Below are 248,678 nucleotides of genomic sequence, written 5' to 3'. Positions count from 1 at the left end.
TAACTACACTCTAAAACATTCCGGATCAAATTACGATAAAATGTACTGGCACCCAGATTTCGTCATCCGTAAAATAAAATTTTAACAAAAAGTTTTATACCGTAATTTTGAGTGTGGTACTTATTACAGTGATTCAAATATTTTGCAGTAAATATTACTGCAAAAATTAAGATACATCAGATTTTTTGTTCAGTAAAATTTTACGATAAAAAGTACCTGTACACTGAGTACCAGAACTTTAAATCGGTATTTTTTACAGTGTATTGCGCAACAATGTAGGAAATTTCAAACGAACAGAATGATATTCTTAGCATTAATATCTGTGCTTTTTTCAAACGTTTTGGACTTCTTATGTATGTTATGTACGTTTGATTTGTTAATAACTTAAAATGTATTCTTTTGTTCTCGAAACCTTACGGTTAATCAACACTGAATTCGAACCATTATTACTCAAAAAAAAATTTAGTTGATCAAAATATACACACAAAAAACAAGTCAAAAGGCCAATCAACCAGTCAAGTGGTAAAAAAACCAAAAATCATGCATTAAAACAACACTCTCCAAACTAGTCGCCATGTTACGCCATCACATGAAGACGGGATCAAAACTTGATTCAGTTTAAAGCATATCACTTAATCCCATGCACTCATTATTGAGAACATGGGATTTTCTAATTTGACTAAATTTGTTTCGGAGCTATTTTGACACGTTTTTCTCAATCTTGGGAAAGCCTTTTTTATAGTGATTCTATTTAAAACTATAAAAATACATACTTTTTCATTTCCCTGCGAGCCATTCAGAATATTGAACACTTAAATAAATATAATTTTTCGTGATACTTTACATTGAAAATAACAGGTTAACATAAAAAGCTATCGATTGCAAACTTTAATTTATTTAATAGCTTAAGACTGTTATATACATAAAATGTAGAAGGATGCTTTGGCATTTTAATAAAAACTGTTTTCTTTTAAAATTAATAACTTCCTCAAAATAGTTATACAAATCAAATTATAGATTTTCTTAACTCTAAGCTAAAGTTGAAAAAATGTTTAATAATGTGAAATAAGTTTTTCCGATATATTTCTTTTCTAAAAATAGTTGTCTCACAATTATCGGGTAACGTTAAAGGAAATTATGAGACTCAAGTTATTGTTAACCACAGTGGCTTTCTTTATAAATAAAACTTTGTTTAAGATTAAATTGAATATCATATTTTATAAACTATTTCTAATATATACTCTTACTGTAGTTAATTTAAAACCTTTTGAAAAGATATTTTTATTCTAAAACCACTGAAATACCAGAAAAGTAAAGTAAAATTAAAGTGGTTTTCTTTTGCTTGCAAAATAAATGAGCAAATAAAGCTTGGAATTAAAGAAGGCATTTCTTCATTTTTTTTTCAAAGAAAAATACCAGACTTTTAAAGCTTTCGCCCAAGGGCAAAAGATGTCAGGAAAAATGTTATCGTCAAATTAGTTGCTTTATATTTTATTCTCTGTGTTTGTTAAAACGTTTGTTGACGTAAAATGTCAGATATAATTTGATATGATTTAAATTTCTGTCATTGGAGGGTATGTATACTTAAAATTTTACAGCAAAAGAAATTATTTATTTCTCTTTCACCAATTTATACTTTTTAATATTATATCATCATGCTACTTTGAAACTAAAATGTAATTGTTATAATGAAATAACTTAATAATATCATAACTTAATAACCAAAAAATGAATTTAAACTGTTAAAATAAAATTTCCTTTTTTTTACGTTACTATAAAAATTTTCATTAAAAAAAAATTTTTATTCGAAAATTTTAAGAAGGATCTGAACAAAATACTGCAAAAATTTTTGAGCTATGAATTATGATTAAATGGGAATACCATAGTGTTCTTAACAATTTGAATACATTCTTGGTGGAACAAGTTTTAAAAATTGTATTACAAAATAAATAGTTTTCACGAATTTATTAAATTAAACACTGACATTAAATTTCTTAGTGGTATATTGATGATGTGTTAAAGTCCTCTTGCCATCAAACTAACCACGGAAGATTTCTATGCTAAAGTCTCAGTGCGTATCACAAGAGTTTTCTTGTCTTTTGAGTTTATTTTAAATTTCTAAGACACGAAAGTTAGGAACACTAAAAGCTTAACATCCGATAGAAGTAGACTGTTCTGTGCACGTAATGAAACACGTTTTTTTAGTATTAAGATACTTTACAAACATTTATATCTGAACAAACATCAATATTTCATGAGATATTTACGCTAGAAAATCCAAAGTTCTAAAGATACAAAAATTATTTTAAACGTATTGTAAACAAGGAAAAGCACCATGAATGAACTGTTAATCATGCTTTCACCTAAAAATGCCAACCGTTCCAAAAATCCCAATCCGTTGGGGACAAATAAATGGGGGGGGGGGGGTCAAGGAGAATAAAGCTTCATAATTTTATGACCAACGGCATTATTGTGGCAATATAATTAACATTGCGCTTCATTTCCCTTACAAGCTGGTACAAGCAATTCATTTCCCTTACAAGCAATGTGAAGCAGGATAGGCTTCAAGCGCCGAAAATAGGGATCGAATCCCAGTTCTTCACAATGGCAAGCCAGTGCTTTAACCAATGAGCGACTTTCTTTTATCAACCAAAACAAAATGCTAATGATTCAAGAAGCCCACCTCAAATACTACTTAATGCAGGTGAAACCAGTTAGCAACAAAATAAGACACAAAAAGGTATTTTCTGAAGAAGAAAAAATTTACTACACATACGGATTGTTGTCTCTGTACGGAAATCATAGTTCAAATAGTTAGTACCCAAGTCAAAATTCTTGACTGTCCCAACAAAGCATTTTGATGGTTTATGTTGGTTTCAGTGGGATTCAAGATGGTCCGCCATCATTTTATGTTCACCATTATTCAAAATTTTCCATTATGCTCTCATGGCTTTTGATATGCCAACTAACTTCTAACATTCCATGATGGAAAATGCTACTTTAATGCTATGATGGTTAGCCATCAAGAGAAGTTTGATTCTCATGGACCAACAATCCATGATGATATGTGATGGTTCCAACTATACATTTCCATGATGGTTTAATAGGAATTCTTGTTGGTTCTCAGGAATATACCATCAAAACAATTTGTTTGTTTTTTATGTTGGACCATCACAAATCAGTCCGAATTCGTACATTAGGATGATGGTTGTTCATGATCGTTCCCATATTTGATTTTTAAGAAACTATGGTGGAAATTTCTGATGGTTCAACATGAAAAAACAATCAAAACAAGTTGCAATTCTTATGTTGAACCATCGTTAATCAGTCCGAATTCCTACATTGGGGTGATGGTTACTTATGTTGGTTCCCATCAAAAATATAATGGTTCATGATAGAATTATTGATGGTTACCATCAAGATGATGTTGATCTATCAATGTAAAACAATCAAAAATTTTAACTTGGATAAAAAGAGCCCCATAATTGCATATCAGAAACTTGAAAGAAATCAGGTGAACACTTTTTAAACAGTAAAATTTTACATTTTAACTTCTCATAAACTCTTTGGCTGAAATCGAATACATTTTTTATGTAATTTAGTTTAAAAAGAAATAAAAATTTGTACTTGTAAGTGTACAAAAAATACAGAAAAGTTGAAACTAGAATGAAGGTGCTGAAACCAATAGCACTACATTTCCCAGGTTGTGACTACCTTCTATATTTTGACAGCCGAAAAAAAATAAGGTATAACTCTTTATTTTCTATATGTATCCTAAAATGTAACGATTTCAAAGTGTAAAAATATTCGAAAATAATGGAAAAAGGGGCATTTTTGCTATAAGTGCTATGTTAAAACCGCAGTAACTATAATTTCACAAAAATCATCTAAACATACTGCAATCAAGGTTATACGAGGGTTTCTGTTTATATTTCTGGCCTTGGCAACAGTAAGTGTTGCTAGGAGACCGCAGACGATTTTAATCAAAAGTTTGACATTTTAAAACATAAATTCAGCAGATGATTTACCATTATAGCTTCATTTGTGTTGTTGACAGTAAATTGAAAAGTTCTTCTCTTTCAAAAAATGGAATTGAATCGTGAACATTTTCGTGCCATTATTTTTCATAACTTTCGACGTGGATTGTCAAGACAAGAGTGCTTCGATGAGCTTAATTCTTTTTTCAGCGATAAAGCGCCATCCTACAGCACTGTAAAAAATTGGTATAATGAATTTAATCGTGGTCGATGTTCGATCCAGGACGAATCCCGTGCAAGTCGTCCAAAATCCGTTGTTGTGCCAGAAAAGATCGATGCTGTGCGTGAACTGATAAAGCTAGATCGTCATGTGACATAGAGGCTTCTTTGGACATTAGTATGACTAGCATCAATAAAATATTGCATGAACATTTGAGCGTAAAAAAAATTTGTTCGCGTTGGATCCCGCATAATCTGACAAACGCTCAAAAAAAGGCTCGTGTCGATTGGTGCAAGGAAATGTTGGAAAAATACGTTCAAGGTACATCAAAGGCAGTGTACAACATCTACACAGGTGACAAATCAGGGATCTATGCATATGAGCCGGAAACAAAACAGCAATCAACTGTATGGGTCTTCCAAGACGAGGCGAAACCAACAAAAGTTGTTCGAGGAAGAAGCATATCGAAACAAATGATTGCCTGTTTCTTCGGCATTAACGATCATGCGGCAACAGTGGCGTTAGAGCAACGCAGGACGGTCAATTCTGAACGGTACACGACCATTTGTTTGCCAGAAGTCATCGGAGAAATTCTAAAAAAGCAGAAGAACAAGCGAATCATTCTTGATCATGACAATGCAAGCTCTTACACATCGACTCAAACAAAGGCATTTCTGACGGAGCGAAAGATCGAACTGATGGGTCATCCACCGTACAGCCCTGATTTGGCACCCAATGACTTCTTCTTATTCCCACACATCAAAAATAAATTACGTGGACAACGATTTTCGAATCCCGAAGAAGCGGTTGATGCATTCAAAACGCATGTTTTGGAGTTACCTCAATCGGACTGGAAGAAATGCTTTGAAAATTGGTTCAAACGCATGCAAAAGTGTATTGATCATCATGGAGAATATTTTGAAAAACAATGAAACCAATTTCGATCCTACATGTTTGTTTTTTCATTATTAGGCCAGAAATATAAATAGCAACCCTCGTACTCTTAAAATTTTACAGCCAATTGAAAGTAAAATAAATCAGCAAAAATAATTATAAATAAATTAAACATAATAATAACATAATTATAACATAAACATAAAATTAAACATAAAGTCACATACTTAATTGAAACATATTGTTTTACCTTCAAAACAATACTCTTCATAACATGTTATGAAAAATCAAAAATCATTTTCCACTTCACAAGCTGGAAAAAATTGTCTTCGTTGAACATTTTATAAATAAAGTGCCCTCACGCATTCCTTTGCTTTCGAATCAAAAAACAAAACTGAGTACAATGATTTATGACATGGGTACAAACAAGTACAGATATCCCATCCTACTCATCTTTCTCCCTATGCTTTTAAAAATCAGAAGTAAATTTCCATTGAATAAAAATTCAGAAATTCTGTCGTGAGTAAGCTGAAGCCTTACACCATCACGCTTATGAGAATCTTGATGCAATAAGGACCTAATGACATCTCCCGAGGATTTAGCACTTTCCAACGCAGCACGTTTCGCAAATGGCGCAAGTCGGAACACACTTCATTTGCATTTGAAAAGAAACATTTTTAAAGCTGGTAACATGTTTTGGAATTTTCGCGGAGAAGCCATGGGCGTGATGTTATCCGTATATTTGTAGTAATAGTAAACTTTTTTGAAAATAAAAATATCCAAAGGGACTCTGGATCATGCATAACCTAAACAACTTCAAACAGAAATCAATAAATTTGCTTCCTTAGAAACACTTGAGTATAAGAAGTAAACATTTAGACGGGGGTGAGAATAATACGAATAGAGTTATCTCTAAATGATATGCAATTCTTTTGACAGGTTTGCATCATTGTCATTTTCAAATAAAATTGTTATAACAGCACGACAACATTAAGAGTTATGATGTTTGTTGATTTAAATTGCATACTATAAATTTTGTTAATCAATTTTAATTATTATCGTATAATAATATGCGTTCTTTCTGAAATTAAATTTCTCTTGCTTTAAAATGATGTTTCAATTAAATGTACTTTAATTTAAAGCTTTGTTCAGTTTTTCACTCTTTTATAACAGTTTTTGATTTTAATTAAAGTTTCTATGAAGCGTTTCTTTTTCCGAAAGCTATCCAAAGAGACTCGCAATGATGCATAAGCTAAACAACCATAAAAAGAAATCAATTTAACTTTAAATTCCTTAGGAATAGTAACCATTGTAAGTAAAAACAATCAAAACTGAAGCGAGGGTGAAAATAGAAAGAATACTTATTTTTAATTTGATGAAACTCATTTTACGAGGATTGTATTGTTCTCATTTACAAATAAAATTGTTAATATATTTGTAGAACTAAAGCATTAGCACTCATGAAATGTTTATTTAAATTAAATATAATTTAAATTGCTTTCCTTTAATAATGATTTTCTAAAGTTTTTTAGTGCGCAAAAATTTGCTCAAACTCTTCACATTTCTTTTAACTGAAATTTAATAAACTAAATGCTCTTAGCATAAAGCTTTGATTTTCTAGCATTTCATAAAAAGTTTTTTAGTTATAAATAATGAAAAAGCAAAAAATTCAAACAAAACTTTCTTTTTTAACTCTTCAATTATATTTTTAAAACTCAGAACTCCTCTCAGTTATGGAAGGCAATAATAAAAATACAGTTCATGCCATACAAAAGGTCACAAACAGGTATAAGTAACTTTTAAAAAGTAATTTTTATGTATTTTCTTCCCGCAATTTTTTTAATTTTTCCTTACTCTAAATACACCATAAATTCATACTCATATATCTAATACTAAAACGTAGGTATGTTAATTAGGATATAGAATATTTTAAGCTTTAACTTGTTGTCTATTAGGATTAAGTTTAGAAACATAAAATCTTAATTTCCACTGTAAATGGTCCTATGATGATCCATTTTAACCGGAATATGTTACTGAACAAAGAAAATCTGATGTACCATAATTTTTACAGTAATAATATTGTAAAATTGCGAAACCAATCTAATTAAATAAATATTACTTTCAAAACTACGGCATAATATTTTACGGTAAAAATGGATTTTACGGATTTATACCAAAATTTGATCCGGAATTTTTTTAGTGTACAAGGACATATGCTTTATGGATAAATCACGATTGTACCATTTAAAGGATATGAGAAAGAGTGCATTATTTTTTCCATTTTCTTCCTTTTAGTATTACTAAGCTGTGACTAAAAATAATTCTTTATTCAATAAATATTTTTATGAGTTCCAAATTTTACTACCTCAAGCTTTTCGGGTATTTTTAATAATTTCTGATAAAGAAAAACATCAGTACTGGTAATATTAGGGATTGCACTTTATCTTAAACATTAAGATAAATACTACCTAATGTATATGCCGGAAAATGGTCCACACACCACTGTTGGGTTGAAATACTGGTTAATCTTGTAATAAACACATAATATAATAAAATTGGAACTTCTGCACCAGAAACCTAATTTTAACTATTACAAATAAAACATTATCATATAAATTAAAAGTATGAAGCAACAATACGGGTTTCAAACTTTGTCAGTAATATTAGATTATCATTATATTGTGAATAACATCATATCTCTTAATATTGAAACTCATTTGTCAAAATTCGTCATGCAAAAAATTTGTCTTTATTTCAGTTTCCAGCTTTTGAACATATTCATGCTATTCATTGCTATAAATATTTTTCAGAAGAAATGCGTCCCTTAAAAAAGTCCCTTTTATAAAGCTGTATAAACTGTAAGCGTGGATTGATCACTTAGAATAGCTTTATTTGGAAGAAACTAACTCTTCTCTCTAAGTAGCTGATTAAATGAGTTGTTTTTTGAAGTTAAATAAAAACTTCGCTTTTTATGTTGAAACATTTTTCAAATACTCAAACAAAAACGCACTTTTAGTCTCATGAGTATATTAAAATGCCATTCTTAGATCTCGAAACTGTATATATTCTGTTTTGCATTCCTGATCGATGCTTCGAACTTTTTTCGCATTTTGATAGTTTGCCTGTGAAAGGCAAGTTAAATGATAATGGCAAGCTTTTTAGTTTAAATGGTTTTTCAAAATACGTTGCATACTTTTTTTCACTTGCGCAGTATTTTTCGTTAAAACATATTTTCTAAGTGAAGATTAAAAGCAGTAAAAGAAATTTTTTGGTGATTTTTTTTAACGGCTATGCATGTAAATGTTACTTAAAGATAAATACAAACTTTCCAAAAATTGAAATAGTCTCTTACATTTAAAAATAAACTTTTTTTAAATTTTAGAGTTTTTATGCTTGTATTTTCATTTAATTAGGAAAGTTTGCATAAAAACATGTTAAACGTCTTGAAAATTATATTTCTGAAAAAAGGTATTTAATAACATATAATTATAATGTGGCTACTGTAATAATATATAATAAGTTAATTTGCCAAGCTTTTAAATGAGGAAGAAAAATATTAAAAAGGTTGTTTAGTGAAATCTTTTAACTTACTACAAGAGATGGTTTTTTTTTTCACCCATTGGCAAAATAGGTGTTGTTTTGGGATTGATGGTGCGCGCACCTTATTTGGATGTCATCACACTTTTCAATTGCGTTCAAGAGTAATTATAAAAAGTACGCATGCGTCGTCATTGCATGCGTTACTGTTTGGTTGCATTCATTGCATACATTGCTTGCTATGGTGACCGCTGCTGCCTGATAAAATTTTCAGAATTCTTTTTCTCACTTTTAATTTTGCTATGTATTAAGTTGGTGAATTTATTTTTGAGATATGGGACCAGAGAGATCGCATAAATACTTTTTGATTTGGGAATAAAGTAGAATTTAATCATTTGAACGATTTTTTTTTTATTGCTTTAATTAAGAATCAGAAATTCTAACCTACAGTTCAAACTGGATCGTTTTCAATACTAATTTAGGTGAATATCACGAATGAAGAGATTCCCAAACTGATTGACACTGTCCCAAAGGTTACAGTTCTTCTTTTTATTTTCACCAGCAGGCATCTTTAATGTATTTACATCATAATAATTTAAAGTATTTTTATATTAATTTTTATTATTAATTTATAATTACTGTCTTGACTGTGATTTTAATGAAAATATGAATAATGAAGAAGGAAAAGTATTTTGTAACGTGTTAAAACACGTATATAGGCAGGATTTGAAAATCAATCCGACGACAAGAGGACAAACATCAATTGACACAGTTTTAGCAAACCATGATTTGAAATGCTGTTGCGTTTATCGGAGTCAATCCAGGAAAAAAAAGCATTTGACCATTGGGTAACCAGTGATGGTAATAAGAAGATCACAATTTTTTTTTTAATATTGCCTTCTTGTAATGCATAATTTAACTATTTATTGTTTTGTTTTTTCTAAATCAAATTTTTCTAAAACTAACAAAAATATCACCCACGATTTAACATGATCTGCACTCTAAAAAGTTCGAGATCAAATTACGGTAAAAAGAATGCTGGCACCATTGCTTTTTACCGTAAAATCCATTTTTACCGGAACATTTTATAGAACAAAAAAAATCTGATATAGTGTAATTTTTGCAGTAATAATTAGCGTAAAATTACTGAATCACTCTAATTAAACTTACAATTTATTGTGAAAATTACGATACAATATTTTACGGGGAATTGGACGTCACAGATGACGCAACCAAAGTGTCGGTACCATAATTTGATCCCGAATTTTTTACAGTTTACCGTTTTTGCTCTTAAATTATACACATTATAATTTAAAGGTTATGTAATGAAATAAGTTTATTATAACATAGATTCTTTCTTACAGTCAATTTTTAAGAAAGTTCAGAAAAGAAATCTATTTTTGAAGTCACGTTCAAAGATTAAGATCTCCCTGTGTGCTACTCGACCATATTATTCTCGAGAAACACGATACGTCTCTATTTTTAAAGCATAAAATAAGAATACGGAAGACAAAACAAACACTCTAGCGATATTACTTAAAAGTTACTTTTTTCTGCTAAACAAATTTGCTTAAATTAGTACTTTGTACTGTATTTGTAAATGAATCTTGAAAAAAATTGAAACTCATTCCTTCGCGACTATTTGCACTCATTCAAACATCAAAAGCATTTGATAAATAATGTAAAATGATTGTAATTAACCACTAACGACAAAGATCCTTTTTCAAATACTTTTACGTAAAACTTTTGAAATCAATCATGCAAAATTTGTTTCAAAGTAGATAGCTTTAAACAATCTCTTTGTTAAAAAGATAACTTCAAAACTTTGAGTAGAGTTTGAAAGCAAGATAAATCACTAATAACGTTATTCATTAGTCTATTTTTTAACATTTAATTTTATTCTGGTACTTAATTATTTATGATATTATTATTCAACAACAATGATACTTAATTAATAGATTTATTTTTTATTCTGGGATTTAAATATTTGCTTAACAAGAAATAGACATGGGAAAAACTAGCGAGTATGTTTGGATCGATATACTTTGTCTATTAAGAGAGTAATACTTTGAGTGTATACTTTGTCATTTAATTAATCAAAACTACAAAAGAAAATACTTTAATAATACCATAACGAGTGAAGGAAACTTCATTTGTAATTTACGTGTCGTAAATTGTTTAAGTAAATTCCAGAATTAAAAAAAATTTAACTGGACTATAAGCATAAAAAACTTTGTAAAATTTAGTGTTTCCTTTGAAGGTTTTTAAATCTAAACACAGCTCAAAATGTATGTTTAAGAAAATGGGCACAGCTCAAAATGCGTGCTTACAAAAAGGGACACAGTTCGAAGTGTGTGTTTATGAAAATGGACATAGATTGGAATGCCTGTTTACCAAATGGACATAGCTCAAAATTCAAGATCATGAAAATGAACACAATTTGAAATTCATGCTTAACAAAATGGACATAGCATTTTATTCAATTCTTCAAACTTATAAGGATATTGTTCTTTATTTAAAGAAACTTATACACCCAAATAAATTTATTATTTAATACCGCCCATTTGCATAAATTACTTAGTAAATTTTATTATATTAGTATTTTTAAAAAGACTTTAAAAGTTAAAAGTTGCTGGGGTTTTTTTTACGAAACTACTAAATTTATACTAAATTTATGTTTAGGCATATATATATATATATATATATATATATATATATATATATATATATATATATATATATATATATATATATATATATATATGTGTGTACATTCATTTGGAGTTGCATCTAGATTTAAAAACTCATCCACTATTCGTGAATTTATATTCCATTCATATGCGCTTTAATGCAACAAGTACTCATTAGATCTATTAGTTTCAGATTATACTTTTAGGGAAATATACTTTTGTGTATTGACGAAAAATGATCGATAGTTTGAAAATTTCAGAGTAGCATTTATACAAAAGAAAAAAACATTTTTCGTATAGATTTTCTGTTCAGTTACTTTTTAATTAAAAAAAGATAATTTTTAAAACATTTTCATGCCAAGCAAAAATTGAACTGATTTGAATACTTTAAATATTAGTTTTTGTAAAAGTATTCAATATTAACATAGATGTAATTACAATTGAGAAATGTTTTACGTTTTGAACATTACACACAACTCTTATCCTAAATTTTTCCATCATCCCTAAATTTATATGACACTTTATTTCATTTCGATTAGCGCTTCTTTATTAGAAATCCGTTTTTCTAAATTGCGAGAGTTCTGTATACATCTTTTCAACTTACAAAATATTTCAATGGGTAGATAAAATTCAGGAGTAGATAAATAAATAAAAACGATGATTTAAAAACTTGTAAACTTTTTTCTTACCCGATAACTCATTAAATAAATTACAAATATTGGCGATGCATTTGGCGCCAAAATATTACAGATATCGAAAAATGGGCAACCATTGTAGTTAGCTTAAGTGGCTGGCACTTTTTCTTTCTTTTGCCGACTGTTTGACAATATTTGAAGAGAACCTCGCAGCACCTGAGAGAAAGCCTCTTTACCCTTTGAATTATTTTTCTTTCCATTTTTATCTTTACACGCCTATCTATCTTTCCCATTCTCTTTTTTCTTGCAGCAACCCATGTCAAACCTTACGAAGCTTCAAATAAGATAGAAAATAATTACTTCTGCTCTCTTTCTCTTTGGAAAGAAATAACCGAAGGATTATGGATCATTTTAACTTTCTTTGCAAAAAGTTTTTGTTAGGAAAAGAATTTCTTCAGTCTGGATGGCTACCGAACTCTTAAAATGAATAAAATGTATTTATGACTGCAATCAAGAGAATAATGAGACTGTTTGGCAGATCTATTGTATTTAGTTGGGATTTGCCTAGTAGAACTATCAGCTCACTTTTTAATAAATTAGTTAACAATTTATGTTTCTTAACATTAATTTATTTCGAGGAATGTATGAAACTTTTAAAAGCCTAAACCTCATGATAGAAAAATTAATAAGTATTATTTCTAGAGTTTTTTCATTCAAATAAATGATAGTGTTATTAATTTTTATTTAGAAAAGAATGAGAGATTAAAAATAGATTGCAGAACATGTTACAATAATAATTGTTATGACAAACAACAAACGTATTAAAAATTCACTTATTTTAAAAACAACTTATTGACCAAGGGAATTTTGATGACTTTTAAATGGTCAGTCCTTAATTGGATCAATCTACAAAATTTCTGTACAACAAGCATTTGAATAAATTTTAACATGAAGAAAAGATGTCTGATAAATATAGTAAATGAGATAATTCCGCTATCGACTCGCAACGAGCACAGTGCTGATGTAAAATGTCCTCAGTGGCAGACAGATCATGGGTTAGAGTCCCTTTGTCGTCAAACTAACCATGAGAGGTTTTCGTATTTTTCCTCTCCGTGTAACGCAAATGCTGGTTAGTTCAATCGAAAAATCTTGCACAAACGAAAAATTCTTCCACTGCTTGATCCAGAAGTTCTCTTTTCTTCCGGAATCGATTGAAAATTGCAAAACTACAGAGTTGAACATTGATGATCGTAAACTTAAAATTCGGTCGGCTGTTAAACGACGGTTATAAAGTAAAATATTATTGAAATACATTTTAAAATATTTTTTGGTATGAAACAAAAAATAAAGCAAAACATCAATAAAAAATGGGCATTACAATAAAGGAAAAATAAAGGTTGCTTAGATTAGGAGGTTATTGTCAACTTAAAGGAATTGCTTTACATGTTTTATGGAAAAAGATCTCAAGATTAAATTGTAAAGAATTTTCTAAATTATTTAAATTTTGAAGTGTTTAGTAATTATTTAGAAAGCTCGCAGGCCGTAAAGATTAAGCACAAATTATTTTTATTATTATTTATTCATTTTTTTATTTATTATATAAATTTATATATTTATTTATATATTTATTTATATATTTATTTATATATTTATTTATATATTTATTTATATATTTATTTATATATTTATTTATTTATTTTTAACTGTTTTATCATTAGTTTTCGCCGTCGAACAAATCATACCCTCTTCAGTGTAACATATTTGAAGTGTAAATGTTGAAGGAGTAAAAAAAAAACAAATAAAACTGTACGTGGTTTCTTATTTAGACATGGTCACTTCTAGAACATCTTCGTGACAGCTTCTTTTCCCTTGCCCCCTATGTCCACATCCATGCCATGGTTCATTGCCTATGAGAAATCTTTAATGATATCAATAATGATACCTTTAATAATACCTTAATCTATGAGAATTTTGAAATATTTTATGACCCTCTTATTCCACAGAAATTCAGAGAAATAGTTATGAAAATTTAAGTCCTAGCTTTTAAAAAAACCAAATAAAATAGTCAGATTTATCTTTGACAATAGTAACAATCAACTTGCATATTCAAGAAGAGAATCAAATACACAGCCAGCGTACTATACTCTTTCCCTTGACCCTTTCTGTGCACTACCTCTCTTAGCTTGAACTTAGCTAATTCTATATGATCGCCATCTGTGAACTAAAATATTAAATACAAAATACTAAATTTTTCCAGAGAGACTTAATCTGTAATAAAAACTTCGGATTCCTATTTAAAGTTTTAAATCCGCCCATGACTTATTCCCGGGTAAAGTATGGGGTTAAGTTTTGTATAATTGAAAACTCTTTTGAAGTTCGTGGACATGCATACATTTAGATTTTTTTATCCTGTGTGTATTTCTTGATATATTTGACAGTTTCTATACTTTTCAGGTACCCTTTGGATAAGATTTTCCTGCACTGAAAAAAAAAGTATGATCAAAGCTACCGGAATAAGGTAAAATTTGCCATGTTTTAGGCTCTATGGAAACACCAAAATGCTAGGTGGTTTTTACTAAAACGCATTGGTAGTAATTTTGGTAAAGTTATTATTAGTAGTTATTAAAGTAATTAGCAATAAAATAAGGTTTTATAATATGTGATAAAATTGGTAATTTTATCATGATATCTTAGACCATGGCATAAAAACCATTTATTCGGTTAAATGTATTTTTCACTTTTGTATTTTTTGCTAAAAATGTCGTAATAGAACTATAATTTTGAAAAACGGAATTTCCGGGAAAAAATTACTAAATGTAAAAATGTGGTTAATAAAACCATATATTTTGGTTTTATTAACCAGAATTATAGTTTTTTGACAGATATGTCATTAACATACAATATTAACCTTAAAATACGGTAATTTTATCAGAATATTTTCTCCATATGAAAACTTAAAATACAAGTATCTTTATATTACCTCAACTCAATTGATGTCTACATACTGAAAAACTGTAACATTTTTTGACAAAAAGATAAAATTTACGAGAAACCTGAAACTGTAAAATTAAATTGCTGAACATATTACAAAAATTATATGAAGGAGAATTCTAAGACTAATGGATTTTTTTTACATTTCAGAATAATTTAAAGTAACATTTTACAAAGAAATATTTAAAAAAACATGTAAGTTAAACAATTTAAAACCAGCGCAAATTTGAATTTTTAATCAATAAAAGGATCCTTTTTCTAGGAGTCTAATAGTTTCTGAAACTACTAAAATAGTTAAAGAAGCTCAATGATGGAGATAAATATGATCATTCCGTGAATATCTTTTTTATAATGAAAAAGAAATTTGATATCGAAGTGGAAAAGTTTAATAATGGAAGGAAAATAGAATTTCAATATTCAACATACTTGAAGTTTAAGGAAAGTAAAAGCTTTCAAAAATGATATCGCATTAGAAAAATATATAAGTTATTAAAAATGTCACTTTTTTATTTTCATTTACTTAAAAAAGGAATATTATTATTCCGATCATCTTCAATACTTAGATTAGTGATTAAAAATTACTTTTCTAATGTAAAGAAGATATCAATTTATACGACAGCTAAACTATTTTATAGTTCAGAGTTTTTTTTTATTGCATTCATTAAATCTATAAAAAAACATTTCCAACTCTAGTTCTAGTTATTTCTAAACTCTTATAAGTAGTTTTATTGTGTCATAAGGAAAGTTTTTATTGATATCCATTATAGTCCTTATTTTGAACAAAATCTTAAAACAGCATCCCTTGCAAAATCAATGATATTTATTACTTCATAGTGTGAGAAATTCAAATAAAGACTTTTTATATATTTTTTGCTCATATCATACGAAAAGTCAAGTTGGAAATTTTTTTTTTTTGTTTTCTTACTATATACGGGACATATATTTAAAGAAAGTAGTTATAATAACTGATATTCTGAAAATTAAGCTTTAGTCAAATTGCACACAATCACATCTCAAATTTTGAATAAACTTTATTGTAAGACTATTGATATATTTTAGTCACAATTCTCTAAATTCTCCAATTCTTTAATTTCTTTTAAATTCTGAAAAAGGAAGAGAATTATTAATTGAGAGAGGAAAAGTAACAATTTGTTTCAATATTTTCCTTACGAGTAATGATACCTTCTCCTTTAAACTAGATATTAAAAATTCAGTACTGAGTTTAAATGTATCGAAATGCAATTTCTTAACTTGTAATCTAGGTATAAGTACCACCAGGTATTGTTGAGAGCCAAGTCGATTGAAAAACTGCATTGGAATAAACTGTAATATGTAGGAAAGATGTCTGATAAAAATAGTTATTGAGATACCGCATCCCTGTTAGGCATTATATTAACTGACTCGCTTGGTTTTGCAATGAATTTTTGCCAAGATTTTTTTTATATATAGAGTGGCAGAACTCTCAGATTGAGGTACATCTCCATCTGTTGGATATTTGAGGACTAAATTTAATTACACTTATAATTTTCCTCATGTTTTGAAAATATCTTCTAAATTAAGACAATCAACAAGTTCATTGATTGGCCTCTACAAAGTGTAAGATAATTTTTAATACTATGCATAGAATAAAATATTCTTAAAATATATAACAAAGCTGAAAATTTTTTATATAAAGCGCATATTTGAAAAATTGTGAGCAGAGCTGTTTTGATACAATAAACAAATATATTGATCAAAACGGATTAATATTTGTTATCTCTGCAGTATCAATTATCGTATTGTATAGTGTTATAGAAAATAACGCTTTTGACACTATTTAAATTTTCATCTGTAACAATCTTATATCGTTGCTTCATCATTATAAATTGTATCAAAATGGAATATTATTTTTAATCTATGCACTGATGATGATACGTTTCTATAGTATCAAAACAGTTGCCTGTTCCTTACTTCACAATTTAGTGCTCCTTATGCTAGTTTTTTTAAACCTTATGCCGTTTAACATATTTTTTCTTATCTAAATATTAACCCCTTTTGGGCATGATTGTGATATTCTCCCTTCTCTCTCTACGGTATCCTATATAAAAAGAGCCTTTTTGATTCTAGCGGCTCAAGATCATACTGACATGATCTCAATACCGCACTCTCGTGTTAGTACGCATATATTCTCTTTAATACCTATACCCTCAGAATGTCCGCGTCTATGGAAGAGCTTCTTTCTGATTCCTCCGGTTCTGTAGGGTTTAATGCACTCTCAGAAAGATCGGTTAGAATGTTGCATGGATAACATGGGTCATAATACAGTGCAATTCTGTTTCCTCAATAACATGTTAAACTGAACCATAGTTACGTTCAAACTAGTGTAAATCTAGTTTAAGAATCACAATAATTTGGGCCAACTTAGTTCCTAACAAAAGTTACAGCAAACTTGAACAAAACTATGGTTCAAGGCGCAACAAAATTTCAATCAAAATATAACTGTAATTTCATAACATGGTAAAGGGATATAAGCATTATATTTTTTTTTTTTTAAATTTTATTAATAATTGAAATTGGAGAATGTTATGCAACCTTACGTCAAACCAAAATGTAATGACATGTCACTAAAAATGTGAAGAATATCGTGGTTTCAAAAATGTTATTTTTCTTAGAGATGTGAAAACTGGAAAATGTTATACGAAATTCAACGGAAGAATTGATTTTTATGTCTCTTTCAACGGAATTGACTTTTTTTGAGGGAACGTCTGTTTGCCAAATACTTTTTCTACCATATTCTTTGTTCGGAATTAAATTTTATTTTTGTTTTCAAAATAGAAAATGTCTGAAGCTGAAACATTTTTGCCAGCAGAAAACATCCAGTGACGTGAGAATCAAAGTTTTCGACAATTTCTTTAAATCTTCTTCACAGGATCGAAGATTTGAAAGTTTTAAGGGTGAGTATTGTGTTTCAAAATAAACTCTCATTTGAACAAAGCGGGAATTTAAAAACATTTAAAGTTACTATATCCATTTTTGCTAAAATAATAATTAAAAATTTAGAAAACCCAATATTTTTTAGGAAGCTATTAAGCAAAATGAATGATTCAAAACGTATGAATAAATTATTTAAAAGTTTTAAATATACTGTTGTAAGTGTTCATTGTGAAGTTTAAGCAATGGAATGTTATTTTTTGTTCTTTCTTAAATATTTTTATCCATTTTTATGAAAGATTACATTTTCTTAAGCTGAGCTGACATACTATGCATAAAATTAATAATTACCTACAAAATTTATATACATATATATATATAAAACGATTCAAAACTGGCCTATTAGAAAAAAGATAATAATGAAAATTACGTGAAGTTTCTTTTTTTACAAAGCCCACCTAGCTGTGGAACAACAGAAAGTTTCTGAATTACAAAAAAAAATGCACACCAAACAGTATAAAATCAAACTAAAGACAGTCAGAGATTTAATTCAGCTATCTTTTATCAATGGTATTATGTTAGTTTGTCAATTTAAATCGTAATAAAACAAAGTAGAAGAAAATCTTAAACTTTTATTTAAAAACGCAATGTTTGATCTAAAATAATAGCAACGCTTTTCTTAAAAGGCATGATATTTGTCAACGAAATAAATTCTCCTTGAAATATTTACTTCTGGAAATTAAACGCATATTCTTGAATTGAGTAAATTTCTAGATTCCTTTGGAGAGGGAATAATGTGCGGTTGGCTGAGTTTTTGCAGTTTGTCCCATCTGTTACACTTCTTTCAACCATCCGGAATATCTCTCCATACTTAGTTTTTCTGGAAATAACGTTCGTAAAAGACACTTTAAACATTGATTGAAAGATAGAAGAAATTACTTTTTCATGTTAATTTCAGTTTTGTAATAGTTAATTGCCTATTCTTACACAATAACAGTTAGGGATAAATATTCTAAGAGTGCCTTTTTTAAAAATATTAAAATGTGTTATTGTTAGTAGTGTTTATCTGAAAGAAACTGAAAGGAGCATTCGATATCCTAGCGTATTAAGACTACTTTTAAGAAAGTGAAATTTTAAAAACTTTCATTTCTTACTTATTATAACATAATAAAACAATTTTTCAAGTATTTTTATATGTTTTCTGAAAATCTCTTTTTCTGTCAAATCTAAAATAAAATCTCATATTAATTCATGATTGTTGTTATAATAGTGCAAGTGCCCATTTTAAGTTTATGTACTTAATCTATAGTTTTAAACATGTTACGATGTTGTTTATACGAATCTGATAATCCTAAGTTTGTATGAGAAAAAAAACACTGTCAAAACTATCCGAATATGGTGAAATTTACCATGTTTCTGGCTATATGGGAACGCCAAAAAGCTCGGTAATTTTTACTGAAAGGCATTAATAATGATTTTGGTAAAATTAATAACAAACTATTGTTTCATAATATATGATAAAATTTGGTAATTTATCATGACATCTTAGAGCACTGCGTAAAAGCCATTTATTTGATTAAATTTACTTTTCAGTTTTGTACTTTTTACTAAATGTGTGGTAATAAGAGCTTTAATCTTGAAAATCAGAATTTTAGCTAAACTGCTAATTATGAAAGGGATAAATTACCAAATGAATGGTTTAAATACCGTATATTTTGGTTTTTATTAAGCAAAATCAAGTTTCCTTTTACCAGAAAAATTTTTTAACATTGAGTATGCTAATTTTACCAAAGTTATTTTCTCCGTGTATAATTGTTTGACTTTCTAAAAAGCTAACATATTTAAATAAAAGAGAAAGTTAAAGATTTATAAGAAAAATAAATATTTATTTTTTTTTTCAAAAGTTTATTAAATTTCTAAGAATTTGATTTACTTAAGAACAAGATTAAAAACAGTCTAGTAAAAACATCCTACTAATAGATTGTTTACTCATTATTGCTCACGTTGATTTATAATTAATATTAATTAGATGACAAATCATAGATGTGTCAAACTGTCGTAATCAGATGTCAGTCCATTACCAAACAGACACTTACTTCTTTTGCGGTACTGGTCCTTCATTTGAAAACTACCAAACTTCTTTAATAAATTTATTTCTCATAAACATTTTTTATATATTTCCCTTGTCTATCCAATATCAATATTATTCTTTCTTTTTTTTTTTTTCAAAAAAAAATTCACAAGCAGTCGCTAATCTCAAATCAAAACGCAAACTCTCTTTTAGTATCATTGAGTGTCATATTAATTACAAGTTTTCGTCAATTTGGCACTTTACCCATAACATTTTTATTGCTGATATAATAAAAGTTTGTTTAGTTTTAAAGAAGGATTCAACATTGGCTTCAATCAAGACTCGAGTATCAGCGAAGTAAGTAAATATAAAACCAAAAAGATTTCAACAAAAACTTTTTCTTTTCTAATTAAACACTTGAAAAATAGCATTCTTGAAAAGTAACAATCAAGAAATATTTAGTAAATATCAATCTATTGATTTCAGATGCATAAGCAATATTTATCTTAATGTTAATTGGTGAAAATGTGTTTCCCACAATTTTCCAATTTATCAGACTTTTTTTCTAAAGCAAGTTTTATTAAATGTAATGAAATATTTTTATTTAAAAAAAATTAGATATTATATTTTGGTTCACACTAATTATTTTAATATAAATAATTAAAATGAGCATAAAATAAGGACAATCATGACAGAAATCAATGATAATTTTCTTACGTGCAATGCGCAAAAAAATAAACGGACCACCCATAATAACTTTTGATCTAATGATCTGATATTCACGTTCTAGGACTCAATCTTAATATTTCGATAGGGGTAGCCTTAAATATGCTAATTTATTAGTGCTGCAGATTTTAGAATACGATTATTAGTGCCAATTTATTAGTGCCAAATTGTAATCGAACTATTAGAATACGACACAGTCATTCACTCATAAATGACAGCACCATAAGTTTCGAAACCATGCTAGTTGTAAATGGTATAAAACCGTTTAGTTTTGTACTGATGGTTTTTATATCATACTAGTTGTAAATGGTTTTAAAACCATAAAGGTAAAAAATATTCTTTACCTTAAACTTTACGATTAATTAACTAGACAGACTGTTGCCGGTTATTTTACTATCATTTTAGAATGAAAACTCAAACAGTGTATCTCTACTTTTCACAATTGCTTTCCAGTTTTTAACCTTAAAAGTGTTAAGGGCTTTTTTAACACAAGCAATCCATCACAGTGGAATAATAAAAATTAATATTCTTATCTGAAATATCAAACCAAACCTAAAATTTTGCAGAAAAAGAGGAAGCGACAGAAACAATATGTTAAGAATACAAATCTGAATGAACTTATTTATTGTAACTGTCCGCAATTGTAATTGCTTTTTAATACCAATTTCATGAGTATTTGCAAATATTTAATTTTAAAGTAATTTTGTTTGCCTCTATCTTAAAATAAATCATGATAATTTACAACAAAAAAATTTGAAACGAAATTAAAATATTCGCCAGAAATAAAATTCAATATATTTTCACATAGAAATATAATTAAACAAAATTAATTCCATATTCTAAGTACCTTGAAAACTTGTCAGTTCTTATAGTTTCTTTTTTTTTGTTCAGTTACCAATGAGCTCTCTTTTACTTCAATCTCAATTCTTTGATACAGTTTAAAATTAACTAGAAAATATCAATCCTTTGTACAACATATATATTTCAAATTGAATTTAAATTTTTAACGAAAATTGAATTTAAATATTTAACTAAACAAAATACGACTTTGCTGATATTTGGTTTTCAGTTTCACATTTTTTACTGTTATAAAAACAAATATATTGTTATTTGCTAAAAACAAGAAAGAAAGCTATAATTTCCTATGAGAATATTGTTAGCAAATTGCTTACGTGCTCTCATCCAATGCAAAAGCACAAGGGAACAGATCTTTGAGTTTTGACATACGTCTGACGACAAACTGAATAAGAAAATAAGAATTTAGCCTAACCTAATTCAATTTTCCTTTTTAAATGTCAATATTAAGTCCTCGGTTTCTCGTGACACGATTTTTACAGTATTTTTAAACTTGTCACATCATTATATGATCATTTTTAAACAATAAATGTCAAAATATCAAAGTTTCTTCTTTTTTGTTAACCTAGGAAATTTTATGCAGGAACTATTGAAGCATAAATAAATATTGAGAAATATTGAACAATATTTGTGATATTTTGTGTATTTTGTAAGAGAGTTCTTTCATTTTTAATATTCAGAATGATTACAAAATGACTTTATAGGCTTATACAACTTTCTTGTGATCATGTTATTAAGGGAATAGAATAAAATTTTGCAAAATATTATATGGTTTTGTATGTATGTTATTGCGTTCAAGAAAAACAAAATATTATATATTGTCACATGAGAATTATTTTAGTCGATAAAATATCCAACAGAATTTTCGTGACGTTACTCATCAGAATAGATTCTTTCTTTCGTTTCTGAATCTGTTTACGGCATATATTCCGATGCTAAATTTAGAAAAAGACCATTCACCTTTCTAAAAAAGAACTATTCAATATTCAATGGTCGAATACAGAGCAATTTCTTTCTTTTTTCTCCATAACAAACGATCTGTAATGCTTGTTTGGCTTCATTCGTCTTCTATCGCTTGATTGCTTTGAATCGATGCAAACGACCAGGTTTAAAAATTATACATGTATAGAGAGTTAAAGAGAGAAACGAATTGTCTACATGTAACATTTTTTTATCACCATTTTTAAACAGCCGACCCAATTTTTTAGTTTACGACTGCTAATGTTTAACTCAATAGCAGTGTAATTTTGAACCCAATCCAGAAGACAAGGGAACTGATGGATCAAGTATTGGAAGAAATTCTTTTTGGTGCAACTAATAAGCATTTGCGTTACGTGGAGTTGAAAACCACAAAAACCTTTCATAGTTAGTCTGAAGTCAAGGGAATTCTAACCCATTTTACGCCAGTACTGTGAGCCGGATGCAGATTACATGCTGAAAAGCCATAGCTGGGATTCGAAATCGGGTCACCTAATTGGGAGGCGAGTTCTTTACCCCCCGCCTGAACCACCACAACTCTACATGTAACACTTGTAAAGTTTTTGATTAAACACTTTTAAGTTTGCAATTTCATTTCTGTTGAAAAAAATCTTCTCTGTCGGAAAAATCACTTAAATTTAGGAAGTTGATACTTATTTATTCTACTTTATTTGAAACTCTTTTTCACATTTTAAGAATATTTTTTTGAAAGTCGGTAACCATACAGTTAACAATTGCGCCAATAGTAAACAGTTATTTCACAATAAAGTGAGATATTTAATAAAATGAATTATAAAAAAGTTTCAATACCATCTATCGTAAATAACCCTACTTTATTTATTTTTTTCATTTTAATATAGTTATTTCAAAGGTCATTTAATGGCTCTTACATAAATTATTGAAAGTTCAACAGCTTAATAACTAGAACATATTTATAAACACAAAATTTTTTGACATTGTTTCTGTGATAAGTATATTTTAAAGATTTATAATAATATATAACAAGCGAAATACGATTGTTATGTACACTGAGAAAAAAAATATGGTCAAATTTAGCAGAATATGGTAACTCAAAACATCTGGGTAATTTTTACCGAAGCGCTTGGGTAAGAAGTTTGGTAAAATTCTTTTTTTTGATAAATATTGTTTATAATAATAAATAAATATTGTTTATAATAATAAATAAATATTGTTTTATAATATGTGATAAAATTTTGTAAATGTAATAAAATTTGGTAATTTTATCATGATACCTTAGAGTATTTCGTTTATTTTGGTTTTGTTAACCAGAACTATGGTTTTTTTATCATAAATGTTATTATCATACAGTATGATAATTTTACCAGAATTTTTCTCTCAATGTGTATTTTCTATTACAAGTCATCCTGAACAATTTTTTAAAAAAAAATATCCCATATAAAAATAACTTCGTAATATTTAATCGTACACTACAAATAATCTTTAAATAAAAATACCGGACACACTTTATGAAACAGGAAAAAGGTGCCTAATATCAATATTTTTCTTTCAAAAAAAAGTACTTAACTAACGCTTTTTTTTAAATCAGTGACAAATTTTCAACCAACCTTTCCTCTCATAAAAAATGGGAACATCATATTGAATTACTTTAAGAGTAAAATCAAAACGGAAGATTAATGGCTCTTGGCAAAACTGTCACGAAAAATAATTCAATATCTCTGCTCTTGATATGGATCCTCAAAATTTGTGAAGCAATTTATAACTTTCTGACTATAACACCTATACTTTATCGAATATCATTTTCATTTATCACTTCTTTCCAGCACAAGCAACTAGATTCGCTCCAGTTTTATGTCCGCAATAATTCCGGATATTAATGCTTATTTCAAGCAAATCAATTATGTAAGTAATCTTAAATCTCTACGGAAACATCCATGCTTAAAAGCGTTTGCTTAACCATAATTATTAGACTTCTCAATCTTCATGGCAAATAGATTATATGGAAAATGTCTAAGTTTATTAATATTTTAAACGACTGGATAAAATATTGGATAGTTCATTAATCCTTTCAAGCTTTAGGAATTACTTCTTAACATTGGTAGTTAGTATAACCATAGACGAATAACAATTGTAACTAAAACGAAGTTCTTAAGCTGTACTGTTTGTTTCCATAAAGTATTCATTTCTCAAAGTTCTTTAAGAAATGACGAGACAATCATTGGAGTAAATATTATATAAGTTAAACATTTAGAAATTATAGCATACCCTACATCTATCATAATTCATGTTGCTAAATTAAATTCTAAAATGCATTGATGGTATTTTTTCAAAATACTCCAATAAGTTACAAGAAAATTAAAAAGGGGCAATATAGTAGTAAGGAAAATAGCAAACAATTTAAAACGATTATAAACGCTTCCTTAACTTTTTTCACTGTATTCTATTATTAATATTCTATTATCGTTGACTAGAAATTTTATTTTTACATACGTTAATAGCATAAGCTTCCTGTGAAAAAAGCAAAATTACAAAGTTTTTGTCGATACAAAAATAATAATTTTTGTAAACTATTTAAACCGTAACTTTATTTAATTGTTTTCTCCAATTCTATAACTTCCAACCTAGTTTGACTCATTCTCCTAATTCTAAAATTCAAAATATAAATATGTACTACATTTATGTAGATTTTTAGCATGATTGTTTTAAAATGTAAACAAAGCGTAGAAAATTTTAATGAATTTTATTTTTTTTTCTCTTTGCAAACTAATTATGTTCAGTATTATTGTTAAATGAAAAAGTTTCAGTATTATTGTTAGCCAGTTTGTGCTTTAGTCACTTTCATCTCTAATTTTTAGATGCATAGAATAATGCAGAAAAATTCCAACGCAAGCCATTTTAAACATTTCAGATTTGAAATACCCGATTCAACGCGATAAATTACCTCGAGTGGAAACAATGCTCCTGTCGCCCTTTCTGTAACTCTTGGATGAAACTTTCCCATTGAAGACCAAGTATTTACGACTGATTTCTCTCCAAATATGTCTGTAGCTTTAAATTCCCTTTCAAGAATTCATTCTGCATGCAGAAATGTATTTTGCAAATCATTTGGAACTTTTCAAACAGATATAGTTTCAGATAGATATTGCACTAAATCTAACTCCTCGTTAAAAAAAATCATAGAAGTGTTCCATAAATTGAATTTTCTAAAGATGCCTTGAGGTTTTAACAAGGAGTTATCAAACTGGCATTATTACCGATTGAAGCTATGAAACTATCCTTGGTTGAGAGCCACTATTTCTATATTTTCAGTCTCTGTATTATTTTCGTAGAGAAGTATGAAAACATTTTTGCAAATTACATGCAATAAAAGGGGATTAAATATTTTATACTGATTTTGAGTATGTTAAACTTGAATGTTGAAATTTCTGTACAACATGTTCTGTACTTTGTAAATTCGTGTAGTAAGTGGTAAGTATGGATCAGAAGGTGAATTAACTTATCAATAATCACGAATTCACATAACAAACAAACTTAACAAGTTTTATTATTAAATATAACAGATGTGTAAAAAATGGCAAGAAAAAGAACGATAATTGTTTTTCTTTATAAAAAGCAAGCGCGTGGCTAGATAATGATTGCACGCGACAACTGGTAAATGGTTTCAGCGCAGTGTAAGTATTTAACGATAGGTGGCGGTCGCCACACCATCTCCCCTTCTGGAAAAAAATAATTAAAGTTCAAATTCCTCAGTTAGCTTTTTTGGGAAGTGTACTACTCGTCCAAAACGAGTCTTTTTTATAGCAGCAGGAATTCGATCATTTTCAGTTGGTCGTAAAACAGGAGCATTATGTACCAATTTGGAAGGAATATCTGGCGGTTCTGCTAAATCAGAACTATCTGAGAGTAAATGAGCTGGTTTTACTCTATCAATTGACACTACGCAGTTTTTACCTTTTATTCTGATAGTGAAAGTTTTGTCGTTACGACTGTAAACTTCATAGGGTCCAGTGTAAGGTGTATGAAGAGTTGGTTTTACTGCATCAACTCGTAAGAAAACATGTGTGCAAGCAACCAAGTCTTTGAAAACAAAAACATGTCTTTTCTCGTGAGAAGAGGTCGGAACTGGCTTAAGATCGTGTAGGTGACGATTCAATTTTTGCAAAAACATATTATCGACCTTCTCTACTTCCGAAGAGGTAAAAAATTGTCCCGGAAGACGCAGATTCTCTCCATAAACCAACTCAGCTGGAGAACATCCCAAATCCTCTCTATACACAGAGCGCAATCCAAGTAACACAGCTGGTAAAGCAAAAGTCCAGTGGATTGAGGTATGACACATAATGGACTGCTTAAGAACCCTATGCCACCTTTCTATCATTCCGTTCGCTTGAGGATGATATGACGTTGTATACGAAAGACGTATACCAAAGTTTTTTGCTAAAGTACGAAATAGTTCACTTCTGAACTGAGATCCTCGATCAGTTGCTATACCTTCAGGAATCCCATATCTAGCAAACCAATGAGTGTAAAGAGCCTGAGCAACTGTCTCGGCTTGTGTATGTGTCAACGGTATTGCCTCAGTCCATCTCGTGTACCTATCGATACATGTGAGACAATATGAAAACCCTTGTGAAGAAGGCATAGGTCCAACTAAATCAATGTTTATATGGCTAAATCTTTTGCTTGGAACAATAAATTCTTGCAGCGGCGAGTGAACATGGCGAGAAATCTTTGCTTTTTGACATGCTATGCATGATTTGGCTAGTTTTGCGATTTCTCTTTTCATGTTTGGCCAAATAAAACGATCAGTAATTAGCTTCACAGTAGTTTTAACACCAGGATGAGCAAGGTTATGCATGGCGTCAAATACTTGGGTACGAAATTTTTCAGGAATAAATGGACGAATGAATTTAGATGACGTATCACAGAATATGAAATTTTCACTGTTGGGTATTGGAAGTTGTTGAAGTTTAAGGCTAGAATTTGTATCAGATAAAATTTGTTGCAATTCGGGATCATTTTTTTTGAGAATGAGCGATTTCATCGAAGTTCAATGATTGAGGGAACTTAATGCTGTTGATTCTTGAAAAGGCATCTGCAACAGGATTTTGAGATCCGTCAATATGTCGAATGTCACTTGTAAATTGAGCAATGAAATTTAGATGGTTAATTTGTCGAGGTGAGAGTTTGTCATATTTTTGATTCAAGGCACGAGTTAAAGCTTTATGATCAGTGAAAACAATGAAGTTTACTCCTTCTAATATGTATCGGAAATATTTAATAGCTGCAAAAATGGCTAAAAGTTCTCGGTCATATGTGCTGTACTTTTGCTCTGTCGTGCTAAGTTTACGAGAGAAAAAACCAAGAGGCTCCCAACTATTGTCACTGGTTACTTGCTGAATCGATGCTCCAATGGCCTTATCAGAAGCATCACACATTAGTGCAAGTGTTGCTTTAGAATCAGGATGGGCAAGAAAAGTTACATTTTTTAGCTCTTCTTTGCACTGAGTAAAAGCATTGTCTGACTCTTCTGACCATACTAAAGGAGTCTTGTCATTTTTCTTTGTGACACCCAACATACCATTTAAAACAAATTGTTTTTCAGCAGCTCGAGGAAGAAATCGTCTGTAAAAGTTAATAATGCCAAGGAATCTACGAAGTTCATTAACAGTTGAAGGTTTGGGAAAATTCTCAATTATTTGAATTTTTTCAGGAAGTGGAGTTATACCCTTTTGGCCAATGAAGTGACCCAAAAATTTAACTTTGTCAGTAGCAAACACGCATTTGGATAAATTTACCTTTAAATTATGTGCCTTCAACCTACGGAGTACTTCATCTATATGTAACAAATGCTCTTCAATAGAGGATGAGGCGATGAGTATGTCATCAATGTATACGAAACAGAAGTTCAAACCCTGAAGGATGTGATCAAGGAGTCTCTGCATGGTCTGGGCGGCATTTCTTAACCCAAAGGTCATGTAGTTAAATTCAAATAAACCGAAGGGAGTTATGATAGCTGTTTTCTTTATATCATCTTTATGCATTGGCACTTGGTGGAACGCTTTTTTTAAATCCAAAGTGGAAAAGACAGTTTTTCCATACAAATTCGAGGAAAAGTCATGTAAGTGACGTATGGGATAATTATCCGGTACTGTCTTTGCATTTAATGCCCGAAAATCCCCACAAGGTCTCCAAGATCCATCTGATTTTTTAACTAAATGTAGAGGACTACTCCAACAACTATTAGAAGGGCTGCAAATCCCTTTCTGGACCAAAACAGAAAATTCAGCTTTAGCTGCTTCTAGCTTGTCAGCAGATAATCGTCTAGCCTTAGCTGCCACAGGAGGTCCTTTAGTCTCAATAACATGAGTGGTATCGTGAGTTTGAGTTTGGTTTGGCGTATATTCAATATCATCAAATACGGTATTGTATTTTTTGATGAGGCTATCAAGTTCAAAAGAAGATTTTAAAGTAGTTATACTAGGTAAACTATCTGTACTTATTTTACCTCTAGTTGAAACTGATGTTAATCTGTCAATCAAACATTTTCGCTTTAAATCGACAAGTATATCGTAATTTAACAAAAAATCTGCACCCAAAATAGGTCTGGAAACATCAGCTACCGTAAAAGTCCATTTGAAAAGACGACGTAAACCTATGTCAACAGTTAAAGAACGCTTTCCATAGACAGAAATTTTGGATCCATTAGCAGCTACTAAATTTAAAATTGACTCTTGTTTTTTGCGTTCTGCAACAGATGGTGGTAGGACGGATATATCTGCACCTGTATCTACAAGAAATTTAAGACCTAATGTCTTCTCACAGATGATTAAGCGGCATTTATTTTCTTTGCCATAAACGCCTGCCACCAACGACGTCTGGCATCCTAGTTTTCCGACTTAAAACTACAAGGAGGAATGCATTTGTTTGCCCTGTCTCTAAATCGAAAATGATACCAACACATCCGTGTTTTGCTGTTAGAGCGATCACGACGTTTGTATTCATCCCTGTTTTGGCTACGACTGCGAAATCTCAATGCTTTATCTAGCTTTTTACTCAGTTCATTAATTTGAGTCTGCATGGTAATTATAGTGTCAGATAAACGAACAATTTCGTTCTCAGACTGCAGTGTCGATTTTACCGTAGCAGAGTGAATTTCATTTGAATTTGACACATCGAAAATTTTATCAGCCATCATTGCTAGTTTATTTAATTCGTCAGAAGTACTAAGTATAGCTTGCATCTGTGTTGGCAGTCTTTGCAGCCATAACGATCTCAAAAATTTGTCATCCACACTATCGCCAGCTAAATCATGCATTTGGCGAAGCAATGCAGATGGGCGTTTATCGCCTAAATCGATATCTTGAAGGAGTTTTTTAAGTCGTCTCTCTTCCGAATCACTAAATACTTCAATTAGTCTATTTTTTAATGTTTTATACATATCATTAACTGGAGGTGAAGTAATTATATCACTTACTTGCGCCAAGATTTCAGTTTCGATTGATGCAACGACAATATGGTACTTTGTATTGTCTTGTGTTATTCCACTCGTAATGAATTGCGATTCGACTTGCGAAAACCAGATTATAGGATTATCTTTCCGAAATTGTGGACATTTTACTGCAACTCGAGCCAACTCAGTAGTGCCAGTTTCACTTTCATTCGTGTTCGGCATAATTCACAGTTCGTGTCACCAATATAAATTCTCTGTCCGGGTCACCAGTGTAAATTCGTGTAGTAAGTGGTAAGTATGGATCAGAAGGTGAATTAACTTATCAATAATCACGAATTCACATAACAAACAAACTTAACAAGTTTTATTATTAAATATAACAGATGTGTAAAAAATGGCAAGAAAAAGAACGATAATTGTTTTTCTTTATAAAAAGCAAGCGCGTGGCTAGATAATGATTGCACGCGACAACTGGTAAATGGTTTCAGCGCAGTGTAAGTATTTAACGATAGGTGGCGGTCGCCACAACTTTAAGTTAAGTAAATGATTCTTGAGGCAAATTTATGTGACACTTTCATACATTTCAACCTTCAAAATCGTTTTTCTTCTTAAGTTTCAAAATATTTTGACAAGGCACAATGCAATACTCTTAACAAATGACAACGGTATTAAGCGAAGATCTAGATTTACCAATCAGTCTACGACCTACACACAAGAAGCTCAAGAATACAAAAATCTTATATGTATACAAAAAAGGCACTTGTGTACATAAAGCACTTATTTACACAAAAACTGCAAGTAAAAAAAGCTTATGGGCACAAAATACTATAATACGATATTGAATTTTTATTATTCTCCTGTTAAAGCTTTCTTTTAGAGACAAAACAATCTGCTTAAATTCTTTTTATTAATTTTAACTTTAACGAAATTACTTCATAAAAGCTTATGTTTTCATAGATATCTAAAATTATGTCCAAAAAATCGGCAGTTACTTCTGAAATCTATACATCTATACATCTATACATAATAATAAAAGCGGCTGTGTGTGTGTCTGTCTGTCTGTAATCACAATATATCGCCCCAGAAGCCTCGCCAAGGCACGAAACTCGGCCCATAATTGTGTTTTGACATAATGAAGAAGTATTTTTTTTCTTTTTCAAAAATTTTGATTAGTTATTTAGTTATCAGTCATTTTGTAAGCCTATGCTTTTCGTCTGCTTTTTCGTCTTCAAAGAGCCATATTCAAAAAACTATTAAAAAATGCATATACTTTTCCCCACTCTTATAAATGTATGCTAATGCGAACCTCACAATTGAAATATTAATTTTCGACAACTTAAACCAATAATATACGAAGGAATTAATAATTTAATTGTAAAGTTCGCATTAGTTTACATTTAAAGTGGAGAAAAGTTTAACTTCTGTATTAAAAATGTGGCAACATATTCGATACGTAAATAGAACGCTTCGCTTTGATATATTTGTCGCTGTTCATAATTGTTATAATAAGTTTTTCTTCTTCTTTCCACGCTCTATTTTTTTTTTCTTAAGCGAAGACGATAATTTTTATAGCGATATTGTAGTACTTTGTACAACTAAAAATTCTTTTCACAACACTTTAAAAATATTTACTTTATTTTCTTTATATATACAGAGAACAGTCGGCAAAGAATTCGATTAGGTTGAAAAACATTTCGCTAAAAAGGAACGAATTCCAAAAGAAAAAATAAACAACTTAAAGAATAAAAATGCTGATTCCAGCCAATTTTTTGAAAGTTAACTTAGAAAAAACAAATCAAACGATGTTAAATAACAAACCAAACGATGTTAACAAAATGACGTAGAAAGCGCAACTAAATCAAAATTATACAAACACAACTAGATCAAATTATAATACCTGAGTGCTTGACGTAACAGATATAGAAATAGAATTTGATACCATAAAAAATTATATAGAAATAGAAATTGATACCATAAAAAATTTATTCGTTTTCGTGTTCTTTTCATGTATTTAGCATTTTAGTTTTTTTTTTCTTAAGCGTTGTAGCTATATAATTTCAAACATCTTCAAGAGCTATAACACATCTGCAGCAGAACTGGATATGAAGACAAAATTGCTGGACAGGAACACTTTAATTGTCCACTAATCTTCAGATTTCCGGCTATGTTTTAAAAAATTTTATTTGTGAAAACCTTTAGCTGGGCGGACAGCTGGGCGCCTTTGGCGGCTAGTACAAAATAAAACAGACGAAAATCAATTTAATGCATTAAACCGGTCAAACAGTGATTTCACAAGCAAACTAAATGCAAGGGAAGCACTTAAAACAAAAGAAAACACCACCCTCTATTAAAATGCGCAGAGTGAAAAAAAGATAAGAAAAACAAGATTACGTAACAAATTAATATTATGCTTAACTGGGGCTGCTCAGTTAAGACTTGAATTGTTAAAAGAAATTAAAATCTAGCATTCTTCAATCATTTTCTTAATCAAAAAATTAACATTACAAAAGTCAACAGGAAAATCATTATTACTCAAATTATTCAAAAAATTATTCACAGCGTCCTGAAAACTTTCAGTGTTATTGCAAATATTTTTAATCCTAACCAATTGTGAAAAAACTAAATTTTTAAAAATTTTATTACACAGATTAGTGTCAAAGTTGCACAAGAAAATAACTTTAAATTCAAAAGCTTAAGCACCAATTTTAAATATTTTATCAGTAATATCAATTTTAAAATCTAAATATTCAACATTTAAGCAATTCTCATTAGTTTTCTTCAAAACCAAATCTTTAGGATAAATACTATAAATAAAATTAAAATTATCACAATTAAACGAAATCAAATCATCAATATATCTAATTATACAATTAATAATTATAAAATTATACTATATTTTTCAACTGTTTTTATGTCTACCAGTTAGCATAATGATTTTCCGGAGTAATTTACTTAAGTATGGTATTTACTACAAAAGAGCAAGCAAATATTATTCTCCACAGTTTATGCTTACTCTCGTTAATCGAACTTTCTACTTTGATTTAATATGTATTTAATGTACAATAAAGTACGGCAAAATGACTAAATAAAAATGTTACAGATCTGTGAAAATGCTATAATTGTATAGATGCATTGAATAAAGTATCTATAAAATACATAAACGATCCCTATTCCATATCAAATATATAATTCGGGTCGTATAAAACCAATAACATCGAAAAGGGTTAGATCAACGACTCCATGAAGTAACCAAATTCTCCATCGGCGCAACATTGGGCCAATGAAACTTTATGAAACGGAAAAAATAAAATGGATTACCACATTCGCAATTCTTGAAACCATTACTCTTTAGATAGAAGAAAGCCAATCGTTCTATTCTTTTATTTTCTCAACCGCCTTTTCATAATAGGAAAAGGTTTTTGTTCATCTGCACTTTGAAGTGATGTAAAAGAAGCCAAATGAATCGCCAAAAAAACATTATATCCAGTTTGTAGTTTTCTTCCTGGATCTGTAATGTTATAGTATAAAGAGAATAAAAAATATAAATTTCTCGTATATTGTTTAATATACAAAATGATTCTCTTCATTCGAATCCATTTTTTTACTTCACTTTTCAGTTTAGATATTCAAGTCTGGAATCAAAATTTAAAACTTAGTTAGAATTTGAGTTTGCTTTTCTTTCTTTATCGTTTAAGATAATTCTGAAAAATTTTGATTTTGGGTAAAAATAACTAAAACATCAAGAATTAGCAATAAATATTATTTTAAAAAAAACTAACATTTTATAAACGCATTTTTCTTGCACACAGTAAAAAGGAGAAAACAGTTTTTTTTTTCAGACATGAAACGGAAGAACACAGGGAGTATCACTTTCGAAAGACGTAGAGGCCATTTTCGGTGGCAATTTAAATTTATTAAAAAAGTAAAGCCCCCACCATTTTTTTTTTTTTTTTTAGATTTGACAAATTTATTTTCTCCTCTTTAGGCTACTTAAAAACAACAGTTTTAAAAATTTTTAATGAATTATATTGTTTTCGTTTTTATACTATTTTTGTGTCTAATGGTTTGTTTATATCAAGAACTGGTCGAAATTTTTATTAAGGATGAAATAGCGATAAATTTTGCATGCTACATTTAAGAAATAATTGCATCTTGTTTTGCTACCCAGTACAGAGCACCTGTTCAGTTTTGCACACTTTACCGAATCAAACACTGTTAGATATTAAGATTTATGTTAAATTCCTTTTAGCGACAATAAGGTGATGCGATGAATTCTGATAATAACTGTCTGTAAATTGTTGAAACTTTTATTGTCTTCCAGCAAAGAGCTCCAGTTAAAATTCGAGCACACTAGCTAGACGAAAAATGGTCATAATTTCCATTCCCTATTTGACGACAATATGGCCATAAATTCTGCATGTAGCTTTCAGAAAATGTTTGAAAATTTCGTTAGGTAGGGAGCTTCAGCAGAGATTTGAGTGTTCTAGCTAGTTGGAAAGTAATCGAAATATTGAAAGCAAGGAACATAGACAGGAAGGCTAGCTAAAAATACAAGGAAAATCGAAAAATTGATGACTTTTTAAATTCAGTTCTTAAGATTTTTACCATAGTTGAAATTCAATTAATAAAGGTATTTTTGTAATATTATCGATTTTTTGTCACATTATGACACACCATATAAATAAAAATAAGCAGTTCTTTCCGTTAAAAAGCTCAGATGTTTTTCTTTAAAAAAAAACAAATGTGTAACGTTTATATAAACCAGCATCACACTGTTAGTATATCATTATGAAAATACAGTAAAATAACCAGCAGCAGACGGTCTATCCGATAAACCTTAAAATTTATGGTTAAGAACATTTCTTTACTTTAAGGTTTTAAAAGTTTGCAACTGGTTCAGCTAAGAAACAGTGAGTACAAAACTATAAGGTTTTGTAACCATATACAAGTATCACAGTTTCTAAATTCTGAAATAAAAATCAAACGGACATTGGAGCTCTATGGGTGCTGCGCCATTTATGCGTGACTGACTGTTTCGTATTCAAATAGGCTAGAGTCGCCGATTGATAAGCGCAGGACGCTAGAAACTTTTCATATATTGAAGGAATGGTAGTATCAACGCTGGGATTCAAACCCCTGTTCAGCCAGTCATGAGATTGACCGATGAGATATCTCAGCTACAGAATGTAATGTTCCCAGTTTCACGGAACAAAATAGCTTCAAAAAGGTTGGCCTAGTTGGCGCGGATAGAATTCCGGTTGTTACACCACATTAGGTAAAAACAATCAATAAACGTTTTTTTCCTCACGTAATACTTCGAATACCATCTTTTTAATTTTTATTTGACTATTTTGGTTGAATGTGGTTAAATAATCTATATTATATAAAACGCTAATACGTACGTATGTATGTATGTATCAATAAAACCGATGATATTTCTTTTCTCGCGCTGGCAACAGTTTTCATTTTTAATTGATTGGATTCGGCGCGCAAGAGCACGTAGTGAGCAACCAGATAACAATAACCAGAATGAGCATTATCAGGTTGTTCAATTCAGATTCATGCACTAAAAACATGACAATATTTAATTTAAACTCAATTAGGAATTAATTAATTAATTGAAGTGAGAATGCTTTAAAAGGCCGCTGTTGAATTGATATTTTTCTACTGGGAGCTACCTAAACGTCTAAAAAACGTTTAAGTGTTTGTATTGAATGCATTGAACTTTTTTATATTTCGCGTTTGTTTATGCATTGAATTTTCACGCTTTAAAATGCAGAATATTAGTGAAGCAATCTTTGATAATTTATTTTCCTAATATGTTTCTTATTTAGCTAATGTTTTGATTTTGTCATCATGTACAATCTAAATAGCTAATATACTTTTTTAAAAGCCAATAAGAACATTGGTAGAATTCTTCTACATAAGTACAATACTATGTCTTTGATGATAAAATACTATGTCTTTGATGATAATATATTATGTCTTTGTGCTAGAACATTGTGTTCATTGGCGAGCGAGCTCAGCGAGCCATGGTTCACGGCGTGAACCACATAGGATTGCGCAGCAATTCTGGGGGGATGGCGAGCGTCAGCGAGCAGGGGGCGGAGCCTCCTAGTGATTAAATAAATTGCTGTTTAATCATTTTTACCAAGCAATTTCTAACAGTACATGTTCAACTTCAAAAATCACAGACGGGCATTGATGATACTTGTTTATTACTACGGAGCAAGCTGTATACCTTTTTTCTTCAGCTTTCAGCATTAATTTTCGAATTCACCACAACGGTAAGATTCATTTGTTTATTAAACATAAGGTAAATACAATATTCTTACAAAACTTTTATTCGTCGTCTCTCATGATCATCTGTCAAAGCTGTGGAAGAGAAAATAAATTGCAATGCTTCTAAAGCCAAAATCCGCCGTAATCATTCGGCTTGACCCATGAAAGATCTACATTTTTCTTTTGAAGATTTTCTTAGAGTTATTTTGAGATTCTAAAGTAAAAATCAACAATTTTCTCACGTTTCACATTTGTTACACATATGAAAGTCCTTTTGAATTGAAGTAATCTTGCGTTGATTTTTTATCCATTTTCAAAATATTTTTTGTATCGTAAGAAACACTAAAATAGCATTTAGTTATTAAAAATAAATTAAAAAGTTTATTCATTGTATAATATTGATAGAAATTTGTCATCAAATCAAATCTTATGTAATTACATTGGTTTTCTCAAATCATAAATGAGAGATAAATTAAAACCAGGTCCGTGTTTAAATTGTAATCTGAGTGATCGCTGCTAAATTTTAAGGAAAATGCTGAAATTTAGGCTGCTAAAATTTAGGCCCGCCAAAAATCAATTCATTCATAAGTTCATTCAAGTTGATTAAATTTTAAAATTCGAACAATGAGTAATGTTTATATTTTAAAAATATTTACATTGCTGCAATTTGATTAAGTTACACTTTAATGTCACATGTTATATATTTATAAGTTCAGAAAGTTTTAAATTTTCAATTTTAATTTTTTTACCAGCGTTTAGCAGTTGATCCAATTCTGAGGTAAACCACGAAAACATCCCACGATTAGCCAAAGGGCAAGGGGACTCTAACCCATGATCCGTCTACCACTGAGAATATTTTTCCTCAGCGCTGTAATGTTCGTATCGGTCAACCAGCTGGGATTCGAACCAGGTTCACCTCATAGGGAGGCATGCGCTCTATACCCCGAGCCATCGCGGCTCTAAAATTGTAATTTAAATGTTCTTAACATATAATTTCATTTTTTTATCTTAAATTTTATATATAATTTTATTTTTATCTAAAATTACAATTGCAACTTTTTGTTCAATTCATTTTTCAAAATGTCAGTTTGCAGCGTTCCAGAAATTTTGAAAATGCAGCTAACTCATTTTGGTTCGCAAGGACCTCTAAAACCTTAAGCATTGCCTTGTTTAAATCATGATAAACTAAGAATAATTTAAAAGATTCATTTCATTAAAAAATGGACTATGTGCATGCAAAAAATTTTAAGAAATAGGCATGCATGAAATAAAAATTTAGCATATGATAAACCAAAATAAAAAGTTTAGTCTATGAAATTTTGAAACTGTTTTTCTTTTAAATTTAAAAGCATGTTGAACTGTACTTTATAAAGTTTTTAATTTGTATTTTCACTTTAAATTTCATTTTACTTCAGCATTAAAAGAATGAATCAATCTTTCAAGGCAAATGTAATGTATCACCCATATATATATATATATATATATATATATATATATATATATATATATATATATATATATATATATATATATATATATATATATATATATATATATAAAAATTAGATAAAAAATATAGATATAGATAAAAAAAAATTTTGAGTGCTCCTCACACTATTGTATTAATATATTTTGCTTTGGTTTTATTGATACAATATCAGAAAGCACTCTGTTTTGCGGATATAATCGTGTGGGTTGAAGAAAAGATTATATCTTTTTTTTTCGGCTTTTTTTCCGGTTTTTTAATTAACATTTCCTTTTTTTTTTCTTTTTTTTTTAATAAAATGTTTGTTATTTTTTTTTTACTTATTATTTCCCACCCCCCTTTTTTTCATATGTCTATAATTTTTCTTTGTTTTATTCTTCATTTTGAACTTATATATATATATATATATATATATTATAATTGGATTTGAAAAAGAAATCATCTTGAGTATATTTTATTTGTTACTGCATTTACATTATAGTTCTATTTCTTAAAGCTTTAAACGTGTTGAATTCATTGAATGAAAGCTAGAATTTTTTTTCATTACATCTGGAAGAGAATAATCTGAAATGTAACTTGCAATAATTGTGCATAAAATCTATTATATTCCCTTTCTCTCATGCAACACAAATAATCACTAAATTGCTGTGATATACTTCATCTAAAATATTTTTGACATAAAATATGTCTTAATACTGTTATTTGAGTAAATATTTTTCTCTATTGATAAAACTAAGGTATGTAATGATACTAAATATTAGCGAATGATACAACCAGGCGATCAATTCAATAAACAGTGAGACCACAGAAATTTCAATAACTATTTCCGTGGTGAATTCTATGTTTCATTCCGCTCTGCAAATGTTTCATTTCTTGTTTTCACTTCGTTTCATCCAGTTATTGATTTCAGCACTTAGGAACATGACAATCCGTGTTTCTTTTAAAACAGAAGATACGCATACTAAGTAGAAAGAAATAACTCTCTAACTTTAGCAATTTAGTCATCCATTTCATTTGATAATAGTGTAGTATACATTTAAATAAACTGTGAAATTCATTAGTTTATATTAAAATTACCGTTATATTAGAAAGTTATATTAGAAAGATATAACTCTCTAACTTTAGCAATTTAGTCATCAGTTTCATTTGATAATAGTGTAATATACATTAAAATGAACTGTGAACTTCATTAGTTTATATTAAAAGTACCGTGTCATTAAAATTATCTCTCACGAAAATGTTTATATCACTCATTTTATATTCCCATCAAAAAAATTAGTCGAGTTTAATGATGGATAGCCAGAATTACTCTGTTGAAAAGGCGTTGTTATTATCAATTTTAATATCTCAAAATACAGCTAATTGAAACACGTGTGTTTAATAAATTGCCTCATATACAGTAAAAAAATACAAAACTGAAAAGTAAATTTAACCAAATAAATGATTTTTATGCAATGCTACGTATCGTGATAAAATTACCACATCTTATTCATTTATCAAATTTTATCGCATATTATTAAATCCTATTTTATTGATAATTTAATCAAACTAAAAGGCTTTGGACTTCTTTTTTATGAAACCCGAAAATTAGTTATAATTTTCTTATTATTAAGAAAATACACCTAATGCGCCAGACATTAAAGAGAAAATTTTCTGCAAACCCTCTTTTGTAAACTTTTTCAGTTACAAATAAATGACTCACAGTTTCTTAGATCAATCCATGGTGAACAATCTCTGGGGGGTATCATCTCATAAAGAACAGTCCCTAGTAAAAAAAGTATTTTAAGAAAACTTCTGTAAAGATAAAAACTAAAGTTGTGCTAATAAAAACGAAACGTCCCTAAATAAATGTATAAAAAATGTACTGATTTTAATTGTATCGATTATACAAAAGTAATAATTTAATTCAATGATTTATAACCGTTTACTTCTTCCAATTTTATTTATCAGAACTCCTGTCTGTCATATATTATTTTAAAAAATATATAGAATTAATATACGATATTATAATAATGAAAATTATATATATATATATATATATATATATATATATATAAGTTCAAAAGGAAGAATAAAACAAAGAAAAATTATAGACATATGAAAAAAAGGAGGGGTGGGAAATAATAAGTAAAAAAAATAACAAACAACATTTTATTAAAAAAAAAATAATAAAATAAAATTAAAAAAAATGAAATGTTAATTAAAAAAGCCGGGAAAAAAAAGATATAATCTTTTCTTCAGCCCACACGATTATATCCGCAAAACAGAGTGCTTTCTGATATTGTATCAATAAAGCCAAAGCGGATATAACGATTATATTGCGGATATAATCGTGTGGGCTGAAGAAAAGATTACATATTTTTTTCCGGCTTTTTTAATTAACATTTCTTTTTTTTTTTTTTTAATAAAATGTTGTTTGCTATTTTTTTTTACTTATTATTCCCACCCCCCTTTTTTTCATATGTCTATAATTTTTCTTTGTTTTATTCTTCCTTTTGAACTTATCTAATGAGTGCTGTTTACTTGCAGCTTAAGCGCAATAAATGAAACTTATTGTTTTTCTTAACTTTCTTAGTGTTTTCTTGTATTTATTTATATATATATATATATATATATATATATATATATATATATATATATATATATATATATATATATATATATATATATATATATATATATATATATATATATATATATATATATATATATATATATATATATATATATATATATATATATATATATATATATATATATATATATATATATATATATATATATATATATATATATATATATATATATATATATATATATATGTATGTATATATATATATACAGGGTGTCCCAAAAGGTCGTTTACAAACTTAACATGCTGGTCTGTCATACCATAATGAACAAGATTTACATAGCAACTTGTGTCCGAAAATTAAAACTGCGACCGCTAGAGGGCGATAAATGCACGAAAACGGGAGAGTGGGAAAAACAATCATTTCAGGCATGGCCGTTGAAGGAGAAGGATGAATGAGTTTAGTAACGCAGAAATGGCCGACATGCACTACGTATACGGCGCCGCTGATGGAAATGGACGAACCGCGGCACGGACGTACCTTGAGCGCTTCCCAAACAGACGTCAACCAAGTCATGTTTTGTTTGGACGATTGCACCGCAGATTATGTGAATCAGGTGCTTTCGTAGCACGTAGCCACATCGGTTAAGAACGTGCTACACGCACACCTGTCGTAGAGGAAACCGTGTTACAGGAGTATGCCATCAACCCGCAAAGAAGTCTCCGAGAAGGCGAACGTGTCTTGGGTGTAGCTCGTTCCACCATAATGCGCATACTGCACGATGACATGAAACACCCTTACCACTTCCAAAAAGTACAGGCATTGTGCGCTGACGATTATCCCAAACGCATTGCATTCTCACGCTGGTATTTGCAACAGCGGGTCGCACAGCCAGATTTTCCATCATGGATTTTGTTTTCTGATGAATCCTGCTTTACACTGGACGGTGTCGTGAACCTGCACAACATGCACGTATGGGCGCGTGAAAACCCAAGATGCCCATGCACATCAACAACGTTTCAGCGTAAACGTTTGGGCTGGTATTATCGGTGACATGTTGATTGGCCCTTACCTTCTACCTGAACGCCTCGACGGAAATACCTATCGCATTTTTTTAGAAAGAGTTTTGCCGGATCTGATGGGTGACGTTCCAGCCGCTACACGCCGAAACATCTGGTTTCAGCATGATGGAGCGCCTGCCCACTTTAGCTACGCTGTTCGAGAATACCTCGATAGGATTTATCCTAATCGCTGGATCGGTAGAGGCGGACCAGTCCCATTGATGCCGCGATGACCCGACCTGACTCCCCTGGATTTCTACCTGTGGGGACACATGAAGTCCATAGTGTACGAGACACCTGTAACATCGGATATGGATCTTATCGCCAGAATCGCGGAAGCGGCAGCACGTGTCCGTGACACTCCTGGCCAATTTCAACGGGTTCGTGAATCCATGCGCCGACGCTGTGAAACGCGCATTGTGGCGAATGGAAAGAATTTTGAGCATTTGCTATGATGTAATGATGTTTTATAATAAAAATCATATTAACACCGCTATCGATATCATTTTTTTTCCTCCTCATCCAAACCTGCACTTATCGCCCTCTAGCGGTCTCAGTTTTAATTTTCGGACACAAGTTCCTATGTAAATCTTGTTCATCATGATATGACAGACCAGCATGTTAAGTTTGTAAACGACCTTTTGGGACACCCTGTATATATAATCCGCAAAAAATACTATTTTAAAACTATAGTTGTTATTCATTTTGTTGTTAGGTTGTCTTAATTAATAATTTAAGTGGTGTTCAATAATTAGTTATGCGTCAAATACTTATTCAGAATAATTTTATGTTTTTATAGAAATAAAAATTTAGTTACGAAGTAATTATTTTAAACTTATTTTTTATCCCTTCTAAAATGGCTGCAGAAATTTTAAACATAAACGGTACTGTTATCTGCATACTGTCATTCCAATTATTAGTGGACAAGGCTTTTTTGAACAATGGCATAGCGATAGTATACGATACTTAAGTTATGGCTCGAGAGTTCATTGAGAAAATTGTACAGCGCATAATGGAGTATTGAGCTAAGTTTTCTAATTTACCTCACAACATAGAGGCATACTTACGATGGTCTGTATGATTCAATGGCTGCCGGACAGATTTTAAATTATTACTAAAATACACTACGTAAAATATTTAGACAATATCGCGAATATCTCTCGAAACTAGTTAAAATTGAAATCAAATTACTTCAGTGCGAGCAACAGCTAAACGGGGAAACAATTTGGTTAATATATTGTTTAAAACTAATTAGGGTGTGAGAATTGGAGGAGGGGTTGAGAAATTAGAATATCTAAATACAGTTGTGATGTGCAATTGGCTTGGTTACCATTAAAGTTTATTTATTGTATAAGATAATTTTGAAAGGTGACCAAGCTAGTTGCCAAAGGTGGCTAGTATTGATATAACATAATCTGTGTACAATAGTATGAAAAAATTGCACTGCATTTAATATTAGAAAAACTGCGCATTGAATAAAAAATGGGTAAAAAAAATTTCTTACGATTCTCCATTTTTTCCTACCAGTCTAAATAAACTGTAAGCATACTTTACTTTTAACTTAAAATTGGTTATAGAAAACATTTTTTTCAAAAATCTATTTCTTTCAATAAATACGTTATTAAGGAATTGTTATTTTTGTCATGCAATTTAGTTATTTGAAGAATTTTTGTGTGTTTTTACTTTTTAATGAATAAAGTTTGCATCAAATCTAATTTCTTTCCGATAGAAAAGCGTCGACTTATGTACTATTATATGAAAATTTAAACTATAAGTATAAGCAAATTCTGCGTCATATTAATATATTGTAACATAGAACCGTGATAATTATTGTAATAAACAAAACACATTTAAATAAAAAAAAAATTACATTATTTAAAAGCGTAACAGAATTCAAAATAGGGACATCTTTTTTCAGCGTTCAATAATCTTAACATAGGGTGCTATTGCCCTTTCTTGTACTATTTTAATTACCATAATAACATTCTTTAGGTATTAATGGCGGATTAGATAATTCTAAGGGTCTGCTGTATTTCATCCAATATAATTTGTGTAACCATGTTGACGCTCCTGTTCTGTATCTACATTTTTTTTTTATCCAGAATAAAAGAACTTCGGCCTTATTTAGAGAGCATAATTGCCCGCTTCATCATTTCGAAAGGTTAGACCAAATTAACTCTATTCATCTGCTTCTAGTGTTACTTTCGGAGCATTAATTTTCTCGTAGTAACTGGGCCATTTCCAAGTTCTTTAGTTCTTACATAAAAAAAAAAAATAAGTACTAAACATTAATTATTTTTAAGAGTAAAATTTTATGAAAAAATTCAAGTTTTTTTATTTTATTTATAGTTTCTCCCATTAATAAATTGATGTACAATACGCCGAAAAATCTCTGAATAAGTTTTGATCCAATGATCGGATCTTCACCTTCTAGGAGTCAATCTTAATGGTTCAAGGGGGTGTCTTCAAATATGTTAATTAGTTAGTGCAGAGAAAAATATTTTAAGCTACGAAATCAGACACAAAAACATACTTTCTGTGAATAAACATATCTTTTTTTCGATGGATTTGGATTTTTGACCTCCAAAATATAGGGGGTAGCCGCAATCAGGAAAATATGATCCTAATAGTTTGGTTAATAAAAACGAATTGAAAAATTTTTGCACAAAATTATAAAATTCGCTTATCCAAAAATAAATATAAATTTTAGTAAATATTTATTATTTTACTTAAAAATAGTAAAAAAAAATTTAATTGTAAGGTATACAATGTTTCATATCATTTAAAAGTATCTAATTTTACATGGCAAAATGCAAAATTTGAACAAAATCGGCTTAAATACTTCCTTAGAAATTGAGTTTTAAAAATGCGACTTTTTTTAAATTCGATTTTGTCTTAAATATCTACAAACTATAAATATAATTTAACAAATAGATTTTATTAATAAATATGAATAATGTATTTAAATATTTATTATCTTTATACAATAGAAAATAGTATTTATAAGTTTGTAAAGATTATGATAATTAAATGTAAATGTAATAATTTGAAAAGGCAAAGACTACAGAAAAATTTTTATTTTGTACAGAATTAATTATGACTTTGCTAGCAATTTTACAAAGATTTTTTAGGACCCTTCCTAAAATAATTGCTTGGTTCACCCTTGAAGAGCACGAGTATTGTTTAAAAAGACTTGATTTTTCTTATCAAATTTAATTATTGCAAATTACTTCAATGAAAAATATGTTCAATCAATTTTAAGAGTTAATGACTATACTATAACGGTAAACGTAACTTTGCATAAACCCTATTTAACGTTGGCCAGTGTATTCCTTCGTGCGTCTGCCATAAGATGGCACACATGTGCACACACACACGTGCGCACATGTGCGTCTCGTCAATGTAAAAATATACTGCAACTGCAATTTATTTTATTTACATTTTTTATTAACTCACGTTAGTGTGTGCGAAGGCACAATTAAGACTTCGATCACTTTCCGACTAGTTAAAGCACTCAAATTTTAACAGAAGCTCTTTGCAGGATAAAATCATACGTTTCAATCTTCTTTCTTTTCTTTTTTATATATAAACACAAACAGAATTTTTTCATATTATTATCCCAAACGAAATTTTATGTTAATCAAAATTTTGGCCGCTTTTCGAAAAACTAGAAAGCTCACATTTTAACTGGAGCTCTTTGCTAGATGAAATCACAAGTTTTTTTTCATTACAACAAACAGAATTTTTTCGTTATGTAATCCTCAACCGAAATTTAATTTAATGTTAATAAAAATTTTGACCATTTTTTCAAAAGTTCTCAATTCTCAAATTTTAATTGAAGCTTCTTGATGGATGAAATCAGAAGTTACAATAATTTTTGATAACAACAAATAAAACTTTTTTGTCATATTATCGCCATATTAATGTTAATCGAAATTTTGACCATTTTCAGGAAAAGGAAGAATGTTTTAATTCTTACTGGAGTTCTGTGGAGGTGGAACTTCCAAAATAATATGCGAATTTATATTTTCTGCGAAATATCTAATAAAGCACCTAAAGCAAAGATTTCTAACTTAAAACTCTTGTTTTTCGAAAAACTACATTTTTAAGATAAAAGCATGATGCAAAACACATTTCAGTTTTTAATGAAAGCAATAAGAAATTAAGTTAAGTGTATTTCGCATTGGCCATATTTACTAAAAATAATAGGAAACTAGAAATCTGAACACTTTCTTGAATTTTTGAAGAAAAATTCGATTATTAAAAACCTTTTCGTCTTTTGAAAATTAACTCATTATGCATCAAAATATATTACAGAAATTAAAATCAAAACATTGTTTTCTTTTAACATCAAAACTTAATGTTATAGAGAGAGAAAAAATAGAACATAATAATAAACTTTTCAATAAATTCATTTCCTTACTGAAACATTTGTTTGTTTGAACTAATTTTATTTCTTCAACATCTGAAAGATTTTTTCAAAGATAAATTTTCGGTCAATCAGATAGAGGTAGCCGAATGAAATATGAATTACCTAAAAGACGCTAAAGCTTTTATTACTTTTCCATTTCAGTCGGTATGATATAGTTACATGTGTTTCATTGGAAATGTAAAGGGTATTTTTTTATATTCTTTTTAAATGGTTTATAGTGACTTTTATTTAGGTTATCTTACAAAGCTATTCCCAGAGAGTAAAAACTATTAGTTTTGTTGAAAGTATAGATAGTAAATATCTTTTCAAACATAAATTCTTAAACCAAAAACATACATTTCTAATATTAAGATAAATTTTTTACCATAAAATTCATTTTAACTGGTAGAAGTTGTGGAACAAAAAATCAGATATACCGTAATTTTTAAAGTAATAATTACCACAAAATCATTATAATTAAATAAATATAATTATAAAAAATACATTATAATATTTCATTATAGGAATGGATTTTACAGATGATGCACCCAAAGTGCCTGTACTTTGTACCATAATTCGATCCAGAATTTTTCACAATGTAAAATAAGAATGAAATTTTAATAATAATATTTATTTAATTAGAGTGATTTTACTCCTTTGAACCTAATTCTTTTAAATTTCATATCGTGGCACACAAAATAGCGTAGATTAATATGATGTAAGACATAATGTTCTTTATAATTCAAAAAAATTACAGTCTTTACAATTTTGCCCAGTCAGGCGTAAAACAGTTGCAATCTTCCAAGAGTTAAATCTATTTTCTCCTGTTTTAAAAGTTGTGTAAAGAAATGCCAAAAACAAATCTGTAAAATGATACAGAAATAAAACTTAGTTAGCATTTATATTTTCTTTAATTAATATGTTAACATTAATTAATATATTTTACACACTATAAATAAAAAACTGTTCAATCATTAGAAATTTGAGCTAAAAAAATAGATTTCCCAACGTTAATGTTGTTTTTTTCTTCTAATTTTCAATTTATGTACAAAATAAATGTTATTAGTTGGGTATAAAATTCTGCTTAACGATACACAATAAAAAAATTTTAAAACATTCGACTATTACAATTTTGTCCCTTTAGGCCTAAAATGTAGCAAACAATTTTTCATATATACAGGGTGTTTATAAAGTTTGGGTGTTTTGATGTTTAATAACTCATAAAATAATAAAGATAGATTGAAATTAATAAAAATGGCTAGATAGACTCAAAAAGCTTCATGACCCTTGTCAGTGAACTTCCACGTGTGCCCCCTTCGTCGCACGGAGAATATCAATTCGATAGTCAATTTCACGCCAGGTAGCGGCAAGCATGTCGGCATCCACAGAGGCTATTGCGGTTGTAATTCTGGATTTTAGGTCAGCAATGTTCGACACGATCCTCCTGTAAACATTGTCCTTTATAAATCCCCAAAGAAAAAAGTCCAGCGGCGCTATATCAGGTGATCTGGGTGGTCAAGGAATTGGACCTCCTCGCCCAATCCATCTTCCTGGAAAATGGTCATTTAAAGAACTACAAACGATGATACCCCAATGAGGTGGTGCACCATCTTGTTGCAAAAAGACATGTGGCTGAAGCTCTTAGTTGTGGAAATACGAAGTTTTCCAACATGTCTAAGTATACGACTGATGAGACCGTCTTAGTATGTTTAATAGTAATTTGTTTATATCTTCATTATTTTATGAGTTATTAAACATCAAAATGGGTCCGGGAATTTATACACATCCTGCATAAACATTATTTCATAAATGCAGTCATATTTTTTTTACAAAAAAAAAAGGAAAAAAAGTAAGGTTTTTGGATCATTACAGTTTGTTCCCTTTGACTTTAAAAAAACTGATAATCTTAAAAGTCAACAGTCTAAAGTGAAAATTTAATGAAATGAAACTATTGAGTTCTTATATATTTTAATTCCTAAAACTATTTCAGAATCCTAAATTTTAAGCTTAATAAAGAAAAGCTACTTTCATCTTCTTAGTATTTATGCTTTTAATCAATAAAGGAATATTCAATAAAATTCTGTAAGTAATTGCATACATGAAAAATGACATTTTCTATTATTTCCTGAATTCTACATTTTTATGGAAAAATACCAGTATTGACAATTTTATATTTTTTATTTAAAGAATTAATTTAGCCATTCATATAAGGTGTTATTTAATAATATTCTCATTCGATCTAGCAGGAACGTGCATGGTATATATTTAACAATCCAATTTCTGCCTTCTATCGGAATCTTTCAAATTTTTTCATCAGATATAGTATTAAATTTTCTAGACCGTATCATTGGAATACGCATTTTATCAGTGCACTCCACAATAAATGCCAGGTACAAGAAAATTTATTGAATAGCTATGTTTTCTATCGCTTCCAAGAGGAATAACTTTTGTGCAACTTCAAAAACTTTTGAAATATTGTAAAAGTCAGTAAAAGTATTCCAGTGTTGGAAATTCCTTCCAAAATATTTCTATATTTGCTTTGGAAATGAGATTCAGTTTGTTTTGAATAGCTACCAAACAAGAGAAAGTTTTATTTCTGTTCGATATAATATACAAAGAGAGCAATAAACTCAATTGATTTCTCGTATACATATTTTGGCTAGAACCATTGTTTCAAGATATTTTCAAAACTATTTTTTAAAAGAAAATGTTAGTTTTTTCTAATTAAACTAAAAATTTGTTCGAAAGACTAACCAATCGAAAAATAAATTTTCAATTTGACCAATAATAATGTTACTATCTTAAAATATTTTTTCTCTAATTTAAATTGGACACTTGCACTTTAGGATGAAGATCACGAATATCAGCACATGTGACCTATGACGTCAGCACCAGCTGATCGTTTATAAGCAAATGGCGTATTAAAGTTGATTTAAGTTTCTCCACATCAGTTAGAATGTTAACTAATGTGAAGTTAATTAAATATAGAGTCGTCGCGCATCAAATTTGTTGAAAAATAAATCTTTCTCATCTACGTCTTTTAATTAGCTTAGATTTACTATTAATTTACGTCTTTTATTGCCAAATGAATAAATTGGCAATAAGAACCTTCCAATAAGAATAATTGGAAGATTGTTACCTTTTTGAGAAAGAAAATCGCAAATCAATACACATAGCTAAGGTGTACTGGCAAATGCTAAAGCTCTATTTGATCAAACAGAGCTTTAAGCTAGAAAATATCACTGATGTTTTCTTTAAGATATTTAAAAAATTGCACCATCTGCAGTTATACTTAAAACAACAGGTAACGCTTAGCCAATCAGAAAATTCAATTTCGTTTTTCGCTCACCCGCTTGAACGGTTCGTCGAAAAATGTTTTAATGTGTCGGCTGTGACCTTCCTCGTACTTCGAACCATCGTAAACCCAATTTCACCGCTTTCGGTCGAAAGGTTTAGAAGTCTATTGAGGACACACTGGCAAACATATGGACATTCATTTTTATATAAATAAATAGATTAAAAACTGGAAAAATATGCATGTTTGCTAATTTTTTAAACTAATGAGTTAGGTATTAAATTGATGTAAAAATTTTTTCATTTTGCTAAATGCAAAATCAGGTCCAAAAATAATAAACATTCAGCTCTGTTTTGTACAGACATAATTATACGAATGGTACATAATTATACGAAATATATAATTATACGAATAAGTAGAGAACATGATAAGGATTAAATTTATATACGAAACAATCAAAGAACAAATAATAACTATTCTTTCCTCTAAGCTAATCACCACTGAAGCTGAGCACCGGCAATGCCCAACTAACAAAAGTTTTATTTTATCATGTTTTTAGCTACATTTACATTTAAGGGTACTACTTAAAAAAATAATGCGTATTTTAGTGTAAAAATAATGTATTTTATTTGCTAGGAATTCATAAATACTTCCTTTAAAAAATTTCACTGCTTATTTATAAAAAATGGAGGGGAATTCTTTCATGTAACAGATTAACATCTAGGAAAAGAAATATATTTCATCAACTAAAGTAGTGTCATTTACTATATTGGTTACATGCCCTACATAATCTGTAGTTCGAAATCGTCATGGGAAAATCTGACAAACACCCAACAGCCAATAGATATTTTATCAAAATCAAAATACAGAAAAAATAGTATTGGCGTGGCCGTGGAATAACGCAGTTAACATTTTGTTTTTTTAAAAGCTCTTAACCATAACTTTTAATTTACCACATAATTTTGAATTTCATTCTTAGAAGGAAAGAAGAATGCAAAAAAAAAACACGTTTAAACATTTAATATTGTATTTTATACGAATCATTTAATCCTATTGTATTGTATTTTATATGAATGATAAACCTAATATTTTTACAGAACCTACATCCACTGAGAAGAATAACAAGAAGTTTAATCTAAATAATTAACTATTTCGATTAAACAATGTTCCTATTTAGTATTAAGTGAATATTTTTAGTATTAAGTGAATATTTTTAGTATTAAGTGAATATTTTTAGTCCTAAGATCAGAGGACTTGACTGTGTGGAAAAGGATTTTACTAACTGGAAAACAATCACAAAAGAGCAGAATGGAGGAAGGTTCTAGGGAACGCTCTGGCCCACAAAGGGCTGCCACGCCAATAGAGGAAGTATATTTTTAGTTTAAGAAAACATGCAATGAAATATTGACCGAAGCTAATTTAATTATTCTTTATTAATATTCTACGTCATTTTAATACTAAAAACTAAAACTATTCAAAATTAAAAAATCTTTAAAAAATATTATATTTTATGTGAGCACTAGTTCGCCAAAAAAGAAGCCAATTGACTAAGAATAAAATCTTGTCATCCATTCGAACAATGTATTTCAGGGAAATGTAATGGAGGGGCGTTAGTCCTGCATGAACACTCACTTTTCCTAATTAATGGTTTTCCAATCGATAACCTTTTTCCCGAAATCAGATCAAATGCAAATGTTTAATTTAGAGGAGCACTTCTTTTATTTCCACCCCATTCCTGAAAGCTTTAAACTGAGCGAAGGAATTTCAAAATTTATTTTTTATCATTCACTATTCATAGAATTTAGGAATTTTGTTTAAATTTTCGTTCAAAAAAAGAGAAATCTTAACGAATTGCCTTTCTGTGTTCTTAGAAAAGAGAGTTATCTAAGAACACATATATGCAATCATTTTTAAAAAACAATTACTTATTCGCATAATTTTACAGAAGATTTTTCATGTAAAAGTGTTAAAAAGTAATTTAGTTTCAAAGTAATTATAATTTCTAGAGACTAGATGATTATTTATTAAAATATTTAATGCTGTTTTGAAAAAATAAGCCCGTAATTTTAAAAATAATAGTACCGCAGACCTGCATAAAGCAATTTTAAAATGCTTTTCGAGGTTTTGAAAAATAAAGGCTCACAACATTAAAAATCCAACTGCGCAAAATATTTCTGCAAATGTGTGTAAGTTAATTTTAAATTACTTTACACTGTTTTGAAAAATAAGTTTTATAACTTCAAAAATAATAAATCCGTAGATCTATATAAGTTGATTTTAAAATACTTTATGCTGTTTTGAAAAAAGAAAAAAAAAGAAAGAGAAAAAAGAAGCTTGCAACTTTAAAAATAATGATTTCAGAGACTTTTAAGATACTTTATGCCGTTTGAAAAAAAAAACTCGTACCTTTAACAAACAATAATTCTTGAACATATTAGTTAAAATACTTTAAGCTGTTTTAAAAAATAAGATTCGCAATTTTACAAATAATGATTCTGCAGACCTACATAAATTAATAAAATATGTTATGAATTTATAATATATTTTAATTAACTTCACACTGATTTAAAACAAACTGTAGTTGTTGACTGTCGCATTACAAATTATAGGCTTATGCTTTATTTTTATTTTTTTTTGTAGTTAAATTAAAAACTAATACAACTGCGGCTTAGCATTTTGATTAAAAGCCTGCAAAAATCGTTAAATCAATTTTAATCATTTTATCATCAATTTTAATCGATGATTTTCTCTTCCTAAAACACAATATAATGTCCCTCACAATTTTGGTGATGTAAAAATTGTGAAATTTTCATAACGCTAGAGAAGAAAAATCACGTCTGCCTTTTGTTCAACAGTGTAATTAAGCTCTTTTCTGGCCAAAAACGAATTAGCTGGCATCATTCATTTTATCAAACACAACAATTAAAAAACGTAAGTTTTTTTTTTTTCCTGTTTAGTGTCGAAAAAGTGTGTTGTGTTGAAGAAGTGTGTTGTGCTAATTTCAAAAAGGCAAAGGGTTTTCATCTATCAACCATGGGTGTTGATCCCGGGGCAAAAGACATTAATTTCCTTCAACTATAGATAATCCTCTACAAATATAACTTACTATAGACAGACCACGTGCCATAAATTATAAAATTCAAACAAGGCACAAAAATTGCTTGTTCCAAAGGAAAAATTAAACAAAAGGTATGTTATTTATTAATACCTTATTTCCAAATGAGCATAAAATGAATTGTTTCTTCTTTTTTTTCGCTATGAAGATTTATGTATGTGATACAAATTTTTACAATATTTTAATATATATTTTTCTGAAACAAACATTACATTTACGAAACAAAACGAGTGAACTAAGTACTACTGAACTGTGGTTCAAAGTAATTTCTTTAATACTAAAAAAAGTTTGTAACACTTTTTTTGAAGTAAAATAATTGCAACGAAGATTTTCTTAAATAATTTTTCTTGGTGCTCATAGCATTGATTTGATAAAAATTTGCAAAAATTTTATTGTTATAAACAAAATTATTTTATTATTTAAGTACTTTAAATTTAAGAAAAAAAATTGCTCTTCTTTAGAAGAAATTAATACATCACTGTCCCTTTTAAGCTGTTTAGAGATACCTTATAATGTAATAAAGTCCTTTTGGAAACAAGAGAAAACAGTTCTTACACCAATATATTGAATTCATGCAACATAATAAAAAATGAGGTTTATACTTATGCCTAAGTACTGATTATGTATTCAGAAACTTTTCTCCGAACCTTTTCATCAGCTATGCTATAAATTACAGCAATAAATTAACAAAATGTTAATTTATTGTACATACGCGAGATCTAAATATCGAATAAGAAAAGAGGAAGAGAAATATTAAGTGAGCGAGAGCGTTTAGTTTTGAATAATAAATTAAAAAGATTAAGATGAAGAAATAACTTAAAAATATTAGTTGAAGCTTTTTATGTTATATATATATACACACACCTTCAAAATGGATCAAAGTAGTTTTTAAAAGATTGAAAAACAGCACTTACAAACAATTAAATAGTGCTGTTCATCATTTTATTTTGTTCTTGTAAAATTTTCTTTTTGTATGAACATTTTTTCGTAGTCTGTTCTATTGGCTGTTTTCCAAACGCTTCCTCTTACTCCTTATTTTCCATTTAAGTCATTTCTTCCAAAAGAATGTGTCTAAAAGTTACTTTTAATTTTTATACCTCACTTTATAACTGTGACGCTGTCATATAATGGTCATTTAATTCACTTACACACTCCCATTTAGAGAGAACATCCAGGCATTTGAGTTTAAGTAAACAATATGAAACTAAAACCCAGCTAATTTTAGCAACTAACGTTTTATTCATGATTTGCTCAAAACATTACAGTTAAAATGTCTTTAAAATCTACATTAAATGTTGATACATCGAGATCAAGAAAGTTATTCAAATAAGATTTAAAAAAAATTATTATTTTAAAAGAAATAATCAAGAAAATTTGGAAAATCTTAGATAATTAACTAAAAGGGGAATAATCATTAACTTCACTTCATCTAATGAAAACAGTCTGAATCATATATATTTGGCAGAAAAATTTAATTTATTTAAATTATGGGAAGTATTTTGATTATACTGTTATTTCATTTACTATCCATCATTTCCTGCACTACTTGACGTCTCATTTTACAATGAAAAATACTATTATTGATGAAATAACTTATTCTCTCTCTAATACTTCACTGTAACAGTTTTTTTTTTCCAATTAGACAAAGTGAAGCTAATAATTTCCATCCCACCCTAAATTATCTAAACTTTTCCCATTTTATTTTATTTTCTTTCAAAGTATTAATTTATTTTAACTTATTTGAATAATCATCTGCAAACTCTACTATGCTGATCCTGATGAATCAATCAATCTTGATGTATCAATCGATATCGAAGCAAGTTTCAATTACATTTTTCAATTAATTCCAATTTTCTCCTATACTGCAGCATATCTACAAAGAAATAATTAACTAATAAATATTTATGATAATTCTGAAGAGAAGATGAACTGAAAATGCCCTCTATTTAAAATGGGATAGTCCTGCTAACATCCCACTTACTCGGACAGCCGACGTAAAACGTAAAACAAGAAGAACGAGACTTATGTGGCAAAGATATATACACAAAGATGAGCAAATATACAAAACCAAATGGGTGGGAAGAGGGAAGTGGACAGAGATGCTTACCTTATATTTTAGAAAGAAATTTACTATAATTTTAGGAATACTAAATAGTGGATAATTAAGAAAATTCAAAATTTTAAAAGCATTTAAAATATTACTTCCAATAGAAAAACGTGCAAAGCAGAAGTGAATCTGAAAGGAATTGAAACATTTCAATTTAGTTGTGTCTCGCAGTCAGTTGTGTTAACTAGTTATTGGATTTTTGTTTCAGGTAAGCTTTTGTATGTACTATTCATGTGTATTTGTCTTGTTTTTATTCTTCTGTACTTGTTTTATGTATTTTATATTTTATATTCTTTTCCTGGACATTGGCAAAATCTTTGAGGTACAGAGAGAGCAATTTTAGACTTTTGTCAAGCTCTCTCAATAGAAAAGGTTTTGCTTTTATGACTTCCGGAACTGGTACCCTCTGACATCAGCTTTGGTTGTCATATTTATCCTTTTTTTTTCATATTTCATTGTGTCTTATAAATATTAGTTAAGTTATTTTCTTTTTTTTCCCCCAATGCAATATGAAAAAAATATGTTAAGATATTTTCATTCAAGGCATTTTACAACAGTATTCTATTTTAAAAGACAGCTCGCAAATTTAAAAAAAAATATATAAATTTTGTCAATTATAAAAATCAAACACAAAGTGAACATTCAGAAGCACTTTTATTTTCACAAATTAGTATGAGCAAAGTGTTTGTTTAGTTGAGGCTACAGTCAACAAAAAAGACATCTACTCACTTAGCATGATTCACACACACACACAAAATATAAACGTTGAGATCACTACTCAACCAATAAATAGTACAAAATTCAAAAAAATTAAAATTTAAAACAATAAGGGAAGACAGTAAAAGGTAATTAATTAAGTGAAGGCACATATTTCAGTGTTACAAAAGTTTGAACGTAGTCATTTTCATGTACCTGGAGAAATGAGTAAATAAAAAATATTTCATGTAGCCTATAAAGTAATAAACAAATTATATAAAAATATCAGGGTCATCAAGCATAATGAGCAAATTGAGAGGTGTGTAAGTAAGCGATGTTTTGAAATTTGGCAGCTGCTGTACTGAACATGAGCATCGAGTACTTGCACATGTTGGAAAAGCCACAAAAACCATTGCAGAAGAATTTAACTACTATTATATCTATTTGGCTGGGAGCATTTAAAATAAACCGGTCCATTGCAAATCCCTGGCAACTAGGTAATATGCTTTCTAATTTACTTTCTTAATGTAAAAAATATAAATAGGAGTCGCAATTCATTGGTAGATCAATGAAATATATGGAGAAAAAACTAAAACTGGGTGGTATATCATGAAATATTGATATTTCAGAAAGATCATGATAACGGAATTTTAAAAAGTATTTTTATTTCTTTTTAAATGCCTGGTCTTACAATAAATATTTAACAAAAATCAAAATTGACAAAAATAAATATTGAATACAATAAAGTTGCAACTATAAATGACAGTAATTATCGAATATAATAATATTGTGATTGTTACGGACAAGAATAAATGTCAGATATGATAATATTGAACGTTTCTGGATTGTAGAATCATGATACTAAAATGTTGATATCACTCAGTTTTAAAGGAAATAATATGAGTAAAAGAATAGTAAGATATGAGTTAGAGCATTCAAAGATGGCCACATGGATGCACATTATAAAGGAGAAAACAGAAGATTTCTCTGAAGATTTGGGTGAATGGTATGTTTCTAAAAGGATCAAATTTAAAAGCTGGTAGTGCAACTGACAAGTCACTTAATATTAGTAAAAAATATGAAAATACAAGTGTAAGTAAATTAAAGCACAATCTGACAAGTAAAAATAAAATTAACGCTTGTGGTTTACACTTGCGGTTTTAATTTCAAAACAGTACTTACTTTTAAAAAAAACATACCTTTTATATAAGAGTTGCATATTTAGAACAATGATTACCAAACTTTGTTTTTAACAATAAATTTACAACGAAATGTTGCAATGGATTAAAATAATGAGCCATCAGCAGAATATGTAAAAAATATGAAGCAAATGCCTTTTTAATAATTCTTTATTGACTAAAAAAATTTACCCAGCCCTTTTTTTATGCAGATGACAAACAATTGTAGCAAAAATATAAGATAAATCACGACTCTTTTTGCCAAGTATGATCATTCAAAAATATTGAGAAAAAAATAAAAAACCTGTCAAGCTAAACATGAGCAAACTATTTAATTTGTGTATGTTTTAAAGTTGAGTATTTAAAATTTTTGAATACATACAGAATATGGAAGGTTTTTACAATTTAAAATTTTTCTTAAATTTTAAAAAGTATAAAAATACAGTTAAACCTCAATATCATAAACTCAAAGGATGATACTAAAAGTTTTGTGTTATAGAAAATCGAGTATTTTAATATAATAGTGAATATTTTTAAAAGTTTAGTTTAATTAACAACTGTTGTGACACTTTAAAATTGTATAACAAGTATTTTCTTTTTAAAAAAAAACAGTTACTTCAAACACCACTAACATCTTTGATTCTCAATTTCATTTTACGTGAATATTAGAGAAATTCTTTCATTTCAACATTTTCCTCTTCTACTCTCTCTGCCGATACTAGTACCTCTTTTAATATTTCTGATATAATTCTTCCCAATCGCCAAACACATCAAAATTATTTGTCTAAACTATATCTTCATAACTTCCAATTTCTTTTGGATTCAGTAAATTTGTTAGTTGTTTTGAATCTCATGGGTATTCTCATCTGTGCACACATCGTTAGAAAAAGATAGTTAAGACAACTTCTCTTTGATCTGTTAGGCAATCTCATACTTAAAAGGGTCTTCAAGAAATTGTTCATAAAATTATTCAAGAAAGTATTTTAAATTCTTCAGAAATTACGAAGAAAAAAAAACATTTTGGGTAATCAAAAATTTTTCGTGAAATCAAAAGTCACTAAGAAGTGTATTTTGGTTCGCTGAAAGAGATTTCATTCTATCATCAGCCTAGCAAATGCATAAGGAATTCAGAACTTCTTCTGAAGTTTGTGATATCAAGGTTAACAATGTAAAATTTAATGCAATGTGATAAGGATGATAACCAAGTTAGAAAAAAAAAAAGAGGCTGAACCCAAAGCACAATTATATAATATGATAAATGGTAATATTTGTAAACATTTTTGAATGATTTTTCTAAAATTAAAATGCAGAGTTATATCTAAATAATATACAAATTTTGATGCACTATCACTGCTACCTGTAGAGAGGAGAATTTTGAAAAATATAAATCTTTGATAAAACAAATGTTTAAAATGCCAAAGGCAAATTTAAAATTTATCTGGGGCAATGGACTGCGAACATGCAATTACTGAAAGAAGCATTTGCCTAACATAAGTTCTCTAATTTTTTAGGTTCGGCACCCTACCTTTACTTCGTCTTACAATTTTACCTAAATTTTTTTCATTTAAAATATTACTCATTTCATACAGTATAATGCAGAGCAAAATGTATTATAAACAAACAATCACTTTTCAAACAAAACCAGTGTTTTCAAATTTTTAAGCAAAAAAAGTGACATTTTTCAGAGAAAAACTTAAAGCATGTGATGCAGATCAACAATTCGGAATACTCACTTGACTGGCAACTGTGGTATGACTATCACAATATATTTATTTTCAAACCATTAAGATCCTAAAAACAAGAGTATACCTGGTTCATGCTAAGCGAGAACAGGTACGTAATCAATACTTAAATAAGATACACAGGAATGCATCACAATGAATATAAGTTCTTTTCCATGGGTACTTCGAACTAGTTATTCAGTATAAAATATCATAATGTCCAGGACGATATAGTAAATGAATTCTGGGTGTCTTATCTTCTGGAAAGTCATGAGCATTCACATGATCTCCGGTACCTCGATCCATATACTGTACTCGCACACCAACACCCAGAGCTAATGTCAAAGCTATAACATGAATATGATCACTTTCTTTATACATGGGTTCCACTTCCTAAGAAGCAAGAGTTAAAAAATTATATGAGTTAAAAAAAAACAACATAACATGAGTTTTTAAAAAAAACTTGAGTAAAAAAAACATGAGTTAAGAACAAAATAAATAACAAGAGTTTATTTAAATCTGTTAAAAAATGTAGGGTAAAGGTTTTCAAAGGCATGTTTGATAATAATTTATTAAAACTGAGGCATTTTTTTTTCAAAACCAGCTTAATCCATTTTCAGAAATTTAACAGGAGAATTAAAAACTTTTTTGGTACTTGTGTACATTTTCGGAACAAAATGAGTCAAAGCAAACAACATGAAAAGGAAAAAATTTAGTAGATTTAGTGAAATAGTATAAATTTCCTGCTAACTGCTACGTATTTATATTCTAGACACAGAAAATTTTAGGCATTTTTATAATCAATAATACAAAAACTATATTACAAAAACCATATTACACTAATAATAATAAATTAAAATTGACTGAAATATTTTCCATTTATGATTGACATTACATGAAATTAAATATAAAAATATTTTCATTATGTTTCCTACATTTCTGAATAGTAATATTTATTGAATTCATTTTAGAAAGTTATAATGTATTTCTTATTTCAGAAATAAAGAATTCTGAATAAAAAAAAAAGAAAGAAAATTTTAGAATATTTGAAAAAATAAAGCTTCAAACTGATTATAAATGAGGCTTACTTTATTACTAAACAGCAATACTTATTTGAATTCTCAAGCACACAATGAACTGAGTCAAAAAATCTATTTTGATAAGGATTTAAAAAAAAAAAAAAAAAAAAAAAAAAAAAAAAAAAAAAAAAACTTATCCGATTATAGGGAAATATCTAAAAATATACACAAGACGAAGAGAATTCATGATTAAACCAAGATATATGAAAAAACTGGTAAAATTTAGTTGTCTACTAGAAAATCTAGCATAGTTAGTAGCTACAACTGCTATACTAAGTAAGATTTAGGATTATTATCGCATAAGACATTTTTTCTTTGAATAAATTAAATATTTTTCATTGAGCTGGCTGTAATAGAAGAACTGTTTAGTTTTTTTTTAATTTTAATAGAAATAAATCAAAAATACTAGATTATTTATGTAGATGAGTAGCATATTTTTAAAAAATAATAAATATCTGAAAAAAACACATTGTATTTTCGATGAAAGATTTTTAAAAAATAAATAAAAAAGAAAATTACTGTTTTTTACTTAAAACACACAATAACATTATAGAATAAGTATAGATGCAAAATACTTTAAACGATTTTTTTTTTAAATGAATTGAGCTGATTTTGAAGCCACATACTTCACTTACATGGAATTATTCATAGAAAAATATGATATGTGAAATTAATAATAGATACCAAGGTTATTGCTGATAATAACTAAATTTGGGTAGCCTTTAAAATTTGTATCTCTTATAAGCAAAATTAAGTTCTAAAATTTTGAGATTTAAAAAACATTTTTCAGTTATAAAAATGTAAAAATATATCATAGATTAGATTCGTCTTTCATTTTTTCAATTAAAATCCGTTTTATTTAAAAAATAATACGTTTTAAGACTTAAAAATTGAAGTTCAATATAAAAAAGCTATTTCATTAACAACTTAATTTAAGTTTTTATAAAAATGTTTAACATTTTATCATTTTAAAATTTCAGTCATCCAGATCCACATAGCTTTTTATTTATTATTTTATTGTTGAACTTCCTATTTTCAACTGCAATGCAAATTTAAGTGAATCAATCAATCAAACAATTATTTTTCAATATACAGCATAACAATATTTATACATGCACATCTCACCCATAAAACATAAATCTTTGAAATCAAACATCTGAATGTTCATTTGCAGTAATATAAGATATTGCAGCAATAAGATACTCCAACACACATCTACATAATTACTGCTTACAAGTGGATTCTCTTGCACTTCAATCACACTGGCTTTACTTGATTGCGTTTTCATTGTGGCATGGTTTATTCTGTTGTATTTATACAGCAGTATAATGCAGATCTAAGCAAATTTTAAACTTAACTATGCAATTATATATTTTCATGCGATTTTACAACTATGTGATGATTTGAATTATATATTTGATTCATAAGGAATCCATTATTCAGCAAATCTAGGAGGTTTTATCAACCATATTTTTGGGCAACTCATTTATATAGTTTGAAATCCCTCCCTTTTTCAAATGATATTATAATACATTAATTTTTGAATACAGTTAAGAAATCACAAATTCATTAATTTACAGGGAGACTTAAATTATAAACTTGATTCGCAAAAGCTCCATTGTACATTAATTGTGGCGTTAATGATAAATTTTTGACACATATTGTCAAATGTTTTCTTTTAAAAAAAATTTTTATTATTTTTGACAAGCGCATCATTATATATAAACAACAAATTTGTAGATCCAAGAAATGTGAAATTTCACGACTTATAACCTACTTCACCTATTTTACTTTTTTCAAGCACTTGAAGCATTATTATAGTGCTTAAGTGGCAACCCTACCTAGTAATAATTCGTTCACAACAGAAACAAGAAATTTTCTTAACCTTGAAGAAATACTAAAATAAGGCACATTGATATTTCTTCATTTAAAAATAGATTGATTTATAAAAAGAAAAACAACCTGATGGCAAAATTCTTTCACTGTCCTTTCACCTTCAATAAAGTTACTAAAAAAGGTTTCCTCCTTCTGCAAGTATCCAGATGTGATCAATCTAAACAAACATTTAATTTAAATAAATCACTTGTCTTTATTAATAATCATACTTAAGACAATTTTACAAAAAAAATATAAAAGAAGTTACTAGAATAAAACAGATCCTACAGTTAGAGAATAGTCATACAATTGAACAACACACAATTTTTTTTTAAAAAAGTATTCAGTAGAATTTAAGCACTCTCATTTACTACAACATCTTAATAGATTTAACTAAATAATATCAATTTTTATTATGAAGTTTTGAAATGTGGGTACTACAGTACTATGTCTTTACTTTTAGAAATATAAAAGTATTTGCAAACTAAGATATCAATGTGAATAGAACAGTGAGGATAAACAAGAAAGATTTAACTAAGTAACGTTAACTTTCAAATAAGTTAAGCTACAATTTGATAAGTTTGACAAAGGATAATCATAACTGATAATTGTTATAATTTAAACAGAAAAAATAATTTTTAATACCATATATTCTTGGATGAATTTTAATACAAGTTCAAAGAAATGAAACAAAACAATAATTTTCTACTGCATAAACAATTACAAGTGAAGATTTTCATTAAGTGTGGAATAATATTTTATACGACAAATATTTAAATTTTTTTTTATCTGAAAAGGATTCACTCTGAAATAGGATTCAAGGCATAAATGGTTTTAAAATTTTTATATGAGAAAAAAAATTGCTTTGCATTTATATATGATATAGCTAGAACCAAAAAAATGGCATTGCATATGATTCTAACACTAGTACAGACTTATAAAAGCAATAAAAAACTTATGAATACATTCTCACCTCATATATACAACAATATAATCTGAACAGCCTTGATCATTGAAAATTCCTAGCAGATCTTCCACAGTCATTTGTTGGTCAATTTTCTCAAGAACATCCATAAACTGAAGAATATAATTAAAACAAAATATTACAACTACAATTTAAATAGCTCTTGGAAGAATTAATCATTAAAAAAGTGCTCTGGAGACGATATGGTGTCATGCACCGGACACATCAAAATGCTTACATTTTCTTTTTTTGATGAAGTTCAATAACAGAAATAAAAATCTTGCAATTCTTTCCCCTCAAAAATCACTGTACATGAAACCAGGACAAGCAAAATTGCATAGCTTTTTCCTGATACTGATTGCTAAAATAATCTCTGTAACTATGCCCAGTCAAAAAGTAGAAACACTACCTTAAGAATTTTAGAAGTCGACTTGTTCTGTGAACATCATTGAAAATGGCTGTATTTCTTCCAGAACTTTGTAATGTTAATGCAAGTAGACATTTCATGTAAAACATGATGATTACTAACTTATTCCTCAGACCTGAATCAAATCAGATCCGTGAATTTGTTCACATTAAATACCTTCAAAATACACAGAAGGTCCTTACATTATTTTAGGGTCCTTTATTTTGAAGGTCCTTTATTTTGAGCTCCTTCTCCTTTTTCTCCCTTAATTTTTTAACATCAGATTTGGAAAATGAATGGAAAGTCTTAAGTAATCCAACCATGGAGTATAAACATATCTTTTACTCAAAAAACTTATAATATAGAAAATAATTTTAAAATTTGCTTTTGGGGTAGCATATCTCCAGATCATACTGTAAAGTTTGTTATAGAAAGATAACAACTACTATCTTTCTATTTTACAAATATATAATGCATAAAATTACTATTTTTCACAAAAAACAATATCAGGGGTCTGTCTAGGTTTTTCTGAGAGGTACCTGTTTTGTGATAATTTAGACATAATTTGTGAAAATTAAAAGTTATATTAAAAAATCAACACAAAAATATGGATTTATAGTTTCTTACTTGACACAAAAATAAAACTTTAAGAAAAAGTATTTTGTGATTTCCTAAAGCTGAATTTGTGAAAGTACCGCTAAATGGTAATAAATTTAGCCTGGACAAACCCCCGAATATCTTCTCTCAAAATAAATAATATCAAATTAAAACAATGTAGTGAAAAAAATCAGATGTTTGTAAGAAACTTACAGTGTCATGAAAGTCCTCAATTGTAAATGGTGGGAAACCAAGTGCTACTAGGTCATCTTTAGTCTTTGATGCAATCTCTTTGAATCTTTTGGTAAAAAAAAAAAAGTATATATATATATATATGTATAAATATTAGACAAAACTGATGCATAGTATGTTTAATTATCGAAATGAAGTGTAACAGATTTTATGTTATCAGATTTTATGCTTATCTTCTGTTCTTAAAAATTGTGAAATCTGAGATAACTGATGAGTTTCAAACCTCTTATACATATGATATATTAAATTTACAAATAAAATAATAAGAAGATGAAATAACACCAAAGTAAAAAATTTCAAATTTTTGATTCGCAAAAATAAATTATAACGTGATCATGAACTTCAAAAACACTTGCCAAATTTAAGATGTTACATAGTTTTTGTAGAATCCAAAAATATCAGCAATTAGGTGGCAATTTAACTTACAACATTCTATTTTCTTTTTTAACCAAACTAGTTATAAATTTAAAAATAAAACAAATAAATGTTTATCTAACTAAGAAATAATAGCACCTAACTGATTTCCAAACATACAAAATCTATCCATTTTCAGAGATATATTGGTTTTAAAAAAGGATTCAATCTTAATTTAAGATAATATAATTAAAAGTGGTAGAATTTTAAAAATGTGATTTTAATATATTTAAGAAACAATAAGTTACATTAAAAAAAAATTTTCAAGAAAACAAAACATCGCCCAAAACTTTTCAGTTTCTAACACTAACTAACTAAGTGAAAAAAGAAGTACATTTGCAAAATTTATTTTTAAAAATGACAGTTCAGTTTTAAAAAGTTGAGTTCCTTTTCTAAAATCACTTTTAAAAATATGTAAGATAAGCGAAGTCTGAGAAATTAGGACAGTAAAAAAGCAAATAAATAATAGATAAAGCAAATTATGTGCTCATTAATATTCTTAGTGAATAAAATAATGTGTACTTAAAGTAATTAGCAGATTTGTGATTCTTTCTCACAAAAAATTGAAAATACCTTTTGTATTCTTGCTTGTCAGTTAGCAAACTTTCAAGATAGGCAAATGTAAAAGCTCTAAAAAAACAATTTCCATCAGGACGCATTTTTCGAATATAAGTATATCTATTTTTAAGATCCTGTGAAAAGAAAATAATAATTATAAACCTAAATTCAATGTTCAGTCTTGATAGTAAAAAGAAAATTTCTCAATGAAAAAAAACTTTGAAACTAATAATGAACACACTCATAGTAAACATTATGAATCTCAAATATTGCACCTTAGATGCAATAATTTTTTTTTTTTTAATCTTAAATAGGAAAATAATTTTTAGAAATTTTTCACGAAAATTGCAAAAATTTATATAAAATTTTTAAATGCATTATTAAAAACAATTAAAGTATTTTGTAGCATAATAATAAATATTCATGGAATTCTAATTCACTTACATTTAGTTTTTGACGATAAACAGTATCATCTTCAGCATACTCTTTTATTAGTAGTTCCAAGTCACATTTAGGTCCTATGAGTGGATTTGTTTCAGCAATCTTTAAAAACAAAAAATGAAATCAAATGCTTTTAGTGAGAAAAAAATATTTATAAGGCAATAAGTTTAATAATACCATTAAAGTAAAAAGACTTACAAAATTTTTTTTCAATAAATATACCATATAATTGCACACTCTAATAACATGAAAATACCAAGAATTTGATATTGATTTTCTGGTTGCATATCACCCTAAAAATGATAGCTCAAAAAACTTAAATTTTTAAATGTCCTATTTTAAAAATTAAAATAATTAAAAATTGGGTCATTAAGTATTTAGTCAGCTAACACAGTGAGACAGAGGCTCTTTATGGCACATTTAAATGTTACTTTATTCAATATATCAGATAACATTGTAACTATATCAAAATTTCTGCTGCTTTGAAAAAGTACCATATAAACAAAGATAGAGCAATGATAAGGGAACATTGATATTATCAGGTGTATTAATTTTTCATCCAGCCTTATTGAGAATATTTTTTTGGATAAAAAATTTAAAGTCTGCATCATATATCATTTTAACAGTTACATAGACACTAAAACAATATGTGCATAAGCAGAAATACAATATAGAGCATAAGAGGAATCATTGATGTAATTGAACTCAAACTTAAAATTTTGTTTTAGAATATATTGTTTACATTTCTACATTGTTTATATTTCTTTTATTGTTTACACTTAAAATATTTACTTTATTGAAAATACACGAACAAGAAAGTTTAAATTGGCGCTTTGGGGATTTTAGATGGCACAAACAGATACTGATTTGGAAATATCCTTATGAACATTAATTATTATTCACTATAAAGAGACAAATTTATTCTGTAGTATGTGATTTTAATAATATTATACAATCTAAAAAATAATTAACCATTTTTGTGTCTATGTTCCAGTAAAAATTTTGTAAAATTATAAATATTACGTGGAGCTGAAAATGTTGGAAATCGCAGGTTTGAAAAACATTCTATTCTCAGAAATTTACTGACATTTAATTAACATCCCTACATTGAACTCAAAATGCAAAACCTAAATGCATTTAATTCTCTGTAACTAAGATTGAAAGTACATCACAATGCAAATTTTCATTATAATTTGCACAAATTAATTATGTTTCCTCTAAAATCGACAATTTTTTTAAAATTCTATGACTTTTGCAAAAACTGTTCAAGAAATAAGACTATTTAATTTTTTTAATTTTTCACATTAATAACAATTAGTATTTTTAAACATTTCAAAATTGATAATGTATAGTTACTGTATAACTGATGAAGCATTTAGAAAATAGATCAAATGACAAGAAAATTAGCTCAGAGATAATCTTTTAAAAAGGTGGGTTTTTCTCTCTCTTGGCTCATTAATAAATAAGGGTACTATGCCTCCCGCAGTTGCAATAAGAATACATAAGTTTAAAAAAATTAAGTTATACCTATAACTATAAAATTTACCTCTATAACTATATCATTTACGGAAGTGAGGAGTAACTCAGACTCTTGCACTGAGCAGTGAAATTTCTAAATTTGTGTCGAAAAACATGCAGAAATGCTGAGAAACTAATGCTTGATTAAAGACAAAACATAAACTAAAATAATTTCACAACGTACAATATTTTGAGCTGAAATTCTAGCCATTTGAATAAAAATATTTACAGAGTTCTCCCTAAGCGTTTTTAGAAGGGCGACCTGCCCTATCTGCCCTTGACCCCTATAAATGCACCCTCTTTATAAAAATAAACATCCATCTCTTAAAAACACTGCCTTTTTATTCATTTAAAAAAAAATAATAACTCACTGTTTAAATAATAATTGTCTGCGTTTAGAGGTTTAATTCTGATTATTAATACAAATATTTACTTTGTTGGTATTATTCTCAACTGGTTAAATTTTTTCAGGAGGTTAATTGGTTGGCTAATTGGTTAAATTTTTCTTGTTTTCAGGAGGTATATTAATGAATTTTCTAATGAAAAATATCACATCTTAATAGTAATTAATTCAAGAGAAAACTTACTTCTACTTCTTTCAAGAATCGCGATATTGGGTTTAAAATTACGTGAATATGAATCGTTATACGTACTGGATTTTAAAATCACGTGAATATGAATTGCGATACTGAGTTTTAAAATTAGTTGAATATGAATCATGGATTTTAAAATCGTGTGAATATGAATCGCGATTTTGAATATAAAAATCGCGTGAATATGAATCGTGCAGTTGGATTTTAAAATCGCGTGAATAGGAATCGCTTTGTTGGATTTTAAAAACAAGAAAATACAAATTTCGATATTGAATTTTTTAATTGTGTAAATAAGAATCACGATGCATAATGTAATTTTTAGGTCACGTGAATACGAATCGCAATGAGCAATTTTTAAATAGTGTACAAATACGAAAAATGATATCTGATATTACAAATGCGTGATAACGAATCACAATATTGGATTTAAAAATGCACCAATATGAATCGCGACATTGGATTTTAAACTTGTGTGAAAAAGTTAATTTCAAGTCCAACTATCATTCGGGCGGCTTGGGTTTCCCTAACTGGACTCCCCAAAATTTTTAGTTTTTGGAACATGGTCGGTAACTTTAAAAATTAGGAGAAAAAAGTGGATTTCCGCTTTTTTGCGGAAGTCTTTCATCCCTGCTCAAAGTGCCCTCTTCTGCGAGGAAGCCCCCTGCCCTTTCGTATTCCTGGAGAGAAATTTGAAATTTATATTGTTTAAATAAATAAATAAAAAATTGAGCTAGTTTCGTACATTTATTTTTTTATTTGTACCATGTCTATGCCTAAGAGCATATACAGCTTCTTTTTTTGTGTGTGTGTTCTTACAAAATTTCTTGCCAATCTTCTGCGAATTGCAGTTCATTTTTCATAGGACAAACTTGTAACCCTAACTATAACTCAATTTTTCATGAGTTCCCACTCTTTTCATCTTATATTTCATGCCAATCCTTCCTGATCACACAATTTTTACACTTTCCAACCTGATTAAAAAAGAAAGAAGTTGTGTACCTTTTTTTTCGAAGAATTACTGCTGTAGCAGTAAAGAAATTTTTTTTAAAAAAACCATCAGAATTTAAATTAATAAGTATTAATTGAAATAGCTCACTTTTGTAATTAAAGTAGACAGCTAAAAATAATAATATGTTGATTTTCTGACAGTTGAGGATATTTTTGCATTGTGACCTGCCATGCCAATTACAATCACTGATGCACCGAAATGATTTCAAAGTTGCAGATGTTTATTAATAAATGTGCGGATGTTTGCCCTGGGGTGGCTGAAGGGAAAATTTCCATATCATGATTTGTGGCAGAATATTCGGCAAGTCTTGGCAATTTCCAAGCGGCTACAAGAAACTTTAAAAAAAAACTTCAAACTTGGGTAAAACTTGTAGCAAACCCAGAGAAAACACATCTACATGCTACTTTTAAAATAAATTAAAATGAATAAATTAAGTTTAAAATCTATTTGGTACCTTAGCAACTGTAGTTGGGACGACAAATCACAATACAAAAATATCCCTAAATCAAGTTACACCCTTTAAGTTGGTCACCTTCTGGAGATTTTTTTCTTCTTTTTAAGTTTCTTACACACAACTGCCCTGAAGTAGCAAGACTTAGGGATTATTCTAAACTAAACTAAACTCAGTGGCGCGACAGCCCATAGAGAGCCAAGGCCTACTGCGCCCATCTCAGTTTTCTTGACCTTGGGCTCTGGGGTGCAGGAGCAGATGTTCGGGTCAGGTGGTCAGCCGAACACGGACCCCCAGTGTTTAGTTCCCAAGCATGCTTGGTACTCATTTATCGACCCACTGAAGGGATGAAAGGCTGAGTCAACCTTGTCCGGTCCGAGGATCGAACCCAGGACCTGGGGCACGGGAGCGCAAAGCGCTACCGCTCATCCACGGGGCGTCATTAGAGATTATTCTGCTGATGCAATTTTCACATGCAAAAAAATTGCATGTGAACGAAAAACTGATTGCAGGAAAATATTCACTTGCAAAAAATTCACCAATCAGGTTCCCGTTCGTATACGAAGATGTTACATACATATATATAAAAGATGCTTTTCGCATGCGAAAAAATCTTATTTGGTTTGAATGCTCTTCAAGATTCCTCTTTAACTCATATTATGTGTGTGACATCAAAGACAGTTAAAGAAAACTTAAACTTACTTCCCGTTCTATTTCTCTTTCTTGTGCCATAATTGCCTCATCTTGGTTAACTTCTGAATATAAAACAAATTGGTAATTAATTAAAAAAGCAGTGATGATAATAATATATAAAATTTTACAATTTCAAGTAAAATCATGTCAAAAAAATTATAAAAATTAGCAATAAAGATAATTTGGGATAATTTCAATATAATTTATTTTTAAAAACTACTGGAATAAAGCAAATCTTTCTTCAGAGTTTAACAACAACTTATAAAAGAAGTTAAAAAATGCATTCCAATAAATCAGATTTTTTTATCAGAGAATAAATCGCTACATAAATACTGAATTATTTTACTTTCGATTAAGGTTACCTTTGGTTAAATTTATAGAAACACGCTCGTTATCATCACCCATTTTACAAATAAAATCAAGAAAAATTCGCTAACATCAATAGCATTTGTTGTTGTATACACATCATTAATGCCAAAAAAAAGTTCCTCGTATGAAAAATTTCGCAATAAAATTATAAAATCTGAGAAAGAAAACATAAGAATTAATTCAAGCATTTTGAGCCTTGAAAATAAATAAGACACGTACAATCTAAACTTTTTTTAAAGAAATTAAAATATTTTTCAGCATGTTTATTAAAAATATATTGCATACTGTTTGAGAGTCTGGCATCACGTTTCTTTTAGTCAGTTTGGTTGCGTTTTGTTTGTTTCGGGTTTTATTTACTAAAGCGAAAAAGTACTAGACTGATTGAATTTAAATAAGTCTGCTATGTAAATTTTATTGATACTTTGAAAAATGTCATCTTCAAAATCTTCTGTTCTTCAGGTATCTTTGGAACATTACCTTTTTGAATATTTCAAAGTGCTACGTAATCCTTAACTGTTTGTGTTCGATGATGATTTCTCATTATGATTCTTTTTTTTTTTTATTTCAGTTAAATGATGATCAAGATTCACAATCGGAGCTTCAATTCCAAGGTAAATTTGACTAAACCCTTGAAAGATATGTTTATTGTCAAATTTATAAGCTTTGAAATAAGTTGTATTAATCATTATATTTATTTTTTATTTGTATGTAATATTTTTGATAGATTTTACTCTTGGAGCCGATACGTCTGAAGTTGCAACCTTGAGCCCTAGTGGCAGTTATTCATACAAAAGTGGTTTAGATTTAGATTCACCCACTGATGAAAATGCTGATGTAAGTAAGAAATAACTTATAATTATAATGCATACTTGATTTATTTTGTTAACTCTCCATTTGTTCAATCTACAATCCCTGTCTTTACCTGTGTTAAAATAATCACCAAGTTTTGTGTAATTTCTAACTGATAAACTTATAAAATATCACATAAGAGAATCAACTCAATGTGAACCACCCACATTGGAACTTCTACATATTTTCTAAAAGAGTTCTTACGAAAAGATTAATTTACGGCTGAATAATCTTTTAATCTAATTAACTTCCGGGCAGCCATGCGCGAGAAACTAAGCGAAACATGGCAGAAGGTTATAACTCGTTGCCACCTTCGAGCAAACCTCTAGATGTGTTTTTAAAAAAATTGGCAAAGTTTAAAATTTATTTGGCGCCTTGGTAATTATAGTTGGCATGACAGATACTATACAGAAAAATTAAATCAGATTACAGAAAAATTAATCTATTAAATAGTTAATTATCTATTAAGGAAATATATTAAGAGTTTAACATTTGTGTTCATAAATTATAATTAAATATAATTTGAGGCACATACTTATTGAATTTTATTAATTAGTAATATATATAACAAATATGTCTTCTTTGTAACCTTAAATCATTAATAAATTCTTTTTGCTTTAGACACCGCAGGTGTTTTTGAAGTGTATTCTATGGTACCCAGAGTAGTCCCTTAAGAGAGCGATGAATTTTGCCCATAATTTCTATTTTTGATGTATATTCCCAAAAGGAGTACCTATCACATTTTAAATGCAAGAGCTATCAGTGTTTTACATCTTTTTGTGACTTCATATCTGTGTGAACTGCATTTTCACCTGTTTCTGGTTAATTTTTAGAAAATAATATGGTAGAAAAAATTAAAGTTAATTTCAATTTAATTGGTTGGAAGTATTTGTGGAATGATTATGGTTGAATTGTATTAACTAAGTTTCTACTAATACATTTTGTTTTTGATAGTTTTACTAATAGCAAATATAAGCACTGGCAGAGTTCTCCGTAGGAATAAAAAAAGGCAGGGTGCTCCCTCATAGAAAAAGGCACTTAGAGTTTTGAAAGGGCATTCACTTAACACTGTAAAAATTTATCAAATGTGTAATATTATGATAAAACTAAATTTGATCATCAAAAATTTTTAAAATACCTTATACTATATTACGTATGTGTGTATTTCAAAAAGTAATATACTTACTCATCGACATAAAAGAGAAAAATTTGTAGTTTATATTAAATAATTAAAGACATTTTAAAATATAATCAGTGAGCACAATTTAAGTTTTGAAAAAAATTAAGTAAGAAAATTATTAATTGATAAGCAATTTGAAAACTTTTTTATATTATTTAAACTGAAAATTGACAATAAACATTTAAAGGTGCATTTTTTTTAAATGTATTTAAAAAATAATATTAAGATTACTTAAAAAATTTATTAACTCCCATCTAAAAACGCTTAGGGAGAACACTGATATTCATATTAAATATATTATACCCCAGACATTTTATAAGACCACTACTGAGTATAAAAAAGAAAAAAGACCAGAAATAATACTGAATTTATTAGAATAGAACAGTGAAACATTTTAGTTATATAAAAAGCACTGTTTATTAATTTAGCTTTGCTAAAGCCCTTGTTTAATAGTTGTCTGTATTTTTATTAATTTGTTAATTTTTAATGATTTTATAATACATATTGTGGAAAAGTTTAGGCTTTTTCATAAATTTATGCCAGTCATCTTTAAAATAAGTATTTTTTTAAAAAGAAACTAGCTTTATGTTTCTTTTTTCCACAATTATAAATTCTTAAGAAATGAATTCTGAAGCTTTATACATAGATCATTTCTATAATGTATTATTTATGGATTATTTCTATAAACCAGCTTCTTGGAGAAGAGCCTAGAAGAGGATCATCATTTTGGCAATTCAGCTATTACCAAAGCTTTTTTGATGTTGATACTGATGAAATTATTCAAAGAGTTACATGGTCTATGATTCCATTACCTGGAAGAGCAACTTATTTAGATAGGCAAATAAGACCTAAACCTGATATGTATGGTAAGTTTAAATTAACCCTTGCATAAAGGAAGTAATAAAAACAGTTTAATATCAAAATTTACATGCATAAACTGATATATGATTATTTTAGGTCCATTTTGGATTGCTACTACTCTGATTTTTAGTACTGCCATATGTGGTAACATAGCTAATTTTTTAACAAGTGAAGGGCATGAAGCTAAAAGATGGACATATGATTTTCATAAAGGTTATACCTATGTTTGATTTCTTCATAATTATATAGATTTTTTTCTTTATAATATTGCATAAGAGCTTGTTCAAACTTTTACCCATAATTTCAGTTTGAAAGTAGTTTTTATTATAAAAATAATTCCTTGGTTGTTTGTGTAAATTTTTTTGTTTGAACACATGTTGAATAAATCACCTAGATTTATAGCTGCCTGCAAGGGCGGTATTATTTATTTGTAAGCAACTATAAAGCATTTTATAGTTGCTTTCATATAGATAATATCTCTTTCGGTTGCATGTTACGTGTTTGTAATGAATGTTACATGATTGTATGAATGTTACATGATTGATGGTTAACAGTAGTTATTTCAAACCCATAAAAAGTTTAATACTTCAAAGCATTAATAACCGGCAATTTAACAACTTGTGGCATAACATCAATAGCTTACATCAATATCTGATCTGTTAAGACCTAAGGTGAGCAAACACCTTGCTGAAACGTTTTTAGGTGAAAGGATTAATGGTGATCAAAAAGTTGTAGCTTAAGACATCTATCCAATAATTTGTCTTAAGTAAAAGAAGGTCGTAATTATCTTCGGTTATTAAAATCATTCTACTTGGTGTTGTTCTTAGTATGTGGATGGATAGATCATTCTTAGCATGTCTTTACATTCACTTTAAATGCTTTCATATGAACTGATTAATCGATTTGACATATGTTGTGATATACACTTTTCTCACTTTCTTTTATAACCTGAATGATGGCACTGCTATTGTTTCTTTTTTTTCCCCTCTTGCAATAACACCTTTTCATTTTTTATTTGGGCCACAATTATATCAAATGCAACCTGAAATATTCAACTAGACTTCTTTATTTGTTATTTTGCTCAGTCAGTTATTTCTCATTAAATTTAAAAATTAATCATCAATAGCTAGCTAATTGAATATCTTATTTTCTTTCTTCTTTTTTTTTTCTAGTATCTCTTGCTGCAACTGCAATTTATTCTTATACATTCCTTTTACCTATACTTTTGTGGGGACTGATGTGGTATCGCCAGAGCTCTAACCGTTACTCACTCCTTGAGATTTTATGTGTTTATGGCTATTCTCTTGCAATTTATGTGCCTATATCAGTAAGTGAATTTCAAGTTTTTATTATTAAAGAAATAAAGTTCAGACAATTAGTTGCATTTAATTTAATAAAACTTATGATACTTCATTTAATTTTCTATAGGAGTAAACATTCTATAAATGTAATATCTCCTTTAAAATTACATTTGCTACAAATTACCTTATTTTCAGAATTCAAATTTAGAACAATATGAATTTAGTAAATAAGTATTTAGCTGTAAATGGTAGTTCATTTTATGAAAGGTATGCAAGGATGAAAGTTTTTAAAATTTATAATGCTGAAAGTTTTTTTTAAAGTTAATAAGAAGAATTATAAGTGAATCTTTATACCTCAAAAATAAAAACAAATTCTTCTTTAAGAATCTATCCTGTCATCATTAGATAATTGAGAATAGTTTGCTCTTTAATTTAAGTATGCAATGTAACTTAGAACCTAATTTCATCTGAGTTTCTCCCTAATTCCAGGAATTTTTTTTTTAATCCATTCAATTTTTAAAAATGAAATTATGACTTAATATTTTCAAAAAAAAATTATTTTGCTTTAAGGAATACTTAAGTTATTAAGCAGTACATAATATCCAATAGAAAAACAACAAAAAGAGGACTTATTTTCTTCTACTGCTATGGCCTTATTAACACAAGTTGGGAAAATTAACTCGGTCACAGTTAGAGTTGCAGATATTTTGTATTGTTAATTATTCCTTTTTTAATTTTTTATTGTTCCATTTCACTAAATCTTATAAGTTTTTCAAAGAGACAGAAATCAGTCTATAGAATGAAAGTGTTAACCACGAGAACAAAGATCCAATTAAAATCCTACGAACTCCCTTAATATTAAAACAGAATCTTAAGAATATCTTATATGATCTGGAATAAAAGTTTTTTTAAAAAACGATATTAAATATCCTAAAAATATATTCTATTGTGGTCAAAATAAGAGTTTTCCATTCAAATTTTTTTTTTTTTCATGGCAAATTCTGTAAAATATTTTCATACTTTTGATTTTTTTTTATAAAGTTATTTTATTAAATTAAAAGGTTTTAGTTTTTATCAGGAAGTGAGCATATGAATTATTTTAATTAAAAAAATTTGATAATCTATAAATTATTCTTTGATTTATAAAATATTATCAAACTGTAGTCAATGTAAGTGCTTATACAATTCAACACCATATATTCATTATTAGAACTAAAAAAACTTATTCACACTTTTAAATTAAATTTTTTATAAGTTAATAGAGTACTTTTTCTCTATTTAAAAAAGAATAGATTTTAATAATTAGTCCAATAAAATTGGTTTATATGCTAGGTGTATATATGAAAGTATTTTTGGAAAAGGGGGAAGTAACTTGAAATATATTTCCAAAAATTGCATTTAAATTAAAATTATACAGTTTGAGAATATTTTTTGCAAAAAGTTTTGAGAAAATGGAATATTAAAGATGTAAATATTGTTTCATTAATTATTTAAGTACTGTGTTAAGAAATAATACAACAAATAAGATTTGTAATTATATAATTATCAGGAAAAAAAAATTTTATACGAAGTTAATATTTTAGTCTTTGTAAAAAAAAATAAAGTTTCATCCATGAAAAACCAAAATAATACGAAGAAAATAGCTCCTACACAAGTTTCTAAATGTTTGTACAGTATTTTTTTTTTCTTGCATGCTATTTTCTATGTTAGTTTTAAAGTTATTACTTGGCTGAATACTAACTTTTTCTGACACAAACTCTGTTTGTGTTATTTCTCAACCATCTACTTATTTAATTTATGGTGCAAAAACATTTACATCCTTTTTATTTTTTCCATTTTCTCAACATTTTTTGCCTGTTTTAAAATTTATATTTGAATTGCATGTGTAGAAGGAAATCAAATTGCTCATAGTCTGTAAAAAAAAAAGAAAACAATTGAAGAAATTATTTTTCTTTTTAATCATAAACTTGCTTAATATGCAATTTTTACTATTGAATTTTCATTTTTGTTATATTCTATAGCATATTGTTAACTAAGTTCAACTGTTCTAGGTACTTTGGATTATTCAGGTTGCATGGGTTCAATGGATATTAGTAATAATTGGTGCAGTACTTTCTGGATCAGTACTTCTTCAAACATTTTGGCCAATTTTCCGAGATGAAAATAAAAAAGTAAATCTTTTGCAATTGTTATATTGAGTGCCAACTATATTAAGTTACACTTCTTTTTCAACTTAATTCAAATTCATAATTTTTATATCTTTTAACAGATAGCTGCTGTTGTCTTATGTTTAATTTTGCTATTCCACACTCTTCTTGCTGTTGGATTTGTAGTAAGTATTTTATTAGGTTTACTTGTAACTAAAAAAAGCACACTTTATTTTTTGTTTTACTTTACAACACTTAAACTTTTTATTTTACTTTACAAGATTTTCAAACTTTTTACTAGTCACAGATTAAATATTGGAGGGGGGGGGGACTTTTAACCACTTGTTCTAGAAAGATGTGCTATGCACAATAAAAAGCTTTTGTCATAAAATTATTAAGGATCATGTCATGTCAACAGGCAATCATCGCATAAATGAAAAAGACATACATGTTTTATATCACAGAAATAGACAAAGTTGTTCCCATCTCTATGAGGCATCAAACACTTAATGACTTGTAATTAATTAATTGTGGTCAACTGTTTCGGGCAGCGCATCTATGACTATCATACCAGCACAAGTTATTAAGATTTCTCTCAATTAAATTTTGTTTCACATTCTTAAGATGCAATTTTTAGGATTTAAAAGATTCATTTTTCACGGTCCTCAAAATGTGAAGGGTAGTCCGCAATCTAGAAAATATAGCTCCAAAAGATTATTCAAATATATGGATGAACCATAATTTTTTACATTTTTAGCAGTCTACTGAATGGCAAATTATTTTAAAACATGCTTATTCAAATTTAATTACATGCAAAGAATTTTTATTCTATAATAGGCTTATTGTGAAACCATGACATGCCAAATTTTTTATTTCTACACTATTTCTTTTAATAATAATCTAAAAATGTTTCAATTATAACTAAATATGTAATTTTACATGATTTGTTATGTTTGAGGTTAAGCTCCTGCTCATAATCTAAAAACTCTTATTTGTTATTTTCAATAGATAGTCATATAACAAAATTTTTTGTCAGCGAACTATCTAAAATTAGTGTACCATGAAATATTATGAAAGTTGACATAATATTTCTAGCTATTGGTTGGATTTATTCACTTAATCGGTAGTAACCTTAAAATAAGTTTTATGTATGACATTGACACTATTGCTAATTGCAGACAAAATAAGCATTGACTCAAATCTTTTAATTTTAAAAACTCCTTTCTATTCACAGAAGGGTCATTTTCAAAAAAAACAGCTGTTTTTGTATTTGCAAATTAAAATTCACCCATTATACCAAATTTTTACTCTCACAGAATTTTGCTTTTTAACATATATGTATATTGAGTTATGTATAAGAATATAAGCATTTTACACAAATATTAAACACATTCAGTATTAAAAATAAAAAAACACTACTTATAAAAAAATTTAAAGTAGTTCAAATCATTATAACACATCTAATGGCATAATATTTACATTAAAATTTTATTTAATATATTTTATAGGTAAAATGTTAGTTTCTGAAATATAAAGTTATCTTTAAAAAAATGTATAGTATAGCTTACATTAGCCCCTATTCATATTATTGATGGGGCATAAAAATTATAACTTAAGATCACCCACATATTTCGTGTTTAAACCTAAATAAGTTACAATTCATTTTTACATTTATATGTACATTTTCCTTTTAGACTTACTTTTTTCAAGCCCCAAAAGAATCTGTCCATTTAAGAGCTGTGCCAAATGCTGATACAACTACGATAACATCACCAGTTTATGTTGAAGATGAGAATAAAATAAAAATTGATGAAAAAACAGAAAAAGAACCTTTGAAGAGTTTTTCTCACATTTTAGAGAATAAAACAGAACATGAAAATAGCAATATATTGAAAGATATTTATGAAGCTGAAATACACAAAGAAAATTCTATTCCTCAGGCAAAAAATACTAGTCATCTGGGAGTTACCAAAATAAGCTCACCTATTTAGAACGCTTTTGAATAAATGAACAAAATTTGTTTTATTATTTTATTTTGTTTGTAACGTTTGTGATAATAAATATACATTTAATACTTTAGATTCCTTCTGTTCTTTTTGCTTTCTACTTAAATTTTAAAAAATTGACATTCCAGTAATAAATATTTGGTTTGTTGCACATATAAGCAAGTCAGCATTTTAATCAAATATACTTGTTAGAGACTTAAAAGTATTAGCAATACTTCTACTTTCCTATATCTCAACAACTGAAAATCCTCGGTGATTTATTCTATCTTCTATTCCACAAATCGGGTTTCTTTAGTACAGCAATAAAAAAAATGAGCACTTAAATAAGTACAAGTTCAATCACGCTATCGATCGAAAGTAGCATTGCTACCTGGAAGGGACATTTTGTGTATTGTCGTTAATATGACTTTGAGGACAAATCTCGTTTTCGTATGTAATCTGGACTTATTTTATTTCAGTAAATGTTCAAAGAATAAAAATATTACCTATTACATATCAGTATTAAGTTTAATTTCCATGATTTCGACTCTAATAGAAATTACTACAAAATTGCATGAAATGTAAATAGTGTTTTATTATTTTGCTCAATTTTAATTATTACAACAAATATTTCTTTAGTCGTACGTCTTATACATTATAAACATTTGTAACAAAACAAGTTTTTATAAGCCACAATACGTAAGTAATACAGATACTGTGACTAGGAAGTATTTGTATATATATGACCTATCATTGTACAATCATTTTTTTTCTTAAAGTTTTTAAAATAATATGCCAATAAACAAATTTGAAAATTTATGTAGTTATATATTTTGAAACTATAATGAAATTGATAATAAATTTATTAAATAGATATAAAAGAAAATTAAAATCTAACATGTTGAATGTGAAAACGAAATCTGTTGCGAATACACATCATCTTCTTCCAACATATAGTATAATGGTCAATATACCTTGATTAATAGCATAATCCAGCCATTTTGAAATTTAATCGCTCACATGAGGAAAGGCTTATTTATTATTTTACTATATAAATTTTAAAAAAATTTGACAGAATTCTGCATTAATCTTTTACCACCTACAAGTTTTAAAGATTCTTTTGCTATAAAAAAAGGTTGTAAGTTTTAAAATTTTTATTTGTTTATGAGCAACCTAAATATTTTTTAAGTTTTTATTTCTCTGTAGTGCTGTACTAATCAACTTGATCTTAACCGCCTACTCTACAAATTTCAAGGCCATATAGAATTAAGCAACAGTAATATTGAACTGAATTTATTAAAAAAGCTGTATTTTGTATCTCACTAAATATAAATAAATAAAATTTCAAAAAATATACGTATTACATTTTACACACATAGCAGCTTTCACACTCTTTATATTTAATTCCATTTCTTAAATGTTTAATTTTCCTTTTATTTGTATATATCACTTACCTTGGGTCACTGAAATTCCATTAATATTTTTTTATGTTAAACATTCAATTAAAAAAATATGTTTATATTAAAGATGTGCATAGATTACCCTGTTTTTTCACTTTACCATAGAAAGTTTTTCTTTTAAAACTTCCAGAAAGAAATATTTTTCCAATTTATAGATTATTGTTATTATTCATGTATATAGTCTTCTTACTTGATACTGGAAAAAAGGGTGACACTTTTAAAATCTCTAGAAATTCTGATTTTTTTTTAAACATTAAATTATTATAAAACATTAATTATTAGTATTATTTCCCTTCCGTATATATTTTATGCTACCTGCTTTCCTGTGTAATTAATAATATTATATTCATTTTTAGTTGTGTTTAAATTGTGTTGTTCACTTAAATTGTGTTTGTTATATAAATTTTTAAAAAAATATGAAGCTTTGATATACATTTATATGCCTTGTAAATATACCAATAAATTTAAAAAGAAAACTTATTCACAATATGTGTAAAAATAATTTATTTCCCACTGTCTTGCTGCTTATAGCTTAGCTTTCTATGTCATACAAGGCCATAACAATTTTTCAAATAAACATATCAATGCTTGATGAAAGACGTTTTTTTAACAAACTAATTACCATATTGTTATTTGCATGCCAAAATTTAAATCTATTAGCTGATAATTAATCCATCGAAATAAATTCACATAATTAGATGTTGGCAAGAGAAAAATTCAAGAAAGCCTTTAAAAACAATTAACAAGTTTAATAACATTCTCTTCTTTCTTTTTTTAAGTTAAAATTATAAAAAAACAAGCAAATCTTAACATGTATTTACAGCAGCAAAGCAACCATTTCTAAAATACCCAAGAGTAATTAGGAAAAAAACTTTCAGTGCATTATCTTCACTTCAATTAAATTATAACTCTCCAAACATTAATATCCATTAAAACAGACAACAGCCACAAATCTCAATCTTTTTTGGTTCAATTAATGTAAATTATATATTCAAAAGAAATTTGGATACATAAAAAATAATTATAAAGCACTTATATTAATATATGTAAGACATGCAGGGCCTTACAATGTAAAAACTTTTCATAATATTTAAAGAAAATTATAAATAATTAAATCTACAATCTTCTATAATTAAAGCATAAAAGCAAAACCCTGTAATAATCTAAGCATATATGAGGTTAAAAAAAACTTGTTCAAAATAAATTTTGCACTCAATTACTGGCAAAACATGTAATGAAATAAGGCTCTTAAATATGTTTTATAAACAGTGTTTTAATATGCATATGCTACCAACATACAGCTTATATTCAGTTTTTAAGCAAAAAAAAATTAAATTCTAGCTTTAATGTAGTTTAATAAAAAAAAAATTAAAAATCCAGAAAACTTACTAGAAAAATAACAATTTTATAAATAATTAAAAATTTATATGGAACCTTTTTTAACCTAATATTTTTATTAAAAAAATGGATTAGATTAAAAGTTTAAGCAGCACCAAAGGCAAAATCAGCTGTACTACAACGAACTTTAAAACAACATCAGGTGGAGGCATCAAAGAATATATAAAATAAATCAGGAGAACAAGGGAAAAAAATGGGATTATTAAGCCTTAAGCAGACAAATAAATCTGATAAAGATTTAAAAAATTTCACTATATTGTGTTGATATTTGAATAAATACAAATCACTAAATGGAAGATTGTACTAATACTTGAATGAATAAATAACAAACTTCCAAAGTAACTGTTTAGTTCTTATAAATATGCTTTTACAATATATTGTCAAAATCATGGTTACAATTACAAAATGTATTCATATATTTACAAACATTATTTACAAGATAAGATATTTAATAAAATATATATTTTAGTATTAAATTCATATTTATGGCCATCAAAATAGAGCAAGTCTTAACGCAAATCTGGAGTATCTTGAATAGTCTTTTTTATACGCAGTAAGATTGTTGTATACCACTGATCCAGACGAGATATAGAATCAAAATTTTTAACGGCATCGGTGAAGCCATCGACATCCTGTTCTTCCCATTTTTCAATGAGTTCCTTTAAATATATAATTAAACAATTAATTTGAAACCTTTTTTATTTAATAAAAATATACATATGCAAAACATCTACAAGTCTTACAATGTAGTTATTTTAAATTTCATCCATAAATACACAATCTTTTAAGTGTTTTATTTTATAACATTTGATCATAATAATTCCAAACATTCATAAATATATATATTGACATTTTTCGTTTCACATATGTTTATAAAAAATAAAAAACTTAAACTATAAAAAGTAACAAAAATTATTAACCACTAAGTTTCAACTTAGAAAACTTAAGATTCGCTAAGGAATAAAAATTTATAGAACTCTGTAGAAAACTGACTAGTAAAATTCTTTTAGAAAGATTTTTAAAGGGTTCAAATACCTGGCAAAATCAAAGTTTTTGTCAAAGATTTAATTTTATTTCCAGTCAATTCTTCATATTTTAAAATTTTCATTTATTAAGGTTAGATGACCACTAGTTTTCATAATTCAATTCTATGCAGGTTCTAAATTAATTTCAATTAGCATAAAGAAAAACTTTGAATTAATAAAAATAAAATTTAAAATTTTTTTTTTAAAAAAATCAAAGTATTAATTTTAATCTATGAATCTTCAATGACAATAAAAGAGTAAAAATAATTACTAATGAAATTTAGGGTCCTAACTGATCAATTTTTGCAAATAACATTAATGTAACATATAACATTAATGTATAACAATGTATAATAACATAATGTAACCCTTTCAAAAACAATCAAAATTTTACACATAGCAGTTGAATAAAGAATATTTTTGAGAAATAAACAATGGCTATCATATAGTTAGCAATTTAATAATAATGATACAAAGATATTAAAAATAATTATACAAAGAATTGCCAAAATATTAGAAGTCTAATAAAGTTATAAAAAACAAGCCATCTTTATTTCCAAAGGTAAATATTTATGTAAATAAAAATCAATAAATAAAAAAAACAATCAATTTTTTGTGTATATTATAAAAAAAGGACTATGAATTTATTTTTACTATTAGTCTACATAAAAATAGAATTTTTATGTATAGATAAAATGTCTTTTTTTTAAAACACACTGAGACTTCAAGTATAGTGCATAAAAAATTGAAAACAAAACTAAAAAAATAATTATGCAATAGAATAATATACACAAGTAAAAATTGAAAATAAAAACTTAAAATATATTTATTGGAGTTAAAAAGAAAAACTATATTAAATAAAATCAGAATCTGGCTTTTAACAAAGTGATTTTTCAATAAAATGTGCTTGCAGTATATTAAATAGATTGAAACGTCTGACTAGAGACCCACCCAAATAATAGATATTTCCTCCAGCTGTATTAACTTTCAATGTATTTGTCCTTGAAACAGCTATTGCAATCCACTAACTTCCTCATAATAGATACTTCAAACAAAAGGCAAAAACTGCATTACAAAATCACCAGAATACTTTAAACAAACTAAAAAAATAATTGTGATTCCAATTGCTTAAAGATTTGTAGCTGTATCACAATCTGTCTTATTCAAACAATAAGACAGTTTGCAAGTAAAGTAGGAACAAATCATTGTTCAGCTAAAAAGATTATTGAATAGAACAGTGCTTTTAGTCATCTGAATCTACTAAACAGACAGACAATGAAACTGAAATGAAGCTATTGTAAAGTTTTATACATGCATTGATTAATTTAGTTTAGAAACCCATAATCTTACAACTTTTTAATGAATGTTTTGTGTGGGTCTGTGTATTTATTCATGTATTTATCTATATACATATATGGCAAGTATTTTATATTATATACAATGAAAAGAATCTTTATCAATTTTGGCAAAAACCTAAGATTTTTTTTAAAAAAACTTAAAACTGTCTGTTTTTCTGGGATTTTTTAATAAGGACTAGGAGTATTTTTAAAATTAAAATTTATTTCTTCAAAAAAATTGGGTTTCTTAAGAAAAAAATGGAGTTTCTTTCCACAGAAAACACCACAAATGCTTTATTTGTAGAAAGATACACACAGCCGCCTTTAGATCATAAGTGTATATAATAGTATGTGTTCTTTAGCAATATTTTGACAAAATTACAAAATAGACTAGGAACTAAGAAAGTGGGAAAACTGGTGATAATTCAATGTTTCCTACAAAAAAAAAAGAGAGAGACAGACTGAAGACTGGTAGTTAGTAGATAACCTTTGGTTATTTAAATAAATTGTCCTTTATACAATGTAGCTTTAATTTTAAAAAAATCTTTACAAAAATAATTAAATTTTAATAGGGAAGAATATGAAGAAACTAAAATGGGGGGACAAGAGTATGGATTTTTCTTTAAAAGAAAAAATTTAAAAAAACACACAACTAGCCAACTTTTGAACTTTATAATGTTTTATTCTTGTTAATTATATGCAAAATATTACTGTCGAAATACTAATATATATATATTGATAAATAAAAATATTTTACAAACCTTAAGCAGTTTACATTCACGAGAATCCGAAAAAGAAGGACTCATATCTTCATACTTAGCTAAAGCATGCTAGAAAGGAAGAAACACTTATTTGAAACAAACCGAAGAGTGAAATTAAAATAAAGATAGTTAAATAAAGTAAATTAGAGAAATGCATTTTATAATTTTAATAACATTTCTAAAAAATATAAATTAAGAGTTTATTTATGCTCCTCAAACTCTCTTTCTCCAAGCTTTTGCAACTTTAAATAACTTTTCTTGGTGACACATTTAATGAAAATAATATTTAAAACCAGTTCTGTTACTATAACAAATTTGATACATTTAGTTTACACTAATTACTTTGTTTAACAAACATATTGCAATTTCATGCATTAAATGAAACAATTATTTTCTGGTTACCATAAAAAAAAAAAATACACATGCTTCATGTTTTTTATCAAATCGATTATAACTTTAATGCAAAAAAATATTATCCAATATTGCTTTTCACTTTAAATATTTATTTTTTGTTAATTATTTAGATTGAATAAGTTTAAGGGTCATAGTATTATAAACAAATTTGTTTAAAAAGGACACATAACTGATTCATACTTTATGCTTTTAAACATCTCTTCATATACTTGGAAATACCTAGTATAAAATGTTGCTTTTTAGGTAATATTACTAGATTATTTAATGATAACTAAACGAAAAAAAAAACACTTTGTAATAAACTTAATTTAAAAAAATAACCAAAACCTAAAATTTAATAGCAAAATATAATATTTTAATGCAAAATAGAGCATATATGTTTTTTAGAGAGTTTTTTTTTAAGTTTTTTATTTAAAAAAAATTTTTAGATTTTTTTTCTTATAATTTAATAAAAACTATTTATAGCAACAAATATAACATTTTATTAAATACCTGTGCATTTAAAAGATCTACACACAAATGACACAAGCCAGCTCGGAAAAAATATTCTTTTGCACTATATTTCAATAAAGAACTTTCAAGTGAGGATGCTGCAATCTACAGTAGAAAATTAAAGGAAATATGTAACTAAATGTAAAGTTAAAACATAACATCATTTTACAATTTTTTTTTACAAAAACTTATATGAACCTGTTCATAGATTTCGATAGCTTTTTCATATTGTTCCAATTGGGCACAATATTTTGCAACACTTAAAAGGCACTTGTTGGCTGAGCTATAAGATAAAAATTAAGAAATTATAAGATTGTAATTTACAGCAACTAATACACTTTAATACATAGATTTTAATACAAAAATGGCATACAAAATTAAATTTCACATTAAAACTTCAATATTTATGTAAGGGAATGATAATAAATCATAAATTTTAAAGATCTTACAAAATTTATTAATAATTCCTTATATTATTTAAGAACGACTTAATACTTTCAACTAAAATAGTGAATATTATTTAATTATTACAAACTAATCGCTAAGTATGTAAAATTATAATTATTTTAAATTCAAACAGAATATTCTCATGTACTGTTTTGACAAGAGAGGCGTTTTTTCTGTTTGATTAATATTGAAGAGTAAATTAAATTTAGACAAAATATTAAAAAAATTATTCTCAACAGAGCAAGTCTCTATTTATTATTTAAATACATTTGCTGCATAATTATTAAGTTTTAAATGCACTTGCATTTAAATAAAAATGAAATTCAATGGGGCATAATGAAAATATGTATTTACTGATAGTAAAATAATAGAAACATAATTTAATTTTCTCTCTTTTTCTTGAACATCAATCATTTACATGTGTCCCTCTTATCATATTCTCTGAATAAAATCTTCCTCATCAAAAAAATCAAGACTTTTCAAATTTCACAATCTTAAGAATATACATACATGTATGCATATCAAATAATTTAAACCATGATATAAAATTTTAATAATGTAATTTAAAGCAATCTCTTTTAACATATTCAAAAAAATCCTAGCTTTATTCAAATGTGAAGAACCCGATTTGATTATAAAGGCTGTATTTACTTTTAAAAATTTCATATGTACAATTTTCTATATTATATTTTAGCACAGGAATTTCCACCATGTAGTAAAACAGGGAAATTATTTAACTAATCATTTTTATTACTATAGATAAAGAGTTAAAACAGAAAGTTTTAAATTGGAAAGACATTATAACAAATAAGATAAAAATTTGAATTTAAATTGAGGTATTTCTTATAATAGCTGTTTAATTATATATTTAAATTTAAGATATTAATAGAAATTAATTCATATACCCAAAGCATAAATCTTTTTCATAAAATGATAGATCAATCAGAAAAAAACTCTAACCAATTTGAATAAAATGCATTTGTTATAAACAATTTCATCAATGAAAAAAATGGGCTAATCATTACTCATATATGGTGAAGAATGATTCATACCTGTTAGATTCTTCTCCTCTATAATAATCAGCAGCTTGTTCATAACAACTGACAGCCTAAGAATAAGTAATTGATGCTGATTATTTGAGTAATTAAAGATATATATATACAAACACAAATAAAAGATACTAATGAGACCAATAGTTTTATATGGCAGCGAAAAAAAGTTATGACGTTCGAGAGGAAAATATTAAGAAAACTTTTTGTGCAGTAAGAGAAAACGAAACCTAAGGTATTCATTACAATCCTGAATTACAATCAAAATATAAAGAACCTGAGTGATCAAGGTTTCTCAAATAAGGTGGCTAAGACATGTATTTCGACATAGCGATGAAAATTCTGTTTAAAAAATAACCTGCCAGAGGGAAAAAGAGGAAGACCTGGAACAAGATAGATACAGTTGAGAAGTGGACTAGGTTGGAAGTGGATAGATACAGTTGACTAGGAAGTCAACAGATGGAGAAATATAGCATCGAATAGATATAGATGGAGTAAACTGACTGATAGTTTGGTTAGGACACAGATCAAAAGTTAGGGTCTCTTAATATCATTTTAACTTTCTGCCTATGATTTGATATAGTCCAGGAACTAAATGTGTCAATATGAAATATTTCGCACTCATTTATAAAACTAGCTGCTCATTTATAAAACTAGATAATTATTAGCAAGGGTATTTAAATATCTCTAGCAATATTAGAAAAAAAATATGTATGTTTTAAAAAAGAACATTCAAGATGCATTTAATTTCAGTTACAAATAAGATAAAACAAATAAAATTCTTACTTTATTTATATCATTAACTTCATAGAGTTCAGCCATGCTAACTAAATGTTTGGCAGCAATGGTAAAACGCCCCTAATGTAAAAGAAGCAAACATGATATAAATCATTCATTCTAAATTAATTAGAAAAATAAAAAAATATTTTACAGCAAATATATATTTTGTAAATCCAGGAAATTAAAATATTAAATCTTCAAAAATCTTAATGAAAAAACAATTATACAAATAAATTGGATCACTAAAAAATTTCACCAATAGTACTCATTTTATTTCAATAAAATTCTTTATTATCATGCAAAGCCAATGGAAAACCTTAGGTATATAGTAAATGATTTTAAAAGTATATAAAGATGGTTGCTGAAAGGTGGAATAAAGTAGTTCTCAGGCGCCAGGCCATTCGTAAATTATATTTATTAGAGCATAATCATGTAGAGTTAGCATTCAAGGGACATAAAATTGAAGTGCATCTGAATAAAAATTTGGGAAACACTTGCAAGACTTTTTGTTCAGGGAGATTATTAAAAAAATAATAATAAACTTTCCTGAAGATAATTAAAATAATATTAAATTTTCCTAAAGATAATTAAAAAAATAATTATCTGACTAGATTTAGTTCAGTTTTGTAAGTATTTTAGCTAATTAGAAGAAAAGTCCTTTATCTTCAATTTTAAACTATATTAATCTCCAATTTTAATGTTGTTCTCTTAATGTAAGTTAATTATCATACAAAATTATGAGCATAGAATAAAAAAAATCAATTAAGGAATGAAGCATTCAAACATACTTATACGGAATATAAAATTATCTAATCTAACAAGTTTTAAAAAAATTATTAAAAGGAAACTTTTTTAATACAAAAATATTAAATACAATCAAGCCTCATTTGCTTTAATTGAATTATTACAATTTTTTTTACATTACATTATTATTTATATAGAAATGTTATTGATGTAGAAATGTTGTAATGTTGTTAATGAATTACTGATGTTCTAGGACTATTAAAATATCTAGTCTAAGTAATAGAACTGAAGTTTTATTACTTAGATTTGAAACTCAAGATATTTGATATATAGAGGTGTGACAGCATATTAATTTCATAAATTTAAGTAATTGAAGTTATGTAATATATTCACCATATCAGTATATAATTCCACAGCTTTCATTAGACAACTAATAGCCTCTGAAATTAAATAAAAATAAAATTATAATTAGAAATTCAAATAACTGAAATATATTTGATTATTATTATCATAGCATAAATAATACAGTTAAAATTTTCGATCCTTTCTAAATCAAGAGCTTTTGTTATGCATATTTACCAAAAATCACAAACAGCTTAAGATACAATTTCATTGAATAAATAAAAAAAAGTTAAATCTCAACTAAAAACTTTAAGAATTTTTTTACACAATACATTTTAACTAATTAAAAAACAAACATTTGAAGCAAAAAATTTCCCCAACCAATAAAAATAAATCTGATTGAAACTAATTTTAACACAAAAAAAAACTAATCTCATTAATTATTGCATCTAATACTTTTGAAGGAACAAACAAATTACATAACACACAAAATGATGAACTATCTTATAATTATTTAACAGTACAGTACAGACTTAAGGCAGTCTCTGTTTAACGCTTACAAAAATTCAACTTCTTTGTGAAAATTATTTAGAAATTTATTTGAAAAAATAAAGAAATTATGTATATGAATATATGATAAATTTAAATAAACTTTCAATGCTGGAAATGAAACACAATATTTATGATTAATTTAAATAATCCAGCATAACAAAAATTCACAATAAAGCTATAATAGAAATTTACCAACTTTAAAAAATTATAACAATAAACAAAATCTTAACTAAATAAAATAAGAATGATATTTATATTTTCCATCAATTTAGAACTCATAAAAAACATCAATTTAGAACTCATAAAAAACATCAATTTAGAACTCACAGAACTCAACAAACTGAAAACTATATTAAACAAATCCAAAACTCTATTTAATTCTTATATGTTACCTTAATTTACAAAGAATGAATGACATTGTCAAGCTACAATACAGTAAAGTTAGCACAAACAATGTATAAAAACACTAATATAATTAGCAGAAACAGGTGATTGTTTCAAAACTCCAGCATAGATTTAACAAATCTCAGATATATAGATTTAACGCTTTTTTCTAAATTAGAAAAGTCCTCTAATGTACAGGTGCACAACCTGTGGCCTGCCATCTGCTAATATGCGATCCGTGATAGAAGCTTCTAAACACAAAGAAAAAAATTCGAAAACAGAAAAAAAAAACTCTAAAATTCTAAGTTGCACTTATGAGTCATTTCTTAATGTGTTACATTTTCACTGATTCTAGTAAATCCATGTAGAACTGATTCTAATAAATAAATGTTGTTTCTCAATTGCTTTTTCGGCGGTTATTATGCGGTTTTCTGCTTATAGTTTAAAAAATATGATATTAATACACGAATTTTAAATTTCAGTTACAATTTTTTGACTAGCTTTATTTGTACTGATTTCACCATAAATCTAAGTAACATTTCAATCGTTATTTCAGAAATTACAACAAACAATATCCATTTGGTTTTTTTAAAACAATATTCTGACTCAGTTATGAATCGCCCTTTTAATTCACTTTTCGATGTGATTTATTTCTGATGATTTCATCGTAAATCACAAGTTATTTGGCAGTTATTATGTCATATTTTCACGCTACAACTTTCCACATGATTTGGAAATCTGGTATTTTTACATCAATATTATTATGACACGCAAGTTTTAAATAGCACATTTAAATAATCACTTTTTGCCGCATTTTATTTGTGTGCTAATTTAAGCTTTTTTGGCAGTGAAAACATCGTATTTTAACATAGTTTTAAAAACCGTGATATTTTCAATGAGATGCTATGAATTTTGAAGTTGAATCGTACCATTATATAATAATTTTTTTTACGCATTATGTGCCGATGTTATTGTAAATCTAAATGATTTTTTAAGCAGTTATTTCTGCTTTACATTGTGATTTCAAAAATCTCTTATTTTTATTCTGATATTTTTATGACACACGGTTTTTAAATTTCCAATTTAATTTAAATAATTACTTTTTTACACATTTTTTTTTGTCGATCTCATCGGAAATTTCAGTGATTTTTTTCCCTTTGCAATTATTTCTTTTTATTTTACAACCATTTTTTGGCAGTTATTACTATGCATTCCCACATAGTTTTAAAATTTACAATACTTTTATTCAACATTCGAATTTGAAATCGTACATTTGGCATATGTTTTTTTTTTTTTTTTTCAAAAAAGAAAAAGCTAAAGAAAAATAAAAAGCTCTCTTAATTTTTAAAATGAAAATCTAATGCGGAAAATCTCAATTTAACTTTCTCATATAACTTTTTAAAATAAAGTTCATTAAAAATGTTGATAAAAAACATTGATAAAAAAAAGTTAATTTAAAAGAAAAAAAATTGTTCTTAGACATCAGTAACATAGAAATAATCACAGTTTTCTATGTTACTGATATATAAACAGTCTGAAACGTTCTGCTAAAATGCTGTGCTATAACAAAAACATCAAAAAAGAAGAAAAAATTTTTAAAAAAACTATTTATCTCAGTTATTAGAACTAAAAGTGAGAAGAACTAAAAAAATCACAAAATTAATGCGGCACTTTGTTAATCTATCCGTTGCGCAAGTGGCCCTTCTCTCAAAAAGGTTGTGCATCCCTACAATACCTGATGTTTGTGCTTTTATACAATGTATTCTAATGAATTATCAACTTAAACATATTTATTTTAAATGATCAAATTATTTACCTTGAGGGTCAGTTTTCTTGAAACAATTTGCAGCATCAACAAAAGATGAAGCTGCATCATGTCTGCTGCCCGATTTGATATGTAACTCAGCTGCTTCACAATAGGCAGTTCCAGCAGCTATGTAAGTAAGTAATAAAAATATATCCAAATGAACATAAGTATCCAAAAATAAAATTACATTTAATATTAAATAAAAATCAAAAAATTATACCAGTCCATTTCTTAGCCATTTTAAAAGCATTTGCAGCTTGGTGATACATGTCACAGGCTTCCTCAACTTTAGATGACCCCCTATTTATAAAGCCAAAATTTAGAAAACTAAAATTTTATTCATAAAAATTTTACAAATTAACAGAGTTAATGCTCAGGTATTATTTGAAGCAAAAAGTTAATGAAAGATATTTTTACCTTTTTACTAAAGCAATTTACTAACTTTTATGTAAGAAAATCTCAAGAATTTCATAATCACACTCCTTTTTAAAATTCTTACACTGTTTTTATCTAAGCAGGAATGGAGACAAATACATTTATTATGCAAGAGAGAAAAAACACCACTTCCTTGTCCCAAACAAATAGTGAAATTGGCAAGAAAAATACGAAACTTAGTGTTCTGCATCAGCAAGAAATCTTTTGACCGTGCCAAATTTTAAAATTGGGTTACAAGTAAAAAAGAAATTTCTTTTAACTAGACACCTAAAATGATAAACGAAGTGTTCAAATTTATTAATCTTATAAAACTATTTTGTCTTATGCTTTTTCTTTCTTTCTTTTTTGATTTTAGCTTTTTTGCTCATGAACTTTTGAACTCAGCATAAATCCTACAAAATAATAATGAAGCGATGCAAGTTCCTTTAATTAACCTACAACTGTCCTACTTAAAAAAAGATCATTTTTGATTTTAAAAAATTGAAAAGATAGAAGAAAAAAAACCACCGAAAATAAAAAAGGTAAAAGGAGTTAAATCAAACAAATATCTTGTAATCCAATACATGTACAGCACATTATACCAAAACACTGAATTTCAAATCCTAATTCGTTATAAATTATGATAATGATTATCTACGTTAAAGGCAAAACTTACTAAGTTTTCTTGAGAACAAAGGAGGAAGAACTTAAAACTTGAGAACAAGGATAGAAATCCTTGAGAAATAAAGCTGTTAGCTAGCAGCAGATAATCATAAAGAATCGTGTTTTGAATATAGCCTAAACATTTTAATTGAAGATGTATTAAGTCAATAGGTCACACTTTCAGCTAAGGAAATACAAACATTTACAATGAACGAAGGAATGAGAAGTGTCTGCAAGAGGAGTTAGTAAGATTAATTCAAGAAAATATTACCTCTAAATATTGCAATTACTGAGAGGTCTGCCTAATTCTTGTGAATATTTAATGTATCCTACACACTGTGACTTTTCTGGAGGTAGTTACATACTTTGAATCGACCCTCTTCTATGACCTTTTCCTTTGTTTATCAAATACCACAGCCTAAGTCTTGTCAGATTTTAACGATAAGTTAACCATCCTATAATTTTAGTTTTACACATGGTTAAAAGCAGGGGATATTTCCATATCGTGATCTGTCGCGCCTACTGCAATCGCCAAAGTACCAAATAGATTTTAAACTTGCAATTTTTTTTAAAAAAAAACATGTAGATGTTTGGTGGCTATGATTTATACATTTAGAGTTAGTCCCTTTCTGGGATGTTTATTGCCTTTTTTTCTCGTGGCTGCAGACCAGGAAGTTGCCAAGACTTGGCGGTTATTCTCTCACAGATCACGATACAGAAATTTTCCCTTTAAATGTACTTGTAGGAAAATTATAGGTAAATGCAAATGAAGGTTATATTTGCATTCTACTGAAACAATTCCCAAAATGCAGCTCCCCCATTTAAACATAAAATGCACAAATTTAAAAGAAACTTTAATACATCTCAAGCATTACTTTTTAGATCGTAAACAACCACCTTCGTCCAAATTATTCATTCAAGTATGGAAAATATGCAACTTTTAGTATTATTTTAAAAAGCCTGTTATATTCGTTACTTTACATCTTATTGAACAAATTGAAATAATTGATGAATTTAATTATTAAAAAGTGATCTTACCCAAAAAGAGAACCAAAAAATCCCTGCGCAGATTTTAACTTCTTTTCTGCTTCGCCTACAAGAGCGATTCCTCGTTTTTCATTATCTGCCATTATATTCTATGAAAGTTTAAATAAGTGAAACCCAAATTAAAATTATTCGAAATTTCTCTTCTTAAACTATTTACTTCATTGCTATCTTAAAAATTTAGAAATATCTCCCCTTGGGTTGCTAAACGGTAAGGCAATTTGTTTTGATCAACATATCATAATCATATATGATATAAGTTGAAGTAAGTCCTGAATGGAACGAAAACTTCCGGTGACGTTCCAAGAAATGAGCTACGTACAGTTAAATTAGCCCTTTCTTAACGAAAGTCTTGCTCCTAACACTAACAAAATATTTTTGCTGCATTCAATTCGGGCATCGCTTCTATCTCACGGCATCGATAGGAGGAGCGACTATCGCATGCAGCGAAAATGCTCCCATTTCCCATTTTTTTTGTTTCCCTTTTCCTTTTGCTGTTGTTAATTTACGTCGCACTAGAGCTGCACAATGGGCTATTGGCGACGGTCTGGGAAACATCCCGGAGGATGAACCGAAGACATGCCATCACAATTTTGATCCTCTGCGGAGGGGATGGCACCCCCGCTTCGGTAGTCCGACGATCTGCGCGTAAAGTCGAGCACTTTACGGTAGCACAGTTTAACGAGGACCAATACCGCACACCCTCGGTCACTACGCAGACTGATCCAAGTGGTCACCCACCCGCACACTGACCGTAGCCAGTGATGCTTGATTTCGGCGATCTGCTGGGAACCATGTCTTAACGATCTGTCCACTGCGGGACTTTCCATTTGCATTGGACCATTTTTGCAGCACGCAATTCGTTCATCTTGCATTTAGTTAAGTTAGCACAGAGCAGTAATTTTTAAGCAACAAACGATTACTGTCATATTTATCTAGTCCCGCAGTGGACTGATCGTTAAGACACGGTTCCCAGCAGATCACCGAAGTCAAGCATCACTGGCTACGGTCCGTGTGCGGGTAGGGGACCACTTGGATCAGCCTGTGTAGGGACCGAGGTTGTACGGTGTTGCTCCTCGTTAAACTGTTCTACCGTAAAGTGCTCGACTTCACGTGCACGTCGTCGGGCTACCGAAGCGGAGGTGCCATCCCCTCTGCAGAGGATCAAAATTGTGATGGCATGTCTTCGGATCATCCTCAGAGATGTTTCCCAGACCGTCGGCAATAGCCCATTGTGCAGCTCTAGGGCGACGTAAATGAACAACAACTACAACATATTTATCTAAAACTATATTTTATCTGAACTGACATCACTCGTGTCCATCTGTCATTCCTTTACGCTTACTGTGCTGTGAAGACCATTACATTTATGCTTTCGTTTCAATTTTCGTAATTAAATCTAACAATTTTAGACGGTAAATAACTATGAGAGAACAAAGATAATTATAATAAATTGTGCCCCAATGTAGCTTAAAATAATGTGATAGAATATAACTTATTTTTATAATATTTTCTGATAATAACAAAATATAATAATTTATATGGTAATGTTCGAAACATCGTTAATAGTTGATGGCTCTGAATATTAAAGATTTTTTAGTTCAGTAAAAAGGGGGTTAGAATGAGTTATGGATGCTGGATATTACTTCGTAAAATGAAACGTAATAAATACAAAATAATTTTGTTTTTTAATTTCTTTTAACTATTTTAATCACAGTTTTAAGTTATAATTCTACTTATTTTCATGCGAAATAAAAAGAAATTTGTATAAATATTTTATATTAAATAGTTTTAGATTTTAAAAATGTAGAAAAGCTTATAAACTTTATTACATAAAGATATTAATTATTTATTCTAGCTTGAATTTCATGTAAGGCATTATCTCCAGCATAGCAGTATAGCCTCTTAAAAAAATCGCGATCCCCCAAAAATTTTCATTCATTCGATAGTTTTGAAATAGTAGAAAATTTTTGCGATTATTCTTAAGCATTTTTTCTGGAATGTTTTCAGTTTTAAGGAGGTTCCAGCATTCAGCACTATATAAAAATATGGAACGAATAACAGTTATAAAAAAAATATTTTTGTGGAGATTTTTATATTTGAAACTCTCAGAAATTTTTGAAGACTTCTGAAGCAGGTTCTAGCTTGAGTCTTCGGTTGATATAATCACTGCCACCTCCCTGCTTATTTACTACTGCTCTAGTAATAAACTGAGCGCACAATTTCACTAGTTCAAGGTCGCGCGTTGCAATCGATATACTATGCCGTAACTTTTACATTTCAAGGAAAATCAATTTAATATTTTGGTATAATAATCTTAAAAGGATAAACTATCAAAAAATGCAATAATTTGTTTTTTAATTTTAATTTTTTTTTTACTGTGTTGTTCCTCCTTAATAAACAGCAAAGTTATTGATAGATGTATTTAATACTCATAATACTCCCCTCTGCAGAGGATCAAAATTGTGACGTCATGTCTTTGGATCATCCTCAGAGATGTTTCCCAGACCGTCGCCAATAGCCCATTGTGCAGCTCTAGTGCGACGTAAATAAACAACAACAATACTCATAATATATTGTTTACTAAATACAATAAATTAACATGCAAGGACGTGTCATTTTTAGAAAACTTAAGCCATTTTTTTTACCTTTCCCCGGTTAATGTCCCTGATTGCATAACCTAGAAAAAAAAATTTCTTAGATATTTTAAATTTTTAGAGTCCGTCATCAGCGAAGAAACTATAATAATTAATTTTGGACATTTTTGTTCGATTTCTTCCCGTTTCCTCCGGCAACCAAACAGGTTAAGTTTTCAAGCCTGCCCTTTTCAATAGTGATTCGTTAGATTGATATCAGGTATTTTTTCTCTCCCTCGAATGAACAATAAATTGTGAGCCTTAATGTCGACATTTTTTAAAAGGGTTCTACTAATAACATATAAAAAGAAATTTATTATGGAACAACCTTTATATACAATATGACTTTGAAAAAACACAATTGTTGGAAATATTTTAAATCAATTCAGTAGAGTTTGAGTACCCATTTTAAACACTCTTTACCCAACTAAGAAGGAACCATAAAGAAAGCGGAATTAAAACGATCAATAATCATCGTAGGAAACAGAAATTCCTTTAAATACAATTAAGAATAGCTCCATCAGGCAATAAAATTGCTTTTGGTGTTTTATTAACATCTACCTCAAAAGCAATTTGTCAGATTTAAATAGCACATAGCTTAACTATCAATTTTGTGCTGCAATATTTCTTTTATCTACGAATTATTTTATTTGTGCGTTTGAAATGTTTGTTGATTTATATAATAAATTTTTGAAAGGGACAAATACCCATACCCTATCTAGACCCTTCAGGACTCCAGTTTGAATTTATTAAAAAAAAAAAACCTTTTTTTTTATAAATAATTTCGATTTCGTAAAATTGCTTAGACACTTTACCAAACGAAATGAAAATTGTTTTTCTCTTAGAACTCAGTACTAAAAGAAACTTAAAAATGATTAACATTTCCTATCGATAAACGTGGTAAAGTAACAGGTGGCTTTGATAAGACATTGAGTTGATCTTAATGTGAAAACAAATACTGGAAATACAGGTAATTAAAATCTTAGTATCAAAATGGCATTTTTTAACCCTGTGAATTTTCTTGTCATATTTCTTACGATTGTTCCTATGTTGCTTTGCTCAGAATCGATCAATGATGTGGAAAGTGACGGCAATTTGACTGTTTTATTTCATCAAAGTACACTTTCCCCCTGTCATTTTTACGTTTATTTTGTTGCCTCTTAGTTATTTATACTATTTTTTATAACGATATTAATTCTATATTTGTTTATTTAAATGATCGAACGAGCTCGTAAAGTTTCAAGCAATGATGAAAGTTCGATTTCGTATGTCAAATATTTATTTAGGAAATTAAAGTGCAGATACCCGCAGAATAGAAATAAGAATAACCGAGTTATATGTGCGAACAAACTAAATAAAACTAACTATAATAGATTCTAAAAACCAAAATAACTTTATATTGTATATAATAAATCCATCGCTAATTATATATATATGAGCAATGCATTTATTATATGCAATATACAGTCATTTTGGTTGATGTAATTCAATTCAAGGTATATAGTCCGAATTCGCCATGCAGAATAAAAATTGAAGCTTCTTTGTTATTTCCTTACGTTAAATATTGTGGTAATATAACAATTTTTTTTTAAAATTCAAATATGCAATTAATTTAATTCAAATTAAAATGTCCAGTAAAAAAATAAATAGCGCAGACTCTAATCCCCACTCTCAATTAATAAATTTCGAATAATTATTTGCTATATCTAATGTGCATATTTCTGTCACTCAATTTTTTTATAAGGATTCTAAGAACAGCATATAATGAAAGTGGTGATTCTGAAACACCTTTTATAACTTATAGTTTTACATACAATTTATTTCAAACGTAAATATAACTTATTAAAAAGTAAATATAATTTATTTTCCGTTTAATAATCGTAAACCAACAATTAAATTAGTTTAATAATAAAATGTAGCACAATACGGTAATATTATGCTATTACATTATAATATTACTATTATAACAATTAATAAAATAATATACAAAGAAATACAAATATAACTTTAATCAATGTTATGCTGCTCACAGCCAAAGGTATGTAAATAAAAGTTATTTGTAAATTAAAGTTTCATGTGACTTTTAATTTGCAGTTTTTAAATTTTTATGGTAACACAAATCTGCAAATAAAATAGTGTTCAGGAACCAATATCAGGTTTGAATGGATTTTCGGATGCTGATTTCAGGAACAACAATGAACAACTTTTACCACGCATAATTTTTTTTCGAATTGCAAGTTTTAATTTTCATAGTTGCCTACCTATTGTAGTAAAAGTGATAACTCATCATTACTGATTAAATCTGTAGTTATCTAGTCTGTAATGGAAATAAATAAAAAGTAATAATAAAAGTTTAATTTTTTTTTGTTGAAGATTGAAGTTTAAAATGGCTATTATTCGAAAGGCGTGATTCAAATATTTCTATCCAGACAGAGGAGATATAGTTCCGAATTCATTTAGTCCTACTAAATTTTATAAAACCAATTTCAACAGAAAAATAACTAAGTTTTATTTTGTTTTGCTTGATTTTTTTTCAATTTGTTAAATCGTCAAGAAAAATTTCATCAATATTGAGTTTGATTGAATTTAAATTTAAAAAATGTTCTTTTTCAGTTTTTTTCGAAGAGAGGTGCAAATATACCTATACAGTAGGGAACCGATTATCCGGAACGGTCGGGACCATCGCTATTCCGGATAACTGATTTTTCCGGTTTTCTGAATCGCTACAAAAAGCCGTTTTTTTTATTGTTAAACCCAACTAAAAAAAAAAAAAAATATTTGGAAATAATCTTAAAAAGAAGAAAAAACGATGAAGTAATTCACTAATAATTATTTCCAAAATGATGGTAAGGTAAACATCTTTAAAAAAAGAAAGAAAAATCCTAAAATCTTAAGAGGAAAAAAAAAATTTTTTTTTTTAAATGGTGGGAAAATTTATCGAATTTCGTTCCGGTTTTTTGGTTTTCCGGTTTTCTGATTTCCGGATAACGGGTTCTGTACTGTATATGTTGGCCGGGAAAATGTATAGTCGAAAATGGAGAAGACAAATGCCTTTGCCCAGAAGGATACTATGCAAAAAATGGTCTTTGTAAAAGTAAATACCAAGATAAAATAACTATTTAATAAAAAAAAATTTCTTCTACATTTCATTCCTTACTTACTTACAAAGATACAAAATATAATATTTCTCATTCTGAAAATAACAATTTTAGACTCATTAAATTGATCTTTTTAATTTTTAAATATTTATCAATAATTTTTTAGGTGTCAAATGGAAACTGTGAAATCAAAAGAAATTTGCAGAAATAAAAACATTGTAAAAAATATATTTAGCTCCACAAGGTGTCAGTGAGCTTCTTGCTTTGTTCAATTAAATTATAGAAGTTAAATTTTAGATCCTTTTTTTCTATATTTATTATACTATTTCTAATCTAATGTACTAAATACAAATCTAATCTAGTGGTCATTTTCTGTATATTAGAAAATCGGTTACAAACTATTTTTTCTAATATTTTACACCAAATATTTACTAGGAATACGGCGGTTGTGCAAATACAGCTTCAATTGCAGTCCAGGATACTGCAGTTTAATTGGAGGCAAAGAAACCTGCTTTTGTCCACCGGATTATTTTTCTAATAATGGCGTTTGCACAGGTAAGAATGTCCTTCATGTGTTGCAAAAAACTTGTGTAACAGAAGACATTTTTTCTAGCGTAATAAAATATACATGAGGCATTTATCACTTTTCTACATCACAATTTGGCAAATATTTACAAAATAAATTTGATGTTACAAAACAACTTCATAATTTGTTGTGATTAAAATTATGATGAGTGTTTTTCCATTTCAGTTTAACACAAAACATAACATAAAAAGGACAAAAAAGGGCAAACTTGTTTCCTTCAAAAGTTTGCTAAACTCTTACTCATCTTATAAGATAAATGACTTTTAATTTTCAGTTACATAAAAATCTGATCCATAATGATCACATTTAACAAATATTTAAAAAAAAAAGAAAAATTAAACCATAATAGTTTCAAATTAATGATAAATTGGGGGGAAATATAAACAATTTTCCTCTGTACGCAAACTCAATAATGATCCACTTATTATTGGGTTTAAAAGAGCAAGATGGAAAAAAAAAGTAAAAAACCAGTACCTTTCACTCTAATGGATTTGTCTTTAAGCTTTATCCTCGAATAAATTGGCATTAGATGATTTTAATATCTCAGTTGTTCTTGTTGAACTTAATGGTGTGTTAATAAATTTCATACAATCCAACCACAGTGACAATTAAAATTTATTTCATTTTCCCTTTTTATATGTACTGGAGACTAACCATCATTTGTAATTGTAAAAATGGTGCATGGGCTAGGTAAAATGACATAAGAATCGATCACTTAAAGAGGCTACCTGGAGTGAAACTGCCAAGTTAAGAGTTTGTATCCTTAAAATGATACTAAGTACAAGGCATAAGTGAATTACAAAATTGTAGAGCATCATCACTTTAGTAGGAATTGACATCTTGTCAACATTAATGCTAAAATTGAACATTTATTTGCTTAGAATTTTCTACACTGTTACGTGATGAAATGATATTCGGAAGAAAAACAAAAGTTTTTATTCATTTTAAAAATAGAACATAAAAGTATTGCCGATTTGAAGTTAGGTGAGCTTTAAACCACCACACAAGATTGAATCACAGTTCTTCACAATTACAGCTTAGAGACTAAAACATTCTGCCATTGCAGGTCAATAAAAATATAAACGGTGTTATATAGATCATATCAGAAACAAAGTTGGTCGCCATACTGTCTACTTGATTATATTTAAAATGTATCATAAAACTCAGTATATAGAAAAGCGTGGCATCTTTTAATAAATTTGGATTCAATTACACAACAATCTATCCAACTGAATGACTGAACTGTTATATAATAAATGAATATTCTAATTAAATTTATATTGAAATTAGAAATTATACTTTTAATTTCAAGTAAAAAGTATAAGTATATATATATATTAAGGTAAAAAGTATATATATAAAAAAAGAAAATAATCATTGGCTAAATTAAGAATAAATATTTTCACATAATTAATAGATATTAAACTTTTTAAGGTAAATTTGTTCTTTTATTTTTATTTATTGTAGAAATTGAACCCAAATGCAGAAGTAAAGATTGTGTACCTGGTGTATGCAATATTTATCGAGGAACAGAAAGTTGTCTTTGTCCACAAGGTTATACAGTGCAAAATGGAACATGCATAGGTAATTATAAGTAATATTTAACAATGCTTATATTAAGTATGTTTAGATTAAAATTTCTATGTAGGAAAAGATCTCGACGATCCAAATTTTTTTTGATAAGATTTTCCTCGGATAACTAAGATATTTGAATTAAAGATGTAATACCCTTTTTAAATCTATTTTCCTCAATAAACTCTGAAAATCAAATTTTTTTAAAAAAATAATAGTGCAATAAAAAATTTAAATTTAGAAGTAGGTAATTTCATTGATTATTCCTTCCATAAGGCTTTTCCCATTTTAATTTGCAATATGCAAAAATACATATATATTTGTACAGACAATATAACATGATTCCTTTCCGTAGAGGTAGAAAGCATGATTGTCAAACTAAAACTATTGAGCACAGGAACATTCTAGATTTAGTAAAGATCAACAACAACAAAAAAAAAAAAAAATAGTTTCAATAAGATGCAGAAAAAAAAATTTATTAATAAAGCCTTGATAGATCATCATAAGTATATATATGTATAAAATTGTTTTCCTTACTTTTGTCGATTATCTCGCTCTTTTATTTATTTGTCTCTTTATTATGTTATACAAATCATGTGAACTAACAATGAGATTATATCTTTTCCTTATTTTGTATTCCAATATATTAAATGTGATTAGAAAAATTTTACTTATTAATAATTTTTCCTCCTCTATTTAAAATTATATTTTTCTTTAGTGTTTTCTTTGTAATTTTAACTTATATATATACCAACTTAAATTCAAATTTAGTTTGTAAATTAATTTGTAACAGCATTTGCTAGAAATATATTTATGAAAAATTGCATTAAAAACTGAATTTGAGGACAGTTTCAAGTAATAGTAAAAATATATATATATATATATATATATATATATCTACAAAAAAAAAAAAATCCTACAACCCTTTCTTTAAAAAAAAAAAAAAAATCTATAGTTAAAATAGGAAACTATGTAAGTAATATAATTAGTTACACCTTATTTCAATTATTTATTATCTGAAAACTATAAAATATATATATCATGACAATTAGTTAATTATAAAAAATAAAAAAACGAATACTTTTATAATTGAAAAAATAATTTTTGCAATGAGAGAATAATATCTTTGATAGAACACCTTTAATTTATTCACCATGATTTAAAATTATAATTTTACTTTTCTTCTTATGAACTTAAAAATAGCTTTTATGCATTGGGTTAAAAAAAAACTTTTTATACTAAAATGTATTATAATTTCCTAAAATATAATTAAAATATCTTATTTCTTTCCTTTCTTTTAGAAATAAAATTCTCAGACTCAGTAAGGGCATCAATTATTATGATGATGGTAGTTGTGGCAGGAGCTTCAATCATTGTCACAACACTTATTGGAATTTGCATATGTTACTATTTCATCAGACGGCGAAGTGAAACTTAAAAATATATTTAAAATATATATACAAAATAAAATTGCACAGGAAAGAAATTTTCTTTTTTACAAAATATATTACTAAGACATACAGTTTCGAATGTTAAAAAGTACTATTATAATTCAGTGATGCAAAAATCAAGTTAAGTATGAGTGTCAACATTTTCTACTAGAATTGTTTGAAATTTAATAAGATTTTTTAATATTTAATATAATGTCTTTGATGACATTCGTAAAGAGATAAATTCGTTTTTAGTAGATATCCAAGAGTAAAAATGTTTCAAAAATATATTAGTTAAGAAAGTATTCACAAATAAATTAAGTAATATAAAAGAATAACGTTTTAGAATAACCAACTTTAATGATTTACAAACTAATATACATTATTGTGCAAAATAAACAGCACAAAGAAATAGTGATATTGATAAATATTACTGAAAGATACAACATTTATAAAATATATACACTCTTTAAATAATATAAAAATATTTATTCTTCATTAGTATTGTTCATTGCAACTGATTTCTAAACTCAGTGAGTTTGTGGATTCTCATAGCCAGAACTGTGAATCTCGGGTTCATAAGTTAGTAGTACAAAAAGTACCCAGAAATGTAAGAGAAGCTGAAAGAGAGTAATCAATAAACTGTAATGTAAAAGATTTTTAAGTCAGGTTTTAAATTAATAAACAAACAAAACACTGTAATATTGTAAAGCACTTTGCAGGGGTCATACTGTTTATTTCTTATATTAAAAATTTATACCATTCATCAAAAGTAAGCATATTTAAATAGACAAAATTTTATTTAACAGGGTTGCCTCTCAAATCTAAAAAAAAATTCCCTGTGTTTTCCCTGTACATATTGTACACAATATATTAAGAGGAAACAACAATTACTGCACTCTTGAGTGAGCTATATTGGACTAACTATATTTATTAGTTTTAATTACTGGAAAAACAGCTGAACATACTTAAATAATGCTATAGTAAATTAAATAGTTTAGTATAGCTGAAATATTATGGTTAAATATTCCATAGATTACGCTTTGAGTGGTCACCATTTTTTAAAAGATAAAAATAAGAAACAAAATTCCCTGTATTTTCCCAGTTTGTAAAGAAAAAATCGAAATTCCCTGCATTTTCCCTGTTATTTTAGGTGATTTTTAAATTCCCTGTATTTTCCAGGTCTTCCCTGTTCTCCCTGTGGAGTGGCAACCCTGTTTAAGGAAAAGTTTTTGAACATAAATATAGTTACTAATACAGTAGGACTTCGATTAACCGAGGTTTCTGTTAATCGAGCCGATAATAAAGTCTCTTTTTCTCCTGATATACTTGTAGTATAATCATTGCAAAAAGTGGCCTCTTTAATTCAATGACTCTTGTTCATTGTTGTTCTATATATAAATTAATAAGCCATAACTAATAAACAGTAATTAATAAACTATAATAAATAATTTAAAAACCATAATTTTATGGCAAAAATTTGGTATATATAAAAATTACCATAGGATATTCCTACAGGACATTGCCTAAGGTAATATTTTACCATATACGTATGGCAATTATTATTTCCCATATGCGCTTATGGCAACATTTTGCCACACGTTTATGGCAAAATTTTGTCATACGTTTCTGACAAAGGTGCAGGGCAAAATTTTACCATAGGCAAAACCTCATAGGAACATCCTATGATAACTTTTTATGGCAAACCTATCGCAAATTTTCCTAAGGGGAATGAGCCCTAAAAAATTATCACATATTTTAGTTCACTGTCTGGCTCTACAGTCCCCGAAAGTACTCAACTTCCAAGAAATATTACAGCACCCTCAGACGTCAACCACGGCGAACAATGCTTTGTTTCCACAAGGTGCAATGTGTTATCGGACTGTGTTTTTGTAACAATGTACTTTTTCAACAGAACATTTTAAGAAATGGTAATGCAAAATTAACAAATTAATGTATATTAAATTCATAAAACAGAAAATAATTTCTTGAGATTAGTGTTACTTTTGAAAATGTATCTTTAAGTTTAATTTTAAAAATAATTTAAAAAAAATCCTATTTTCTGTTTAAAATTTATTACTAGCAGTTGATTCCCTTTTTAAATTTGCTGAACTGTCAAACATAACTTTATCATTTAAAAAACGTTCTGTTGTTTTTTATTTGAAAAGATGTTGAATTTGCGAGATTTTTGATACAGTTTCTATTAACCGAGATTTCTGACATCCGAAGTAGTAGCAGTCCTAATTAGCTCAGATAATCGAGGTTCTACTGTACTTAAACTGTTTTTCATCAAGGTCAAATGAATGTTTTTCATCAAGGTCAAGGTTTTTCTAAAGAACAAATTTGTGTCATAGGCTGCACGTGAGATTAACTTGGAAATTTAACAAGTATCTTAAAACTAATTTTGTTCCAAAAGGAAAGCTATGACAAACTCAGTTTTACAGTTAATAAATTAAAATATAATATTTATGACAAATATCCATATTACTAATTTATTTCATGCAAAGTTTGAAGTTTGACTTTGTTAGAATGAAAGTAATATAATTTATTTCAGACAACATAACATATATTTTAAGTATTATATTAATTATAATAAAGCATTAGCAAGACAAAGAGAAGTAATTAAGAAGTTTACCATATAAATGATGACAAACACTCTGGATGCTGGATACCTTCGAAAAAATACACCCAGCCGAATACTAGAAAAAAAAAATGTATTTCGTACTTATGCCTCATTGGTCAAATCTTTAAGTATGCAAAATGACTATTAAAGCAGATTCAAAATTTTTTCTTAAACAGTATAATCTTACTGTTAAACTTTGAGCAGTATACTAAACAAACACTAAATATTAGTTCTAAGCATGTAACTGAAAAACAAAATATTTTTATTTATCTTGATTTTTAAAAATAATTTGACAGGATAGACCTTTATCTAGGAAACCAAATTATGAAAAAAATTATTATTGCATAAAATATTATAAATCTCAATTTTATTCTAATAATATAATAGTTATAAATTAAATGGGTTCTGATTATGAAAAAAATTTTGATGGAATGCTTTCAATTCAAAATAGATTTATCAAACTTTAAACTATTGATTTTGATAAATTTTTATACATTATTCAACTATAGTTTTCTTTAAAAACACTTGTTTTGAATAATTAATTTGTTGCACTGTTAAAAATTGTTGAAAGGATGCAATATAATTATATATAAGTATATATATATATTCATATACATATTCACAATACAGTCACTAAGCAGTCGAAGTTAGTCACAATGAGAACATAGCGACAGAGGCAATGAAGTAGTTAAATTTGACTCGGCAATAATAATCAAAATGAAAAGCAACAATGCTCTAGAACAGAGGTTTCTAACTTTTTTGGCTATGGAACCCTAAATTATCAACCATCTTTTGGCGTAACCCGGACTTTACATACAAATTAGATTAAGACAATGGTCAATGTATATAATACCGCTTTATTTTCAAAATATTTAATAAGAGGAATGAATTTATTTCATTGTTTTTCATTAATAATCTTAAATTAGTTCTCATGTCTGACTGTTGAATTCGCCCTCTTGGAGCTGAATCTAGTCTAGCTATGAATTTATTTTTTGGTGTATAGATGTAAACTAAAAACGAATAAAATTACGGTTTTCGTTGGAATGAAACCTAAAAGTAACTGCAATAAACACTTAAAAGGGTTAATAAGAAATATATTTCTTCATTAATAATTTCAGTTATTTCACTTTAACTTGAAAAGCAACATGCTTTCATAATGCTTTTTAAATACTATTTTACAATTAGACTTTTTTTAAAGCATGTCCTTTTTACAATTTAATGAATACATTAGAAAAATTTCTCTCTCTTTATATATATATATATATATATATATATATATATATACTTGCTATTCTTTTTCATTGGCTGGCATTAAATAATTTCTTAAAGTTAATCAAAGTATTAAGTAAATAATGGATTATTGATTGGATCTAAATGTAATTACAGGCTTTAAAAGAGTTAAAAAAAACTCTCAGAAGCCCTTAACTTTTAAATGAAACCCCAGGGCTCTGGGGAACACCATTTGAGAATGGTTACCTTAGAAAATGTGTAGTTATGGTTTGCCTTTTATTTTTGTTTTCTATAGGCTAAAGATAAAGAATGGGCAAGTATTGTTTGTGATTAACTATACGCCTTACGTCAGCAATTATTCAATGTAAGACACTCATGGTGTGAAAATCAAGAAGAAATACACTCAAAATGTGAAATTCAACTTCTTAATCAACCATCCTTAATTCAGTAAAAGATTTAGACTAAGTATGTATACAATTGAAATATATTTAACTTACCCTCTTAAGCTTATGAAAAAAAAGTCAAAGCAAAGAAATATTAACATATTTTTTAGCAATATATTTAACATAAATAAAATTATATTACAGCAATATTGAGAAAAAAATTACAGAGAAATAATATTTTTTTAAAAAAAGAAAGAGAATGCTGGTATACCTAAAAGAATCTAAACTTCCATAAACTCTTTTCACTCTGCGAGTCAAAGTACTATCAAATGGATTATCTAAGAAAACAGCTTTAGATTTTCTCTCTGAAAATGACATTAAAATTTTTAAAGCATTGTTGATTTACATAGCATCAATGCTCATAGGAGAATAATAATAAATGATTAAGAAATATGTTATGAAAAAATTATTTCAAAAAATGAAAAGGAACATAACTTTTAGTTTTAATTGTGTTAATACCTGTTTCATTGCTGCTTATACCAACAAAAGTGTGTTGTTGTGAGTTGAAACTGTGGGCCTCTCTTAATTGTTGCTGAAAGACAGAATTAATAATCAAAAATTTATAAAAGAAAAAAAATACTATAATATAACAAACTATTATAATAATATAAAACAAGTTGTCTAAGTGCGTTGTCTTAGATGATAACATAAGCAAAAAATTAGCAATGCTAAGAAATAGATCAGAAGTGCAGACTATTTTAGAGCTTTTCCTTAGTTGTCTTGGAAAAGCAAGGTGAATGAAACTGAGAAACAGATACTGTAGTGAGAAGGTATTTTAAATCTAAAGAGAAGAAAGATTCTCTGTTACAGAGACACTTTGGAGTCATGAATATAAGTCGCTTGTAGCAATGATTTTATGAGAAACTGAAAATAGTTGTGTGAGCTTCTATCTTATAAGCTAAAAATCTATATGAATGCAGTTCTTGCTCTATTAATATTTTTAATTCAATACATTTAATTATTATTAGTAATGATTATTTAGTCTACTTCAAATCTTTCACTCGATGAAACAGTTTAAAAATTGTCATGAGTCCTATGAATTATTTTCTTAGAAATTCAAATAAAAACATAAATAGATTTTAGTTTACGCTAAGTAAGCGAACTTGTTAATTCGAAGTTCATGCGAGACAGTATTTAACAGAGTGGTTATTTAAATAGCAAGTAAGCATATTCAAAACATAACATAAAGTTGATCTAAAGAAAATGAGGATTCATACATATATATATATATATATATAATTTTTTTGGAGAAAAGTTTGAATAAATTTCAAATTACTTTTAAATTAGATTCATTTCCATAATTTTTCACCTAAGTGTTAGGAGAAAAAACTTGGGATAAACTTAATTAGAAACATACATTGACAGACATTAGAATAATTCTTTAATGGATCAAATAATATTCTGTAGAATAGTGCATTGAGATAAAAAATTAATACTAAAAAATTACCTCCATTCTTTCCAGCTGCAATACTAAAGAATTCTTTTCAGTACTTAGTGCTTCAACAATTGTTTGTTTCTGAATTAAATTTTCGGTCAAAGCATGCAATCTAGATTCAAGCTCTTCTTGACTCACAGTGCTTAGTGATTTAGCAGTTAACTAAAAAATAATTAATTTAAAATGAAAGGCATTGCAAAACAAAGCACATTTTTACGACAAATTACTAGGTAATTATTCATAACAAAGTTCAAAAGTAAAACATAAGAACAAATTACAATAAAGCCCCTAAACCTTTGTAAAATTATATTCAAGATAAATAAAAAAAATATATGTATAAAAAAATTGAAATAAAATGTTAAAAATTCAATGAGTTTAATTTATTTAAGTATATAATAATTCTTTTGATAAGTTGTTAACAAACTCACACATGAATCACATGTGTATTTATTAATATTCTCTAGGAATTTCCAGTGCCTAATGCTTTACATTAAGATATTTACACTTGAATCTAAAATGGAAAATATCTTATTATGTAAACTTTAATAATTGAAGAACATACCTGTCTTCTTAGTTTTTCAATTTCTATCTCTCTGTCTTGAAGTCGACTTTGAAAGGCATTTTTATTACGTGCAAAATCTTCTCTTAGAAACTGCAACTCCTAAACACAAATAATTTTATCAAGAACAAATGGCATATAATTCAGACTTGTTTATAAAGGGAAATTTCAATTTAAAAAAATAATATGTGCAGCGAGCAAAAACAAAGAACCACATGGAGTAACTTTCGATTTAAGACTGGTTTGAGGGGGGTAACCTCAAATATTCTAATTACTGCAAAAGTGATTTTAAGTTACGAAATCAGGCACAAAACGTACATTCTCTGAATAAACATAACTTTACTTTGATAGATTATGAATTCCGACCCCCAAAATATAGAAATAGCCTGAAACTGGTTTCAATAGTTTAGTAAAGAGAATGGTTAAAAGTTTAGGCCCTTTAATGTCAATTTTACTTTTTACTTATTTTGCCATATACCGGTGACTTTTTAAGTGAATTGAAAGATGTTTGTCATAAATATAAAATTTGTTTAAACAAAGATAATTCTAAACAAAAAAATAACTTTCAATAACTATTTTTATTACTTTATTAATTTTAAAAATATGGTATAGTTTACACTATGTAGAATAAAGTGATTATTATTATTATTATTTTTTTTTTTTGAATAAAGCACAAATGAAAGTACATAAATAGACATACTATAGTTTCAGTTCTATAAACAAGAACCCTCCTCAGTGTTTAAACCCTTAGGGATAGAGGAACAAGTTTGAACATGAAAATAAAAAGGGAGACAAGAAACAGGTGTGAAGGGATTTGGTTAAAATAGACTTCCAAATATTGGGAATAGAGTCAATTAAAATTTGAATTGTAAGGTATACAAATTTTTACATCACTTTAAAGAATGTAATTTTACATGGCAAAATATAAAATATGAATGAAATTGGACAAGTATTTCCTGAAAAATTGAATTTTAAAAAGTCAAATATTTAATAGCCACAAGTTTAAACAATCACAATTACAAAACTCATAAATCCAAAAATATTTTCATATGAAAAATATTTTCTTATATTTAATTATAATAATAAAACTTTTAAATAGTAAAGTGCATAATTTTTTATATTATTTCAAAGTATGTGCTTTTAAATGGTAGAATCTAAAATTTGAACAGAATCAGTTCTTGAGATCAATCAATCTTAAAAGTATGACTTTTTAAAAAAAAAAATTTCAGAAACTATTTTTCTGATTTCACTTAAATTTCGAATGTTGTCAAATTAGTTTCAAACAAGGTAAAAATGTGCATATCTCACAATTCAAAATTTTCAACAATTATTAATTTAAATAAATAGTGATAAACTATCCTAAAAAGTATATTTTACATAAAATGATTTATTAAAAAAATGTGTTGCTCATTCGAAAGCAATTTTTTTGTTTTAGATTAAAAGACACCACAGATGTAATGAAATATATAAAAAAATTAATTTAACATGAAGGAGCTCAAATTTTTGATCACCCGTTCAAGATAATCACTACCCTCCATGTTTTGAGGGTCAAAAATTCAAATATATGGGGGGAAAAAAGGTTATGAAACTTAAAATATCATTCGAATTAATTTTCCAGTATGTTTAAAGTTAAAATTTCAAACTATAAATTTTGTATTTTAGTACATAAAAATATTATTACTAGGAAAAATGTATTAAGATGTTATGCTTTTTCTTTAGAACACCGTACATTCTCTAAAATAAATATGAACTAAAAGTTTGAGAAAATAAACTTTACATTTGAATTGAACTTACTTCCTTTAACTGATTACTCAAAAGTAGTAATTCTTCTTTTTGATTTTTTTCAATATCAAAAGAGTCTTTTAAAGTTTTACATTGTTCCTGTGATGCTAACATGTCACTTTGAGATATCTTCTCTAATTCTTGCATCTCTGACCTGTATGTTTCAACTAGTTCGTTGGCTCTGCGTATTTCATCTTTTAATAGATCCCTTTCCTGTTTGATAGCTTCAATTTCTGCATTTAACAACAGAGATGAGGCTTCATTTTTTTCAATGCTCTCTAAATCTGTGTTTCCTTCTTTCAAGCTGGATATCAATTTCTCTTTCGACTATAAAAAATAAATTTTTAATTCATTCATGTTAGGGAAAAGGTTTAACAACATTGAAAACTTTCCAAATAGATTTTATTTCAACAACAAAAATAAATATAACATTTGGTCACTAATATTGATTTTTGATAATTATTATTATTGAGTTTTTGAAAAAGGTAACTAGATCTCAATAGACCAGACTAGCTTTACAGCAAAAGAGAATAAAGTGTGGTGGGATTCACCATGCAAAAATGCTGTATTATAGTTTAACAAATAAAATTTCTAGATATGCATCTAATGCCATGTAAAAGTTTTTATAATATTAAAACAAGCTAGTGAAAATTTTTTTCTACATAAAGTGTTAAGGCACTGAATAAAGTTTTTACCCGCTCACATACATTACATGCTTTAAAAAAGTACAGTACAGCCAACATTAAGACTGTATATATATATAATATGAAAACTTTAACAAATCTTTTTATATCATTTCTTGGTCTAAATTCTCTTTTTGAATTCATTATTCAGAACGAAACCTGTTCATGTAATTAATAATTCATATTCTGTTCTAAAAATAAATTAAAGAATGCAGAGGTGTTAATTTTAAGTCTTTCCCTTAACCAAGCGCGAGAACTTAAGCACATTGATTTGGAGTGTAATTTTATGCTTTCCCAATATTATAATATGTTTAAATATAAAGCCTCTTCTTCCTACCCTGCTTGAATTCTCAAATGCCAGAACAGTCGATTGCGAATGCCATGTTAAAAAACATGTCATATATATGCATAGAAAGTAGTAATTGAAAAAATTTTCTGTTACTATATAGTTTTATAAACAAATTAATGAGTTAACAAACATATGAAATTTGTTATTTGAAGTCTCTTTTAATATTAGAAATCCATTACCTGTTATATCTACTAAATACACATGAAATCTGTTATTTGAAGTATAAAATATTACTTCAAGAGATATGTAAATTGTAAAACTGCTTACTTGCAAAATTCTTTGCGCCTTTTGCTTATAATCATTGTATTCTTGTTGGACAGCTTCCAGATTGCTAGTTGACAATTTAAACTGCATTGATAAATCTTTATTCTTTTCTATGTAATGAAACATTTGTCAACCAATATTTTTTAAAGCTTATATTAATAATTATAGATATAAATTAAAATATACCATTTAATTCAGACCACTTCTTTTGCAACGATGAATAACTTTCAACTAAATGTCTATGCTCTGCTTCCATTTTGTCAAATTGTTGCATATGTTGAGTCTACAAATAGAAAAAAACGTTAAAAACAAAATTTTTAAAAATAATTTTAAATTTATTAATGTAAACAGCAGAAGAACAAGAACAAAAAATTAAAAAAGAAAAAGTTTAAAACAGCAAAAAATACTTACTTGCACTAGAGCTAGTGAATCTTTCGTTTTCAATAATTCAACTTCAATCTCTTGCAATTGCTGTTGCAAAGTTTGAATAGTTTTATTTTGAACTAAAGCTCCATCTGCATGTTCTTTGATAATCCTGTTAATAATAACAACACAAAAGCATGTTCAGGAGAAGGATTCAACATTCATTTTTATAATACTATCAAGAACAAGAACTTACAAAATTAAAATTTATAAAAGTATGAACTAAAAAGACATCATTTAACTTTTATTTTATTTTAGGAGCACCTCAAAACTTTACCAATAAATTTAACAACAATGAAATCCTTTCCAATTGATTTTATTTCAATGACAAGAATAAATAAATAAAATATTTTATAGCCCACTATTTGAATATACTGTGATAATTACCCTACTTATTTTTTATAAACAAAATTAGACTGACTCTTGAACTTTAAGACACTTTAAAAGTGTATTCGGTAATGGCTGCCAGCAAAATGTATTTTTACAATTCCAGTAAAAAAAAAGTATAAGCATAAAGAGCTGCAAATTAATATTTAAATGAGTAAAAAACAAAAACGGAATTGAAATTTAAAGAATTATTACAGTGGAAGGCAGAAATCACAGCATCAAAACCAGTTGGACTGCTTGTTAAAATTTGGATTAAAATAATCTTTCTGCAACTTTTTTTACTATTTCCTTTCACAATGAAATAGGTATTAATGCTTTCATTCTTATCTTCCACAGTAGTAATTACTGTAATTTTGCAAAATACGCCACAGCCTACATGATTTGAAACCCTTTAATTAAGGTGTGAGAGCAGTTTCTGATTAGGTTAAATGATGTTTACTTATTTATTCTATAAAGCTTATTTTAAAAATTGTTTAGCTGATTATTCACATGATTTATTCATAACTGGGATATTATAAATTAATTAAATTATAAAAGATATAATGCATTAATGATTATTTATTGTTTCAATTTTGTGCAAAGCAAAATTGATTAATTTCTTATTAATATTCTTTAATATTATTTTAAGGGTTATTAGCTGTCTATCATTTGATATATTTAAATCTTAAAATTTGAAATTAGAAACAGGATGTGTTTACAATTGCTCTATATGTTTTTTTTCTCCACTAAGTAAGGTTCTTCTCATTAATTTATTACATTTTGGTTATTTTAAGGTGCTTAATATTTTAAATTAGTATTTATTGAGCAACCTTTCAAAAGAAATTTTTTTCCTTTCTAGTCGAATTTTCCGTTCGCAGTAGATATCCCACGGCGACTTATCTCTGGGAAATTACAATAGCTATATATAAGAGTATTTTTGTTTTTTACTCTCTGAAACATAAATTTGTGATTTTTAAAGTGTCATTTCTTGTTTAACTTTTCTTTACAGTCTTTTCTTCTAACTTTTCTTTTTTTCTTCTTTTAACTTTCAATAACTATAAAACTTAAAATTATGGAAAACAAAAACTCATAAAATATATTTGTCAATATCAAATAAAAGTTTTAATAAGCAGAATTCTGCAAATGAAACAAAGATTTGCTGACACAGTTTTAAATAGCACCAATGCGTTACTCCTTATGTGTTACTTTGGCTTACAGATAAACTTTTTCTTTTAACTTTTTTAATAACCATAAAAATTAGAATTATGCAAAATTAAAACCTCACAAAATATACCTTCAGTATAATCTAACACAACTTTTATTCCACAGAAATTAGCAAGTTAAACACAATTTTACCAAGAGAGTCTTGAATATCTTCAATATTCTACTATATTGAAAGAATTTGAAAACACAGATAAAAACTACTAATTTAAAAGATACACAACTAGTATTTGCAAACTATTCTAAAATTACCTGTCATTTTCAGCTTTCAATTCTTCAATAATAACAAGTTTAGCAGAAAGTTCTTGATCAGCCTCTTGAAGCCTGACTTTAAGAATGGCAATTTGTGAATCTTTCGCATCCATAGCTGCAACCATATCTTTTTGTCTCTCTCTCAACTCTCGGACATTCTTATCGCTTCCAGATATTTGGGAATTCCAATGTTCTAACTTTTTGGCCATTCTTTTCATTTCTAATGAAAAATAAAAATTAAATACAAATGTACAAAGCTTTAAACAGAAATTTCAATACTAATTAAATTTTTTTAAAATTTTTATTATGTTATTTTATGTTTTAAGTGCTTAGGGATTGTCTATATAATATGCCAACTAAGAAATAAGGAAAGATGTTGTAAAAGTGAATGGGCAGGAGTTTCTTCACAGCCTGAAAATGCACTATTAAATATTTTTTATTATTATTAGTTACTTTAAACCATTTAAAATTTTTACTGACTAAATTTAGATACAGGTGAATATTATTTTAAAAATATTAATTAACAACTTTAAAATTTGTGTTTACTTATTCACACCACAGACTAGTCTAAGTAAGGCACATTTCAGCCAATAGTAACTACCAATGGTATTACAGGGTGTGGAGCCTAATCTTTCAACAATAAAATAAACACCTTTTAAGTACTTTTTAAGCACTTAGAACGCTTTTCTTGATTATATTAGCCACCATAAAAAGATCTTGAGATTTTTTATAGAGATTTTTATGTCAGAGGGTGGAAAATGAAGCCTGAAATTATGAATATCTTGCAAAATGCAGCAGAGTTGCATATGAAAGTGCAAGAATCTCCCCGAACCCAGCTTAGTATATGCACAAGCAGACCCGCAAGTATTTCACCAAACATGTAAAATGACTGCTACTTACACACGCAACGGACCGATGGTACGCTGAAAACATTGAATAGAACAACGTGACAACCACGCTTTTGCATAATACATGGCCAAAATTGACATGGTAAAGAAGAAAAAAAACTTAATTTTCGAAAAAAGGAAAATTTAAGCACTTTTTAAAAATATCCAATAAAAAAAGCACCTTTAAGGGCTTTTAAAAAAAGAAAATTGAAAATAAGCACCTTCACACACTTTTTAAAAACACTGTATTAAATGCTTTTACCTTTCTTTAGATAAGCGGTTTCCATTATTTTTCGACGCAAACCTAAATAATCAACCTTCCTTTCGCCCAATCTTGACCTTATAAATAAAGTTCAGTACGGTAATTATAAGCGTTATAACAGATTAAAGACTACCTTTAAAATATTCAATTAAAAGAATAAATTTTTTTCATTGTTTTATCATTAATAATCTTAAATTAGATTTTATTTCCGACAGTTAAATTTGCAGTCCTTGTGCTATATGCCAGCCAGGTCAATTACAAATTCTTTATTAAAGAATTTCATTATTTTATTTTGATTTGAAAAGCACAAAAGGCAACATTAATGAAATATTTTTTAAATGCTTGTTCTCTTCATGATTTGTTCAATATATTGTAAATAGAAATACTATATTTACTTTTAAAAAGTGCAATTTCTATTTCACTGGCATCTTATTTGAAATAATTTCATAAAGGCAAGCGAAATATTAAATAAATTATGATTTATATGTTGTACCTAAATATAATCAGCGGTTTCAAAACACTACACAATTTATAACTAGTACTAACTTGTGGAACCCTTTTACCAACTGGGAACACAATTTGGTGTTTTAGATTATGTTATGTTTAGATTCGATTATAATTGTAGGCTATAAAAAAATCAAACTTTCCAAACTGTGATAAAATGGTACACGAGAGAGTTTTTTCACTATTTTTCCTGAAAACAGTATTCAAAAATCTATTATAATCAGTTATTGGCTTCTAATCACTTTTTTGGTAACAGGACTATGTAACCAAAAAACTGTCACTGCAGCAACAACACACGAAGCCTGCATTTCCCATGCATGCATTCATATTAAAACATTTGAAAATCATTAAGCACAATTATCTTATTAAAATGTAATTAATAATTTTTTAATTTCAATTATTGAATATTTAATCAGTATAAACTTTACAGTGATTTTATGTGTACATGATTTTTAATAAAATAGGCATTATACAACATAAAAATATACATATTGCTTTTCCTACTACCTTACCTTGAAATATTTAAAAACTTTAGAAGTTTAAGGGCTTTGAAAAGATTGGAAATATTGGCAATAGAGAATAGAAATATATTTATAACTATATAAGGTTCTAGAAATGAAATAACAAATCATAAGAATTTCGAAAAATCGAGATTCTTTTCTTTGCATCAACTATTAAAATATAAAGCAATTTATTTTCTAAGAAATTTTTAAGAGGGTAGTTAGTAGTAAAGCTACTGATTGTAAGGATAAGAAAAAAATTCTAAGACTCAGTAGAAAAATTGTAGAAAACACCAAATAAAAAAAAAAATTTGAAATTTAACATGAACGAATAAAAAACAGAAGATTCAGTCAAACAAAATAACCAGTTTTAATAATAAGTATACGAAAGTTCTTAATGTTATGTCCCATTTTAATGTTTTTTAAAAAATTTGACAGAGCATTAATGTGAGTGGTACAAAACAGAAGAAATACACTAATCATGCTTAGCAATATTTTAAGCAACTCAAAAAGTAAAGAAAAACTAAAAGAAGCAGTTAATTAAAAAAAATTTAAATGCTAATAAGCAGTTGCAATGTTGATACACAAGCATGCAATTCATAATACAAATGTAGAAAAATTACCAGCTTCAGCATGTTGAGCTCGATTTTGAGCCAAAAGAAGTTCTTCATTAGAAATCAAACTAATTGAATCAGAGCTCTCCATTGTTGGAAGCTTATCAATGGGAGATGATTTTAAATCTGAAACCTCATTAATAGGATTTTCTTCACTATTATTAGTATCAGTGCTAGTATTTTCATTAGAATTAGAAATTACTTCAGCTAAAGAGTCATCTTGAATATCTACAATTTCAGCAGTACCTAAAATTAAAGTTTTACTGTTACAAAGAAATGTGAAATTTACTCTTTATTTTATAAGAAACAATGAACTTTTAACCAAATGGTACAAAAATGCTGCATTATGAGTAAATAGAGAGATGTAGTAAATCTAAATAATAAGAAATAACTAAAGATTTTTTTTAAGGAGCTAAAAGGTAGGAAAGCCTAACAAGTAGGTGAAAAATCCAACAATTATTAGTTTAACATGAACAATCAGCTTTAAACAAGGCTAAATAATGAAAATATATACATATGCGTAACATAAAGTCTCATCAATGTTTTCAGAGATGTAAAATCATTTAGAAATTTTTGATGAAATTAAAGGTTTTATTTATTTATTTTATTTTAAAAATATAGATTTTACTAGTCATTTTAACCAATGATTGACACTTTTATGAAAAATATTTTTGACTAATAACGCAGTGTGCTTTCATTTATCACAATATCAAAATATTTTGCTTGCATTAAAATCAAAATAAACTGATAACAGGAGAAAAACAAATAGCTCCTCCTTTTTTCACAGATCATTATTTTCATGGTGAATAAGAATACATATTTTATTGGATACAATAACATCCAACGTTACTGTTAAATGAGGAAAAAGTTTCTATCGTAATGAATATTACCGATAGCATGATAACTAGTTTCCCACTATTTTAAGAAATTTTTTTAAATTGTTAGTTAGCACAGTCAATAAAATGAAAAAGAAGCTAAAATACATTGCTAAAAAGGATAACTTATCACTATGACATTGGAAAGTAAACAAAAAATAGATTAGCAAATTCCGTCCTTCACTTGGATAAGTGAAATTCAATGAAAAAATGTAATAAGAACAAATATATAAATTGATGTTTGATTGCAGGGTTTATAATAAAATAGCAAGAGAAAATAAATTTTTCTAAATTTAAATATCAAAAAATTTCTTTCTTTAAAACTAAATTCTAAATAGAAACAGAAAGATGAAAGATTCTTCACTGTGTAAAATATCGATTGATTTGGATTAAAGAAAATTACAACATATAATTACTAAATTAAATAAAAATCAATTTATGATTTTATGTAAAATGTGAGAAGATTATACCCTTGTCTTCATTTTCGGCAGTGGTCACTTGACTTTCCAAATTTGAATCCATATGTTCTTCTTTCTTTGGAGCAGCTTTTTCTTTCGCTCTTCTAGTAGGAGTTGGCAAAGGTTCACTATTTAGAAATCGCAATAATTTTTCATCATCACTTTCTGACCTTTTCCTCGTTATTGAAGAGCTTGAACTGTTTGTAGCTTTTTGTTCCACAGTCTTTGGTGTTACAGATGGAGTGATAAGTGGTTTAGCAGAAGAATAAACTTCACTAGGTGCATATATTTGTTCATCAAAACTTTGTTCATGATATGAAATACTTCTATCATGTGAAGTTGTCTTGGATGTAATTTGTAGGGCGTTAGCAGCTTTTTGATCAACTCTATTCAGTAAATCTTCTGCCTTTCCAGCAATGTCCGTAAACCAAGACATATTTTATGACCCAAACCTAAAAATATAATAAATAATTACTCAATTTTATTTCGAATGTTCCAAATAAAAAATTGGGATCTATTCATAAATGTTCACTATTATCATTGTTCTTTTCGAATAGCACTAAGATTTATATGGCACAGGTTTTCAACTATTAAATGAATAAATTTTTATTAATGAATGTTTTTTTAAGCATAGCATATAAAATAAACCTACAAAATAAACAGATAATTCTAGATTTTAAAAAGGGAGGGAAGAAAAAGAACTAATTCATTTGTATATAGATTTAATTTAGATCAATTGAATTTGAACATCTTTAAAACTTTCAAGAAATAAAACAATTTTTAATAGTTCATAAGTTTTTCATTTTTATTTTATTTAAAATTGAATATGTGTAAAACTGAAAAAAAAAGCAGAATCTGAAATTCAATAACTGAGTGCAATAAAATTGTTTGCTTAATCAAAACAAGTAGTACAAGTGACAAAAGCCATTAATATACAGAACTTAAATAAAGTTACAAGAAACAAGGGTATAGATTAGTGGATATTCCTCACAGAGAAAATTAAAGTAAGATTTTAATTATTGCTTTAACTATACATTATTTTAAAAATGTTCAAATCATTGTAAAAACAATTAATAATAAAATTTGTTCGTTTTTAGGTTTCATAAGAATGCTCAAAAATATGTAAGTATAAAAAATATAAAATCGTGAAAAATACGTAGGTATGTTCAACAATTTAAATTTATGTATAATGTCTTAAATGTTATGTGTAATTAATGTCTTAAATTTTAGTTATCACATTATGAAAGCGATCGTTTAAAAGTAAAAATACAAATAAGCATTTTCCAACAATTGAATAAATACAAATAAACTACATAAATAAGCAAGATCAATGCTATTTTAATACATAGAAAAGCAGCATATTAATACCCTAAACTTAAGGAAAAAAATAATAGAAAATCCTTAAAATAAATAATTAGAAACACGTACAACTCCAGAAATAAGTAGACCTATTCAGGCCGTAGAAAGTAGTAAATAACGATCGACTGATCAGTTTTTTTCAGTTGACGTTTGTTAAATGCAGTTACTTTTGAGTCTGTTTGCATTACATTAAACCCACTAAATCAACGGAGTTCAAAAAGACGAATTTTCGAACGCATGTTTTGGTTTGGCATTGTTTTGATTTTTTTTTTTGAATTGCATGAATCTTGGCCTCGTTGATCTTGGCTATCATTGATAGCCTATGAATGTCAACAGATCAATGATAACAGTATATTTTGTTTGCCAAGGCATGAATTGACCAAAAAAATATCAAATTCAGTGTTGTATTCGGAGGTCTAGGTTTTATCTGTTTTAAAGCTGAAAAAACAAACTTCATTCTTTATATATCTTTTAATTTAAATCTAAATTACTTCGATTCTGTTTTAATTTTCTTTAACATTTTCTAACATGGATTTAGTATCTACTTATGAATCTGACGAGTCCGATGGTGAAAAATCCAAGCATCAAGAGAAGAGTGGATCGGTAAGAGAAATTGATGTTATAGAAATAACAGATAGCGATTCAGATACTTGGTCTCCAGTCAAATCCAATGCAGAATCTGTTAAAAAAATAGCAAAATCTGTTGAAAATGAAGAAAAACATTTAAACCCTTCCAAAAACAGTAACACAAAACACGAAAAACAGATTGAATGCATTGCAATTGATGAAGGTAGTGATTGTGATGTACCTGGTAAAAATAAGATACCAAGCACATCTGCTGATTCAAATGTGGTTTTGGAAAGTGATACAACCCAAAGCAAAACAATTGATTACTTAAATCTAGAAGGTAGTGACAGCGAAAACGAGCAACAACAACTTATGCACGAAGAAGTTGACAATTTACTTAATTCTGCTGCTATATTATGTGACATACCATGTGGACCAGAAAAATCTGTTCCAAGAAATGATGTTTTAATATCTGATTCATTTTTACCTGCAAATAAATCTGTAACTGAAACTCATAATTCGCCTTCACCTTCCATAAAAAATTTTGATAGCACTTTACAAACAGAAAACAAAACATTTAGAGATAACTTACATAATCCGGATAAAATAATTTCTCCTGAAATCATTGCAAATAAACGATTTAAACGTGAAAGTGAAACTCCGAAAAGCACAATAAGTGGTGCAGATGTCGGAGAAAATGAAGAATTTACTACTCCCACTTCATTTATGTACAGAAAAGATGAAAGAATCACAGGCGCCTTCGCGAAAAGTGTTGTTTGTCGTCTACCACGTCAGATTACAAGAAACTATATTAGTCATGCAAACATTATCACATCATTGCAATGGTGCATTCCACAATATAGTCATTTATTACTTTCAGCATCAGTTGATTGCAGCATTAAAGTATTTGATATGTGTTGTAGGCATCCAGTCCAAAATATTAAAGTTAATCTTGGTCTAAAAGCGGCTAAATGGTCTTTGTCTGGTGAACAAATAATTGCTGGAGGATATGGGAAAAAAGCTTGTGTCTTTGATGTTCTTAGTGGTATGTTTGAGTATCATTTTTTTGGGGTTTAACAAATTTCCATGCATATCAATAGTTGGCTAATGCTAAACTCTTTTTAATCATATATTTTTATTTAGCTTGTATATTTTTATTAGTGAAAGGACTTAGGTTTTTTAGCAAATAAGATTTAGTTTAGAATCAAAAAAAAAAAAAAAAAATGAGTGTTCTAATCATTTGCTTTATTTTTTTAAGATAAAATGAGTGATAAAAGAAAATCTTATTCAAAAATTCTTTTTCCTGTTGTCCTTATGTTTCCTTTTCATTTGTTATTTTTGGTGTTTAGTTTTCAACAATTATTTTTTGTATTTAAATGTGCCATTTTGTGATTTATAGCAATTTATTGCTGATGCTTAACCAATGAAAAATGTTTATGTTGACATTCGCTTGCAATTTTTTAGAGTTAAGAGATCTGATTATAAAATTATTTCAGCCGCATTAGCTTTCAAAACTTTTTAACCACTTGAGCTTTCTAAAATTTTCTGAAAAGTTGTCCTATAAAAGTGTATGGTGTTTTAATCATTTGACTTATGTTGAGGGTGTGATTTTAACGTACACTAATCTCTAGTCTGCTGTGCAAACCAATTTTCCCCTAGAAAAGACTGAATAGCTAGAAAACATTGATTTAGGTTTGAGTATGAAAAGTCTCTTTTAATAGTTAATTACTATAAAAATCTACATTGCTGATGTTATCCAGAATACACATTTTTTAAAAATTGAAATTGTTCTATGCTATTTTTCTTTGGCACAAACCAAGTGGTCGAGTGGTTAGCCTGTCTGACTGCGGAGCCATTGGCCACGGGTTCGAATCCTGCTCAGGTCATGGATGTTTCTTTCTCTATGTCCTTTCTCCTTTGTGTGAATGTGACCTGCCCTATAAACGGGTTGTGGTTGTGTGACGTGGGCGGCGCTGCTCCACGGCCGTGACTTCGCCACAGGTGCCCACTGGCTAACGAGAAAAGAGTAGCAGTTCTGGCATTCCTGTGGCCAATGGGACAATTCCCAAGTGCCTGCTATTTTTAAAAAAAAAAAAAAAAATGTTTTGTTTCTTTGAGAGGGATTTAAAAATATGTCTACATTAGCAAAAATACATACAAAAAGAAAAAGTTTAGTCCACTGAACTGCCATTGTAATGTATAATCAAGAGATACCTGTATTCATTATCACGTAACAGTATGTAATTAGATTTTTTATTCATTAGATTTTTACATTAAGAAAATGTAGCTTTTTGCTAATACATGATAGTTCGATTAAATGCATGTATGTACAATAATTTGAAATGCAATGTATCTACTCACTAGAACAAATTTGTTTTACCGTCAAAACAATAAAAGTGGATAAAATCTATAAAAAAAAATTACAAAAGTGTGTTTTTTATTACACCATTTATACAAATCTTGCATTGCTATCAGGAAAAGAGGAGGGAAAATGTGTATATATGTTGTAAAAAGAAATATGCAGTTTTTTTGCATTAATTATGTACATAGATTATGTAATTTTGTTCAAACTTTTAGACTTAAAAAAATGGTTTTTATTAAAATGTTTTAAATATTTTTAGGTAAAGAAATCATTTCATATGACATATTTCATTATGTTTCAAGTATTGAAATTCATCCATATATGGACGATGTATTCTTGTGTGGGACTCGCAACGCCATTTTTGGATATGATTTGAGAGTGAATTCTACTTTACCTGTTAGAACGTTTTTGTCTAAATGTGAAGAGGTGAAATTTTTAATTGTTTTCAGTTTTTTTCTTAGTGCCTTAACATATTTAATGTTTTTGTATAATGTTTGTTTGAAATATTATTTTTATAAAAATGAAACGGCTAGTAATTAAAATGAATTGTTTTTTAAAAATGGATATTTAAAATGTGTAGATCAAATAAAAAAGAGTTAGCATGTAAAATGTAATTCATCTTTTTTCTTTATCTTCCCTTTTCCTCAGAAGAATGAATTATCATTAAATCGAATTTTCTTATTAAATACCACCCTTCAAACAAAATAGTTTTATATATTTTTTCATATTACACCTCTTTTTATCACAGGCACACAGTGGCAAACTGCACTTAGTAAGTGCTTCATTTACAACCGTTACTCCTAACTGTATGTGAATTGCGCTTCTAGTAGATGTGCGATACTTTTGCTAAGGGTTTAACATACAATGTTTAGAACCACGTTTTCTCTTCTTATTGACATGTGAAGGTAAAATTAATAATATTAAAGGACTTTCTTGGCTATAAGCTTCTACTTGGTTAATAAACATATATATTATGCCTGGAGTCAAAATTAGATTTACTACAAGAATGTAATATATTTATAGGGTAGCATTGCATTTATGTATAACATTTAACCTTAAGAAATCAGTGTTAGGTATACTGGACAAATGTATACATGGTAGTGGGACTTTGTTATTACATAAAATATAACAGTGGAGCTTTCAAATTAGTCTCGAGTTTAAAAGCCACTGGTCATCTTAAAAATAATTTAATTTTTTTTTTATAGTTAAAACATAATTTTTATTTTAAAATTACTACTATGTAAAAAATTATGCTGTGCGTAAAATTACTATGTAAAAAAAAATTCACAATAAATAAAAAATTACTATTAATTGAAAATTGCATAATTAACAAAAAATAGTGGAACACTTATTGATGCATCCCCCCACCCCACTACACCCTTGCTTCTTACCATAAGTCTCTTGTTTTACCGCATGATTGAAGACACTTTTTTGTTAGTCATTTATTATTCCTTCTTAAAAATAGTCTAGTATGCATGCATTTAAAATGTCCTATTTGCAAACCAAACCATACCAATGTTTTTGTAATACGAGTATGTTGTCCTGATTTTTATTTTGGATAAATACTAAGTCTGAGATATATTTGGTATAGTGATTTTTATTCAGAAGTCAATCTAGGATATCTTGCCAGGTTCCTGTTTTATGTGTATTCAGTAAAACCTCGCTACAACAATATTTTGGATACAAAATAAATATATTATTGTAAAGGCAGAGCTCATTCTAGGCAGGGTAAACAGGGCACAGCACCCTGCTGCCCTTTTAGTCAAAAGAATCCACCCTGTTGCCCCTGAAGTAAATTAGTGCTCTGATGTAATAGACTCCATACCCTTTTTGCCCTTTCTTTCCTCAACCCTTCTTTATTTCTACCCAAACTCTACAATGGATTTATAAAACTTTTGTTATTTTCAACTCGCTTTATTTAGTTTGTCATTGCATAGATTTATATGGGAAAGGAAAAATAGCCATCACACCCCCTTGTTGCACTTGTCTTTGAAAGTTTGCAGTTACTTCCACTATCATTAAATCATAATTATTATTAATCATTTCAATTATTAAGTCATAACTACAGACACTTAAGAACATACATTTATTGTTTTATTAATATATGCATGCATTTTAAATAAATTACTAAGCTAATTAGCTCATTAACTCGATATAATTTATTAATAAAAATTAGTAATTAATATGATTGCTTTGCTACTTTTAGTAAAGTTAAAAAAAAATTTATTTTACTAATTGACAATGTTTTTTAAAAGAACGAGTAAAGCCCATAGAAAGAAATTATTGCCTTTTCAGAATAGTAATAATGCCCTTTTTTTAAACTTTTGCACCCTGCCCTTTTTTCTGTCTAGAATGTGTTCTGGTAAAGGGGAATATTGTTATATCGAGGGTCTATTTATTTTGGAGACACAATAAGATTTTTTTTAAAATTTTAATGTTATATATGTATTAACTATAAATGTATTTATATATTATGCAAAAACTTAATTTGCAGAGTATTAATTATAGTTCAATATTAAAAACAATTGAAATAAATTATTAAAATAAGATCGTAAACATACCTGAAAACCGTTTTTTTATTGAAAATAATCTGATATTTTTTATTGTTTATTTATTTTTTTGACTGTCAAGTCAACCAACAAAGTATGCATTGAGTCCAAAAAGCACGGAAATGATTTTCGTTTGTGAACCCCCACTCTACAGAAAAAATTCTCTTTCAGGTGTTATTGTGATGCTTGTGGTCATTTGTGACTCATGATAAGCTTTTAACATCAAGGAAATGAAATCAGATAGGAATGTTCGTTCTGTGACTTCTTGAGAGATAAGGGAGACGATTCTAAGAATGGAAGTTCTTGGGTGGTTAGCAGTGAGTCTTCTCAGAAAAGATGGAAAAATGGCAAAAGATGATAAAATAAGATTTTTTACATAATTTGAAAACCAATAATAAATGAAGAAAATAAAGTTGAAATTTGGGGGAAAAATCGTTTTACAGGGGTTTATTGCTTCAGAAAATATTGTATTATTGAGAGGAGCATGACATTATTTCATATGCAAGTTCGTCGGGACCACGAAACATTATCCGAATAAAGGGAGTTATTGTTGTATCGTAGTAGTGAGAGTTTACTGTGTATATATATAAGATATTTTTGTGGAACTTTATTATGTGATATTTTTGTAAGGGTTGAACATTAATGAACAAGTCATCTCTGAATAAATTATCAACAATTTTTTCAAATATGTTCTCTTCTTGAAAACATTCATTTGAATTAATGACCATAATTTGAAATATTTACTGCAATGCAGCTCATAAGAATTGGCATTTACAATTTATCTTAATTTTTTTATATTTTACTACATTTTAATAATATTTTAAGGTTTTAGATCTTGCATTTCTGGATGAGAATGAATTTGTTTGTAGTACCAGCATTGTAAGTCATGATTCTGCAGATCGAACAATTATGGTTTGGGATTTTTCATCTGGAGCTATAATGTCAAATCAAATTTATCTTGTAAGTTATTTATTAAGAATTTATGTACTTTTTGATTTTGTTATAATTAAATTTAATCTTTAAGGGAAAAAAATGTCCTGCATTGTATGATAATAACTCTTATCTTTTATTCCCCTCCCAAACTTTATGACTCTGGGCAAAATTCACAAGGAATTTATTTTTTTTTGGCTCTGCAATCTTTACTCTACTAAATAATAACTCTATTAAATAATAAAGAAAGATTGAATTTTTGCTTTAGAGAAGCCACCAGTTTAAGTAAAGTTTAGAAAAATCTGGAACTAATACTCTAAGTATCAGTATATAATCTAAAATGTAATGGGCATGTAATAATGTTGAAGCATGTATAATTGTTTTGTGTCATAAATTGTTCACAATAAGATTTACATATGACCAATGGAGTAATTTCGTTTAATCTTAAATACTTTTTTATAATTTTGAAAAGCTGGCAATAATGTAAAGCCTTTTATTTAAATTCTAAAGCAAAATTTTTGTTAAAAATAATCTTATATTGATTTACTCACATTAATCATTGGAAATTATTGCCTAATAAGATTTAGAAATATTAGCAATATGAGTTGAAGAGCTAGCAAAAGAATTTATTAACATCAATGCATGAAAAAGTTGCATTTAAAATAAAAAAAAACATCCAATATTTTATCCCAAAACTATGTCAACATCGAAATGTTAAAAAGGTGGGGAGAACCAGACAGAGCAACCTAACATTGCAAATTACCAATTAAATTCTAAATAGCCCTTATACTTATTGGTGGTTAGTTTCATCATTTCATTAAAAAATATGCTTTATACGATCTAATAATAAATAAGACTCATTTACTTATTTTTATCATCATTGCTACTTTTGCAGCTAATTTTGTTATGCCTACCCAAAATTTCACTCGAAAAACATAATTGGCAACAGAAATAAATTTTTAGTTAGATATTTTAATACATAGTAGTTGAGGATTTCAATAATCATCTTACAGGTTTCTTGTATCATTTGCAAGTTGTCAAACATTTTCTTTAATTTCCTTTCGGCTGCATAGATAAGTATTCTTATAGCTATTGTTTCTTTCTTATTAAAAAATTAATGCATCATTACTTAGTATAAACAAAACTAAATTTAGTACAGTGGAGCATCGTTTATACGACGATCACTTATACGACGTTTACATTTATACGACGTTTTAGTGTGGTCCCAAATCATTCCTATTCATTTTAATGTAAAAATATATCGTTTATACGATGCACAGAATCGGTTATACGTCGATTTTTAGATTTTGTTCTTTATTTAATTTTTTATTTTTTCTTGTGTATTTTAAAAAAGGGCGGAATTTGCCAACATGAATGATACAGAAAAGGGTGTCAACAAGAATGCTTGGATGACGACCGTAATTTTTACTAGATGACTGAAAAAACTAGACAATGTTATGAAGAGGAAAAAACGAAAAATTTTGCTATTCATCGACCAATGTCCAGCGCACCCATCGATACTAATTATTTTGGAAAATGTAAAAGCTCTCTTTTTTCCTGCAAATTGCACAAGTGCGCTTCAGCCATTAGATTTGGCCGTGATTAGAAATTTAAAATTGCATCATAGAAAGCAGTAACTTCAACTCGCTATTCAAAGCATTGTAGAGAATAATAGCAAGAAAATATAATTGAAGGTAACATACATTCAAATGGCTCACTGCAATTTTTCTCTTTTGGTTATTTGTTTGTTTTGCTTTGTCTAATTTAGAAATTTATGTAAATCAACACGTTAAACATTAAAATTAACTGAAAACAGAGTTAGTTTCAGTTTTAGAAGTAAAAATCGATTATACGACGTTATCGTTTATACGACGTTTTTCGGTGGTCCCTTCGGCGTCATATAAACGATGCTCCACTGTATATGATTTTTAGCATTGAACTTTTTTCTTAAAATTTTTTAAATGTATTGTGTGTTTTTTGGAAAGTATTTGTTATACTATTTTTGCTAGAGTTGAAAAAAAAAAGATTTTCAAGTTTTGTACTGTTACTTTTGTATTATTTTTCCATCTCAAAATTATTATTTACAAATATTCTTTAAATTGAATTTTGAAATGTTTCTTTATAATATTTCATATTGTATTTAATTAATAATACACAAAGTTATAAACCTATTTCTTTTGTTCAAAATCATTCAGGAACGTTATACTTGTCCTACCCTGAAAGTTCATCCTCATGATTCTTGTTTTATTGCTCAAACAAATGGTGATTACATTGCTGCATTTTCAACCCAGAAACCTTATAAAATAAAGGACAAAAGATATATGGGACATAAGGTAATTATTATTTTTAATTTTTAAAGTTATAACAATGATTTAAATCATGTAAATTTTCTTTTTTTCTTAAATCTAATTTTTGTTATTTGGAAATGCTCTGTTTAAATGGTCTTCTCACTGCTTATTTATGTTTAACTCTAGCTATACTTTAGTTTCACCTGTCTTATAACCATCTCCATAAAACAAAAATCTCTTAAAAATCCAAAAGTAGAATACGATTCCTTAAAATCTTAAGAACGGTGAAGTTTAAACATTAAAGAATATGGTTGAGGGAGGCCTTGCACCAATGACACTCAGAAAAAGAGCATCTGGCCCATTGAAAGGTAAAGCATTTCACATAAACAGCGAGAAAGAGCTGTCTGCTATTTCCAAGGAATATTGAGCTGGTGGCATCAATTGTGGTCTTTTTTTATAAAAAACAATGAATCAGGAGTTGTATTCTCCAATGTGCGTTTAATGCTATCTTTTTGGTTGAGGATATTTCAGTAAATAATAATAATGTAGCTATGCAAGGTATCAACAGAGGCAGTCTTGGTGTTTCAACTGTAAATAATAGTAATATACATAAAGCCTTTGGTTATTCTTTTTAGAAATTGCAGTACTTCATTTAAAAAATATTGACTGGTTTGAAACTGAATATTTAACTAAGCATCAATAAATAATCAAAAAGTCTCAACATTAAATTTGCAAAGCTATGATTCTATGCATATTTTATCCTTCATCCTATGATGTGTAGCGACACAGAAGTAGTCAGAGAAAATTTATAATTGCTTAATTTGTTAAGCATTGTTGCCGTTAAAAAGATTTAATTTAAATTGAACAATATTCTTAAAGTTTTTTAAAAATTAAGTATTTTATTTATTTAAAACACATTGTTTTTTGTATGTGTTTTAAAAATGATTTATTTCTTAATAATTCATTAAAAAAATTTTTTTTAGTAATTAACTCATGCATCACATAGGGCATGTTTTCTTTTAAATTGCTTAAACTTCCATCATTAATTTTATTATTTAATTCCTACAATTCTTACTATCCTAGCCTAATTCATGTCAGTTACAAAAAAATATGGTGTGTAAATACACTTCTGTACATTTTTTTCTAAAACTTTATTTCGCCATAAGTTTAATTTTTTTGTGTGCATTTATTTAATTGAAGGTTTCTGGTTTTGGTGTTGAATGTGATATTAGTCCTGATGGAAAATACATAGCTACAGGAGATGCCAATGGAGATATTTATTTTTATAATTATTCAAACACGAATGTTATCAACAAATTGACTGCAAGATCTAATATAGCCACTAACAGATTGAAATGGCATCCTGCTTTAAATAGCACACTTGCATCAGCTACATGGGATGGACACATTCAAATATGGAAATGAAACTACCTAGTTCCAGTTGCAACATAAACAAAACACTGTTTTGTAAATTTGAGAATTCGCTTGCTGTGCAAAGTAATTTCTTTGTTATTGAATTAACAAAATGTACATTTTATTGTTACAAGTACAATAAAGTATTTTTAATGTTGAAAAAATAAGCTACGTTTTTAAGATATTTATACACTATCATAAATATATCATTTATAGTGAAGATATGCTTAGCATGGACTTGCCCATTGCTAGTAAATTTAAGTGCTTTAAAAGAACATATGTAATGTTTTTCTTTATTTAAATTTACATAATTATAAAATTATGTTTTTTTTCTTCCTAAAGCAGCACCGGAATATTTTAATTGTCGATTTAAGTAAAATAAATTTTAAAAATTTAAGTATTTTTGGTCAATGATTATTAACTCTTTGTAACTCAACAACTCTGATTTAAGAAATATTTACGCGGATGTTAGAATACATCATATTGAGCGTGTAAAAAATAATGAAAAAATTAAGACCTTAAAATTTAAAATTTATTGATAAAAAACGTTTGTTGAACATCTCCAATATCGTGAAAAATAGCACAAAAATTCCAATATATTTAAAACTTCATGTGAAAAATTTACCTGACCTGAATTTAGTTCGATAGACTTTACCTGAATTTAGTTCGATTTTATAGGTAAATTCAGCTCATTATAGGATTGAATTTTCATGTATGTTGCAGATATGTAACGCGGTGATACAAAGGGTTAAGCACTAATTATGCTTGTCCTTAACATTCAACTTCCAAGTTTCCAACTTGTTTTTAAAATTTTGTGTTGCATATGCAAGTTAGGAATATTTTACTTAAATTGAAACTGGGAAAAGAGATGATTTTGAATATTTCTCTATGGATAAGCTTTAAACATCAATAAAAAAAATATTTCTAAGCTTAAAAGGTGAATTTTCTGCCCATACCCAGCATTTCAGAAAGATCAAAAAATTTAATTATACAAAATAACCAGTTTCGATTGAACATAAACTATCTAATCTTAACATTCATGTAAATCATACTCAATACTAACGGTGCAGTTATTAAATATTTAATTTTAATCTTGTTTTAAATTGATATTTAATTAGGGTAGAAGTGTTTGTTGGGTTAATTGTAAAAAAGCCAATATCAATCATTTTGAAACTGTTGATTCTTGTGTTTTAAGATGCTGTGACTTCTTGGCATAAAGGCCCTGAAACATTATTTGTAAATTTTTCATGCTAGTTTTGTTTATAGACGACCTTGAAAAAGTCCTGATTTAAAAAGGTATTACTAATTAGAAATGTAAAGGAAAATCTACTTCCTTAAACTTTTGCACTCTGAATGATCTGCAAGTGCAATTAGTATTTCTTACATAAGCTCTCTGTTAAATCTCTGTTTAAATCAAACTGAAAATATGAAGCCCATTAATACTTAGATTGCACTTTTTTAATTTTATTTTCCAGTAACAAATGTTTTTGTTATATTTTTCTCAAGAAGTGTTACATAGAATAATTTTCAGTTTACACAATTTAATGTATGAACTGTCAAAAATGATAAAGAATAAGCTTTATTTATATATAATATTTACAATGGAAATTTCTTCAAACAGAACACAGCAATCTGATTAACAGTTAGGATAATTTGATATCACATGATTTAGCACTGAAATACAGAGACGATTCCATATTACACAGATCTAAGCAACTTTACACTTTCTCATCGCACACTGATTTTTTTTTTAAAAAAAAATCATTCATTCACAAGATTGAAAAAGTTATTTAAAAAAAAAAAAATTATCCCAAGTCAAAAAGTTTCTAAAGAGATCATCATATTTTAAGCTAGATCTTTATCAATGTGTATATATTTTTTCGTGTATCTGTTAAAAATGTAAAAGACACATTTTTGCCTCACTTATGATAGAAAAATTATATAGAACAAATTTTTTTGAAAGATCCAGTGGAAACCTGGTTATCCTTCAAGCACATGACAAACCTTTACGCTAAAGTGAGAGTTTCTAAGAATTTTAAAATAACAGGGAAGAGTTCATTTCATATTAGAGGAAATATAAGAAAAATAAAGGTTTTGTGACAAAGATAATGCTGCAATTTTTTTTTTTTTGTTTGTTTATAAAATAAACCAAAGAATCTGTTTTTATAAGCTGTTTATAAAATAAACAGAAATCATAACTCCTGATTGAAGAAGAATTATTTGTTACCATTAACTATTCTCATGCTTAGATCAAAAATGACAATCCATAAAAATTGTTTAATTTGTTAGTATTTCTTGATTTTTAAAGCATGTGTTTTGCATACCTTGTAGTTTACATTTTTTATAAGCACATCTACATTTCATTTTGTGTTTGTTTTCATTGTAAAACTCAAATTTGATCTTATTTAAACTAATTCTCTTCAGGAGAAACGTTTTCAAATTATTGGCAAAATAGCCTAAATATTGGCCAAATTAATGGAGAAGACAGACTATCAGCTTGAGTGAGTCATAAAAAAAGCAGCCAGTGTTATCAAAAATTATTTTAATCGTGTATGATGCACATTTCCTGCAACATTTCTGCAAAAATACTTTCTTGAGACGCTAATTTATATATAAACTGTATTCAGATAACCAGGTTTCTACTGTTCTTAAATTTTGTGTTATTGTGTACTCCAGTAAAAAAAGTGAAAGATGGAAATTAATTAAATATGAAATTTGGAGAAGTAAGTTGGCTCATTAATTATTTCATTATTTAAATACTAAATTTGTGAAGAAAAAAAAAGCTAAATATTTGCTTAACATCAATGTAATTGATGGTGTTTATTATCAACACCATTAAATCAGTATTTAGAAGCCTATAATTAAGCTTTTTCTTAAAGGAAAGTAATTGTTTAGCTTTCTGGAATCTACACACAAAAAAAGATTGTCACTAACTAAAAGTATAATATACACAAATCTGGAAATGAATCCTATGATTCTTGACAGTGAACAAATGAATTTTTGGCAACAACCAATTTTAATGCATAGGTAAATATAGGCAATTTTATTGCTTTAACTCTCATTGATGCATCTGCACTTATCACAAATCTCTGATTAGTGAGAACAAATAAATTTTTCCTCCATTTGATAAGGGTAATTTACATAATAATTGAAATAGGACGTTACAGTCATATTTCAATTAACATAAATTACAAGATTAACTAAGTGAAATTAAAAAAATTAACAATTTTCCAACTATTAATATATAAATTAAAACAAAATATGTTAATAAAATATGGCAATTCCTTTGTGCTCTTTTCTTCTTGATTATTAATTACTTATTGTTATTATTAAAATTAGAAAATTATCTCTTTTTTTTTGGTATGATATTATAACTTAATTTACACCTTCTTCAAACAGTAAATATAACCAATATTTTTACTTTTTAACATAGCAGCATATGGAAGACAACATTAATGAGAGTGAGTCTATCATGTATAAATTGTTAAATTTTTTATGCACAGATTAACAAATAAAAAGAGAAATATATAGTGAATATCAATTGGAATGTTTTTTTTCTCCCGAATATAATTTAAAATATTAATACTAATTTTTATTATCAAAAAAATCTGCAATTTAAAAAGCAAAATTCATTACATTTTTAAAACAGAGACCAGAGACAATTTTCCACTTAAATAAGTTCAGATTTTTAAATATAATAAATAATAAGAGAATAAAAAGTTAACTTGTAAAACTATATAGATAGCTTGGTTGTGTAAGACGACAACTAGTTTAGAATTAGAAAGGATTTCTACAAATCAGCATTGTAATAAAACGAATGCTGAAAATAAAACATTATATTTATAAAAAAAGTAGTACTTTAAGTAAACAATAAATACAATACTGTAAGTGTGTGTATATATATATGTCAACACAATTAGTGTTAAGCTCAAATAAAATTTAAAGTACAACTTTTTCTTAAAATATTTCTAAAATAAAAGAAAAACACACAAAAAATTAGAAATTAAATGCAATAAATGTATCCAAACAGAAGCACTAAACTAGAGAATTTAAATAATAAAATTCACTTTAAAATTTAGTCTATTTAATGAATTTTAAGTAAAGGCAAAGGGGTAATGTCAAAAACACTCTTCAGAAGTTTTTTGGAAATTTTTTCCAAAAATCTTAAAAATGCTACATAAAATATAGGTTCTACTTAAACTCTATAAACTAAGATAGGCACTGCATTCAGTTAATAAAGTTACAAAAAACAGGAAAAAAAAGACATTTAGTAAATGATAAGTAACTTTGAAGAAAAATCTGCAGAATATTAAAGCTGCGTGTTATATCTAATGATAAAATAAATTTTTTTTTATTCTCTCGGTAATTAAATGTTTTAAAATTTAGATAGTTTTGTGCTTATGAAAATATGAGTCTAGCTTAAATCTAATATTAGTTTTATTATACAGACATATTTTTCTTTACTCGTTATCAAAAAGATGTCCAAGTTAGTTAATAAAGTTGTAATTGCTTTTACTTCCCTTAAATCTTTGAATATTGAAACTGTTATGATCAAAACTAGTTTAAAAACTATTAATTACAGCATAAGTAGTTTAAAATTTAAAAAAAGATTATTAAAGTAGATGCTTTTTAAAGTAATATTTTTATAGAATTCCAAAATACCTAACAATTATGACAGTTTTTAAAATGAAAAAAGAAAAAAAAAACTTATGAAGTTTAATTATTTTTTTTAGATTAATGAAAAACAATAAGCATTGAAGTTTTTGAACTAAACAAAAAAGAAGTAAATTTGTGTTTAAACTTCTTTGTACTCATGATTATAGATTTATATTTTGGATAAGCTCTTTTTCTTCATCAAAAACTCTACTGAGACAAAATAGACAACTTTGCCAGTAAATAGTGGTTTCAAAAAGCATTTAGCACTTACAGAAAGGAAAAAAAAAAAAAAAAAACTTGAAAATTTATCAACATTCCTATTTTTTAAAAATAAATACTACATAGTTCAAATTTGACAAAAGAAAAAACTTAACGCACTATCATTTTATTTACAAATAAATAATTTAATAAAATATCCAAGAAAATAAAAATATAAAATTGGCATTTGCTCAAATGTATTTTTTGTACAATTTTAAAATGCACTTAATTTTTTTTTTAGTGCAAGTGCTTGATAAACTATATTACTTCACTGGTATGTTTTAATTTTTTTCCCTCAAGGCTTTTCTAACCTTAAAGATACAACTTAATGAGAAATGCATCCTCTAGATATTGCCAATGACTAGTGTGTGAGAATTCTGATGACTTAAAGCTGGTTTTTAAAAGAAAAAACAATTCAACGATGCATCATCTGTAATCTGATCAATTAAAGAAACAGCTTAATTACATTATTAACACTTTTTTAAGAACAAATTATTATGAATTAGAAAATAAATACTAAATTATATTGTAGTCTCTGTACTAGTAGCAGAACCATTTCTAATCCTGGAACAATATGAATCAATACTAGAAGATGATTCACTTCTATCACGCAAGTGCACTTGTGCTATATGATTAGTGTTTTGCGAATCCACAACACAAGGAGGCCAATAAGTTTGAGTAGTTTTATCACGATAGTCCAGAGAATGCCGTCGATACCAGCAAACCCTGCAATGTTCTTGTTTGTCAAGCCTCTCTTTGGTTCGTTCTTCTAGAACTTTGGCCATTATAGCAGCAGACACATAATCTGGGAGATTTTGAGAATCTTCAGAATCATTGTCCAAGGCACGAGATACATTGTTCACAGAATAAACCATTGCAGTAGGAGGGAAAGTAGGAATAGGAACTCTAATTGTACGTAATTCAGGGCTACTGCGACTGTTATGAAGGTCTTTTGAGGGCCTGTGACTGAAATGTAGTTTAACTTTATCTTGAAGATCAGATGGAAACTACAAGAAAGAAAGGAAACAAAAAAAAAAAACATTTTAATGAACATCATTATTAGAAATTCAAACAAGAATAATTTTTAGAACAATTCAAAGTTTCTTACAGAGCTTAGTTTTTGGGAAATGAAATTTGAAGGTTTGCACTGAAGAAGTTGAATGGCTATACTACAATCATTTCTATACTGGTCCTAGATATTGATATGAATGCTTGAAATACATTTTAAAATATATAAACATTTTTATGAATATATATATATAACAATGAGCCTTACATTTTGCTCTTCTAAGTCATTGATAGATAGTCGAGCTTCTACAAGACGATTTGTAAGGTCAGCAACATCTTTTGTCAAGGCTGTTTTTTCAGTTTCAAATTTATCGACCTTACAAAAAAATGAATATAACAATTTTATTCTATGCTTATAACATTTTTAATTATTTAAATAAGATAATGCTCTTATATTATACTTTAGATGGATAACGTAAGTAATTTTTTTAAAATTGTCAATGTTAATTTTGTTTAACTAAAGTACTTATTTTTAAATCAAATATAAAGGGTTGAGGCTAAGGTAGGATATAATATCATCACTTAATATTTTTAGTCAAAATTTTAAAATGAAAGCCAGTTTTTTTCCTACCAAATCTTAGACCTCGTGGCAGAATCACGGCGACATTGTCGCAGAACGTTACAGAGTTCTTGCAGAAAGATATTCGTTTTGAAAAGTAAAAAAATTAACTTTTTTTCTGCAGAAATTAGCACATAATATTTAAACATTTCAATAATCACTTTTTGACGCGCTCAATTTATGGCGATAGTATCGTAAACTGATGTAATGTTTTGATTGTATTTTCGGCAATTAACTGATATTGATTTGCACGTGGTTTTTAAATATTTCTATATATTTCAAATAATATGGAAAATTCGAATCGTGCATTTGAGTATTTACATTTTAAAGCAATAATTCTATCAAATTTTCGGCAGTTATTGATAATTGATTTGTCCACAGTTTTTAAATCTGATATTTTTAATACATTATTATTTATTACAACCTAACCTCAAAACGAAACTCTCATTTGAGGAGTCCGATTCACGTGATTTTGCAGTCAATCTCTTTTTTCGACAATTACTACAATGGATTTCATGATTTTTAATTATTTTTTTTTTATTGTGACTATTATTTACAAAATGCGAAGAAGAAAATAATTTGTGCTTTCCCCTCCCCAACAAAATGCGAGAATATCACCCGTAATATTAAAATAAAAAATTTATAAATAGTTTTTTTCCATTTTTTTTCTTCCCTTTTGTGAACGCAGCTCTTTTGTTATTTTAAATTAGTATGATACATGTTTGTTATTATTAAAAGTATCTTGCAGAAAGACATTAGTTCTAGAGAGTTCTGTCGCAGACAGCTCGAAAAAATTCTGCCACTGAGATCTTAGAATTAAAAATGAAAAAAATCGTTTTTATTTTTTATAAGACAAAAATCTTTTCTGTAGACAGAAGAGTGGCACCCTTGGACATTTAATAATCAATGGTAAAATTAATGATAATATAAGAAATGGAATAATATATTAGGTTGCTAATGAAGTGGAATTTAAAGATTCTTGACAAATGTCAATAATTTGATATTCTTAATGGGATGAAAAGATATAAATAAAAAAAGAAAAATTGACTAAAGAAGTTTATAATAATTAATTATAAGAAGTAATTAAGCATTAAAAATAGTTATAAAAAATTACAACATGCATGATTTCTAGAAATAAACTGTAATAATAAAAAGACTCACAAGTTTTAATAGTTTGTCTTCTAATCCTTGATTCACTTTTTGTAATTTCTTATGACTGTCATATAATCTAGTTATAAAAGAAGGTGAGTTATTACAATAATAAAAAACACAAGACATGTAATAAAATTAGTTAATTTAATTAGTTTTTCCACCTTTCATAATAAACAATCATTTGATTAAACATTCCTTTGTTTTAATTATTCTGTTAAGAAATTATACACTATTTTTATATCAGGAAATAGTGAGTATCAAAATTTTTGAAAAAGTACATTAAAAATAAACTTTATATTTTATTGAAGATTTCTATAAGCAATGCAACACAAACATTCTGCTAAAACAGAATATTGAAATCATAAGGATTTTTCTTTAGTTTGTCCTAGACTTTAGAGCCTGCAACTCAGCAGGGTGAATAAAAGAGATAACTGATTTTTCACAATCGCTTCATTTGAAGGGTTATTTTAAAGTAAAGTTAAATTAACGTGAAATGTTTTATTAGATGACATTCTAATTTAGATATTAGAACAATAACCCAACAGTTTATAGACAATTATTCATTTTACTAGTAAATAGACAATTTTTGATAAATTAGAGTTGTTAGTTTAAATGATAATATATTTTTAAAATTGTATCAATAAATATTACTTTGAAATAAAATAAGTTTACAATGCCTTTATCATATATTAACATTTATAATTCTTGTAGGATTAGCTGATAAAGAATAATTTAAACAAAGTTCTAGCAACAGTTTTGTATATTTATTTTTTTAATATTTTTTTTAAGGTATGTGTATCGGTCGACAAATAAGTATAAATTATATCGTTTAAGGGAAAAAAGAGGCCATAATTGTTGGCAAACAGTTTTTAAATATTTTATTAGTCACTTTCTATAAGTGTTTGTTAATATAAGTGTGGGTATATTTTAAATCATTTTTCAATATGATAAGGCTCCACAGAAAAGAATGGTATCCTAAAAATGCTATGTTGTAACGGGGCAAAAAATAGTGTTACTCGACATTTAATTTATATAATACAATATTCTTTTTAAGTTACAAATAAAAAAATTCTGATAACATTAATTAAATTTTAACAAAAAACTATTACACAGTCGCAATAATAATAATCACCTCTCGAATTTGTCTTTCCATATCAGCAATTCCTGTTGTAGATGTTCCCATTCTCCATTTGGATACTGCTCAGCATGATTTAAAACATTATTTTCCATTTTCAAAATATGATATTCTCTTTCTACTAATTGTCTTTTTAAAGATTCTATTTCTTGGTGCAGGTGCAATCTAAATATAAATTACAAAACTAAATAAGCTTTTATGTAATAAATACTGAAAAATCGAGCTTGATTTAAACATTTCATAACTAAACAGTTTTCTGTGTTTTTTATTTGCAGTCTAGTTTTTCCACAATTTTGTTTGTTTCTTATCACTAGACTTTAGCCTTCCTTTAAAACTGGCAATGAAAAATGGTCAATAAATCCTCGGCGCCAGTTAAAAATTCTAGTTGGGGCCTAAAGTTTTTTTTCTCTAAATATAACATTTCAGAAATCTCCCTCTCTTAATAAACTTGAATGATTTTATCCCTTGTACTAAGTTCTGTAATTGGATGTTAACTATAATTAATAGCATTCGTTTTTTAAATTATCCTATTTAATTTTTGATATTATGAATTTAAAAATAAGAATTGTTTTTTACATAATTTAAAAAAGTAAAAAGTTGTTATGCTATTTTCCATTTCATACCACAAAACTGTGTGCCAATCACTTAAACTGAGAGTGATGTAAATAAATAAAAAATCATTATGATGTCACAATCATGGAACTTGAATTTACCAGAAGCTTAATCTCCTGGAAGAGCTCTTAAGGTATAATCCAACTAATATACTGTTTACCTCTTAGTATCTGATACAACTATGAATGTTTTAGACATAATATTGGAGAATTCAAAATCAATTACCTTACTTTTATCATCCTTACCTCAATGATCTAGCCTAACATTTAAATCATGTGAATGATGTGGAGCTTTTAAATTATAACTTACCGTTAGCTGAATGTGAAATAATTTGCTACTTAATAAACACATTTCAATAATACCAATTTAGTTTCAAGCTTATTTAAATACAAATGCGTTTAAAATATATTGGTTTATAAACATAAATAACGAAGAAAGACTTGCCCCGCCAAGAGTAATTTAGAATAATTGATTTTTTTTCCATGTTTCTTGATTTAATTTTATTGATAATTCATTTGATATCTAATTAACAAATAAGGTCTTTGTCTTTACGGAAAGTATGAGCTTAAATAAAAAATACAATAATTGTATTTTTTGCGTGAAAAATTTGCAATAATTATATCAACTGTTCTAGTGGGAAATATCAAGTATAGTAGAACATCAAAAAACCAAACTGCTCGGGGATTCGGAAAGCCCTGATTTTGGATTTCAGGTTCATTTATAAATAAACCTCTACCTCTTCAAAGGCTGATCAACGTGGTCAGTCACCCGCTCACTCACCTCAGCCAATGATGCTTGACTTTAATGATCTACTAGGAATTGTGTTTTACGACCAGTCCACTAAATGACAATGATTACTTACAGATTAAGAACACTATTTAGCTTATAATGTAAATTTAACTATAATAATACCCATTTTTAGTAAAGGGAATTGAATAGAAGTAATTTATGTTTTTTTTTTTTGTATTTTCTTAAATATATATGCACTATTTGGAAGAAGTGACGGGACACAACACTATAACAACATAAACCTATATTTATTAAAATTAATAGGAGGTAGGTCCTCCTTTGGCTGCAGTCACAGTTGCAACCCTTCTGCTTTCCACTAAATTAGCCATAGTGGCAAGAGGAATTTCCTTCCGAATGTTTAACAGGAAGTTCCATAGTTCATGCTTGCTTTTGGGGAGTGGGGTGCAGGCCCTCAACTGACGGTTCAATTCGTCCCAAAGATGTTCAATTGGGTTAAGATCAGGGCTCAGCACCGGCCACTCCATGCGTTTAACGTTGTTGTTCACATACCAATCAAGAGTCCTCCCTTGCAACATCGGATCTTGCGTTGTCGTCTTGATATAAGCAATCATTCATACCATACGTTGCCCACAAGGTAGGAAGAACATGATTGTCGAGAATATCACAGTACCCATCATACCATCAACCTTCACCAGTGGGCCAGCGCCATACCAGGAGAAACAGGCCCATACCATCAATCCTCTTCCACCAAAATTTACAGTTGTCCCGTCACTTTCTTCCAGATAGTGTATATAGATATATTGCACATTTTTAGCTAAAATGACAAATGATATACTTACGTATCACCTCCAACTTTCACATCACATATACTAGGCCATGTCCTAAAAAAAATAAAAATAAATAAATCTTTCACTAAATCTCGTAAATAAATCAAGAAAATTGGCACTGTTTGATGATAACATAAAATTCTGCAGTATTTTTCTTATTACACATTTTTTCCTATCGAATAGTATGAAATTAAATACCTTCAAAGGCTAGAGTTTCCAAACGAATATGGCTAATTCAAATAATTAGGGATTTTATTAATTTAGATCAAGTTGATTTAGCAGCTATCAATGGATTTTTCCTCATACTACATTGATGATTTCCCATAGCTGTTGTTGTGTTGGATTAGGCACAGCTTTATCTAGCAATGAAAATATTAAAAAGCTCAGCGGAATCGGTCTATTCTGTCTCTTATTCAGGGCTTTTAAAAGGGAATGGGCTGCAAGAAAATCTTAAACGTAATCAAATGTCATCCAAAAGGAAAAATTTAAACACTATCTTGATTTGTTTTAACAGTTAATGCTTTACAGATTACAGGAAATTTTTGGGATTTTCTTAATGAGTATGTTTCTAAGAATGCCACACACACACATATATATCCATTAACTTTAGAAAATAATCTTTTAATTGGTATTTTGACTTTTTATGGCTTTTCAGGAAAGAATGATTTCTATGTCTTAAAATCAGTAAGAGAATTTATCTATCAATTAAATTATTTTTTTATCTGTCAATTAAAATAGAAAGACACATATGACATATTCTATATTATATGCATTTAAAAAAATATCAGCAATAAAGTTTTGAAAAGCTAGAATTAACATTCAGAAGATTAAACACAATTGTTTAACTGAAACTCGTTATTTTTTTTCTTCTCCAAAACTAATCTAGCTATATTTTCTATAATATCTAATAGACAAACACTATTCAGTAGAATTATTATTATTATTTTTTTTAGATATTTCTAAAAGGTAAAATATGTACTTTCATTTTGGTAAAAGAAACCTATAGGGGAAAGAATTTTATCTATTCTAATATTATAGAAATAAAATAGGCTATAATAGTTTAACTGTTTGTGACAAATGTATTGTCAGTATTTATTTGTTGTTAGTTAGGAAAGCAATATTGTCTTTACAGTATTGCTTTGATTTAAGGCTTCATAATTTTCATATTCAATAGGCTAATTAAATTTCTCAAAAGTAGATAATAGTTATGGAAAAGAAAATTCTATTCAGTCTATTCTTAGTTTAGAAAAATGCAAAACACCAACAAATCTACATTTTAAGTATTATATGAATATAGAAGAATATACATCATTAAAAAATCATCAATTCTGAAAGTTTAAAACCTAATTTTCTAAAATGATCATAGCGTTGACATAAGGGCTATAATGAAATGACATAGATGAAATTTTCCTTAACTTAAGAAAATAAATTTAATTACCTCACACTAGTAAGACATTTTTTGCACAAACAGCCACATTCCTACAAAAAAGGAGAAATAATTTAAATTTATGAAGAAAAAAAGGATATTTTTCTAGCATGTAGAAGCAAATTATTAGGAATTACAAAAACAAATATGGGATTTAACAGTAATACAAAAAGAAGAGGTTTACATATTATAATAACCATGAATAATTTTTACAAGTTGAGACTTAAGTAAATATAATACAGTCGGACCTCTATTTAACGAAGACAGCTTCAGAATTAATTTAAAAAAATCATTAATCAGTATATCATCATTAATTTTGTTGTTCTCTCTTAGATGTACCAAAATTTTTTTTTAAGTTCTTCTAAAGGAATATCACCCTTGTCCTCCATACTTTCCAAATTCTCCGCAGTGACTAAGAAGAATCCAGCTTTAGCAAAACTGTTACGAAAAGTACGACCTGTAACTTCATAGTTCTATGCTTTAGAAATTTCTGTTATGCTTTCTCGTAAAATGATTTTTGGCATGGATTCCTGTATAAAATGCAAACGAAAAGGGAAAGGGATTTTACTGCTTTCTCTAAAATGACTGTCAAAATCAATTCAAGGTCATTTCCCACATATAAAATATGTTAACAAGTTTAATATGTTTTGAAATATTCTGGGAAATAGGGAAAGTGGATCTCAAAGAAAAGTTCATTTAATAAAAAGTTTAGTTCACAATTTCGAAATATTTTACGAAGAAATGTCCAAAATGTTCTTGGTTCCTCGAAAAAAATCGATAAATAGAGAAGTTCACAAAATGGAAGTCTGTTAAATAGAAGTCCAATTGTATTATTAAATTACAATATCAATTCATATATTATTTCAAACTCCTCATAACATCTTTTCTTTCTTGAGATGATGAACAAATAAAATTTATTTGGCACTTAATTTTTTAAACAAAGGCCAAAAACTGTTCTGAAGCAGTTAAAAGAATTAGTGCACAAATGTCACAAATAATTTACAATATGTTAACTACAGCTATAACAACCAAAAATATTGATTTAGAATATTTTTTCTTAAAGCTATGTTGTAAGTTTGTGAATATAATAGAAACATCGGACCAGGCGGGTTCCAAAAAATATTTTGTGTTATATTTATTAAAAGAAGTTTTTCCTCCTGAAGATTTTATTTTTTTATTAAACGAAACGTCTACAGTTAAAAAACATAATAGTTTCTTTTAAGGATACTATTTGCATTCAGAAACATAGACAGAAGAACAAGCAGATAAAAAAAACTATAGCGTAAACCGGGGCGAGTCTACCCATTTTTTCAGTTTGTCAACTTTCAAGTGGTCAAACTTTTGTAAATATTAAAGAAAAAAGGCTTTTAATAGGTGTTTCGGAATCGCTATTTATCCCTCTTTAAAGCTGTGAAATCGATTTTAGAAAATATTAACAGTTACGCTGTTACTGAATATTTTTATAGAACTGCTGACAAATCTCTCGTATGGGGCGAGTCTACCCATTCTACTAAAATGAATGTTAACATTGTAAATAATCAAATTTTACTATTAAATTGTTATTTTAGTTACTATATAGGATATTTATGAAGTAAAATTCATAACTTTATTATATATTCCATTTTTTTATTCATAAAATAACACAAATTGAGTATTTGATCGATTATCACATTTTGTTTTTATAATCATTAACATTATAAAATAACATTTTTTTCTCATTATTGTTGTAATAAAATTAAAATTAATATAAATTTACAATTAAATAATTAATAAATAATAATAATTAAAGATTATTAACAAAATCATGGCATTTTTTGTAACATTTAAATCCATTTGTTTTGCGAATATAATTTTGAACCATCTGTAATAATAAATAATAATTTATTTAACTTGCATTAAATAAAAAAAGTTAATTTTGTAATATAAAAATTAAAAAAATAGGTAAAATAAACATATTTTATATTTACATTTATATTTAACCTATAAATTTTCTTATTAATGATAAATTTATCAATGCAGAATTAAAATAATATACTCAAATTCATTTAAAATGACTTAATTTTAATATAAACAAAGCTCTAAATTATATTATTATGCTTAATTAAAACTAAATACGAATAGGTAGACTCGCCCCGCGAATTCTGGCTTTTTGTTTACAACAGCAAAACTTACAACATTCTTTTTTTTTTTTTTCATATAAAATGTAATGTAATGTAATATAATGTAATCTTAGTCTTAGATAAGTTTATCACTTAACCAAAGTGAAAATAGTAATAATAATAATATACTTATGGAGCACCAACTAAAGGTTTGCTGATTTTCAATACAAATCTCTCAAAAGACGGTTGAACAGGTCGGTTAAAAAGACACCAAATAAATAAAAACGGATCAAACTACTACAGCGCCATCTTCCTTAGAGTCTGAACTAAGTCCTCCGTCGGTAATAAAAATTTTATTTGCAATTTAAAATAGTGAAAATTAAATAAAACTAAAATGGGTAGACTCGGTCTACGGTAAATTTAACTTTTTTCTTTTTTTGATCTATCTAACAAAAATCAGATAAATCAGTTGAAGTTTACGACCAAAAAATTCATTAGTACCAAATTTAGAAAGAATAAATTTTAGATTATGCTTAATAAATACAATTTTGCTCTTGTCTGTTTTAAGTCTCTGTGTTATACTGTTTAATATCTCAAATCTTTAGAATATGTTCTTTAAAATTATTGTCAGAAAAATGGTTATGTTGTGAATATAAACGGCTAATAAATGAATACTAATTTTTAAAACTCTATTCTTAAATACAGTAAAAATCTTTAACACTTAGAGGCAGACTTTAAATGTAACACATTCAATCAATTGAAAATGTAATCAACCCGAAAAAAATACAGTTAACTACAAATGATTATATTTAAATATAAAACAAATACTATACAGGAAGTAATAATCATAATAAAAGAAATAATCTTACTGGACATGCAAATTTCTCATTCATTGTAGAATAAAATGGGTACCTAAAAAATAATAATAAAAATATAAAGCACTATTAAAAATACTTTATTTTTTTTTTTATAAATTTGAAATAAGATTAAGGGTTTTTTTTAAAAAAAATTTCTGTTTCCAACATGTTTCATTTGTTAAAACTTTACTTAGCAATTCACAATGAAAGAAATTTTGATATTATCTTATATCAAAAATTGCTTAAATACTGTCTTCTTTAATTTTATAAATCATTTTTTATGTGTATTTTATTTTAAATTACAGCAAAAAAGGCAAGTTAAAAAATAAACTAATAAAATTATTTATAATCTTTGAATAGTTGTTATAATTCATAGCATTACTATCTATTATTTTTGAATATATGGGTACTTTTCTTTTAGAATTCTGTTTTCAATACTCTTCATTTGATAAAAACGTATTTAGTGATTCAGACTGAAAGAAATTTTGATATTATCTTGCATACAAAATTGCTTAAATATCATTTTCTTTAACTTAAAAAAAATATATATATACTTTTTTTTCCAATATATGAACTTTATTTTAAAATAATGCAATAAAAAGTGAGTTAATAAAATAAATAAATAAAATTGTTTATAATCTTTGAATAATAGGTATTTTTGCAAGTTTTTCAGAATTTCTACTATTTTACAAATTGCATATATTTAAAAAAATTTTTTTTAATAATTAAAAAATAAAGGTAACAAAATTTGCACCATGTACTAACATAAAACTTCTTTAATATAAATTTATTAAATATTGATTAGAATAGATTTTAGAAAATTATTAAAAACAAAATATTTAAAATTAGTAGTAAAAATGCCAAACCTTGAAAGAGCAAAGTAAGTGACTGAATAACATTTTTAAATTGGAATAATTGAAAATACACTTTAGAGACTCACATTTAAAATTTAATAAGCAATGTAGCAGCTGAACACATAAACGAAGAGTATAATCATCAGCTGTCCGAGAAAATTTAAATTATCAAATAGCTAAAGTATAATTATAAAAATTTTAGATTAACAAAATTAAAGACACAGAAAATAAAATAACTCTTCGGTTATTATTTAAATTTACTGAATGATCGCTATCAAAAACATATAATTTTATAGGATCTTAAACACGTTAAGATATAAAATTTCAATAACATTTTATTACCAGCTATAAATGTAGGGTGATAAAAGTTAATTCAGACAATGTAAAAAAAAATTGGAGAAAGATTCTTTTTTTAAATAGAAGCGTAGCACCATCGGATTTGTTGAAGTCTTAAGCTACTTTTATTTGACACACATAAATAAAACAAAAGCACCATGTTACAAAACACAAATGTTTCTAAGGATTATCACACGTATACATAAACAACATTTGTACAGCTACGACATACATCTGTCAACAGCAAAACAAAAAATATGTGTAGAATATAAATTTTCGTCTTGAATTAGAAATTGATTCCGTTCAACTGATTTTATCAGTTGAAAAGTATTTCATTGAAAATCCTAAGCTACTGTGTTCGTTATTGCTTGAAAACAAACTTTTTGCATTTTTCGCCCTGTTGCCTAAATCAGATTTGTTAATTTAATTACTTAAAAAAGTATTACAGTATAAAGCTTTAATCTCAGCACAAAATACATCTAGCACTTTAAAAATAAGTAAAATCAAGATTGTTTCACATCTAAGGGAGAAAAATTAGATGAGAAATATTAATTTAAATTAAATTATTTCACTGTACTAAACTAAAATAAGTATATCTGGCATTCACTTTACTTGTGTCTTCTGAAAATTGTAAATAAACAACCGGCTTTTATTGGGAAAATATTTATGAGATAAATAATATAGTTCTTTGAACTGTTTCAATTCCAGTGCTTAATGTTATCATTTTTTCAAGCATTTTTCTGTATTGCTTTTGGAGTTATACTTTTAATTTTTAAAGAAAACTTCTTTAAGTTTAGTTCTGTTGTATTTTATAAAAGTACGAACTCTTTACTTTTTGTATTGTCTTCTGTGACGTTTGTTGCTTTTTCAATAATTGTTTCGAATATTTTGTATTATTGATTTCAAAAAGTGAGGCAAATAATTTACTAAGAAATAATATGTCAATGATCTCTTTCTAATAAATCAACTTAATAGTATCCTAATTAGAAAGTATATCTCAACAAACTGTTCAAAACTTAATCTTTTTAGAAAAAGGAATTATCTCCGTTATCTGTACACATTGAATGAAAGGTCTTGAAATAGTAGAATATCTCAAGAAATGCATCTTGAAACGTAAAAGTAAAAAATTTTGCTAGGTCCCTTTTTTTTTTTTTTTTTTCTTTAGTTTCATGCGGGCATCTGCCTGGAAGCTGCCAAGACTTGGCAATTATTCTGCCACAGATCACGATAAGGAAATCTCCCCTAAAATTCTTATTATAAAGTTCAAACCTGTATTAATTGTGCTAAAGTATTATTTTGTGGCTTTTGATATTTTGGTCTAGAATGTGATCTACTAATGTTTCCAATAATCTAAAATCATTATTTAAAGTAAAAATTTAATTCTTAAGTGAAGGATTCAAGTTAGTTTCATGCAGAATTTATACAAATAGGACTAGCATGTTCAATAATTCTATCAGCCATGGTAGTTAATAAAGTTGAGGTCACAAGAAAATCTTGTCTGTTTTGATGCAGTCAGGCAAATATTTTTGCAAAAATACGGTTCTGCAAAATCTAAGTACAAGTTAAAAAGTAAGAAAAAATATTGTGATTGTAATCAAATAGAAATTTTACTAAGTTATTAAAATTTTTTTAGTAACTCAACAAATATTAATAGAAATGGTCTTAATGTGCAATCATGTCGAACTAAAACAATCATTTTAAAATATGCTTTTCCCAATGATTATCTTTTTGTGATCTAGAAGTTGTATGTAATGAAGACTTAGATGTCTGGAAAAATATTTTCATCAAAGAAGAGTGTTAAAAATTATCACCTCTGTCATTTGTTGAAAACTTTCTCTCAAGACATTTTACAATTACGAAACTTAGAAAAATTTTCCAAAATATTTTATTTTATAACTGGTGTTGAACAGCTGACTCCTCCCATTTTCAACACTGTGCATTGAAATTTGAACCCAACTCAGAAGACAGAGGAACTCTCAAGCTAACATGAATTTTTGTTACATGGAAAGCAAAAGCATGGACCCCTAGTTAGTCTGAAGACAAGGGGATTCAAACCCATCATTCACATACCACTGAGTATATATTATGTTTGCACTTGGTTGATGCAAGCCTGGAGCAGAATTCATATTACCAGCTATCGATGTGATCCAAACTTTCGTCACCTCATCGGGAGACGAGGGCTCTATTTTCAGAGCCACTGTGGCTTGACTAAAATACTATAAAAATGTATATCAACTAAAACAGTTTTTGGCTTTTTATGATTGCCCTACTTTGTCTAGATTAATGACAATGGGAACTTTTAATTATATAAAATATTTGTGTTTGTATGTTTCAAAAATTTCTATAAATGTTTGTAGTTGTTTAAAAATAGAAACATTGTTTTATTTTGCTTTGTTTTGGTAGTAAAATTATTTTTATTAATCATATAAATATTTTCTTTTCTTTAAGTAATATGTGTTGATTAAATATAAAATTATAAATGTAATATATGTATACAGATTTCACTGTTCTTGTGGTTGGAATTTTATCAGCTCGAGAAAACTCTTTGCAAAGAAGTGTAGCACGTTCAACATGGCTGAGTGATTATCAGTTTAGAAATTCTGATTATGTGAAAGCATGGTTTATCATCGGAAACAGCTCTTGTAGCATCCCACCAAAATATAGGCTGAGTCAATATGGTTGTGAAAAATGGAAAATAAACATTACAGGTCTCTATTAATTCATTTGTTTTGCCAATTATCTTTGAATTATGTAACTAATGTGTAGAAAAATTGTTTTCACCTTTTGTCTTTGTTTCACTCATTAAATATGTTTGCTGTTTGTTTTAAACTAGAAAATCTTTTAATTCTTTTATTAAATTTTCGTTTGTAAAATTTTGCTGAATGGTCTTTGGAAGTAATCCTTATAAAACTTTTATTAATTTCTGTCTCTTAAAAATTGAATTTTAATATTTTTGTGTGATATATTTCAGTTGTGTTGAAAACTCTAAATCAATCAATAAGTAGGAAGTTTTTTTTATGTGGAAAGTTTTATTAAAAGTTTATTAAAGTTTTATTTTTTGATTATTTACATAAATGTAGATATTTCAGAGCATTCTAACATCAATTGTTAAATATAATAGTTTGGAAACAATATTATTCTGTATTTTTGATGTGTAATGCGTAAAAAAAATACACGAATGCCATCCAAATATATCTTATGCTGTCACATCATTTAATAATGTGAGAATTATATGAATGGCATGTAAATATATCATTCATAGTAAACTTTTATTTCATTTCCTTTGTGTGGTATGTTCAGTATTTAATAACTGAAACATTCTATTTATTGTTATTTTTTAATCAATCTTTTTTTTATATTTTTGTAATTTAGGTCGTAAAAAAAACTTTAGTTTTTTAAAATATCAAAATTTTGGAAAATCCTTATTAGAAATAATTATTTTGGTAGAGTTTAAAATTAATATTTGAAGGTAAAAGGAATTTGGTTCAGAAAAATTTATTGCACTCATTATATCTCACTGTGACTGACTGAGCAGTGTAAAACCAAAAACCTCCTGCATGCGCAGATGCTAAAAAAAATTTTTTTTCCTGCAGTACAGCCTCATGTTGTAGCATCATTGATGCATTAAAATTTTGCAATAAAATAATATTTAAGTAGCAAAAAAATTTTTTTTACTGCATTAGCGTAATAATATTCTAAGAAATCTCTTTCAATCATAGACAAAATTTTAAATAATTTTAGAAAATTTTTTATTATTTGGTTTTGATAATATTCTTATATTGCTCTGAAATAAAATAATTAATTGTAAGGAATTATTTGTTTATGTTATACTCTTGCCTATGAACCAAAATAAGAGGTATAATTAGATCTTGAAATAAAAGTCTTAGATTTGAAAATGTGTAAACTCTACTTTAAGACAAATAAATTATAAATACTTTATAAATTAAATTAAATGTTTAATATTTATCTCTTAAAAATATACAAAAAGGTTTTTACCTTTTTTTTAAAATTTTTTATCTATATATTATTTTCTTATACAGACTTAGAAAGAGAAGTTTATACTTTGAAGGAAATGGAATTTGGAAATTGTTCTTCTCAGATGGTAACAGTTCATCAAGGATTTACTTTTAAAGTTAGTTTTTAAAATTATATTGTAGGTTATCTTAAAGTTTTTATGTTTAATACCAAAAGTGTTGCTTATAATGCGGTACTTAAAAGTTAAATTTATGATTATCCTCCATTCAGGTATTAATTTTGCATATTATCAGAAGTATAAGCCGTGGTCAGTAAATAGTGCACTACCAGTAGTGAAACTACTGTAGTAGATGATTTTTTTTTCTAGTTTGTAGTGCAATATGCTACTTTTTTTTGAAAAAAAAAAAAGAAAGTAGTATAGTGAGTAATGCGATACAAAAAAAAAACAGTAGTTTGCAGTGATTCCTGGCAACTACTTTTTACATTTGCTTAAAAAAGAAACAGTTTTCTAATGCAACTGAATTTCTGAATTCGATGGGTACAAATCTTAGCTGGTTGGTCACATGGACGCAATTTAAAATGCCCCTATCACCGTGAGTTAACAAGAATTGAGTATTTAGAGTCACGTATAACTAATATTTAAGCTAACCATTGCGAATATATAGTTTATCGCTTTAGTCGCACTTTCACATACAATGTATACTCGTGAAACATTGATGTTTTTTCAAAGGAAGGGAACATATTTTCAATGTACTTAATTTCTTTGAAGAGATAAAAGAACATTAAACACCTCACGAAATTGCAAGTAATTTCCTAGCATTTCTTAACAAAGTGGCTCCTGGTAACATGAATAAATATTTCTAAATAATTCTTCATGTTTTACGTGAGCCAATTTTTTATTCAAAACCATTTTGAGCATAGGTGTAAAATAATTTCTCGATTGAAGTTTATACCCTTACAGTAGCAAAGTAGTGACTACATTTCAAAAGCAGTTTGTAGTCACTGTTAAAAAAAAGTAGTTGTAGTTAACTACATTGTAACAAAGTAGTTGTAGTAAACTACTAAAATAATGTACTTTTTCTGACATCTGAGTATAAGTATAGCAGATTACAGTAATTATCTTTTAAATTGTATTTTATCAGTTTTTATTTCTACAATAAAAATATTTTTTTACTTTTAGGTAAATCATCCTTTAATTGTAACAAAATTGGGTGTTCTTTTCCAAGCAATTGTGCCAAAGAAAAAATCAAAAATTGCTATTATGGATATTCATTCCAAAGTGGGTAACATTTTTTTATTTTTTACTTCAGGTATGCACAACCTATGGTTCGCATGCCAAAAGTGTTTCCTGAAGCCTTTTAACCCTGAATTGTCTAAAATACTAATATAATTATGGAAAAACAATTAAAAATGTGAAAAAAGTAATAGAAAAAATCCTTTTGCAGCTGTGCTTTTCATACTGTAAGTTACTGATTTATTTCCGTTTTTCTCAAAGTACCAATAACAGTTTACAAATAAATGGTTTACAATTAATGGTTTACAAATAAATAGTTTACAATTAATGGTTTACAAATAAATAGTTTACAAATAAATGGTTTACAAATAAATGGTTCACAAATAAATGGTTTACAAATAAATGGTTTACAAATAAATGGTTAACAAATAAATGGGTTTACAAATAAGTGGGTGGGATTCCATATTCAAAAAGTAAATTTTTCTTAAAGCATATGATTTTAAGATACAAATTACATTAATCTGATACTATATCACAAACAGTAACAAATTTTGTTTCCTAACTAAATAGTAAAAGTTAACTTTTGAGGTAAATGAAATTTTATAAGTTTTTATTTGTCATTAATTTGTTTGCTTTTTTATCTTCCAACTATGTTTAGAGTAACTTAAATTAAATATAGTTATTTTATTTATATTATCTTTATTATATGAAAAATTTAGTTTTGCATGTGTATTTTATTAGTATTTTTAACTAGAATCTAAATACACCCTGAATTTTTATGATTACAGACTTACGTTATTGCTGGCCCTCAACACAATATTTTTCAGTTTTTGTGGCCCATTAGCTAAAAATGGTTGTGCATCCCTGTTTTACTTATTTTGTTACATAAAAGTTTTGAAATTCTGATTTCTTTTTGCTTATTTATACATGTATTTTTAAGGTAGTTTTGATTTAATTTTAGCTATATTTTTTGCTAGATTTGTCACATGATTATCAATGAAATTTTGTAATGTTTAACCCTTTGCTTGCGGCCGGTACAGCATATGTACCAGTCAAAAAAACTTCTCTCACTACAGCGCATGATTAGCATTTGAACCACTGCCTCTCTTCCCCTATATATAATGACTACCACCAAAACTGTTATTTCTTCAAGAACCTCCTGTACTTATGCCCGATTGTTGAAAAAAGTCTGCACGCTTGCTTATTTTATATTTGAATCGGCTGAAAGATTTTCTCTTTTATTATCAGTTGGCGAATTTTGAGGGATGAGAATTTCATTCATTGCCTTTGTAGTTATATTTCATTTGAAATATCTTTTCAGCCAGGATATTTTTGCGAGTCTTTTGAGACAAATTTGGCTCTAGTTTGTTTCCTTTCGATTCAAATTTTTGTTTATGTTCAATATATTTTTACGTTTTCCTTTACTTTTTGTTTGTGTTTTTGATAATTTCTTTTTGCAAAGAGTTTTTTTCACTCACTCTTTTGGCTGAAGACTTTGCGTTACTAACATTGTTTTTTATGGTGCTTAATAAATATTAAAAATGGACACAAAACTATTTTAGCGTATTCATAATTATCGCAATATTTTTATAATTCCAAATGGATTAATCATGAATGTAAAACCTCAGTTTTGTGTTTTCAAATTAGAGAAAAAGCTAATAATAAATTAGAGAAAGTTCTAAGTTTTTTAGATCAATAAATCTCAAATGTATGATTTTAAAGTTTCGAAATTAAAAGTTATTAAAAAACCACTGTTTCCATTTTACAAATTCAGATAATCGCATACAATCGAATCCAGTCTAAAAATTTTACTAAATATCAAGTAGTCTAGTATTGGAGAAAATGGTATTATATTAAGAAAAATTAGTTAAAAAAAATCATGTTTTAACTTTTTTTCATAATGTGTTAAACATTACAAATAAAGTATGCAAAAACATTACAAAAATAACCATACCAAAAAAAAAATCTGTCGATTAGGATGTAAATTATAACCCTGCTCCCTCTCCCCCCAGGAACGTGGCATATAAATTACAACAAAAAGTTTCCCATTCTTATCTGGTTAAAGTGGTTACTTCCCACTGACTAAGTAGGGGATGAATTTTTGCTAGAAAGCACTAAAATGAGAGGACTTTTTCACTTGATTAGCTTCAACTAAAAGGTTAATACACTTTATTTAAACAGATTTATATTCATTTTTATTATTTAGCTTTGAAATTAATATTGTTCTGAATTTTATTTGTTAGGAAATCATTGTGGAAGCTACCATTTTTAACAATTCATCCGAATCTCATCATGGTTACTTATATTCTCCTGTGGAAAATATCTTACTTCCAAAGGTACTACTTCATTTAAATTTTTATCCAACAAATTTGAAAATAATTAAATATAATAAATAATAATTTGAAATAATTTGATGTGGGCAATCATTTATGCCCCGAAACATTATTTTCAATCTCTTCAAACCAGACACCAGATTTTTTACATTAAAAATTAAAATCATGTTTCTACTTTTGAAAACAAATGTATATGTATGCTTCTTACCAAAAATATTTCTTAAAGCCTGTGAATTTTTGCCTTATATAAAACTAAAAATATTGTTTAGCTATTTCATTACTAAAGAATCAGTCATTCTCCTGTCACCTTTCTTCATCTTTTTAAAGAAAGGAGAGAATATGTTAATATTTTGGACTACAGCATTTTTTGATATTTTCATTTGGATATCACATTTTATGAGACTCCAGAATTTGAAATGCCAAATTAAATGTATACAATTCCCCTTTCCCACTAATAATTCCTTCAATTGATCCCTAATTATGAATCAATTTGACCCCCCTATAATTTTTGATTTGATAATTTATCAATTTGACCTGCACTTAAGACAGCTTTGTTAAAAAAAAATAAATAGAAATCTAGTCATTGAGGTGTTTATGTAAATCAAACATTTATTCAGACTCTTGACAAATGATTTATTGTAAATACAATGCCAAAAGAAGGATTTAAATATGAACTAAGTTGTTGAAATGGTAATAAATAATGAAGGTGAGAATGATAATGCGGAAACTGATACTCAATTGATGCTTTCTGAAAAAGAACCAAAAGTAAAAACTTTACGTGATGCATAAATTTGCGTAGTGTAACTGACAAGGGAAACTAGGGAAGTGTGACTCGCCAATTTTGAAATTAAACTAGTGGGATGTATGCCTTATGAGGAACAATTTTAGGGGGCAACATTCGTTTCGGCCCATAGAAGGTCTTGTGAGAGATAAAAAATAATTCAATATATGGAAAAATCGATATTTTATTAGTTCAATGCAGACTATTAGTTATTGTAATTGTCTCATAATCCAATTAATTTGTAATTAATTGGATAATTAATTTTTTAATTAATAAATTAATCAGAAATTATTAATTAATTAATTGATTTGCAATTACATACTCCAATTAATTTGGAAAGTTTTTTGAAAAAAAAAATTTAAAAAATTTGATGTAAATTTTTTTTTTTTCAAATTAACCTAACAGGTTTTTCTGAAAAACTGCAGATACATAAATTTTTCAAAATTTATTTTAACAATAAATATGCATTATATAGTACGTGAAAGTAATTAATTATCCAATTAATTACAAAGTAATTGGAGTATGAGACAATTACAATAACTAATAGTCTGCATTGAAGTAATAAAATACTGATTTTTCCATATATTGAATTACTTTTTTATCTCTCACAAGACCTTCTATGGGCCGAAACGAATGTTGCCCCCTAAAATTATTCCTCATAAGGCATACATCCCACTAGTTTATTTCAAAATTGGCGAGTCACACTTCCCTAGTTTCCCTTGTGAGACATTTTTGGTGTAAAAATGCTAAATGATTTAAAAATATACCATAAAGAGACTGTAAGTCGTAGCCACTTAAAAAAGATTTAGATTTTTTTCACACTCCTTTTTAGACACTCTTTAGATTTTTTTTCTATGTTAAAACTATTAGCCTATTTTTGTTTTGTTTGTGAGATTTTGTAATAAATTTTTGGAAACATGATATTAAAAACTTCAAATAGCAATGTTAAAAATTTTATTCCACTAATAGTTTATATTCTGTTTATTACTAGTGTTTGTTTATAGTATTGTTATTCAATTTATTATTAACTAATTATTTAACTTTTATATGATCATGCAACTTCTTTTGCTGAATATGTGTTTACTTTTGAACGTGCATAAAAATATATCCCAATTACTATTTTTTGCTTTATTTACATTCAATTAATAACATTTCTTGTTTAAAAATGAACATGGCTGTGTAAATGCAGATTGACAGCCTTGTCTTTTGAAATATACTAGTGGCTAATATCTCTAAGAGTGGGCATCTGAATAAAAAAATAAAAAAAAATTATCACGTTTTCATAAAAGTTGAAATTATTCTGAAATAAAAATTTAATTGATAGAAATTTAATTAATTGGAAATTATTATTTATTAATGAATATAAAAATTAGAATAATAATTAAATCAATTTTGCAATACTCCTATTACATGAATAATTTTTACATTGAAACTCTAATTTTAAAGTTAAAATTTTTTAGTTGTGTTAAATTAATGATTCAAGTATAAAAAATTAGTTTTTTTTATAAAAAATAATTATCTTTTTAAACATATTGTTATAATTTAAGAGGTAAAAAGATAAAATTTTGTTTACTTTTTTAGATTGGCAAGAAAGTAACTATGACTAACATTTCTTTTTGGATTTAAAATGAAACCTTCATTTTGTTATAGAATTATGAAGGTTTAATCATATTCGAAGGCTATTTGCTACATTCACTATGTGCCTCTTTAATGTGGGATGATGGTGGTGGAGTTATTACCTTTAAAAGAGTAAGCTTTATTTTATCTATCAGTTAATTAATAAGTTTATACTTAGTTATTATAATACATATTTGGTATGTGGATGAACAAGTCTTTTTAGACAGTTGTGCTTTCTTGCTAAATTTTCCCATTTAGATAGTTTCTTTGAAAAAATTTAAAGTTATAAATTTAACAATTTACAATTTTATTTTTAATTTAATAAATTTGATTTGCAATAGTTTTGGCCCCTACTACGTATAATTTAAATAAATGTTTAAGACCTGTGAATCATTTAGTAAAGTTTTTAAACGCTGGCGGAAATTAACAAAAGATTATTTTAATTGTTATTTTGCCATCACTATAAACGTTAGGGCCTTTTGGGCTTCCAGGTTAGCAACAATGGTTGTGTGATAGTTTGAAACCATTGAGTATATACAACAATTATAGTAGATATGTAATACAACAATTAAGAATAAGTGTACTAGTTTTTTACTATATGTTAAACTGCATGAAATTGTTTGTTTCTGTAGATTACTGTAGTGACTAGATTTCAAACAAAATTTTCATTCTATGTTTTATGTTCCTCTCTAACTGTATATTATTTTTAAATTGTATTTTTAAACTTTACTATAAGTTAAACTTTTAGTGTAGTCAATTTTTCAAGTTAAATGTATAAATTATCATTTTTAAATTTTTGTTAAAGTATTTTATTTAAGATATACATGATTCAATATGATAATTTAAGTAATTTACATTGCATTAAAACTTACATTCAAATGTTTAAATATGTATAAGAACTCAGAAAGATTACCAAATAACATTTTTATTGTCATATATTTTTAATAATTGTTCTGCAGTGATGTGTCATTGTAAATTTTTTAGTTACCTAACAATTAACTAATATACACATATAGCAAGTTAATATATTGCATAAAAATGCTATGATTGAAAAGCCGGTAAGAATTTAATGTCTTACAAATAATAACTTTTTAAATTTTAGATTTATTCATCTCCTCACCATCAAGATTCTACTAAGTATTCAGAAACTGTTTATAGTGCTGTAAGCATAGGCTTCATTGTTAATGGTATACTAATTTTTATTGGTTATTAATTTTTTATTTGTTTAAAATCTGTCAGTTCAATAAGTATTTTTTTTAAAAATTGTTCAATTATATATATATATATATATATATAAAATACTTTTGAAACATTGATATTTTGTGTTTTGTACCCAAATAACTGTTCTGAGATTTGTTGGAATTATTATCTTTGTTTTTTTATCACTGTAATTTGAAATTTGTTAAGTGCCATTTAAATTTCAAAGTTCTTCACGCTAGATATTCTGAATAAGTACTTTTTTTGTAAATTTATATTGTTGTATATTCTAAACAACGTAATAAGAATATAGTTTTAAAAATAAATTTAAAAATGCTTCATTTGCATACAATGCTAAAACTGACAATGTCTTTTCACTTTAAGAAATAAAATTTAAGCATATTAAAATTTTAAAAATTATTTAATTTATTTAAGAACTGTGAATACATAAAAATTTTTGCCAGCTTCCTAAATATCAGTTCTGATTTTTGTAAGATAAATACATTGATATATTAGTCCTCTGACTTTAAAGGGACTTCATTCTTTAAATACACTAACTGAAGTCTACATTAGGTGGAGTAGTGAAATATTATAAAATTTAGCTAAGGATCCTTTGTATGAAACATAAATTGCTAATTTAAAAAAATGTATCAATTATTTGTAGTTACTATTGTCTTTAAGTTGCTTGAAAAAAATAAAACGGTTACTTAGGCTGTAATGACCAAGGAAAATTTATGATAATAGAAAGAAGTTTGCTTATACTAAGCAAATATGAAGCTCTAAAATTACTTAACATGTGTTAATGTTAACAAAAAATGCAAAAATCTTAAAATTTCTCTCATTAACTAAAGACTTGACATAAAACAAAGCTGCATTAAAGACCGCGAATTGTGTTACATTTGTCATGACTATAAAAAATCCTAAAATTTTTGGATGCTCGGCCAATCATTTTAGTCCAGAAATTATATGCAATCTTGCATGCATGTTGGCGCATGTAAACATGGCACAACATCTTTTACAAATGCATATTAATGGAAAACATGAATTTGCTTATTACTTTTTTCAAAAAATGTATTAACAGCATCATCATCACCTAACCATGACCAAGCCTCTAGTCCCGTTTTCAGGGCTCTATCTTTAATCGATCATGGTAGGAATGCCATATAATTTTAACTCTGGTCAGAGGACATGGATAATGTCAGAGCTAGTACCCCTCTCTCCAAATTTCCACACCATAACCAACAAGAGGACTGTCAACCTTATACAGATTTAACGTTCACCTGGCTGCATAAACACATCGGTTATTTTGTCGTTTTTCAGGATCGAACTCACTATCACCATTGGTGTAAGCGATGCCTCAATCTGACATCTTTGTGATCTTGATTAAAATTTAAGGAATTATGTAATTAGTATTTTATGATGATATTTCTAATAAAATATTTACGTGCCCAGCCAGGATAACAAGTCAATGCCTGAGACATGTCAGCTAATGTAATTTTCGAGCCTTGGCATTTGTAAAATAATATTATTTGTAAATATGTTATTTCTTTTCCATCTTTGATTTTTAAATGCGTTATTTCATTTTCTAACTTATGATATAAAGTGATTACAAATGTTTTCTATAATCAATTTGTTGTTATTGGTTCTCATAAAGTATTAATGGCTAAATCTTTACTTTAAAGCAGGAGAGATAATTTTTTTACATTGAAATGACAGATGCACAACTTCTTTCCTTTGAAGAAACGTGAATGTGTCAGGGTGTTAATAATTGGCTTAGCTTTAAATACATATGAAACTGAAATAAAAATTATAAATGAAATAAAGCATACTCAATTTCTTGTTTTTTTTCCCCTTTAAATATTAGAACTCTTTAGACTTTCTGTTTACTTAACATTATTTGGATAAAAAGACTGACGAAGTTTTTTTTTTTAAATGCTGCATATTTTTAATTAACAAAAAGTATATCAAAATTGTGCTATAAGGAAATAATAAATAATAGAGAGAAAAAAAACTTTTAATTTAGAAACATTATTAAAATTTTTTTTTTAATGAAAAGTGTTTTTTTTTTTAAGTATAATTAATTCTATAGATTTATTATAGATAGCTAGTGTGATCTATCAAATTATCTGATATATTTAATTTGTGAAAGACTAATATATAGTCTTATAGCTGAATATAAATTAAATAAAAAGGACAAGGCATTACCCTTCAACCACCAATTTCAGACTTCTGAAAGTAAAAACTATTTAGGAACTCAAATGTAGAAGTTCCTAAATAAAAGTATGTTAAATGTTCAGTAAAATTATTTTAAAGAAATGCTTTTGTATTTTAAATTATTCTTTTTTAGAAAAAGAAAGCTTGAAAAAAATCTATAATGAAGAAATTACTGAAACAGAAAAATGGCAATTACATTTAAAGAAAGAAGAAGAAAAAATTAATTCAGAAAGAAATCAGTATGGAGATCTTCTTATTGTAGATGACATTGATATTTATCGAAATTTACCAAACAAAGTACTGCAATTTTTTAAATGGTATAAAATCCTGTATATATTTTTTAAAATTTTTATAGTACTAATGTTATATATAAATGTGAGAGAAAATATTTTTAATTCATTTATATTATGAATATTATTTAATTTTTCAAGGTTACATACAAATCAGGATTTTTCATATGTAATGAAAACTGATGATGACACTGTCGTAAATCTAGAAGCTTTAATGAAAGAATTACAACAAACTTCAAAATTCGACTCGAAACAGCTATGGTTATGGAGTAGGTAAGAATCAATGAAAAAATAATAATTAAAGTGTGAAATAAATAATTTTCTAATGTAATCCTAATTTCTGATTTGTTTCTGATCAGCATATATTTTGGTGAATTCAGTTGACCTAGTTCAGTTCAACCTCTAGAAATGAGTTTGATTTCTTTTTTGAAGGGCCAAATCATTCCAGCTTGAACACTTTTAATCTGAAACGGATTTCAATATATGATTTGTAAGAAAAGATAATTTTTTTTGTAAAGTTTGATTGTAAGAAAAGATAATCTATTAGAAAATGAAGTCTTTATGCTTGAAAAGAATATGGTTGCAAAGGCTAATCTCTATAAGATTTGTCGTAAATGATTTCTATTCAATAGCAATAGTATGGGTAGACTAATAACTGAGAATATTGTGTTACTAAGACATTATTTGTATTACATCTTCATGAAAAATATTTAAGATTGAGAAAAAGAGGTTACTAAGATTACTTTCTTTCTAAGCAAAACTTTATTTTGATTAGGCAAAATAAACTTTAGATCAAAAAGTAAAAATGGTTTTGCTTAGCTGGTACTTGATCTGGATCTACACTCGTTAATTCGATAAGAAAATAATAATTATCTACAAAATATTTCCATTGTCTATTTTTAATTTATTATGTCACTAAAACTGGATTTTACCTGGTGTCAAAAAGTAACTTGGACATAAAATATAAAATTTTAGATCTCATTGAAATTTCAGAATCAAAATTTTAAATAAACATGAAAACATAACGTTTTGTTACATGTTTTCAAAGTGATTACTTGAGTTGTAAAGTGTCTCAAAATTTTCTACTATGTGCTGCAACTCACATGCTGATATTTTGTACAATTTCTTACAAAGGAAGCTTTTAGAGATGAAGGGATGTAAAATTTTTATGAGGTTTAGCACAAACTCTTATCTCCAAGACCTACCAAACAAGAATCTGGTGTATAGGGGGTTCATTCTTGTGCTTTGCACTGTTCTTGAGCCTTTGTTCAATGAGCTGGAGTCAAATCCTATTGGATCTATTAGTTTATACAAAAGATCCTATTGGATAATAGTTGAACCCTATTAGTTTATACATAACTTTTAGAGCCAAAGAAATTTAACATCTACCAAAATAGGTTTTTGAGATGTTGTTATAAAAAACATTTGGTTTTAAACTTTCTCCAAGCCATTTCTTGTTCGCCTGTAAAATTGATGGAGTTACATAATATTCGTTTTGTTTTTCTTCTCTCTCTTCTAATTTTTCCAGTGCAGCACTCATACTTAATCTAACTGATCTGTTCTCTTGAAACTTTTCATATATGTTATCGAGACAATAAAACAATTAAAGTGAGATTATAAATAGTTATGGTTATTATTTATTTATTTTTATTATATTACTGATTTAAAAACAATAAAAAATAATAAAATTTAAAGTCGAAAAATGCTGTTCAAACAAGTGTTATCACTCTAGTTTGAATGAAAGGAAAATTGTATAATAATGGAAGCATGTGACAAATAAAATGAATATCACTGTTCTTAAGTTGATTTAATACTAGTATCTACAGTGCTGTTGTCAGTCTTATAAAGTTGGCATAATTCAAAGTCAGAAAGGACTTTTTTTTTACACACATTACTGACTCCATAACATATTTCGATTTACATATAACATATTTCCCTATTAAGCTTACACATTTCCCAATTCATCTTAATTTTTAGCAATACAATTTACATGTAGCATACCTGTACATCAAATTAACTATCAAGAAATAATGTATTGGTTGAAAATAAAATATTACAGTAAAAATTAAATTTTAAAACACAAAATAAATACTGATGTTCACAACTTATATCATTAAAATTAGTTTTTGAGTACTGATTCTACATTAACATTTATTTTGTCAGAGATTTATTCACTTTTAATTTAAAAATTTCAAAAGCTGTAATCAGTATTGGTTTATTTTAATAAAAATTAATACAAAAATGAAAAGTATCCTGATTGATAAATATCAGTTTGCATAAGCACATATTAACTACCATTAAAACTATCAACTTTTTTTCCTAACAGATTTAGGAAAAATTGGCCCGTAAATTATGTGGGTAAATGGGCTGATGATGACTATAGATCTGATTACTATCCTGCATTTCCATGTGGTGCAGCATATATCACATCTCACCAAACTGCTAGCTGGTTGAGTCAAAATTCAGATTCATTGTTTCCATATCAGGTAGATATTCATCTCATATTTAGTTTGAAATTGACTTGATTTATGATTTCCATGTAGGTTTTGTAAAATTTTCTTAAGGAAGGCTAAGTTTGTTTCATATATTTTAGTATTCTTATTAAATATGCCCCTTAGAGGTTGTCAATTAATATTTAAACAATGAAAAAATAAACAAAATGTCAATTAAATCAAGAAAAGATGAAATTGATCAAAGCCAGTCTTGAAGTTGCTTCTAATAATCAATTTTTATTTTCTATCTTATAGATCTAGAAATCTATCAAGTTTTTTATTTTTAATCTTGTCTTTCTCACCAGTAATTCATTAGGTTTTGATAATGTTTTTATTTTGTCTTACTTAAGTATTTGTTTGCAACTCCTAATGTGTTTACTTCATTTTTGACGATTCTAAAAATATCTATTAGGTGATTGCAAAGAAAAAAAATTTAAATAAAAAGTAATTGCTTATTATTGTTTTTTATAAAACAATTTTTTTTCTTAGACTTTTTTCTTCTAAATTTTGTTTTTTTTGTATTTTAAATTATTAATGAGTAAAATTTGTTTTTATCAATTTGATCCAAGTTTAATTTTTTTTTATAGAATTTTGAATAATTTAGTCTATATAAAAAGGGTCCAGATTAGTTCTTAGCGATAAAAACAATTTTTTAATAAAATTAAACTTATTTTTGTTATTACATGAAATGTTTCGTTTTCAGGGGGAAGATGTCTCTATTGGAATATGGTTATCAGCTATTAATCCCACATACATAGAGGTATGTTTTCAGGAACTGTATGTAATAATGTGTGTTAAATGAAGGCTTAATTTTATATAAACAGTTTTGAAACAATAGGTATTTGTGATCCATAATATTATATAGTAGGCATCTTGTTACATATGGCTTGTCAAGAAGAAAAAACTAAGTATATCTAGAATGCAAATAAAATAATAAACTCTATTAAAATCAACAACGAAAATAATCTAATAGTTTGGAAAATAGATGACAGCAGATGCATAAAAAAGATCATTCACCGCCAATGCCATGGTCAACGAAAACAGAAAAGACAGAGAAAATGATGGATAGATAAGATTGAGAGATACCTCAGGAGCTAAAAAATGAGAAATTAGAATGCAAAAGAGCAAGAGAAACTGTTTTGGAGTAGAATATCCAGGGTGGTCATAGATCATGGGTAGCATGGACTGTAGTACCAAGGAGTAACTGTAACTAATATCTGGAATGCATGATGTAGGGAGGTCACCATAATTCTTAACTACACATACATATTTCTACTCATCTTTTATTTATTGTATGCACATAAAAGACAATCAATTGTATTTAGACTTCATTCCTACCCTTAAGACTTTATCTTCTTGATTTAACTCATCAAATAATAGTGGACTAAGTGGAAAAATTCAAAATATGTTTTAAATCATTTTTTAATTAATTTTCTCAAATAAACTGATGCTGGATATTTACTCTACTTGTCAGTATCTTTTTAAACACTTAAAATACAAGGTCGTCCCCAAATAAAATGGGGAAAATGTAGCTGGCGTAATTTTAGTTTTAATTGAATTTTTATGGCAATATTATATTAATGCAATTTTATAATCAGCATTTTTTAAAAGATAGTTATATTATTCATTTGTCTATTTTATATTTCGTTATAAATATCTTTGTTTACGTTTATTATACACTGAAAGAATTTTCCAAAAATATCCAAACTGGTTTTCATCAGTTTAAGCAATAATAAAAAAAATTAAGGAAAATTTTTTAAAAAAAAGTGTAAAAAAATTGAAAAACTCGCAAATATATGGTATTAAATTGCTAATTTAAAATTACTAGTTACATAATTTTAGTGTTTATTTGTTTAATTAATCAATAGAAGTACTTGAAGTTTTGTTTTCCTCGATATAATGAAGTGATGTCTTCATTTATTTTTGAAAGGTGGCTTGGAGTGATACTCTATCATTAGAAATTTATTAAGAACAAGAAAACATTTAATATCTCATATGGCTGGAAAAAGGCATCTTAAAAAACAATTATTTTTCACATATCACAATATGAAAGGAATTATTGCATTTTAAATTGCAATAAATTTATAGAAAATGCAAATAAAGATTTTTGTCTTCAGGAACAAATTTTCGCCTTTTTTTGAAATTGTAAGAAATAGAAAAGTCTTAAGTGATTGTATTTTTTTATTCCGTAATTGTTACAAAAAAATCGAAGCGCAGGTTATAACTAGAAACTGTTCTAAGATCACCAGAAAAAGAAAACATTAGTCTTGCTCTGAAAAGTCATGAATAGCATCAATTGATACTGTACAAATCTGTCTCTTTACTTAAATCTTTGTGGCAAGTGTTTCTAAAATACTTAGCATTGTTAATATCACATCTTGTTTAAGCCATTTCCTGAAAAATTTAATTTGATAATCCTGTCAATCAAACTTTAAAGATGTTCACCGAATTTTATCCCACTTTTGCAATATGTCCAACATATTTACTTTAATGTTGAAGTTAGTTGATTCTACAGGCTGATTGAGATGTGATAGGGTTCGTGAATGAATGTTCATAAAAACAGTCACATATTTTTCAGCCTACTTAACTGGTTGTTATGCCATGGTCATTGAAAATTGGGGCATATGATAGACTCATCATGTAGATGTTGAATAAAAAGTTACACCTTGATCATCCAGAATGTTATAAACAATATGTTGGTTCATATTTGTGGTCACATCAATGAGAGGATCCAATCAGTAATAAAAATAAACAACTCCCAAAATGTCTTAGGCTAACTTCTGGTTTCAGAATAAGTTACAGTATTAGCACTGAATTAAAATTATGTTTAAAAATATAGATGTAGTACATAGTATATAATTTACGCTGTCCCCAGCATGTTGCTATATTTTAATTATCTTGATAACTAGTTTATTTTTGAATCAATCCCTTATTCAAATTGAAAACAAAGAAATAGTAAAAATACATACAAATTGAAAAAAAAAATCAAAATTTCAATTTTCAAATTCACAAAAATTGAAAAAAAATTCTGCAAGACTTCAATTTTTTGAAATTTCATAAAAAAAAGTTTAAATTATATATTTTTCCTTAATCCGTTTAATTCAGTGAAATTAAGCTAAATGTTGTAATCTCATTGCCTTAATTATAGGATGAACATTTTGAATGTGATTCAAGTTGCAATAGCAACAGCTACAATCGAGCACAGTTGGAACCAGAAGAAATCCAAAGAGCCTGGTCTGTTTTTAAAATGTGCAAAAATGTATGCTCTTGCACGAGCAGATGATTTTAATTCTATTAAGTGTGTTTTCATATTATGTAAATGTATTTTAACTCATCCTTACAAATGAATTTGATATAAAACATATGAAATAAAGAGGAGCTCTTTAGTTTCCAATTTTTTTAGTGAGACACATAACATTTTACAAAAACATATATGACTCATTGGTCTAGTTCCTATAAACATCTTACATAATTTATTTACACAATTTTATTATAAAATAATACATATATGAGAAACTGAAGGGCATAAAAGCCCTCTTCCAACAAAAACATCAGTTCCTTAATGTAAATAAATTATATCCAATAAGAGCTTTCATTCTGTTAAAGTAGTATGAGCCTTTGTTGATAGACAGCAGCACAATATTAGTTCAGTTGTAAGAATATCACTTTGATTAATTTCATTTTTTCAGTGACAAAAGAATGTGTTTACTTCTACATTACAAAAATGTATATTACCATGCTTTGCCCCCAAGGTTTTAATATACTAATACAGTAAAGAACCCGTTATCCGGAAATCAGAAAACCGGAACGAAATTCGATAAATTTTGCCGCCATTTTTTTTAAAAAAAATGTGTTTTTCGTCATAAGATTTCGAGATTTTTCTTTCTTTTTTGAAAGATGTTTACCTTATCATCATTTTGGAAACAATCATTAGTGTATTACTTCATAGTTTTTTCTTTTTTTTAAGATTATTTCCAAATATATTTTTTTTTAGTTGAGTTTGACAATAAAAAAAAACGGCTTTTTGTAGCGATTCAGAAAACCGGAAAAATCAGTTATCCGGAATAGCGATGGTCCCGATCGTTCCGGATAATCGGTTTCCTACTGTACATAAATACCATATTAACAGTTTCAAAAAGGATGACAAAAAATATTTTACATTTTATTTACAATTGAGAGAGTAAAATTATTGCAGAATAATTTAGGCAGCAGATTGTCTATAGTTCTTTGTATCCAATAATTTTTTACCACACATTGCACAAATTCCTAAAAAGAAATTATCTATTTGAGTAAATGCAAAATAAATTAAATAATAAAAATTTTGTCAATAAGATTTCGTCACTAAGCAGAAAAAAGTGTATTCATGAAAATGTTTGAAAGATTCATTATGTTTCTAAAGTAAATTAAGGGTCTGTACAGTACCACAGCTACTAATTAAAAAAGCAAAAAACTTAATAAATAAATAAAAATTATATCAATTCACTTTTTGCATAAAATAAAATAATTTTCGAAAAAAATCATACCATCAAAAATTGAATACTTTTATTTCATACATTACTTAACTTCTGGTCTTAGTATGTCATCTATTGGTGTAAGATAAATTTTTGTTGCACTATTATATGTTCTATTACTAAGATTTATGATTTAAATAAAATGGCATTGAATGAGTACAATACATGCATGTACTCTTTGGCACTAGGTTTATTTGCTTTACACCGTTTTTCTATGAAACAACAAAAAATAAGCCTCTTAAAGTGCAGGTTAAAATGCAGAATCCTGCAGGCAGGATGAACAGAAGATAATATAAATAGTTTTCCATTTTTTTAAATTATTGAAAAATATTTCATTTCTCTTTGTAAAAGAAAATTATATAATGGTCTGCAAAATGTTTAGTTAAAGTTTATAATGTTGGCTACAAAAAGTTCTAACTTTGATCAGCAAAAGATAAACAAAATTAGTTGAAGTTCATTCTTTAACTTTTCTGAATTTCAAAAACAATTGATCAGAATGAGTAAATGTTTTTTCCCCCACCTTATTATCCTTTTTAACAAGAATTTTAAAAATACACATTCAGAACGGTGGTTAAAGAACATGATGTATTTGAGTTTTTTTATTTTATTTCTGATATTGAAACAGACATCACACTACACTAAATTTGTATTAAGTATAACAAAATGCAATTTAGATAAGCTGTGTACACGATTTTTGATATTGCAATAGTTAAAGAATCACTAACTCTAATACGAGAGACAGTTTACTTATAACTAAATTTAATATAAAAACAATAAAGCAAATGAATAGCATTTTAACTTTGAAACCAACTTCATTAATTTTCAGATTTTTTTTTTTTTTTTTTTTTTGTTTGTTAATGGCACCTTTATGAAGTAAAATTTAGCTTTTTCAAAAAAAAAAGAATTAACGCTTAAAGATAAATAAATAAATAAAAAGAAAAAAAATTAAATAAAGATAATTTTAAAAAAAAGTTGTTAGTTTTGAAAGCAAAAGCCAAAATTATTATGAAGTAAGTGATATATAATCCACAAGTATAAACCCAAAACAGGTCAGTTAAAACTTAAAAATTTATGAAATATTTTAAATATGTTACCTTTTTTATAAGCACAGGCTGAAAAAAAAATCAAAAATAAAAATATTAGTAAGTTTATAAACAGCATATTAAAATAATTATAAAGGAACAAGGAGCATAAATTTACATAATCTCTAAAGCAATGAAACAAATATATTTTAGACTTTAAGTTTGTTATTATCCTTATCATTAATAATAATTTGTTCTTTTCAAATCTGAAATACACAAAATATAAGGTAATGTCTGGAAATGTCTTAGAACTAAATTAGACATTGAAATAAGAGAGAAATTGATTTCTATTACTGAATATTATCTATTAAAGTTACCAAAGAATATTCTTTTAAAACAGTAGTTCTTAAATTTTGTTCGAGGGAGGTTTGTTTTATTGTCAAAGCTATTCAAAAGATAAAAAAGACAAATTCAATAACAGGAAACTTTGCATAATATAGTTAAAGAGTTTGTTTTTTAACGCAAATAGTTGTTTTTTAAATTAAACACCATTTCTGTTAGTAAAATTACCCGAATTTTCAATATTGCTTCTGATATACATTTACTTTTTTTTTGTCGGACAACATAATTAACGGATGATAATGGTGTTGTATTTAACATGCTCTTTTGTTACTTAAAAATTAAGTTAATACATTCATTAATTTTTTAAAACTACATTCCTTAAATTTGCAGCAAGAAGGTTTTATGCAATTTTATCAGAAATGTCTAATAAAATCTAAACTTATAGGTGTAAAGAAATTATTAGAATAAATAGACAATAAAATTACCTTGACAATAATGAGAACCAGATTGATGAACTTTTTGGCGGCATATTTTACACTCCATAAATTTTGCATAAGGCGCAAACCTGAAAAAGGAAAGGTTGTAACAAAATCAGCTAATAATAGCAATTTAAAACAAGTTGAATATATTAAAAAAATATTAAGACTTTTCTTAATGGTTTCCTTTCATGATTAAAAAAAGTAAAGAGATGATGCTAAAATTGTTTACAATAAATCAGATTAGTATAAATTTGTATAAATCAGATTTGTTAAGTGTCATATAATCCCCGATCTAAACTGCCCAAGAAACCTCTCCTCTACAATAGCTAGTCTATGCACTAGATATTTCAAAAGCATGAAGATCTCACGCACCAATATAAAATCCCATCCCATCTGCAAGTACTGTCCTCATTTGCAACTAATTCCAGACCATGTTTTTGACTGCCAGGCCATTATCGGCTCCCTCTTTCAACTGGGAGCACCCCCCATCGAAATTCTCCATGGCCATCGGGCCCCAGAACTTGCAAATCTTGTTATTAAGACTTTTGGAGGACTCTAATCTTTGCACTAGCACTGTATGCATAGACACGACAACAAGTGTCATATGGGGAAATATTACTCCATAATAAATGTTTCTGTGAAATGCTATTATTTACAGATCAAGGCATTTAGCATTACAATCAACATTTCTTTAAAGACCCTTTTACTTTTTATTTTTTATATTAAAAAATAAATACACTGAGAAAGAAAAACTGGATATCTCATTTATTTATTTCTCCCTCTTCAAAAAACAACGAAGATCCAACTAGTTCTATTGAAAAATTATTATTAATTACTACAAACGGATTTTTTAAAAAACGATTCACCCAAGAACTAAACGTTTTCTTCTTTTTTGAAACAATTACAAACCCTGTTTTTTTTTCCTAGAAATATTTAATTTAAATACCAAGAATCTGGATTTATTTCGTTCCAACTTCAAAATTTTTAAATTTGGTTCAAATAAGTTTTGATGCTTAACACCTTAGTAGCAAATTTTTAAAATACAGGATCATTCAGGAAATAAAATGCTTAAAAGAAACGCATATTGTACAAAAAGAATAAAAATTACACAATACAATGAAGGGAACTCAAACGCTCCCCAGTGTCTCTGAAGGAGTTACAAATTATATGGAATAGGCAAGAAAAATCATTTTATATCAATTTGTTCTTAACTATTATTTCCCCAAATTTTTCTAATATAGGAAATGATCAATGATTTGAGTTTAATTGGCGATTGCGGCAATTCCATGTTGCGTTATCTCAAGCATCTCCAAGAGTCTGGCCATAGCCCTGCTCCTGTAGTAGTATCGGTCTCATTTGTGCGAAAATATATTAAAAATAAAATGGTAAAGAATGTTTTTTGTTTATTGATCGTGTTGTAATCCCTCGGGCAATGGTGAGGGAATTCGAAATTCTTTTTTGTTTTCTTGATATTCCCTTTCATTTTGGGTCACGATTTTCTGACGACTATAATTTGAAATATTGAAGAACACGGTGATCACAAATTAACTTCGACAACACTATCCTGTAACGAGATTTTCGTTTGTGAGATAGTATAAAAAATGTTATTTAAAGTATGTTCTCAAGAATTGTGTTAAAAACGATTATCTGTCTCCTTAAAGTTACAGTGACAAAATTTCGAACTTAATCAAAATTTTATATAGAACTCTTATGTTTGAAGGAACATTAAATATTACTGTCAGATTTTTACCAAGTTGTACAAAACAAACGTATTGAATTACAAATTAAAACTAGAAGTAGATTTTTAAGCAACATACACGATTATTTTTGTATTTGAATAAATATTTTCTTGGATGCAAAACCTGAGAAATACATTTTTTTTGCATCGTTGGTATGTTAAATTTCACAGAAACAAAAAAATTAGGTTATTTTTTTTTTAAACAAAATAAAAGTATTTTAAACACATATAGATTTTTTATGAAAATCGTCCGCAAAAACGACAACTACATTTTAGATCGTGGGCCACAAAAAGAGGCCGCCAAATTGGTAACCACTGATCTAGATCTAACAGACAGATATCTGAATCAAGACATTTGCTAGACAGTCACAAGAAATTACATAAGAGTCTTATTCGATGCAATCCTATTATATTGCTCAAGGTTTTTTGATATTTTCTAGATATTCGATTTACAAAATGTCACCTAGTTTCAGAGAAACAGACAATTAAAAAACGCCACATTCATCGTTCATGAATCATTTGCTAATTTTGTGGGCAAACTGACGAGTGGATCATCGTGGGATTACCTTCAACCCAGAATATCTTGTTAATTGGCCACCCACTATAGCGAAAGGTGCAAACTTCGGAGTATGCATCTTCTTATAAATCGAGAGTGGTGCTAAAGGAATGTGACCATGGCCTTCATTCTAATTTTAGAAGAACACACGCTAGCACTTGCTTGTAAGAGAAATTTTGACACGACGGGAAATGGATCTCCCAAATTTAATTACACATGTTGCATCATGTCAATCACACCTAGTTATTGCTAAATCTAGTAGAAAATAAGAAAATAAAACACGTGAATGTCGAACACGTGATTTATTTGAGCCTCACATGAAATGATGTGGAATTTACCAACATATCACAATAATGTTAAAATGGTGAATTAAGAATTGAAGTTATTATATAAAATGCTGGTTATAAAGAATTAACACCAACCATCAAGAAGAAACGATCTGTGGTTCATCATTTTACGATTATCATTCAAAATTCATAGGAAGGTTTCAAAGGAGACTAGTGAACCAGCACAAATTATTTATAAATCATTATGTTTTTTCTTTTTTGAGGTTTTGAAATTCTACGGCCATTAGTTTTAACCCACTTTACAGAAGAATCTTTTAAGTATTGAAAATGATATTTGGTTCAAGTATTTTAACGTTTCTTATTCTCCACGTCGTAGTAAAATAATAACTACTACTTTAAATGTTACTACTTGTCATCAAGATAATTGCTCAAGATTATTACCAAGCTTACCCTGCTATCTTGGGTTTTAACAGTGCATCAGCAGATTTGATACGAAAGAAGTTTCACCAGATGAAACGTCACAAACGTTTCATGTCGTCGACTCATTAAATGCTATAATCTAGAACAAATGTCGCCACACTTATGAAACGTCTGAGCTATCATCTCGTTTTTAAACCACACCGTGAGCAATCAACAAGAAAAAGAACTACCAATATTTATTTATTTTTTATACACTTGGTTTATCAGCTCAAGTAAATAAGGTTGACCAACGAGTACGTTAACGCGATCTACCGAGATGGTCCCCGGGAGCTTCTTGCAGCTCTTCGATCGATGGTTTGGCGCTCACTGCTCTCGCGAGGTGTAAAGGCATTTCGCGAAAGTTTCATTCTAAAGGCGGAGTTTTAAAAGGGTGAAACGTAAAAAAACAACGAAATAATTTATCTACAAACACGCAAACGTAAAAAATAGCGAAATAATAATCAACATTTACTGCACTGTATCGATTTCTAAAAATGTTCTGAGGTGAATCGTGGTGGCTCCGGGAATAGAGCGTTCATCTCCCGACGAGGTGACCCAGGTATGAATCCTAGCGGTGGCTTGTTGGTATGAAATCTGCTTCCGACTCGCGCCGACCATACTGCTGAAAGTAAAATATCCTCAGTGGTAGACGGATCATAGGCTAGAATTCCTTTGCCGTCTACCTAACCGTGGAAGCTTTTCGTGGTTTTTCTCTCCATGTAATGCAAATTAGGGTTAGTAAAAGTTCTCACACGAAGGCTATTTTGTCTCAACGTTTAATCCAGGAGTTTCCTTATCCCCTGGGTTGGGTTCAAAATGACTAAGAAGTTGAACATTGATAGTCGCAAACTCAGAATTGGATCGGTTGTTCAATGCCGGTTATAAAATAAAAAAAAAAAACGTTCTCAGGTATATTCGATATTCTTTGACCGTAAAAGCTTGCACACTTAGCTAAGGTATTTTGGAAATTAAATTAATTAAATCTATCATTACAAAGCGTACGTGTCACTATTTTCAATGAGCATGATAAATTTGGTCATGCTATGTTAAAATGTTCAATTTTTGGTTCCAATGTCAGCAGATGAACCAGTATCAAGTTCTTTCAGCTACTTTTCATACGATAATTCGACTATAATGAAAATATTCATTATGTAAATACATGATGATATGTAAACGATAACTACTTTTCTGTTAGTTCTTTATAAAATGGTGGGATACATAGTCCGTTTCAAGATGTAGATTAAGTAAAGTTAGAGATCTTTCGAACTTACTGAAAAAAAAGAAAAACTCATTGCGTTATGCTATGTGTTAGTTCTTTAAAAATAAAAACTATTTCTAATGGTTATTTTTAAAGATAGTTTCATCTGATGTGTGATGAATTCTGTACTTCTGGTTCAGTGATACATATAAATATACTGTTAGAAAAAAATTATTTTTTGTAAATCATATCGATCTTATTTTGAGACAGGATTTTAAGCATGAATTTTTATCTGAAAGCTTTATGCTGAACCTGATCAGACATCAAGTCAAACTTGGAAGTTCTTTGTCAGCATAAATATCTCTACAGGTATTTCTTAGATTTAACGTAGGTTTTGGGGCAGGGATAGCCTGGTTTGCAGGGCGTTAGGCTCACGTTTATGAGAACGGGAGTCCCAGTGTAGTAATAGGTACACATTAAATCTGTCGGGTCGCAAAGTCCTCCATGCTTCCATAACAAATTATACCTCTGGGGGAACAGAATTGGAGATTGATCGTTCCCTGATTCAGGTTAAAATTATGATCTGTGGATGAATGAATGGGCTCGCTCTATAAACGGGTGGGACGTATAGGTGTTTCAGAAGTCGAATTTTTGGCCATAGATCTTGCCACTGGTAAACAAGAACACTTGCACACCTTGCATTAATAGACAAAAACAACGTAGGTTTTCATTGAGAGCAATTTGTGTTGCCTATGCATACATTTTCTTCTAGCATGTTTAATGATTATATTTTTAATTATGAACTATTATGTCACGTAGCAATCAAATGTCGAACCAAATTTTTTCTCCTTACCTGATATTACGAATTACACAAAGGGATTTGTCGGAGAATTTAAAGCTGCCTTACTCAATCTATGGCCCATGGCAAAAAATGCTCGGAAGACTTAGTTCGCTATAAATTTTAATTTCGTGAAAAAACAAGTTTATCACATTTTAAGTTAGTACTGCAGGATATTTACTTTGTGGTTGTGTTTAATATTTCAAATCTGAAGTGCCAATTTAAGAATGATCCGATAGGTTAGAACAAACAATCTAAGCAGTATTACTTTGAATAAAAATTGCTCGATTATCAACGAATATAGAAAAGTATGTATATTTTTGTGATTATGATCCCCTTTTTCGGTTTTATAATATGTTGTAGACGAGTCATAGTCATTTCGTTCATTGTTTTATGTTTGACTGGTGTAAAGTAAGGTTAAAAAAAAAAAAAACATGTGACTTATGACGTCAGCGCCAGCTGATACTTATTAGGTCCCTGATACTTATAAGCAAAATGTTAATTAACGTGAAATTAATTAAATACAATTCAGTATCACACCTTGAATTTGTTTAAATATAATTCTTTCTCGTCTACATCTTTTTCTTAGATTTATTATTTGTTTATGTTTTTTTATTGTAACCGAGATATATTTTTGCTTTGTGTACCTGGCAACTTCCATGCATAATTAGTTTGTTTATGTTCTACATGGCTTCGTGTCTGTCTTATTCTTAAATAAAAAATATATGGTGAGAGAATTAAAATCCTTTTGAAAGAAAATAGATTATGTCACTTATGAGAGCTTCTCTGGCTTGGCTTACTCGAAACAGAATGGAAAGAGCAGTTGCTAATGTAAACAAATGACACGCTTCAACAACCGATCACAGGATCGGGATACCCACACTACGTTACTTTCAGATATCCCATTGCGTAACACGTAAAGAAATAAAGCGTTTATTTTAGTTTTAAGTTAATCTTAGTTAAAAATTGAAATAAATAAGTAACTCTTTCGTTTTCATGCAAGATAAAACTTATTTTTTCCTTAACAAGGAAAGAAGTTGATTTTTGTTTTTAATAATAATTTACGAAAAAAGTGAACCTTTTAAGAAATGAATAAATTAAAACCTTGCTTTTAGTCAATACGCTAAAGAGATTTAATCCAATTAAAAAAAAAATATTTGTGCGAAATTGTAAGCTTTGTTTACATTGTACTTATAGACACTTGACAATTCGATGAAAAAATTTCCAATAGAAAATAAAACGCAATATAGAATAAAAGTATATTATAATAATAATAGTTTTCATACAGGAACTATATTTTTAATCATTAAAACTTTAACATTTATTCGAACAAATTAATTCGAAACAGCACATTTATCCAAATAAATATCTGCCTTTTTTTTAGATTCTGATGATATTATTTATTTATTTATTTTAAAATGCGTTTCTTGAAAAAATATGCTAAGTGTGGCTAAAAAGTTCGGGGAATATTCTAAAACGTTTTACGCAAATTTATAAAATTTTCTCAATGGTATACCTGTATACCTGCAGAGTCGCGATGGCTCAGGGGATAGGCGTTCGCCTTCCAATCCGGCGTACCGGGTTCAAATCCCAGTCGATACGAATTCCGCATCCTGCTTGCACCGACCACAGTGCTGACGTGAAATATCCTCAGTGGTAGACGGGTCATGGGTTAGAGTCCCCTTGCTATGAGGCTAACCGTGGGAGGTTCTCGTGGTCTTCCTTTCCATGTAACGCAAATGTGGGTTAGTTCCATCAAAAAGTCCTCCACGAAGTCAAATTTCCCCCAATACTCGATCCTGGAGTTCCCTTGTCTTCTGGATTGTGTTTAAAATCACAAGGCTAGGAAGTTGAACATTAGTAGTCGTAAACCGTCTTTGACAGAGATAACTTTTGAGAGAAATATTAGCAGAAAAAGAAAAGAAAACTGCACGAATCGTGAGTTTGTTGAAGTTAACCCGACAATGGCTTCTGTTAATAAGCTAACAAAAGATTAAGAGAAAGAAGAAATAACCCTTTTTTGTTACACCATTATTATTATTGTTTTCTTTTTCGGGAAAAAATAAAATAATAAAGACATCAAAATTGTAGTTGGCAGCAAATTTGATTAATTGCTTTCATTGTTCAATCGAAACAATAATATTATTTCATTTAAATTTAAAAAAAAAAAGAGTTTAAAACTATTGTTTTTAAAGACTAAAAAGAGGTTAAAGCAAAAGAAAATTGATGGAAATACCTTTAATGAGCTATAAAGTACGTGGAAATCATAGCAAGTAAGAAAAATTCTAGAAACAAAATTCTAGAAAATTCTTTAAATTCAAGGTTAAAATAGGTCACTCAACGTTAAAGCTTTTTTATGAATGCAGTGGGAAAAATAAAAACTGAAAGAAGACATTAACTAGTTCGTTAAAATAGTTAACCCTTTGAGGCTGAATTTTTATTCATAATATTTTTTATACTTTTTTCATTACTTTGTATTAAATTAGGTCAAAGTTAGCGAAAAATATTATGTTTAGCGTTTCAATAATTTATGGTTATGAAATATAACATAAACCACCGGTGTATTTTTCTGCGGTAAAGATAAAATTTTCAAAATACAACTCACTTCCAAACAATAATTTTTCAAATTTGCACTTATTTAGAACTAATAGAAATCGTTATTCATCATTAAAAAGTCTTTAATTTTTAAAATAAATTATTGATAAATTTTTGAATATGGATGAATTTTTTTTTAGATTTTAATACAAACAATCCGAAAAATCTAACATATTTTTTATGATTAAAATACAAATATATATTTTTGCTTGTAATTTAATCGTGACCAATTTAACCGTAAATCATGAAAATTTAGAAGATACTCCATATTTTTTACTGCGTTAAAGTAAACCGTAATATTTTTTTCTGAGAATTAATTACAAGATAATGAAGACAATATTTTTTTTTTTTTTGGAAAGGCAATATTTTTGTCGCTAACACAGCCAACATTTTTAATTAATCATTTAACCTCTTGAGCCCCAGCGTCCATGATATTGGAGAACAATTGTCACAAATTTATCTATTAAAAAATGTTTAAGACATTCTTTTTTCAGTTTGTATGCTTTTACAAAGTGAATGCCCAAGCAAAAATATAATTGGATTTATCCTCATTTAATTACAAAGAAATATTTTATTTTATAACCATTCTTTAACGGTCGACACAATTTTGTGTTTATTACTAGCAATGCTGTAATTTTAAACCCAATCCAAAAGACAAGGGAACTCCAGGATCAAGTATTGGGAAACATATTGCCTTCGTGGAGGACTTTTGGATGGAACTAACCAGCATTTGCGTTACATGGAGAGGAAAACACCCTCAAAAAAATTTCACACGATTAGTCTGCCGACAAGGGGACTCTAACCCATTATCCTTCTATCACTGAGGATATTTTTACGTCAGCACCGTGGTCGGTGCGAAACCGGGTCACCTCATTGGTTGGCGAGCGCTCTATCACCTGAGCCATGACGGCTCCAATAAAATATTTTATTTTATAATCGTCGTTGAACAGCCGACCCAATTTAATCGGTTTATTACTACTAATGTTCAACTCCATAGCCTTGTAATTTTGAACCCAATCCAGAAGACAAGGGAACTCCTGGATCGAGTATTGGGAAAAATTTTGCCTTCGTAAAGGATTGTTTGATGGAGCTAACGCGCACTTGCGTTACATGGAGAGGAAGACCACGAGAACCTCCCACTGTTAGCCTGACGGCAATGGGACTCTAACCCATGATCCGTCTACCACTGAAGATATTTCACGTCAGCAGTCTGGTAGATGCGGAATTCGTATTGACCAGCCGGGATCGAACCCCGGTTCACTTCATTGGAAGACGAGCGCTCTATCCCCTGAGCCATCGTGGCTCCCAATAAAATATTGTAAAAAAATATATATATTTAAGTAACGTTTTGGAGAGTTTTAAGACAGAGAGCGTTCAAAAAATTTTAAAATATTTACATGCCCTGCCGGGCATGTTAATATACAGGGGACATGCCAGAAGAGAACGATGGCAAAAAAAATTTCGGAATACTTATGGAATGATATGAATTTATTTATTACAAGTCTGTCGGTAAATAAAAATAACAGCAACAATATTATTTTTGTACCAACACTTATTTTAAGTATAAATCTATATTAGGTAATAAATTATAAAGCGTTAAGCATTGATGCAGTAAATGCAGAGTATTTATTTTACAAAAATATTGCTTATTCCCCAAATCAGGCATTTCGGCGATATTCGTCAAAATCTGAGAGAGCGCTTAATCAGTATTTTAATAGTATCTGATTAAATATGTACTAAAGATGTAAAGAATTCTAAAATTTTACCGAGTCTGGGTACCCGATGAAAATCGACATTTTTTTCTCCGACAGAGTCTGGGTGACTCGACCGATAAATAAAAACAATATAAAAATTTTATAATATTCTATCGAACTAATATTTCACTAAGTATCGTTTAAAGGAAATTTCTTACCTGCCTTTATCGACGAAAACGAGCCTTTATTTTTAGATTTTTTTAAACTAAATTTCTTAACTAAACTAACTAGTTTAATGTCCTTAAATTTTACGATTCTATCTACGAATCAGAGTAATTTTGAGCCCCCAAAGATAAAATAACTCCTAAATCAAGCAACAAATTAGAAACAAATTTGCTTTATGTAAAACTTTTTCTATGAAACTAACGCATATTTGCATTACACGGAGAAAAAAATTACCGAAAACGTCTTATGGGTTAGCCTGAAAGTAAGGGAACTTAAACCACAGACTGATTGGAAATAGAATTAAATATATTTAGTTAGCGAAAAAACACACACATTTTTTTTAATGTAAATTTTGTTTAAAGTTACCGATGGCCAATTTCATTTATACATGCTTCTCTTCAATATAAGCGTTTATCAGCTTATACTGAAAATACAATAAACTGCATTCAAACATTCAAATAAGTTTTTTTGTTGAATTAATTTTCTTTTCTTTTTTTAAATAAACGCTATCTTCAATAATTTTTTCAAAATTTTGTTAATTCAATTGGCTCGGTTTTAAGATATGCTTTAATTTACCAGAAAATTAATCTACACTGATGTATAAGAATAGTTATAGCAATAGAATAATTAATGCGTTCTTTGTTAAGAAAATATTTACCTATGTTTTAATTGCAGTTTCCAGTCCGACAAAAACAAATAATAAAAACATATTATTGCATTCACTCATTTGCTGAAAGCAAGCTTTGTGTGAGAGTAATACACACATCATGTTTTTTTTTACAGTTATCTCTGACTTATTATTCATAATGATTTTATAAGCTTATAACTTTAAATAAATATCAATGTAATTCCTTATTTATAATTTGCATTTATTTAACTATCATATTACTTTAATTAAAATAGCTTTCAGCATTAGATTTCCCAATTTGTATGTTCTCTCTTTAATGAACATATTTCTTTGCCCCAGTAAGTCCACTTTACCAAGATTTCATGAAATAAAATTCTGATCGGGAGAAAAATATGTTATGCATAAACTAGTTATTTCAGCTTCAATATTAATATGTTAATGGCATTATATAGATTTCTAAAACTACATCTATTTTTATCAATAGTTTTTAAATCAAAGTTGCTATAAATCTGAATATTGTGTCGAAAATACATGAGTGTCACCCAGGACATGGAAACTGGTAAAATTGGCCAGAGGTATCCGACCCATTTTACCGGTGAGACTGAAAACCAGAACAGGGTTGTGGAATTATTTTGCGGAGAACGGCGAATAAGAGAACAATGAAAATATGCCAGGCAATGCAGCGCCCTGATGGTCAAGTGTTATGATATTATAAGAATATGATATCTATTTAAGTTTAGTGGATTTTTAAAAATAATTATTATTATGATCAGTGAGCAAAAAAAAGGAACACCTTAAATAACTTTTGATCTAGTGGTAGGATCTTCATGTATTACTACTCAATCTTATTGGCTTAAAGGGGTGACCTCAACTGTGCTTAATAATTAGTGCTGACGATAATTTATGTTATAAAATAGAACACAAAAACGAATTTTCTCTTAGTAAATATACCTTTTTGACGGATTTGAATTCTTGACCCCAAAAATATGACAGCAGTCGAAAATTTGAATCCCTTAATGTTAATTTTGTTTTTTGCGTATTTCGCAAAATTTCGAGAAATTTTTAAGCAAATCAAGAAGTTTTTTGCACACAATCATCGTTTATCTTAAAATAATTCCATTCGAATATTGTTTTCAATAATAATTTATTATTTTTCACAGGTAAGGTACACAAATTTTTACATGATTTTAAAGAATGTAATTTTAATTAAAAATATGAAAAATTTTAGTGCAATCTGTCTCATAACCGAGTTATCGAATTCTAAAAAAAGTCGCATATTTGAAGTTTGATTTCTCAAGAATTATTCAACCGACTCAGTCCAAACTTTGTATTTTGTTGTGTAAAATTAAATTCTTTAAAATAATGTAAATTGTATACAATTTACATTATTCACAATTTTTTCGATCATTTTTAATTAAGATATTAAAAATTAAGAAATAATTATTAAACATTATTTTTTTTCAAGAAATTATCTTTGGATATACCAATTTTATAACTGAGTGCAAACTTTCGCTGAGAAATTTCGTGAAATCTGGAGAAATACTCAAAAAAGTAAAATGAACAACATTTAGGGGACCAAACTTTCGACCGTTCTCCTGACCAAACTGTTGGGACCATTTTTTTCAGATTGCCCACAGACATTTTGAGGGTTATGATTTCATATTCGTCGAAAAAAAGAGGTATGTTTATCCAGAATAAGTACGTTTTCGGTATATATATATATATATATATATATATATATATATATATATATATATATATATATATATATACATACATAAAATACGTGTTTTATATTAATTAGTTCTTTTTTTTTTTTTTTAAAAAAATCGGTTCTTTACATTTTGGTATGCATATTATTTGTGCAAAAGCAATATAAACTATTTTCATATTTATTGTAGAAATGTATTCTACATTGATTTTAGAGAAAGCTTCATGTAATGTAGCGTTAATCATAATATAGTGCCGTAGACATAGCCTCCAACGTTTGTGATTTTTCCAAAAACTTTTTCCAGAAATAGTAAAAAAAAAAAAAAAAAAAAAAAGAACGCAAAAGTTTTAAAAGCAAAGAAAAACTTTTATCAGAACTTAACATGACCATTTATTATTTATTGGTGGACAGAATTCTTCTTCAATTTTAATTTATTAAAATTATTAATACATTAAGAAAAATAGTATTTTCTGAGACTACATAAATTCCGTAGTAGTCTGAGAATAGGCTTTAACATTTGTAGAGTTTGTCCCACAAAATGTTTGGTAAATAATAATAATAATTAATTGATGCAACTTTGGCAGATTCTGGATTGCAGACGCAATTCAAATGTTAGAAGATAAGGCGGATCGTTTGCATAAGTCGGATTTCTCGCAGTTGCATTAATGGTCTAATTCCCGAACATTTTGTTATGTTGTGATCCAAAAATCGCCATTTAGAAACTCTGCAATGAAGATGGGAACCCCATTGAAATTGTCAATACAGAATTAAGTTACGTGTATTAAATTCTACATTCGCGTATTTTGGTGTATTTGAATAGATATTGGTGCATATATCTAATTTTTAGAGATTTATATACCGAGAATCCTATGTAGATTCGTTCTATTTCATCATCGCGGATTTCAATGTCTTTCAATAAAGAGCTTTCCTGCATGCCTGAAAAACTTGATCGAAATTGCAGCATGTTACGAGTTTCTAATGTTGAATGATTGGTCACTAAAATTATAACTGTCATAACTTGCTGTAGTAGACTTTTTACAATGCTAGTAAAATGGAAATTGAGCTTGCTTAATTATAAAAAAATATGTTTTGTCAGCCTTTAAAAGCACCACTACTCAATTCTCATGTTTTGTATAGATTTTAAAATATTTTAATGTGCCTAGGGATAAATTTTTTTTAAGAACTCCATTTATTAATTCAATATTAAAATATTCTAACAAATTCATCTGCTAATTAAGTTGAGGCAGGAGTGCAAAGACATTTTTATAGAAGTGTTGGGGTACTTTAGAGTGTTGTTTGATAACTGCTAGAAGGAAGCAATTTTTGATACTTTAACATAAGAAAGGCAACGGAAGGATATGAATTTCAACCTTTTGAACACCTTCCATATCTTTAATAACGTCAATGACTTTACCTTATGTATTATCAAAGTTATACATATACAGTGTACAAAAAAATAATAAATAAAAAATAAAAAAACGGATTACCCTGGATAATATTTTCACGTTCTAGGACTCAATCTTAATGGCTCGAAGAGGTGATCTCAAACATTCTAATTAATAAGTGCAGACGATATTTTAAGTTACGAAATCAGACACAAAAACATACTTTCTCTGAATAAACATACCTTTTTTCGACGGATACGGATTTATAATTCCCAAAATAAGCCTCAATCTGGGAAATATGGTCCCCATAGTTTCGCCAGGAGAGTGTTCCACAAAGTTTGAACCCCTTCATGCTAATTTTATATTTTGTGTATTTCGCTATATCATGAGAACTTTTTAAGCGAATTGAAATTTTTTTACACACGATTATAAAATGCGTTTATCCAAAGTAAAATTCTATGCAATAAATAACTTTTAGTAAATATTTTTTATTTTTTATTTATGAATAGTCAAAAATTTTTTGTATTGCAAGGTATACAATAGTTTGCATCATTTTAAGAAATGTAATTTCATATGGCAAAATTTGAGCGAAATAGGGTGAATATTTCCTGAGGAATTGAATTTCAAAAAAAGTCAGATACTCCAAATTTGATTTCTCAGAAACTATTCGATCGATTTGGCTTAAGTTTTGTATTTTGACATATAAAACTACATTCTTTAAAATAATGTAAAAAAACTGTATACCTTACAATTCAAACTTTTTTGATCATTCATAAATAATAAATATTTATCAAGAGTTATTTGTTGCATGGACTTGTCTTGAGATAAACGAATTTTATAATTGTGTGCAAAATTTTTTCAATTCGCTTAAAAAGTTCTCGAGGTATAGCGAAATACGCAAAAAATAAAATTAACATTAAGGGGTCCAAATTTTGGAGCGCTCTCCTTATCAAACTATTGGGACCATATTTTCCAGATTGCAGCTAACCGCTTTATTTTGGGGATTAGAAATCCAAATCAGGGGAAAAAAGGTATGTTTATTCAGAGAAAGTACGTTTTTGTGTCTGATTCCGTAGCTTGAAATATAGTCTGCACTTATTAATTAGCATATTTGAGGTCAACCTCCCGAGTCATTAAGATCGAGTCCTAGAATGTGAAAATCCGATCACTAAATCAAAAGTTATTCCGAGAGGTCTATTTTTTTTGCGCATTGTACATTTTTAACATAGTTTGAACAAATGTTTCTTTGAAAATTAACCATCTTTTTCTAGAGTTAAAATTGTAAACAGTAAAAATATAGTTACTCAGCTATATCTATTTTTAACTGAAAATGATAGAATAACAAATTTTCATTCACTTATAAAAGAATCCGATGGTTACATTGAAGAAGGAAGATTATAATTTAACCTTTTAATGGCTTATAAATACATTAACTTATTATTTTATTTTTATGCTTAATATTTCTTTAAAACATTATACTACACAAGTTACTTTACACGATTTGGTCTTTTATAGTGGTTCGATTAATGGACCATGCTTTGTAAGAGTTAATAAATACTGTTATTACAGGTAAAATATAACTTCACCATTTTTAATATACGAAAATGGAATTGCCAATACAGTGACTGCCAATAAACTATTCAGAAACAGATGGATCCAAAGAAAATTATGAGGTCAGAGAGACCAGCAGACCTAAATTCATCGATTGTTAAGCATATCACATCAAAGTGTGTAACTAAGGCAATGACTTACGCAAAAGGGTCTAAGAAGTATTTTACTATTTTTAACAAATTAATTCGTTCTATCTGGTATTGACGTTGCATTCATGAAAATACGAGACTATATGTACGGTCCAATTTATGTACAGTTCTTTTGCAGTGCGCAACTTAAATCAAAGGTGAATGAATTAAAGAATAATTCTGCACTTTTCACGCAGCATCCCGCATTCGCGAACGCATGTTTTGCTCAACGCAGTCTCTATAGAACAGAATAATCTCGTTCTTTTTTTTTTTTATTTTTTTATTTTTTTTAATTTTTTTTTTACCAAGTTTGAGCCGAACATACGTACGTGAACCTGAAGGATGCTACTCGAAAGTGCTAAAACTCTTCAAAGATGAGATTTTATAATTCATAACCATCGTTGAACAGCCGACCCAATTTAATCGGTTTATTACTACTAATGTTCAACTCCATAGCCTTGTAATTTTGAACCCAATCCAGAAGACAAGGGAACTCCTAGATCGAGTGTTGGGAGAAATTTGCCTTCGTGAAGGACTTTTCGATGGAGCTAACCCGCATTTGCGTTACATGGAGAAGAAGACTACAATAACCTCCCACGGTTAGCCTGACAGCAAGGGGACTCTAACTTATGATCCGTCTACCACTGAAGATATTTCAGGTCAGTACTGTGGTCGGTGCCTTAGAGGAGTAGTCTAAGGTTGGTGCAAGCCGGATGAGGAATTCGTATCGACTGGGTTCGAACCCGGTTCGCCCCAGGAACATTGGAAGGCGAACGCTCAATTCCCTGAGCCATAGAGGCTCAAAGATGAGATTTAGCATTTTCACTCCTCACTATTCCTGCACGTTCGCAGACTTGTGTTCTGAAGTAATACACAGTAGATAACGAAACTGCTTAAAATGCATTTAATTCTGCCAAGAACTAAAAATTAGGAAAGTCTGAATAAATAAACTAAGGGAAAACTTCCAAGCAAAAATATTCTTGCTCAATAAAAATATATGTTTTTTCAATAAAAAAATTTAATAGTAGAGTTTTTTTTTCAATAAAATTCGTTTCAACTTAAATGTAAAATTTAAAAAAAGAAAAAAAATACCGGTAAAAAACACTTCATGTAAAAAAAATAAAAGCCAAAACCATAGAACCATAAAACATTATTTCATTCTTACTTGTAAGGTAAAACATTAAAAAAGAAAAAAAGAAATGAAGATTAGAAGATATTGGAGAAGATCTCCCCTCCCAACCTATAGCTCAACCAACGAGGGACTCCAGGGAGGAAGATGCAAGACAGCCCCACCTCCAGCATTTCTCACCAGGAATATGTATAAAAAGGTTCCATCCCACACAATTTCTTTTTACCTACCCCAGAACATTCAAATTTCAAACAACTCACTTTTCAGGTAAGCACTAAAACCAGTTTCATTTACTACTTTCTTCCAATGAATTTTTATCGAAATTGTTATCTCGATTGTGATTGGTTCGATTTCAGATGTTATAATAGTAGCCAATTTAAATTGTGCTAAATATCGATTAAAAAATAATAACACTCGGAGTTACGTATGGAAGTTTAAGCAATACTTGATCAAATTTTGCATTGAAAAGTTGAATCAATGTTTAGAAATTTAAATTAAATAGAGATGAAATTTATTTGTCACTAAATTATTAAAAATTAAAATAAGCTTAAAAAATCAATCAAAAATAGTACCAAAAAGAGTATACTGTGGTAGAAGCAATAATAAAATTGGTAAATTTAACAATATAAATGTTAAATATTTATATAGTTAATTCGATTAATAAAATACTAATAAAATTGAGGAGCAGTGCCGTGTCAAAAGTCTAACACCCATCCTAACATTATTCTTTTTTCATTTAAACCGATACAACATTATTCTATGGAAACAATATTTTTCTCTTAACGAGGCACCTTTGAAAAATATTATGTCATTAATTTTCGCATATTGGCAAGACAATAATTAAAATCATTGGTTTAAAAAATTATCATGTTTCATACAAAATTTATATTTTCTATGCTAAAAGAAAGGATGAAGTTTAAGGCTTGGTTCTCTGTTTTAAACAACAGCAATTTCAAAAAATATTTAATTTGTGAAGCATATGAATATAATTCTAAATCAATTTGACCAATTTTTCTTAACTATTGCCCTTTAACATTTGCATGGCCTTAATAATTTCAAATTCAAGTCAAATTAATCAAATTTTACTATGAAAACGGAAACTTTGTTAAGCGTGTTTAACGCAGGGTTAAGCTGATGAATGGTCAACTTTTTCTCCGAAACTAAACTTATTTTATTGGATTAATAATAAGATAACAATTACAGGGACAATATATTGTCCACAATACTAAGCTGAAAAATAAAAAGGATTTTACTCTCTAAGTCAGACTCTTACAATATCGCAGCTGCAATTTTACATGTCATTTATATATATGCCGTAAAGGTTAAATCCTTTTCTCTTTAAAAAAGACCACATTGCATAGGATTATAGTGTCAATAAATATTTGTTTTAAATGTAAAACCTATTTATAGAATAATATTATTCAGGAACGGCGAAGCTTTAAATTATTCTTGTTCACCATAACTATAATTCCGTACGGTTAAAATAGCATAACTTTTGAAAGCTCAATTTTAAAATTAGATTGAAAATTTCTTAAATAGGAAAACAAAGGTTTTCTTTAGGACGCATTCCTTCACGATGGTAAATGCAATATTTCAAAGTAAAGAATAATTATCTTAAGATAAAATTACTCTTTATAATGCGCCTAAATTGCTAAAATATAAAAATGAAATTGAAAATAAGTTTGAGATAAAAGAAAGCAGAAAAACAAACTTACCGACGTGGAGTAAAAGTTATATATATATATATATTACTTTTTATATTATAACATATCAAAAATAAATTTTAAAAAATATATTAGTATAATAATTAAAATTGCACAGAACTATTATTAGAAGATAAGAGCTAGAAATACATCTTATATGCCCAGTTGTACATACATAAAAGTTTTATTGCAAGAAGATTGTTTAGTGAATAATATTACATTATATATTAAATATGAAGGTGTCAAATACTGTAGTTAATCACATTGATATTGAGCAGTTCAATGATAATGAGCATTAGTAATGGACATTTTTATCTGAAATATGCTTTATGAGTTACCAATTTTTGTTAAAAACACTTACGAAAATCATAATTTGCATATATTTGCTTCTGATCAAAAATGTTATGTTAAGTATGCATTTAAGTGATGGTCCTTGATAATCTTTTTGTTCATTTATTCAGTTTACTTGAACTAGTTCCAATTCTTAGAGTATTGGAAAATACAATTTGCATTAAAAAAAAAGTTTTTTTTTTAAAGAAAATGCGAGGCAGCATCCTATGAGAAAAACATGCCGGAAAAAGTTTCACAAGCAATCAAAATTAATCGCTTTTGAGGTAAAAAGGACCACTGATTCTAAAAAGTTTTAATAAATTTAACTGAAGAGCTTAAAAAGAAAAGGTTCCCAGAGACACATATTAGTGAATTGGACACACCAACTTTAGGCAACTTAGCAACAGTAGCCAACAAAAAACCACAATATCGCACTTTTTTTTAAAAATTCAAATGGTACCTTCTTTAAGTAAGCTCTTCAATTACTTTTTTTTTAATTTTCTGTTGATAGTTTATAATCTATTAACAATTCCGGCACCTTGGAAAAATTTTGAGAAGAGTCAAACTCGGGAAAAACAATCTTCGTAGCGTAAATCAATGATAGTTCGCAGATAGTGAATTGCCTTTGACTAGTTTATGATAATTTTTAAATGTGAAATTGACATAGAAGTCAATAACTTAAAAATATTTATTTTTTCTTCATAGGTAAGAAAAGTAAAATAACCAAATGAAAATTTTAAAATTTAACAAAAACTATTTCCTTTACGCACTAAGAAGCACAACATGGAAAGCAAATAGCACTTAATTTTTAATTTATAACTATTCAACGAGTTTTGATACACTATGCTTCAGTGACTGAAAATATTCATGTTTCCAAAGACTAAATTATAATTAACAAATTTAAATCAAGTACAAAAATGTAAAATATTTACTGACAGAGAGAGAAGCTAAAAACTGGTAAAATTATACTAAATTAAAAAAAAAAAAAAATGCGCAAGAAAAATAATTTTTGTTGTTGAACTTGATCATTCTTGCGTTACCGTAATATAGACAACTTAAACTTTACAAGAAATAATGTAAAGAGGAATCTCTTTGTTAAGCTCGATTTCGATGATCTTCGAAGAATTTATAATGATTATCTATTTCATTTCAATTGGTGTAGTTAGTTCATTTTATTGGAGTAGTTTTTTATCATTCGTTTCGCTTTAAGTATTTTTCGAAATTTGAATTGATTTAATAAAGAGTAATCTAAAATCGTATTTTTTACTATACACTATTAAAAATAGCTTTTACACATATTTGTTCAAGTTCTAAAACTTGCATATTTATATTATGAAAGACAAAATGGAAAAGCGAAATTTGAAATATTGAAAGTAGATTACTTTATACTGAGCCACGAGTTTTGTACAGCTTATTATTTATTTATTTATATTTTTTTTTTTTTGTACAGCTCATTTTCAGGCAAGTCAATTTCGTTATTTTTTCAACACTTCTTGTTTAAATATTGAGAATACTTTTGCTTTGCTCTCTTTTTTTATTGTTTTCTGTTTTTATTTATAGCGCAGCATTTTAACTGAGCGTTTCTAATTTATTGTTACTTTTTTCCTATACGACACCACAGCTAGCTAGCAACATAAACTGTTATTCTCAATGTTACAGTTATATATTAAGATCTTAGAGGAATTTTTTTTGCTATTAATTCTTTTTTTTTTTTTTTTTTAGTAGCGTTTTCATAATAACAGCATTTTTTATAAAGCGTTTCTTACGAAAGTTATTCTTTTATCTTTAGTTTTTTATAAAAATACGGCAATTTGAAAAAGTTAATTTGAGGTTTTTAAAGTTGAATTATTTGTTAATAAATTAATAACGATTTTCATTTTGGTATCTTTCTAATTCTCTCTTTCTTAAGAAAAAACTTCTTTTTATCGATGTTTTTATTATAACACAACAATTAAGAGGGTTTCTATTACACTTTTTTTTTCTTCCTGAAAATACGGTCATTGGAAAATTGAGACGCTCAATTTTAATCTTTTTGTTCTTAGATCGATTTTCATTTTTACTCTTTCGCTTTTGTATATAATTTTTGTTATGTTTTTTTTTTTTTTTTAATGATAGCACGACATTTTTAAAAGACTTTCTGATACACTATATCTCTTTAAACGTTTTATGGATACGTTTTTCCGGAAAATATTATTTTTAGCATTCAAAGATTAATCTTAAGAATTTTTTTTCCATTTTTCTTTTTTTCAAGTTTGGTTTAGTATTTTTTTTTTATAGTTGTTATCAGTTTTTTTTTATTTATCTTAAATATTTCTGATGGATAACTATTATAGTTTTTTTCCCTTTACCCCATACCAATATAACTAAGTTTTGAATATTTCTCAATAATGACTAAATATATTTATAAATAGAAAACAATATTCACCATTGTTTTATTTAAAAAAAAAAGAAACGTTGCTATTCGGTCGATTTTTTAGACCGAATATTCGACCAAATCACTATTCGTTACATCCCTAATTAAAACACTCATGGCAATAAGAAAAAAATTTAAATTTAGTTAAATGAAATTTATGACGATTATTTCGATTTACTGAAAAGAAGGAAAACAACGAATTATTCTGCATTGACAATAAAAACAAAAAGAAGGAAGCAATTTTATTCTGTTACAAACAAATGTTGTAAACAAAGAGAAGCAAATATAATTACAATAATCATCAGTAAATCAGTCAAATAAAAATGCTAAAATTCAAACGCTTCAAATCTTAACTTCATTTACTAATGTCATCACATACCGCCACATTTGCGTAGATCAATTACACAATATCGAGCATAGATATTTTTTTCTAAGTACATACAAGTCAAAACATAACGTGACAGAACTTAATATAGGTCAACCTTTGTTCAAAAGTAACGGGAGGCCCTTATCTTTTTAAGGGGCGATCAAAACTCGAGAACTCCGGGGAAGTGCACTCTTGAAATCAAGGTGAGGATAAATTGTACGGCTGATGTTACGGGACATTATCCCGTAAATGATGGATGTAAGATGAGGGGAGGTATAAAAAAAAGTTCAAGGTCCTACATTCACACGACCAAAATACTCGAAATGGGCGTAAAGTCAGGGGACTTTTTTTTACTCTTGACTTGAGGAGAAGCATCATAACACAGTACAGTTAAAAAGAAGAAAAAATGAATAATAAAAGCTTTAACGGTACAGGAGCTTTAAGAGGTGTTTGTTTGCCCTATAAATAGACATAAAATATTTAGATCTCGGAAGGTTAAATGGGAAACCTTATTATTTATAAGATGTATACAAACCTTATTATTTATAATATGCATATAAGGCATCAGAAATGTCTTGTTCATGATTTTAGTGTCCTATATGCTAAAGTAGTAATACCGCTCCGTACGAAATATGTTAACAAAAATCCGTCATTTACCAGTTGTCGATTTTGTCATTTGTATATTGCAGCAAATAATTGATTATAAAAAGATGCAAATAAAACTAAATTTTAAACACTTTAAAAACTAGTATTATTGCTACATCAGAAAATTCCAGATCTGTCTCCTTCAATAGCAATGATATACTCATCAACAGAGAAAAAGGAAACCGAAAGTTTGAAATTTTAGAAATGCGTAACTTAAAAAAACAGAGCCAGACTAAGACAGGGGCAGTTGCCCGGGACCCCACCTCAGAGGGGGCCCCGAAATCGAATAGAAAGCTTATTTTACGCTTCTCTCTTTAATAAACTTTTTTTTTTAAAACAAAATATCACTACAGTGTAAAATCCGTCAGTTTTATGTTGGCTTCTTTATTTATCTATCGTATGAACACAATCTACATTTCGTAAATCCATGGATTTTTAGGACGGAATTCAGCTAAATTTTCGAAATTAATGTGGACAAATTTGGCCAATCAAGAGCCGGTATTTTTACATATTACAAAATGCGATATGTTTACCAAAATACAAGCTTCTGAATGGCTTAATTGAGCCATCGCAATTTTGAAAATTCAGCTGAATTCCGCCCTAATGTCAGTAAGGATATGAATTTTTTGCTGCTAGACAGTTAACACTTAATTTTTCGCTGCTACAAAGTTAACAATCAGAAAAGTGCATTCGGTATGATGGACATAGAATTGTCAGAAAATCAATAAAATGGACAGAACAATATTTCGTATTTTAGGTTTTAGCTAATTTTCTTGTTATCTATAATTAGGTGAAAAATTTAAAATAGGGATAAAATTTAGGTTAAAAATTTAACTGCAGCAGAGGGGCGCCCCCAAAAAAGTTTTTGCCTCAGGCCCCAATTAGGCTATATCGGGCCCTGTATAAAAGCAACTGCTAAAAAATACATTAAGCATCTCCGCCAACACTTATCTTAAAATCTTAGCTGCTTATTAACAGATCTTCTGTTTGAATCATTGACTTATCATAGTGAAATAAAATAGTTCTTGAAACTTTACATTTTATACATGAAGCATGCTGCCACAACTAAAAAACATTTCCTCATCGACTATGAAATTTTGCAGTTATTGAATGGAGTTTAAAAAATAAAGGCAACGTCGCCTTTTTGTACCACAGATAAAAAAAAATATCACTTTAAATTTTATTTACTTCGTGGTTTTCCTAAACTCATAAAAATTTAACTGTTTTATCGTAATGAAAACAACTGCAAAATTGCTAAAAAAATTATTTTGTAGATTAAATTATTTTGGAAGTCACGAAAACAGCTTTTAAAAATGATGGTTTTTATCCACACCATTGAGTGCCCACCGCGATAGGAAAAGTCTAACGCTTCATAGCCTTTTTGAAATTACGATAATTTCGACGTTTATAAATAACTTTGTAATGAATATTTGAACGTTTTACTTATTATATAAATTTACTTTAACTATGTATTTGATTCACACTCTTAAAATTTAATTTCGCACTTTTAGGATTTGGATTTGCACTATTGCATTGCTTTTGTACGGAAAAAAAAACATTAATTTCGCAACAATGCGTCCTATAACATAAGCCTGTAACAATATATTTAATTAAAAAAGATGAATATTGTGAATATTTTTAAAAATTTTTTTTAAAAAAAACTTTAATTTTTGACGCAACTTGTGAGAAGTTTGAGGGATTATTTTCCCCCCCCTTTTTCTCGTTTACCAGCACCACTAAATAGTTTTATAAAAAAAAATTTCATTCAATTATTACGATTTTTGAACAAGATTATTTGATGAAAAAAAGGGTTATTCTAATTAAAAATAATTGTACATCGACCGTAAAATTGTCGAAAGAGATATAATTGGAACCCAAGGGTGCATCGTTTGGTGACTAAAATTTATACGAAAGATGCCTCCCGCAATCATTAATTTCCACAAATATGTGAAGGTCGTGAGAATGTTACCAAAATAGAATGCTTGGTTCAAATGGTTTCTATTTGTGGAAACAAAATACATAAATAGAATAGGGTTCAGATGGAAGGAACCAAGTTTCTGAGGATATATAAAATGGAATGATACATAAAAAATACAAAATCGCATATGTTAATAAATATCAGGGGTATCGCAACCTTATAGCTACGACCTAGAATTAAGGGCTAGGTCAACTTCCTGGATCCAAGAATTTATTTTGAGAGTAACATTTATAAAATATTCATTGTTAAGTACAGTAACAAAAATGTAGGTTTTCGAAATGAACATAAGTGGACAAACAAATTTCAATGGTAGAAGAGTTATCAAAAATAGTGGATAAACAAATGATCAAATTAAGAGATTGATCTATGAAAAAAGTAGAATCGCGTAAATAATAGAATTCATAACGAGAATTGACGGACAGTTCTGGGGTTCCAACTTCCTTTTCAGTCATGACCCAGAATAGAAAGAGAAGGGCAAGATCGACTTCCAAGAATTTGGTTTAAAATCAACACTTATACACCGAAGAGCCATTTCATTATGACCACCCTGTTAATTACATGTAGGACCACCTTTAGTCCTCAAAACTGCTAGCACCCGCCGTGGCATTGATTCCACAAGGTGCTGATAGATAGTCTGAGGTATCTGGTACCAAGCGCTCACCAACTGGTCCTGCAATTTCCTCACATTGTGAGGGGGTAGCGTGGCAGCACGAATTTGGTTTTCCAAGTAGGACCACAAATGCTCTATTGGATTAAGGTCAGGTGAATTTGGGGGCCAAGACATGACTTGAAAGTCACTGGAATGTTCCTCGAACCAATCCATGACGATTCGACCCTTATGACATGGTGCATTATCCTGTTGGTAAAAACCATCCCCCGCAGGAAAAACTGTTGCCATGAATGGGTGAACGTGGTCTGCAACTACGTTCAAGTAGCTTACAGACGCCAGGGATTGTTCTATGACAATTATGGGTCCTAATGTGCCCCATGAAAACATTGTTCCTGGGCGAGAAACCATGAAAACCTGGGAGAGCCCATTGTTATAGATGGAGGATGGTCATAATGTAATGGCTCTTCGATGTATATATCACACTAAAACAACACAAACACACAGATTGAACAGAAACAGACCCTGTGAATGAGCAACCCCTTGCGGGTCTGACCAGGGCGAGGCTAATTCGAATAATTTCAGTGTAGGGAGCAACCAGGCAAGAGTGGTAATTACCAGGATGACCAGGTTCCTACTTTAACAGAGGCACACAATCCACACACCACACTTAAGACAACTTAATTGCAACTATATGTTGATTGGTTCATTTGTAATTTATAATTTTGTAAATATTTTTGTATTTATTTAACTTGTATTTATAATCAATTTACCTTTTAAATTTTTAATACTTCTGTAAATACTTTCTGAAAATATTTTCTACTTGTTTTTTCTATTCGTAATTTCGTAAATAATTTAATTGTACCTTCATGTTTTAGTTCTGTATTTACCATGGCAAAGTGCCATTTTCAAATAAAAAATCAGGAGTCCAAAGTAATTTACACTCATAATTTTCAGTATACAAATATCTTTCTGTTACGTAGTTTCCTTACGTAAAAGTTCAAGATTTTTTTCAAAGATAATCATTTTGTTATTTATTTTCCAAGAAACAATTCAAAATTAATTATGTGATTATTTTTTAAACTATAAACCAATACTTTCAAGAAACAACTAAACTAATTTAGTGTTATTCCATAAATATAAAAATTACAAAAAGGAATACTGATGAACATAATGCTTAAAAATTATGGTTTTCTTTTTCAAGGAAAGAGTGTGAACATGAACGCCGTATGTGCTGACGTTCTTTTTTCATTCAATGTCACAATCATTCAATTATACAGAGTTACGATAGGACCCTGGGTCAAGAAGTCAGTTATTTTTTAAGATAGATGAATAATGAATATCTTTGCTATCTAAGGTCAATATATCAAGCATTCTTTTAAAATTAAACTTAGTTAAACATGCGAGAATTTATACTTTTTGTATATGTTAAGAGGATTTTTACTAATCGTAATTCATTAAGCGATTTTTCGAAATTCAAACTTGTGAAGAAATAAAAAAATGTAGTCCTATAATTTTTCTAAAAGTTACACCTTTAGCTATAAAAAATGAAAGTTTAGAAAAAGGCACTTCATTCATAGTTTATAATTTAACCTTTTAACTATCGATTATTGTTTGAATAGAGGGAAGATATAAGAAGGTTTTCATTATATAAATATTCATTATATATATCTCATTATATAATCCTATTTCCTGTTTTAAGTGCTGCTTATTGTTTTTATTAAGAGCAGATAATCTTACAAATGAGAACTTTTCTCGTACAAAAATACTAAAAACAATATTTAATAATAAATATCCAGAAATAAAATGTTTAAATAGAATTGAAGAAAAAAAATCATTGTTATGAATTATTCAGAAGAAAACTTAATTAAATAAAATAATTACTTCAACTATTATTTCCAAATTATATAAGTTATAAATAATTGAAAATTTATCTATTTGTCATCAAGATAAGATACATACATTTATTTAACACATATAAGATGAATAATGAGCAACTAATATAAGACCTCAACTTATTATTTTACACTAAAAGTTACTCAACTTATTAAATATTTGAAACTTGATCTCAGAACAGAAACATTTAATTTAAATTTGACAAAATGATAAAGTTTAGCAAAAACAGTCTTACACATCTTTCATTAAATGATGATGTATTATTTCAATATATACCTTTACGTAAGTTCACTCTATACCTGTATCTCTATACTTATACCTATACTATATATCTATACCTATACGTAAGTTCAATCTATACCTTTAGCTTGTAAAATACGAGTGAGGGAAATATTTAATATCGATTTATTCTAATTGATGGTTACGAAATAAATCGCTATTGTTTAAAAGATTAAGATTGATTTTATTAATCCAGTTTAATCATAAAATTTTAAATAATCCATCATGATATTACTACAAATATTATTTCTTTTTAATATCAGGCCACTAAAAATGAACGATCCAGCACTCTACATAAAATCAAATCCTTTTCAAGTAAGAGATGCAACTCAAATTCTCGGCATATTTAAGAAGCAGATCTCATCGGATGAGACTGACATCATTCTGGATATCGGATGTGGACCTGGAGATGTGACAACAGGGATTTTAAAACCTGTGATAGGGAGATTTGAGTTGCTGCTCGGTGTGGACAGATCCAAAAGCATGGTTCAATATGCAAGACAACACTGTGAGGACGAAGATGTTTTATTTGAGGAGTTAGATATAGCAGGGGACGTCACTGATTTCAGAGATGATTGGGGAACATTCACCAAGATATTCTCTTTCTACTGTCTTCACTGGATTAAGGATATAGAGAAAGCATTGTCCAACATAGAATATTTGATGCGCAAGGGTGGAGAATGCTTATTAGTTTTTGTGGCACAATGCCCAGTGTTTGAGATGTATGAAATAATGGCAAAAGATGACAAATGGAAAACATACATGGAAGTAAGTAATCACAAGTAATTATACGACCAAGTATTATTATCACAAAATTAATTAAAGATGATTTTTTTCAATTAACTTTAAGAGCTGATAGAAAGTCTACAATAGAATGGAACTAAACTCTAAACTCAGTGGCACGACAGCCCATAGAGGGCCAAGGCCTACTGTGCCCATCTCAGTTTTCTTGACCTTGGGCTCTGGGGTGCAGGAGCACATGTTACGGTCAGGTGGTCAGCCGAACGCGGAACCCCCAGTGTTTAGTTCCCAAGCATGCTTGGTACTCATTTATCGATCCACTGAAGGGATGAAAGGCTGAGCCAACCTTGCATGGCCCGAGGATCAAACCCAGGACCTGTGGCACTGGAGAGTGAAGCGTTACCACTCAGCCGCCAGGCGTCAATAGAATGGAACAGTCTATAAAATATTCGAAAACGCAAAAGTTAAATGCATGTTTTTTAGAGGGAAAAAAAAGGGTAAGAATTGGAGAAATTATTAAAAAAAAAAATTATACATACATTTTTTTTAAAAAAGTCTTTAAACTTTTGAAATGTGAATTTATATAATTTTAATCAAAAGTACACTGTATCATAAAAGTAATATTAATCCTTAACCAACATGCTTACATCTATCTTGTTGATTAAAAATACTTGAAGTACATAACAAAATAATTTCAGTTTAAAGAAATTGGGCATTTTTTTTTTGTTTCAAAATAAACATTATTTACTATTTAAAAAAAAATTTAATAAGTTTTTTTAAATTTAAACTATACTGACATTGTTTATAAAAATCAGATAGTACTCTTCACATAAATTGATTTAATATTTCATTAGACACGTCAGTCGGTTGGAAAAATGTAGTTTTGATACATTAACATTTTAAGTTTGCTAATGTAACAAAGTCTTTGCAGAACAGCCAGGGTTCATTAAAAGGAACATTCAGACAGAGCTTCAGAAATTTGAATTTATTCAGATTATGCAATAAAAGACAGCTCATTTAGAACATACTAAAATTAATTTTGTAAAAGTATTACAATAAAAAGAGTAATTATTTTTATACAAGCATAAGAACTGAATGATATGTTACTGTTAATTTACAAATTTATTTATTAGTTATGCTATAAGGATTATCCAATGAGAATGCTGGCTTTAAAGATTTTTAACTTTGGCCATAATTTTGATGTATAACATATTTGGCATAATTTTGATGTATAATTGTGATGTATAATTTTGATGTGTAATTTTTTTGAATAAAAAAAGATACACAAAATTCCAAAGTTATAGAATTCGATGCAGTTTCTAACACACATTAGTAGATAGCTCAAAATATCTAAATTGAAAACACTAACTGTTGAATTACAAGGGAAAACTTTTAAAAAAATGAATTCAAAATCATCAGCTTTACTGCCATTCTATCTCTTCATTAACTTAGCAATGCTTCTATTTCACATTATTTTTAATAAGGATTTTATGCCTTTAAATGATACTCTATCATTAAAAGTTTGTAAAGAACAAAACATCAAGAAAACGTAAATAAAAAATTATATATTTAACCTAAAAGTCCAGATGGCTAGGGAAGAGAGGGCTCTTAAGTTCAGAAATCATGTCCAAAAAATTTTAGATCGAATTGTTTTATTTTAAACTCCAATGGAAATGAAAATAAAAAGAAATGTGTTAATTTTTTGAATCTGATTTTAAAATATCTTTCTAGTTGATTTTCATTAACGTGCAAAATATAATTAAAAAATGCTAGCTTGAATATTAGAGAGTTAAAAAAGCTAAAATCATAGTTTATAATCGTTGCACCTAAACTGCATAAGGAATATTTACTCTAGTTGCTCAAAACTTTTAAGCTACTTCGTAGCACATTTGCTGATGATTTTGCAACAGCATTCGATTGTTATTATAATTGCATTCCATGCTGGAAAAAAGAATAGCAACAAAAACGTTAATACACTTTAATTTTTTGAAAAAAAATTAAATAATAAAAACCTCAAAATTTTAATTCTTGAAGATTTTCTTTTTTAGGATGTGAACAACTTCATACCAAAAACTCAAAACACAGCACAGCCGGCTTTCTTATTTTCTCAAATGTTGGAAAATGCTGGAATCACAACAATCAATTGTGCTACAATGAATCGAAGCTTTGCCTTTCCGTCAACAAACATGCTTCAAGGTAATAAAACAATAATTAACCCTTCTCACAATAAGTTTGTTTTCAGTCTATTCCCTAGCTCAGAGGCATAACCAGAATTACTGATAGAGCAGCAGAAAATAAACAAAGCTGAAATAAGCAGCACATTTATCTGTGTAAAATTGCAATATGAAGTAAACTGGAAAAATGCATTTTTGCAAAATATATATATTGTTTCTGCATGATTGAAAAATACTGTCTGAAAATCACCAGGAGGTCTGTCTAGACTGGCAGAATCACCAATAATTTATGTAAAAATTTGAGTGCAACTGGAAATAGAGAAACAATTTAAAGAATATATTCATATATTAAATTACATTAAGTACATCTAAAAGCAATTTTCAATCTCTTCCAAATTAAATGCGTCTCGTTCTGTTCTAAAACAAATTAATATAAAAATAAATTTTACATGAAACAATTTTTTGGTTTCAGCTTTCATGCTTTCCTCATTTCATTATTTTCCTCGCTTTTGTCAGCCTTGATAGGCTTTACTCTTAAAAGTCTTGACAAATGCATTACTATTTTCTATTTATTTATCTATTTTTGAAATAGAAAGAAAATTCAATTATTTTGAAAAAAGAAATATTGATATTTTAAGTAAGACAAAAGATTTTTAGTAAGATTTTTTTAAAATAACTTTTCAACATTAAGTAGTAATGTAAAAAATATTTAATTATTTATACTTATAATTTAAATTTTTCTTCAATATTAATATTCAACCAGTTTTAACTCTAGATACCTAATTTCAAAATGTAAGATAATGATGCAAACTCTCAGCAAAAGCAAAAACGCAATGAATTACTCACATCTTAATAAATACTGGTTCAATTTCACCCATTAGCGTAGTTTTATAATTAGTTAAAGAATATTTTTGATAACAGCACACTTTTCATCGTGTAAGGAATTTAATATTTTTTTTTAAGAAATATATTTTTAAGCGTAAAGATTCATTAGTTTTAGATAAAATTCTAAATCCTAACAAAATTTGAGAGTAACAATATGCTGAGAATAATCTGTGATTGGAATGGATTATGTGTATTGAAATCAACCCAAAAGAGAGAAAATAAAAAATTTGAATGGAATGAATTAATATGATATATTTTATCCAGCAGAATCTTAGAACTTTAGATGTGTATTTTTTCCTATTTTAAAAACTAACCAAAATTTCAACTTGCCTATAAATCATAAAATAAGCAATCATAAATATTCTAAAGCAATAAGCTAGTAAAAATTATGATAGCTATGCATGTCACTTTCATAAAATTATTTATGTTATTATATTATGCAAATTTTCTGATAAAACATTAGTTTTTTAGTTAAGAAGTTATTTCTAGTATATAAAGCTTTACGAACCAACGAAAAATAAAATTATAGTTTTATATTTAGAGATCTTAATAAGTTAATCAGTAATTTATGCAAATTTAGCGCAGTTACGGTTTTGTGTCTGCTAACAAAAAAAGGAAAAAAATATATAGTTTGACAGAACTAATATGATTTTAATAATGGAGGTTAGATTTGAGAAAATCCTCACTTAAGTGTGGTAAATGATTCCTTACCTTTGTAACCTTAATCCGGACAATTTTAAAGCTGCCTATTACTATTCTTAGATACAAAAATTCCAATCTATTGTTCTCCCAGCTTTCATTTTCTCAAATGTGTCATCTTGTACTACCGGTCCGGTATTGAATTTTATTTTTATATTATTGTACTGCTTAGATCACTGTCGAAACAAAAAGATTCTAGCATCAATCATTTAGAAATTTCACCAACATTAAAAAAAAATTTATGCTATTTTGTTTTGAGAAGAAAAACTGTGATGCATGATGCTAATGAGGAAGAAAAAAATTAAGATTAGTGTCAGTTCGGGGAAAATGCTTCAAACACCATGTTTGATATCTGTGCATCGGTTGGTGAAAATATTTAAACTTATGGTGCATGTCAGTTAAAAAACGACTGCAGAAAATGAAGTATAAAATGATGCTGACATGGACGGTGAAATGGAACAACAACCAGTATTCCTGTATCTATAATCCATAATGAATGGCCCTATAAGAAATGATCAATTGAGGTCCTACTGTATTTCTTTTTAGCAACATTTTAGCGATAAAAACTATTCTTTAAAGACCTTTTAAATATTATGCAAGTACTAACGGTAATGGATCAGATTTGCAGCTTATTTTTGCAGACAAAGGGGGAGGAGGGCTCAAAATAATCAAAAATCGTATGCAATATTTAAAGAACAATTTTCATAAAAAATAAATAGATAATAATAATAATAATTTTCTATGCTTTTATTTCTTATTAAAAAAATTTAACTTGCTATTTTACAGACTGTGTTGTTGCTGTCAACCCTTTTATCAAAAGAATACCAACGCAACAGAGAGATGAATACATAGAAGAGTGCATAAGAACACTTTCTGCCATCAGATTGGAAAAAGGAAGTGCAAATGAAAATGAAGCTTACAGTTTTTCATACAAGCTTCTAGTGGCACATGGCCTGAAAAACTGAATGCAAAAAATCTTTTTTTTGTTATATGTTTACATGAAACATTTTTACGAGTAATACATATGTTTTATACCCTGTTACAATAAATATTTTTATATATAGCTAACAAGCATTTTATAACCATTAAAATATTACGCAAATTGTAAAAGAGAGCTACTTGAAAGTAACAATTGCTTAAATAATGCAAAATGGTAATAAGCTAAATATTTTCTAATGCTTTTTTATATATTTACTAACAGTGTAACAAATCTAATTCATTGGGCACTTCTAATATATGTCATTAGTTTACAAAAATAATTGAAAAATTATTTGGGAATATAACTATTCTGTTACTGTCAAGCCTACAAAAACTTGAGATTTACAGAATTTTTTAAAAGAAATTGGTAAACTTTTTCTCTTGTGCATTTTTACAAGCACATATTGAGAGCATTCACAGACACACACACACAAAAAGATTTTAAAATAAAAAAAAAAAAAAAAAAAAAAATGGCATAATTAGAAATAGATACTTTTACTGTGTTTTTGAAAACTTTTAAAAGAAATAGGTCAACCATATAATTCTCCCTCTTTTCATTTTTACAAAGACATACTAAGCAACCATAGACACAAGAACAAATGTTTTAAAGTACACTAAAAAATAAAAAAAAAGCATAACATAATCATAAATAGATACTTTTACTGTATCTTTGTAACAAACAAAAATCAGAGAAAGTTTTAGAATTAATTTTAAAAAATGTAGTTAAAATGAGTTAATTAAAAGTAGGCCAAAAAGATGTTTTGGAAATGGAAAAACCTCATTGGTTTAAAAAGTATTAAGGTGATAAAAGTTGACATGTTTGAAGTGCTTAAAAACAGAATGTGAATGAGCAAAACAAAATAAATTTGAAAAAAGGAACAATACATTCAATTTTTAAATCTTTCATTTTTCTTATTCATGTTTGGTGAATCATAAGAAAGGGAGCCTGTTTTTGTTGTTTTCTTTCCACCTTAGTAATTTTTAGAGCAAATGAAATTTTTCTGTTAGCAATTATATCTTTCCACTTCAGTTTCTTGGAATTACTTATTTCAATCAGATAAATATTAATCAATTAGAAAAAATGTAAATAATGAGTAATATAATGGTAAAATAAAAAAATTAAAAAAACTGTGTTATGATAAAACATAAAATAGAACAAAATGTGTATGGTATAATCATTAATTAGCTTTTATGTAAATCAGAGATAAGTCAAATATTAAAAAAGAAGTAATATTTAAATAGATATTGATCAATAAAATGGTTATTAATTATTTAAAAAATATGTCTGATATAAATATAAAATTTTAAAAAAAATGTACTGTATGATATAATCACAAAAACATAATTTCCCTGCACCTTTCACACCAATGAAAACCAAAGAAAAATCCAGTGGTTAAAAAAAGTTAGGGCATTTAATTAAAATTAGACCAACATAACGTAATTAATCAGTGAGAAAGATGAAAAATGTGTTTGATAAATTACACTGACATGATGGTTATTAATTAATTAACTAGAACAATGAGTATGATAAAATTACAAAATGTAAGAAGTTATGTAACATACAATTATAAAACAGAAAAAAAGTGAGTATAATACAATTCTAAATACATAACTTTCTGGTATTTCTGATGCAAGCATGAATTAGAGAACTATAATAATAAAAAGATGAGGAACCTTAGTTTAAGTCAGACCAAAAAGATGACTGCGAACTATTTGCAAAATATAAATTTGATTTATAAGTATACTAGAACAACTTTCATAATTCTTGAAAAGGCTTTAAATTGAACTTAAATATCATATTTTTCCCATATTTATAAAAGGTACAATTTATTGTTGGAAATACACTTGCCGAAGCTAAAATCTACTTTGGAACAAAATGTGATTAAATAAAAATTGTAACAACTCAAATACCTTGATTCCTTTTTTTTTTCATTTATATATTTTTCTTTAATTATATTAAAAAAATCATAGAATTTAGATCCTTACAGCAAATGTGTCCATATTTTTATAAGTCACACAAAATTTGAACAGATATGTTTTCAAACATATAATAGGGTTATTGATAACAAGTTGCAACTCAAATTAATAGTAAGTTCATAATTGAAAACAAATCTTGTTGCAATTATGTAAAAGAGAAATTTTTTTCTTTATAACTATTATCGAGAAAATTTTAGCAAAATGTAAAGACTATCCAGTCAATAATGGGCTGAGTCAAAAAGATTACGATAATTTTTTTTATTTTCAATAATTAACATGAAACAAATTCAAATTTTGTGAGCTTTGCATACAAGATTGTATAGAGTCTCTTAATCTATACAACACTTATTGATTGAATAAGAAAAAGAGAAATTATTTTCTCTTTAATGTATTAAAGGCTTTATTTAAATAAATTTATTAGGAAAAGTTAGAGAACAAAAGTTTTTAAAGTGCTATGGATACAATCAATTAGTAATTTCACTAAAGTATGAAAATTATATTATTATCTAAAACCACAGTTAATCTACATTAGGGGGAAAAATACACAATTGTTTAAATAAGGTATTGAAGGAAGCATTTCAATTCTTTAAATAATATTTTTGAAACAAATGGCAAAGTTACCTCGCTTTATTTGCTGTAAGTGCTTTATTCTCATTTATCTTTCTGCCGCCACCTTCTGTTAAAAAAAAAAAGAAAAAAAGAGTTATAGGCTGATATATTGTATGTATATATATATATTCTTATAATTCATATTTTCTTTTAACCTTGGCTTCCATAATTTAAAATTTGTAGTCAGTTAGATTTAACTATTAGACATACAACATTGCTGGTCAATAGCAATACCTCATTTCAATAACATTTTCAGAAAGAAAAAAAAAACACATAATAGGCATAAGAATAAGATAGTTTACATGCCACGTAAGATAATATATACATGCCATGTCACAAATTAAAAGAAAAAAGAAGAAGAATATAAATTAAAATAAATATATGGATAATGATGTAACATAGACATTTTGAACATTTGTAACATAGACAATGAAAAACTTGTTATCTTATATAAAGAATGGATAAATTATTAGTTATTTAAAATATAAATTTACATTAGTATTAGCAAATGCAAATGCCAGTTCATAGAAAATATTTTTTAGATTTACTTTTCATTACCTTAGACATGGTCACATTTGTTATTTTACAACTAATTACAGAAAGAAAAAAGAATTTTAATAAGCTAAAAAACATTTATTAGAAACAGGTTGTACAATACTGGTTAGAATGCAGAGTTTACAAGTAAAATAATCAAACAAAGGAGAAGTTACTTTGTGCAACATCTGAGGTCCCCCCCCCCAAAAAAAAACCTGAGGTAACAAAGTTAAATGGTGCTAGAAAGTAATAAATCGAGTACTGAAACAAAAAGGAAAGAAAGGGCAATAAGACAACTAAGAATAGTAGAACCTGTATTTATCTGAGGAAGTTAAATTTCCTGGGTAGAGGGGTGGCCAAGATAGATCTTCATTATTCTTAACAGTAATAAAAATATGTGAAGGTGAAAAAATTGAAGTTTATGTCAAAAGAACAAAGAAATTTAGGTGTTTTTTCTTCTTCTTTGTAGTAGTAATCAAAACTGTGTAAGTTTATCATTTCGGGAACAATTTGATGATTCACAGTGAAAATTAGTCTTATAACCACATTTGCAAGTTTGGAACTTAATCATGAAGATCAACTAACTAAGTTTCATGGAACTGGGATCTTTAATGCATATTTTCTGGGTAAATTAGTTTGGAGATGAAAAAAGTCAGCATACTACCAGATTTTTGCAAAAATAGTTTCCGAATGGCATTTGACAGTTTTTGTTAATAGCAATAAGCAGAATACAAGATGTCTAGAACGAAAAATACAAGATTTCTGAAAGCAAGAGCCAATTTTTAAGAATGAACAGCTCAAAAATATTCAGTTTAGCTAGGACTTTTTAGGTTTTATAGTGACCAGATGCTTGAAATATGCAAATTTTTAATAATCAGTAAATTATAAAGAAGAGAATATAGTCAGTTTAAGGTAATGTTATATTAAAATGTAAAAAATTTCACTTTACTAGTCAAAACATTTTAGACCACAATATACCCTATCCTCTTTAAATAGAGATTGTTGTTAGATAGAGTGCTGTAATACAAAGAGCCACTTGTATTGCATACATAATTATTTCAGAAATAAGATTTACAGCAATAGATTTAAAGGGGAGAAATTATACATATTTCATGAACATTTAAAAATGCAAAAATTGGAGTTTGTATCAAGACATGCATTTCATTCATCTCTTAAGTTTCATAATGTAGCTTTAATAAAAAATTAATAAATTAAAGGTTTTCCTGTTCCAAGGTGTCTGAAAACGGCACTAACAGATCATTGCAGGGGGGAAATAAATCAGTTTCATTAAAATAGCAATAACAATAAAATTTTTCATTTAATATCCTCTTTTAAGAACGCCTTCTTTTTTTTTAAAGTATGTTTTATGCATTTTAAATTGCACCTCTATAATAAAATAAAAACAAAGTGCTCATTAACTTTGGTATAGTAAGCACTTCTAAAGCATTTTGAGGCAAATACACTGGTTATCATAAATTAAGGAAAATTCACAAAAATCGCGATAACTCAAGAAATTACACATGGAATTTTATGAAACTTACCCACAATATACAACACATAGTAAGGTATTAAACAACATAAAAAGAAATTATCAGACATTAATAGTAGTATAGAAATTAGCACATGTATAAAATAAACAAATTGGAAGTATCGGTTTGCAATAGAAAAAGTATCTTTAATATGGAATATGATTGCCTCTAGAAGCAATACAGCACAAACAGCGATGTGTGATGCTTTCAATTATGCGGTCTATCAGTTCAATAGGAAGTGAGAGCCATTGCTCTTGTAAAGCAGTTGCAAGCGTGGCAAGGGTCTGAGGGGGCGGATTGATGGCAGATACACGCCTCCCTAGAGCATCCCAAACGTGCTCGATAGGATTCAAGTCCGGGGATCGAGCTGGCCACTCCATGCGAGTAATTGTTTCCTGTTGAAGATAATCATCAACAATGCGAGCTCTGTGTGGTCTTGCATTATCGTCCTGTAACAGGAAGCAATCACCAATTGCCCCGGCATATGGGCGCACATAAGCATCAAGGATGTTGTCTCGATAAACCTGAGCATTCACGGTTCCCCTTGGAAAGACATGGAGGTATGTGCGCCCTCCTAAGGATATGCCTCCCCAAACACAGACACTGCCTCTTCCGTATGCATCTCTTTCACGGATGTTTGATGGATGATAACGGGTCCCAGGTTCTCTCCATATCAAATAACGTCTACTGTCACTTTCTAGACTAAACCTGGACTCATCCGTAAAGAGAACAGGCCTCCATTGATCTGACGTCCAGTGGACATGTTGTCGGGCCCACTGCAAACGGTCTCTCCTATGGCGTGATGTGAGCGGCCCGCAAATGGCTGGTCGTCTCGCATACAGACCACCTTCGTGGAGCCTTCTGCGCACAGTTGACGTTGACACCAACCTTCCGGTGGCTGCAGCAAGAGAGGATCTAAGATGTGTCGGAGTAGCGGTTCTATTCCTGCGTGCACTTAATGTCAAATATCGGTCATCGGCACTGGTCGTAACAGTTGGCCGTCCTTGACTGAACCTCCTAGATGCCGAATCTGTGGTTTGAAATTGCCTCCAAAGTCTATGAACCACAGATGGACTCACATTTAGCCATCTGGCCACTTCTGATTGACTCTGCCCTGCCTCTAGTCTCCCGATGGCTCTCCATCGTAGTTCTTCAGGCAAATGATGCCTAGAGGTCATTATTACGAATTGGCTATCTCAGATTTTCAATGTCGCAATCACAGTAAAATTTGTGTGCTTTCTCTCAAACTTGGACTTTTATGCTCCAGGCAGATGACGTAAGCCGAGTGCAGCGCCACTAATTTGCATATTGCAATTTTACTCAGCTACTCTTAGTGGACAACATATGCAAATTTTGCACGGTTTGGCTTACTTTTGAAAGAGTTATCGCTATTTTTGTGATTTTTCCTTAATTTATGATAACCAGTGTACATCAACTTAAATAAACCAATAGTCAAAGTTTTAAACAATACTATTAATTGTGGTAAAAATCTAAAATAGAAAAAGAATCATTAGGTGTTTACCAGTAGTATTTCTTGCTCCAGCTTTCCAAGGATCTGGTGTGATAACTTTTCCCAATTTTTTTTCACCTATTTTTTGAAAAGTACAAAATAAAAAAATCAATTGGAATAAAATATTTATTTAAAGATACATATATTTAAATAAAAGGGTTGCTTATTCATTAAAGGGACAATAAACTTATTACCACAGCACCTATATTAGTATTTAGATACCTATTACTTAAACACAATGCAAGAAAATTTATTAACCCACAATTTCTAGTGCCAATTAAGAGTAGTTTTTGTTAGCACACATTTCATATCAAATTTAAGGCACTGAGAAGGGGCAAAACATACTAAGTGTCAATCTTAATGATTCCTGGGGGTCACCTCAAACATGCAAATTAATTAATGTTAATTATTTATTAATTAAGTAACTAAATCGGACACAAAAATGTAACTTCTCTGAATAAACATACATATCTTTTTTTCTTTACATATTTGAAAACCTTCAAAATATAGGGGGTAGCCACAAACTGGGAAATATAGTCCCCATACTTTGGTCAAGAGAGCAATCCAAAGTTCAGAATCCTTAATGTTAATTTCACTTTTTGCGTTTTTAGTCATATTTTTAAAACTCATTATGCAATTTAAAAAAAATTACACCCACTTAAAAAACCCATTTACCCAAAGATAATTTCATGTGAAAAATAATTTTTAATAATTATTTATTGTTATTTATTTGTGGATGAAAAAAATGTGCATAATTAGGTATAAAATTTTTTATACTATATTAATCAACGCTTTTTCCTATTGCAAAATCTAAAGTTTCAACAGATTTCATTTGATAGAAGGCGAGAGAAATTAAAATTAATTATTTTAAAAAAATAATTTGGCGACAATGAAGAAATATTTATATGGGGGTGATTAATATTTAAATGTGGTAAACTTATGAGGAACTTGACTTAAGCTTGTGTAGAGTAAAATTTCCTTCACATTTTTTCGCTCATAACTGATTGCTAATTTTTTGATGATTATCAAATACAATGTTTCTCTTTCAGCTGTCTAAAAATTCATTTGTAATTTAACGAAGAGATGTAAATAGAACATTTTATTGGATAAAAACATTTGATTCAACAACTCTTGAGTTTTGTAAAAGTATGTTTCTGATAGAATGTGATTATACATCAACTTTTTTTTAAATTTTATTTTTTTGGTTGTTTTTTCAATAATTGATACAATTTCAATAATATATAAACATATGCATAGATATGGAATAATTTGTTTATGAATTTCTTCAATATATATTTTATAATTATCATTACGAATACGCAGTCAACATTTCTAAGCATCTTAAAATTTTTCAGCATCTTATGTATCATCTAAATCTAAAAATAAATTTGTTAATTACCTGTCCGCGCGTGTTTCGCAGAATCATTTTTCCAGCTATTTAATTGAATTTTAACAGTTAATTATTGTCAGCTAGATGAGAATTCAATCTTGTTAAGAAATTAAAAACATTCTGCTGATCAAAATGATTTGAAACAGAACAGCTGACTATTTAAAGCAGTGATTCTCAACCTTTTTTTTGTTGGGGCACACTTTTAACGATTTCGAAATTTGACGGCACACAATGAAAAAAATTAGATTAAAAGTTGTTTAATTACCTATTTTATACTGTGTTAAATAGTTTGTGATAATAATTTTGAATGTAAAATAAAATAATATATACTTCAAAAGCACATTTATTAAGGGATTAATTATTTCTTTGGACCAATTTTTTATTAGCTAATAACAGTTATTTATTTTTTTGCTAGTTATTAATTGTTTGCTTGTTTTCTATAATTATTAACTGATATTTTTTTGTGATTTCTTGTTAACTAGTTTTTTTGCTAATTATTAATTGTTAGCTTAATTTTTGCTAGTTATCCTTTGTTAATTTGCTTTTTATATATTTGTTTTTTTAGTTATCCTTTGTTAATTTGTTTATTAATTGCGTAGCTTACATTAATGATTAGCTCTTACAACATTTCTTAAAATTGTGTGTCATATACAATTTAAACACTTCCATCTTATTTTAAGAATGTCAGAGACAATACAATCGCCGACCAAGATGTTCACGCGATTAAAGCGTGGAAAAATTATAAAAAGTTTATATATATATATATATATATATATATATATATATATATATATATATATATATATATATATATATATATATATACAGACACTTTTCTTTAATTTAAACTTTATTCATAATAAAAAAAGCATTAAAATTTTTATTGCATCATTTCTAATATTTGGCGGCACATTTTAAGAATTTGGCGGCACACAAAAGTGCCGCGGCACAGTGGTTGAGAATCACTGATTTAAAGCATACTATTTTTTTTTTTTTTTGGAAAAATGAAGATAAATTAATGATCGGCTTTTTTATTGTTTCTTAGTTATCTTCTCAAGCATCCTGGCTCTTCCTACACATTCTGTACTGGGCCCAACAAATCATTGCATGATAGTATCCTAGTGTAGTAAGAATGATTTTTCTTTTAACTCTGACCATAGATTTTCAATGGGACCAAAATCTTTATTATTAGACGAAGAATTACTCATATTACTTAAAATATTTGTCAGAATTTGACCTTTAATAATAAAAATACAACATATATATTGCGCTGGCTACTTTTCAAAAAAAGGTCACCACAGAGTTAGAGGAAAATAAGTATCCTTCAGGGCAGGGAGAACACACTCTTTGAGAGAAGAGTGCTTAAAAGGAACAATGTTGTTGTTGTTTAATCAGGAAAACTACAAATATTTTTTATAGATATATATATATATATCATAATGTCACTTAGCATTTTCTTCTCAGTTTTTCAATTTCAGCGAAAAGAAATACCGTGAATTTTATAAAACCTTGTGATTTGTGCATCAGAGTCTCTATCTTTTTCAGGATATTTTTCTGATTATGTTTGTAATGCTATGTTATTTCATAAATTTTTTTTCATCAGTCAAATATAAAAGAGATATAAATAATATTGGCTCAATTGAATTCTAGAGTAACTAGATATCTTGTTTAAGAAAATAAATTCATGGTATTTCTTTATTTTTTTACGAAATTTTACTTTTTTTGTTTAGAAATAATTATAATAATAAAAATCGACATTGGTAATAAAACTTTCATACACTTGTCGCAAACCATCGCTGGACGAAATGTAAATTCTAATTATATCCAATGAATGTAGTTTATCAAATAGAAAATATTTGATATGAAAACGGTGGCAAACAATTTATTAGCAACTTAAAATTTTGCAAGCAAGGAAGCTTCGATGTCTTAAAAGCCAAATAAAAAATTGAAATTGTTGGTAAATAAACATTTTTGCTGCCAAGCTTGAAAAAAGTTTTCAACAAGTAAACTAATTCTTTTTTGGGGTTCACATAAGCATGTTTGGTAAAGGTCTCTTTTAGAACACGCGTACTTAAAAGAAGTAAAGTGAAGAAATGTTATATTTACATCGGTATCGTAAACAGTAGTTGATGTTAAACATTTATTAAAAAAATTTTTATTTTAGTTATATTGACTGCAAAAATATTTCTCATATATTTGACATAAAATACGGTGTTTTAAACTCCTTGAAAATGGCGGCTAAATTATCTAATAATGTTTTGGAAATGAAGGTAAGTTGTAAAATTGAAATAAAAGAATTTTAGATTGAAATAATGCACATTATTGATTAATAAATTCTAATTTATTGAAAAGTTTGATGTGTTATTCTAAATTTATTCAAGATTTTCATATGTCGAACTATGTTTAAAAATTTTATCGATTTCTGCAAATTTTAGTTTTAAACACTTTAATTCAATTTTAGACAATAAAACTTTTGGTAGAAGTTTACAATCAGATGCTACTCATCTTTAGATGATTTTTTATGTTCTTGCAGAAAACAATGAAAACTCCTTAAAACTGATATTTTCTATTAGAGATAGAAATAATAAGAAAAGAGGGATATTTTATATACAGTGAAAGCTCCAAGGTTCAGTTTCCAGTCTTACAGTCATTCTACTCAACACTCTAAGAAAACTTTGAATTATATTTCTATCTTATCTATATAATTAAATTTCAGCTCTAACAAATTTGTTTCCCTCTTAAGCTTACAAAAGCTGCGATCCTTAGTTTAAAGCAATCAACTGTGTTATGTACTACTCATAATAACTAGGTAATATGCTATGAAGTATTATTTTTTTTTACCTAGCAATTTTTCTTATTTATTTAACATCATTTATTCAAACTATGTTATAGTAAAGAGGTTTTATCTGAAGAACACAAAACTTGATAACTTAAGTTGAAAAAAATCAGCTTTTGTCTTTATAAAAATATTTTGTTACTTTTAAGCTCTAAAGTATGCCATTTTCATGACATATATAAGGAAGAAAAATAACTCTTTCACTCAAAAGCAATTTTATAGCTACTGAATACATGACAGACAACTAACATTAGTTTACCGCATTGCTGTCAAAAAAATTTCACTGTTTGTTTTTACATAAATTTACTATTTGAAACCTCTTTGAATGTTTGACAAATTTTCTTATTCATTGTATTGCTTTAATTTAAAAAATTAAATGTTTTTTTTTTATAAATTATTATTAAAATATAAGCTCTTTTTTAATTCAACAAACTGGTTAAGAGATTGCAAAAATGTTAAAACTATCACACAACATTTTTTTAAACATAATTTTAATTGTGTTTCTTTAATTCTTTAAGTTTATGAAAAAAACTAAAGAAAAGTGTGAAAAGGAAGCTGAAGAGGAAAGAAGAAAAAATTTATTTGATAGTGAGATACCAGAACATTTAATAAAAGGAGGGTAAGTTCATTTATTAAGCTTTATTTCTTTTCGGAGTGTTTAATCCACATTGCATATTTTAAGAGATTTTGAAATTTTTTTATTACTAATTTAGATATTAAGTCATCAGAATAATATTGAATTTAATTATTACTTGATTTTCTTATGATATAGTTACTGATATCTGATTTACTTATTTTTTTAGAAAATACCAGAACTTTTTAGAATAACTAAAGAAAAAATTTTATTACTAATTTTAGAAATAGAAATTAACTCTCAATTCTCAAAGAAAAATTTAAGGGTGAAAAAAAGGTAGCTGTGAAAAAGTGACAGCTATTTAAATAACTTATTCAATTTTATTATGTCTTTAAAACCCATAATCCAGAGGGAATGTGCACTTGACTTAATCTACAAAGTGCTAATTAATTTTATAATATAACTTTAGTTCTCAATGAGACGTAAAAATTTCTGAGACTGGAATGCATTAAAATATTTTATGATCTAAAATCTCTCAACACTTGCATTAAAGTAAATTTACACTTGTTCTTTAGTTCATTTTTTGCAACATGTATATAGCGTTTCAAGCAAAATTAATAAATAATGGTTTAATTGTCAATGTCCTTTTTTTTCCTTTCAATGATTCTAAAATCTCAGACATTCACACAATTTTTATTTTAGAAATCAAACACTTTAGTTTACAAGAATTCTTACGACAAGGTTTGCAAGTCCTCTTCTAACTTTCTGGCGGGGCAGATTTTTTTGACATTTTATTAAATGTTGTGTTAATTTTTTTGCATCCTTTTTTGAGGCTATAGAATTAAAGGAAAGGATATCTTATGAATGTTAAAATCCCTTATTATTGTGCTTGAAATCATTTGTGTATAGTTGGTATTATAATTGTTTCATTAGTAAAATTTTTATGTTTTATCCATTGTGCTAGATTAATCAGTATTTTGTTATTAAGAATTTATATATCTTTTTAATATTTTACTTTTTGTACTAGTGATTTGTGCATAATGGAACCGAGCTTTGTACCTTGTCTTCAGTTGCTGAATGGTAGATTCTCATACAGGGGCATGAACCCTGAAATAGAGGTAATGTATTTGTTAATCATTTTTTAATATGATTTGATCTATTTAATGTTTAATAATTTTATAGAAGAAAAAATGTTATTTGTAAAAAAATACTATTTAGCAGATTAAATTGAAAAATCTCTTAACTTTTCTAAATAATATTTGTTTTTAATGTATAATAAAATTTGTCTTTGCTTTTCTTTTTCATTATTTTCTATTAACATTTTTATACACTTTCTTTAGGATACAAAATTTTGACAATCATAAAAATTTCACAGTATTTTGTTTTTGATATGGATAAATAAAAAGAGTTTGCATTAAGACGATTTAAAGTTGTTTTTTTTTTAACTTTTGGTGCATTTGCAGAGTTCATTCTAGATGGGATTTGCTAGGTAGGCAGTGTCTCATTTGCTTTTTGAGAGGAAAAATGTTTGCTCTGCCTGCCTTTTGAGCTTGATAATATACCCTGATATCTATATGGTTTTCCAATAATTTTTTCAATTGTTTCTCTAAGGTTCTTTAAAATCTGATGTATTTAATAAGGTAATTCAAATTTGAAAAGTGTTAGATTTAGGGCAATTAAATCATATCATGACATTTAATCATAGTTTTATCCAAAAGTTATTTGTCTTTTTTTTTTCGACCTCTTTTACCCGTTTTTTCAAATTCTGATATTTTAAATACAGTTAGTATGCTCCAATTTGAGTTATCCCTTTCTAACAACTTGCATTTTTGACAATTTCATCCTAATTTTAAGATGATAATTTTTTTAGAAGTTATTTATTATTTTTTCAGCCCTTTTTGCATGGTTTTTAAAATTCTGATTTTATTACAATGATATAATGGAAATTCAGTGTTTTTATTAGAGGAAAAAAAATGGGAGAGAATTTCTCACCCTTTCTCAAAAACAGGGTGAGATTTCTAAAAATTAAAAAAACACGAATAGACTTGGAAAAAAAATATTTCTTTAATTATAATACATTTTTAACATCTTCTAATTGAATATTTTTGCTGCATCATCATATGGAAAATGTTCTATATCTACTTTTTCATCAGCTATTATATTTATTTGGCTGAAAAATATCCGTATTTGTTTAGTTTTAACCGATCTACCAGCATTTGTTTAATTTTCATTTGTCCGTTACGGAGTAGAAGATGTCGCCTTAACAAGATATTTGTCCATCTTACATTCATGCAAAAAAAAATTTAACGTCTTACATGAAGAAGCCTTACTTACGGTGAACCCGTGGCTGCAGAGAAATGTGTTCTAAAAGGGGGCTTGGGGGGGGGTCTGCTGTTCGCACCGGTTCTGAACAATACTGGTAAATAGGGAAGATAGATAACAAGAACCGATGTTCAAAATAATGAAATATCAAAGAAGAAAAGTGAAACGGATTTTATTCAAAATGGCCAAAGACAAAATTTTTTTCAAAAATTTGTGCATTTTGAAATTGATTAATAGAGTGCGCGAACTTTTCATGTTAATAATTTTTTATTGCGAGAAAATAAAAAATAAAAATATGCGAGATTCTCGCTCTGTAGTGAAAACACTGAAATTTGAATTTCAGTTGTCACTTTTTGATGTGTTCAATTTGTGATGATTAAATCATAATTTCATGCTATTTGATGATAGTTTTTAAGAAATTATAATTTTTTTTTGTTCCCTTTCGCATGCTATTCCAAATTCTAATAATTTTAATACGATGTTATTACAAGGTTCAAATTTGAATTATAAATTTTTGACGTGTACCATTCATGACTATTTTGACAGAAATGGGAAACTTTTTTTGGCAGCTGTTTCTCATTTTTTCTTTTATTTTTTTCATTTCCATTATTTTTAATACAATTTTATCACTAGCTAGTTCAAAAGTTAAGTTATCACTCTTTTACGACTTGTGATAATCTAACTTGTGTTAATCCTTATTGATAGCTTTTCAGCAATTATATCTTTATTTTGCCCATTTAAAATTCTGATATTTTTAATATGTTATTGCGACACACAACATTTCCAAAACCTGATATCTTTTAAATATGCTCATTAAGCTGTTCCATTATGCTATTTTAGTAATTTTTTTAATTGTATAATATGTCTTACATTGTTATTATCTCTATCATTTTTCTCTTTAAAAAAATAAAATTTAAAAGAAATTTTGTTTTCTGCCTTAAAATTATTATATAAGGCTATAATCAAACTAGTGAATTTCTTTTTAACTGTTTCATTATAAAATGTATAGCATTAGATTCTTACAAGTACTCACAAAAGTGTAAAAAGATATCCTTTTCATACAACACTTATAATAATAATAAAATAACATAATAAATAGAATTTCGAAATATATTCTAAAATTTCTATCTAGATCTGTAGTTTAGATATCCCTCTACTTGTTTGACTTAAAATTAATAGTTTTTATCAGTTTTTATTGTTAATAGAAGAAAGTTCATCAACAGCTTATACTAGCACATTTTAGAAGTTGATCATAAACGATAGTTTTTAAACATGAAATTTTTTTTATCAGTTTCTAAAACAGAAAAAAAAATGCTTGCTGCAATCCGTATCTTGAGAATTTTTTAAGTGAATTGAAAATTTTTTACATACAATTTTAAAATTTGTTTATCCAATGATAATCCCATGCAAAAAATATTTCTTAATAAATATCCATTATTTTTTACTAATTTATTCAATAATAGTTGAAAAAATTTTGAATTGTGAGGTATGCAATTTTTGACATCATTTTAACCAATGTAATTTTAAATGGCAAAATGCAAAATTTTAACAAAATCAGTGGAATAGTTTCTCAGAAATCGAATTTTTAAAAAGTCATATTTTTAAAATTTGATTTATCAGGAACTATTCAACCAATTTCTCTCAAAGTTTGTATTTTGCTATGTAAAATTACATTCTTTGAAATAATGTAGAAAATTGTATACCTCAGAATTCAAATATTTGAGATCACCCCTTTGAACCATTAAGAATGAGTCCTATAATGTAAAGACGCAATCATTAGATCAAAAGTTATTCAGGGTAATCTGTTTTTTATTTTGCATACTGTACATAATTTTTTTAATTATGAAACATCCTGTATGTAATGCAATATTTTTTTTTTTTTTACTAATATTGAATTTAATTTTTTTTAGAAATTAATGGAGGAAAATAATTTGAAAAATCTTGACAAGCTTAAGCAAATGGATGGAATTTCTGCTAAAGAAATGGCTGATCGGTTAGTTTTGTTACAGTTTTTCATGCTTATTTTAAGATTATGAGTGGATTTTTAGAAATGAAATTATTAGTTTTATTATTGTAATTTATTTATTTTGTATTTAATTTTTCAAAGTATTATCAAATTATTTGTGTAAGTATATTTAGAAATATAAAGTACTCTAAATTCTGAAATAGAAAGCTATTGTAATAACTTTTGAAAGCTGCTGTGTATCATTCCAAATGTGCCTCATTAAAAAACGTAGCTAAAGATTTCAAATATTTCTAGATAATATTTCTTTATCATAACATACGCTATACTCATGCTTTATTTCTTAAACTAATCCTATACATTTTAAAAACTTATGAAACATGATATATTCTGAATAAAGTCCAATGCAATAAATTCTAATAGAGGGGAAAAAATTAAGCAAGCAATGCACTGTAATATATGAGCTGAATAATTTCAAGAAACTGAAGGATAAAGATATACCTGATGCTTTAAACAATTAATTTATTTCAACATTTATTTATTTATTACCATTAATTTATTTCAACAATGTTAAAATATGTGTACCCATCTCTGTATGTATATATATTTTATCATTTCATCATTGTTTACACACATAAAATATGTGCACTATATGTACCCACCTCACTTATTTTCAAAGTATCAGGTGTAGTGACAGTCTGAATGAAATTAATTTAATTATTTAAAAACAAATTAGTTCACACTATTTTATTTTCAACTTTTACTAAGTCTTTCACTTCAGTTTCTTTTTTCTTCATACAATAAGTGTTTGTCTTTTAAGTGACTGGTGTGTAAAAGTATGAGAAAGAGAGAGATATTCATAGAAAGGAAAATATTAAAATAATGTGTGTTACTCATTTCTTATATAAGTATTTACATTACTGCTAGTGAACAAAAAAGGTAGATACTCAATTGAGGGTACGAGTGCTTCAAGGAAAAGCAATTGTAGTTTATTATGTGTTTTAGTGTTGATGCTGAAATGCATGCTTGTTATAAAGCAGAAAGCATGAATCTTCGTTTTATGTTTTGTGAAATTCTTTATTGATGTAAAATAAATCAATAAAATAATAATCTTCAAGAAAATAAAAAGGAAGTTTTTTCCTTAAATTTAACTTATTGATATGGATACTAGTAAGTAAGTAATAGATATAATTGAATACACCTTCTTGTTGAATATATATATAATTGTTTACAAGAAACAAGGGAAAAATATTATGTAGAAGTTGTAATAATGATTTAATGTTCTGAAAATCTTACTGTTTAAAAACTACTAATTACATTGCTTTAAATATTTACAAAAAAAAAAAATATTTTACATAAAAGTTCCAATAAGAATAATCATATGTAGAAATAAATATGAAGCTTATTTATTTCTCCATGTGAACAAACAGTTTTTTTATACTTCATGCAGTATTTTTGTAGAGAATATTAATTAAGCAAATCAACATAACTCAATATAAAAAGGAACTATGATCTTTCAAATATGCTTTTATCCATATTAAATTCATGTAGTTTGGATGTAATCAATCTTTAATTAAATGAACTTTGTCTCTTCATGGAAAAAATGGTATATATTTCTTTAAAGGAATCAAATGAAGATTCTTTAAATCTTAATGAATAAGTATTTTTTTATATAAATTTTTTTTTCTACCTGCTTAAACTACTAATATATATATTTTTTTAATTTTAGGTATTCAACACTTGTGGACAGTATGCAGAAAAAATTTACTACTAAGCGAAAATGGACTGAGCAAAATAAGAATAAAAATGAAGATGAAGATGTTGTAATTTGTTCAAGCTCTTACAAGACAAATAACAAAAGATTTAAGTTCAGAAAACCAATTGATACTTAAATAAAGTACTTCACATTTAAATATTTTACATTGTTGTCTTACATTGTTTTTCATTTTTATTACATTTGTAATGTTTGATATTTCATACATTATCTATTTGTTGTATAATAAAAAAAAAGATCCTGTAATAAAAATTACCTATAATATTTGCCTTTTCTTGTGTATAAATTGTTTTAGTTAAACTTTTATGAGACTTTTTTTACTGTTAATTATTATCAGTTTACTAACTGAATACTGGTTCTTTGTATGGGGAAAAATAAAAAAGTAAATAATAAATTGGTATTAATCTGCAATAGGCAATCACGAACAAAACTGAAAGGTATCTGCATTTCTCTCTTGAATTCTTCATTATTTAAGTTCCTGCTCTTCATGTCAAGAGTAACAAAAAATAAGTGAGATAACAAACAGATAGATTATAGCTGTTACGAGATATACATCTTAACACTTATATTATATTTTAAAAAAAAAACTTATTCAAGCAAAGTGAAAGGATTTTTCTATTTGAACTGTTATAGTGAGATAAGTCTCGTTAACGAGTATTTATTTTTTCTTATTGTGTCGCACTTTTTGTATTCCTAGTGAAAAAAAATTTTTTCCCCACAGTTGATTAATTTTCAAATCCAGGTAATCATTTATTTCGTTATGATTAACGTATTAAGAAAGTGTTCTTACATTAAGCTATAATAATTATATGATTTATAAACAAAATGTTCTTTGTGCTTGTGGAAAATATAAAATTTTCAATATATTATTGTAAATTCAAACAAACTTGATCATATAGTTTTTGAGGATGGAATGCAATTTAAACAAAAACGAATTTTTTGATATTTTATAAGTCAGACTATTTTACTTGTGTTGTTCTAATTTTCTATTTGGTTATTTAAAATTACATAGTTTGAAACCGTGTAAAAACTTGTTTATTTTAAAATTTTTAATTACTAATTACCACTTTTTATTAAAATTTTTTTACTAATTACCCATTTTTAATTATCACTAGCAAATAATAATGGTAAGTAAATAAAGTAATAAAAATCAATAGTAAAATTTTTTTTTTACACAAAATTGTCTTTCGATAAATGAATTTTATAACTGTGTGCAAATTTTTTTCTAATAATGAAAAATTTACTGATACTTTGAAAACCAAAATGTCCAAGCTTTCGAACTTGTCTCAGATTAAACTATTGGAATCATATTTTACAAATTGCGGCTACTCCCCATATTTGGTGGTCAAAACTCCATTTTCATGGAAGAAAAAGTTATCCTTATTCAAAGAAAGTATGTTTCTGCATCTAATTCCTCAACTATATTAGGAGATATTACTAATTAATTAGCATATTTGAAGTTAATCCTTTAAACCATTGAGATTTTAACTTTGTTTGGAAATGCCTATCATTAGAACTAAAATTTTTATACTTTTTCTTTGGCGAACTGTACAGCGCACAAATTATAAAATGAAACACCTTAATACATTTTGATATATGTGTCTGATATGCCCGTATAAAGGCGCTATTCATAAAGGTTTATTCTTAAATTTGGTTAGAAGCGTGCGTAGACGTTACTTCTTAAGTAACGAACACATTTTTCTGGAATAAACAAACCTTTCTTTTCTAGGATTTGGTTTCTTGGCCCTCCAAATATAGGCTGTAGCCGCAACCTAGAAGTATTGTCCCCAGGAAAGTAGAGACAGCTTAGTCTTAATTTCATTTTCTGCGTATTTTATCATGTTTCTAGAACTATTTAAGCGTGTGGAATACTTTTTGAATACAACTATAAAATTCGTTTGTGTAAAGATAATTCAGCATAAAAAAATGATTTTTTATTATGTTGTGTTGTTACTTTTGCCACTTGTTAATACCAGCAAGCCTGCTTGAAAGCAAGCGAATTTTTAAGGCAGAGGATGTTTTAAGGAGAGGGACAATTTTTAATAGTAATTGAACAAAATGTTTTAAGGATTAATGACTTTTTCTCACAATTTTGTATTAAATAGTAATAGTAATTGTTTATTTGAATCGATGCAGGAAATAAATCCAAAATATGTTTTTTTTACTATCATATAATATATGTACTTGCTATATTTATTTGCTATATAGTAACCACTATATATATATATATATATATATATATATATATATATATATATATATATATATATATATATATATATATATATATATATATATATATATAATTAATAACATTTAATATATTTTAAATCTTCCTTATATAATATTTGTTAATTATTCGAATTTATTCATAGATTGAGACAAAGAGAAGTTGCTTGCATTAATGTAAAATAACATAAGAAATTAACTACAAAAGAGAAATTTCAATTGGTGATTTCTAGATGATAAGTCATCTGGGTCATATAAATGAGTGGTAGACTTTTGGTAAAGGAGCTTAAATTCATGAAATATTCATGACATTTCCATGTTTTTAGGCTAATCACTATGCAGAGGAGATTAATTTTTCTCTAAGAATGCATTAAATTTTTTTTCCTCATGAATAAAATCAAAATTTGTAAAAAAAAAAATTTAAATTAGTGTCTTCCGGCCCCTACTCGCTAAAGCTCGCCAGTCGCCAAAGATTACTATTCAATATTATGCGGTTCGCTTTGTGAACCACGCTTACTCCACTCACTGGCAAGCTGTTAAAAATGTCCTAGCATTTGGCATCAGAGAAAATTGCAGAATAAAGATTTTTTTTCCATCCAAAAGTGAGTATCACAAAAATTACATTTTTCGTAATTGGAACTGTATTCCCTTTTTCTTAAAACTTTCAGTTTCCAAATATTTAGAATAAAATATTTTAACTTTTATTTTAGTTTATATGTAGGCAGTTAAAATCCAAACGCTTTGAATTCTTAGTGATACAGGTTTTATCATTAGTGTTGATTTTGTTAGTTACAATAAAGCAAATCATTTTTCAACCTAGGGGACAATATTTTATCACAGTGTTATTTTTTTACGCTAAATGTGATTTATTATATTTTTGTCAAATAAAAAAAGAGGAAGAATAACTCACTCGATGATAAACGTTTTCAGAAAGGATTTCGTAAGGAATTCTCTACATTATTTTATAATATTTAATATTAATTATTGAAATGAGAAAAGTGTTAATTTGTCCTTACTGAGTTATGTGCTTATCAGTTTTAAATCAGTTAACAACTTTTTCAAGACAAACACAATTAAATAATCGTTCGAGGTAATTTATCTTAGTGCAAAATTTCTTTGCTGTTGCATTATCTCCGACAGTTATTGTAGCTATAGCGATTCGATTTCATCAGCATGACAATATTTGTATTTGAAATTAGCTTCCATATTTTAAAATAAAAGTTATTTTTATTTTTAATTAACTAAATGAGATTATGTATGTTATATCCTGTGAAAGAAACAAAAAGATTTATATTTTCTAGAATTTATGCTAAATTTTCATAATCGTTCTAAAATTTTTCAAATAAAACTTTTTTACATAACTCAAAATCTGTGCTAAACATAGTTACTTAAATAATTGTTAGCATGATTTAAATCACCATTAAGACATAGAATTACTTCTTACTTTTTTTAAAATTAATTTAGTGTCATTTTATTCGCGTGTTTATAATTTACATAAAATTTGTCAGGGATTGTCCACCACAACAATCACAAACATATCATTTTCTTTATAATTTTTTTAAAAATTTTGTTTTATTTAATTATTATTATTATTATTTAAGACAGAAACCAACATTAAAACAGAGTGTCAGTTTTGTGATTAATCTCAAAATAATTGAATAGTTCTTGTAAATGTAGACTATGATATCAAGCTCGTTTTATAGTACCACTCAAAGAGAGATATCTAAAATTTTCTTATATAATTCTTTTGTCGTTTAGTTTAAATTTTACAGTATTAAGTCAGGCAGTATGTTTGATAAGTTTTAAAAACCATTGGTTTTCGATGCAGTTATCATTTAATGACAAATGCGAACGTGATTTGAAACTTATTGTTTCATAAAGTATCTCATTGTGCTAAGTAGCTCTTGCACAAAAAAGTACTACTACTAAGGACTACTCAGCTTGAAAATGGAAGAGCGCGAAAGCGTCACAAATACAGAAGCATGAGCATCACTACCCTTTCGGTTTTTAAATAAAGATAGGAGAGATGAACTACAGATAGCGTATCAGTGTTCAACTTGTTTGCATTTGAGCATTTAAACTGAATGTAAAGTCGTGCTAAGATGATAGCACCTAGAACGCAGCAAACAATTGTTTTGTGACAGAATGAAGGATCATTTATCTTCGGATAGGCTACTGTTTATGGCAAACATTGTCTCTGACAAACGGTTGTGAATAAATAGTGTAAAAAGTTCTCGTCAATTGAGTACCGTACAGTGATATTATGTCTGCCTACCAAGACCCAAATGTAGCAAACACAGTGATCTCCAAATGAAGCTATTGTAGCTATTAATGAACTGATTGTGGTAAATAAAGAGTCACTACATCTCTGTATACTTTGCCTGAAACTGTGGTGCAATCACTTTTTCCTACTAAAAATCGTAATTCTTCGCATTGTTTTGTTCTGGACGAATTTACCTTTGACGCGACTCTACTCTCAATTTAAATACTCTCATATGAACTGTTTAATTAATTATACATAATTGGCACTTCTCGTAGCTTCCTTTATAACTTTAAGTGATAGAGCTAGAATTACTATACAGTTTATTTTATTTTATAACTGGCGTTGAACAGTCAACCCAATTCTGAGTTTACTACTTTCAATGTTCAACTCCATAACTTTGTAATTTTGCCTCAACTCAGAAGACAAGGGAACTTCTGGATCAAGCATTGGGAAAACTTTCCTTCATGAAGGGCTTTTTGATGGAACAAATCTGTTTTTTCGTTGTATAGAAAGGAAAACCACTAAAACATTCAATGGTTAAGCAGATGGCAAGGGGATTCTTATCCATGATCAATCTACACCTGAGAATATTCTACATCAGAACGGTAGTCGTTGCGAGCCGAAAAAAGAATTAGTATCAACCAGCCTCCTCTGGGATTCGAACTTGGGACACCTCATTCGATGGCGAATGCTCTGTTCCACGGCTCAGTATACAGTGTTTTTGAAGACTACTGTTTACTATCGCAACAGTTTTTCGTCTGGAAAGTAATTTCATGTTTTTCTCCGCACGTAAAACGTAAAATTTATTAAAATATTTGTTACAGTTTTCTACCTATGTATATATGCCTGAAATATCTTATTACCAAATGTATATTCATAAAAATAATTTTATTCTTATTCATAACAAAAAACTGGGCAAAAATAAAATTTTTGATTATCTTTATGGCAGTCCTTTTCCTTGTAGAATGGAAAACATGCTTGTGACATTTTAATTGTCATTTTATCAGAAACTTAATACAGAAATTTTATTTTTGTTTTTCGATCTTTTTTTTTTTTTTTTTTTTTTGAACTACAAATAATGCATTTATTTTAAAAAATATCAAAAGAAGTAATACTTATTTAGTTTTATCAAATTTAAGGACAATGTGTGACGCCATATTTTATTTTTTTATGAAATAATTACTGTTTCATATCTTTTTAATGAAACTATTATGGTTTTGATGCTTAATTTTGTTGTGAAAAATTACTGCCAGCATCTAGTCGATTAATATTTCATTTTAATTAAATGTAATGGTCATCAGAATTTTTAACGGAAATCTTTATTCTAACCTTCAATAATGCTGATTAAAATAATTCTTTACAAGGTTTGAAATATGTTCCATAGAAAAAATTTATGTAACGATTATTTTTCGAGCTTTAAGTCTGTTTTAAAGAACTCTAAGTATCCTTGTTCTTAATTTATCAGTTAGTCAGGGTAATGCATCTTAAAATATGATGTTTTGTTTTAAATTATGAGTAAATATTACTCAAAATAATTTAATTTTATATAAACGTGTAAAAATTCATTTTACATTTATTTAAGATCTAATAAAAACTCTAAAGCTGTGAAAGTAAATAAATGATTTAAAATTTTTAAAGCAAAGAATAGACTTGGTCAAGAAAAGTTAGCAGTATATTCTATAAATAAAAAAAATGTTTATTAAAGCTATGTACTAAATTAGTGACACATTGATTTTATGACTGGATAATATTTGAGATATTAAGAAAGGTTTTTAAGAACGATGCCAAAAATTGAATAAATCTTACAGTTTTTTTTAATCTTTATTAAAATATATTATTAAATTATCACACGCTACATAAAATTTGACTTTAATAAATTATAAATGTATTTCTTGATATTAAAAAATTGATAGTGCCTCTGCTTCTACCGCAATTTTGGGGGTTCAACTTAACATTACATTTTGTTTTGCTGCGCAAAATCTAAGAGACTTAGAAATTTGAAATTAGGAAGGTGTGTGTAGAAAAGTGTACAAGGAATACGATTCGATTATAAGTTCGAGAATAACTAACTGTTAAACTTGTAGTAAAAAAAATATGTTCACCGGTCTTCTGTCCGTTAGGATGCAACTACAGAGTTGAAATTTAATGAGGTGATCAGACCATGCTGTATTTTAATTAGAACAAGAATTTGTTTAGAAATTCCCATTTATTTGAAAGTTATTGGAATATTAAGTACTGTTACGTGGTTTTTTTTTACTCCAACTTTTTTGCTTTAAATATTGACTATTTTTTTTATTGTTAATATAACATTTATTTTTCCCACACGAGATCTTTATTCTGTTATTTTGTAAGCTCGAGTCAATCAAAAGTAGCAAAGAAAAGAAAAAGACATAGATTGCCAGATATAAATCTTAACATTTATAGTAAAATTTAAAAAAAAAAAATTAAGAGTGATATGAACTATTCCCTATTTGAATCATCCTCTCCTAGTAATGTAAAAGTAAAAATAATAATTATTTGACAAAAAAAATTTCTTTTTTATATGTATAATGATTGACTACTTTAATATGTATAATGAATGACTATTTAATTTCCTTTGCTCTGAATAAAAATATCAGAAAACATCTTTAAAAAAAAGCCTCTTTATGAAGCATGAAATTGCTCAATAGATTTTCTTGAATCCGTTAAATTATAAATAAATATCATTAAATTTCGTACATTTTAAATGTAATTCGAGAGGCAACGCAATTAAAATCACAAAAAAGGAGATTTTCTAGTGTCAATTGCATTAAGTTTTTTGTCATGGGCATTTATAAATTTTTTTTTTTTTATCAAACTTTAATAGTTTGCTTTGAAAAAACCTGTAGTTATAAAACAGACTAGAAACTATAAATCTGTTTCAATTTACTATGTGTGTGTGGAATTTTTTAAGTTAAAAAAATATTAAACTGACGTCAGCACTTTTTATTTTTAAAAATGTAGTGCAAAGCATTGGTGTGCTGGTAGAGCTCGCGGAGCTCCATATCCAGATATTTCACATTTTTCAATAGTACAATAAGTTAGAAGGATTTTTCTAAGAAAGCTTAGAGAAACGGTTTCTGGTCTCTGGTGAGAATAAAGGTTGGTACAAAAGAATTGGCTTTAACAATTACTCTCCCGCTAATAAATAAGTAAATAAAAATTACAAAGTTTTCCCTAATTTATTGTGAAAATATTTGATCTAAAAAGCAAACTTAACATTTCGCATTAACATTTCTCAAAAACATATGAGATACTTATTTTTTCCTTCTTTCAGTATTCAGTAACATTTTTGATCGAACATTTAAAGTTGCAATTAAACTAACGTTACGCCAAAACTAGAACTAAAAAAAAAAAAAAAAAAAAAAAAAAAAAAAAAAAAAAAAAAAGAACAGAAGAAAGTTTCTTAAGTTATACTGTGAGCATTCCATCATTAATATAGATTAAAAAATGAAAACCAACATACATACGTCCCATCCCATCTATGTATAATGTAGCGTGTCTCGTTGATTAGTATTTGAAAATTATATGTTTCTTTCGCCATAATTTTTTACTGCTTAAATCCTTAATTTCAATTAAGTTGAATCCCATTTTTACCCTCATAACCAGGGCCTTATTATCGTACGGGTCTACGGGACCCTGGGCCCGGCCGCAGTATCAAAAGAGGCACTAAATGTCCGATTCTGTTATTTTTTTCGCAGTATTTTTTATTCTTTCATTAATAATTAATAAATTTTTGCTATGCATACTTCTGCATTCTGTAACGGATTATTAGTTTGGATTATTATTGATTACTCTAATGAACAATAATTTTTCAGTTTCTATGCTTATGTTTTTATACCAATAATGTCATTGGAATTCGGTATTCTTTCCGATTTTTAAAAAAATACTATTCATATTTTATTAAAGATTCATAATTTACAATTTCTTTATTACAGAAAGAGGTAATATTTAAAAAAAAAATTGATAAGATATTGTAATTTTTCATAAAAGCGTGACTTTTTTTAATTGATAGTTTTTGATATTAAAAATTAAAATAGGAACTTTTCTAAAAGAAGTACAAAATTGAAGTTCAGACCCTAAGCCCAATCTCACCTTAAAGCATTTTATGAGCTGTCCCTGATCATAAAAAATAAATAATAATTGCTTTTTACTTAAATAAACCTTTGAATAATTATCCTATACATACCCCATTTCTTTCATAATAATCATCGATCATAATATAATATATAATTTGTATTTGAGACGTGGTGACTTAGGGGATAGAGCGTTTTGCCTTCCAAGGAGGTGAACCGGGTTCGAATCCCGAAGATGGTTGGTTGATTTGAATTCCGCACCGTGCTCCCGCCGAAAACAGTACTGACGTAAAATATCCTCAGTGGTAGACGGATTATGGGTTAGAGTCTCTTTGCAGTCAGGCAACCGTGAGAGGTATTCGTGGTTTTACTCTCCATGTAAAGCAAATGCGGGTTAGTTCCATCAGAAAGTTTTCCACGAAGGCAAATTTATCCCAATATACTTGATCCAGTAGCTCTCTTGGTTTCGGGATTGTTGCGGTTATAAAATAAAAGATATTTTGTAACTGAGCTGTGATGGCTCAGGGGTATAGTGTTTGCTTTCCAAGGAGGCAAACCGGGTTCGAATCCCAACGATGGCTGATTGATACGAATTCCGCATCCGGCTTACACCGACCACAGTGCTAATGCAAAATATCCTCTGTGATAGACAGATTAGGGGTTAAAGTCCTCTTGCTGTCAGGCTAACCGTATGAGGTTTCCGTGTGTCAAAAACAGAATACCATTCATTTTCCTTTTCACAGAAAACGAACCAATAGATGGCGCCACGAGACTTAGAACTATCTAAGAACAATAATTTTTAGTTAGTTTGATTTTGTTACTGTCGTTGGAGATCATGTTGTTTTTGTAGTGTTTACTGCTGTTAATATACATATGTTAACCATTCGAAGGAGTCTCTTATTGAGTTTGTGGTCACTGTCTTGAGTTTATTAGGATACGTGCCGACCCGGGTAGAAGAACAAGGTAAGAACTTTTTATTTGATACCTGTTCTATTGAAGTAGATAAAGAAAATTGTTATCTTTTTTAACATGGCATCCCTGCCGGGATTATCGGTTCGTATTTTGATAAAATAAGAACTATTATTATAAATTTGATTTATAGTGTTATAAAAATAAATGGACACTGGAATTGAAAATACTTGGAATAATAATAGCTCTAAAATGGCCACAAACATTGAGCTCCTTAAAAAGAAACGCACTACGTTAAGAACATCAGTTACTAAGCTAATTTCAAAGATAGAATCAGAAATTCAAAAAAACGAAATAACTGATGAAGAAACCGAAATTGATCTAATTATTGAACAATTAAATGATAAATTCGAGTCTCTCAAAACAGTTGATTCTGAATTAGAAAATCTGTTTAAACCAGAGGATTTAGATAAAGAATTAGAAACTGCAGAAGAATACCGTGAAAAGATAGTAACGTGGAGATTTAAAGCTAATAAATATTTGCGTAATTTGAATCAAAAGAAAAATATTCGGGAACCTCTCAATTTTCCCCAACATATAGCTCCTACTACTAATCGCGAAGTGGAAGTAGAAACGAAACCAGAAATGCTGAATATAAAATTACCGAAGATAGTAATCCCGAAATTTTCGGGAAATATAAGTGATTGGCTCACTTTCTGGAACTCTTTCGAAACATCGATACATAAGAACAAATCGTTAGATGATGTCAGTACAGTGGCGTGCCAACTTTTTTTTGACTGGGGGGGGCGAGCCAATGCAAAGTCATAAGCTTTGCTTGATTTAATATTTTAAAGTTAGCTGTATTATTTTAATATTGTAATTTGTCTAATTGTGATTATCTAAACTATTTCCGTTGTTTATGACGACGATGATTTAACTATTACATCCACACCAATTTAGTTAACAAAAAAAGATTTATCAATCTGAAACTAATTAAAAAGAAACAAAGTGCATTAAAATTTAAAAAATTTAATTAATGAATTTTGTAATTTTACTCCTTTAAATTTGTAAATGCTGAGCAATACATTTTATAGATACATTTCAATCATAATGACATAGAATGGTTTTTCGCTCCTCAAAAACATATTGAATTAAGAATAACTTGTTATTTACATTTTGATTCTAGCATAGACTTGAATTTAATCATGAATATAAATTTTCAGTTTACAAAAAAATGGAAAATTAACTTTATCATAATTTTAATGATAAGCACAAGGTATAAAAACATTAAAATAAATGAAGGAGTAAAAGAGATTGATTTCTAAAATTAAATCTTATTTTAAAATGACTTTGAATTTTAACAAGTCTTCTGATTTTTCTGGTTAATTTCAAGGTAAAGCTTAAAATCTATACAAAGAAAAAAAAAATACAATTTTAAACATATAAATGTGCAGTAATTCAATGAAGTAGAATTAACTTTATCATATTAGGTTTTCATGATAAAGGACAAGGGATGAAAAAATTGAAACAAATGAAGGAATTAATTTCCAGCTCGCCATATTTAAATATGTTTCTTATTTAAAAAAGTATAATCTAAACACATTATTACTTGTAAAATTATAACCAAACTTTTATTGTATATTAGAGGCTACATGTTTTTTTAACTTAACAATGTAATATTATTTTTTGAATTATAGCTATTTGAAACAAAATTGGATTGCGAAAAAGACTAATGGAAATTTAAAAGAATCTTTTGTAAAACCAAATGATATTGGGAAATTATGTTATATATTTTTAAAATATTTAAAAATTTTCAAGTATAAATTGAATGAAATATATTTAAAGAATTTAAAATATTCTAACAAAATATAGCGAAAACAATTAACAAAAATATCATTAACATAAACGTAAAAGCAAAAATCCGATAAAAATGAAATCTAAAAAAATTATTTCAACTAAACAAAGACTAAATCTGAAAAATTTGCTGCACTTATTAAAAGTTTGCTGTATTACATAGTTTTTATTAAGACTTATTATTTTATTAATGAGAATTAAGAGTCACTGGTTACAAAATTAATCACAAAAATTCCCATTTAGCTTAAAAATGTTTGAAAAATAACAAGGACAGAGGAATAGAAATTATTACAGAGAAAATAAAAATCCGAAAATTAAAAATAACTAACAAATAATCAAAGTAAACTACGAAGTTTGAAAATTAAAATGTTCGGAAAAAGCATTTCAATAATACATGACTAAATATAGAAAGTAAATAATGTCAGACAAAAATCGTAATTACTGAGCCAGGTATACTGGCAAAAAATGCATTAAACTATGTCTGACTCACAAAAAAAGGAATAAATTAAAAGATTACTGATCATCACTGAACAACCTTAGAATCGTCAGCCCTGTGTATAACAAAAATATTCAAATCGCAAACATAAGAAGGCTCTAACTGCTCTGACTAAATTGTGGGACTGTTTTTTTTTGCGATTGTTTGATCGAAGAGTGCTCGCTTTGTTTATTTATTTATTTACGCTCAATACATTGTTTGATTTTGCTACAAAATAGAAAGCTTTAGCCTCTTGCTAGTTCACATACATAAATAATTATTATTTGAAGTACCTGCACTGCACAGCATCACAAATTAAAAGTGCGTGAGCATGCGAAATATTACAAGAAAAGGCAATAGCTTTCTTTTATCTTTGTTTTTATCGATTTGTTTGTTTTTATTGTTATTCTTTATAAAATTTAGCACTGTTTTAAACTTTTTTTTAAAATTTGGGTGTCAATGTCGACGATGAATATTTGTTTGCTTCTTCTAAATGCTACTATTAATAATTTTAGTTGAGATTCCTCAAAGTTGTCAGGAAGTCGCATGAACAATTGGAACTTAAGGCAAGGATTTTCGTTTTAAGAAATCCTGAAAATTGATTAGTAGAAGAGAAATTGACATTGAATGTATTAACTATAAAATCAGTGATGGCACCTGATTTCTACTTTGCTAAGGGACTTCCTTTTTTTCTTTCAGACGAAATCTTAGAATAAATTATCCCATTTTTTTCATTTTTGCATATTTTTAGCTTTCTGAAATTATTTTATAAAAAATAACTTTTTTTTTGTACATAAATTTTAAAATTCTGAAAAATTTTCTGAAATTAATTTTTAATTGAACTATAAGTTATAGTTTTATTATGTAACGTAAACTAAACGAGAAGCAAATTAGTTATAGAACTTTTGAAATTGGATATAATGAATTTGAGAACTGATGATAAAAACGACATGCGACGTGCGTTATTTATGTTAATTGATGAAACAACAATCTTATAACAGCAACAATCTTAATGCCAAAGTTTCAATGATATTGCCTATCAAAGAAAATTTCTTTAAACGAAGCTATTAAGGCTACAGGCCATCAAATAAAACCAAAATATTTTGATTCAGATTATTATTAATATCCGGTATACAGAAAGACAGGTATGGTGGAATTAACAGGTCAGACACTGAAAATTGTATTTCGAAGGTTTTATAAAATCAAAAAATGGATTTAATATAAAATGTAAACTTTGATGAAAGTATAGCTCTGTCTATATATAATATGGTTACCATATGACGTATTAGATTAAATGATATAGTAAAATTAAAAGAAGAAGAATAACATTTGGAGCTAATTTAATTCATTAAGTTATTACTTTATTATTATTTTTAAACTTAATTTTTCAGACAATTTTAGTAAATATCTGTATTGTTGTATTGATTTTAAAGTTTATGAAAAGTATCACTTATGGGCAATGGAAGCGTCTAACTTAAAATTAAGTAAATAAAGTAATCATAAAAAGTCTTAAATAAAGTATCAATAGTCAACAAGCTAATTAAAATGCAAGTCATGAAGTGTCAATTTTATAAAACTTCTTGAATCTGTTTAATATATAGTTATAAAAAATGAAATCTCTTACTGGTTTCAAATTAAAAATTTTCAACACGTGTTATAGAAATTGGATGGAATTTCACGGTTTTATGTATCACAGATGCTCTCCTTTTAAAAAGCCACTATAAAAAAAATATTCAGCAGTTATATAATTAACATTGAGCTAAAAATAAAGTTACGTTACTCCAGTGTGTACAGGGACCTAAAAATATGGCTATATTTTAAAGAAGATTCTTTTTTGAATAATTTGCCTATTGAAACTTCTGATCAGAATGGCATGTAAACATAAATATTCGCGACATCATATATGAGTAAACAATCACGACAGGGGACTATTTATTTATTTGAAATTCCAAAGCAAATATAATACCAAAGAAAAAGGTTATACAGCTTTTTTCGTAAATAAAAAAATTTTTAATGGCTTGTCTTGACAAGGAATTTTATTTGCTTCGGATTCTTAAAGAGAAAAATAAAATAAAAAGCAAAATGCGGAAAAATAAATAAAATTTAAGTAGTTTTAAGTGTAGTATTTTTCTCATCTTGTTCCAGTTCAATTTATCTGAATTTAAGTCGTAATTGTCATGTTTAAAACGGAAAATAAAAATATTCAATTGATAAAGAGAAATATTCACATTTTTAAGAAATGATGAATTACAATAGTATTGATCGCATTAATTTTTTAATCTCTATCAACAGCATTTATAATTTCAGCATTAAAAGTTTTGAAAATTAATACTTTAAAAATTCAGAAAAAATATTCATGAAAAAAGCTTGCACAAAGTTTATTAACACAATTTTAGCATCCAATGAAATTATGATTAAAAAAAAAAAAGACTTAATTTTTTTCCCTCCAATGTTACAGAATGTGTTTTTCCCTCCAATATTGCCCCATTTGTAAAAATAAGTTTTTTGTTTAATTAAAGTTTTTATTACTAAGAATAATAAAATATTATGGAAATTTTTAATGAACCTTTTTTTAAGAATAATTTTTTAACATTTTTATTGTTAAAAATGAAAATGGTAGTTAATTTGTTTGTATTAAAATAAAAATTATCATTATTTAAACGAATTATCATTATTTATACAAATTATTGTTGGTGTATAATGTTTTATTAAATGGTTTATTTCACATGAGAGAGAGTAAATGTATAACAGATTTGGTGTTAGAGCTCTGCTCTACGTAATCATATCATATACATAATATAATAATAGTTATCATATAAGATAAAAAATAAAATGGTAAATTTAAAATATTAGAAAAAGGAAAAAGAAAAACACCTTTCAGAGCTGATATGATGCATTCTCAATCGTGTTATTTTCCTGTTTTTAGAATCAATAGTTTTTCGGTCATTTTTATTTATTTATTTTTAGTATATTAAACTACAATAAATATCACTTTTGTGCCAAAAGAGCAGAAGAAAATTAATTTCAATAAAATAAAGACATTGATGATCTTATGGAACCGATATTAAAATGTACCTCCTAAAAGTAGAAAGAATAATCAAAAATACGAAAACAAATTTTTTATTTCAACGTACTTTATTTATTATTTTTTTATTGACTGGGATTTTCTTAAAAAATTAAAGATTGAATTTCATTTTTGAATAAAAACAAAGTTGCTTCAAAGCAAAAAAAATTCAAAATATTATTTTACTATTAAAAAAAATTAAATTCGTAATATAAACTAATCTATACACCAACAACAAACGGTAAAATCATGAACTAAAGTACTATTTAAATGTATTTGATATACGAACATAATAAAAACACTTATTATACGAACAACTATCTAAAACAATTTAAATAGTACATAAATGCATAATTATTAAAGCATTAAATAATTTAATGAAATGAAAACATTTGCTTACCTCCTTCGATATCTATTTTACTTTTCCTTGTTATTTAATTTATCAAACTGATGTAAAAAAAATAACGACAAAAAAAAAATTATAATAATAATTTAAAACAATTGAGCAAAATAAAAAAAATTTGCTTTTTTTTAAAAATTAATAACTTAAATTATGTAATTACAAGAGCTCAAAAGAAAATTTAACAGAGAGCGTTTATTTATGTTAGTCTAAGAAATGTCTCGTCAGAAAAAGACCGGACCAGAGAAAATATCAACAAGTCCTCCCCAGTTTAGATCCCTTAAAAGCTTGAAACACCTGTTTTCTCAGAAAATCTAGATAATTGCTTGTTTGAGACGATTTACGAAGATATATCCAAATAAGATATGTTTCTGTGGATATCTGACATTTTAAAAAGAGGACAAAGGAGCAAAAGGTCATAAAAATGAAAATTTAAGAAGCAAAAGTACTTTTACCATAGTGTGTAACATGAGGTGGCTTTTTTTGAGGAGTCAAATAACTGTCTTTGTGGGTGGCTTGGCCAACACAATATGCCAAAGTGGGTGGAAAGGAAATTGTTGAAAGTCAAGGGTGGCTTTGAAACCAATTTTTATCAGTGAAGGTTGCATTTTATTACTCTTTCCACCAGGGAAGGGTAAAAGAGATGAAGTTGGGATGAGATTTTCTTTTAATTATATGAAAAGTTATACGTAAAAAAAAGTCTTTGTCTTAAGACAGTTTTTTTTTTCATAAATTACCAATTTAACTTAATTTTATTTTCACGAATGTTTAAATTTCAATAAGGGCAAAGCAAATTATTCGCCTTTCAATTAAATTTCAGAGGAAAATAAAAGTTTTAATTTCAAAAATAACTTTAAAGTAGGAAGAAAAAAAACAGTACTTTTTTTTCAAAAGTTACTAATTTAACTTGACTTCATTCTCACGAATTTCCGAATTTCAGAAGTGGCTAAGAACACTATTCGTCCCCTCAATTAAATTTCAGAAGAAAAAAACTTTAACGTTGAAATTTGTTTTCTCTCTAAAATTACCAATTTAACTTTATTTTCAAATAGGGCTAAATTTCAGAAGGGGTGAAGCACATTATTCGCCCCCTTAATTTCAATTCACAGTTAAATAAAGTTTTTATTTTGAAAATAGCTTTAAAGTAGAAAAAAATGTGTGTTTTTTCTAAAGTTACCAATTTAACTTAGCTTCATTCTCATGAATGTCTAAATATCAGAATGGGCTAAGCACATTATTCGCCCCCTCAATTGAGTGTCAGAAGAAAATATTGTTTTTTTTTTAAAAAGAGAAAAAAAAACTTTAAATTTGAAAAAGAGTTCTTTTTTTTCCTGAAACTACCAATTTAACTTAACTTTATTTTCACGAATGGCTAAACTTCAGAAAGGGTGAAGCGCATTATTTGCCCCCTCATCTTAAATTCACGGTAAAATAAAGTTTTTGACTTTGAAAATATTTTTAAAGTAGAAAAAGAAATGGATCTTTTTTTCTAAAGTTACCAATTGAACTTGACTTCATTCTCACGAATATCTAAATTTTATAAAGGGCTAAGTACACTATTCGCCTCTTCAATTAAATTTAAGACAAGACAAATGTTTTTTTAAAAAAAATTTTAAAGTTGAAAAAAAGTTCTTCTTTTTTTTTTCCAAATTACCAACTTAATTTTATTTTCACCAATGGCTAAATTTTAGAAGGGGCGAAACACACTATTCGCCCCCTCAATTAAATTTCAGAAGAAAATATTTTTTTTTCTTACATTTTTTTTATAAAAACTTCAAAGTTGAGAAAAAGTTCTTTTTTTTCTTCTAAAATTACCAATTTAACTTAACTATGTTTTCAAGAATGGCTAAATTTCAGAAGGGGCGAAGCACGTTATTCGCCCCCTCAATTTAAATTCACAGTAAAATAAAGTTTTTGATTTCAAAAATAACCGTTAAGTTGAAAAAGAAATGGTTTTTTTTTCTAAAGTTATCAATTTAACTTGACATTATTATCACGAATGACAAAATTTCAAGAGGGGCGAAGTACATTATTCATCCTTCATTTAAATTTCAGAATTAAATAAAGTGTTTTTTCTTAGAAAATCGCTTCAAAGTTGAAAAAAGTTTTTTTTCTTCCTTTAAGTTTACTAATTTAAATTGACTTTATTTTTGTGAATGTCTAAATTTCAGAAGGGGCGAAACGCAATATAGGCCCTTTTATTAAATTTCAGAAGACAATAAGGTTCTCTTTTTGAAAAATAGCTTCAAAATTGAAAAAAAAAAAAAAAAAAGATTGTTTTTTCCCAAAACTACCAATTTTACCTGACTTTATTTCTTGCCTTTATATTTATTATAACATCTTACTTTAATTTCAGAGGAAAATGAGGTTTTTTACTTGGAAAATAGCTACAAAGTTCAATTGAAAAGTTACTTTTTTCTAAAATTGTACTTTTTGACTATTTTTTAATCGGAATTTTACTTGATTTTATTTTCTCGAATGTTTAAATTTCAGGAGGGGCGAAATATATTGTTTGCCCCCTCACTAAAATTTCAGAGGGGGCGACTGCCCCCTCTGCCCCCCCGGCTGGCACGCCACTGTGTCAGTAAATTTAACTATTTAAAAGCTCATCTATGTGGAACAGCTTTAGAAACGATAGGAGGTTTTGCTATTTCCTCAGAAAATTATGTTAAAGCTATTGATTTGCTAGAACAGCGCTTCGGAAGAAAAGAAACATTGATAAACAACCACATGAGTCAATTATTAGAAATTACCCCTTTAAAGCGTTCTGGTGATGTAAAAAATTTTCGGCAATTATTTGATAAAATACAAATCCATATAAGAAGTTTAGAATCGTTAGGTATTTCGTCAGATACTTTTAGTACTTTATTATCCCCCGTAATACTTAAGTCAATCCCAAACGATTTAATATTTGAATTTAATAAAGAATTCGGAGAAAAATATTCTTTAACTGATTTGATTAATTTTTTGAATAAGCAGTTGATAGCTAAAGAAAAGACTGATTTAATGAGAGTGAAAGAAAAACAAAATTCGCCGCCGTATCCGAATATTAATTGGCGCCACAACCAAAGGGGGGAGCGGGAAGTGAAATATGATCGCGAAAGAAATCCTACTGCCAATGAATTATTTGTTTATGATTCTACTTCTAAAGCAAGGTCGTGTCCATTTTGCGGTGAGTTAAATTGTTCTGGTTTAAGTTGTGAATATGGAAAAAGTTTATCTTTAGATAAAAGAAAATCGATTTTATTAAAAAAGGGCATTTGTTTTAGATGTCTTGGGAAAAATCACATGAGCTCAATGTGCAGGGCAAAGGTTAAATGCTCTCATTGCAATAAAAGACACGTTGAAATTATGTGTTTTCAGGATAATAAATATTCAAAAAATGAAAAACCAGAAATAATAGAAAATACTACACTTTCGAATAATAACTGTTCGCGTGAAGTTTATCTTCAAACTTTAATAGTATGCATTAAGGAAAATAATTTGAAACAGTTAATAAGGGTAATAATCGATCAAGGTAGTCAGAGATCGTATGTCACAAAATTTGTTGCGGGAAAAATGGGTTTAAAAGGGTTCGGGAAAGAATCCGTGAATCATGGATTATTCGGTGGAATTGAACATACTGAAATGCATCAAAAATATTGTCTAAACTTATCAAATGTTGATGGAAGCTATAATTGTGAGTTAGAGGTCTTAGATGAGAAAAAGATTTGTGCTTCCTTACCCAAAATGAATGATGCATATTGTTTAAACGAATTAAAAGATCTGGGTATTTATATTAGTGATACGATGATTAATGATAGGTCCTGTTTATATGAAAGAGATTCTGGCGAGATTCATTTGCTCATTGGAGCTGACTACGCTGGAAAGATATTGACGGGAAAAGTAAAACACCTTAAGGGAGGTTTGGTTGCTGTACACACTTTGTTAGGGTGGACAGTAATGGGTAAATCTGAGGTAGAGGGAACATCTACAACTAGCTCAATGTTAGTATTGTCATTGCATGTAAATAATGCAAAAATTGAAGATCTCTGGAATTTAGATACCTTGGGTATTAAAGATAGTAGTGAAAAACGCTCTAAAACACAGACCCAAGAACTTGCTTTGAAACATTTCAGAGAAACGCTTAGTAGAGACAGTACGGGCAGATATACGGTTAATTTACCCTGGTTAGATGGTCATCCTCCTTTACCCGATAATAAAGAGTTGACTTATAAAAGACTAAAATACACAGTTAAATCCCTTAAATCTTCGAATCGGTTAAATGATTATCAAGAGGTTTTTAACCAATGGGAAAAAGAAGGTATAATAGAGCAAGTTAATGAGGGTAATGATTATTCTAAAAGCTTTGGAATACATTATTTGCCACATAGGGCAATTTTTAAAGATAATTCAACCACTAAAGTACGTCCTGTTTTTGACGGATCAGCTAAAACCAAAAACTCCGTATCAATAAATGAATGCATAGAAAAGGGCCCGAATCTCATAGAAATTATCCCAGCTGTATTAAATAGGTTTAGATGGGGAAAGATCGGAGTAATATCGGATGTCAAACAGGCATTTTTACAAATATCTCTTAACGAATCTGATAGGGATTGTTTACGATTCATGTGGTTGAAAGACGGAGATCCTCAAAAGATAATTACATATAGACATTGTAGAGTAGTATTCGGAATATCATGTAGCCCCTTCTTACTTGCGGCTGTTCTGAATCATGTATTAGATCAGGTAGAAGAGCCATTGAAAAGTCTTGCAGTGAAGATCAAAGACTCTATGTATGTTGATAATTGCATTGCAAGTGTAGACTCAGTTTCAGAATTGGAACATTTTAGATCAGAATCTCAGAGAATTCTGAAAGCTGCTAAATTTGATTTACGTGGCTGGGAAAATAACAACCTACTTGAAATGAACGAATTTGTGCAAGATAATTCCAACTCTGAAAGGGAAGTGTCAGTATTAGGCCTAAAATGGGACAAGCAAAATGAAACTTTATCCTGTGAGCTGGTTAAAGAAGAAAACAATAGTGAACCAGTTACCAAGAGAAAAATCCTATCTATGGCACACCAGCTGTTCGATCCTATAGGGTTCACTTGTCCAATAACGTTGATCCCGAAACTTCTTCTACAAGAATGCTGGAAGATTGAAATTTCTTGGGATTCAAAATTGCCCGACGAAATAATTAAGAGATTCGAAAAATGGAAAGAAGAATTAAAAGAATTGAGCAACTTCAAAATTCCTCGTAGACTTTCAAACTTAAATCTTTCTAAATCAAGCTTAACACTTCATATCTTTTGTGACGCTTCCATGGTGGCATATGCGACTTGCATCTTTTTGAGGGCGGAAAGGGATGGAAAAGTTACTTGCCAACTTATTCAAGCAAGATCTAGAGTTGCCCCATTGAAAAAGGTGTCGATACCAAGATTAGAATTACTTGCATGTAACATTGGAGCTAGATTAGCTGATACAGTAAAAAAGGATTTAAGATTGGAAGATATTGAAACATTTTTCTGGAGCGACTCCATGGACGCTCTTTATTGGATAAAGAAAGAAGGCCCTTGGACGATTTTCGTATCAAATCGAGTTGACGAAATTAGAAGACTTTCAAAAGCTAGTGACTGGAAGTTTGTTCCGGGAACCCAAAATCCAGCGGATTTGCCTTCAAGAGGTTGCACAGTTAAAACCCTATTGAAGAGACAATGGCACGAAGGAACATCTTGGCTTAAAGAATCAAGAGAAAACTGGCCTAATTTTGATCTAGTTCCTGATGAAAAAATAGTGTATGCCGAGAAGAAGAAAATCATTGTATCATCTTTAAGTATGAAAAATGACGCATTTTACTACAACATATCATCCTACAAGAAAATAATCAGAATTACAGGCTGGATACATAGATTTTTTGAAAATTCCAGAGCAAGCAGTAAGAAAACAGGAAAATTATCTGTAGAAGAGCTTATTAAAGCTGAACTCAAAATCTTGAAAAGGGTTCAAGAAGACTCATTCCAAGGCGAAAAATTGAAGAGTCTGAAGCTCCTGTCGATATTTACAGACGCTAATGGACTTGTGAGAATTAAAACAAAAATCATTATGCGAGAAGACAATGAAAACTTTAAAGTTCCAATTATTTTACCATCTGATCATCATGTTGTTAAGAGCCTTATTTTACACAAACACCAAGAACTTGGACATCCTGGAGTACAATCTTTAATGGTATCTCTGAGAGAAGATTATTGGATATTAAAAGCTAGAAGAACTGTAAAAAAGGTACTGAAAACCTGCATAACTTGTCAACGATTTAATGTGAAACGACCTGAAATACCAGAAGGAATACTCCCGGAGGACAGAGTAAAAAACGCCTCAATTTTTGAAGTTATAGGAGTGGATGTTGCTGGACCGTTGCTTACGAAGGACAACAAGAAAGTGTGGATTGCAATTTTCACCTGTGCGATTTACAGGGCAGTACATTTAGAACTATTGACATCACTTTCAACAGATAATTTCATACTTGCCTTAAGAAGATTTATCGCACGCAGAGGACGTCCGTCAATTATCTACTCCGACAATGGGACTAATTTTATTGGAACTAACAACTCTCTGAAGAATATCAACCTAGAAAGACTAAATACAACCTTTTCTCCAATTTTATGGAGATTCCTACCTCCGACTGCCCCATGGTGGGGAGGATTTTTTGAGAGGTTAATAGGACTTTTGAAAAGAATTTTGAGGAAGGTCCTAGGTCATACATCCTTAAATTACCAAGAAATCGAAACTGTTTTGTGTGATTGTGAAAGCCAACTCAATTCAAGACCTTTAACATATGTTAGCGATGATCCCGATGATTTATGTCCTTTAACACCTGATTTATTCCTGAAAGACACACGTACTAGTAGTACTACGGACCTGGATAGATTAAAGCTAACTGACAAGACGGAATTAAACAAAAGACTTGCTTATAGAAGAAGACTGATGACAGATTTACGAGCAAGATTCCGTAGTGAATATCTGAGTCAGCTACATCATAGACGGACAGTTCGAAAACCAACATACCATCCTAAAGTTGGAGATGTCATTTTGATTTGGAATGATAATCTCAAAAGAATACATTGGCCCTTGGGAAGAATACTCTCAGTTTACACAAGTAAAGATGGACTGATCAGAAGAGCCAAAGTTAAGACCAAATCCGGAATTCTGATCAGACCAATTCAAAATCTCTGCCCATTAGAACTGGACGAGGAGAATCTCAACAGCGAAGATCAGCTGCCAGAGACTTCCAAAGATAAGCCAGAAAGAACATCATCGGACATTTCTGATTCAGTTCCTACTACTACCAGAGTTGGACGTATTGTTCGCCCAGCATCCAGATTTGGACAATGAAGTATTGAGATTCGGTTCAACATGCCCCGAAACTCAAAAAGGGGAGTGTCAAAAACAGAATACCATTCATTTTCCTTCACAGAAAACGAACCAATAGATGGCGCCACGAGACTTAGAACTATCTAAGAACAATAATTTTTAGTTAGTTTGATTTTTGTTACTGTCGTTGGAGATCATGTTGTTTTTGTAGTGTTTACTGCTGTTAATATACATATGTTAACCATTCGAAGGAGTCTCTTATTGAGTTTGTGGTCACTGTCTTGAGTTTATTAGGATACGTGCCGACCCGGGTAGAAGAACAAGGTAAGAACTTTTTATTTGATACCTGTTCTATTGAAGTAGATAAAGAAAATTGTTATCTTTTTTAACACCGTGGTTTTCCTCTCCATGTAACGCAAATGTTGGTTAGTTCCATCAAAAAGTCCTCCGCGAAGTCAAATTTCTCCTAATACTCGATTCAGGAGTTCCCCTGTCTTCTGGATTGGATTCAAAATTACAAGTCTACAGAGTTGAACATTAATAGTCGTAAATTAAAAAAATTGGGCTGGCTGTTTAACAACGGTTGTTAAATAAAATTTATTTTGTAGCTTAAATTCGTACCATAGAACTCCGTGAGTACTAGAATTCTATATTTTGATTAGAGTTAAGATGATATTAGAATAGGTTGATATATTTTCTTTAAGATTTAATCAATGGTGTAACAATTTCTATTTTTATAAGACCCTTGAGAAAGATAAAATTAATTTTAATGTGTGACTTTTTTCACTAAACAAAATACTATTTCTTTCATTGCTTATAGAAATAAGTTAATCCTTTAACGTAGATTTAGAATTTTTATCTTACTAGGCTTTATAAGTTTTTATAATATTATTATAAGTAATGATTTATATTACATTTTATGGTTTACATATAATTTTAAAATATTTTTTAACGCATTGTTTGATTACTCGTCCTTAATTATTGACCAATTGGTTTTAATTTTTATTTTAGTAATCTAAAGTTTGCACAAAATAGTATGAGAATTTTGAGGTTAAAAAAGGTACAAATTTAATTTAAATTTAAAACTATTACATGATTTGGGCGTCATTAATTATTGCACATGCTGTAGTTTTTATATATTTTAAATAATCTGAAGTTTACACGATGTTCCTTTTTAAAAAAAAAGAAACTCTAGATTAAGAAATGTATACAAATATTTGTAGGAAATTCTACACATAATTTTAAATATATTGTTCGATAAGTTGTCCTTAATTATTACACAGAGAAATTGATTATTACCCACCGTAAAATCTAATTTTATGGTAAAACTCTATGGAACAAAAATGTTATATACTTTAACTTTTACGTTAATATTTACTGTAAAATCACTGTAATTAAATAAATATTTCTGTAAAAATTGCGGTATAAAATTTTAGGGTAAAAAGGAATTTTACAGAGTTCTACACTCAGGGAGCCAGTACTGTTACCGTAATTTGATCTGAAATTTTTTACAGTGCACATGCTGCCGTTTTAATATCTTTTGAATAATCTGAAGCTTACACACACTATCTTTCTTTTTAAAAAAAATTTACACTAAGAGAGATACATACATTATTTCAGGGAAATTTCGCATAATTTGAAAACATTCCTAAATATATTGTTCGATTAGGAGTTATTAATTATTCCACATGCTGCAATTTTAATCTCTTTTTAATAATCTAATGTTTACATTCATTATTTTTTCTAAAAGAAATTCAAAGCTACGTAAAAAACATAAATCTCTGTAAGAAATTTTTATTTTTCATCCATTATTTTTAAAAATAAATGGAATTAGTTTATATTTATAAACACAATTGCGTATAAGTAATCTTAGACACTCCTCTTAACTTATGCAGGAAGAGGAAGAAAAAAAGTAGATTCTTTTATTTTTTAATTCTATCGGCTACTGCTTATAGTTCCTATAAAAATAACTTTTATCTCAATGCATTAAACTACCTGTGTTTTAATTACCCCACTAAAAAATCAGTCGTCTTTGTAAAATTTAAATTTGAAAATTAAAATTAATATAGAGAACTAATTTTTTTAAATAGTTTTTAACTTTCCCTATAAAGTATCAATAATTAATATTTTCAGTTATATATTGTGAAATGGAAAGGATTAGAGTACATTAACTAAATTATGAAACTGCATTAATTTGAATGTTTTTTAAAGAAAGTAAAAACCCTACTTAAAAAATATATCTATGTATATCTCCAAAATATCTAACTATATTTTGGAGAAAGTATTTTCTTTAAGATATTACATATACTAAAACAGTTTTAATATTTCAGAATTTAAGACTTTTTTTTAATTGAAGAAAAAACCGAAGTTACTTTTTACTTTTCTAAAATTAATATTGTTTAATGACTTTTTGTCAGAACATAAATCATTTTCCACTCTTATTAATACACTAAAGGGAGAGTATTCTTAAAAAAAAAAAAGAGTACATTGTTGAAAATTTGCTTCTATGAACGTTTGCTTTGTAACTTACGCTAGACAATATGCAACGCAAGTAACAAATTCAAAACTTCCAAGTATGCGAAAGTTTTGTGCGACTTTCTCAACTCTACCTCAAAAATATTGTCCAAGAAACTTTAATTTATCTTTCCCTTTGTTTCGCTTTTTCTTTTATCTTTAAGTCATGGCGACAAGAACCATTAATCTCAAAATATTGCAGACAAAGCATTTTTCTTGGACAGTAAAATAGATTCTCCCATCATAATGTTTTAATAAAAGTAGTTAGTCGATGCCGAAGGATAGGCGATGAATTGGATGTATATGAATACATTTAATTTTTATAAAAATATCACAACCTAACTTTTAAATAAACATGAAAGCATAACTACTTGGGACACATTTACAAATTTTCAAATAACAACCCTCTGAGATGTTTCTGTAAAATTCGAAGAGTTGGCTTTTAAACCAACGTGTCGCACTTACAATTTACGTTGAAAAAAAATAACTAGGTTAAAAAAATTAAATAAATAGACTTTCAAATTGTTCTCATCTGCCAGTATTAAGGTGACTCTCTACCCATGAAAGCTGCACACAGAAAATAAGACTATCTAATTAAAAATTAGTTATTTTCTAGTTCTCGAGTAAATAAAAAAGTTTAATAGGAAAATAATTAGAAGAAAGCTGATGTCTAGTTTAAACAGTAGAAGTTTACCTATTCTCTAAGAATAGTTTAGGTGACTATCAAAATGAATGAGAAGAAAAAAAAGGAGATTATCATTACTATCTAACAAAATAGACAATGTCTCCTACGTATTTTTCTAAAAAATTTTTTAGCTTTATTTATTTACGTTGAATTAAATAAGATTAAAACCAATTTGATAGGACTGATGGTTTAGGGCTTTAGTATATGTTGCGCATGAAAATAATTTTTTTTGACTTATACCCTTTTATGTGTTAAACTTTTTGATTTAGTGACTGAGATATTGTTTCCTGTGAAACTTTTTGCAATAAATCAAGATATCAGTAAGAAATCGATAGTACAAGTAGATAAGAAGTGATAAAAGTTTTGTGAATAAAAAGAATTTTTTTTACCAATTTACACGTCTGAAGTTGCTATTAAGACCAATGAGGTAATGTGTCCAGTATAATTGAATGAGACTAAGCTTAAGTCAATAGAACTAATGGTTTTAAAATAATAAAGGTTTTATGCGCAAATAGGTACAACTTAAAAAATGCAAACAGGCTAACCATGGGATGTTTACGTGGTTTTAAACCTCATCCAATGCAAATGCGGGTTTGGACCATCAAAACACCCTCACGCGAAATCTAGTTTGTCTCAATGCTTGATAATGGAGTTTTCTTGTCTTCTGAGTAGAGTACACAGTTTCAAAGTTGATGGTTGCAAACTCCAGAATAGGTCGGCTGTTTGACACCGGTTACAAAAAATAAATAAGTAAAAAAATAAAAAATATTGGAAATGATTTTTGTAATGATAAGGCTTTTAAAAATAGATTTTTTTAAAAATAAAAAAAACGTCGTTCATCTTTAAAAAAATCACGCATCTGTATCACGCATGTGCATACTGTGCAAAATTTACGCATGTTATTACAAATAAAAAAAGAAACTTTTTTGAAAAATAAAAAACGTTGTTCGTCTTTTAAAAAATTACGTTTCAAAACTAACTATAAAAATTACGCATGCAATATCAAAAGTAAAAAAAAAAGAATAAATAAAAATAAAAATAAAAAAGCAAGAATTATTCCAGCTGAACAAATCAAGAAACATATTTCAATGTCTCAGTCATTCTTACAAACGTACGACAACATGTTTTTGGTTTGCTTTTAAAATTTCCACCCGATCGATGTGTCCAAAACCTTCACGAGGGCAATCCATTCTCTTAAAACTCAACACAAGTTTTTGGGAAGTTCTTACAAATTAGTAGCAGCAAAAATTTAATAACTTATTTTTTTTATTTATTTTTTATTTTCCTCATATCCACTGGACAAGAAAACATTAAATGCATGTTAAAGAACAGAATAAAAAAAAATCGCATATCATGGAAAAGCAGATGCCACCAAGAACCATTAAGCGAGCAAGTATCATAAAAAGTTATGAATAAAAGATAAAACTCAATTTCTCAATTTCGTGTGTGTATTTTGATATCTTAATTACTGTCTTGGGAAATGCTGTTTTTGCGTGTCTCATATTTGTCCTGATATACGCAGCAAATGTTCCGTACCGGGATTGCGTACGTAAGTACATTAAGAGAGATATGCTGCATGAATTTTAAAAAAATTCAATGATCCAAACTTGTTTCTTTTTTTTCTGCTTTTGCTTAATTGAGTTTTTAGTACAAGTTGTACTGGTTGTCGTATATGAGTTGTTAGTATATAAAGAGATCCATCACGATTATCCTTAGCTTCAAACATTTAAGGTACTTTATTTTTAAACATGCAGCGCATGTTTAGATAAGTACATTAGAGTTATTTTCCCTGCACTTTTCCTACTTTTTCGCTCTGAACTCTTACTATCGTGCAATCGTGCTTGCATCTTCAATACGGTGCCGAGTTGGACAATATTGTAGTGCAAATTAAATTATTTGTAACTTAATTACAAATAACTACGATTCAGCTTGAACGTAGAAAAAATGGTTTATAATTTAACGCGTTTTTAAGTTTTTAGAAACCTTGAACGATGATATGGTTCAAGATTTCATTAGTATAGTTTTTCTGAGATTTTTGTTGATTTTTCAGTTTTTAGTATCCAATTTATATAAACGTTAGTTGCTTAGTAAGATTTTTTGATATATCTTACATCATTGAAATGTTTGTGTTGAAAGTCGAAAAAAATATTCCAATTAGCCACATTAAACATTTTTATGGTACATATCACTAAGAAATAATTTATTCCCTTATGGTGGGAATAATATTTTAAAATTACCCCATATACACTATACACACATCCAATGTCTAATCTAGTTTCTTCTTAGGTTACGTTTCGATTGCTGATATCGTTACACTTGCTACAGTTAGTTAGAGATTGCCTATTATTTTAAATTTGTGGTTAGGTTTAGATAAATTAAAATGTCTTAAATTATGGGAGTTGCATAACCCGCTCAGAACCATGATCAAATATATAAGTGATCATTCCATTCCGTCTTCACGGCCCACGGTATCATATCTTGAAGAAGTGTTTTTGACTACAGCGGCCCATTATCACACGGACGTTATAGCAGTTTGGTAGTCTCTAACTACATTTCATATTACGCACTTTTTAGAACGAATATTCTCGGAGCATGCGGGCTACGAAAAGTGCTTCGTTATCCTTTCACAGGTGCTGAACGGGTTAAATTACTTTCCCTTTCATATACTTCTTAGAACAGATATCATTTTCGTTAGATCCAGTCCTAAATTAATTTGACATTAATTGTTATTGGTTATTTTAAATAACTATTTATAGCATAGTTCGACTCATTTTATAATATGGCTGCTAGCAATTAAAAATATACTTATCTGAAAAAGTTTATCAAACCATGAGACAAAGCAACGCAATTTTTTTCAAAATCACATTTATTCAAATTATTCTTATTCAAAAAAAAATCTTTACTGTTACAATATTGTTTAATAATAAAGCGTATTTAATTCTACTAATCTACAACTCAGGGATAAAACTGTTTTTATAACAGATAAATTCAATGCACCACTTAATTTTGCAAAAACTAGCAATCAAAATTGATATATATTATAAATATTATTATAATGTAGAATTCTTATTATATATTATAATCATATTAAGAATTATTATAATATAGACTATTTAAATTCTTACAAGACCAAGTTCAAACTTTCTACCTATCTGTCTCGTTATTTCAAATAACTCACTAATCTAACTTTTTGAAGTTTACCGCATAATGCTGAAATGAACAATCTCATACATCATTACATTATTTTAAATAATTTAAAGCACACTTGGTTTGTTCGCTGCTTTATCCGTTCATTACTTAATAAATAAAAATATATCTTCCATTTTGTTTGTAGTATTCATTAGTATTATGATTATATTCTTCTTTCATATTATTTCTTTACAAAGGAAGAAAAATTCACTTAAATGAGCACAAGTTAGCAAAGAATGTGTGAGCATCAATGACTAAAGACTGAATGGTATCACATATTTTCTTTTCTAAAAAAACGAATCGCGAAGCCTGGAGAACATCGTGGAATTTATAACTGTCATAGAGAATAAATTTAATTATTTTCTTTTGTGAGATAGTTTCAGAAGTTTTCTGATTAAACGGCAGAAATAAATCTTTGAATGTGAATGTTTTCTAATGAATAAATTTTGCAATTACTTTAACATTTGTGTTTATTTCTAAGAGTCTTAATTAGAAAGAAGGGATTTTTGAAAACTCTCTGAGGAGATAGTTTTATTTTATTAACACAGCAGTTTTCCTTACTCATGAATCACAGTTGATTGTACCTTACACATAAAATTGTAAAGTGTTCTTACAAAAGTATGCAAAAGTACTTATAACGAATTGTTATGAGATTGCTATTTCTACATTTATAAGTAGGTAAATATAAATAGTAAAATTATAAATTACTTTTTTCAAATCGATTAAAAAGGAAGAAATAATTTTGTTTTGGACAGGCCTAAAATCAAGAAGGTCATGTTTGTCACTTGTGAAAGTGACTAACAAAAGTAAAGTCACTTCTGAAAGAGACGTAATTTTTGGTGTTGATAAGAGTTTATTACGAAAGTGACGGGACCTACAATTTTCATTTTAGATCAGATAGAAATAAATTTATTTTCCCCATCTTTAGTCTACATGCAAAACATTGCTTTTAAAATGTTTATTTTACTAATTTTCTAATTTAAGCTTTGTGTCTGGTATCTAGATTATCTCGAAATGTATAGTATGCCGTGGTTTGGTTGGTGATTTGCCGATTTTAGCTAATTTGATCTTTAAAATAAACCACAGGTGAGTATAGGAAAAATTATGGTAAAATTACAGTATTGTATATTAATGACATTGCAATTTTAAAAAAACATAATTCTGGTAATAAAAACCAAAATACGCGGTATTTAAATCATTAATTTGACAATTTTTCCGGTTAACCATTTACCGAAAATTCTAGTTTTCAAAATTATGGTTCTTATTACCACATATTTAGTAAAAAATAAAAAAACTGAAAAGTAAATTTAATCGAATAAATGGTTTTAATGCTCTAAGGTATCGCGTTGATATTTTACCCTATTTACTGAATTTTATCACATGTTACAAAACCATAATTTTTTGTTAATTTCACCAAAATTATTACCAACGCGCTTCAGTAAAAATTAGCGAGTGTTTTCGATCTTTCCATAGAACCAGAAAAGCGGTAAATTTTTCCATATTCTGGTAGTTTTAATAATATTTTTTCTCAGTGTGTGTATTTGATTTAAGATTAATAACTTTGAGCTTAAATCTATTTCGGAAGCTGATACATCTCAAAATCTAATAACATTACTGAACCTTTTGAAATGAAACAACCGAAAATAATATTGTTTTGAAATAAAAAGATTTCGAATTAACCAATTTTTGGTAATTAAAGACAAACTGGAATAGAACTGGGCAACGACATTCATAAATAAGGATATTGAAATTGATGGCTTTCACCTTATTACCCTTTCTTGAAATTATTCATTCAAGTTTTTGGGTATATATATTTTTTCCGAATCTTCTTCCATGCTGATAATGACAAGCTATTATAGAGATCCTCAGTTATTCTATTAATTATACCGCTTCTTGTTAAGATTAAATGCTCGAAACAAGTCATTTCAAATTTAATGGAATAAATTTGTATGAAATAACATTTAATTATGAAAACTACTCATTATTCTATCAATATTATTTTTGTATTTTGCTCAGGTTTAATTTTTAACAGATTTAATAAAGTTTGTGAGCATAATGACACAATATAAAATCGATGATGAATGAAATAAATATGAACAGAAACTTCACGTTTAATGTGCTGCTCCGTAAATTGTTAATCAATATTCCTTTTCATTCCTTTTCAAATGGATGTTGTAAAATACATCATTAATTTATAATTATACAATTAAATTTTCAAATTTGCTTTAATGTATTTAATAATAAACGATCAGCAAATGATTTATTCTCCCTAAATCTTTTCATGATTTGAAATATTAAATTTTGTGTTTAATCATAATGGATATGGGGGACATCCATAAATTACGTAATCAAACTTGGGCAAATCTCTAAAAAATCAAACGAAAACACGATAGGGGCGTGACTTTTCCCTTAAGACAAGACCAGCATATTTTATTTTAAAAAATATTTCTGTTAAACATTTTGTGAAAAAGTGCGAGATTTAATTGTGAATATAGAAAAATATTCTAAAAGGTCTCATGACCAATGATATAAAGGGAGGGTGGAGGAGGACAAGAGGTTCTGAAATGATGCAAAAAGGAGATCGCACGTCTTTTTTTAACTATCTCATTTGTCTTTCATGCTTAAGAATATACAAATTTTAGCAATTTCTGCGTGAAGAATTAAA

At 27.8% G+C, this 248,678-nt stretch overlaps 12 protein-coding genes across 22 annotated transcripts; 7 read left to right on the top strand and 5 right to left on the bottom strand.

Annotated features, from left to right (window-relative positions):
• Window positions 1-54,881: 54,881 nt before the first annotated feature.
• LOC107441992 (ubiquitin thioesterase OTUB1) lies at window positions 54,882-69,211 on the bottom strand. Its single transcript, XM_016055422.5, has 8 exons — window positions 69,054-69,211; window positions 68,701-68,753; window positions 64,431-64,529; window positions 64,002-64,120; window positions 62,976-63,060; window positions 61,769-61,872; window positions 60,883-60,973; window positions 54,882-58,234 (listed from the first exon to the last, which is right to left on the bottom strand). The coding sequence occupies exons 1-8, from the start codon at window positions 69,094-69,096 to the stop codon at window positions 58,040-58,042; spliced, it is 789 nt and encodes a 262-aa protein (XP_015910908.1). The 5' UTR covers window positions 69,097-69,211; the 3' UTR covers window positions 54,882-58,039.
• Window positions 69,154-77,477, top strand: LOC107441990 (protein YIPF1). The gene is made up of 9 exons (XM_016055420.4): window positions 69,154-69,519; window positions 69,629-69,671; window positions 69,785-69,894; window positions 71,781-71,955; window positions 72,047-72,163; window positions 73,123-73,277; window positions 75,303-75,422; window positions 75,521-75,583; window positions 77,093-77,477. Exons 1-9 carry the CDS (start codon window positions 69,490-69,492, stop codon window positions 77,387-77,389), a joined length of 1,110 nt encoding a protein of 369 aa, XP_015910906.2. The 5' UTR covers window positions 69,154-69,489; the 3' UTR covers window positions 77,390-77,477.
• Window positions 77,478-79,330: 1,853 nt separating this feature from the next.
• alphaSnap (Alpha-soluble NSF attachment protein) lies at window positions 79,331-92,807 on the bottom strand. Its single transcript, XM_016055421.4, has 10 exons — window positions 92,491-92,807; window positions 90,596-90,675; window positions 90,385-90,501; window positions 87,684-87,730; window positions 86,553-86,624; window positions 85,770-85,825; window positions 84,469-84,553; window positions 84,271-84,375; window positions 83,365-83,433; window positions 79,331-80,900 (listed from the first exon to the last, which is right to left on the bottom strand). The coding sequence occupies exons 1-10, from the start codon at window positions 92,580-92,582 to the stop codon at window positions 80,751-80,753; spliced, it is 873 nt and encodes a 290-aa protein (XP_015910907.1). The 5' UTR covers window positions 92,583-92,807; the 3' UTR covers window positions 79,331-80,750.
• A 3,304-nt stretch (window positions 92,808-96,111) lies between these two features.
• Window positions 96,112-101,874, top strand: LOC107441968 (uncharacterized). 3 transcript variants are annotated; one of them, XM_043045983.2, is made up of 6 exons: window positions 96,112-96,249; window positions 97,746-97,778; window positions 98,137-98,226; window positions 98,666-98,785; window positions 100,284-100,400; window positions 101,690-101,874. In XM_043045983.2, the coding sequence occupies exons 1-6, from the start codon at window positions 96,126-96,128 to the stop codon at window positions 101,824-101,826; spliced, it is 621 nt and encodes a 206-aa protein (XP_042901917.1). In that variant the 5' UTR covers window positions 96,112-96,125; the 3' UTR covers window positions 101,827-101,874. The 3 variants fall into 3 exon arrangements, with proteins under 3 accessions (XP_042901917.1, XP_087015600.1, XP_042901918.1); XM_043045984.1 differs by lacking the exon at window positions 96,112-96,249 and adding an exon at window positions 96,572-96,701; XM_087159474.1 differs by lacking the exon at window positions 98,666-98,785.
• A 284-nt stretch (window positions 101,875-102,158) lies between these two features.
• LOC107441996 (golgin subfamily A member 5) lies at window positions 102,159-119,109 on the bottom strand. 6 transcript variants are annotated; one of them, XM_043045979.2, is made up of 14 exons: window positions 118,977-119,109; window positions 117,561-118,000; window positions 116,225-116,461; window positions 113,449-113,668; window positions 111,598-111,721; window positions 111,373-111,469; window positions 111,190-111,296; window positions 109,903-110,217; window positions 108,112-108,210; window positions 107,562-107,711; window positions 106,574-106,646; window positions 106,326-106,419; window positions 104,454-104,517; window positions 102,159-102,438 (listed from the first exon to the last, which is right to left on the bottom strand). In XM_043045979.2, the coding sequence occupies exons 2-14, from the start codon at window positions 117,982-117,984 to the stop codon at window positions 102,349-102,351; spliced, it is 2,094 nt and encodes a 697-aa protein (XP_042901913.2). In that variant the 5' UTR covers window positions 117,985-118,000; window positions 118,977-119,109; the 3' UTR covers window positions 102,159-102,348. The 6 variants fall into 6 exon arrangements, with proteins under 6 accessions (XP_042901913.2, XP_042901912.2, XP_071036770.2 ...); XM_043045978.3 differs by having other exon boundaries at window positions 118,917-119,006; XM_071180669.2 differs by lacking the exon at window positions 118,977-119,109 and adding an exon at window positions 118,894-118,920.
• Window positions 119,035-129,180, top strand: LOC107441970 (WD repeat-containing protein 25). Its single transcript, XM_043045982.3, has 5 exons — window positions 119,035-120,519; window positions 122,096-122,262; window positions 125,211-125,345; window positions 127,511-127,648; window positions 128,804-129,180. Exons 1-5 carry the CDS (start codon window positions 119,436-119,438, stop codon window positions 129,026-129,028), a joined length of 1,749 nt encoding a protein of 582 aa, XP_042901916.2. The 5' UTR covers window positions 119,035-119,435; the 3' UTR covers window positions 129,029-129,180.
• A 4,387-nt stretch (window positions 129,181-133,567) lies between these two features.
• Window positions 133,568-145,980, bottom strand: LOC107441987 (uncharacterized). Of its 4 annotated transcripts, none has more exons than XM_016055417.5 (9): window positions 145,612-145,980; window positions 144,428-144,470; window positions 141,472-141,512; window positions 140,046-140,087; window positions 137,842-138,009; window positions 136,719-136,785; window positions 135,207-135,314; window positions 135,039-135,122; window positions 133,568-134,937 (listed from the first exon to the last, which is right to left on the bottom strand). In XM_016055417.5, the coding sequence occupies exons 2-9, from the start codon at window positions 144,449-144,451 to the stop codon at window positions 134,452-134,454; spliced, it is 1,020 nt and encodes a 339-aa protein (XP_015910903.1). In that variant the 5' UTR covers window positions 144,452-144,470; window positions 145,612-145,980; the 3' UTR covers window positions 133,568-134,451. The 4 variants fall into 4 exon arrangements, with proteins under 4 accessions (XP_015910903.1, XP_071036789.1, XP_015910902.1 ...); XM_071180688.2 differs by having other exon boundaries at window positions 145,838-145,857; XM_016055416.5 differs by lacking the exon at window positions 145,612-145,980 and adding an exon at window positions 145,356-145,418.
• Window positions 145,981-146,204: 224 nt separating this feature from the next.
• Window positions 146,205-165,116, top strand: LOC107441986 (UDP-GalNAc:beta-1,3-N-acetylgalactosaminyltransferase 2). The gene is made up of 12 exons (XM_016055413.5): window positions 146,205-146,422; window positions 148,104-148,313; window positions 149,646-149,737; window positions 150,761-150,859; window positions 153,058-153,150; window positions 155,579-155,677; window positions 156,648-156,732; window positions 159,090-159,273; window positions 159,388-159,519; window positions 161,573-161,732; window positions 162,442-162,498; window positions 164,887-165,116. The coding sequence occupies exons 1-12, from the start codon at window positions 146,320-146,322 to the stop codon at window positions 165,019-165,021; spliced, it is 1,449 nt and encodes a 482-aa protein (XP_015910899.1). The 5' UTR covers window positions 146,205-146,319; the 3' UTR covers window positions 165,022-165,116.
• A 4-nt stretch (window positions 165,117-165,120) lies between these two features.
• On the bottom strand, window positions 165,121-209,469 carry LOC107441989 (cysteine-rich PDZ-binding protein). The gene is made up of 7 exons (XM_071180710.2): window positions 209,451-209,469; window positions 209,297-209,417; window positions 206,141-206,206; window positions 202,568-202,622; window positions 168,099-168,178; window positions 167,344-167,361; window positions 165,121-166,004 (listed from the first exon to the last, which is right to left on the bottom strand). The coding sequence occupies exons 2-7, from the start codon at window positions 209,310-209,312 to the stop codon at window positions 165,940-165,942; spliced, it is 300 nt and encodes a 99-aa protein (XP_071036811.1). The 5' UTR covers window positions 209,313-209,417; window positions 209,451-209,469; the 3' UTR covers window positions 165,121-165,939.
• On the top strand, window positions 184,401-200,440 carry LOC107441988 (juvenile hormone acid O-methyltransferase). Its single transcript, XM_016055418.4, has 4 exons — window positions 184,401-184,541; window positions 194,756-195,260; window positions 197,282-197,429; window positions 199,778-200,440. The coding sequence occupies exons 1-4, from the start codon at window positions 184,462-184,464 to the stop codon at window positions 199,954-199,956; spliced, it is 912 nt and encodes a 303-aa protein (XP_015910904.1). The 5' UTR covers window positions 184,401-184,461; the 3' UTR covers window positions 199,957-200,440.
• Window positions 209,470-209,600: 131 nt separating the features above from the next.
• Mpp6 (M-phase phosphoprotein 6) lies at window positions 209,601-217,249 on the top strand. The gene is made up of 5 exons (XM_043045976.2): window positions 209,601-209,788; window positions 210,873-210,973; window positions 211,956-212,046; window positions 215,161-215,243; window positions 216,943-217,249. Exons 1-5 carry the CDS (start codon window positions 209,750-209,752, stop codon window positions 217,103-217,105), a joined length of 477 nt encoding a protein of 158 aa, XP_042901910.1. The 5' UTR covers window positions 209,601-209,749; the 3' UTR covers window positions 217,106-217,249.
• Window positions 217,250-226,734: 9,485 nt separating this feature from the next.
• LOC147813882 (uncharacterized) lies at window positions 226,735-239,646 on the top strand. The gene is made up of 2 exons (XM_087160137.1): window positions 226,735-227,154; window positions 235,255-239,646. Exons 1-2 carry the CDS (start codon window positions 226,735-226,737, stop codon window positions 239,644-239,646), a joined length of 4,812 nt encoding a protein of 1,603 aa, XP_087016263.1.
• Window positions 239,647-248,678: the final 9,032 nt, after the last annotated feature.

Source organism: Parasteatoda tepidariorum, chromosome 3 (assembly GCF_982258835.1).
Source record: "Parasteatoda tepidariorum strain Cologne lab strain chromosome 3, Ptep-v5.0, whole genome shotgun sequence".
NCBI classification, from domain to species: domain Eukaryota; kingdom Metazoa; phylum Arthropoda; class Arachnida; order Araneae; family Theridiidae; genus Parasteatoda; species Parasteatoda tepidariorum.
The sequence above is the reverse complement of the archived record's forward strand: the minus strand, read 5'-3'. Positions and strand labels throughout refer to the sequence as shown.

Coding starts and splice junctions, on each gene's coding strand:
- LOC107441992 (XM_016055422.5), bottom strand. CDS start 69,096: ATGGGTGATGATAACGAGCGTGTTTCTATAAATTTAACCAAAG. Junction 68,754..69,053: donor TTCTATAAATTTAACCAAAG/GTAACCTTAATC, acceptor TTTTATATTCAG/AAGTTAACCAAGATGAGGCA. Junction 64,530..68,700: donor AAAGAGAAATAGAACGGGAA/GTAAGTTTAAGT, acceptor TTGTTTTTAAAG/ATTGCTGAAACAAATCCACT.
- LOC107441990 (XM_016055420.4), top strand. CDS start 69,490: ATGTCATCTTCAAAATCTTCTGTTCTTCAG. Junction 69,672..69,784: donor ATCGGAGCTTCAATTCCAAG/GTAAATTTGACT, acceptor TATTTTTGATAG/ATTTTACTCTTGGAGCCGAT. Junction 69,895..71,780: donor CCACTGATGAAAATGCTGAT/GTAAGTAAGAAA, acceptor TCTATAAACCAG/CTTCTTGGAGAAGAGCCTAG.
- alphaSnap (XM_016055421.4), bottom strand. CDS start 92,582: ATGGCAGATAATGAAAAACGAGGAATCGCTCTTGTAGGCGAAGCAGAA. Junction 87,731..90,384: donor CAAGAAAACTGACCCTCAAG/GTAAATAATTTG, acceptor ATTTAATTTCAG/AGGCTATTAGTTGTCTAATG. Junction 85,826..86,552: donor AAGTTAATGATATAAATAAA/GTAAGAATTTTA, acceptor ACTTATTCTTAG/GCTGTCAGTTGTTATGAACA.
- LOC107441968 (XM_043045983.2), top strand. CDS start 96,126: ATGGCATTTTTTAACCCTGTGAATTTTCTTGTCATATTTCTTACGATT. Junction 97,779..98,136: donor GAGGTGCAAATATACCTATA/CAGTAGGGAACC, acceptor TTCTGTACTGTA/TATGTTGGCCGGGAAAATGT. Junction 100,401..101,689: donor GCAAAATGGAACATGCATAG/GTAATTATAAGT, acceptor CCTTTCTTTTAG/AAATAAAATTCTCAGACTCA.
- LOC107441996 (XM_043045979.2), bottom strand. CDS start 117,984: ATGTCTTGGTTTACGGACATTGCTGGAAAGGCAGAAGATTTACTGAAT. Junction 106,420..106,573: donor TATAAGCAGCAATGAAACAG/GTATTAACACAA, acceptor TGTCATTTTCAG/AGAGAAAATCTAAAGCTGTT. Junction 102,439..104,453: donor TGTTTGTCATCATTTATATG/GTAAACTTCTTA, acceptor ACTCTCTTTCAG/CTTCTCTTACATTTCTGGGT.
- LOC107441970 (XM_043045982.3), top strand. CDS start 119,436: ATGGATTTAGTATCTACTTATGAATCTGACGAGTCCGATGGTGAAAAA. Junction 125,346..127,510: donor TGTCAAATCAAATTTATCTT/GTAAGTTATTTA, acceptor AAAATCATTCAG/GAACGTTATACTTGTCCTAC. Junction 127,649..128,803: donor AAAGATATATGGGACATAAG/GTAATTATTATT, acceptor ATTTAATTGAAG/GTTTCTGGTTTTGGTGTTGA.
- LOC107441987 (XM_071180688.2), bottom strand. Junction 138,010..140,045: donor GTGAAAGTTGGAGGTGATAC/GTAAGTATATCA, acceptor ATTTATATTTAG/ATTGCACCTGCACCAAGAAA. Junction 136,786..137,841: donor TGGAAAGACAAATTCGAGAG/GTGATTATTATT, acceptor TTTTATAACTAG/ATTATATGACAGTCATAAGA.
- LOC107441986 (XM_016055413.5), top strand. CDS start 146,320: ATGTTATCATTTTTTCAAGCATTTTTCTGTATTGCTTTTGGAGTTATA. Junction 159,274..159,387: donor GTACTGCAATTTTTTAAATG/GTATAAAATCCT, acceptor TAATTTTTCAAG/GTTACATACAAATCAGGATT. Junction 161,733..162,441: donor ATTCATTGTTTCCATATCAG/GTAGATATTCAT, acceptor TTTCGTTTTCAG/GGGGAAGATGTCTCTATTGG.
- LOC107441988 (XM_016055418.4), top strand. CDS start 184,462: ATGTATAAAAAGGTTCCATCCCACACAATTTCTTTTTACCTACCCCAG. Junction 184,542..194,755: donor TCAAACAACTCACTTTTCAG/GTAAGCACTAAA, acceptor TTTTAATATCAG/GCCACTAAAAATGAACGATC. Junction 195,261..197,281: donor AATGGAAAACATACATGGAA/GTAAGTAATCAC, acceptor TTTCTTTTTTAG/GATGTGAACAACTTCATACC.
- LOC107441989 (XM_071180710.2), bottom strand. Junction 202,623..206,140: donor TGGAGCAAGAAATACTACTG/GTAAACACCTAA, acceptor TTTTTTTAACAG/AAGGTGGCGGCAGAAAGATA. Junction 168,179..202,567: donor CTTACAGCAAATAAAGCGAG/GTAACTTTGCCA, acceptor TTCCTTTTTCAG/GTTTGCGCCTTATGCAAAAT.
- Mpp6 (XM_043045976.2), top strand. CDS start 209,750: ATGGCGGCTAAATTATCTAATAATGTTTTGGAAATGAAG. Junction 210,974..211,955: donor GAACATTTAATAAAAGGAGG/GTAAGTTCATTT, acceptor TTTTTGTACTAG/TGATTTGTGCATAATGGAAC. Junction 212,047..215,160: donor GCATGAACCCTGAAATAGAG/GTAATGTATTTG, acceptor AATTTTTTTTAG/AAATTAATGGAGGAAAATAA.
- LOC147813882 (XM_087160137.1), top strand. CDS start 226,735: ATGGCCACAAACATTGAGCTCCTTAAAAAGAAACGCACTACGTTAAGA. Junction 227,155..235,254: donor ATATAAAATTACCGAAGATA/GTAATCCCGAAA, acceptor TTGAATAAGCAG/TTGATAGCTAAAGAAAAGAC.